Source organism: Narcine bancroftii, chromosome 5, assembly GCF_036971445.1.
Source record: "Narcine bancroftii isolate sNarBan1 chromosome 5, sNarBan1.hap1, whole genome shotgun sequence".
Classification (NCBI taxonomy): domain Eukaryota; kingdom Metazoa; phylum Chordata; class Chondrichthyes; order Torpediniformes; family Narcinidae; genus Narcine; species Narcine bancroftii.
This window is the reverse complement of record NC_091473.1, coordinates 69971277-70222135: the sequence shown is the minus strand read 5'-3', so window position 1 is coordinate 70222135 and position 250859 is coordinate 69971277. Positions and strand designations below refer to the sequence as shown.

The 250859-nt window shown below is 42.6% G+C and overlaps 3 protein-coding genes across 19 annotated transcripts; 1 reads left to right on the top strand and 2 right to left on the bottom strand.

Moving 5' to 3' along the window:
- Window positions 1–41413: 41413 nt before the first annotated feature.
- On the bottom strand, window positions 41414–65547 carry LOC138763508 (leucine-rich repeat-containing protein 52-like). Of its 7 annotated transcripts, none has more exons than XM_069937782.1 (3): window positions 64687–65547; window positions 54074–54157; window positions 49122–49527 (listed from the first exon to the last, which is right to left on the bottom strand). In XM_069937782.1, exons 1-3 carry the CDS (start codon window positions 65303–65305, stop codon window positions 49232–49234), a joined length of 999 nt encoding a protein of 332 aa, XP_069793883.1. In that variant the 5' UTR covers window positions 65306–65547; the 3' UTR covers window positions 49122–49231. The 7 variants fall into 7 exon arrangements, with proteins under 7 accessions (XP_069793888.1, XP_069793883.1, XP_069793884.1 ...); XM_069937783.1 differs by having other exon boundaries at window positions 64699–65547; XM_069937786.1 differs by having other exon boundaries at window positions 49122–49350; window positions 64687–65542.
- A 16-nt stretch (window positions 65548–65563) lies between these two features.
- LOC138763507 (coiled-coil domain-containing protein 190) lies at window positions 65564–210653 on the top strand. 7 transcript variants are annotated; one of them, XM_069937774.1, is made up of 7 exons: window positions 65564–65897; window positions 70186–70231; window positions 109891–109934; window positions 188578–188818; window positions 198544–198753; window positions 201095–201248; window positions 209949–210653. In XM_069937774.1, exons 5-7 carry the CDS (start codon window positions 198558–198560, stop codon window positions 210622–210624), a joined length of 1026 nt encoding a protein of 341 aa, XP_069793875.1. In that variant the 5' UTR covers window positions 65564–65897; window positions 70186–70231; window positions 109891–109934; window positions 188578–188818; window positions 198544–198557; the 3' UTR covers window positions 210625–210653. The 7 variants fall into 7 exon arrangements, with proteins under 7 accessions (XP_069793875.1, XP_069793878.1, XP_069793877.1 ...); XM_069937777.1 differs by lacking the exon at window positions 70186–70231; XM_069937776.1 differs by lacking the exon at window positions 109891–109934.
- On the bottom strand, window positions 115148–153763 carry LOC138763509 (leucine-rich repeat-containing protein 55-like). 5 transcript variants are annotated; one of them, XM_069937790.1, is made up of 5 exons: window positions 152993–153763; window positions 140574–140711; window positions 138688–138790; window positions 127460–128362; window positions 115148–119743 (listed from the first exon to the last, which is right to left on the bottom strand). In XM_069937790.1, exons 4-5 carry the CDS (start codon window positions 128082–128084, stop codon window positions 119385–119387), a joined length of 984 nt encoding a protein of 327 aa, XP_069793891.1. In that variant the 5' UTR covers window positions 128085–128362; window positions 138688–138790; window positions 140574–140711; window positions 152993–153763; the 3' UTR covers window positions 115148–119384. The 5 variants fall into 5 exon arrangements, 4 of the variants coding, with proteins under 4 accessions (XP_069793891.1, XP_069793892.1, XP_069793893.1 ...); XM_069937791.1 differs by having other exon boundaries at window positions 153494–153763; XM_069937792.1 differs by lacking the exon at window positions 140574–140711.
- Window positions 210654–250859: the final 40206 nt, after the last annotated feature.

Genomic DNA, 250859 nt, shown 5'->3' with positions numbered 1-250859 from the left:
CCTTTGCCAACACATTTGACTGTTTAGCGCGGTGACTGCCAAAGCATCGTGCAGGCTGAAATGCCAGTTTCCATAGACTGCTGGCAGAGCAGTGGATCGCAAGGGCTCAATTGGGGCCTGGGCATCCGAGGTAACCAATGGGTAGTCAGCCCACTCAAGCCACGCCCTGGTGGTGACATGGCCGAGTTGCCAATAAAAGGCCAAGCTGCCACTGGTCAGCACCCTCAAATCAGGACACCACAGCCCGCATCATCGAGACCTGTTAACCCGCACTTTCAGGCTCTGAAAGTGTGAGTGCGCTGCCTGGCTTGCATATAGATGGTTTGGGGGACAGAGCTCCTTCCACTCTCATGAGCGACATGCTTGCTCTCAATGATGGCCACACCCCCTGCCTGCTGTTCCAACAGATCTTCCTGGAGAGGCTGCTTGAGGAATCGGCTGCTCATTGCGGAGGTAAACTTTGATGACCCCAGAAAGGTGGCTGACCGAGCAGACCTGCTATGGACGGCGAAGAGGGACACCTGCGCTTCACTCGAGCAGGTGACAGCACAGCATCGTCAGCGCCCAGACCAACCATGTGATCGACAACCGATCTGAACGCCCCACTGGTGAGCAGTACTGTTTCTATCATTGACAGTGGGGTTCCGAGGCCTATTGATGCCCCTGTGCGTTCCAGGGAAATGCCCAAGCCGACCATCGTTAATGGCTGCAACAACCGGGCCATCTGCATAGCCTGCTACACATTCAAGACTCCCTGTCAGGCCAACATTTCTTGATGGGTACTGGGGCACAATACAGCATCATTCCCTGGACTAGCCTGGAGGCCCATTGCGACAAAGTGGGCCACGAGCTCCAAGTGGAAAACAGCTCCAACATCTGAGCATTCGGCACCACACCATTCCCCTATTCCTCAGGGACAGACAATTCACTTGGAAGTTTACAGTGGCGGCTGTGGAACAACCATTACTGGGTACAGATTTCCTGCAGGCCAACTCACTCCTGGTGGATAAAAACATTCTCCAGGCTGAGCTATTTCGGCCAAACTATCTACTCGGCCAAGTGCCAGTTTGGCCGAGAGACTATTGACTTCCTGGGCCATTGTATCGACCATCATGGAACCAGACCATTACCCACTAAGGTGGATGCTATTCGCTCTTTCCCCATGCCATCGACAATGAAGGGACTACAAGAGTTTGCAGAAATGGTCAACCATTATCGCCGCTTCATACTTGCAGCAGCCCGCATCATGAGCCCACTCTTTCACCTCCTGGCAGGACCCAGTAAAAACATACAATTGACCCAGGAGGTGAACGAGGCCTTCCAGGCCACCAAAAAGCCCTAGCAATCCCACCCACCTCATGCACCCACGGACAGATGGCCTGACCACCCTCACGACAGATGCCTCCAGCACAGCGGTCGGGGCTGTACTTGAGCAACTGGTGAATGGACAATGGCAACTGTTGGCCTTTTTTAGTAAACACCTCAGGGCACCAGAGATCAAGTCCAGTGTCTTTGATAGAGAACTGTTAGCCTTATTCCTGGCAATTCGGCACTTTTGTTACTATCTGGAGGACAGGAAGTTCAAAACTTACACAGATCACAAACCCCTTTCCTTCGCCTTCAGTGAGGTGTCAGATCCGTGGTCAGCCGGGCAACAGCAGCACCTGTCCTACATTTCCAAATTTACAATGGACATTGAACACATTGCCGGCAAATCCAACACAGTGGCAGATGCACTATCCCATCCGGCTATCTTGGCAGTGCACTACCCTACCCCTGGTATCAACTACATGACCCTGGCTGATGCACAGCAAGCAGACCCTGACATTCTAGCATACCAGACAGCACTGACTGGCTTATAGTTGCTCATGCATGTTATAAAATCGCCCCTGGCAATCGCACACTGCTCTGTGACACTTCGACAGGTAAACCTCACCGTCATTCCGGCTGCATGGAAAAGGTGGGTTTTCGACTAGGTCCACCACTTGGTTCGTCTCGCCATCAGGACCACAGTCAAAATGTTGACAAGCAGGTATGTCTGGCACGACCTCCGCAAAGAGGTCACCCTGTGGGCCAGTGCCAGTCATCCAAAATTCAGACTCATATCAAAGCTCCACCATAGACATTTGAGCCAGCATGTTGCCACTTCAGCCCCTTGCACATTGACATTGTGGGGCTCCAACCCATATCCAGAGGCACACATTACCTTCTCGGAATGGTTGACTGGATGACCAGATGCCCAGAGGCGGTGCCACTATAGAGGCTTCCACAGAAGCTTGTGCATGGGCTTTACTCAACACTTAGGTAGTATGTTTCGGTGTCCCCAAACACCTTACATTAAAAGGGGGGTCCAATTCACTTCTAGTCTGTGGGTGATCACCCACAGTCCAATGGGCTGGTGGAGAGTTCCCACAGACACCTTAAGGCAGCCTTAATGGCACGGCTTACCAGACCATGCTGACGAACTCCCTTGGGTCCTGTTAGTCATCCACACCTCACTCAAGGAGGACATTGAGGCATCCTCTGCCAAGTTAGTCTATGGTGCACCCCTAGTTATACCAGGCAAATTCGTGACAGGCCCTGAGGACTAAGGGAAGCCCTGGTGACCACATCGCCCCAACTATGCAAGTGTCTAGGCACCCTGGCCCCCACTAAACCTACACCCCACAGCCAACCCTGCACTTGCGTCCCAAAAAACTTTACTGATTGTAAATACATGTTTGTTCAGCCACCTCTCCAGCTGCCTTTTGAGGGGTCATACTGTGTCCTCAGACACCACGGCTCCACCTGTGTTTTGGACATTGGTGGCAGGGAAGAGACTTTCACACTCAACCGGTTGAAACCAGCCTACTTGGACTTTCACCAGCCCATCGGCAAAGGGGTCGGCCTCCTTAAAACAGTCCCCCGATCACTGATTCTGAGGGGGGGAGGGTGGTCATGTAATGGCCTGCGGCCCATTTCTCAGGCCAACACAGGAAATGGCCATTGAACACGGCAACCAGCAAAGCATCATGCGGGCTGAAAGGCCCCTTTCCATAGGCCACTGGCTGACTAGTGAAACTGGCCAATCAACACTGGTGGATTGCGGGGGGTCCAATCATGGCTCGGGCATCCGAGGTAGCCAATCGGCAGCCGGCCCGCTTGAATCACGTCCCAGTGGTGACACGGCCCAGCTGACTTTTAAAGGCAGAGCTGCCATGGAATAAACTCTGTCGAATAGACTTTACTGGTATGTGTGTGTCTTCTGTGGATTCGAGCTACAGCCTTAGGGCTATAACCTAGCTGTAGCTGTAGCCGTAGCGACCTCGCTACAAGTAAACCATTTTCATTTTCAGTTGTTTGCTATGCCTTCATATTTATTTTCTGCATTTCATTAACCAGCAATCCAAGATCACTCTCCACATCAATATTTACCAGTTTCTCACCATTTAAAACCTGTCATTGTTTTTCTCTTTATCTTACTGAAAAGAATAATCTCATATTTTGTCATTCCATACATTGAAAGAATTGACATGCAAGGCTCATTTCTGGCATTGGTATTTTGCATTGCTCATGCATGTTATAAAATCAAATGCATGGCTTTCAGTGCCCAATTGAAAAAGTGTTGTATTTTGTTTGTAAGACCTGCATCTGGTGGGATTTCCTGTTCCAAAACCCTGGGTTTCATACCAAAGTATTTCAGGAGAACCTTTAGAGAGATATTTTCAACTTTCACCTTGTTAATTTTCTTGAACAGTTAGCAGCACGTTCCCATGAAACCAATTTCTCAAAGATGCCATGTACAGATGCCAATTAAGTTTGCCTTTCTTAGTCCACCAATCATGACTATGCCTTGTCCTACAGTTAATGAGAAGGTCACATCTTAGACAAACATGTGTTACTAATTTGCTGTTTTTGACTGTTCTCGAGACATTAGAATGCAGGTGGTGACATGATATCATGGTTGATGATGTGGCTTGGTGCTGAAGCTGGTCTTTTTTTTCTGTGGTTGGATCACTCATTGAATGATATTAGCAACAGGTAGCTTTGAAGGTGAAACGCTGCTGATGTGCTGGCACTAGAAGGACAACATAGCCATTTGGGATGAAGCTGATGAGTATTACTTTTGGAATCAGTTGATTTGTCTCAAATATTCAAAGCAAACAAATACTTTAGTATCAGAAGTGCACACTCATTTTCTCTTACCTCAAAATCTTGGATGGTTATGTTTTGACGTTTGTGTCAAGTACAGCTTTTGGGATTACAAGAACCTCCTGCTTCTGTCTCAGATCTCCATTTCAGCTGTGGGTCAAAATTCAATTTGTGTTAAAGGAAATGGGCATGGTGCTGGCTCCACATCAGGCTATGAAAAGTATCATGAAATGTTAATGAAAGAATTGAACAGGTGCATCTTAAATTACTCATCAAATTTAAAAAAAAAGTTTTTGCCCCTTCTTTTGCTAACCAATAAAAGTCTGATCCTAATTAGTATAGTGAAATTATTCCCCCTAATGTATTTTGAAACTAAATACAAATGAAAACAAGTAACAACTTTCCTCTTCTAATGAAGCAAGCTCTGCAACCTGAAAGCCATTGTAAAGAAGGATATCAAATCTCAATTCACACAATGAAAGTTCTGTTTGAAAGTTATTTAAAGATCGTGCAGTGACTAAATGACATGGAGAACAATATTTCAGTCATTCTAAACCTTTATTTCGACTGTCTTAATGGAAGTCATAAATTGTGAAAAGTGATTCTGTTTTCCATCCAGTTGAATTAATTTATTTAAAATAATTAGCACAATCGATGGTGTTAGGTGTAGCCATTAGAATATCTTTTACTTGGTGGATGTAATTATAGAGATACAAGCTGGAGATGAAACGGATCAAATTTGTTATAGGTTACAAAAAGTCATGGAAAGTGGATACTGCATCAGGTGAAAAATGAGATGGAAAAAGAGAGAAGAGCTGTGGATAACGAAAATGAGAAATAAAAAAGGAAACTGAAATGAAACCGACCGGTAAATTAGGAGATGAAATGGACAGAATTGCACCAACTATATCCGATAAATAACAGAAGTTAATCCTTGAAAAGTGAGTGCAAAACATTTGGAACTCCTCTGCCGAAAGCAAGGTCAGTTAAAGCTTTTACAACTGAGGTAAATTTTAATATGTCGAAGATACTAAGGCACATAAAAGCAATGCAGAAGAGTGGAATGAAAATATTGTTCAGCTATGATCTCTCAGATTGGCAGAACAGACTGCAGGGGCTGAGTGGCCTATTCCTCTTCTCCCAAAGTTATTATATGTCTATTAACTAAACCAAAATTAGCTGATAAATGCATTGTCAGGTCAGGGCAACAGATTTTGTCCATTTTTAACATTCCTCCTTGGCTGCTACTTCCTGGTATTAATCACTCTGTTTTTGTATTTCTTGATAATGAGAATATCTTTTGATTTTTTGAATCGATAAGAGATAATGAATTTGACCATTGCCTTTTCAAATTGTAGCTGATATCACAATCAGACATATTTATGTCTCTTGATATCAGATGCAGTAATTAAGTAAATTGTTAGACTAACAATTAGTATGGCTTGATCAAATTCAAGAAAAGTACTTTAACATCTTGATCAGTATGACAATTTGAATTTGGTCAAAACTTCACTCTTTCCTTCAGTCTAAAGATTTTCATTCTATAATCTGGTATTGCTTCCAGGAGCTTCATTTTCTTCTCAGATCTTTGAGATAGGCTCTTAAAATATTGTTAATGAAATAGCTAACGTATCAATTGCAGAAGTTAATAGCCATATAAATTCTAAACACCAAGGTGTAATCCAGATCCTGGCCTCAACTGTAATTGTAACTGAGACTCGAATTGTAATTCAAAGGTAAGCCTTATCCAGTCACAACCGATCCTCTGATCAAAGCAGTGGCTATTATCCAACTGCATAAAAGTATCTTCATAATGTAAATTTTCACTGTAATTAGTTTACCACCAGGCAAAATCTAGATGTGTTAACAAGAAGACATAGTCTCGTGATTAGTCTCGTGCATTTTGAATGCACATCTTGATAATGTTTTTGAAACAAAGCATGGGGAGCAAAAAATGGGAGAGAAGGAGCAAAGAAGAAGACTTTAAACAATCAAATATTAGCAGTTCTGTCAAATTACACAACTCATAAAATAAACCTGTTATTTCAAAGGGGAATTGGATGAATATTTGAAGGAGAAAATATTGACATAAATGAGAAGACAGAATTGGGGAATAGGATTAGCGGCTCCCTGAAAGAGCCAGTTTAGAATTGATAGCTAACTGCCTCCAGAGCAACACTCTTGTCTGAAGGGAAAAAGGCAGGTCGAGCAGTGGGAATAATGTAATGCAACAGATTCCAAGAAATTTGCGATCCTGGAACTTTGGTCAGCTTCTAACAGAGGGGCAGACGTTTGATATTCGGAGGAAGTCCCACCTGAAATGTTCAGCTGACCTCTTTGCTGCTGAATGAGATGCAGTGTATTTCCAATTATTTGCTCATTCCAATGTCCAAAATTACATTTTTAATCAAGATGTTACAAACAAGTTGTGCTACTGTACATGACTTCATTTTCTGTCAAAACACTTGCTCATAGCTTGTCAATTTAGACTATAAAATAGTTTAAAAATTTAAATCACTGTATTTCATGGCGTACAAGACCCACAGGCATATAAGACACCTCCCCCCACCGACCATTTCAACTGGAAATATAAAGAAATTTATTTTACTGTATTTACAGGTAAGCATTTAGCGTTATTGAAATATGTAGCTACAGTAGAGCAGAAAAAAAACTTCGACAAAACATGCAACTAGGACAACAGGAAAAATCTTTTGAATAATAATACTGCTGTAATTTACAAAAGATTATAACAAAAGCAGCTTATCTATAGCAGAAAACATTTTATAAAAGCAAACTGCCACTGTTGGTCCCCACGCTGGTCCACTGCCTGCTCTCTCCCAGCGGCCCGGTGTTGGTACCCAAACTAGTCCCACTGCCTACTCTCTCCAGGTGGCCTGCTGTCGGTCCACGCACTGGTCCCACTGCCTGCTCTCTCCTGGCAGCCGCCTGTCAGTCCCCACACTGATCCCACGACCAGCCCTTACTCCCCCAGCAGCCCACCACCAGCTCCCAATGATAGATGGCGGTGATGCTAGCGAGTGATGAAGCAATGACAATCATTGACTGTGTTACTCACTATTATCATCCTAATTTCAACTTTACCTATAAGCCCCGGGGGATATTTTTGAGCCATTTTTTGGGATAAAATTTGGTCTTGTATGCCATCAAATATGATACTTAAATCTAAAAGCACCAGGGGCATATACAGTGAGGTGAAGAATCGAGAGACAAGGATTTTAAACTTTCTAGCAATATGATATTGCTTTTACGCCTTTAATGGTATTATATGGCTCATAACAAAGAATCTACACCCATGTAGCATCATAATTAATTATAATTCAGGAAAGATGCACTTAGAATGCCATGCATCCTTTTTAATCAGATGAGGGTACATAAAGATGCAGCAGGGCCATTGTGTGTATATTTATTTTGTCTGGGCACACTCATTAGCCAACTGTACCTGTAGATCCTCCCACACACTCCTGAATAAAGGTGACTGTTCCACAGCCCCCTCCCCAGTTCAGGACAGTCAACCAGCATGGACATGCCTCAATTCCATTGTGAATAAAAGCCTATCAGTTTTGCATAACTTCCAGTATTTTGGAGTTATTGATGGTGCATCAATTTTATTCACAATAAATTTTGACAATGGAGCAGATCCTGAAGCCTGAGAAGTTGGAAATTGACCCTGAATCACATGAAACCTCCACCAACGTAGAACTCTGGCTGTGTTGCTTTGAAGCATTCCGCAGGTATCATCTGCAATCAGGGAACAACAAGCTGCAGGTACTACACTTCTGAGACAGGCCCCTGGTGCACTCAATGATCAGGGATGCTGCATTGTATTCAGAAGCGATGGACATTCTGAAAGGCTAGTGCCTGAAGAAAATAAACGATGTTTATGAGAGGTACCTCCTGGCCACCTGAGCACTGAGTACCTCTGGGCCCTACGAACTCTTGGATGGGCCCTGAGACTGCAAGGTCCTGATGGCCGTGGAGTACACGGAGGACCTGATTAGAGATGCATATGTCACAGGCTTCAGGTCCAACTACATCCATCAGAGACAGTTGGAGCAAGGTGAATTCAATTTGGGGTGGGGGGGGGTGGTGGTTAAACTGGCAGCCATGCTGGAGTTGACTCTCCAGAATATGGAAGCCTATTTGGCTGAAAATACGGGCACCTCATGATTGCCCCGAGTGCCGCCATCTTGGGAGGCATCGCCACCACCACGCACCACCAGCAATCTGTCCAATGCCACTGTACTCCACAAGCACCTAACACTGCCATCACCACATCCAACCACTGAACTGACTGTGGCCGCTGTACTTCATGAGTGCTAATTCTGCAGCATGACCGTTCACTCAAGGAAATGCTGCCAAGTGAAAGACATGGTCTACTCCAACTATGGGAAGAAAGGGTATTATGTGAAAGAGTGCAAGTCCAAGACACCCCAAAACAGCAGACCATGGGGACTGCCATCTTGGACACCACTGTCTTTGAGGCCCAGCAGCAGCATGTGCGAGCCATGGGGGCCACCATCTTGGATGATGCCATCTTTGAGACCCAACAGCACTGCATACAAGCTGTGGGGGTTGCCACCTTGGATGCCGACCTCTTGCAACCGAATGTAAGAATTCTCCACCGCAGCTACAGGCAGCGACCCGACTCTGTCCTCCATCACACTGGATCAAGGTAGATCACTAGATCAATGACAGACATCCAGGTAAACAGCCATGTGACAAACTGTCTGTTCAATAGTGGGAGCACAGAGAGCTTCATTCACCTGGACATAGCGCAGCACTACTCCCTTGTGGTTAGGACAGTGAGTGACAAAGTCTCCTTGGCCTTGAAGTTTCATGCAACTGATGGCTATGGCTATTGTGTAGTGACCCTGTCCATGTGGGGCACAGACTACAAAGATTTTAAACTCCTGGTGATGTCATAGCTATGTGCTGCCATGCTACAGGGACTGGACTTCCAATGCCACCTTAAAAGTGTGATGATGGAGTAGAATGGGCCCCACCACCCCCCCCCCAACTGTAATCAGTGGTCCTTATATCACCCACTGCACTCCACCAGCAAAAACCCCCTGGCCTTTTCCTCCACCATTTCCAGCCAGCGACCTGAAGATTGCCCTGAGTGCACGACCTGCAGACTCTCAATTCTCAAGATCATCCCTCTACCGCAGTTACTGACCTCACCCCCAACTGTAAACCCATTGCCACCAAAAGACGGCAGTACAGTATCGAGGTTAGGGCCTTTATTAGATTGGAGGTGCAGCAACTACTCAATGAGGGGATCATTGAAGCCAGCACCAGCCCTTAGAGAGCCCAAGTGGTGGTCATGAGGAATGGGAAGAAAAGCAGGATGGTCATGGACTACAGTCAGTCCAACACACAGCAGGACGCATACCCTCTTCCCTGCTTATCTGATATGATAAACCAAATCGTGCAATATTGGATTTTCTCCACCATCAACCTAAAGTCAGCATATCATCAGCTCCCCATCTGCCCAGAGCACTGCCAATATATTAGTTTCAAGGTGGATGGTCACCTCCACCATTTCCTGAGGGTTCCCTTCAGTGCCACAAACGCAGTTTTGATCTTACAGCAGGAGATTGACCAAATGGTAGATCATTATGAGCTGCAGGCCACATTTCTGTATTTGGACAACATCACCATTTGTGGCCATGGCCAATAGCTCAGTGGTTAGAGCACTGGTCTTGTAAACCATGGGTTGTGAGTTTGATCCTTGCTGGGGCCTCATTTCTGTGAGGGGCCCTGGACAAAGTGCCGTCTCTCTGTCTTACTTATGGAAGGGAAAGTTAAAGAATTTCATGAATGTTACATTCTAAATGCAGTATTAGGTGACATTAATTGAACCTTCACCTTTTACCATGACGCCAACCTCCAAAAATTTCTCCAGACCGCCAAACTCCTTAGCCTCACATACAATAAGGCTAAATGCATATTTCGCACAACCCACCTTGTCATCCTTGGCTGTGCATGAAGAATGGAGTAATTGGCCCCGACCCTGATGCATGTGCCCACTTTTGGAATTCCCCCTTCCCCACAGCCTCAAATCCCTGAAAAGGTGCCTGGGCTTCTTTTCCTACCATGCCCAGTGAATCCCCAAATATGCGGACAAGGATTGCCCCTCATTAAATCTATTTCCTTTCCCCAAGCACCAGAGGCCTGTGAAGTTTTCAGCTGCAACAGGTAGATATTGCCAAGGCTACAATGCATGCCATGGATGAATCCATCCCATTCCAGATGGAGAGTGTTGCATCACCTCTTTTTCCCTCACCCTCCAGGGCCCAGAAATACGACACTTCTCTGTCGTGAAGGAGGCCCAAGCCATTGTTGAGGCAGTACAGCACTGAAGACACTACCTAGCTGGAAAATTATTTACTTTGCTGAATGACCAATGGGCAATTGCTTTCACTTTCAACACCCAGCAGTGAGGTAAAATCAAAATCGACAAGATACTGATGTGGAGAATTGAACTTTCCATCTACCTATACAATTAGGATATCTTGTATCAATGATCCCCCAAATGCTCTATTCCACTGAAATTGTGCCAGCGCACAAATAGACCAATTGCAAGCCCTCCATAATAATCTCTGCCACCCTGGAGTCACCAGGTTCTTCCACGTTATCAAAGTCTGCAATCTGCCTTAATCCATCGAGGACATCAGGACTATGACCAGAAACTGCCAGGTCTGCGTGAAGTGCAAACTGTACTTCTGTCGACCGGACAGAGCGCAGCTGATAAAGGTCACCCACCCCTTTGAGTGCCTAACCATCGATTTCAAAGGACCCTTCCCCTCCTCTGACCACAACATGTACTTCCTCAACATCCTCAATGAGTACTCATGTTTTCCATTTGCCATTCCCTGCCCAAACATGACAGCTGCCACAGTCATCAAGGCCCTACCCAATCTCTTCATCCATAGCAACCGGGGGTCCTCTTTTATGAGTAATGAGCTGCACCAGTACCTGGTCTCCAGATGCATTGTCATGAGCAGAACCACCAGCTACAACCACTGAGGGAAAGGGCAGGTGGAGAGGGAGAATGCCACCATCTGGAAGGCCATCCTCCTGGCCCTGCAGTCTAGAGGCCTTCCAGTCTCCCACTGGGAAGATGTCCTCCCTGAGGCACTCTACTCCATCAGATTATTCCTATATACCACCACCAATGCCACATCACATGAAAGTCTGCAACAGGGACTATACTGCTGGCTTAGCTGATGTCCTCAGGGCCGGTCCTACTCCGGAAGCATGTGATGAGTCATGTCCAACCCACAGGTCAAAAGGATCTATTTCCTCCACACCAACCCCAAGTACACCTATGTGGTGAATCCCGATGGGCACAAGGACACAATCTCTGTCAGGGATCTGGTGCCCGCAGGGGTTCCGGAAACCATTACCAATCACCCCATGCCCCCCTCACCCATCATCACTCATGAAGCACCAGGGCCATAGCATATAACTCCAGCCCCAATGGATGGCATGCCAGACTTGTCTATCAAACCAATGCTGACGACTGCATACAGCTGCCCCAGATGTTCTAGGACCCCATTGCTGTGACACAGCCACAGCTGTCACTACAACGGTTGCAGCGGCTTATCAGACCACCCAAAACACTTAATTTATGATAACATTGGCTGCACTTCACCCCTCCAAACTTCTTTAAAACAAGGGGTGAATGTTTTTAAATATTCAACTGTCAGGGCAAGGCCATTGGCTGACTGTATCTGTTGCTCCTCCCACAGACTCCTCAATAAAGGTGACTGTTCCACAGTCCCCTCCTCAGTTGACCAGCATGGATGTGATTCCATTTTGTTGTAAATGAAACCCTATCAATTTTACATAACTTCCAGTCTTTTGGAGTTATTGATGGTGCATCAGCCAGACAAGGCTCCAGGCTTGATTTCCAATTGCAAAATCTCCTATGACATCAACAACTTGGCTTAATTAATGTTCTGAACTCAAGCATGCTTAACAAGAAGTGCATCAAACTCCTAGTTCAGGTACTTAATTTCTCATTAATTTCCACCTCAAAGATGGTGCAGAATCATATCTTTTAAGATGGGGAGGTGTTTTAAATCTTTTATCAGCATTATTGTTCAATTGTGGTCTTGAGAAACTATCACAGCTGAATCCAATCCAGTCTTATTCAAAGATCCATGGCTGGATTTGTTCTACCCTTCTGACAAGATGTGCATTAATTTGCTGAATGTTCGGTTCCCATTTTGTTCTGATAGGATGACCATTTATTTCTCCTTAAGGAGACTCATATTGGAATGCACTTGTGCATTTCTTCTAAACTATTTTTTAAATATTACCTACAGGACTTTCAATTGTGTACTTGTTATGGTAGCATTTCAGTTTTTTGCACCAGATTTTCAAGCATAAATCCTAAAATCAAATAGAACATAGAACATTTCAGCACGGGACAGGCCCTTTGGCCTACAACGTTGCGCCAATCTGTATAAACCAACTCAAGAAAACTTAACCTTCCTTGCCTCACACCTACTGTATAATACTCCATTTTATTCTTTCATCCATGCATCTGCCTAAAAGTCTTTTAAATGTCCCTAGTGCACCAGCCTCCACCACCAACCCTGGCTGTGTATTCTAGGAACCCACTACTCTCTGAGTAAAAACATTTACCCCCTGATAGCTCCCCTGAACTTTCCTCCCCTCAATTTGTACAGACATTCTCTGGTGTTTGATACTCTTGCCCCAGAAAAAAAGCTGCAGGTTGTCCACCCTATATACCTCTCATAATTTTATAGACCTCTAGTAAGCCACTCTCATCCTTTTTTGCTGCAAAGAGAATACCCTAGGTCTGCTAATCTTCCCTCATAAGACAGGTTCTTCAATCCATTCTTATAAATTGCCTCTGCACCCTTTCCATAGCTTCCACATCCTTCCTGTAATGAGGTGACCAGAAATTAACATAATATTCCAAGTGTGGCCTAACCAGAGTTTAATAGAACTGCAACATTACCCCTTGACACTTGAAATCAATTCCACAACTAATGAAGGGCTGCAATACCATAAGCCTTCTTAACTACCCTTTCAACCTTCATGGCAACCGAGAGAACAATGGATTTGGACCCCAAGCTCCCTCTGTTTTTCCACACTGTTAGAATCGATTATGCATTACTTCACACTTGTCTGGATTGAACTACATCTGCTGCTTTTTCACCCAACCCTTCTGCGCTATCCACAACATCTTCAACATTTGTGTCATCAGCAAACTTATTTAACTATCCATCTAACTCCTCGCTCAGGTCATTTATAAAAAATTACAAAGAGCAGGGGCCCCAGAACATCCTTGCGAAACTCCACTATTGATGACATCCAAGCAGAATGCATTCCATCCACTACTACTCTCTGCTTTCTGCAGGCAAACCAGTTCTGAATCCACACAGCCAAGATGCCATACCTCTTCACTTTTTAAACGAGTCAACCATGGGGGACCTTGTGAAATGCCATACTAAAATCCATATACACCACATCTACTGCCCTACCTTCATCAATTTCTTTTGTTACCTACTCAAAAAAAACTCAATTATGCTCATAAGGCACAACCTTCCCCTCACAAAACCATGCTGACTATCCCTGAGAGGATTATACTTCTATAAATGCACATAACTTCTGTCCCTAAAAGTCCTCTCCAATATTTTGCCCATCACTGACATAAGACTCACTGGTCTATACTTCTCAAGATTCTCCCTATTACCTTTATTAAACAAGATGGCCTGTGATGGATTATATCATATTTTATATTGAATATAGATCTGTTTTTGTAGGAGATAGATTGTGGAGGTAGTGTAGGTCACAAATAAACACAAACACTTTAAAATGCAAGAGGTTTGTTCAAGCCAAACAGTCCAGGATCCAAGTGACCTTTCAAAAACTTTGAAGAATACCTATAGAGATTTCACAAGGAGGTGTTAATTGGACATGCTGTGGAGTAATGGATTATTGTTTTGAAAGCAACAGATGAATGGACTCAGAAGTTTGGGTCCAGTGCCGCAATCTGTCGGGTTACAGTTTGCTGTTCTAAGAAGATCATGTGGTTTTGCAAGCAGAGAGAGAAATGGTTTCTGCAGCCATGGCAAGCTGCCAGCTTGTTGAAACCCTATTTTGAAGACAGGTTGTGCATTCTGAGTTAAGCCTGTTGAAAACCCTTTGGTCCCTACAAGAGGAAATGACTGGCTGAATTATTTCACCTGAAATAAGAGAAACAGAAGGAACTTTGTGGTGACCTGCAGACAAAGAGGTTATCATTTGGAAAACCCTGATGGGGCAAGTTTCTTCAGCAAGGCACTGAAGTGGCTGATTGGAGGGAATCACTTTGTGTATATCCAACGAGAAATACATTTCTTTCTGAAACTGACAAGAACATTCCTGCACGGTAACCATTTAAGCACCAGAGCTTGGTGAAATTCATAAATGTTAAATTCTGTGCACATTATAAGAATTGCTTGATACCGGTGAACTTGGAGGAGTGAGAAGTGAGATTGGACTGTGAATCAAATAACTTTTCTGAACTTGTACACATTACGTACACATGCTTAGAATTAGAAGGGGTTTAAGTTAATAGTAATAAGTTAAAGTTTGATCCTGTTTTTATGTTTAAAGAAAATTAAAAGTAATATCTATCTTGGTGAATTTCTATTGCTGCTGGGTTTGGGGGTCCTCTGGGCCCATAAGATTTGAGGACTCATCTTTTCATATTGAAATATTTGGAGTTTGGGGATCTTAAACTTTTGGAGTTTTTATGATTTATTAGTTAATTAGTTTACAAAGCTCATTTAAAGCTTGTGTGTGTGGAAAACAGTAACAATGGATGTTAGTACATTTTTTGTTATACCCATCACCTATGGAGCTGCAGAGCAAGAGAAAAGAGGAACTGATGGTCATTGCTAAGGAATTAAAACTGACTGAAGTCAAGCATTGGATGAGGAAAATAAAAATACAGACAATTATAGTGATATATAGGTGAATGAAAATGTTTTGAGAAAGACACAATTTTCTGGCAGATGGATCTTTTGAATTGCGATTGAAATTGGAGAAATTGAGGGTGGAAGAAGAAAGAGAGAAATGGAGGGTGGAAGAAGAAGGAGAGAAATGGAGGGTGGAAGAAGAAAGAGAAACAGAGGATGGAAGAAGAAAGAGAAAGAACTTTGAGTTGCAGAAATGACAAAATCAGGCAGAGGAAGCTGAAAAACAGAAACTGAGTTAGATGGTGCTGAGGAAATTGAAAGGGACAGATGGTTTCAATTAGAGAAGTTAAAAATTGAGATGGAGGGAAGTAAGGGAATTGAGGCTGTAACTCCTGGGAAGAGGTTTTTGGCTAGTAGAGAGGTAAATCTAGTTCCTCTTTTTGATAAGGGAGATATAGATACATATTTCCAGCTTTTTGAAAAGGTTGCTCTGAGCTCACGATGGCCAAAAGTAAAATGGCTTCTTATGCTCCAAAGTGTATTGAAGGGAAAAGCACAAATTGCATACTCTAGTTTGACTACAGAGCAAGTGGCAAATTATGATACTGTTAAGCAAGCAGTATTGAAAGCTTATGAATTGGTTCCAGAAGCATCTAGACAAAAATTTAGGAGTTTGATGAAAACATTGAACAAATCTTGTATGGATTTTGCTCGAGGAAAATCTGTATGTTTTGACCATTGGTGCACCTCAAAAGGAATATATAATGATTTTGACAGATTAAGAGAATTGATATTAATTGAGGAAATTAAAAGGTGTGTTCCAAATGAGATTAAATTATCCTGCTCAACCCTGTTCATGCTTGGCTATTCAGTGTTTGTTGTTTTAAAGTCTTTCTACTCTACCATTCCAATGAGCAGTGCATCACTGAGTTCAATTTCTTCTATAGTGTGTATAGTGTGCACACTTCACTAATGTTTTGTTTCTCTTTGGAAAAACATTTCTTTGTATAATTATTCGCCCTTTGCACTTATTCCAGACATTTCCATAGGCTGGGTATTGTTTTGGTTCATATTGAGTTCCACATCATTTACAATTGAATGTCTCTCCACTATATCTCATTTTTTGTTTATTTGTGTGTCCAGACACTGTGGCTATAACTATGCCTTCATTTTCACTGGCCGTTGCAGCTCCAGCTAAGGTAAGCTCTGTCTCTTGCAGCAACATCTCTCTTTCTTATCAATAATCTTGAACAGAAGTTAATCATGGATCATTGAATCTTGCAATGGTCTAAAATTGCATGATCTTGCTTTTAATTTCAAGACTGTCTAGTTATCTATCTCTCTATCTATCTATCTATATCTTTATTTATTTATCTATCTTTATATATAAAATAGTATCAAAGCTCTCTCCTTGCAGCTGCAGGCACAAGTGAAACACATAGATCTCGATCATTTCACTTTTTTTTGGTAACCTTTTTGTGAGAGATAATAAAATATAGGAAGTAAAGCTAATATGAATGAAATAAGGAATACTGGACTGGACTAGAGGAAGTTAAGTAAATGCTGAGTAGGGATGAATTCTGATAAGAGTGTGAGGAAGGGTTATGCAAGTATAATAGAATAAGGGTCTTATAGTGATAGAAAGAATTAGCAAGTTCTGCATATAGAATTAGTAAATCCTGGGGGTTGAGATGTGTGAATAAGGGCAAAGGCAGATTCATGAATAAGGACAATGACATGATGGAACCCAGACAGGATACCCCATGGTCTTTCAAGTTTACAGAAACTGCAAGTAGGCAGACAGAATTATCAAATGCCAAACCAATCCAGGAGGCAGAAGAATGTTAGGGGGGTGAGGGTACCTCTACACTGAAATGAACTGTATAAAAGTTGGGTGAGCCCCAGTATGTGTGTGTGTATTCCCAGGGTAAGAGGAAGCACCCAACTTTGCACTGTTGTACAATAAATGTTCTTTGTTCTCAATTTCTGTCTCGAGAGAAATCTGTGAAGGTACTTCTGTTTCTCACAATTTTCCCACCATCTTCTTTGTACCATATTTTTAGCACTCATCTCTTTAATATCTGTAGAGGCCGGGATGCAAACCCAATCCACTCCCCTAGGGCAGTTCTGTTTTCCTGGTCCATGTTGGGATCCTAAATTAAACCATACTAAATAAGGTACCTCACTATGAATACACTCTATACCTGTGCGCTGTCTGCATTCTAAAGGTAAACTTGTCCATTTCTCAAAGTAATTATCACCTCTGCTGCCCCTATTCCAGGAGGACTTAATACATTGTGTACAATTGGGTGGTTTCCCAAAAATTGGGAACCAGCAGAAAAACAATACAGCAAATAATAAAAATAACATTACAGCACTTTTTCCCGGTGTAGCGTAACTTTCAGACCAGAAGGATGCGAGACTGCACGCCAGGTGAAGGGTATATTATCAACGTCTTTAGTTCATGTCTTTTAGCTTGTTTAATCCGTTGTATGTGAGTCCACCCCTTTTCTTTTGTTTGCACTGCAGTGTCTGTAATCAGAAGTACACAATATCGGTTTTAGTTTATGATCTTGCCACGCTTTTACATATACCCAATAACCAGGTTTAACAGAATGAATAGGATAGTCCAAGGGTGGGTTTTGAGCTAATAAACCCTTCTGTCGTAAGTCATACAGAGGTAGAAAGTCCCTGTAAATATTTAGATATGTACTGGTCATTAGCCTCAGGGGTAGGGGTATCAGTGTGGAATCCCATGTAAGGAAGACCAAACACCATTTCATATGGTGAGACAGCAAGGTCCTTACGAGGAGCTGTGCGAGTCCTAATTAAAGCTAAGGGTAAGGATTTAATCCAGGAAAGGCTAGTTTCCTCATGAAGTCGAGTGAGTTGATTTTTCAGGGTCTGATTCATCCGTTCAACACGGCCTGAACTCTGGGGGTGCCATGGGGTATGTCACTGCCAAACTATTCCCAGGATTTTACACACAGCCTGGAGTACCTGAGAGGTAAAATGTGTACCTCGATCTGAGTCAGTGGTTTGAATAATGCCATAACGCGGAATAACAGACTAGTAATATCCGGATAACGGTGCTACCATGATCATTAGGGGTCGGGAAAGTTTCAACCCATCGAGTAAAATGATCCTCCATCACCAGGAGGTATTTATAAGCCCATGTCTTAGGTAATTCCGTGAAGTCAATCTGTATTCGTTGAAACGGGCGTACGGCTATATCGTGACCGCCAGGCATTACCTGGTGCATGACTTTCTTATTCACTCGCTGACAGATTGAGCACCCCCCCAGTACTTTGCTTGGCTATGGTGTATATTGCCGAGTAATTAAAGGACCGTACAAAAGGATCAACAAGTGCCTGTGTTCCCCAATGTGTCTGCTGGTGGAGCTGATCAATAATCTGAGAAGCCAAGGCTTTGTTCAGTACTTGGCGTCCCTCTGCCATCCACCACAAACCATCGGCAGTTTGACGCATTCCCTGGTCTTTCATATAAACCTCCTCTTCCCGTGCAAAGATGGGAGTCTTTTGAACCTCATGTGGGGTAGGGAGTAACAGCTGCATGTCTATTTTTTCTGTGAGTGCAGCCTGTTTGGCAGCTTCATCTGCCTGTCTGTTCCTCTGTGCTTCAGGACTGTCAATAATTTGATGGCCCCGTACATGAACTACAGCTATCTCCTCAGGTAACATAAGAGCATGTAAGGATTAAACAATTAAGTTTTCATGGATCAACTTTTGTCCTTTCCCAGTTATCATTCCCCGCTCTTTCCAAATCTTTCCAAAGGTATGCACTACACCAAAAGCATACTTTGAGTCAGTATAGATTGTGCCCATCTTTCCCTCTAAACCCTGGAGAGCTCTACAGAGGGCATATAATATTCAGGATTAAACTGGGAAGATGACCGGCTTCAATCACAACTCCTTCATTTCCATCCACTACACTATACCCGCTATACCGAATGCGTCAATGCAGCGGGAAGATCCATCAATAAACCATCTTTCACCCTCCCGTAAAGGTTCATCATTTAAATCATCTTTAATTTTTGTCTATCACTTCTAAACATACATGCTCTAAATCATTGAGGACAGTATCAGAATCTGGAGAAACCAAGAAGGCGGCTGGATTCTGTTCTTTGTTTATAATCAATGTCAAATCATCCCTATCTACTTCATACTTTAAAATTCTAGAATCAGTAAGCCACCTTCTGGCACGTTAAAATTGGGGTATTAAAAGGTGACATACAAGGTTTGAGTATACCATCTTTCACCAATTGGTCAATTACTGGCTGCAGCCCCTTTCGGTCAGCCATAGGATTTGGATACTGTTTTCGTCTAATTACTTGGTCAGGGTCTTTTAAAGTAACTTGCAGGGGAGGAACATCTAACCCTCCTCTATTGCCTCTTTTTGCCCATACTCTAGGATTTATTAGTTCCCGATCCTCCTCTGTTAGTACATAAAATTGAACCCCGATACCTGATCCCTGTGGTCTGGTACCGATAGCCAATTGGTCCTGTAAATCCCGTCCCAACAAGCAAACTCCAGCTTGGGGAACTAGTAAAATATCCTCTGTTATTATCTTTTCTCCCATTTGTATCATTACATTCTTTAGTATAGGGACCGTAAAATTTCGTCCTCCCACTCCTGAAATCATCACTGTCCCTTCTGTTTTAACACACTTGGGCCGTTGTATTCTGGGCTGCCCCAGAATCTACTAGAAAAGTAATCTCGTCTCCGTGGGGTCCTATGCTTAAATTTACCAGTGGTTCTCCGTGCAGCCCCACGGTGTGTATTGACTGAGAACCATGATCCCCCTATTCATAATCTGCCTCCATCAATGCATAAGATCACATCTCCCTGGTTTGCATTGGGCATTCCCTCTTAAAGTGTCCCTCCTTTTTACAATAATAGCAAACTAATGCTCCTGTTTCCCAATTTCTACCAGGGTCTTCACGGGGTCCCAGGAATGGTCGTCATCCCCGGAATTTTCCTCTACCCCTGCCTCTGCTCTGGTCTCTACTTCCCCACTCCTGGCGCTCCTCCCAACGTCCAGGTGCTGGCACACAGCTCCTAACATTTCCCTGCTGTCCCTCCACAAATTCCTTGACTGCCAAGGGTTCTGCCCTTCCCTCCCGAAGGGTCTCACACTGTTCTGAATGACCCTCATAATCAAAGTCTCCTCCCTCTCGTGTCAATTGAGGTGGTAATCTTGTACTCTGTGAGCGGGTCATCATACCACCCCTACTTTCTTCTTCTTTCTCTAACTGTGGAGGAGGAGGGGTAGGTAAAGAAGGGTAAAGTTTAGGTGAGAGGGGGAGATAGGAGCCGGCACAGGGGGAACATAAGGTGGAGGAAGGGAATGTAACACATCCCATCCTTGTATTTCAGGGGCAGAAGGTTCCTCATCCTTCTTGTTCTTACATTCCTTTTCACTCAAAATCATTTGATCAAACGATCCACTGAGCCAACAGGCTGCCTATTCTCTGCTCTCAGTATTACCTCCTTGATTTTGGTAGAGCCAGATGTTCAATGCCTGACACATCCAGTCCTCGTCGGATCCGAACGTTGGCCAATATACCAAACTCCCTTTTATCGGATTCTTAACCCATTCCTAACAGCAATACCTGACCATGGTCTGTTTATCTTTCCCATGGGTTTTCCCCGCACCCCAATCAGATAACATTAATCCTAACAGACTATGTTTAGGTATCTGATCTTCCTGTCCTTCTTTAGGACTGTTTCCCTTGCTACTTACTCCTCCCATACTAGCGGGTAAATAAAATTCCTCTTACCGGGATCCAGTAGCTATTCCTAGCGCACTTCCTTAACGTTCTCCCGTCGTTTGTTCTCAATGCCTCTTCTCGGATATCACTCGCTTCGTCCACTGATCAGTCATCCGTCATCCGGGAGTCCAGCTGAATCAGCCGGGGTGCACCTACCTCCGTCGTCGGGCACTCTGTCAGTGGAGGGAGTGGGATCCTGGACGAGCCCCCATTTGTGAGAAACAGAAGTACCTTCACAGATTTCGCTCAAGACAAAAATTGAGAACAAAGAACGTTTATTGTACAACAGTACAAAATTGGGTGCTTCCCCTTACCCTGGGAATACACACACATACTGGGGCTCACCCAACTTTTATACAGTTCATTTCAGCGTAGAGATACCCTCACCCCCCTTAACATTCTTCTGCCTCCTGGATTGGTTTGGCATTTGGTAATTCTGTCTGCCTAAGTGCAGTTTCTGTAAACTTGAAAGACCATGGGGTATCCTGTCTGGGTTCCATCATGTCATTGTCCTTATTCATGAATCTGCCTTTGCCCTTATTCACACATCTCAACCCCCAGGACTTACTAAATTCTATATGCAGAACTTGCTAATTCTTTCTATTACTATAAGACCCTTATTCTATTATACTTGCGTAACCCTTCCTCACACTCTTATCGGAATTCATCCCTATTCAGTCCTTACTTAACTTCCTCTAGTCCAGTCCAGTATTCCTTATTTCATTCATACTAGTTTTACTTCCTATATTCTATTATCTCTCATACAGCCTTCTCAGTTTGTCTTGTAATTTTCAAAGATGAATGTACATAAACCCTAAATCTTCTTTCAATCTTGCATAATTTTATTTAAATAGATTGATTTTTCTAACCAAAATATATCATTTTATACATAATACCTGAAATTGAATTTGCCATGTGGCCACCCATGCCCTCCTGAAATTTGCAGCAATGCTCTTTATCATCTAGAAAATTTCATAGATTTGTTTGTTCAACCACTGAGCTTAAAAATCTTGGATATTCAACCCCAGGTCTTCAAAATAAGCAATTGTTTCAATGCTGCCTATTGTGGCTATTCCATTGTATTGTCACAGGTTATATATTATATATAAACATGGTTTTAAAAGAGATAGATTGTGGGGGTTTAGTGTAGGTCACTTCACAAACAGATACACTTCACATCTCATTTAAAATGCAAGAGCTTTGCTGAAGCTAGACATTCAGACTCCATTACTTTTCAGAAACAATGGAACTGCTTTGGAAAGAAATGGAAAAGTCTGGGCTTAAGTGCTGATAAGGATCTTTCAAGGATTGGTTTTGGAGGCTTGGGGGTTATGGTGTTTACGTACAGAGAGAGAGAGAAAGGGAGAGAGAAGTCAGTTCTGCAATTGAGACTGCAACATGGCAAACTGGCAAGCTTGTTGAAAGACCCCATTTTGAAGATGGGTTGTGAGTTGTGAGTTCAGCTGGTTCAAAACAAGAGGAAATGGCTGGCTAGAGTGTTTCTCCTGAAATAAGGGAAACAAGAGGATCTCTGAGGTGACCTGGAAGAAGAGGTTATCATTTGGAAAACCCATGATAGGGTAAGTTTCTTCGTCAAAACACTGAAGTGGGTGATTGGAGGAAATCAGTTTGTGTGTATCCAATGAGCAACAAATCTCTCTGAAGCCAACAAGAACCTTCCAGAGTGGTAACCATTTAACATTAAGCACCATAGCCTGGTGAAGATTTATAAATGTTGAATTCTATGTACATTATAAGAATTGCCTGATACCGGTGAACTTGGAGAAGTGAAAAGTGAATTATTGGACTGTGAATCAAAGAACTTTCCTGAATATATACACATTACATAGACGTGCGCTTAGAATTAGAAGGGGGTTAAATTAGGTTAAGTTAATAGTAATAAGTTAAAAATTGAAACTGTTTTTATGTCTAAAGAAAATTAAAAGCAACTTTATTTAAATAACCATTTGTCTTGGTGAATTTCTATTGCTGCTGGGTTTTGCATGCTGGAGGGATTCAACAGGTCTCACAGCATCAATAGGAGGTAAAGATATGTAACTAATGTTTCGGCCCGAACCCTTCCTCAATGTGTGAAGGGGGGGGGGGAGAATGGGAAGACACCTGAATAAAAAGGTTAGGGAGAAGGAAAGAAAGGTGTGGGGGGAATCACAAGCCAACAAACAAAAGGTGATCGTGATAATTAGATGGAAAGGAGAGAAAAGGTGGGAATTGATCATGGGATAGGCTGGCTCTGTGAATGCACAACTGAAGGAAAGGTGAAGAAGGAATAGTGAAAGGGTGGGGTGGGGGTGGATCTAATGGAATCAGAGACGTTGATTTTAATGCCATCCAAGAGGGAATATGAGGTTTTGTTCCTCCATTTTGCAAGTGATCTTAGTCTGGCAGACATTTGGCAGGGGAATGGGGTGGCGAATTGAAATGGGTTGTACAGGGAGATCCACTCACATGGCAGACTGAGCCAAGGTGCTGAGCGACGCGATCTCCAAATCTTTATCCAGCCTCTCCAATGTAACCACCATTGATCATTACTCTCTCTTCTCTGTTTTTGTCTAATTTAACGATGTGATACTTTGTCAAATGCTCTTTGTAAATATATAAGATTAACTGCATTGTCTTCATCATCCTTCTACAGTCAAACATAAGTTACTTTTAACTAATCCACGTTAGTTTGCATTATTTGTCAACACTTTTCTCTATGGCTATTTTTCCTGGGTTGCAGTTTCTAAAATTTTTCTCTGTAACTCATTTTCAGTTGTAGCTGGCAGGTTTACTCCTCATTAACTTGAATCAAGGATATAACATTTGCAATTCACCAGGCTTCTGATAATATCACATGTTCAAGGAGGGTGTGAAAGTCATAGCCAAAAACTTCTCAGATGAATGAGAAAAAATAAAATGCTGAAGAAACACAAGAAAGTCTGTGGGGACAAGAATCAAATCATTGCCTAACCATTTCTCTCCACGTGGTACTGCCTGAGCTGCTGGGCTCTTCCACATGCATGGAAAAGGTTTGGAGAATTAAAGGCTGAATGCAGGCAAATGGGACTAGCTTTGATAGAAACCTTGGTCTCCATGAACATGTTGGATGGAAGGACCTGTTTCCATGCTATAAAACTGTGGTGTGCTGTAGCCAGAATCAGACACACACAAGGTAAAGACTGTACAACAGGCTTTAATCCACAAAGACTTCCACAGAGCCAGGCTGGCTATGGCTGCAGCAATTCTGTGTGAGGCCTCGGGAGGCCGGGACAGGCTTATATCCCGGAGGGTGATTGACACCCAACTGGGTGGGGCTTGATTGATCCAGGCCGACTGATTGGCAGCCGGCCAAGTGTTGTCCTGTCCCATTACACTCCTGCAGTTACAGAGTTTGCCCCCTGCAGTAGGCCAGTGGTGTACCGACACAAAAACACCATTAGATTAGTCGGTGAGAATCAAGGTAGGAAATAGGGTGAAGAGCTCTTTGGATAGAGTGATGAAGGCTTGAATGGTTCTTGAAACATAAGAAATTGCTGAAGTAGTCAGCAGGTCAGACAGCTTCAATGGAGAGACAAGCGGAGTTAATGTTTCAGGTCAATTAATTCATATCAGCATAATTTTCACGGTTCCTTCTCTTGCCCTACCTGCTCACTGTTTCCAATATTTTCTGCTTACATTTTTTGGTCTGAAATAATTTCCATATACAAAGAGTGAAACAAAAATTGAAACTTGGGGTAAATGGGAATTGCTGTTCAACACAAATTTTCTGTTGTTTAATTTTTAATTTAGAGCGGGAAGGCATTTGCTAACCCACAATGATAAATAGATGGGCAAGGTAATGGGTATAGTTCAACTACTCTATTGTCAAATCAAGTCAAGTCACGTTTATTGTCATCTGATTGCACAAGGACAACTTGCCAAAACAGTGTTCTCTGGTCCTTGATGCAAAATGCACAGACGCACAACCAGATATAACACACAGATAGACAACAATACAAATGCAAGACAAATCTTCATATATACAAATAAATAAATAAATATTGTTTCATGAATATGATTGTCTCAGATGGTTAGTGCAAACAGTTCTTTTGGTCATTCAGCATTCTCACTGCTCAAGGAAGAATTTGTTTCTCAGCCTGGAGATGCTGGCTCTGATATTCTTGTATCTATTTCCTGATGGGCGCAGGTGCTCAACAATTTTCACACCCTCTTCAGATAATGATACTCATAGATCTCATTGATGGGTACCATGATAATGGTGGCTGTCTTCAAACCTGTGGAGAAAATGAACTGCTGCAGTGAGGGGTTGAAGATGTCCACAAAAACCTCCATCTATTGGTCTGCGCAGTCCTTCAGTTCCCACTCTGGTATGTTGACTGGTCCTGCTGCCTTGTGTGGGTTCACCTTAGAGCGGTGAACCTATTGATATACTAATTAGCATGGCACAACAGAGTTCTGATTAATTCTCGATCTTTTGGTCCTTCAGTCTGATCACTTCCAAATATGTACCTCACTGAACACCAAAAAAGACATCAGCTTTGACTTTGTGCGACTGTATCGGAAACCTGATGCAAACCGCTGTCATCTGCCAGCACTCTCCCAGCAGTGTACCTCCCTGCTACTGGGAGTCAAGAAGCTGCCTGTGAGAGCTATTGTTGGATGAGCTAGCACCGAGCTGCAGGTTTCAGTCCTGTCCCCGGCCAACACAATGAGTACAGGCCATTGCCAAGGATCAGGAGCGGCTGCTCCATATGTTAACAGACTCCCAGGATCGCACAAACAACCTCAGCACTTCCTGCTGGATGTTGGGTGGGTGGGGGAGAGGGGGGTTGTGGGGAAGAGCTATTGTCTCTACTCTCTTTGATGAGTTTGTATTCATACAGAAAATTCAGCTGCAATGAGCAGTGCAGCAAAAACAAAGAGACAGGGTGAAAGCAGCTTAATGGTTTGAAATCTGTCTGATCAACACAGGTATCAGAAGGTCAGCAGTTCAGCTAGCGCCTCCACTGAGACACAAATCATCTGAAGATAGCAGGCAATAGCACAATCAGCAAACTGGACATTCTGGCCTGATGTTGGGGCTTGTTGCAATTGATACAAAGTTCTGTGTTGTGTATTGGCCTATGTGTTGTGTGGTTTTATGTTAAAAAATGACAGTTTGCCTTAGAGAGCCAAGGTGAAGGTGGACTGCTGAGAGAGTGGGAGACAGACTGAGCATGTGCAGAAAAATGATCTAAACATTTCTGGACTTGCATGACCACTGGTGGTGCTGTGGAGTGGAAGAAGGCCCAGAGCATGAGTCATGGACTGGAGGACAGTTTAGAATGTTGGGATTTCAAAAAGGATGAACATTCCAAAAGCAGCCAAAAGGATCCGGACCAAGCCAGTTGTTCCTCTCTCTGCAAGCAACACAAGATAACTTTGAATTTTGTGCTCTCTCTCTCTCTCTCTCTCTCTCTCTCTCTCTCTCTCTCTCTCTCTCTCTCTCTCTCAAAGATCTTTTGGCTTCAGTTTACCAAACAAACTGAATTTTGTTTATGATCTTTGCTTCAGTTGAGATCGAAGTTTTGTGAGTCTGGTGCGTTTTGTGTTTGTTTAGTGTTTAAGTTTTTCTGTGGGCAGGTTGGAAATATAACTTAGACTTTAATTACATATGTTATATTTAGGCTGGGGAATTTATTAGTTTTACACTTATAGAAATTTGCATAGTAACCAGTGGGCATTGTAATAAAAAGGGGATTTTGAATTAAAGTTTGAAGGTGAATTTTTGTTAATAAAGTAATTGTTCATCTTTACCCTGTGTGATATGCCTTCTTTGTGGTTGCTGGTTTGATCTTTTAACATAAATTGGGGGAATCGTCCATGATCAAACCAATTTGGAAGCTTTAGGGGCAATTGACTTGTGCTTAGTTATCAGTCGTCTGAGTTTGACTCAGCCTCCAGCTTGAAATTAAAAATAAACGATGAGTGTATTAATCACCAGCAGAAAAACCAGCAACTATGAAATTGACCAGTTCGTAGCGAACCCTTCAGTGGTTAATTTAAAAATGGCTAAAAAGTCAGAACTGATGGTTATAGTTGGCAGGTTAAAACTTCTTACAGTAAAAACTTGGATGAAAAAAAAGAAATTGGCCAAAAGATTGTTAAGCACTATGTAGGAAAGGGGGTATTTGAAGAAGCTACATTAGAACAGTTTCCAAAGGAGAAAACTTCAGAGGAAGTAAAGTTGGCTTTGAGAATACTAGAGTTGGAGGAAAAAAGAGAGGCAGAAAGGAAAGCTGAACAGGAAGCAGTAAGACAGGCAGAAAGGGAAGAGTAGAGGAAAAAAGAGAGGCAGAAAGGAAAGCTGAATGGGAAGCAGTAAGGCAGGGAGAAATGGAGGAGAGAGAGAAAGAACGGAAACATGAGCTAGAACTAGTTAAATTAAAGCTGACCCTAATGCAAGGAGAGGGAGAAGCCCAAAACCCACATGCTGGTCAGGAGGAGAGGTTTCTGGTCAGTGGAGGTGAGGTTAGTTCCTCCATTTGAGGAAGCTGAAATAAACCAGTATTTTCAGCATTTTGAGAAAGTAGCTGTAAATTTAAAATGGCCACCAGACCAGTGGTCACTCCTGCTACAAAGTGTTCTTAAAGGGAAAGCCCAACAGGTGTACTCGTGTCTCACTGTACAACAAGCAGCTGATTACGAATTTGTAAACCAGGCTTTACTCTGATCTTATGAACTAGTCCCAGAGGCTTATAGACAAAAGTTCAGGAATTTAAAAAGGGCAGCAACCCAATCTTACCTGGATTTTGCTTATAGGAACGTTGTGTGTTTTGATCAGTGGTGTGGCGCAATGAAAGTAGAAAATAACTTTGATTTATTAAGGGAAATCATTCTGATTGAGGAGATTAAAAATTGTGTTACTGATGATATTCAAGTGTATTTGGCAGAGAAAAATATAAAAACTTGGCAAGGATTGGCAAAATTCACAGAGGAATATGCTTTACCCCACAAGTCTAAGTGGACACCAGGCAAAACCTTTCAAAGTAATACTGCTGATAATCCAAGTAGAGTAGAAAGAAAATCTAGAAGTGAGGTTAAAGGAAGAGAGGAAGAGAAATGGGTGAAGGAAAAATTTTTGAGTATTATTTGCTACTATTGTAAGAAGCCAGGGCACATAATAGCAAATTATCCTGTGCTGAAAAGGAAGAAAGAGAAAGGGGTGATACCAACTGCCTGTGTTCAGAGTGAGAAAGTTAGGGATATTTTGAAACCATTCATGACTGAAGGTTTCATTTTAGATAAAGAAGGATCCAGTGAAGTGCCAGTTAAAATCCTGTGGGATACTGGAGCAGCCCAATCGCTTGTATTAAGCAACGTTTTGAATTTTGGTGAGGAGACCGATACTGGAGATGTGAATTTAATTAAAGACATTGGTGGTGAAGCAGAGCCTATACCTTTGCATAGAATAATGATGAAATCAGACTTAGTTAATGGCCCGGTTACGATAGGGATAAGATCAAGTCTGCCTGCGGATGGAGTTTCTCTTTTGTTAGGAAATATTTAACAGAGGGTAAAGTCATATCTGCGGTGAAACTCACAAGTAAGCCATTGGTGTATGAGTCCGAAAAAAGATTTGGACATTACTAGAGCCATGTCTAGAAAAAAGGTAGAGGTAGAGGAAGTCTGTGATGATCCTGTAGTAGAGGCAAGCATTAAGGACAAACCTAAGGATCCAGCTTTACTGTTGTCAAGAGAAGAATTAATAGCTAGACAAAAGCATGATCCTGATCTTGCTGGGATAAGAGATAAGATTCTGTCTTACCAGGAAATTGAAACTGTGCCAGTCGGTTACTTTGTTCAAGATGGAATATTGATGAGAAAGTGGAGACCACAAGTGATACCTGTCAGTGAAAACTGGGCTGTAGTAAGGTAAGTTGTAATTCCCAAAACTTACAGGAATAAAATATTAAAGTTGGCTCATAGTACACCTTTAGGAGGTCATCTTGGAGTGAAGATGGTAGAAAAGATAAGGAAACAGTTTTATTGGCTGAAATTAAGAAAGGATGTTGTGAACTTTTGTAGAACCCATCACACTTGTCAACTGATGGGCAAGTCTAATCAAGGACCACCAGTGGCACCTTTACAACCCATCCCTGCTTTCGGGGAGCCCTTCTCAAAAGTGATAGTGGATTGTGTTGGCCCATTGCCAAAAACCAAAGCAGGATATGAATATCTGTTAACACTCATGTGCACGGCTTTAAGGTTTGCAAAGGCTATTCCCCTCAGAAACATTAAAGCGAAGACGATTGTGAAGGCTATGCTAAAATTTTTCACATTCTTTGGCCTACCAAGGTAAATTCAATCGGACCAAGGGAGTAATTTTATGTCTGGAATATTTCAACAGGTGGTGTATGAATTGGGACCCCATCAAATTGTGTCATCTGCCTATCATCCTGAAAGTCAAGGGGCCTTGGAAAGGTTCCATTTAACTGTGAAAAATATGATGAGGGCTTATTGCATAGAAAATAATAAGGATTGGGATGAAGGAATCCATTTGTTATTGTTTTCTGTTAGTGAGGCAACTCAGGAGTCTCTTGGCTTTAGTCCATTTGAGTTGGTGTTTGGTCATGAAGTCAGGGGTCCATTACTATTGTTGAAGGAACAGTGTATACATAATGATATACAATCAAATCTGTTGGATTATGTTTTCAAATTTAAAAACAGATTACATCAGGCTTGTGAGATGGCAAAGAAAATTTTAAAAACTGCTCAGGGTAAAATGAAAATTCAGTATGATCAAAAAGCAAAAATTAGGGACAAAAAATTGGCGACAAAATATTGGTTTTGTTTCCAATGCAGTCAAACCCGTTGAGAGCTCAGTTTTCAGGACCATATAAGGTGAAATCAAAAATTAACCAGGTCACCTATGTCATTGAGACCCCTGATCGTCAAAGAGAGACACAGGTCTGTCACATGAACATGCTTAAACCTTATTTTAAGAAAATGACTGAGGAGGAGACTAGGATTCCAACCAAGGTGCTAGTTATAGAGGAGAGTAAGGAGGAGATAAGTTTTGTGGAAGGTCATGGAGCACAGAAAGTGATAAGCCCCAGGCTGGAATATTCTATAGTTTTCCAAAACTTAGACACCAAGTTAATGCATTTGACTAAATCAGAAAGGGAAGAAATGAAGACATTACTTATAAAATTTCAGGATATATTCCCAGATGTTCCAATAAGAACTACTGTGGCTTGTCATGATGTGGAGGTCAGTGATGCTAAGCCTATTAAGCAGCATCCTTACTGAATTAATCGGGAAAAGAGCAGATTGTTGGATCAAGAAGTGGATTATATGCTCAAAAATGACATCATCTGAAAATCAAGTTCAAATTGGAGTTCACCCTGTGTTCTGGTGCTCAGTTAGGTTTTATAAGGATTATCAAAAGGTAAACATGGTGACAAAGAATGATGCATTCCCTATCCCCAGAATAGATGATTGTATAGATAAGGTGCGGAAGGTTGTATAAATAAGATTCTTACAAAGATTGATCTCTTAAAAGGATACTGGTGTGTTCCTTTGACAGAGAAAGGCAGGGAGATTTCTGCATTTGTCACACCTTCGGGATTGTATGAGTATAATGTTATGCCTTTCGGGATGAAAAATCCACCTGGCATATTTCAGAGAATGATTAATGCAGTAATTCAGGGTGTTAGTACGGATACATGGTAAGAACACATGCTTGAATTAAAGCAGTTATTTCAGAGACTGGTGGAAGCACACCTCACAGTGAATTTGCACAAGAGTGAGTTTGGACATACCACTGTAATTTATCTGGGTTATGTGGTAGGACAGGGACAGGTGGCACCGGTTGGAGTGAAAGTATTGGCTATCACTGCATTCCCTATCCTCGGTAATAAGAAAGCTCTTCGGAGATTTCTAGGTATGATTGGCTACTATCGTAGATTTGGTAAAAACTTTGCAAAAAATTGCAATCCCATTAACAAAACTATTAACCATATAACCATGGAAAGAAAGAAAAATGTATCTGATCAGATGCATGCCAGGAAGTATTTCTGAAGTTAAAGGCCATTTTATGCCATCAGTCTGTACTTTTGTCCCCTAACTTTGAAAAGCCATTCTTTTTAGCCGTGGATGCCAGTGACGAAGCAGTTGGTGCTGTACTGTTACAGAAGAAGGATGGTGATGGAGTAGAACATCCTTTTTCGTATGTCTCAAAAAAGTTTAATGACCGTCAATGAAATTATTCAACCATTGAGAAGGAGTTATTAGCGCTTGTTTTAGCGTTGCAACATTTTGATGTGTATATTTGTACTGCTCAAAAACCATTAATAATATATACTGATCATAATCCATTAGTTTTTCTGTCTAAAATGAAAAATAAGAACAGACAGTTATTGAATTGGAGTTTACTATTACAAGAGTATGATTTAATTATTACACACATAAAGGGGGATGGATAATGTAATAGCAGATTGTTTGTCAAGATGTTAATCTGGGTAGATATGAATCTAATCACATACTTATTGTTAAAAAAAAGTGTTTATTTATGTAATACTTCCATTAATTGTTAAAAATTTGTTCTTGTGACCAAATTATTTTTTTTAGCAGGGGAGGTGTTACAAAGTTCTGTGTTGTGTATTGGCCTATGTGTTGTGCGGTTTTATGTTAAAAAGTGACAGTTTGCCTTAGAGAGCCAAGGTGAAGGTGGACTGCTGAGAGAGTGGGAGACAGACTTAGCATGTGCAGAAAAATGATCTAAAAATTTCTAGACTTGGATGATAAACCACCACTGGTGGTGCTGTGGAGTGGAAGAAGACCCAGAGCATGAATCATGGACTGGAGGACAGTTTAGAATGTTGGGATTTCAAAAAGGATGAACATTCCAAAGGCAGCCAGAAGGATCCAGACCAAGCCAGTTGTTCCTCTCTCTGCAAGCAACACAAGACAACTTAGAATTTTGTGCTCTTTCTCTCTCTCTCTCTCTCTCTCTCTCTCTCTCTCTCTCTCTCTCTCTCTCTCTCTCAAAGATCTTTTGACTTCAGTTTACCAAACAAACTGAATTTTGTTTATGATCTTTGCTTCGGTTGAAATTGAAGTTTTGTGAGTCTTGTGTGTTTTGTGTCTAAGTTTTTCTGTGGGCAGGTTGGAAATATTACTGAGATTTTAATTACATATGTTATGTTTAGGCTGGGGTATTTATTAGTTTTACAATGTTATAGAAATTTGCATAGTAACCAGTGGCATTGTTATAAAAGGGGGATTTTGAATTAAAGTTTGAAGGTGAATTTTTGTTAATAAAGTAATTTACCCCTGTGTGATATGCCTTCTATGTGGTTGCTGTTTTGATCTTGTAACACAATCAATAGCAACTCTGGTTCAGTTAGCAACACACTCTCATCTTTGAGTCACAAGGTTATGGTTCATGTACCACTCTGATAACTGAGTGCATACATCAAAGCTAATTGCCTAGTGTAGAGCTAAGAATGTGATGCATTGCTGGAGAGTTGGACTTCAGGATATTAAGTTAAATGCTGGCCTGATCTGCCTCTCAAGTGGACACACAGGATCACACGGGATTATATCAGGGTATGGTATTTCCTGAGGTCATGAAACACACCATACAACACAAGTCTTCCTTTCAAAAAAAAACTTGTGATATAACAGTACTCTTGACTTTAAATTATTTACAACCTCCATGATCATCTTGAAAGATAATCTGTTTATATGTATTTATCTGCAATTTGAACTCACTGACCTTAATTTCATGAGGTTACTTATGAGAAATAAATCCAGAAACCTTGTGCTGGTAATTGGCCAGATATGATTTTGGTCATAGGATTGTTGGCTCACTCTAAGAATGATCTCTGAACAACTTCTAGGGAATTGAAGACCTAAGAGACTGCAAATTCTGGGATCTGGAGCAAAAAATAATCAATCTGCTGGGTGAACACAGCAGGACGAGCAGCATCAGTTCCTCCAACAGACTGAATTCTGTTAAAAAGAATGGACTTCTGAGATAATTCAATTTGTTAGTTATGTCCATTATTCTCTGGTTCAAGCAAAAACACTTATCACCTGCTTCAATATATTTAACATAGAACATTACAGCACGGTACAGGCCCTTCAGTCCATGATGTGGTGCTAACCCATATACCTACGAAAACAAAATTAAATCCTCATAAACCTCTACTTTTCTTTCATCCATATGTCTGAAAAGCCTCTTAAATGCCCCTATTGTTCCAGCCTCCACCCTGGCAATGCATTCCAGGTGCCCACAGTGTAAAAGACTTATTCCTAGTGTCTCCCCTAAACTTTCCTCCTTCCACTTTGTGTAGATGTCCTCTGATGTTTGCTACTCCTGCACTGGGAAAAAGGTTCAATTCTAATCTGGGATGCTGTGTGTGTGTAATTTTTGCATACCTCCAGTGACCATGTGGCTTTCTCCAGTGTGCTCTGTATTCCTCTCACATAGTACTGGGATGTTAATTGACTATAGTAAATTGCAGCCAATGTAAGTGGAAGAGTCTAGGGAAAGAACAGAAGTTGATGAAAGAAAGTCAAGATTACAGGGAAACGGATGGAGAAATGACATTGATAGGAAAGCACTGTGCAGTGAACTGGGATTCACTGGTAGTGTGTTGTGCTGATGGCTGGCTCTGTCCCCATCTGCTCACTTATAACCCTGGTTTCCCGCCTAAACCCAGAACCCTTCCGAAGACTACTGTGTAACCTTACCCTTAGTTATAAGCTAATAAAAGTGTTTGTTCTCCCTCCAGTCATGAGAACTTTTATTCATGCTACACACTGAGAGCACATAGAGTCTCGACAGGCCAAATGACCTGTGTGATTAAAATTTTGAAAACAAAGTAGAATAAAGGTCGTCATTTTCTTCTTGGTAGGACTAATTTATTTGCCGGGCTACTGTCTCCTAGATCCCATCTATCCTCATCTACTTTGTTCAAGTCTTCTTAATCAAGGTCAGAGAATCAAAATGAGTTGTACCATCCAAATCTGATATCAACCCTTCCTAGCTGTCGACTATGAATCAAACTTGGCACCTTTTGATAATGGGCAGCACCAACCTGTACTGATCAATATTTTGCAAAATAGTTGTTTCAGTGGAAACTAGATATATTTAGGTCAAATAGTCAGTTGGGTTTAAGAAAGGTTCTCTGGAAAATAAAATCCTGAAAAATTCAGCTGCCAAATGTTCAGGTCAATGCAGCAGTTTTCTCTCCATTGTGAGTAACATAAACCAACTCGTGCCCAATAAATTCAGGGAGGTACCTGATGATTTCCATGTCTCCCCCCATAAACTGTAAAACCAAAATAAACATGATTGCAACAGTAAGTTTGATATTAAAAAATGTTGAGTAATCATGTGATATAATATTCTGAGTAAGCCTCTAAAAAAGCTAATTACATTTCCTAATGAAATATATATTTTTTTGCTTGCCATGTATCTTGGGTAAACTTATACCTCTCATTTTGTTCATTTTAGATTGGTCAGTGTTTGAGCTACCGAAAGAAAATAGACACACACACCGAGAGCAGTTCAGTTTATACAAATGTTTATTACAAATTCAAAAGCTGATTTCACACTACAATATGCAAGCCCTTCCCAACTATACTTATCAACGCTTGGATTGATCCCAACTGACGATGCGAGGCAACGACTGCACACTTGTAGTAGGTTGTCAAGGCACCGTTAGCAGCTTCTCCACCTCCCCTGACCGGGACGTTGGCTGGACTCCAGAAGTTCTTCTTGCTGAGAGATGTTGCCACCTCTCGGAGAGTCTCCAACTTCAGCAGCGGGACCATGGCTTATATTACCCAAAAACTGCTTACCCAAGCACCTATTCCCAGCACAGCAAGAAAGATAAGCAAGCAAGCTAGCATGCTAGGCTTCTAACGAATAACATAATTTTCAGCTTATCACTTTGAATACAATGGTTTATTTTGCATCAAGGTTAGGCCTCTGACAGTCTGTGACCAAAACAAGCAGGAAGATTAAATGTTCTTGGTACACAGATGTCCTTTCGTCAGATAGCAGCATCTCTGGCCCCTCGGTGGAATTTAGCTTATGTCTGCTGATTCTAAAACACAAGCAGGTTCTCAGCCTTGCAGAACCCAGAGCTGCAAGTTTAAAAAAACAGGTTAGAATCTTCCATTACACCATGTTGTCTGCTATTTCTCTACCTGCTGAGGCTTTCCATTTTATTTCAATGTTATTACTGCAAATCTCTTCTTCCACATTGTGGCATTTAATGAACCTATCCTACCTTTTCTTCCTCCCACTCGTATCCTTCACTTTGATGGTGGGACCAATTGATTATCATTGTGTTATTATTGTCTGAAATATAGTTTAAAAAGCCGAAATTCTATTCATTTACAACTCCACAGTCTAGAAATTATAGGTTTTTATGGCACACTAAGTCATCAGTCCATTGAGCAAACTCAATGGGGCAAATGGCCTTCTTCTGCTCCTACATCTTATGGTCTGAAATCTTATGGTCTTGTATCGTTGTATCCCATGCTCATGTGAAATTATGCCCTTCAAAAATGTGTGGAATTGACCAAAAGAGATAATTAAAACCTCTGATCACCCTCATTTTGATTCCTGTCCTTCCTACCAGTGGGAACAGCTTCACTCCATCTACCTTGTTCACAGCCTTCAAAAATTTAAACACCTGGATTCAGTCCCTTCTCAACCTCCTCTGTTCAAAAGAACAATTTGTCCAGTCTATCCACAAAATCAACCTCCCTCAGGCTTGGAATCATACCTTCTGCATCTTTTGTAAAGTGAGGTACCTGGACCCACTTTTCAGTTGTTTCTGAACTACTTTCTTGCTATTGTTTATCATGCCCCTGTTTGTAAAGTTCAACATCCCACATTCTTTTGAGTTGCTTTCTCAATTTGTGCTGTGGATTCAATGATTTGTGCAGTTATAACTGTTTCTACATCCATTTCAGAATCATGCCATCTAATTTATATTGCTTCACCTCACTATTCCTACCTAAGTGTGACACTTGATATCTGCCTGTGTTAAATTTCATCTGTCACGCGTCCAGCAATTCCACCAGGCTGTCTATATCCTCTTGCTCAAGTTCCACTTCACTTCCAAGTTATGTGTCACCTTTAGGTTTGAAAACTATGCCCAATATATCACAACCTAAATCATTAATACATGTAATTTACTGGATCTTTGTGAAACTCTATGGTACGCTTTCATCCAATTGAAATATGTGTGGACCATCATATGCTATTTTCTGTCACCTAGCCAATTTTCTCTCTTTCCTGCCACTGCCCTTTTTATTCCATGGTTGTCAATCTTGATAATTACATATAATGGAGCACTCTCCTGGACAACCTTGAAAAGTCCACAGTCATTGCATTTTCTTCACCAAATCCTCTCTTCATAAAATTTGATCAAGTTATTCCCAATACAAATCAATTTTGGATTCCCCTACATTGAACCCAGTGGGTAAGTGGTTGAATCTGGAATTGTTAATGGGAAAATAAATTGGAATTACTGTAGGATTAATGTAAATAGGTGGTTGAAGGTTGGTGAAGACTGTAATGACAGAAGGCCTGTTCTGTGCTGTGTGATTCTACGCCCTCAGTGTTAACAGAAGGTAGTAACAAGTAACTAATGGGGGCAGGTACAGGGACATTGAACTTAATTGGGCAATTGAGTTCAAAAGTTGAAGACAAAGAAGAGAGCAGTCATCGTTGGAGTGGGCTGAGTCAGAGTGGTAAGGCTTTGGCTCAACAGGCTTTGGTAAGGACAGGTAAGAAGTGAGGAATAGTTGGGGTTGAAGTCAGAAAGGAACAAGATTAAGCAGGTAGGCACAGGTAAGGGCAGGTTTTTTAGATATCGTGTATTTTGTTCCTCTAGTCATAGACAGTGGGAATGGCAGCCAAGGCAGGGGAATGCTCTTCTTGAGAAATGTGGGGTATCTGCAGGAAGTGCATCCAGCTGCAGCTCCTGAGTTAAGGAATTGGAGCTGGAGTTGGATGAAGTTTGGATCATTTGGGAGGTAGTGAGGATGATAGACAGGAGTTACAGGGATCCTATCACACCTGGAAGGCAGGAGGAATGTTGATGTGCGACAGTCAGAAGAGGGAAAGGGAACAGGCAGGCAGTGCAGGGAACCCCTGTGGCCATCTCTCTCAATAGTAAGCATACCATTTAGGATAGTGTTGGGGGGAACAACATACTAGGGACAAGCCACAGAGATCAGGCCTCTGGCACGGAGTCTGATCCTGTGGCTAAGAAGCGAAGGGAGGAGAAGAGGCGAGCTGCAGTAATAGGGGATTCCATAGTTAGGGGGACAGATAAGAAATCAAGTATTCAGAATGGTATGTTTCCTCCCTGCTGCCAGGGTCTGAGATATCTCAGAACAAGTTCATGGCATTCTCAGTAAGGAGGGTGAGCAGCCAGATGTTGTGATCCATATAAGGACCAATGATGTGGGTAGGAAGAGTGAGGAGGTCCTACAAGGAGAGTTCAGGAAGTCAAGGCACTAGGTTGGAGGACAGGACATCTAGGGCAGTGATCTCAGGGTTGCTACCCATGCCACGTGCTAGTGAGGTTAGAAATAGGAGGATAATGCAACTTAATATGTGGCTAAAGACATGGTTCAGGAGGGAGGGCTTCAGGTTTCTGGATCATTGAGCTCTCTTCCAGGGAAGGTGGGACCTGTTCCGATGGGGCAGTTTGGATCTGAACTAGAAGGGGACTAGAAGGTTTGCAAGTGCTGCTCTGGCAGGTTTAAATTAGATTTGCAGGAGATGGGGAAACCAAAGCAGATAGAGGAGTGGAGGAGGGAAAAGATGATGTAAAATTGCATGCACCGTTAGAAGTCAATGGGTTGAATGTGGTGAAAATGTTCTCAGGTGCATCTATTTCAATACAAGGAGTATTGTAGGAAAGGCAGATGAGCTTAGAGTGTGGATTGGGATGTGCAATTATGGCATTGTGGCCATAAGTGAAATTTAGTTGCAGGAGGGACAGAACTGGCTGCTCAATGTTCCAGGCTTCCATTGCTTTAGATGTGATAGAATGGCTGTGGGGGTGGGGAGGGGGGTGGGGGGGACGTAATGAAAGGGGGAAGAGAGGCATTGCTCATCAGGGAAAATATCACAGCTGTGCTCAGGCAGGACAGACCAGAGGGCTCATCTACTGAGGCCATATGGGTGGAGCTGAGGAACAGGAAAGGTATTATAGACAACCCAATAGTCAGCAAGAATTGGAGGAGCAAATCTGTAGAGAGATAGCAGACAAATGCAGGAAACGTTAGGTTGTGATAGTAGGAGATTTTAATTTTCCACATATTGACTGGGACTCTCATACTGTAAAAGAGCTGGATGGCTTGGAGTTTGTCAAATGTGCTTTCAAGAAAGTTTTCTAAATCAATATATAGAGGTACAAACTAGAGAGAGTGCAATCCTGGATCTCATATTAGGGAACGAGACAGGGCAGGTGACAGAAGTATGTGTAGGGGAACATTTTGGGTCCAGTAATCATAATTCTATTAGTTTCAAGTTAATTATGGAGAAGGATAGATCTTGGCCTCGGGTTGAGATTCTAAACTGGAGAAAGGCCAATTTTGAGGAAATGAATAAGGATCTAGAATGAGTGGATTGGAATTGTTGTTTTTGGGCAAGGATGTGTGAGGTAAGTGAAGGACAAAGGCGAAATTTTGAGAGTACAGAGTTTGTGTTTAAAATTATGAGGGGGATAGACAGAGTAAATGTAGATAGGCTTTTTCCACTGAGGGTAGGTGAGATTAAAAACCTGAGGACATAGGTTAAGTGTGGAAGGGGAAAAGATTAGGGGGAACTTCTTCACATAGAGAATGGTGGGGGTGTGGAATGAGCTTCCAGCTGAGGTGGTGAATGTGGGCTGAATTTTAATTTTTAAGAGGAATTTGGACAAGTACATGGAGGTCAGTGGGTCTAGGGAAAAAAAAGGGTTTAGCAAGGACTATAAGGACTGAAGAGTCCTGTTTCTGTGCTCTAATGTTCTATGGTTCCATATTTTTATACCTCATGGTGGGAGAGGGGTGCTCATTGTAACTTACGCATTGGCGAGGTAGATTCAACCAAAGGCAGATCTGATTCCTTGTCTCACGTCCCACCCCAATTTCCTGCCAGTCCATAAAGTTTGCACACATGTCTTCCTTACCACAATCTTCACTCCACCATAATCTTCCCTTGTTTCTTTCTGCTGTACCACAAGCAAGGGATTTTAAAATGTAACTTTAAATTTAAAGTCAGACGTACAGACATACAGCACGGTAACAGGCCCTTTTAGCCCACGAGCCCATGCCACCCAATTGACCTACACCCCCTGTATGTTTTGAACAGTGGAAGAAAACGGGAGCACCCAGAGGAAACCCATGCAGACACAGTAAGAACATACAAACACATTACAGGCAGTGCCAGATTCAAACCCAGGTTGTTGGCGCTGTAAAAGAGTTGCACTAACTGATACACTAACTATGGTGCCTTAATCTGCAATACATCCAGGCAGTGATACAGGAAGGAAGTGAGGATGAAGGCAGCCCACCACTCAGTCCAACACTCAGAGGTCCCAGCTTATTTCTGACTCAGTCTTTACAATATGCAGATGTGCCGGAGAAACTCAGCAGGTTATTCACCATCCATAGGAATGTTTCTCCTGCACATTAGTACATTACAATTGACTGCAGAATCTGCAAATTTCATTGTTTAACTTGACTCTGGGTTTAATTCAGAAGTAATTTTCCTGGTGGGATCTGTGTGTGCTGAGTCTCTCGGCACAGTCTCAAGATTCGGGGGAGTAGATTTAGGACAGAGATGATGAAAAATAGTTTTTCTCAGAGAGTAGTGAATGTTTGGAATTCTCTAACCAGGGAAGTGGTTGAGGCTGCTTCATTAAACATTTAAAATTCAGTTCGATAAATTTTTACATGATAGAGGAATTAGGGGATATGGGGAGAAGGCAGGTAGGTGGAGTTAGGTCATAAATTAGATCAGCCATGATTTTATTGAATGGCGAAGCAGGCTCGATGGGCCATTTTAGGCCTACTCCTGTTCCTACTTCCTATGTTCCTATGCATGGTAGCTTGCATCCAGGGCAGGGAAGGATAGGGCAGAGATTACCTCGTCTTAACCTGTCGCCTGTCAGGATTCTGTTCCTTTCTCTCAATTCCTCCAGCTCCATCACATCTACTTGCAGGATAAGGTCTTCCATGCCAGATCTTCAGAGATCTCCTTCTTCAAGCATCATGGCTTTCCCTCTACAACCTCACCTGCATATCCTCCATTATTTGCACATCTGCCCTGGCCCCTTTTGACCCCATGCGGACAAAAGACAGGATTCTCCTTGTCCTCACCTAACATGCCACCAGCCTCTGTAGCCAACATATCCTCCTCTGCCATTTCCACCACCTACTACTAGATGATCACATATTCCCCTTTTCTCCTCTTTCCATCTTCCGCAGGGAAAACACCCTCCATGACTCCCTTGTCCATTCTTTCCTCCCCACCAAATGACTCCATGACACCTACCCCTGTGAATCCAAAAGATGTTTCACTGGCACCCACACCTCCTCTTTCACCTCCATTCAGGCCCCTTGCAGTCCTTCCAAGTGAAGCAACATTTCACTTGTGAATCTGCAGTCCTCATCTGCTACATCCGGTGCTTCCGCTGAGGTCTCTTCTACATTGGAGAGAATGGGCGCCTTGACTCTATCCTTTGCAATATCATGGATCTCCTGGTGGCTACCTATTTCAATTCCCTTACTGACATGTCTGCCCATGCACAGCCAGACTGAGACCACTCAAAAACTGGAGGAACAATACCTCATCTTCCATCAGGACACCCTTCCACCAGATAGCATTAATGTCAACTTCTCCAGTTAGTTAAATTCCACCCCCCCACTCCCTTTCGCCTTTCCCCAGAACTCTCTCTCTCTCTCTCTGTCTCTTCCCTCTTCCCACTGTCTCCTTCCACTGAGCCAAAATTAATTCTCACTTTTCCTCTTGTCATATCCTCAATGTACACCTTGATGAAAAAAGGTTGGTTATGTATCTCTATCTTTAGTATATAAAGTCCACTGTTTGACCTGCTGAGTTTCTGTAGCATTGTAGTTTTACTAACAACTTTTAGCGGTTAGTCTGTATTCCTACCCCTTACATTCTTCCTCCTTTCCTTTCCCAGCCTTTAATGAAGACTCCCATATTTTTTCACTCATACCTTTGAGAAGGGGTCAAGCCTGAAACTTCATTAATGTATCATTACCTCGTATGGACATTGCAAGACCAGCTGAGTTCCTTCAGCATTTCTGTGATTTTACAGGGAGACCTGGTACAAGGGAGCAAGCATGTGCACTCTGTTGCAGAGAACTAAGTGAAGAATGGAGCAACCTAACAGAGAAAGGTTGATGGTTATGCACAATGAAGTGCTTGCTTCAGTGATAAGATTGCCATAACACCTGTATGCAGTATTAACAGATGTGAAGGGGTCAGTATTAATGTTGCTCAGGGATTTAATGTTGCTATTCTTTCAAGGAGCATATTCTTTCCAAGATGGAAGTCTCTGAGCCCAAATGAAGGTGGAATTTTTAAAAAAAAAGTATTATCTGTTATTTCTCAGCACTCATTGCAGCACCACCAGATGTAATTCAACATCTGTCATGCTGTAAACAGATGGCCAGATTTCTGTGATACAATCACGGAATGCCAGAGTTCATACAGGCTTGTCGAATGCCTCAGCACTCCAGAAATCCATAGACCAACAGATTATTGAGATGTCACTTTGTTTTAGATGGGGTGGAAGGTGCTGTGGGAAATGTTGGAATATTCGTGATTGCGAGGGGTATTAATCTGCCATCCTCTCTCAGAATGATAGCATTCATAAACGCATCACATTCACTCCACCGATCCCCTTGCTGATGCCCATCACCCCGACCAATTCCTGCACAAAAACTGGCCTTCTCTAAGGTTTCTGGACATCTTCCAGACTCCTGTCGTGTTTCTTCCATTGAAAGACAGTAGCCATCCAAAGCTAAACTGGGTAGAAAAATCGAGGTGCCCTGGAAAAGACAAGAATTCATGAAAGCTAGGCACATGGAGTATTTTTTATAAATCTGTATTAATTTAGACAATTGGTTGGTGAACACGGTTTGGAGTCTTTATTTCATAGTGACATTTCTTCTGGTAGTTTGACCAAAGTGAATGTTGTGATGGTCAATAATGAAGGGAAGAGAAAGTGTGAAGATTTGGCGAATTGTGTTTACTTGCAGTGAAGTGTGTTATTTATGTATGTCAGACTAGAAATGTATTGGTCCTTCCATCCTCATCCTCTGCTGTTCATCTTGTGGTTGGAGCAAGTGCAATTCCTGATACCTAGGCGAAGTAGTGTTCAGCAAACCACCTGAGCTTTTGGCCCATACTTTGCAAAGTACTGCAAGGCTGCTACATAGTGATACAGACTGCAGAGCATAAGCAACTCATATTTCATTGTAACCAAATTATCCACGAGTTTGTAATGTGGGTAGTGTAATCTTGGATCATGTTTCTAGTGGAAAACATTTATCAATCAGAAGCCATCCTTTGGTTTATTGTGCGTGTTCAAATGCAGATGGCACTTCAGACCATGGCAGAAAGTGGCACTGTGACTGTTGTTAAGATATTGGATATCAATCTCTATGCAACATTAGCCCCTTTCACATTTGCAAGTGATCCCAGGAATCAAACACCAATAGACCTTTAAAATGGTAAGTGTGAAAGCAAAATCAGCTCATCTCACAGTGGGGATTGACGGCCTTGACCCCTAGAACAATCCTCAGCATCTGCAGTTGCAATCAGGCGTGTGAAATGGGTCATTGCACTGTGGGATTGAAATGACCCAAGTTTTTGTGTGAGTGCAGGAAGAAAAGATTACTTTGCCATGGGAAAGTCACAGTGGAAGAGAGAGAGAGAGAGAGAGAGAGGGGAAATAAATAGTAATAAATAGCAATAGCAGACAATTGTTAAACAGCATGGGAAAATTGGTAGTGCTATAGCACACAATTTATGAAGACTATGGGGAAAAAAAAGCAATGGCAGACCTGACTTCCCAGAATGCCATGCAGCAGAGAAACCCCTCTATGAATGCTCCATGTATTCAGCCCTGTCCCTGCCACATGGCATTCTGGGAGGGCAGGTATTCCATCACTTTTTCCCACGGTATTTATAAATTGTACGCAATAGTGCTACCAACTTTCCCACGCTGTTTAAATTGTACATGATAGTGGTACCAACTTTTCAACACTATATAAATTGGGCGCTATACTGCTACCAACTTTCCCCACCCTGTTTAAAAATTGTACGCTTTTACTATTTATTGCTCTCACTTTCCCATGCTCCCTTATAAAGGTTTATATACGTCGGCACAATAACAGAGGCTGAAGGGCTCATACCGTACTGTACATAAAGTTTAATTATGTTATAATTATGCAAGATTAATTTTGTTCAAATATAAGATCATAATACATTGATTAGGATTTAGGCCAGGTCCACCATCACTTGATGTGTCATGACATCACCAGTCCTAACCCTTGGGATGGCTCCTTGCAAATGTGAAAGCATTCAGTGTCCCAGTTAGGAGTGGCCAAGTGTGAAAAGCCAAACCCCCATTCCTATCCCAGGACACTGAACAGTCAATTTAGTGGAATGCAAATGTGAAAGGGGCTATTGTTTCTGCTCACATACCACTGAGGACGTGGAAATAACTCCAGTTAGAATAAATTCAGTTGTCACATAACAATCCAAAAATCTACACCTGCCATTCATAGTGCCCCAAACATTTGTGCTACAGAACCTTGAAGTAGAATTTACTCAGTACTAACCCAAGTTCAATGTTTCCTTTGTGTTGAGTCAGAAAATTTTCATTATGGTAGCATTGCCTTCAACTGACCTGCACAAAGTAAAAAAAAAAAAGGTTTCCCACCTCTTATCCACTATATTTGTTACTGGTGATGACAGAGTTAGGCTTCGTTGTTCTGGTGTCCTTATTTAGTCTTCACTTTAATCAATTAAATCAATTTGGAAAGGAGGTTCACCAGGTTGATTCCAGAGCTGAAGGGGGTTAGCCTATGAAGAAAGATTGAGTCACCTGGGGCTAAACTTGCTGAAATTCAGAAGAATGAGAAGGGGTCTTACAGAAACCTCTAACATTTTGAAAGGAATAGATAAGGCAGGAAAGTGGTTTTCAATATCAGGTCAGACTAGAACAAGCAGAGAATGAGTGGACTTAGGACAGAAATGAGGATGATTTTCCCAGAGAGTAGTAAATCTGTGGAATTCTCTGCCCAAGAAAGCAGTAGAGGCTGCCTCATTAAATATTTTTCAGGCAAGGTTGGATAGATTTTTGCAATAGTAAATTAATTAAAGGTTATGGGGAAAAGGCAGGTGCTGAGTCCACGGCCCAGATCAGCCATTGATCTTATCCAATAACAAAGCAGGCTTTATGGGCCAGATTGTCGTCTGCTGCTTCTATTCCTTGTGTTCTTAACTTAGAATCAAAATCATAATTTATTTTCATGAGCAAGTCATGAAATTTGGTGTTTTTCGGCAGCAACATTCATATTATAACCATCTTACAACATTACTATTTTAATTTATTTTATTTATAGTAGTGTACAAAAAGTAAGGCAGTGTCTAGTTCATTGATTATTCAGGAATCTGATGGCAGCAGGGAAGAAGTTGTCCTTGTGCTGCTGAGTGCTCGTCTTGGGGTTCTGCACCTTTTCCCCGATGGTAGCAGAGTGAAGAGGGTGTGGCCTGGGTGGTGGGGGGTCTTTGAGGATAGACACTGCTTTTTTAAGACACTGCCTCATGTAGATCTCCTCGACGGAGTGAAGTCTGGTACCTGTGATGTCGCAGGTCGAGTTAACAACCCTCTGGAGTTTATTCTTGTCCTGAGAGTTGGCGCCTCCGTATTCTTCTGACTTCCTCCTAAAATCCACAATCATCTCCTCAATTTTGCTAATGTTGAGTGCAAGGTGGTTGTTACACCATTCAATGAGCTGATCCATCTTCCTCCTGTACGCTTCCTCATAGCCATCTGTGATTCTGTTGACAACTGTGGTGTCATTGGAAAACTTGTAGATAGCATTGGAATTATGCCTGGCCACACAGTTATGGATGTATAATGAGTAGAACAGTGGGCTAAGCACGCATCCTTGTGGTGCACCTGTGTTGATAATCAGTGAGAAGGAGACGTTGTTTCCAACTCATACTGACTGTGGTCTTCTGATGAGAAAGTCAAGGATCCATGTGCAGAGGGGGATACGGTTGGCAATTGTCAAGTATGATGTATGAATAACAGAGACATGGCTCCAAAAGAATGAGAGCTGGGAAATGAATATTCAAGGGTATACGTCCTATCGAAAGGACAGACAGGTGGACCGAGGGGGTGTGGTGGCTCTGTTGGTGAGGAATTAAATTCGGTCCCTTGCGAGGGGTGACATAGAATCAGGAAATGAGGAGTGAGTATGCTTCTTACAATTAACTGAGTAATTGTAAGGGCAAAAAGACCCTGATGGGAGTTATCTACAGGCCCCCAAATAGTAGCCTGGAAATAGGGTGTAAGTTGAATCAAGAGTTAAAACTGGCATGTCACCAAGGTTGTTATGGGGTACTTCAACATACAGATAGACTGGGAAAATCAGGTTGGAACTGGACCACAAGAAAGGGAGTTTTTGGAGTGCCTTCGAGATGGATTCTTAGAACAGCTTATATTAGAGCCTAACAGGGAGAAGGCAATTCTGGATTTAATGTTGTGTAATGAACCGAATTTGATAAGGGAATTCGAGGTAAAGGAGCCATTAGGAGGTAGTGATCATAATATTATAAGCTTTAATCTACAATTTGAGAGGGAGAAGGGAAAATCAGAAGTGTCGATATTATAATTGAACAAAGGGGACTATGGAGCCATGAGGGAGGAGTTGGGCAAAGTTGACTGGAAAGATACTCTACCAGGGATGACGGTGGAACCACAATGGGAGGTATTTCTGGGAATAATTCAGAAGGTGAAGGATCAGTTCATTCCAAAGAGGAAGAAAGATTCTAAGGGGAGTAAGGGGTTACTGTGGCTGAGAAGGGAATACAAGGACAGTATACAAATAAAAGAGAAGTATAACATAGCAAAGATGAACGGGAAGCCAGAGGATTGGGAAACTTTTAAAGAGCAACAGAATAAAACTAAAAAGGCAATACAGGGAGAAAAGATGAGGTATGAAGATAAGCTTGCCAGGAATATAAGTGAGGATTGTAAAAGCTTCTTTAACTATGTGAAGGGGAAAAAATTAGTTAAGATCAAAGTTGGGCCCTGAAGACAGAAACAGATGAAATTATTATGGGAAACAAGGAAATGGCAGATGGTTTGAACAGGTACTTTGGATCTGTCTTCACTAGGGAAGACACAAACAATCTCCCAGATGTAATAGTGGACAGAGGACCTAGAATGAACTGAAGGAAATTCACATTAAGCAGAAAATGGTGTTGGGTAGACTGATGGCTGATATATCCCCAGAGCCTGATGGTTTATATCCAAGGGTACATAAGGAGGTGGCTCTAGAAGGAGACGTTGTTTCCAATTCATAGTGACAGTGGTCTTCCGATGAGAAAGTCAAGGATCCAGGTGCAGAGGGGGACGCATTGGTAATCATTTTCCAAAGTTCCATAGATTCAGGATCATTTACTGTGGAATGAAGGGAAGCTAATGTTATCCCACCTTTTAAGAAAGGAGGGAGAGAGAAAACAGGGAATTATGGACCAGGTAGCCTGACATCAGTGGTGAGGAGATGCTGGAGTCAATTATAAAAGATGAAATAGCCACACATTTGGATAGCAGTAACAGGATTGGTCTGAGTCAGCACTGATTTACGAAGGAGAAATCATGCTTAACTAATTTTCTGGAATTTTTTGAGAACATAATTATGAAAATGGACAAGAGAAAAGCCAGTGGATGTAGTGTACCTGGACTTTCAGAAAGCCTTTGATTGGTGAGAAAAATCAGAGCCCCTGGTACTGGGGGTAGGGTACTGACATGCATAGAAAATTGGTTGGCAGACAGAAAACAAAGAATAGGGATTAATGGGTACCTTCAGAATGGCAGGCAGTGATTAGTGGGGTACCACAAGGCTCAGTGCTAGGATTGCAGCTATTTCCATTATACATTCATGATTTAGATAAAGGGATTAAAAGTAATATTAGCAAATTTGCAGATGACACAAAGCTGAGAGGCAATGTGAAATGTGAGGAGGATGTTATGAGAATACAGGGTGACGGACAAGTTTGGTGAGTGGACAGGTGCATGGCAGATGGAGTTTAATGTGGATAAATGTGAGGTTATCCACTTTGGTGGCAAGAACAGAAAGGCAAAATACTATCTGAATGGTGTCAAGTTTGGAAAAGGGGAAGTACAACCAGATCGAGTTGTCTTTGTTCATCAGTCACTGAAAGTAAGCATGCAGGTACAGCAGGCATTGAAGAAAGCAAATGACATGTTGGACTTCGTAACGAGAGGAGTTGAGTATAGGAGCAAAGAGGTCCTTCTGCAGTTGTACAGGGCCCTGATGAGATCACACCTGGACTATTGTGTGCAGTTTTTGTCTCCAAGTTTGATGAAGGACATTCTTGCTATTGAGGGAGTGCAGCATTGGTTCATGAGGTTAATTCCCAGGATGGCAGAGCTGACATATGTTGAAAGACTGGAGAAAATAGGTTTGTATACACTGGAATTTAAAAGGATAAGAGGGAATCTGATTGAAACATATAAGATTATTAAGAGATTGGACACACTAGAGGCAGGGAACATCTTCCTGATGGTGGGGGAAGTTCAGAACCAGAGGCCACAGTTTAAGAATAAGGGGTAGGCTATTTAGAATGGAGTTGAGGAAAATCTTTTTTACTCAGAGTGTCATGGATCTGTGGAGTGATCTGGCTCAGAAAGCAATGGAGGACAATTGTCTGGATGCTTTCAAGAAAGAGTTAGATAGAGTTCTTAAAGATAGTGGAGTCAAGGGATGTGGGGTGAAGGCAGGAATGAGGTACTGATTGTGGATGATCAGCCATGATCACAGTGAACAGCAGTGCTGACTTGAAGGACCGAAAAGCTTGCTCCTGCATCTATTTGCTATTACCTAGAGTTTGTAGCTTTTTGACCAGCACTGAGGGAATAATGATATTGAAGGCCAAGCTGTAGTCGATTAAAGGCAGCCGTATGTATGAATTGTTGTTTTTGAGATGATCCAGAGCTGATTGGAGAGCCAGTGGGTGCAACCTATGGAAGGCCATCTCTGAAGCAAAGTGGCAATTCCGGAGGTAGCTGGAGACCGAGACAGATGCATACCAGTTACGGTAGAGAGTGCAGGCCATTTGTTTACAAAGCAAGGGCAAACTCTATAGATGGTTCATTACCCAATGAACTGAACACCTTCTATCCCCACTTTGAGAAGAAGACCCAAACAGTGCCCACTAGAATTCCTGAAAAGGCTGAGGACCTTGTGATATCTGTATCTGAGGGAGATGTCAGAACATCATTCAATAGGGTGAACCCTCACAAGGCGTCAGGCCCTGACAGCGTACCTGGCAGGGTACTGAAGATCTGCACCAACCAACTAGCCAGAGTGTTCATGGACATTTTCAATATCTCATTGCTGCAGTCAGAGGTTCCCACGTGCTTCAAAAGGGCATCAATCATCCTGGTGCCCAAGAAGAGTAGTGTGAGCTGCCTCAACAACAACCAGCAATGATGGAAATGCTTTGAGAGGCTGGTCATGGCCAGAATTAACACATACCTAAGCAAAGATCTGGACCCACTGCAATTCGCCTATCATCAAAATGCTCAAATTCAACAGGAAATCAGAGAAAATTATGCAGGAAAATCAGAACAGTCTTGATGCACTGAGCCATTTACCAACAATCAGATGCCTGTATGAATAGAATCTGTTTATCAACAGGGAACTTTGGTGATTTTCCTTTCAAAACACCATGCTCCTAGTCATTGAGAGGGCAAAGTTACACATTTTGGAAATGTATAATAAAGTTTATTGGCATATAGTTTACAAAATAAATCTGTGCTTCTGATAATATTAAATTGTAAAGGAGGTATTACATATTTGAACGATAATAATTTAGCAGAGTGATGCACTCCAAAGTTCTACATTATCCATTACATTGATCCATTGGTTAATAAATAATTCATTTCATTGAAGTACAGAACATGAACCATCCTACCAATGACCTTGGTAATTAATTAAAGCATTCATGGAAATATGATATTCCTGTAAAGTCCTTTGTCATACTTTGAACTTGCTACTTCTCACAACAGATGTTCTTCGCTGATACAGTGCCATTTCTATATCATCTTCATTTCCTGTAACCATCCTATGACGCTCCAAGCAGACCATGAATAAACCTACAATTGAGGCAACAATGATACCGCTTATAAATATTGTAAAACCAACCATAACGAAAAATATATAGTCGAAGTAATCCAGAGGTGCGACACAAATATAAAATATCTTGCTTAAGGCTTCAGAGACTGGTATTCCAACCATTGATTTTGGACGAGAGCAGACAGTGTCTTCATTATCTGTTAAATCAAAAGCAAATTAGTTTCCTTCACTGATTTGTTCACAGAATGACATTGAATCATAATCATCAAAGCAAGAAAAGGAAACAAAATCTCCATTGGAACTTAACATTTTCAGTTTAATATTTATGGTCAGAATCTTCTGCTATTACCTAGAGTTTGTAGCTTTTTGACCAGCACTGAGGGAATAATGGTATTGAAGGCCAAGCTGTAGTCGATTAAAGGCAGCTGTATGTATGAATTGTTGTTTTTGAGATGATCCAGAGCTGATTGGAGAACCAGTGGGTGCAACCTATGGAAGGCCATCTCTGAAGCAAAGTGGCAATTCCACACTTTCCACCATACATCTGTAGAAATTTACCAGGGTTTCTGGTGTCATACCAAACCTCTGCAAACTCCTGAGGAAGAAGAGGTGCTGACATGCTTTCTTCATGGTTTGACTTTCATCAAATAACTTATTGGAAGTTTTGAACTCACAAGGGGATGGAGATGTCCTGAGCACCAGTTCAGTTCATTGCTGAAGTCAGGATGCCTATCCAATCCCATTGATCTCCTCACAAAGTCTAACAGGGAATGCAAACCACAGATTTCCCAACACTGAAATATCAGCCCACAGTGGCTTAAATTAGATCCACAACTGAACAAAAAGGGCAAACACAAGATAAATTCCACTTTTAATTCCATCGAGTTTCCAGCATTTTTATTATCTTGTTTTTTAATTTTTGTGTTAACTTTCAGATTTAACTTTATTTTAATTAGTTTGAGAGCTTTTAAATGCTTGTTGAAGTCAGAACAAGTGGACAAAATTATACTAGCATGCTGTTAAAAAAATAAAGTGAGCAGAGGAATATGTCACTCTACCGCTTGAGCTATTAAAAGGGATGGATAGAGTGGCATGGATAGAGTGATAGAAAAGGCATTTCCAACAGTGGGAGAGTCCAGGAACAGGGAGGTATAATTTCAGAATAAAAGGATGTCCCTTCAGAACAGAGATAGGGGAAATTACTTCAGATTTCAAATTTATTGTCAGAATATAAACATGACATTACAATCAAACCTGAGATTCTTTTTCTGTGGGTATGGCAGAACTACCATTTATCGGTAATGCAAAACAAAAACCTGTACACAGCATATACAAGTAAAGAAATAAAGAACTGTAAACAGATAACAAATGTAAACAAAATGACTGTGCAATACAGAGAGAATTTTTAAAAAACCAGTAAAATGCACAAGTAAGTCCTTAAAAGAATCCCTGATTGAGTTTGTTGTTGAGGAGTCTGTTGGTTCGAGTCTTGTGGCATCTATACCTCTTTCCTCATGGCAACAGTGAGAACAGAACGTGTGCTGGGTGGTGTGGATCCTTGATGATTGCTGCTTTCCAACAACATTCTCTGTAGATGTACTCAATAGTTGGGAGGGTTTTGCCTGTGATGTCCTGAGCTATGGCCACAATCTTTTGCAGGGATTTACACTCAGGGGTATTTGGTGTTCTCCTACCAGACCATGATGCAGCAGTCAGCACACTTTCCACCATAGATCTGTAGAAATTTACCAGGGTTTCTGGTGTCAAACCAAACCTCTGCAAACTCCTGAGGAAGTAGAGGTGCTGACATGCTTTCTTCATGATGCAATTAGTGTGTTTGGTCCAGGAAAGATCCTCTGAAGTAGTAAATCTCAAGAACTTAAATGTGCTCACCTTCTCCACCTCTGATCCCCCAATGATCACTGGATTGTATATTTCTGGTTTTCACTTCCTGAAATCAACAATCAGCTCCCTAGTTTTGGTGACATTGAGTGCAAGGTTGTTGTTGGTGCACCTTCAGCCAAGTTTTCAATCTCCCTCCTACATGCTGACTCATCTCCTTCCTTTATACAACCCACTACCATCATATTGGAGGCAAATTTGTAGACGGTGTTATTGTTGTACTGGGCCACTAAGTCGTAGGTATAAAGTGAGATATGAAGGGGGCTAAGAATGCAGCCCTGTGGCACTCCAATACTGATGGAGATTGTGGAGAAGATGTTCTTACCAATCTTGACTGATTGTGGCCTGGAGATGAGGAAATCCATGATCCAATTACACAGTGGGATGTTGAATCCCGTGTCTTGGAGTTTCTGATCTGTTTTGAGGGGATAATGGTATTAAATGATGAACTGTAGTCGATAAAGAGCATCCTGATGAATGTATCTTTACTATCCAGGTGTTCCAGGCCTTTGAGTTGCGCCAGTGAGATGATAGCATCTGCTGCTGCAGTAGGTGAACTGTAACGTATCTATGTCCTGCTATGTCATACTCAGAAATGATCTGATATGCTTCAACATCAGCCTTTCAAAACACTTCATCATTGTTGACATCATTAATCAGGTTTCTACACTTCTTGGGCACTGGTATGATTGATGTCTGTTTGAAACAGGTGGGTACCATGCCCTGCTGGAGTGAGATATTGAAGATATCCGTGAATACAGTGGTAAATTGATCAGCACAGATTTTTAATACTTGGCCAGCTACTCCATCCAGGCCGATGCTTTCTTTGGATCTATTCTCCTGAAGGTGACCAGAAGGTAGTGAATCTGTGGAATCGTTGCCTCAGACAGCTGCGTAGGCTAAGTTAATGGGTATATTAGTTAGGGTTTCCAAGGCAAGACAATGGGATTGAGAGGAAAAGTACATCAGTCATGAATTGAATAGCATGGCTGACTATATGGGTGGGATGGACTAATTCTTCTACGACATCTTATGGACTCTCCAAAGCATCTCCTTGACCTTTAGATCATGGTTGATCTGATTTTAACTTTAATTCTGCCAAAATGGCCTATTTCCGTGCTGTAATTGTTATATGGTTATTCCTGCTTACCCATGGCCTTTTATGCAGCATCTCCTTCCCCCTCCCCAACTTCGCAGGAATACAACCCAAAACGATACAAAGACTCTGCTTTCACTTCCCTTTGAGGAAGAGACTAATTTCTAAAGATTCATGGCAGTCTTCTGAGAGAAAAAATAATTCTCATCTCCATCTTCAATGGGTGATGCACCATCAAGGACTCCAAAAGACTGAAGTTGAGCAAACTGATGACTTTTATGTGTTATAGAAACAAAGGGCAGTCCATGCTGCTCGACTGTCCTGCGCTGGGGAGGGTGCTTGGAACAGTCACCTTTATTCAGGAGCTTGTGGGAGGGGCCACAGGCACAGTCAGCCAATGGGTGTGCCCAAAGAGATAAATATATTCATACAGTGGTTTACCACATTCACCTTTGTTTTTTTTTAGTCCGGCTGGGTGAAGTGCTGATTAAATAGTTACAAATTAAGACTTTCAGGTGGTCTGGTTTTTTGCTGTGACCATCATAAATCCGGCTGCAATTGTGGTGCAGTGGTGGGGTCCTGGCAGTCTGGGGTGCCTGTGTGCAATCATCGGCATTGGACTGGTGGGTATGCGGTGATGAATCTGGTGTCTTCTGTTGGGGGTGAGGTAATGTGCCATGGCCCTGGTGCATTGTGGATGACTAGTGGTGAGGGTGGTGTGGAGTAGATCAGTAGATGTCTCCATAGCCCCTGAGGGTGCCAGATCCCTAATGGAGACAGTGTCCTCATGCCTGTAAGGGTACGCAATGAACACATATTGGGGGTTGCTGTGGAGGAGGTGGACCCTTTCGACTAGAGGGTCAGGTTTATGGTTCCTCACATACTTCGAGAGTAGGACTGGGGATGTCAACCTCACCAGCAGTGTGGTCCCTGTCCCAGATTTCCTGGGAAAGAAAAACCTGTTCATAAGGTGTGGCATTCGTGGCAGAACATAGGAGGGGCCTGATGGGGGTGGAAAACCTCTGGGAGGACCTCTTGCCAGTGGGAGACTGGAAGGCCCCTAGACTATGGTGTTTTCCCTTTCCACCTGCCTATTCCTCCAGGGATTGTAGCTGGTGGTCCTGCTCCTGGCAATGCCTCTGGCCAGCAGGTACTGGCACAGCTTGCTACTCAGATAAGAGGTTTCCCGTTCACTATGAATATAGCTGGGGAAACTGAATAGAGTGAAGAGACTTCACAGGGCCTTGGTGACTGTGCCAGCTGTCATGTCAGAGCAAGGAATGGCAAACGGAAAACAGGAGTACACATCAATAACATTGAGGAAGTATACATTGCAGTCCGTGGAGGGCAAGGGTTCTTCTAAGTCGACACACAGGCATTCAAAGACTAGGTAGCCTTTATCAACTGTGCTTTGTCTGGCCAGTATTAGTGTGGTTTGCACTCCGTGCAGACCTGGCAATTTTTGGTCATTGACTTGACAAAGTGGAAGAACCTGGCAACCCCAGCGTGGCAGAGACCATTATGAAGGGCTTGTAACCCTTCAATCTGTGCGCTGGCACAAGTCCAGCGGAACAGGGTGTCAGGTGGCTCATTGAATTTCCCGGGCCAGTACGAGATATCGTAATTGTAGGTGGACAGTTCAATTCTCCACCTCAATATCTTGTTGTTTTTGATTTTACCCCACTGCTGATTATTGAACATGAACACAACTGCACATTGGTCAGTTAGCAGGGTGAATTGTTTACCAGCCAGGTAGTGTCTCCAGTGCTGCGCTGCCTCGACAATGGCCTGAGCCTCCTTCTCAACAGCGAGGTGTCGAATTTTTGGGCCTAGAGGGAATGGGAAAAGAAAGTAACTGGTCTGCCAACTTGGTTAAGGGTAGCAACCAGAGCGAAGTCTGACACATCACTTTCCACCTAGAACGGGTTGGATTCATCAACATCGTGCATTGTGGCCTTGGCAATATTTGCCTTGATGCGGTTGAAAGCTGCACAGTCCTCTAGCGTCGGAGAAAAAGAGGTGGATTTGAAGAGGGGGTGGGCCTTGTCTGCATAATTAGGGGCCAACTGGGCATAGTAAGAGAAAAGCTTTTCAGGGCCTTAAGACGGAGGGGGAGGGGAAATTCCAGGAGCTGGCACATGCAGTCAGGGTCAGGACTAATGACTCCATTCTCAATGACACAGCCAAGCATGTAAAGGCAAGTTGTGTGAAATACACACTTAGCCTTATTGTACGTGAGATTGAGGAGTTTGGTGGTGTGGAGGAATTTTTGAAGGTTGGCGTCATGGTCCTGCAGGTCGTGAACCCAGATGATGATATTGTCAGGATATGGGATTGTGACCTGAAGCTCGTACTGATTTTTTATGTGGTCCATCTCCTACTGGAAGACCAAGGCTCAGTGGTGACGCTAAAGGAGACCTGCAGCAAGTGGTAGCGGTGGCCATTGGCCTCGAACTCAGTATATTGGCGGTCCTCTAGGCAGATAGGGAGCTGATAATGTGTGGATTTCAGGTCGATGGTAGAGAAGACTGAAAACTGTGCAATTTGGTTCACCATATTGGATATACGAGGAAGGAGGTACGCATCTAGTTGTGTGAACCTATTAATGGTTTGACTGTAATCGATGACCATCCTATTCCTCTCCCCATTTCTTATTTCCACCACATGTTCTCCAAGGGCTGGTCCTGGCTTCAATGATCCCCTCATTAAGTAGCCTCTGCATTTCCTCTCGAATAAAGGCCCTGTCCTCGGCACTGTACTGTAATGTCTACTTTTGATGCCAACTGTTTACAGTTGGAGGTGAGATTGGTGAACAACAGCGGAGGAGTGATTTTGAGCATGGAGAGCACGCAGACAGTGCGTGATGAGCAACTGGGCTGCTGGATGTGTGCAATGGTGGGGGGAGATGAAGGGTAGATGGAGCACAGTGGGCGATTTGAGAGCTGCTAGTTACAGACAGTGAGGGGTGGATGGTCCCATCAAAATCCATCGTCATGCTTTTAATTTGACATTGAAAATCAAGTCCCAGTAGCATGGCAGCACAGAGCTGTGGCATCACCAATAGTTTAAAGTCTTTATAGTCTGTACCCTGCGCAACTAAACAGTTGCCATGGACATCTGCTGGTAGGTTGAACTAGTGGAGTTTCACTTAAATCAGTGCGGACTAGAAGGCCTGTTTCCGTATTGTCATTGTTATATGGTATGTGACTTTGAGGCCAAGAAGACCTTTTGGTTTACTGGCCTTACCGCAAGGGAGTAGCGCTGCACTGTGTAGGGATGAATGAATCTCTCCGTGCTCCCACTATCGAACAGGCAACTCGTCTCATAGCCATTTACCTGAATATCCATCATTGACCTGGTGAGGTGATGTGAGCTGTGCTGGTCGAGTGTGATGGAGGCCAGTGTCAGAATGTTGCTTGTCGCTACAGCGGAGAGATCGCGTACTGATTTTCAAGATGGCAGCCACCATGGCCCCACAAACGCCGCTACTGAGACCCCAAGATGACTGCCCCCAATGCTTGCATGCGATTCTACTAGATCCAAGATAGTGGTCTCCACCATCCACGCAATCAGTGCTGCTGAGAATACCTAAGCATAGTGTCCCTTCTTCCTGCAGCTGGAGCAGACCGTGTCTTTCACTGGGCAGCATTTCCTCGGGTGTTTGCCTAGGCCACAGAAATAGTACTGCAGGTGCTCCCGGAATACAGTGGCCATGGTCAGGTCGCTGATGGAACCGGATGATGGAGGTAGAAGGCATTCGTAGAGTACTGTTGCTGTGGTCGGACCGGTAGCAGGGTGAATGGGTGACGACGCGTCCCAAGATGGTGGTGCCTGGGGCAACCACGAGGTGGCCTCATTGTCGGTTGAGTAGGCCTCCATGTTCTGATGGGCCACCTCCAGTGTACCTTCCAGCTCAATTGCTCTCCACAGCCTGAGTTCCCCCTTGCTCCAGAAGTCTTTGGCGGAAGTAAATCGACCTGATCCCTGCAACATAGGCATCCCTGATCAGGTCCTCTATGTACTCTGCAGCCATCATGGCCTTACATTCACAGGTCCTTCCGAGGGTTCGCAAGGCCCGGAGGTATTTGCTATTTGACTCCCCGGGTCACCAGGAGGTGCCTGGTGTAGACTTCGTTAATCTTTCACACGTATCCCTGATCATCGAGTACACCAGGGTGCCGACCTGGGAGTGCCGTACCTGTAATTTGTCAATCTCTGCCGCGTGATGGCTGAAGATGCCTGCAGGAATGCCTCGAAACACCATAGCCAAAGTTCAAAGTTGGTAGATGCCTCAGGTGATTGAGGGTTGATTTCCAGTTTTTCTGGCTTCAGGATCTGCCGCATTTATAAAAACTATAGCAAATAAAATTGATGTACCATCAATGACTCAAAAAGAGTGAAGTTAAACAAACTGGTCGGCTTTTATTAGCTATAGAACAAAAATACATCGATGCTGCTCCACCGTCCTGCACTGGGGAGGGGCTGTGGAACAATCACCTTAATTCAGGAGCCTGTGGGTGGGGCCATAGATATAGTCAGCCAATGGGTGTACTCAAACTGATAAATGCAAGCATACAGTGGTTTACCACAATGGGTAAAACTCTTTATTTTCAAACAATGAGCCCTGACCCTCTTTTCATCACAGACCCTGCTATCTCAAAAGTGACTTCTAACGCTCTCTATGTGGAATTTGTACATTCTCCCTATGATCACATGGGATTCTTCAAGTCACTCAGATTTCTTCTCACATCCCATGGACATGCCAGTGAGTGGGTTAATTGGATAGTGTAAATTCTCCTGGAGTGAAGTTAGGACTGGAATCTGAGTGATTGTTGAAAATGTTGGAAGGATAGGTTTCAGATAAAAATAGTGGGGGGGATAGGATTGCTGTGTGTGCTGTCATAGACCCTCGACTTAATGCATAATGGTCTATGTGTAGGAAGGACATATGACTTGGTAATATAATAACCATTCTTGACTGGCTTTGGAGAGAAATCTTGATTTAAATTCATTTAGAGATACATCACAGTAACAGGCCCTTCTGGTCTTTAGTCCACACTGCCCATATAACCTGCTAATCCCGTATGTCTTTGGAGGGTGGGAGGAAACCAGAGCATGCAGATGAAATACAGGTGGTCATGGGGTGGACATACAAACTCTGTGTAGACAGCAACCAATTTGAATCCAGGTTATTGCTCAGCTCTTATGTGGTATTTAGTTTAGTGTGTGAATATGGCCTGCTTCCTATTTGAGGTCTTGTAGATGTCACTGAGCACTACACTATAAACAATGAATGTCCCCACATCTAACCTGTTGTTGATGAACAGTAGCAAATACGCCACTGCAGGGTTTTGGGTACACATTAGATGAAACTATCATTTTAAAATAAGCAAGACAAAATTTACTATTGTAGGGATTACAAGAGACAAAATGTTTAAAAGTGCTCATCATATCGGCAGGTCTCTACAGCTAAGAGTTCAACTTTCCCAAATTTCTGATAGCTGATTAATCTGTTCCTAAGGCAATTCCTTAGTGAAATATTAGCTAGCCATCTCTGAGTGTTGGAGTAACAATGCAACAGCAGTTTCTCTTCCTGATCCCATTAAATCAATGCCCGTGTTCCTGCTGCCCAATGATCCTGCTCCACAGCTTCATGTGGCAATGAATTCCATAAATCCACTACCCTCTGGCTAAAGAAGTTTCTCCTCATCTCAGTTGTAAATTGGTACTTTTTAAATTCTAAGACTGTGCCCTCTTGTGCTGGAATCACTCAACAGGGGAAACATCTTATTTACATCTACTCTGTCCAATCCATTCATTATTCAAAATGTTTCTATGAGATCCCCTCTCATTCTTCTATATTCTAATGAATAGAGTCCAAGGGCCACAAAGCGTTCCTGATATGTTAACCTTTTCATTCCTGGAATCATTCTGGTAAACCTCTTCTGTACCCTCTCCAGCCTTGCTATATCCTTTCTAAGATATGGGGCCCAAAACTGCACATAGTTACTCCAAATGAGGTCTCACCAGTGCCCCATAGTCTCATCAACACCTCTTTATTCTTATACACAATCCCTTTTGAAATGAATGCCAACATAACATTCGCCTCCTTACAGCTGATCCAACCTTGTGATCAACTTTCAGATTATCCTACACAAGGACCCCAAGTCCCTTTGTACTTCTGAGGTTTGAATTTTCTCCCCATCCAAATAATTATCCCACTATTTATTTCCTCTACCAAAATGCACAACTGTACATTTCTCAAAATTATATCTCATCTGCCATTTCTTCGCCCATTCTCCTAAACTGTCCAAGTCTCTCTGCAAGGTTTCGATTTCTTTTACACTTTGTATTCTACCACCTATCTTGGTGTCATTTGCAAACGTTGCCACAAAACCATTTAATCCACAATCTAAATCATCAATACACATTGTAAAAAGAAGCGGCCCCAACAACAGAAAACCACTAGCAACAGGCAACCAACCAGAATAGGATTCTTTTATTCCCACCCTTTGCTTCCTGCCAATCAACCAATGCTCTACCCAATCTATTATTTTTCTGGTAATCTTATTAAGCAACCTCTTATGCGCACCTTCTCGAAGTCCTTTTTAAAATCCAAATACACTACATCCACTGCCTTTCCCTTGTCCACCCTACTTGAGATTTCCCCTGCAGCTTATCCAATCTCTCTTTATTACTCAAGCATTTATGATTCATTAACATACTTATGATTTTTTTTCTCACTTATTGACTTCCTTCCTGTGGTAGGCAACAACTATACCCAGTACTCCAAGTGCAGACTCATCGATGACTTACATAGCTGTAAAACGACACCCTGTAGCATGCACGCTACACGAAGTGTGGAGTAAGAATGACACACACGGAATCGAGTTGAGGTCAAAGACTGATTTATTGCTCTTCCAGCTCTGTTTATATTCACTCCCTGCCTCTGACAACAGGAGTAACATCATTGCAGTGCCAGCCTTTGACTGGCCAGCATTCCCGCTATTTCCCGCCTTGTGGGAGGTGACACGGGATGACAGCCGTTGGTCCCTGTTGGGTCATCGCAATCGTTGCATTCGCTGGCCATGTTGTGAACAGGGTTGCGACTCGGTTTGCAGCCCGCTACATGGCCCCACCCCACGGAACTTGTGATCGGAGTGTTCGCTGCCGCTTTGAGCGGCCTACCTCTGCATCACGGGGGTTGAGTCTTGATTGGCTGAATGTCTATATGGCCAGTTTCAGGTGGTCGAGGGTGAAGGTTTCCTCTTTGCCAGCAATATCCAATACACACCTCATCCCATTATACCTGACGACTCTATACGACCCCTTGTATGGCCCTTGGAGGGGTGCCTGGTCGCTCCCCTTCACACAAAGACATATTCACAGGTGTGCAAGTCCTTGGGGATGAAAGATTTGGGTTGGCCATGTGGTGGGGACCGTGGAGGGGCTAAGGTCCCCTGTTTCAGTACAACCGTGAGGGTTTCTGGTTCCTTGGCAGCAGCCAACAACTCCCCTGGGATTACCAAGGGTGTGATGTAGATTATTTCTGCTGCAGAAGCATTAAAGTCCTCTTTCAATGCAGTGCTTATGCCCAGAAGGACCCAAGGCAGTTCATCCACCCAGTTGGGCCCCTTGAGCCAGGCCATCAGAGCTGCTTTTAAGTGTCTGTGGAACCGCTCCACTAACACATTGGCCTGCGGGTGATATGCCATGATATGGTGGAGTTGGGTTCCAAACAGTTTTGCCAGTGCTGCCCAGAGCCCCGAGGTAAACTGTGCTCCCGTCGGAGGTGAGATATTCCGGGACTCTGAACCTGGATATCCAGGTGTTGATTAATGCCTTGACGCAGGTCTCCATGGGTGTGTCAGCCATCAGGATTGTCTCCGACCACCTCGTGGAGCGGTCAACCATAGTGAGGAGGTATCTCACCCCCACGGGAAACTGGTAGCAGCCCCATGATATCAATCTGGATGTAATTGAACCTACTCCACACTGGCTCAGAAGTCTGGGGAGGTGCTTTAGTGTGAGTTTGCACCTTGGATACCTGGCAGAGCATGCAAGACTGGCCTGTTTGCGGAGCCTGTGCCAGATGAACCTGCTGGCCACCATCTTCACCATGGTTCTGATGGTCGGATGCGCCAAGTTGTGCACCACGTCAAAGACTTGCTGTCTCCTTGCTGCCAGCATGATGGGGCACGGTTTGCTGGTGGAGTGTCTGGTTGCCAGGGGCAATGACATCCTCCAGCCGCAGCCTGGAAAGCATCATCCTGTACATCGTGATCTCAGGGTTGTTATGTTGTGCCTCAGCTAGGGCTGAATAGTCTATGGCCTGAGATAGGGAGGGGGTAGATTCGATGGCGGGATGGGAGAGTGCATTGGCCACATGATGCTCTTGCCAGCGATGTGCAGGGTGTCCGTGGTGAATTCAGACATGTAGGAAAGGTGCCTCTGCTGCCTGGCTGACCACAGGTCAGACACTTTGTGGCAGGCAAAAGACAATGGCTTGACCTCAATTGTCTGCCTTCCAGAAAATATCAGAAGTGCCTGACCGCCAGGTACAGTGCCAATAGCTCCCAGTCAAAGTTCAGGTGGCCGGAGGTGCCTGTTAAAGAAGGCCAGGGGCTGCCTCTGGCTGTCGACTAGCTGTTCAAGGATCCTTCTGTGAGAGAGGAGTAAAACTAATATGAAGTATGTGTAATGAATAAAGCCAGTATGAATAGGATAAGGGTAGATAAATAGAATGATTAGTCTGAATAAGATAAGGGTCTTCAGTCAGCAAGTTCTGCATATGTAATTAGTAAGCCTTAGACAGAATTAGCAAGTTCTGCATATAAGGTAAGCCCTGTGGGGTTGAGAAGGTGTGAATAAGGACAAAGGCAGGTTTGTGAATAAGGACATGATGTGACAGACAGGATACCCCCTGGTCCTCCAAGTTCACAGAAACAGCACGTAGGCAGACAGGATTGCCTAATGCCAAACTTATCCAGGAGACAGAAGAATGTTAGGTGGGGAGGTTACCTCTACACTGAAATGAACTGTATAAAAGTTGGGTGAGCCCAGTATGTGTGTGTATTCCCAGGGTAAGGGGAAGCACCCAACTTTGCATTGTTGTATAATAAATGTTCTTTGTTCTCAATTTTTGTCTCGAGTAAATTCTGTGAAGGTACTTCTGTTTCTCACACTTCTGACCGCTGTGCTGGAGGCATCCACGTGAGGGCAGTCGGCGCCTCCAGCCTGGGGTGAACCAGAAGTGTGACGTTAGCCAGAGTATCCTGGAAAGCCTCCGAGGCTTTTTTTCCCCACCATGAGCATGAAAAGAGGACACGTGATCCAAGCTGCTGACGGTATGAATTGATGGTAGAAGTTAATCATACCGGCAAACTCGTGCAGACTCTTCATGGTGTGAGATGTCGTGAACCGCTGAACAGCTTCCACCTTCTGGGCAGTGGTTTCAACTCGTTCCTGTCAATCCGATGCCCCACAAAGTCAATTATGTCCCCTCAAATTGACACGGTAGGGCTGATCGTCAGCCCAAACTCCTGCAGTGGGTGAATAGTTGTCTGAGGTGGGCCATATGCTCTGAATGGTTGGGTAGGGGGGTCCACTTACCTCTCCATCTGCTGTGGCCTTGTTGCTGGCTGGGGTCGGGCCTTGGCAATCTGTTCTACCGAGGAGCCATTTCTTCACTTTCCAGAGCACGTCCACCTGGGCTGCGATTTTCCTCAGGTCGTTGAAGTCCTCGTCGGCAAGCAAGAGTCAGATATCCTCAGGAAGCTGCTGCAGGAAAATCTGCTCAAAGAGTAGGCAAGGCTTGTGGCCCTCAGTGAATGCAAGCTCATGAGGGCAGTCAGGGCCCTGTCCCCCAAACCATCCAAGTGCAGCAAGTGGGTGGAGTGCTTGCGCTGTGATAGCCCAAAAGTGTGGGTTAGTAGCTCTTTGAGGCACCATATTTGCCTTTCTCTGGAGGCTGATGTAGGAAATCAAGGACTCTCACTGATGTGTCCTGTTCGAGCTAGCTCTTCACATAATAGTAGTGTGTGTCATCAGTGGTTATCTGTTGAAGGTGGAACGGGGTCTCAGTCTGTTTGAACCACACGTGTGGCTGCGGTGCCAAGAATGTTGACAGCTTTAGCAAGACCACGTGGAGACCTGCTTGGTCCATTATCTTCAGTTCCAAATGGCAGTTGGACCTGTCGGGGTCACCAATGTAGCAATGCATGCTATGCGAAGTGTGGAGAAAGAACCATATGCACAGTCGAGTCAAGGATGAAGACTGATTTATTGTATTGCCAGTTCTGCTTGTATTCACTCCCTGCCTTTGATGAGAGGAATGATGTCATTACAGTGCCGGCCTTCGACTGGCTGGCATTCCTACCATTGCCCGTTGCTTCCTGCTGTGCGGGAGATCATGAGGGATGACGGCTATTGGTCCCTATGGGGCCCTCACGATTGCCACGTTCACTGGCCATTTTGTGAGCTGGGTCATGACTCGTTTTGTGGGCCATTACAACCACAATTTACTCATTGCACTGACCGATGAAAGTAAGCATGCCAGATGCTTTCTTCACCATCCTGTCAAGCCATTTTCAGGGAACTATTTAGTTGTACTCCAAGTCACTCTGTTCTATAACACTCTACCCCTGCCATTTACTGTGTAAGCCTTCTGGTTTACCTCACTAAAATGTATCCCTTTGCAATGTATTACTAACACGTATCATTGAGTAAAATTCCACCTGCATTCCTTGGCTTCCTTTCCCAGTTAATCTAGATCACATTGTAATCATAGATAACTTACTTCGCTGTCTGCTATAACAATTTTGGTGTCATTCGCAAACTTACTAACCATGCCAACAACACTCTTTTCCAAATCATTAATATAGATGATGAAGAAGAGATGTCCCAGCACTGATCCCAATCTGAAAAACAACCCTGAATTACCACCCCTGACTCCTCCCACCAAGACAATTTTGTATCCAATTCACCAGATCACCCTGGATCCACCTTTCAGACAAGCCTACCATTGTGCAAAATGTGAAAAGTGCCAAATACAAGGTATTGATGCCACTTCATCTGAAAGATAAAGGTCTTTTTTTAGTCCGTTCATCAGAATTAACCAGGCTTATTTTGAGATAAATTGGTGGCACTGCTAGAGCTGCTGTCACAGCAGTGCTGCCACTGATGTGGACCCAGGAGAGCAGAGTGTGGAGACATAGTGCTGTTCCGAAGAGCTCCATACAGCATTAGAAGAGCCAACAGTGTTTTTAAGCTAAAATCCTGCAATCATGGGTCTGTGCCCAAGAGAGCAGTCCCCTGAGCACGGCAGCTGCCACGCGGGTTTGCCGACTCCAGGGAGAAGTGGACCAGCGCAGAGCACCAGAAATGGGGAGAACATCACCCCCCTCTCTCACCACATTGAGAAGGAGAAGCAGAAGCGTCAACCCTGCAGGACAGTAACCATGCCAGCTGACCAATGAGAGCCTCAGTAGCTGAGGGACCCACACAGGCTGCGGGTGATTTGCAGTGTGGGGACCTCCACTGGCTGCTGGAGACTGGCCCATGGGAACCAGGTATTGGAGCCAGGATTTGAGAGTGATGAGCGCAAGAAGGGCTCCCGAAGGACCTCAGGCGCTGAAGGCTTGGATCTGGAGCTATGCTTACTGATAAATTGAACGGGAGTCGGTGCAGCTGCAGAGGTTGAAGGAGTTCTGGAGGCAAATTCAGACACTCACTAACTCTGAAGGGACTCTCTTTTGCTCCCCTTTCTCTCTTACTGTAAGACACAATGGGCAACTTTAATGTAGACTCTTTATCTTCCTTGAGGCAGGCAGAAGACAATTTTGTGTCATTTTAGATGTTCTGTGCTACATGACAATAAAGGAACCTCAAATCTCTCGAATATTAAATCTCACCCATCTCGAATCATTGGAAGGCTGAAATTTTGGACAATTTCACTGTTTATTCTCTTTTCGTGTGTGGGAAAAAAAACTCCTTCATTCCTCTGGATGCTGCCTGACCTGCTGAGTTTCTCCAGGACTTTTCCATTTGCTCTCTGCTGGGGAAGGTCAAACCCAGAGGGGGCTTGAGCCAACTTTTTAACCGTCATCTTAAAAAAAAACCTAACTTTTCCCCTTCATATTTTAATTCAACTATTTCTCAGCCTTCGTCTCTTAATTCATCTATTGCCCACTCTCAGTCACAGCAGATACACGCACTGAGGGAAACAACAACTCGAGTCCTGATGAAGGATTCGCGGCCGGACCGACTCCGCTTTTGTCCCGCTCGGCAAATTGCGGGGGGTTTATTTTTATGCAAATACAGTACAGGCATTGACAGGGATTTTGAGACGGAACCTCACCTGGAAACGTACTTTTGCTTTCCATTAGCCACTGGCTCAGCAATTTAATCGTGCATTGACATTCCCAAGGATTTCCAGACAAATAGACGGACTTCAATCCATGAAGGCGTTTTATGAGGGAGACGTTTAAAAATGACAGACTGTTGTTGCGGAGATCGAGGACGCGAAGCCCGATGTTGGATTCAAAAGCCCTTTGGTGCACCTCTTGTATCTTGTTATTATTGAGCTTCAGTACAATCAAGCGAGTTAACCTTTCGAAGGTGGTCGAGCCAATCTTTTTCAAGGCGTTGTAACTGATATCTAAATAAACCAGTTTCATTCCAGCGAGGAAATCCAGCGACGAAATCTCCGAGATTGCGTTGTAGCTACAATCCAAGTGGACCAGGTCACTGAGCAGATTAAGTTCGAGAGAATTGATTTCGGAGATGCTGTTGTCGGAGAGGTCGAGGTACCTGGTGCTCAACGGGAGGCTCTTCGGGAACGCGTTTAGCCCTTTGCTGCGACAATTCACCTTAAAGATATCGCACATGCACATCGGCGGGCAGTCGGCGGCCAACGACACTCCCATCAACAGTAGTTCCCAAAGCAGTCCGTGCGACTTTCCAAGATAAAGGAACATGTTGACAAGACTGTTATCCAACCCGTAACTTCATGCTAATCTCTCTCTCTCTCTCTCTCAATAGTGGTGCAAAATTCCATTTGATTCTTTTGTTAATAACTTGTCATGGCTGAACCCAAAAAAATTGCTCAGTCCCTCTCCACGGCTGGAAGAGAGAAGCCTAAAAGTTCCGAAGAGTTGGCGGGTGTCCCGCTCACTGCGGCGAAGTCCTTGATCCAATGTCACACCAGTTGCCAGTCAACGCATTTGTGACGTCCAGGGTGGCGGGACCAGAGTCGCCGAGGCTGATGCAGGCACCCTGCCCAGCCAAGCTCGCCTCATCCTCACTCCACGGGCGCTGCGTGACCCGTTGAAGATCCCGGGCGTTTTCTCTATTTCAGATTTGCATCATCTACAATTTTCCTTTTGTTTGTTTCGCTGGTTGGTGAAAGTGACCCCAAACGCTGACCATCACTTCCCACCCCCCACCTCTGATGTGGCTCGTCCTCTAGCAGGTTTCTTATTTCGCTCCACATTTCCAGCATCAGGCGTTTCCGACCTCCTCGTGTTCCCGTTCACGACATGACTTGGAGTCCTCAACTTCCCTCCAAAGGTGAGCACAGTGAGCTCGTGAGCCAGGGGCTGGGTGATGCCAGACCGATCGTGATCCTGCGTTATCCTGAGGAGCCCAGCCGCGTGTTCATGATGAGATGAGTTTCTTGTCCTGTACATTGTGCATCAGTACCGAAATTCTTACTGACTGCAGCTGAGCAGGAACTTCACAAAAACCCATAGCAATAGTATACACTAAATTAAAAAGAGATGATAAATGGACAGTTAATAAATATTCACAGTTACATCGTGCAAGAAAAAATACACAAGACAGAAAGGGTTTATTGCTAATGAGGCAACAGGCAATGAACTGAAATTACAATTAAAAAATTGATTCTCTTAAGGAGGCCCCGAAAGTGCACTTGAAAATGTTGAATCCTGACCATATCAACATATGGCTGTAAAGGAAGATTTAAATTAATTTTGCAGGGGGCTGAGAACCAGAGTGTCAGAGCTGATAAACCAAGGATTTCAGATTCATTCTCAGAGTCATGGCATCACATACAACCCTGAAATTCGTTTTCCTGTGGGCACAGAATTACCACTAATTGGGGGCTGTCGGACTCTGGCTTTACCCTACCCTTAATTAATTTCGAGGACGAAGATTTATGGAGGGGGTAAATGTTCACGTCAGCTGCAGGCTCCTTTGTGGCTGACAAGTCCGATGCGGGACAGGCAGACACGGTTGCAGCGGTTGCAGGGGAAAATTGGTTGGTTGGGGTTGGGTGTTGGGTTTTTGCTCCTTTGCCTTTTGTCAGTGAGGTGGGCTCTGCGGTCTTCTTCAAAGGAGGTTGCTGCCCACCGAACTGTGAGGCGCCAAGATGCACGGTTTGAGGCGAGATCAGCCCACTGGCGGTGGTCAATGGGGCAGGCACCAAGAGATTTCTTTAGGCAGTCCTTGTACCTTTTCTTTGGTGCACCTCTGTCACGGTGGCCAGTGGAGAGCTCGCCATATAACACAATCTTGGGAAGGTGATGGTCCTCCATTCTGGAGACATGACCCACCCAGCACAGCTGGATCTTCAGCAGCGTGGACTCGATGCTGTCGACCTCTGCCATTTCGAGTACTTCGATGTTAGGGATGAAAGCGCTCCAATGAATGTTGAGGATGGAGCGGAGACAATGCTGGTGGAAGCGTTCTAGGAGCCGTAGGTGATGCCGGTAGAGGACCCATGATTCGGTGCCGAACAGGAGTGTGGGTATGACAACGGCTCTGTATATGCTTATCTTTGTAGGGTTTTTCAGTTGGTTGTTTTTCCAGACTCTTGTGTAGTCTTCTAAAGGCGCTATTTGCCTTGGCGAGTCTGTTGTCTATCTCGTTATCGATCCTTGCATCTGATGAAATGGTGCAGCCGAGATAGGTAAACTGGTTGACCGTTTTGAGTTTTGTGTGCCCGATGGAGATGTGGGGGGGCTGGTAGTCATGGTGGGGAGCTGGCTGATGGAGGACCTCAGTTTTTTTCAGGCTGACTTCCAGGCCAAACATTTTGGCAGTTTCCGCAAAACAGGATGTCAAGCGCTGAAGAGCTGGCTCTGAATGGGCAACTAAAGCGGCATCGTCTGCAAAGAGTAGTTCACGGACAAGTTTCTCTTGTGTCTTGGTGTGAGCTTGCAGGCACCTCAGATTGAAGTGACTGCCATCCATGCGGTACCAGATGTAAACAGCGTCTTCATTGTTGAGGTCTTTCATGGCTTGGTTCAGCATCATGCTGAAGAAGATTGAAAAGAGGGTTGGTGCGAGAACACAGCCTTGCTTCACGCCATTGTTAATGGAGAAGGGTTCAGAGAGCTCATTGCTGTATCTGACCCGACCTTGTTGGTTTTCGTGCAGTTGGATAATCATGTTGGGGGGCATCCGATGCGCTCTAGTATTTGCCAAAGCCCTTTCCTGCTCACGGTGTCGAAGGCTTTGGTGAGGTCAACAAAGGTGATGTAGAGTCCTTTGTTTTATTCTCTGCACTTTTCTTGGAGCTGTCTGAGGGCAAAGACCATGTCAATAGTTCCTCTGTTTGCACGAAAGCCACACTGTGATTCTGGGAGAATATTCTCGGCGACACTAGGTATTATTCTATTTAGGAGAATCCTAGCGAAGATTTTGCCTGCAATGGAGAGCAACACCCAACCCCAACCAACCAATTTTCCGCTGCAACCGTGTCTGCCTGTCCCGCATCGGACTTGTCAGCCACAAACGAGCCTGCAGCTGACGTGGACTTTTACCCCCTCCCTAAATCTTCGTCCGCGAAGCCAAGCCAAAGAAAGAAAATTTAGTCTATGTGTAGTCTGAGTCCAGCGTGTTCGTTAAATGAAGTGATAGGAGAAGGTATTCGGTTCAACAATCAGTTTATTACACAGCACAAGAATAAAGCTTAACAGAGCTCTGGTTCAGTCGTTAGTTCATAGGTCACCTGCACAGTGAGCTATTCCCCAAGACTGACCTCTACTGTCCAGTCTCTACAATTTATATAGCTCAACCTTATCATACAGAACAAAAGTTGGCTTCCTTTGCTAGATTTCATTATCATACAGAACAAAAGTTGGCTTTCTTTGCTAGATTTCTTGCACAAGATTTATCACAAGTAATTTCCTGCTCTGCAGATATTTGGGGTGTAGAGCTCCCATCTTAATCCTCAAGGCCAGAATTTCCTGTTGTGTTGATCAGAAATCAATTCCCAGATATTTCTAATTATTTCTTTGTTCTCATCTGGCCATATTCTTCTGTTCTACTCAACACCTCCTTCTGTCTTAGCCTTCTTACTGAGTTAGTTTCCATTCTCTTTGTTTCTGACAGTCTCTGTCAGGATTCTCTTTGTTCTTGTCTGGCCATCGTCTCCTGTGCTAATCAACACCTCCTTTTGCCTTAACATTCCTACTAAATTGTTTCATACATATCCTCACTTTTGTATTTTGGGAGCAGACAATTCTAAACCTGTAATCAGCCAACTTTGCTACATACTGTGGCTGCCCCTTACTTACATTACCCTTTCCCTTTACCATGAGGTAAATATTAAATTGTTACATAGTACTGGATTATTGTAATCAAACTGAATAATACTTAAGCATATATTCTACATATTTTCTATGATTAATTAACCCCTATATTCCATCAGTCCCCCTTTTGGTCTCATGAAAATAAGACCAACAACCAGTTAACTTATGGGACCTCAGGAGTTTTAGCAAAGACTGGTATCCACGACCCCTTATTAAACTTAACCTCATACATTTGGCCATTATGAACACACTTCAGTCCAGTGGGGGCCCCAACACAGTGTTCAGGAAAGTCAGTCCAATCGCAAAATACTCTTTTGGTTCGTTATGGGCCTCCCAGGCTGACCACAAACACTTTGTACAGTTGTTTCCTTCTCCAGACGCTTCAAGGGCTAGGAACAACATCACCCATAGTCCCCACATAGTGTCCATCACAGCCCCCTAAATTCTGTTGACTTCAATATAGATATATCACTTCAAATCCTGAAATACAGTCACCATAATCCAAATGGTTTAAAGGGACCCGTTCAAAAAGTTCTTAGTCTGTAGTTGCTTCACAGAGTCCCAGTCACCTCCGTTCGAATCTGTTCCAGTGTCCGTGTAGGTGGGTCCGTTGCTGTTCACTGACTCCAATGATACCACGTCTCGCCTTTTCCCAGTAGTCGAACTACGTGGGACTTCCTCTCCACCACTCTGTAGGGCCCTGTCCACCTGGGCTCCGACCACTTTCTCTTGATCACCTTTAGCAGAACCCACTCCGCGGCTGATGGTATCGGGTTTTCACCTTTCCGTTTGGTACTTGTAACCTGTTGTGAAAAAGCTGATACCAGAGCCATTAGTAGTTCACGGACTACTAATTTAGCATTCGCTAAATCTATACAAAAGCTTACATTTCATTGGACTTACCTCATTCTTCTTAGTCTGAATCCCGGCTCCAGGTCCCGGAAACTGGTGCCCCATTTGTAGTTCATACGGAATAAATCCTGTCACATAACTTACCGAATTCATTATTGACATTAATGCCAGGGGTAGCGCATCCACCCAATTTAATTTGGTCCATGTCTGTACTTTCCCGATCTTACCTTTTATTGTTTGGTTCATTCTCTCCACTTTTCCTTGGGATTGTAGATGATACACTGTTCCAAAGGCATGTTTTAACCCCAACATCGCTTCTACCTCCTGTAAATCTTCATTCTTAAAATGACTTTCATTATCTGACCTGATCTTCCTAGGAAGCCCGTGTATAGGAATGTACTGGTTGATTAGGAACTTAATTACCATCTTTGCATCTTCTCTTTTGGCAGGGATTGCCTCAGGCCAACCTGTGAACACATCAACTGCTACTAAGAGGTATCGATATCCCCTTGCGCTCTCTATAATGTCCGTGTAATCAATTACAATTTCCTGCTCTATAACTTAGGCAACGAAAACTGTCCTTCGTGAGGTTTCACAGTCGCCTTGACATTATATGTCATACATACCTTATGATTCACCACCTTCGCCGGCAGGAAGGGGTGCCACCAATGTACCAAATACCTTATCATCTGTTTCTTCCCACAGTGGGTTAACCCATGCGCCTCCTCCAGGAGGGGGTTTCATGAGTCCAGATGGAAATACTGGCCTACCGTCCATTGATCTCCACAGTGCTTGATCTTCGGTTGCCCCACTTTCTTTCCATACCATCATTTCTTGGGGTGATGCCTGCGCTTGTTCCTGAATTATTACTCCTACCTCATAAGGTGGCAATAAGTCTTGTGCCATTCTATCTGCCTGCATCATAATAAACTGAGGGCCATACCCTGCTGCCCTTTTTGTGGCCGTGTCCGCTTCCTGATTTCCCCAAGCTACCATCGTATCTGTTTTATCATGGCCCTTACATTTAATAACTGCTAATGTCCTTGGTTTCAAGAGGGTCTCAGCCAATTTCCTAACATCCTTCTCGTGTTTAATTGGGGTCCTTGCTGCTGTTAAAAACCCACTTCTAATCCATTGACTCAGCTCAACCTGCATTGTCCCTACCACTTATGCCGAATCTGTATAGAAAATTTACCTCCTTTCCTCTGCCCATTCTAATGCTGCTATCATTCCCTGTAGTTCGGCCAGTTGTGCTGACTCCTTTCCTCTCACTGTCCCTGTAATAATTTCTTCAAATCCTTCTGTGGTTCTCCATACTACTGCATAGGCGGCTTTTAATCCGTCTGTGGGATGTCTGTAACAACAACCATCTGTAAATAAGGTTTAATCTGGTTCTCTCAAGGGTGAAGCCTGTAAATCAGGTCTTATTTTAATATCCCTTAGAACCCTCTTTTCACAACAGTGTGGTTCTCCCTCTCCCATATTGTCTGCCATATTAATGCCTTCATGGGTAAACGTAATATTTGGAACATTCAGGATCTTTTCCAGTCTCGTCTGCCTCAGTGATGTCATTGTAAAAGCTGTCGAGCTCACAAATGCTACAATACTGTGTGTTGTTAATACCATCAGGGCATGTCCCATCACTATGTGTGCCATCTTTTGTAAAATCTTTGCTTCCCCCGCTGCATGTCTCATGCATGGTGGGTGTCTGTCTTCAGTCGGATCTATTGTTATACTCACATACATGAGCACACATCTTCCACCCCCTTTTTTCTGAAAAAGGACACCATTAATTGTGTGTGCTTTTCCAGAAACATCCAAAAAGAAAGGGTGTCTATAATTTGGAATTGCCAAATCTATAGCAGTTGTAAGAGCTTGCTTAAGTAGAATAAAATTCATCTCAGCCTGTGCAGTCCAATCAAGTGTAGCTCCCAGATTCCTGATCCCCTGCTCATTCACTAAAGTTCGCAGTGGATGTGTCAACTCACAATACAATGGGATAAACTGCCTACTATAACACGTCAAGCCCAAAAATGAAAGCATTTCCTTAACTGTCTTTGGTTTTGGATGATGTAGTATCGCTGTACGATGCACAGGGGATATCCCTGTATCTTTCGCTGAGACCATTCTTCCTAAAAAGGAGACCATTTGTCTACAACATTGTAACTTTAAACGAGAGACTTTAAAACCTGCCTTGAACAGCTGCACTAGCAGGAGTTTTGTGGCCTCCAAACAGGAGACAGGCTCAGGTGCTGCCAATAAGATATCATCTACGTACTGGATCAGAACTACCCCACATGGCAGTACTAGCCTCCCCAGCTGTTCTTTCAAAACCTGATTGAAAATCCCTGGGGATAAGATAAAGCCCTGCGGGAGTCGAGTATAATGTAACTTTATACCTCTATACATAAAGGAAAACACATCTCTAAACTGTTCTGCAAGCGGCAAACAAAAGAAAGCATTCGCTAAATCTATACAAGAGAACCACTTGTGGTCTGGAGTTAAAGCAGTCATGGCGGTATATGGGTTCGGTACTGGAACTGTGGGTGTTCGCACAATACCATTAATGTGACTTAAGTCATGTGCCATCCGATAGTTGCCCGTGTCCTGTTTCGGAACAGGTAAGATGGGTGTATTCCAACTTGAACATGAATGTTCCAACACCCCTGAATACATAAGGCCATCAATGGTATCTGCCAAACCTTCCTCAGCTTCAGGTTTGTGGGGATACTGCATCTGCCAAATTGGGGTGTAATCTGACAGTTCAAAGGTTATGGGATCAACCTGCTGACAAAAACCCACATCTGCTGATCCCACTGACCAAATATCCTCAGGGATAGAATCTAACATAGGGGGAGAGTCAGGATGATCCATCCTTTCTCTACCATGAAAGTGTTCAATCTGTCTATGCTCAAGGAGGACCTGATCATTTGAAGGGTACAAAATCCTGTACGCCTGACCAGATAGAGAGAACTGCACTGTTGGTAATTGAATGTCGGATCAGTCCCTCAAGGACATCAAGTTCTGACACATCGGTCCCAATCTTTTGCCTGGTGATTAGTGCCAATTGCAAGAGTGACATGAGGAATGGCCTCACCGGCCATCACATACCACTCCAGCTGCTCAGATGTCAGTGCCACCGTAGCAGCCACTCCCTCCTTTCCTACCACTATGTAGTCCGAATTAATCTCCCATTGCATGCCCTCTACCTCTTCATAAAAGGCATGCTGATACATTTCATCCCCATCTCTATCGTAAAAGAGGGTAACATGGAGGGGGTCCGAGGGAGGGGTATATGGGTGTAACGTCTGGATCCACGGCTTCCATTGATTATAAAACTTTAGCAGCCCTCCCTTCTGAGGGTCCTCTTGTTCCAGCAGCCCCCAGTAAATGTCGGCCCATAGTCCCTCAGACGTGGATCCTCCAGCGGCTGACAGTAACATCTGGGAACTGGAACGAAGTGTAGTTAATGAACATTTCATTGAATACCCATTTGGAAAGGTGACCTCTATTCTGCTGGGTCCGCAAAGGATCGATGCTCCACACCTGACCAGCAGATCTCTGCCCAAAAGATTAGTAGGGCACATTGCCGACAGAATATATTGATGTGCAAAAGTCTGTCCTGCCACAGAAGTGACTAGTGGTGTAGAAAACGGCAGATTTTCTGGTGTACCCGAGAACCCTATCAACTGGACGCTAGAGGATGACATTTTAGATTAAAACTCAGCACCAGTAAGTGTTGAAAATCTGGCACCCGTATCTACTAAAAATGATACTTCCATGTCCATCACTTTAATCTGCAAGAAGGGGTCTGCCAACCTAGCCTGCTCTTGGGTGCTCGGGCCCCGTCACTGTGGGTAACATTGCTCCTCCTCTGTCAGCAATGGGAATTGTCTCGTCGGAGCTAGAGCCGCATGGGGTGCCTGATGTACCCGGAGTGGCATTGACGATCTCTGGGGCTGGACCCAAGGCTCATATTGTGGTGGTCCATATCCCCTTCCCCCAGTGACCTGAAGACCCCATGCTAGGGGGCACTCTCTTTTCCAGTGTCCTGGTTGACCACATCCAAAACATACAGCTGGCTGCACTCGTGGAACACCCCGACCTCTCCATCTTACTCAAAATCCCCCCGTTGGACCTCCAGTCCTGCCCCCATAGGTGGGACCCGGTGCCCAATTTGGGGCCGAGTGCCAATTCATATTATTCCCTTGTGGTGGCTGCGATGGCTGCTGAATCATCTGGTTCGCACCCTTTGAGGGATTCTTTTTTTGCCTCATTTGCCTTTTTCCTAGCCTCTTCCAATTGAAGCTTAAGGAGTTGCACTTGTGCAGAATCCGTAATTTGTTTGTCCTCCTTTTGCTTAGCCCTATAACGCTTCATGTGATGGGTCAAATGTTTTTCCCATTGCTCAGTCGAGCAACCAGGAATATCAGGGTTATTCTCTAACGCCTCCCTAACTACAGCTGGCAGCCCGCTCGTTACTGCAGACCTAAATAGTGTAGTCTGCAAGGGTTCTGTGGCTGGGTGTACTCCTGTTTTATCCGTCCAACTCTCCTTACTGACTCAAAAAGTTCGAGATCTCTTCATCCTCCTTAATGGAAAAGGTCAGGGACTGCATGACACCGGGGCGAACAGGAAACTTATCCCGCATTGCACTTCCTACTACCGTACCATGTTTGGCAAATGGTTCGGCATCAGGGCACCTAGTGGTTCCTGCGACCATTTCTAGCTGCTGTATCTCCCACAGCCCAAGCTGTTTCCCTAATAATGCTCTCCAATCCCCTATGGCTATCTTATGTCCCAAGGTATGTTGGCAGAACTTTCCCATCCATGCTCCGCCTCCCTCAGTAGGAGGTGGCATTTTATCCAAAATACAATTCATATCGGTGAATGAGAAGGGTTGATACCTTTCCCCAGCTTGCGGTCCCTTATAAATTAGCGGCATCTGTCTATACCTTTCTGGGAGACGTAATTCCTCCCGGCCTCGCAACTCATATCCCGAAGAGGAGCGAGCGCTTCCCTGACCCTGTCTTTTGTGTGTGATCATTCTTCCCCTAATAGTGACCGGCTGTTCCTCATCCTCGCTCTCCACACTCACACTCGCTATCTCACTTTCCTCGTCCCGACCTCTCTCACGCTGCCATCTCACACTCACTGGGTCACCTCCCCTCATTGCCTCCTCTTCTTCCTGTTGTCTATTGTGAGGAGTGTGGGCGGAGTGATCCTCTGACATTCCTAACGAGAAGGCATTCTCAAGTGTTCGTACTTGCTCTCTCTCCTGTTTTATCCAGTCACATACTAGTGTCCCTTACTCTACATACATCGTTTGTATTTCCTTCATTAACTCCTTCATATCCTCCACCCTTTCCTGCATAACTCTTTTAAGTCTCTCCTTCGCCTCCTGGAGTTCGTGACCTGCTAATTCAGTGACATTCACTATTCCCTCATTTATCTGCATCACTGGCATCTGGGGAATCGGATAAGGTGGTGGCAACAACTCTGGTAACTTTGGATATAGCGGGGCTGATGGTTTAACCTCCCCTGTCATCTCCTCCCCCGTTTTCTCCTTTGTGATAGGGGATGCCTTTTTAGTACCATGCTGAAGGTTTGTTTCCACAGCCATGCAAGCCAATGTCATATTATGTAAATACGCTCTCCTCTGCTCCTTCGCATTCTTCTGTTGCTTAAACTTTCTTCTATCCAAGATAGACACTTGTCCCTCTTTCTCATATTCCTGTACCTCCTTTTTCGCCTCCCTTTCGGCTTCTCCTGTACGATACAAGCTTGATTTTTCCTAATCCTAGCGGCACCTTCCCCTGACTCTGCAGCTCTTTCCATATCTGATCGTACCATTTCATAGCCTTTACTTCCTCTCCCTTCGGTAGTCCGCCCATTAATTGACTCCTTGCTTTTTCCCACTGCTGGTTTACAGATGGAGGAATCCATCCACATTCCCCCATACTCCTGACATCCCTCTCCTTCCATCTTACGTTCCTATCTTTTTCCCCTCAGACCTCGTAATTCAATGAGTCTCTCATCTGGTAGAATTTCACCGCCCTTCAACCTACTGTGAACCTTCACGCTTTCTCATAACCACGAAAGAAAAACTTAACACAATACTCAACCAAATAACTCTTATGCAATACTAAAACAAATCACTCTTATACAATACTAAAACAAGTAACTATTATACAATACTGAACAAGGAAAACTTAGCACACTACTAAAAAACGTAACTATTATACAATATTGAACAAGGAAAACTTAGCACACTACTAAAAAATATAACTATTATACAATATGTTCACTAAATCTATTTGGCCAAGAACTTTAACTTTTTTATCTATGTCTCTACTAGGGGACTCTAACCCCCATTTTTATTCCAGGGGATTCAAACCCCTGCTTTTTCAGGGGCCTCTAACCCCTGTTTCTCTAGGGGGCCTCTAACCCACGTTTTCTCCAGGGGACTCTAACCCCTGGGTTTTTCAGGGGACTCTAACCCCTGGTTTTTTAAGCTTTATTCATTGGCTTCTACTAGGACTTTTGCAGAGTAGTGACAACACAGAATTTTATTGTTGCCAATACCAGACCTTCGTTTAAACAGGCGTCTGCTTACCTCCTTTTGTTGAGTGGCCACTTGTTGTTATCACCACACCACAATCGACCGTTGTTTCATCTCTTTCTCTTCCGTCACTTCTCCATCTTCATCACGTCGGGGTCACCAAATTGTCGGACTCTGGCTAAACTGCCAAAGTGTTTGGCCTGGAAGTTAGCCTGAAGAAAACTGAGGTCCTCCATCAGCCAGCTCCCCACCATGACTACCAACCCCCCCACATCTCCATTGGGCACACAAAACTCAAAACGGTCAACCAGTTTACCTATCTCGGCTGCACCATTTCATCAGATGCAAGGATCGACAATGAGATAGACAACAGACTCGCCAAGGCAAATAGCGCCTTTGGAAGACTGCACAAAAGAGTCTGGAAAAACAACCAACTGAAAAACCTCACAAAGATAAGCGTATACAGAGCCGTCGTCATACCCACACTCCTGTTCGGCTCCGAATCATGGGTCCTCTACTGGCATCACCTACGGCTCCTAGAACGCTTCCACCAGCGTTGTCTCCGCTCCATCCTCAACATCCATTGGAGCGCTTTCATCCCTAACGTCGAAGTACTCGAGATGGCAGAGGTCGACAGCATCGAGTCCACGCTGCTGAAGATCCAGCTGCGCTGGGTGGGTCACGTCTCCAGAATGGAGGACCATCGCCTTCCCAAGATCGTGTTATATGGCGAGCTTTCCACTGGCCACCGTGACAGAGGTGCACCAAGGAAAAGTTACAAGGACTGCCTAAAGAAATCTCTTGGTGCCTGCCACATTGACCACCGCCAGTGGGCTGATATCGCCTCAAACCGTGCATCTTGGCGCCTCACAGTTCGGCGGGCAGCAACCTCCTTTGAAGAAGACCGCAGAGCCCACCTCACTGACAAAAGGCAAAGGAGGAAAAACCCAACACCCAACCCCAACCAACCATTTTTCCCCTGCAGCCGCTGCAACCGTGTCTGCCTGTCCCGCATCGGACTTGTCAGCCACAAACGAGCCTGCAGCTGACGTGGACTTTTACCCCCTCCATAAATCTTCGTCCGCGAAGCCAAGCCAAAGAAAAAGAATTTAGTCTATGTGTAGTCTGAGTCTAGCGTGTTCGTTAAATGAAGTGATAGGAGAAGGTATTCGGTTCAACAATCAGTTTATTACACAGCACAAGAATAAAGCTTAACAGAGCTCTGGTTCAGTCGTTAGTTCATAGGTCACCTGCACAGTGAGCTATTCCCCAAGACTGACCTCTACTGTCCAGTCTCTACAATTTATATAGCTCAACCTTATCATACAGAACAAAAGTTGGCTTCCTTTACTAGACTTCATTATCATACAGAACAAAAGTTGGCTTTCTTTGCTAGATTTCTTGCACAAGATTTATCACAAGTAATTTCCTGCTCTGCAGATATCTGGGGTGTAGAGCTCCCATCTTAATCCTCAAGGCCAGAATTTCCTGTTGTGTTGATCAGAAATCAATTCCCAGATATTTCTAATTATTTCTTTGTTCTCATCTGGCCATATTCTTCTGTTCTACTCAACACTTCTTTCTGTCTTAGCCTTCTTACTGAGTTATTCCATTCTCTTTGTTTCTGACAGTCTCTGTCAGGATTCTCTTTGTTCTTGTCTGGCCATCGTCTCCTGTGCTAATCAACACCTCCTTTTGCCTTAACCTTCCTACTAAATTGTTTCATACATATCCTCTCTTTTGTATTTTGGGAGCAGGCAATTCTAAACCTACTGTAATCAGCCAACTTTGCTACATACTGTGGCTGCCCCTTACTTACATTACCCTTTCCCTTCACCATGAGGTAAATATTAAATTGTTACATAGTAACAAATCTCTTGGTGCCTGCCACATTGACCACCGCCAGTGGGCTGATATCGCCTTAAACCGTGCATCTTGGCGCCTCACAGTTCGGCGGGCAGCAACCTCCTTTGAAGAAGACCGCAGAGCCCACCTCACTGACAAAAGGCAAAGGAGGAAAAACCCAACACCGAACCCCAACCAACCAATTTTCCCCTGCAACCGCTGCAACTGTGTCTGCCTGTCCCACATCGGACTTGTCAGCCACAAACGAGCCTGCAGCTGACGTGGACATTTACCCCCTCCATAAATCTTCATCCGCGAAGCCAAGCCAAAGAAAAGACATAGTACTGGATTCATGTATACAAACTGAATAGTACATAAGCATATATTCTACATATTTTCTATGATTAATTAACCCCTATATTCCATCAGGGTGCAAAAAAATCTGTACATAGCTTAGACCTATAAACAAATAAAAAAACTATAGTGTTCAGCAAGAAGGCGATGGGACAAATTTACAAGCAGATGGATGACAGAGTCACAGTGCATAGAAAAACTAGTCTCAAGTTATGATACTTAAATGCACGCAGCATTAGAAAAGAGGTGCAGTACAGTTACAGAGTGGAGGGTACGATGCTGTGGCCATTACTGAGTTGTGGTTAAAGGATGAATATCATTGGGAGTTGAACATCCAAGGATACACCGTGTATCACAGGGATAAGAAGGGAGGTAGGAGGAGGGGGCGGCGTAGCTCTGCTTGGAAACAACAATATCATTGGAAAGAAAGGACATGGGTAGAATCCTTATGAGTTGAGTTAAGGAATGGTAAAGGTAAAATGACCCTAATGGCAGTTATATTCAGGACTCCAAACAGCAGCCAGGATGTGGAATACAAAATACAAAAGGAAATTTTTAAAATGTGTGTCAAAAAGGACAATGTTACAATAATCATGGGGCATTTTAACATGGAAGTAGATTGGGAAAGTCACGTCGGTACGGGATCCCAGGAAGGAGAGTTTGTGCAATGCCTACGGGTTGGATTTTTGGAGTAGCCCATCAGGGGATCGGCTGTTCTAGATTGGGTGCTATCAAATGATCCAGAGGTTATTAGAGAGCTTTAGGTAAAGGGACCCTTTGGAGGCAGTAATCATAATATGATTGAGTTCACTATCAAATTTGAAAAGGAAAGCCTAAAGTCTGAAGTATCAATATTTTAGCGGAGTATATATCAATTGGGTGTGTTTAAGACAGAAATTGACAGGTATTTGATTATTCAGGGCATCAAGGATTACCAGGAGAACACCAGGTAATGGGGCAGAGTAATAAGGGTTGGCTCATGATTAAATGGCAAAGCAGACCTGACAGGTCGATTGCCCTACTTCTGTTCTTGTATCTTGTGATGTTAATGGTAAGAAATCACTTCTATTGCCACATTTTGATTTGTGACAATAAATTTGAACTTAACCCCAACATTTGATGAGAAATTGAAGTAAGATTTAACTCAGAAAAAAAAAGATCATGCCAGAACACGTGTTATTTCAGGTAATTTTCCCATAGGAATGACATTATACCCTGAGGAAGAAAGTGTGAGGGGGAAGGGGGGGGGAGGTGACAATGGAATTTTAAGTATTTCACAATTTCAGAAACAGAATCAGAATTGTCATGAACAAGTCACAAAATTTGAAGGAGTCACGTGATGGAATAATGGCCGGTAGGGGAATACCTGCCCTCTCCAGAAAAGAAGAAATAAAGTGAAGAAAATACAAAGTTCAAGAAATACAAAATATGACAAATAAAAGATAAAGTTGTAGAGAAAAGAAAAAAAATGGCACCCAAGAATGAAAAAGTAAAAAAAAACGGGAAAAAAAGAAGAATAAAAGATGCTGGAAGAGAAAGGAGAAGGCCTTACCTGCATGAAGAAACAGGGAGCCGTCATGGAGAAGAGAGCCCGTTCTCCGAGGTTGGTGACGGCCTCGCAGAGTCGTGACCCCCCCAACCGCTGGACTGTTAAAATGGCTCTTTGAGCCAAACAAAAGTGTGCAGTGCGCTTACTAAGGAGAAGGAGAACACCGACGGGAGGGGGGTTCAGCCGAGGAGCGGGCAAACGCTACGCGACCAGCTGAGGGATGCCCGACACCAGGACTCTCAGCTGGAAGAAAAGGAAAGTGACAGGAAAGGGAGTGAAAGGAAAGAAGAGCAGCAGCAGGAGGCCCAACAGATGAGTAGTCCAGAAGAAGAGGACCAACAGCAAGAAGCCAAGCAAGAAGAAGCCCAGCAAAGTGGGGCTAAGGGAATATTGGATGTGGGAGTTGTTGAAGTATCTTATGTTTTAAATGTGTTGTCATACATTGAATTTAAAAAGGGAAAATGGAGAGATTAAAATGGGGAAAGGGGGATGGTGGTGATGAGGAAGTGGAAATGAGGTGTAAACAGGATATGAGATGGCCATGTTGAATTATATGACTATAAATATTAATGGAATACATAACCAAATTAAATGCAAGAGGCTATTAAATTTACTGAAAAAAGAAAAAATAGACATAGCATTTGTGCAGGAAATGCATCTAACTGAAGTGGAACATAATAAATTAAAGAGAGACGGGGTAGGGGATGTAGCGGCAGCATCATATAATTCAAAAGCTAGAGGTGTAGCTATATTAATTAATAAAAATGTACCAATCAAAATAGAGGAGGAAATAATAGATCCAGCAGGGAGGTATGTAATGATAAAGTGTCAGATATATTCAGAATTTTGGAATTTGCTCAATATATATGCACCTAATGAAGAGGATCAAAAGTTTATGAAGATTTTTTTTTGAAGATTGTAGATACGCAAGGGAATATATTGATAGGAGGGGATTTTAAGTTTAATTTGGATCCAATATTGGTTAAAACTGGTCAAAATACTAGCAAAAAGAATAAAATGGCCAAATTTATGGTTAAATCAATGCAGGAAATTAAACTTATGGATATATGGAGGAGGCAGCACCCAAGGGAAAAGGAATAATCATATTATTTGAGTAGGCATAAAACATACTCAAGGATTGATATGTTTTTGTTGTCGGCCCATATTCAAGTGAAAGTTAGGAAAACTGAATATAAAGCTAGATTGCTATCTGATCATTCAATTCTGTTATTAGCAATAGAACTGGAGGACATCCCACCAAGAACAAGTGGTTAAACTCCATGCTACTTAAAAGGCAGGAATTTAGAGAGTTTATTGAACATCAAATTAAAACGTACTTTGAAATAAATACGGAATCAGTGAAAGACAAATTTATATTATGGGATGCAATGAAAGCTTTCATTAGAGGGCAGATAATAAGTTATGTAACTAAGATGGAAAGGACTACAATTGGGAAATAGAACAGTTGGAAAGGGAGATAGTAACTACAGAAAAGGAACTAGCAAAAAAGGATGATATAACAAAAAAAAAGAGAATTGGCGGACAAAAAACATTACAAATGTATAAGGTGGAGAAGAACATAATGAAAATAAAGCAAAAATATTATGAACTAGGAGAAAAAACACAAAATATTAGCCTGGCAACTTAGAGCAAGCTAAAAGAACTGTATTGGCATCAAGGAAAAAGAACAAACAAATTACATATAATCCAATGGAGATTAATGAGAACATTAAGGAATTTTATGAACAATTATACCAAACTATTCTTTCTGAAGATGATTGGTTATGATCTGTTATGATAGTGTAACTAGATTGATAAATGCACGTTATGCAATGATGAATTACAATTTTTTACATCAATTATATTTGACACCTGAAAAATTAAAAAAATATGGTTTTAATGAATCAGATTTGTGTTTTAGATGTGGTGATACGGTTGGAACTTTTTTTCATGCTGTTTGGTTATGTATACATATACAATCATTTTGGAAGAAAATTCAATCGTTTTTAGAATACCTGTATAAGATTAAAATAGTTTTAGATCCAACAGTATTTTTATTGGGTAATTTGCAACCTCTGAAAGGTTTAGGATTAGATAAATTCCAGCTTGCTTTTGTATATTTAGCTTTATCCATAGCGAAAAAATCTATTGCTAGTATGTGGAAAGATACAAATATGATTGATATTAATAGATGGCATAATGAGATGAAATATTGTTTAAGAATGGAAAAAATTACGTATGTTTCACATGATAATTATAATTTTTTTATTAATAAGTGGCTGTTATACTCGGAATATTTATATTGATTAGATTTTAATATGTGTATTTAACTTTTTCTTTAATATTCTTATTTTTTTCTTTTTTTTATGGCTCTCCTTAGGAGAGTTGGCTAAAGGGCCCCCTTCTTTTCTTTTTTTTTCTATATATATATAAAAACGTTCATGTTCATATTTAATTGCTGTATATGTCACATATTATTTGTTTTTTGAACAAATAAATAAAGTTAAAAAAAAACAATTATACCAAACTGAGAATGAGGGGAAAGATGATAAAATAGAAGAGTTTTGAGCTAAAATTGAACTGCCAAAATTGCAAGATGAGGAACAAAACAATCAGATAAAACCATTTGAAATAGAGGAAGTACAAGATATATTTAAAAAAGCTGCTGAACAATAAAACGCTTGAAGAGGATGGATTCCCAATAGAATTCTTTAAAACATTTAAAGAGTTATTAATTCCTCCTCTCCTGGAAGTAATGAACCAGATAGAAGAAACACAAAACTTGCCAGATTCATGTAAGACAGCAATAATTACAGTAATACCAAAGATGGGGAAGGATCCATTAACACCCGCATCATATAGACCAATATCTCTACTTAATTCAGATTATAAGATAATAGCAAAATTATTAGCAAACAGATTGGCCAATTTTATACCAAAAATAGTAAAACAAGATCAAACTGGATTTATTAAGAAAAGAAAAACAGCGGATAATGTCTGTAAATTTATTAATTTAATTCATGCAGTTTAAGGAAATAAGATGCCAACAGTGGCTGTTGCTTTAGATGCAGAAAAAGCCTTTGACAGGGTAGAATGGAATTATTTATTCAAAGTATTATAGAGGTTCAATCTACCAGAAAAATATATTAATTGGATTAAAGCATTATATAATGGACCATTGGTGAAGGCAACAGTAAATGGATATGTATCAAACAAATTTAAATTAAGTAGGTCAACTTGGCAGGGATGTCCATTATCTCCCTCACTGTTCGCTTTAGCTATAGAACCCTTGGCAGAACTGACAAGAACAGAAAATAAAAAGGGATAAAAAATAAAAGAGAAGGAATATAAAATCAATTTATTTGCAGAAGACATCATAGTATACTTAACAGAATCAGAAATATCAATAAAAGAACTACATAAGAAATTGAAGGAGTATGGAGAAATATCAGGGTACAAGATCAAACCAAATAAAAGTGAAATGATGCCAATGAGTAATGCGGATTATACAGAATTTAAAAAAGAATCACCATTTAAATGGAAACACAAGCAATCTGATACATGTGTATTAGGTTAGATAATAATTTAAGCCACTTGTACAAATTAAATTATCAGCCACTGATAAAGAAATTGTAGGAAGATTTAGAACATTGGAAATAATTACCACTAATGTTGATAGGGAGGGTAAATTGCATTAAAATGAAAGTCTTCCCAAGGATACAATACTTATTTCAATTGTTACCATTTCACTTAACAGAGAAATTCTTTAATGAACTAAAAAGAATAATAAGGAAATTTTTGTGGAAAGGGGGGAAACCGAGGATAGCGTTAGATAAATTGACAGAGAGGTACAACCAAGGTGGTCTGCAGTTACCAAACTTTAAAAACTATTATAGAGCAGCACAATTAAGGAATTTATCAGATTTTTATCAGACAAGGGAAAAACCAGATTGGACTAAGATAGAGCTAGATAAAATAGGGGAGAAAGTACTGGAACATATACTTTATAAGTGGGATGAAAAGCTGGTACAATATAAAAGCTCACCAGTATTGCATCATTTACTCAATATATGGAAGAAGATTCACTTAGAAAGGAAAACACCAAATTACCAAATACCAAAATTATTATTGACGCAAAATCAGCTAATCCCTTTTACAATAGATGACCTTTCCTTTAGAGAATGGGAGAGAAAAGGAATAAAAAGAATAGAAAACTGTTTTTTGGAAATAATTTATTAACATTTGAACAATTGAAGTACAAATATGGAATAACTCATGGTACAATGTTTACATATCATCAACTGAAAGCCTACTTAAATGATAAATTGGGAAACAGACTGAGATTACCAGAAGAAAGCAGCTTTGAATATGTCATTACAGACACAATGATAATTAAAAGATTTATTTTGAACATGTACATCAAGCTGCAAGATAACAAAAACGATGAAATAAGCTATAAACCCAATCAAAAGTGGGAAAAAGATTTAAACATAAAGATTAAAAATGAAACATGGGAAAAGTTATGTTCTGGAACTATGAAGAATATAATAAACACGAGGTTACGCATGATACAATATAATTGGTTACACAGGTTATATATTATGACCCAAAAGTTAAAAAAAATGGGATCCAACAATATCAGACAGATGTTTTCGCTGTAAGAAGGAAACGGGAACAACAGTACATGCAATTTGGGCATGTGAGAAAGTGAAAACGTTTTGGGAAGATCTAAATCAGATATTAAATAAAATCACAAAAAATAACATACCAAAAAGTCCAGAGATCTTTCTTCTAAGTAATATAAGAAGTAAAGAATTAGGCCTCAAACTGGATGAAGTGCAAAAAAGGTTTATTATGATAACCTTAGCTGTAGCAAAAAATGTATAATGTCAACTTAGAAATCAGAAGAGAGCCTGAGAATACAGCAATGGTGCATAGAAATGAATAAATGGTGCATGGAAAAAAATATATATAATTTAAAAAATAGTCACATTATTTGAACAAATTTGGGAACTGAACATGGAACATAACAGAGAGGGCTTGCCTCAGACCTCCACCCCCTAAAATGATAAGAAGACAAAACAACTTGATCCAGTGTGTAAAAGTAGATGACACATTTTTCTTGTTTATTTTTCATTGTGTGATGACATTGTTTAATGGTTTTATTGTATTGTATATGTTGAATGTTTATTGGTTTTGGACGGGGGTGGGAAGGGGGAGGGAAGGTGGGGGAAAAAAGGGGGAGAAAATGCCACTGTGTATATTTAAGAGGGAAATGTTTGTATGTATTTTGGTTGATATGGTTCACAGTGTGAAAAATAAAATTTAAAAAAAAAGTCACAAAATTCATTGTTTTGTAGCAGCATCACAGCGCTAACATTCATATAAACCATCTTACAACAATAAATAAAAATCGTGCACAAAGCAGTGTCTTTGGTTCATTGATTAGTCAGGAATCTGATGGCAGTGGGAAAGAAGCTGTCCTTGTGCCTTTGAGTGCTCATCTTTAGGCTCCTGTACCTTTTTCCCAATGGTAGAATGAAGAGGATATTGTCTGGGTGGTGGGGGTCTTTGAGGATAGAGGCTGCTTTGTAGATGTCCCCGATAGAGTGAAGTTCTTGACCCTCACCACCACTGAGCCCTTGATGAGGACTGGATTGCATTCTTCCGACTTCCTCCTGAAGTCCCCAATCATCTCCTTGGTTTTGTTATCATTGAGCACAAGGATGTTGGTATGGTACACTTCCTCATTGCCGTTTATGATTCTGGCAACAACTGTGGTCAGGTTTCTTGATGGTCTGCTTCAGAAATTGAGTAGAGCCTTGAACCACCAAACCCGAAAGACTGTGGAATATTGAAGGGTGGCACAGCGTAGCAGTTAGCACAATGATAAAGAAGAACTAGCAACCCAGTCAAAAACTGGAGCAACACACCAAGTGCTGGAGCATCCATGGAAAGCTTTCATTGGGAGCAAGAAGAACTGGGCAGATAAAATAGATGGGGGAGAGCCAGTGGATGCGGTGTACCTGGACTTCCAAAAGGCCTTCAATAAGGTCCCGCATAAACCACTGGCTTCCAAAATCAAGGCTCATGGGATTGGGGGCAAAGTATTGAAGTGGATTGAGAACTGGCTGGCAGGTAGAAGACAGAGAGTTGGGATAAATGGCTCATTTTCTGAGTGGCAGGCAATGACCAGTGGGGTACCACAGGGATCTGTACTGGGACCCCAGCTGTTCACAATTTACATTAATGATCTGGATGAGGGGATTGGATGTAATATCTCCAAATTTGCAGATGACACTAAGCTAAGAGGGGTTGTGTGCACGGAAGAGGGGGTCAGGAAGCTCCAGTGTGATTTGGATAAATTGAGGGACTGGGCAGATACATGGCAAATGCACTACAATGTGGATAAATGTGAGGTTATCCACTTTGGTAATACAAACCGGAAGGCAGATTACTATTTGAATGGCAATAGATTAAGAGATGGGGAAGTGCAGAGAGACCTAGGGGTACTTGTACATCAGTCTCTGAAGGCGAGCATGCAGGTACAGCAGGCGGTTAAAAAGGCAAATGGTATGTTGGCCTTCATATCAAGAGGGTTTGAGTATAGGAACAAGGATACCTTACTGCAGCTGTACAGGGCCTTGGTGAGACCACACCTGGAGTATTGTGTGCAGTTTTGGTCACCTTATCTAAGGAAGGATGTTCTTGCAATGGAGGGAGTGCAGAGGCGATTCACCAGGCTGATATCTGGAATGGCAGGAATGACTTATGAGGAAAGATTGCGTAAATTGGGATTGTACTCGCTGGAGTTTAGAAGATTGAGAGGGGACCTCATAGAGACATATAAAATTCTGGCAGGACTGGACAGAATGGATGCAGATGGGATGTTTCCAATGATGGGAAAATCCAGAACCCGGGGCCATGGTTTGAGGATAATAGGCAAACCATTTAGGACCGAGATGAGGAGGAATTTCTTTACCCAGAGGATGGTGAATCTGTGGAATTCATTGCCACAGAGGGCAGTAGAGGCAGGTTCATTAAATATATTTAAGAGGGAATTAGATCTATTTCTTCAGTATAAGGGTATTAAAGGTTACGGAGAGAAGGCGGGGACGGGGTACTGAACTTTAAGATCAGCCATGATCTCGTTGAATGGCGGAGCAGGCTCGAAGGGTCGAATGACCTACTCCTGCTCCTATCTTCTATGTTTCTATGTTTTTATGTTTCTATGCCTGAATAAAAGGGTGAGGTAGCAAGTGGGGAAGGAACACAGGCTGGCAGATGATAGGTAAATACAAATGGGAAGGGGAAACAAAAGAAACGAGTTAAGAAGTGATGGGAGGGGGAGAGTCAAAGAGGTGATCACATAGTGGGAACAGTGAGAGAAGCTCTCACAGAACTCCCATCAAATAGAGGAGGAAAACTTCTTCAGGGTTAACTACTGATTAATAAGATCTTAAATGTATATAAATGTTTTTAGGAATAAAATTATTATTACAGAAACCTCTTTCAAATTCAGTTCATGTTATGCCAAATGCTTGGTTATTTGCCAAATGCTTGGTTATTTGCCACATGCCAAAACAGATTCTCTGAGTTTTATTGCAAAACTGTGAATAATTTAACAGTAATAAATGAAACTACAGGCAGTGGCAATTAATAATAAATGACCTCTCCTGAGGATAAGAAATAGCTTTCAAGATCAATATTCAAAGCGGATAGGTTTTCAAAGCTCTCAGCTAGGTGGAAGGAATGTGAAGCCGCTGGATTGTAGTCGCTGGTTGCTTGCACTTGGGGATCAATTGGAGTGGGGAGGGGATTGGTATCTGGTGGCTTCACTGCCAGACCAGCTGGTTCAGGTAAATCAAAAGGAAGTGGAGTTATTCTCACCAGAAGGCAAGAGAAGAATGGTGATCCATGAAATCAGGACATCCATTTCATCTCCATAAAAATATCCTCGTGTTTCATATTTAAGTATCCATTTGCCTAGGAGTATTGTGTTTGATGATAGTAAATACTGCTGTGTTATGGTTGTAAATATAATTGAATCACTGATATATATTGTAGAAGTGACCATTAGGTAGAAAATTATCTTTAGTAGTGAACCTGAGTGGGCCTCTTTTGTAGCCCCTGTACAATGAATACAAGAACATAAAATATTGAACAGAATTAGGCTATTCAGCCCTGTGAGTTCTCTGCAATTCAAATTATGACTGATGTAAAGTTTACTTTCATTGATGATATAACTGTGGACATTTATTGCCAGCAACCAAAGGGGCATTTCTGCCCCACAGAAATTACACAGTCCAGCTGATAGAAAGAATGATGTCAAAATGAACACCCCTCAACACCAGGAGTGTGAAGTTGAAGATTTGCTCAGTGGGAAGGGGATGTTGCCTCTTGCTTCCAATAATTTTACTTTCTATGAATAAGTTAATATGCATTTTTTTCAAACGTAAAGGATAATGGAATATGGGGAGTCAAGCAAGTGCTTAGGAATGAATTATGATGGGTTAAATAAGGGTGAAGAATGTGAGGAAGGGTTAAGCAAGTATAATAGAATAGGGGTCTTCAAAAACAGGATAGCAAGTAGATAGATTCCTGGGGGTTGATTAATGAATAAGAACAAAGACATGACACTTCCTGGTAAACAAGTTTGCAGAAAGGCACATAAACTGATAAGAAGTTAGAAGACACTAAGGCAGAATTACCTAATGCTAAACCAATCCAGGAGGCAGAAGAATGTTAAGGGGGGAGGTACCTCTGTACTGAAATGGAATGTATAAAAAGTTGGGTAAGCCCCCATATCTGTGAGTATTCCCATGGTAAGGGGAAGCACCCAACTTTGCATTGTTGTAAAATTATAATAAATGTACTTTGTTCTCAATTTTTGTCTCGAGTGAAATCTGTGAAGGCACCTCTGCTTCTCACAAACTGATGTGTGTATACATTTTTAAAATTAGACTGACTTAAAATTAAAATAAAAGTTACAGGTGGAAGTTGTAAATATCAGCTGCTGAAAGCTGGGGATTGTAGAAATACAGGACTTTCCCAAGCATGTACTTTAGATGCCTCTACCCTTTCTCTTTCCTCCCTCCTCTCCTCTCCCCACAACTTGTTTTTATTCAGATCTCTACCTGTTTTTCCACATTCCTGTTGATGGGCTCAACCCTGAAATGTTGATTGCCCTGCTGAGTTTCTCCAGCACTTTTGTGTAGAGGCATGCACTTTACATGTGTTAAGTGGATGTGACCAATTTGAATCTGAATGGTGATGCGCTGTCAATAACTCAACTCAAAAGACTATTGGCTTTTATTTACAATGAACTTGAAGGTCATCCTGTGCTGTGAGCCAGGCTTTATACAGGGTCAAGAGGGAGGAGCCATGGGTACAGTCACAGAACGGGGCAGAGCCAGATAAATGAGTGTACAGCAAATCACCACAAGTTGGGAATATGAATTGGAGTCAATCAAACGCTTAAGGAGGAAGTGTATCTAGCAGTGTACTCTCTTCTCTTTGGCTTGGCTTCGCGGACGAAGATTTATGGAGGGGGTAAAAAGTCCACGTCAGCTGCAGGCTCGTTTGTGGCTGACCAGTCCGATGCGGGACAGGCAGACACGGTTGCAGCGGCTGCAGGGGAAAATTGGTTGGTTGGGGTTGGGGGTTGGGTTTTCCTCCTTTGTCTTTTGTCTGTGAGGTGGGCTCTGCGGTCTTCTTCAAAGGAGGCTGCTGCCCGCCAAACTGTGAGGCGCCAAGATGCACGGTTTGAGGCGTTATCAGCCCACTGGCGGTGGTCAATGTGGCAGGCACCAAGAGATTTCTTTAGGCAGTCCTTGTACCTTTTCTTTGGTGCACCTCTGTCACGGTGGCCAGTGGAGAGCTCGCCATATAATACGATCTTGGGAAGGCGATGGTCCTCCATTCTGGAGACGTGACCCATCCAGCGCAGCTGGATCTTCAGCAGCGTGGACTCGATGCTGTCGACCTCTGCCATCTCGAGTACCTCGACGTTAGGGGTGTGAGCGCTCCAATGGATGTTGAGGATGGAGTGGAGACAACGCTGGTGGAAGCGTTCTAGGAGCCGTAGGTGGTGCCGGTAGAGGACCCATGATTCGGAGCCGAACAGGAGTGTGGGTATGACAACGGCTCTGTATACGCTTATCTTTGTGAGGTTTTTCAGTTGGTTGTTTTTCCAGACTCTTTTGTGTAGTCTTCCAAAGGCGCTATTTGCCTTGGCGAGTCTGTTGTCTATCTCATTGTCGATCCTTGCATCTGATGAAATGGTGCAGCCGAGATAGGTAAACTGGTTGACCGTTTTGAGTTTTGTGTGCCCGATGGAGATGTGGGGGGGCTGGTAGTCATGGTGGGGAGCTGGCTGATGGAGGACCTCAGTTTTCTTCAGGCTGACTTCCAGGCCAAACATTTTGGCAGTTTCCGCAAAGCAGGACGTCAAGCGCTGAAGAGCTGGCTCTGAATGGGCAACTAAAGCGGCATCATCTGCAAAGAGTAGTTCACGGACAAGTTTCTCTTGTGTCTTGGTGTGAGCTTGCAGGCGCCTCAGATTGAAGAGACTGCCATCCGTGCGGTACCGGATGTAAACAGCGTCTTCATTGTTGGGGTCTTTCATGGCTTGGTTCAGCATCATGCTGAAGAAGATTGAAAAGAGGGTTGGTGCGAGAACACAGCCTTGCTTCACGCCATTGTTAATGGAGAAGGGTTCAGAGAGCTCATTGCTGTATCTGACCCGACCTTGTTGGTTTTCGTGCAGTTGGATAATCATGTTGAGGAACTTTGGGGGACATCCGATGCGCTCTAGTATTTGCCAAAGCCCTTTCCTGCTCACGGTGTCGAAGGCTTTGGTGAGGTCAACAAAGGTGATGTAGAGTCCTTTGTTTTGTTCTCTGCACTTTTCTTGGAGCTGTCTGAGGGCAAAGACCATGTCAGTGGTTCCTCTGTTTGCGCGAAAGCCGCACTGTGATTCTGGGAGAATATTCTCAGCGACACTAGGTATTATTCTATTTAGTAGAATCCTAGCGAAGATTTTGCCTGCAATGGAGAGCAACGTGATTCCCCTGTAGTTTGAGCAGTCTGATTTCTCGCCTTTGTTTTTGTACAGGGTGATGATGGTGGCATCACGAAGATCCTGAGGCAGTTTACCTTGGTCCCAACAAAGCTTGAAAAACTCATGCAGTTTGGCATGCAGAGTTTTGCCGCCAGCCTTCCAGACTTCTGGGGGGATTCCATCCATACCTGCTGCTTTGCCACTTTTCAGTTGTTCGATTGCCTTATATGTCTCATCCAGGGTGGGAACCTCATCCAGCTCTAGCCTTAGGGGCTGTTGAGGGAGCTGGAGCAGGGCGGAATCTTGGACTGAGCGGTTGGTACTGAAAAGAGATTGGAAGTGTTCTGACCATCGGTTGAGGATGGAGATCTTGTCGCTGAGGAGGACTTTGCCGTCTGAGCTGCGCAGCGGGCTTTGGACTTGGGGTGAGGGGCCGTACACAGCCTTTAGAGCCTCGTAGAAACCCCTGAAGTCGCCAATGTCCGCGCTGAGCTGTGTTCGTTTGGCGAGGCTAGTCCACCACTCATTTTGGATCTCCCGGAGTTTGCGCTGAAGATGGCTGCATGCGCGACGGAAGGCTTGTTTCTTCTCTGGACAGGACGACTTTGTAAGGTGAGCCTGGTGGGCAGCTCGCTTCTTTGCCAGCAGCTCCTGGATTTCCTGGCTGTTTTCGTCAAACCAGTCCTTGTTTTTCCTGGAGGAGAAGCCCAGTACCTCTTCAGTGGATTGCAGTATGGTAGGCCACAGTTATACAGACAGTCCTCAGTTAAAAACATGTTCCGTTGCCTAGGTTTATCTTTAATTCAAATTTGTATTTCAGTCGGAACAGTGTTGGAATCTAGGGGAATCTAGGGGTTAAAACATTATGAAAGAAATTAATCAAATTCCAACAACAGTTACAAACAATCCTTATTTGACGTCAGTTATTCAAATGTTTAACTGAGTAGAGAGCATATAGTATATATTTTACCTTAATGTACATATAAAAAACTTCCCAATTCACTAAAACATTTTAAACATAATAATGCAGTACTGAATGCAATAATAAAAGTTACTACATATGATCATAAGATCCTGAAGTATTAACTATTACTCCCTTCGTTGTTTGGCTTGACCTGTTTTATGCATTTAAGGTAAAATAGCAGAAATGGCTTTTGCTGGCTCTCTGTCGTTTTTGTGTTCCCTCTCCTTCCCATCCCCCCCTCCCTCCCTCTTGCTCCCCCTCCCTCCCTCTCACTCCTCACTCGCTGTCCCCCCTCTCGTTCGCTCATTCCCTTTTGCTTGCTCACTTACTCACGTGCCGGCTGCAAGGACAACCTCCTTTCCTTCTGGGATCGTCACTCAGGCTGTCAGTTCTTGGTCGACTGGGGTGGAGGTTAGTGTGCTCCCCTCTTCCGGCCCAGATACATGTTCATCTGAACATATGGGTCATGGACAATTCCATTCAATTTCAGCTCGTCACAGTTTAGCTGGTCCTTCTATTGCTGATGTATCGTAGCCACTCCTGGGAACTGATTTTTGAGTCCCTCGCCTTGCACCCCGCGGTGTTGCCTGCAACTCGCCTTGACTCAGTGACGCTCTCAGACAATGAATACACCAGAATCCCCAGCATTAGCATTATTGCTCTGCAGCTCTCGATCGCCCAACTGAAACATGGAGTACAGCACTACATTCCGACTTATGGACATTCTCTCCATGCTCAAGCATGCAGGCTGCTTCTGGATAAACTGCAGTTGGCTAAAGACAAATTCAAACACGGAGGAAATGAGGATTGTTCGCCAATCCAATAGCCCTTAGGCATCATCACTGCATACAGTACCTAAGGCTTCTGGAGGGTGGAGACCTTGTGGGGACTATTGGTAGTCTTGTGGGGACTATTGGACTATTGGTATCTGAATGACATCACTGCAGCATATCACTATCCAGTTCCCCATATCCCCAAGTGAAGGTGGAAATAGCAGAGGATCTGGCGGTAATTTTCCAAATGTCATTAGATATGGGGATAGTGCCGGAGGATTGCCGCATTGCGCATGTGGTTCCGTTATTTAAAAAGGGTTCAAGGAGGAAGCCTGGCAACTATCGGCCTGTAAGTTTGATGTTTGTGGTAGGTAAATTAATGGAGAAAATTCTTAGAGATAGTACTTATAAACATCTGGATAGACAGGGTCTGATCAGGAGCACTCAACATGGATTTGTGGGAGGAAGGTCATGTTTGACCAATCTGATTGAATTTTTTGAAGAGGTGACTAGGAATGTGGATGAGGGTAGCACAGTGGATGTTGTCTATATGGACTTCAGTAAGGCCTTCGATAAGGTACCACATGGAAGGTTAGTTAGGAAGGTGCAGTCTTTAGGTATAAATTTTAAGATAGTCAAATGGATTGAACATTGGCTGAAAGGGAGAGGCCAGAGAGTGGTAGTGGATAATTGTCTGTCAGGTTGGAGGCCGGTGACCAGTGGTGTGCCTCAAGGATCTGTATTGGGCCCATTGTTGTTCGTTATATACATTAGTGATCTAGATGATGGGGTGGTGAATTGGATTAGTAAATATGCAGACGATACTAAGATAGGTGGAATAGTGGATAATGAAGAAGGTTTTCAAGGATTGCAGAGGGATTTGGGCTGCTTAGAAAAGTGGGCTGAAAAATGGCAGATGGAATTTAATGCTGATAAGTGTGAGGTGCTTCATTTTGGTAAGAAGAATCAGAATAGGACATACGTGGTAAATGGGAGAGCATTGAGGAATACAGAAGAGCAGAAAGATTTAGGAGTGACGGTACATCGTTCCCTGAAGGTAGAAACTCACATGAATAGGGTGGTGAAGAAGGCTTTTAGTATGCTGGCCTTTATCAATCATTGCATGGAATATAGGAGTTGGGAGGTGATGTTGAGATTGTATAAGACGTTGGTGCGGCCTAATTTGGAGTTCTGTGTGCAGTTCTGGTCGCCTAATTATAGGAAGGATATAAACAGAGTGGAGAGAGTGCAGAGAAGGTTTACCAGAATGTTACCTGGGTTTAAGCATCTAGAGTATAGGGAGAGATTGGACAGATTAGGTCTTTATTCTTTGGAGCGTAGAAGGTTGAGAGGGGATTTGATAGAAGTATTTAAGATTATGAAAGGGATAGACAGAATGGATGTGGATAGACTATTTCCGTTAAGAGGAGGAAAGATTAAAACAAGAGGACATGAGTTAAGAATTAAGGGGCAGAGGTTTAGAGGTAACATGAGGGGGAACTTCTTTACTCAGAGAGTGGTAGCCGTGTGGAATGATCTTCCGGGAGAAATAGTGGCGGCGGAGTCAATTGTATTATTTAAGAAAAGGTTGGACAGGTATATGGATGAGAAGAAGATGGAGGGTTATGGGCATTGTGCAGGGAGGTGGGACTAGAAAGGGGTGTTTGGTTCAGTGTGGACTAGAAGGGCCTAATGGCCTGTTTCCGTGCTGTAATTGTTATGTTATGTTATGTTATATACAGGATTTCTCTGCGATCCGTCATGGTGCTAAAATTTTCTCCAAAATCAACCTGGTTGCACGGGTACCATCAGATCCAAGTTCATCGGGACAACGTTCTTAATACTGCCTTAATTACCCCTTTTGGGTATTTGCATTCCTCCGTATGCCTTTGGTTTAACAAGTGCGGCCCAGATATTTCAAAACCTAATGAATTTTGTATTCGTTTATTTGGACAACATCATTATCACCAGCCACTCGTGACAGCAGCACCGGGCCTATCTCCGTCAATTATGTCAGTGACTAGGTGACCACAGGTTAGCGATCAACCTGGCCAAATGCCAGTTTGGCTTCACATCAATCAATTTCCTTGGCCAATGCAATGATCAGCACGGAGCGGTTCTACTAATTTCCAAGGCCATCTGCAAATTAGCATCAAAGGCCTGCAGGAGTTTGTTGGCATGATTAACTTTTACCAGCTGCAGCCAGCATTATGAAGCCACATTTCAAACTCTTGTCTAGACATCCTGCGAGAAACAGAAGTACCTTCACAGAAATTGCTCGAGACAAAAATTGAGAACAAAGAACATTTATTATACAACAATGCAAAGTTGGGTGCTTCCCCTTACCCTGGGAATACACACACACATTGGGGCTCACCCAACTTTTATACAGTTTATTTCAGTATAGAAGTACCCTCCCCCTTACATTCTTCTGCCTCCTGGATGAGTTTGGCATTAAGCAATCCAATCCTGTCTACCTACGTGCTGTTTCTGTTGGAGAACCAGGGGGTATCCTGTCTGTGTCCCATCATGTCATTGTCCTTATTGTCCTTATTGACATACCTGCCTTTGTCTTTATTCACACCTTCCCAAACCTCAGGGCTTACTAACTCTTATATGCAGAACTTGCTAATTCTGAGGCTTACTAATTACATATGCGGAACTTGCTGACTCTGTCTAAGGCTAGAAGACCCTTATCTTATTCAGACTAACTTTACTTCCTACATTCTATTATCTATCCTTATCCTATTCATACTGGCTTTATTCATTACACGAAAACCAACAAGGTCGTGTCAGATACAGCAATGAGCTCTCTGAACCCTTCTCCATTAACAATGGCGTGAAGCAAGGCTGTGTTCTCGCACCAACCCTCTTTTCAATCTTCTTCAGCATGATGCTGAACCAAGCCATGAAACACCTCAACAATGAAGACGCTGTTTACATCCGGTACCGCACGGATGGCAGTCTCTTCAATCTGAGACGCCTGCAAGCTCACACCAAGACACAAGAGAAACTTGTCCGTGAACTACTCTTTGCAGACGATGCCGCTTTAGTTGCCCATTCAGAGCCAGCTCTTCTATGCTTGACGTCCTGTTTTGCGGAAACTGCCAAAATGTTTGGCCTGGAAGTCAGCCTGAAGAAAACTGAGGTCCTCCATCAGCCAGCTCCCCACCATGACTACCAGCCCCCCCACATCTCCATCGGGCACACAAAACTCAAAACGGTCAACCAGTTTACCTATCTCGGCTGCACCATTTCTTCAGATGCAAGGATCGACAACAAGATAGACAACAGACTCGCCAAGGCAAATAGCGCCTTTGGAAGACTACACAAAAGAGTCTGGAAAAACAACCAACTGAAAAACCTCACAAAGATAAGCGTATACAGAGCCGTTGTCATACCCACACTCCTGTTCGGCTCCGAATCATGGGTCCTCTACCGGCATCACCTAAGGCTCCTAGAACACTTCCACCAGCGTTGTCTCCGCTCCATCCTCAACATTCATTGGAGCGCTTTCATCCCTAAAGTCGAAGTACTCAAGATGGCAGAGGTCAACAGCATCGAGTCCATGCTGCTGAAGATCCAGCTGCACTGGGTGGGTCACGTCTCCAGAATGGAGGACCATCGCCTTCCCAAGATCGTGTTATATGGCGAGCTCTCCACTGGCCACCGTGACAGAGGTGCACCAAAGAAAAGGTACAAGGACTGCCTAAAGAAATCTCTTGGTGCCTGCCACATTGACCACCGCCAGTGGGCTGATATCACCTCAAACCGTGCATCTTGGTGCCTCACAGTTTGGCGGGCAGCAACCTCCTTTGAAGAAGACCGCAGAGCCCACCTCACTGACAAAAGGCAAAGGAGGAAAAACCCAACACCCAACCCCAACCAACCAATTTTCCCCTGCAACCGCTGCAACCGTGTCTGCCTGTCCCGCATCGGACTTGTCAGCCACCAACGAGCCTGCAGCTGACGTGGACATTTTACCCCCTCCATAAATCTTCGTCCGCGAAGCCAAGCCAAAGAAAAGAAGATATCCATACTAGTTTTCTTCATCTCTCATATTTTCATATTAGTTTCACTCATCTCTCACAATCCCAAGGAACTGAAATGAAATGACGTGGCCTCGGCCACATTTGAGACTGCCAAAGGAGCGCTATTGAGAGCCATAAATTAGATCAGCCATGATCGTATTGAATGGCGGAGCAGGCTCGATGGGCCATTTTTGGCCTACTCATGTTCCTATGTTCCATTATGCTTGTTCTCTCGAGGCTTGATGTGCCAACAGTGTGGTGTGCTGTTAGACACAATCAGACACACACAAGGTAAAGACTGAACAACAGGCATTAAAGCAGCAACTCAGTCTGAGGCCTCGGGAGGCCAGCACAGGCTTATATCCCAGAGGATGATTGACATCCAAATGGGTGGGGCTTGATCCATTCAGGCCGACTGATTGGCAGCCGGCCAGGTGTTGTCCTGTCCCCTTACACCTGCATGTACAGAGGTTGCCCCCTGCAGTAGGCTGGTGGTGCACCACCACATTCACCCCTTCTTTAAAATTGTCCTGGGGGGGGTAATAACAAGGAATCACAATGATTCGGCGGCTGCCGGGGTCTCTTGACCGTCGTAGGACTGGCTCCTGGTCACTGGTCAGAGGGGAAGTGGGGGGGGGGGCTGGCGACAGGGGTGTGTGTGGCTGGCATGGTGCTGTATAGAGGGGTGGTCAGGGTCGACGTATGCGGGTCAAATTGGATGGGGGGGCGGATTCATCTCTTAAGGCTGAAGCGGGCCCCTGGTGGTCAAGGAGGCCCTGCGTGCCCCATAGCTGCATGGAGACAGGGGTGTATGCCCGGTTAGCTTCATCCTGTGTTGGAGGGTGGCGTGGTGTGGTAGGTGCACCTGCTGGTGCCAGGTCCCTGGTTGAGATGGTGTCCTCCCTGCCACTGCCGAACCTAATGTAAGCATAGTTATGGTTTGCATGAAGGAGGAAAACCTGCTCTTCCAGGGCTTCGACCTTGTGTGTCCTTACATGCTTATCCAGAAGCACGGTCCCAGGGACGTGAGCCATGCTGAGAGTGACATTCCAGTCACCAACCTCCTGGTTAATAAGAACAGACGTTCGTGAGGGGTCTCATTGGTATCCGTGCACAGCAGTGACCGAATGGCATGGAGTGCCTCTGGCAGGGCGTCCTGCCAGAATTCAACGGCCCACCCTTTTGACCTGAGAGCCAGGAGGACTGCCTTCCAGACCACCCCATTCTTGTGTTCCACTTGCCCGTTGCCTCTTGGGTTATAGCTTGTCATGCGACTGGTCGCGATACCCTTCGCCATTAAGTACTGGCACAGCTCGTCGCTCATTAAACTAGACCCCCAGTCACTGTGGATGAAGGCGGTGTAGCCAAACATGGTGAAGATCTTCCCCAAGGCCCTGATGATGTTGGCCGAGGAGGTGTCCGGACAAGGGATGGTAAAAGGGGAGCGTGAGTACTCGTCCACTATAGTGAGGAAGTAGACATTTCAGTTCGTGGAAGGCAGGGGCCCTTTGAAGTCCATGCTGAGACGCTCGAAAGGCCAAGTAGCCTTTACAACATGGGCCTGGGGGGAGAGGGGCGGGGTGGCGGAAGAAGCGGGGTTTACACTTCACACAGACCCGACATGGCCTCGGTCATGTCCCTGACATCCCTGATGGTGTACGGCAGATTTTGGGACTTAATGAAATGGTACAACCGGGTGACGCCTGGATGGCAGAGGGACTCATGCAATGCCTGCAACCTGTCGTCATACATAGACGTGCAGGTGCGAGAGAGGGCATCAAGGGAGTCGTTAAACTTCCCTGGGTGGTACTGGATGTCATAGCTTTAGGTTGCCAGCTCGACTCTCCAGCGCAGGATCTTGTCATTCTTTATCTTGCTCTCGTGGGAAGTGTTAAACGTGAACACCATGGCCCGTTGGTCCGTAAGGAACATGAATCTCCTGTCGGTCAGGTAGTGGCGCCAGTGGTGGACCGCTTCCACAATCGCCTAGGCCTCCTTTTCAATGGCGGAGTGCCCTAGCTCGGATCCATGGAGGGTCCTGGAAAAGAAGGCGACAGGGTGCCCCCCTTGGTTGAGGGTAGCAGCGAGGGCCACCTCAGAGGCATCGCTCTCCATCTGGAAGGGGAAGTCCTCATCCACAGCCTGCATCATGGCATCCGTGATGTCTTGCCTGATGCGGGTGAAAGCTGCCAGCACCTCAGGTGGGAGGGGAAATGTTGTGGCTTGGGCCAGTGGGCGGACCTTGTCCAAGAAGTGAGGGACCCACTGAGAGTAATAAGAGAACAGGCCCAGGCACCTGCGGAGGGCCTTTAGCGTTGTGGTGGGGGGGGGGGGGGGGGGGGGGGGAAGAGATATCTCCATTAATGGGCGCATCCTTTCCGGATCTGGGGCGATTACTCCATGGGCCACGATGTTCCCCAGGATGGCGAGGCGGGTGGTGCTGAACACACACTTCTCCTTGTTGTAAGTGTGGTTCAGTTCCACGGCCGTCTGGAGGAATTTTTCCAGGTTAACATCATGGTCCTGCTGATCATGGCCGCAGATCATGACGTTATCCAGAAATGGGAACGTCGCCTTCAGCTTATGCCGGTCTACCACGCGATCTATCTCCCGCTGGAAGATGGAGACCTCGTTCATGACCCCAAAAGGAACCCGGCAGAACTGGTACAGGTGCCCATCCGCCTCGGATAGGGATTTGGTGATATGCCAACTTCAGGTCAATCGTGGAGAAAACCCGGTAGCAGGCAATCTCATTGACCATGTCGGTGATCCTCGGCAGGGGGTCAGAATCCAGCTGGGTATACTGATTAATGGTCTGGCTGTAATCCATGAGCATCCTCGGCTTACTTCCCCCTTTGACCACCAGGACTTGGGCTCTCCAAGGGCTGTTACTGGGCTCTATAACGCCTTCCGCCAGGAGTCGCCGCACCTCTGGCTTGATGAAGTCCCTGTCTGCAGTGCAATAGTGCCTACTTCTGGCGGCGATCGACTTGCAGCCTAGCGCAAGATATGGGAAGAGCGCCAGTGGGGTGATGCGCAGTGTGGAGAGGCCGTAGGTTGGCCGGGGCTGGTAGGTTGGCATGCTGTGCAATGTGAGTGGAGGTTGGGGCCCACCGAAGACAAAGTGACACTCTGCATGTGGCACTGGAAATCCAGGCCCAGGAGGAGTGGTGTGCAGAGTTTGGGTATGACCAGGAGCCTGAATCCTGTGTAAGTCTCCCCTCCCACCGTTATATCGACCGAGCAGTGCTCGAGGGTACCAACAGTCTTATCCTTGGTGGCGAGGGCAATCGAGCAGGAGGTGGGGTGGACCTTTAACCTTAGAGAGTGGGCCACACTTGGGTGAACGAAACTCTCGGTGCTGCCACTGTCCAACAGGCACTTTGTTACCTGACCGTTAACTCGCACGTCCATCATCGAGCGCCCGAGAACGTGGGGAATGTCCCTGGTCAACATGGTGGTGGCCAGGACCATCTCGGAGTCAGAGTCGTCGCTATCCGGAGGGATGGGGTGCGTTGATAGGGCGGCCTGGTCATCGCCCGTGTTGACCACATTGCCATCATTCGCTGGGTGCGGCGTGCGGCAGCTGATGGCACCCGGTGGTGTGGGAAGTGACGGTAGGGCGGCCTGGTCATTGCCCGTGTTGACCACGTCATTCTCAACGTCGTCAAGGGCCCTCCGTGTCATCCAATATGGCGGCGGCACATGGGGAGCTGCTGCATGGCTGGCCACCTTACCCAGCCATGTCCACTGCACCGGGAAAGTGACATCATCACGGCCGGCAGCAGTGACGTCATTATGTCAGCCAGAGGTGATGTCACCCTGTGAGCCGGAAGTGACATCACTGTAGTTCTCAGCGAGCAGCGAGGGTGAGGGCTGGTGCAGATGCTCGGGACACATGCTGCGATGGTTGCTGGCGGGGCCGGATGTTGCGTGGTCAAAGTCGAGGAAGACGGAAGTTGCTGCAGGGACAATGGCGCCGTCCGTGGCGGAGGAAGGGAGGTCATAGAGGGCCTCTGAGCTGCCGGCAGGTTTAGAGAGGCACACTTTTGCAAAGTGGCGTTTCTTGCCGCATTGGGGACAATACAGGTTCCTAGCTGGGCAGTTTTGGCACAATCGTCGATCTGACCCGCACCAGGACCCACAGTACTTACAGGGGTGCTAGGCGCCTGCCACAGCGACATTCTTCTCCCCAGGTTGGTCTGGGGCTGCAGCTGCAGTGTGAGGGCCATGAGGGAGCCTGGGAAAAACCGGAATTGACGGCTTCGACATGCAAGGCTGCTGCTTCCAGGGTTTGGACCACTTCCACACTCCTGGTTAGGGCATAGATTTTGTCCTCCAGCAGCTTCTGCCAGAAGGCCCTCGAGCATAGCCCTCGGACAAAGGCATCCTGGATTAACCTTTTGACCTCCTCTACACCTACCCCAGGTTCAGTCAGACATGGTCGGGCCAACTCTCGCAAGTGTCCCAGGTAAGACTCAGACGTCTCCCCGGGTTGCTAAGCTCGGGTGTTGAGGGGGTACCTTGCACAGACCACATTCATAGGGGGCTTGTACAAGTTCTCAAGAGTTTCCATTGCGCTCTTGTACAAGGTGCAGCCTTTGGTTACCTGGAAGGCTCAGGGACCCAGCTTTGACCAGAGTAGAACCAACCTCTTCCGATCGGAGTCCAGGATGTCTCCCTCATGTGCCTCGATGATTGCCTCGACTGCGTGCTGCCAGATCTCGAAGCATGTCTGGGCTTCCGGGTGGCGTGGGACGACCTCAAGGCTCCCTGCGCACAGGGAGCCATGGGAAAATTTTGTGGATTAAATTGTGGTGCGCTATTAGACAGAATCAGACGCACACAAGGTAAAGACTGAACAACAGGCTTTAATCCACAAAAACCTCCACCGAGCCAGGCTGGCTGTGGCAGCATCAACTCAGTGTGAGGCCTCGGGAGGCCGGCACAGACTTATAGCCTGGAGGGTGATTGACACCCGATTGGGTGGGGCTTGATCCATTCAGGCCGACTGATTGGCAGCCGGCCAGGTGTTTTATCCTGTCCCCTTACACTTCTGCAGGTTCAGAGGTTGCCCCCTGCAGTAGGCCGATGGTATACCACCACAAACAGGCACTGTGATAGGCGGGGTCCTGGAGCAATTTATCAACGACATCTGGAAGCCCCGAGCTTTCTTTAGTCTTCATTTGAGACCACCAGAGAAAAAGTACAGTGCTTTTAACAGGGTGTTCCTTGCCCTCTACTTGGTCATATGACATTTTCGCTATTTCCTAGAGGGCAGAGGGTTCACGGTTTTCATGGATCATAAGCCGTTGACTTTTGCCTTCACCAAGATGTCAGATCCATGGTCAGCCCGACAACAATGATGACAACTCTCCTACATTTCAGAGTTTACAACCAAGATATGTGACAGAGTATTTAGAGGTGGTTTGGGAGGAATTGTTAGAGCAGTTTAGACATACACAGTTTAAAACACAGAATATTTGCAGGACTTTTGAGTATAATGTGTTACCTTTTGGCATGAAAAATGCCCCTGCAACATTCCAGAGGATGATTAATTCGGTTATCCAAGAGTTAACACATACAGATGCTTATATTGATGACTTGGTCACAAAGAGTGACACAAGGGAAGAACATCTAAGGCAATTGGACAAGTTGTTTGAAAGATTATCCAAAACAAACTTAACTGTTAATTTAGCAGAGTCAATTTGCAAATACTACGGTAACAAACTTGGATTAAGTAGTTGGCCATGGCAAAGTTGCACCTATTCAAGCTAAGGTGAATGCAATTTCTGACTTTCCTACTCCCAATGGCAAGAAAGCAGTGAGAAGGTTTTTAGGAATGGCAGGATATTACAGGAAATTTTGCTCAGATTGCTCTTCCTTTAACCAATCTTTTGAAGAAAGGGGAGGAATTTGTGTGGACTAAAGAGTGTCAGACAGCTTTAGAAAATTTAAAGGAGATGCTATGCCATTGTCCTGTGTTAAAATCTGATTTTGACAGACGATTTTCTGTAGCAGTGGACCCCAGTGAGGGAGCAGCAGGTGCAGTTTTGTGAGAAGTGCCTTCGCGTTCACAAAATATGCTCGAGAAAAAAGTTGAGAACAAAGAACATTTATTTATATTTACAACATTGCAAGGTTGGGTACTCTCCCCTTACCTCAGGAAAGTACCCCGAGGGTGGGAAGCCTCTTTGTTTTTATACAATTTTTACTTCACCTCCCCTTACATTTGTCTTACGTTTGTTCTTCTTGGATTGGTTTGGCACTTTTCCCTATTCGTCTGACTCTTGACTGACTCCAACTTTCACTTATCCCGTGCTCTCACCTCCTTTCCCCACCCCCTATTAAACAAGCTCTTTGTGTGTACGTGCATATTTCTATGTCTGCTTAAATTCCTCTGTTATCTTGATTACTCTGTTCTGCTTTTTCATGCGCCATTTTACACAAAGAACATTTTAGCTTTTTCCTTGCTTTTTCTTTCTACCTTCTATAACTGTTTCAGAACTCCTACCATTAGAATAATAACTGTTTCTAAACTCCTACAGTTTTATTGTAAAAACATAATGAAATTGACCATCCAGTTGCCTACTTTTCAAAAAAATTCAATGTTCATCAAAAGAGCTATTCCACTATTGAAAAAGAACTGTTAGCTATCATATTTGCTCTGCAGAATTTTGACATGTATCTTGTTCCCTCTCATGAACCAATTGTTATATTCACTGACCACAATCCTCTGGTGTTTTTTGGATAAAATGAAGAATAAAAACAGAAGATTGTTAAACTGGAGTTTGATATTACAAGAATATGATCTGCAAAGTAACCATATCAGAGGTGTAAATAATGTGATTGCCGATTGTTTGTCAATGTGTTAAAATTGAACATAGAAATACTCTCGAAATTGAATTACTGTCTTATAACATTATATATTGTATATTGTTAACTCTTTAGTAATTTTAAGACAGTTTAGTTATAACTGAATTTTAACTCAAGAGTTAAAATTCCCTTTAAAGGGGGAAGGTGTGACAGAGTATTTAGAAGTGGTTTGGGAGGAATTGTTAGAGCAGCTTGCACACACACATTTTAAAACAGAATATTTGCAGGACTTTTGCAGAATGATTTTTGCAGGAGGCAACAAAGTATAGGCAGCAGCTTGCCTGGGAGAGCATGTGATCTTTGCAAGCTGAAGAGAAGAGTTTTGCTCTCAGAGAGGGAGGGTGTGAAACAGAGAGAGAGGAGACAGAAATCAGTTCCAGAAGGATGAGCTGGCAAACTTTGGAAGGCTGCCTGGTCAAAGGAGAAGTGGTGGGGTGAAAGGTGACCTGAAAAAAAGAGGAGCATCTGGAGAACCCTGAAGGGGGAAAGTTTCATCGGCAAGACTGATTGAGAAACAATCAGTTGCAAATGTCCTGGAAAAGGAATGTCTCTTTGAAAACCAGCAAGAACACCCCCTGAGTGGTAACTATTTGCCTGTTAAGCACCAAAGACTGGTGAACTTTGTTAATGCTGACTTCTGTGAACAGTACAAGAATTGCCACATCCAGTGAGATTGGATTGTGATCCAAAGAACTTTTCTAATCTTAAATATACATTACACACACCTGCGCTTAGTATTAGAGGGGGGAATTAAGTAGTTAGGTAGGTTAAAGTTTAATTCTGTTTTCTTGTTCAAATATAATTAAAAACAACTTTTGTTTAACCCTATGTTGTGGTGCATATCTATTGCTGTTGGTTTTTGGGGTCCTCTGGACTCCATAACAGATAAAACATATCACCAGGAAGAACAATCTAGTCGCTGACACACAATCCGCACCACCATCACTCCTTCCATTCTCTTGCTCCCAGTATAGACTACTCGACTTTGGCAGCAGCTCAGTAGGAAGATGAAGTGATGGTCGTGTATCGCACTGCCATATCGGGTCTGAAATTGGAGGACATACGTTTTGATCCAGAAAATGCCTCCCAACTTTGTGACGTGTCCACTAGCCAACCGAGGCCCATCGTACCTGCTGTGTGGCAATATCGGGTGTTTGATGCCATACACAGTTTGGCTCACCCTTCATTTAGGATGACAACAAGGCACGTGGCAGGCAAATGCATGTGGCATGGCCTGCACAAACAAGTTGGCACTTGGGCAAGGACTTGTATCTAGTGCCAGACCTCAAAAGTTCAGCACCACACCTAAGCCCCACTACAGGTTTTTGCACAGGTTTGATCATACCTACGTGGATATTGTCAGTCCATTGCCCCTATCCAAGGGTGCTACTCAGCTCTTCACAATAGTAGACATGAGATGTCTAGAGATTGTCCCGCTCTCAGACACCTCCACCTTAGCTTGAGCGAGAGCCCTTAATGGCAATTGGATAATGCATTTTGGACTACCCATGCATATCTCCTCTGATAGAGGAACTTAGTTTACGTTCAGGTTATGATCCACAATCACACAGAGGCTGGGCCCACAACTGCATTGGTCTACAGCCTATCATCTCCAGTCCAATGGCTTAGTGGAATGTTTTCACCATCATATGAAAGCAGTTTTCATGGCATATCTTAAGGGACCAAATTGGATAGATGAACAGCCTTGGGAACTTTTAGGTATCCGTACCACGCCGTAGGAGGATCTAGCTACATCCTCCACAGAATTTGTTTACGGAGCCTTCCAACAGTCTCAAGATATTTTATTTTGGCAGCACGTGAGCGGCAGGAAACTCCCACTTTGGTAATCACATGCTTGAGGGAGAGGGTGGGTACACTGGCGCCTATCACAGCCTCCCAGCATGAGTCTACGACTCAAAGACTGCCTTTAAGTATTCCTGCGCAGGGATGCACACAGGACACCATTGCAACAGCCATATGAAGGTCCTTTCAAGGTGGTAAGGAATGACAGCTCCACGTTTGTTATGCAGGTTTTGTTTGATCACCTTAAGCCGGCACATATTGATCTAGATCAGCCAGTACATGTGGCATGTTCCCAGTGCAGGGCATGCTACTCATGATACTCTGGTTCTGGGGAGGGGGGGGGGTGGTGGGGGGTTGTGGGCAGATCACTCCACTACTTACCTCACTGGAGCTTCAGAATCCAGTGGACCCAGGGAGCATGCGAATCTCGAATATTTTAAACGACTTTAAGAATGCCATTAAACTAGTCAGCTCATCATCTCATAATGTATCTTGCGTTCTAAACTACAGTGGTGCCTGCCACAAGCCAACATTTTAAGCAAATTTTTTGATAAAAATTTATCGGACATTTGACTCACATACTATCTCACCGTTCATTGTAGCCAAGAGAAATCAACAGCAACTTCATGTACAATCGAATGATGCATGAAGCAAGATGGAGTAAAAATTTTGTTAGGCCATTAAACAAGAGCAAATAGGTAATAATAAATAGATCAGCAGTATTAACAAATTTTTGACAATCTAAAACTGACAGTAATAAATTAATGCTAATGCATTTCGGCTGAATCGGTCTAGCTGCAATCCATAGCTGTGTTTACATCTGTGAACGGTAGGCAGACCAGGAGTACCATAATACCATAATTTTAAGTTTATGAAGTACCCATTCAGGAGTACAGTACCTTAGACAAACACTGTAAATGCAAATCAGCATAGCTTACCATATATAAAGAATGATGATGTGATATACCTGGTACTGATTCAGTAATAGGGTAATATAAAGTTAATGAATTTCAACCTAGCTATGTTCCTACCCGTGTCCATTTACATCTGCAAACAGCAAGCAGAAGTGTTGTGTTAATGTTTTAATAATTTTACAGAAGTTATGGTATTGAGTACCCATTCAGGGATACAGTAATTATAGTGAAGTAAATTCATATGGTCTAACTTATAGAAGAAATTATGGTTTGATATTTTTTCTGATAATCACACGAGTTACACTACCAGTAATTAAAGTGCATGATCGACAATGAACTAAAGGAATCTGTATTCTAACATTTATATGAAACACATAATTACACAGAAAATTAAACTTACTCACCGTAACATTTATGTTTAGGTACTTGCAACTGTTGATCTGTTTTCTGTGAAGAACTATAGTTGAATTTTACATCCGATATATCGAAAATTCTATTTTTATTTGGCCAAAAACAAGGGGTTGCCTCTTACATGAGATCAACTTTTACTCGAGTATATACAGTATATCTTCTTCTTCTTTGGCTTGGCTTCGCGGACGAAGATTTATGGAGGGGTAAATGTCCACGTCAGCTGCAGGCTTGTTTGTGGCTGACAAGTCCGATGCGGGACAGGCAGACACGGTTGCAGCGGTTGCAGGGGAAAATTGGTTGGTTGGGGTTGGGTGTTGGATTTTTCCTCCTTTGTCTTTTGTCAGTGAGGTGGGCTCTGTGGTCTTCTTCAAAGGAGGTTGCTGCCCGCCAAACTGTGAGACGCCAAGATGCACGGTTTGAGGCGAGATCAGCCCACTGGCGGTGGTCAATGTGGCAGGCACCAAGAGATTTCTTTAGGCAGTCCTTGTACCTCTTCTTTGGTGCACCTCTGACACAATGGCCAGTGGAGAGCTCGCCATATAACACGATATTGGGAAGGCGATGGTCCTCCATTCTGGAGACGTAACCTACCCAGCGCAGTTGGAACTTCAACAGCGTGTATTCGATGCTGTCGGTCTCTGCCATCTCGAGTACTTCGATGTTAGGGATGAAGTCACTCCAATGAATGTTGAGGATGGAGCGGAGACAACGCTGGTGGAAGTGGTCTAGGAACCGTAGGTGATGCCGGTAGAGGACCCATGATTCGGAGCCGAACAGGAGTGTGAGTATGACAACGGCTCTGTATACTCTTATCTTTGTGAGGTTTTTCAATTGGTTGTTTTTCCAGACTCTTTTGTGTAGTCTTCCAAAGGCGCTGTTTGCCTTGGGAGTCTGTTGTCTATCTCGTTGTTGATCCTTGCATCCGATGAAATGGTGCAGCCGAGATAGGTAAACTGGTTGACCGTTTTGAGTTTTGTCTGCCCGATGGAGATGTGGGGGGGTTGGTAATCATGGTGGGGAGCTGGCTGATGGAGGACCTCAGTTTTCTTCAGGCTGACTTCCAGGCCAAACATTTTGGCAGTTTCCGCAAAACAGGACGTCAAGCGCTGAAGAGCTGGCTCTGAATGGGCAACTAAAGCGGCATCGTCTGCAAAGAGTAGTTCACAGACAAGTTGCTCTTGTGTCTTGGTGTGAGCTTGCAGACGCCTCAGATTGAAGAGACTGCCATCCGTGCAGTACCGATGTAAACAGCGTCTTCATTGTTGAGGTCTTTCATGGCTTGGTTCAGCATCATGCTGCAGAAGATTGAAAAGAGGGTTGGTGCGAGAACGCAGCCTTGCTTCACGCCATTGTTAATGGAGAAGGGTTCAGAGAGCTCATTGCTGTATCTGACCTGACCTTGTTGGTTTTCGTGCAGTTGGATATCCATGTTGAGGATATCACAAACAAAAGGAATCCCAGGACTGAATCTTCTAGAATACCACTGGGTGACAGACCTCCAGACTCAACTGATAATCTCAAATTTGAAATTGGATGAAAAACAGAGGAACTATGGGACATTAGGAAAAGGCAGATATATGGTGTTATGTCACAGATCAGGAGCTAAGTTATGCTCTCTGGTCTGTTTATTCTTTTAGGCCACTAGATGGCAGTGTATTATCTAATTTCTTTCAAGTCAAGTTTATTGTCATCTGATTGTACAAGTACAACCTGACAAAATAGCATTAAGTTGCTCAAAATAATTTGATGGAGAATGCCTTTCTTTTTATCTCAGTAACTCCCATGGTTGAAAATAGTCAGTCAAACTAAACTGAAAAGAAGATGTATTTATACTTCATGTCACTCTTTCATCACAATCCACTTGAGCTGTCGCTGGTGTTTTTTAATGTTCTCAAGATTGGTTTTGTACTAAGCATGCTCTCTGTTCACAAATTCCAAGGGTTAATTTGTTGCATGCTTGCAAGGTATTCCTTTATCCTGGTATACATTTTGTTTAAAATGATTTGAGGAAAATCTTCAAAAATTGCATTCAGGCACATTTTAATTATTTCTTTTTGTGTGCATGTGTGAGTGAGGAAAAATGGATTATATTAATTAAATAAAAAACAGAAAACGCTGAAAACATTCAATGTCATGCAGCATCAGTGGAAAGATCTGTAATATTAATCCTGTTTCTCTTCCTAGAGTTTACAAATTTTTAGTTTACATCACATTTCCAATGTTTTTAGTGGTTTTTTAAAATAATTTGTGTATTCATTAAAACCCTGTTGTCATACTTCTGTTCTATTAAAATGAGATCTGGAATGAAACTGAGAAAAATGTAGGAAATAGTTGTGATAATGAATTTGCTACTGATATGTAGATACCCAATTATCTTTTTAAGTCAGTAAAAAGGAAAATTCAGGATTGGGCAAAATGCCAGAAAAGTTGGCTGACTTGCACCATCTCTGCAAGATTAAAATGGCCTTATTTTTCCTCATTATGAGATGGCTCACCCATGTTTTAGTAGCAGTTCGAAAGTGGAGATATTTTAATTGCTAATGTGAACAAGAAAGGATTGGATAGAGAGAGATAACTTGGAAACCATTTTCAGCTGTCAGTTCCTCATCTGAATTAAGGGTAACAAGCAAATTAGAATTTGACCTGGTTCATTGGCACCCAAGGCCAGCCAAATGTAATATTAAAGGGTCTACAAAGAGCAAACATCCCACTGCTCTGTACTGCATTGTTTCTATATATTCTACACCCACTACAATTTATTTTTGATCCATTTATTGGATGTAGGTATGGCTAGTAAGGTCAGCATTTATTATGCATTCTTTGATGTCCATGAAGCAATGAAATTTAACTATGGCCTTGAACTATATAGTCCCACCATGTTGATTGGTCAGTTTCAGGATTTAACCCCAGCAGCAAAGCTGATGTGTTTTAAATTAGTCTGGTGTGTAACTTTAAAATGAACCTGACAGTAATGGATTTTTAAATATACTTTTGTCTTTGATTTCTGCAGTGATGGATGTTACTGGCTTGGGAAGTGGTGCCTGAGAAGCCTTGGTGAGTTATGGCAGTACATTTTGTCATTTGCATACTTCCCAGTCCTGGTGGTGGTAGAGGAATGAGTGTTTAAGATGGCTGCTGCTGTATTTCTATGAGGTTCTTGAAACATGAAAGGTGGGAAGGATTTGAATTTGTCAGAAGAGGGGAGTATCTACACTGATCTCCTGTGGCCATAGTGTTTATACAGCTGGCTTAATTTGAGTTTACAGCTAATGGTGCAATGCAGTTGTCGGTGGTGGGAGACCTGGTAATGCTCATGAATGTCACTAATAATTAATTTGTCTGTCTGCCATTACAAATGGATGTCCCCTGGAACTTGTGAATCTTCAGAATTCCCTAGCCTGAAGGATAATGGAGGAAGATCATTGGAGGTGTGTAAAGAGGAGATAGATAATATTTTGAAAGATTGGGGAAATTCAAGGCTTTGGGTATTTGGCATGGAAGAGGAGATGAGACTTGAAACAGATGAGCCATCATTGAATGGAAGGCCAGTACTGAGAGTTCATGTGACCAACTCCTGCACTTATTTTTAGGTAGCAGTAAATATTGCTTGTCATGTTGGCAACTTATCACCCAATGACTGAATATTGCCCTGGTACGTGCAGATATAAACTGCTTTGTTTTCTGAGGAGTTTTGATGTAACCAAATATTGTGCAATCATCAATAAATGCCCAGATTTTTGCCTGTGATGGAATTACAGACTTCGAAGCATCTGTGCCTGGGACACCACTTTGAGGAACTTTAGCTGTTCTGTTCTGAGAGTGGATTGATGACTCCTTGAAGCCCATGACTTTCATGGGGAATGTGTATCATGAGAACATAAAAATAGTATAAGGTATAGGCCATCTGTCCTGTCGAACCTGCACCACCATTCAATAAAATCGTGGCAGATCTGGCTATGGACTCCACTTCACTAACATACCTTTTCCCCACAATCCTTAATTCCCCTATTGTCTTAAATGTATTTAATTTGGTGGCCTCTACTGCTTCATATCAGAGAGAATGCCACAGATTCACTAATTTCTGTCCTAAATCTACTCAAATTGAGGCTTAATTATCCAGTTCTAGTCTCGCTTACCAGTTCCAACCACTTTCCTGCCTCTATATTACCTATTTCTTTCATAATGTTATATGTTTCTTTCATACTTGGTCAGATGCTGTCTTGATGTCAGAGTCAATCCCACATCTACTTTAGAATGCACCTCCCTTTTACCTTTGTTTGAATAAGGCTTTGATGATATCTGGAGCCTTGTGGTTCTCTCAAGTCCAAAATGCCCATCATTAGTCAGGAAGGCATGGAGCAAGTCACACCATCAAAAGCATTATTGGCTGACATTTTTCTCATCATTGCGGCTAGCATATATCTGAACAATCTTTCATGTTGTTGGGTAGATGTCATTTTTGTAACTGTACTGGAACATTCTGGTACTGGAACATTCTGGCTGTGATTCTATTTCTTCAGTATCTTGATTACAAAATGGACAGGGTTGAGTGATCCTGCAGTCAGTAGATAAGCTCAATGCTCCACAATCCTGTCACATCTGGGCATGAATGATAGCAGACAATTAAACAGCTAAACAGAAAAGAAGGTCTCAAGAATGTTCCCACCCTCAACAATGCAAGCCCCCTGAATATGAGTTTGATGGTTGAGCATGAAATATTTGCAACCATCTGGTATCAGAAGAGTTAAGAAGTTATTTGATTTGAAATGAATGATTCCCACTGTACTAGTTTTTGAGTGACTTTTTTTGAGAAAGTGTTAGGTTTGGTGGGCTCAAAGAGAGATGAGTAGACACAAGGGTTTGTAATCAAATCTAACTTTACTAACACAACAATTAATAAGGGAGCCTGGGAAAAATCATAATGGGATTAAAAAAACATGTGCACGTTATTAAAGAGCATGGGAAAATTCATGACAGGAGAAAATGGTAAACAGTACGCAATTATTAATTCAGACAGGCGATGCAGGCATTTGCACACTATAAGCAGGGGATTATACACACGCTCCTGGACCCTGAATGAGAAGAGGTGGATCTGGTACCATTGTACCCACGGGTGTACTCGTGCTCTCGGACCTCTGTTCAGTTGAGAGCAGCAACTCTACTGCCAGTATTGATCTATAGCAATTTGAGCTAATCTTGGAGCGGTGTCTGGGGCTAGCACCACAAGGCAGAGCGAGCTAGTGTCCTCTGGTTTTAAATAAGGATGCTAGGTGATTTGAACCAGCCAATGGCAAGGTGCACTGACCAGTGGCTGGAGCCCAATTTTAACTGATACTCCACCTGCAAACTGTAACTTTGTTTACACCTTTGTAACTTTGAGTGAAACAAAAAGTACACCTTGCACTGACAGGTAATATGACTTCTGAATTAGTTTCAGACGGAGAGGCCACTTGACCACTAGCAATAGGCAGGGAGGGCACGGCTCCTCACCACACAACATTCCACCACTCGGAAGCCACATCACTCTGGAATCACTATGATGCTACGTACGTATTATAACGAAAAAGTGTTTAAAGAACAATATCAATATATGCTGGACAAGGCACATAATCAAATCCAATGGCAGGATTACAGTGTTACTGATGGAGCAGGGTGCTGTGGGAGCTACTCCCCAGTGTCAGAGGGGAGGGCAGAAAAAGGAATTTGGCACTGACATATGCCTGGCTTCTCCGGCTTGGGTGGCAAATGTGAGTACCCTTACCACCAATATCTGCCAGCAGGCAGTCATCCATGCAGTGCCAAATCCCTCACTTGGCTTGCGCATCTCGTGCCCCAGCCCCATACTTGGGCGGTCCTGAAGCATAGCCCAGATGGTCACTGCTTTGCTATCCCATGGTGAGGCAGGGGTTAGACCGGCAGATGTGTGTCCAGGATATACCCAGGGCACCCAGCATCCCTGGGCTGTTGTCCGGCACCAAGATGCCATCCCTGTTCATGCTCTCTTTAAACGGATGCCACAAGTGCCTGTGTTGGATCCCTGCAACAATAGTCAAGAGAGAGTTGGCCAAATCAGTGTTTTTAAATGAAGGTTCCTGAAATCCCCAAGCCATGTGTTTTGTTTCTGTTAATGGGGGCAGGGGGTGATGCTGCCACTGCCAAGTGAAACACAAAGAACACCACATCCATTCAATGTCATTACTACAGCTCAAGGTGACTGAAAACCAAAAGGTCCAACACAAAGTCCGCATAATAAGTGCAATCAAATGTCCAGTGCTGCTACTTAAGAAGCTGGTGCAGTGGCCACAGCCCTCAGTGGAGCTAGCAGCTGAAATTAGTGATTCAAGTGCAGCAGTCTGTTGGTGGACCCTCAGATCGAGGAGGAACAGCTTGAAGAGTAGTCTTCTCCTGTGGGGGGGGGGTGGAAAGAGAGCTCACAAGATAGATTAGTCAGGGGCCATCACCAGTCAGGGAAGTGCAAAAAGGAGGCTGGTCCAGGTCAGAGTAGGCAGTATATGGAAGTTCCACCCCCAAGGGGCTTCTCTAACCACCCCCTCCACCCCACCCCTGTAATGCTCTCTCTAGAGAGCGTGTCTTTGTCTCTCTGCTCCATGCCATCCAATCCTTCCAGGAGGACAATGGCCTCACAGACTGCCCTCCCAGTCCTACAAGAGGCAAGACCACCCCTCTAAGGTCAGGGTGTGTGGAGGTGACCAAATAGCCCACCAAGCCTCTAGTCACCTTTGTGCTCCCTGGGAGGTGGTGCTTGTGGGTGCCCCCGTAGGTACCCATGATCAGTGCCCACTCCCTAACCATCCATGTCCCAATGCCAGTAGTGTGCTACTGAGGCCAGTTATGTCAGTTCCATTCTAGAAGGGCAGAGAACCTGGCTCAGACCAGAGGAACCACCCATTCCCATAGGCTGGTGCCAATATCGACCCCTTCTGGTGGCACCCGTAATGTTTGTCAATCATCTGCTGGTCAAACAGACTGTCCAAGGTGCTCACATCCCAAGGGAACTGGGAGCCTTTCATCTCCCAACTGAAACAGTGGCATAGCCTGGCTGTTGGTGGTATTGGTCCCCTTGTCCGGTTAGCCCCTTACCAGAGTAGTGCTGGGGCTCCATTGTTTTAAAATGACCATTCGAGGTCCCCCCATTTTCAGCTTCCTTCCCATTTTGGAGGGTTGGCAGGGTGTGTGCTCATGGCAGATTTGGGACCATGTGGTCACTGGTTGGGCTAAAGGCTCAGGCATATAACCCCACCATGTGTTGATCCCCTCCCCTTACTGGTCAATAGGGGCTACCTCCCCATTTTGGAGGGTTGGCAGGTGCCCTTGTGGCGGACATGGGATTGTGTGGTCACAGGTCGGGCTAGTAAAGACTCAGGCACACCCCCCCCAACATGTGTCGATCCCCTCCCCCTGCTGTACAATGGCTCGGACCTTTCCTGAGTCATACCATGGGCCAGACCAAAGAGCTTGAAGCTGCTGTGTTTTGATCAGTGGGGAAATTTCCTCCCTGATTTTTAAAATCTAAATTGGTCACGTTCCCTTGGGAAACCCACAGTGCCTCTTACAGTTCCCAACATTCATGTTGTAGGGATTCAATCTCCCTCTCTTTCCAGGTCACGCCCTTAGGCAGGCAGAACTGCCTCTTGCAGTTCCAAACATGCATCTCTAAGATCTCAACACTTAAATTTCCATTTCCAATGCTCATCTTGCAGGGATTCTATTTACCTATCTTTCTGGTGACTTAGCTTGGATATGATATCCCACTGATGCCTGAGTAGGGATATCAGTTACAATAGGGCTGCCCCTGACTCCTCCCAGCCTTGGGGAAACCTGAGTTCTCCAGTTGGGAGACCATTTGGTGCCCTATCTTCTGCTCATGGGGGTGTCCAATGCATTGTGACAGTCGACTGGCATGACTTGACAGCCACACACCAAATGACTGAATCCCTGACAGTCCTCAGTCCATCAGGGAATTTTGTACTCCAACCCAGGATCCCTTTCATATTTGTGGGTCACTTGCTGCTACCCTTGTTATTGAGCAGATACACAATAAACCATGCACCCAACAGGACATCCATGCACACAGTAAGCAATGCAATCTCCTGCACAGTTAAACCGGTCTACCACTCCAACATGGTTAAAACTCCATGTGTGTCCAGTTGTAACTCCTTGAACCCTGCTTGCAGTGCCAAATGTTGAGAAAGTGTCAGGTTTGGTGGGTTCAAAGTGAGAGGAGTCTGGACACAAGGGTTTGCAATCAAACATAACTTTATTAACACAACAATTAATAAGAGCGTGGGAACGTATGTGCACAATTAATAAGAGTGTGGGGAAAAACATTGTAATGGGAATAAAACATGAGCACAATTAATAATGAATGTGGGAAAATTTGTGACAGAAACAAACAGGAGAATGTTAAACAATACACAATTATTCACACAGGCAATGCAGACATTTGCACAGTATGACAGGGGTTATACACATCGTCCCGGACCCCTGAATAAGGGGAGGCGAATCTGGTACCACATTACCCACATGGGGTAATATGCATGCTCTTAGACCCCTGATCAGTTGAGAAGTGGATCTGGTACCACTGTACCCACAGGCATATTCACACTCCCTTGGATCCCTGATCAGTTGAGAGTGGTGGCTACTATTGATCTATAGCAATTTGAGCTATAGCCAATACCACGGCTCAGCTTCAGTGCAGTGTGCACCTTTCCTACGACTCTTCCAAGCGATGTCTACTGTAGCGACCTGGCATGGAGCAATGAATGGGGATAGCACCACAAGGCAGAGAGAGAAAAGGTCTTCTGTGCTGGTGCTAAATAAGGATGTTGGGTGATTTGAACCAGCCAACGGCAAGATGTGCACTGACCAGTGGCCAGAACCCAATCTTAACTGACCTGCAAACTGTAACTTTGTCTACAACTTCGTAACTTTGAATGAAACCAAAACTACATGTACTGACACGTGATGTGACTTTTGAATGAGTTTCAAACGGGGAGGCTACATGACTATCAGCAATAGGCAGGGGGGCCATGCTTTCTCCACACACAACAGTGACTCACCTCCATACATGTGTCATCACAAAGCAACATCTAATAACACTGGGTACTAAAAAGCCTATGGGTGCAGGCAACATCCTGGTTGTAGTAATGTACAACCATATCTTCTGGGCTTTGATCCTTTGGTTATGAGATCATTTACCCCTGTAGATTCTTTAAGTAAATACTGAGGACATTGTGAACCTTAAGAGGGCAGGTGGTGGTGGTGGGGGGGGAAGACCAAATAAATGCTGGAAATTAAATTTAAATTTTGATAAACAGCACAGTAACTGTCCCTTTCGGCCCATGCACCCGTGTCACCCAATTACAACCCCCATACATTTTGGAGCATTGAAGGAAAATGGAGCACCCAGAGGAAACCCACTCTGGTCACGGGGAGAATGTAGAAATTCCTTTCAGACAGCACTAGATTCAAACCTTGGTTACAAGCGCTGTAATAATGTTTTACTAACTGTTAAGCTAACCATGAACTGTTCAGATGGATCCAAATTCTGAAGGAAAAAGGAAGCAAAATATTCAAGTCTATGACCTTTCCTTTTTTTTTTGTTTCAATTCTTGTCAAGTGTACTTCACTTTCACCATTAGGCATGCATGTAGACCTGTTCTACACCTTCATCAAATTGTCAGCTAATTTTTACATATACCAGGCACTGCTCCTGACGGTTCTTCCACGGGCAATTATTCAGGGTTAGTCCCTTGGTTTGATATATCTACAGTGAGGCTATGAGTACAAGAGTATATTGCCTGAGACGTCAGTACAATATATAGGTGCACTAAAATTCTTGCATGCTGTAAGTACATCAGATATACCAAGTACAATGGTATAAATTAACACAGTACGTGATGATATAGAAAAAGACGTCATAGATTATAATTCTGCTGATGGATCACCATGCTTTGTGGATGCCCAGTTTTTTTCTGAACCTATCCCATTTAGCACAGTACAGTAAAGGGACTTTACAAGATGATCACACCTATCCATACTAACATGGGTAAATGCATCTGCAATGGGTAGGTGGGAGTTCGTAGAATCCTTTTGTTGTTGCTGAGTCCTAGCTCTGTCAGTGATGGTGTGGCTGAATTGCTCTTGATCATGAGCTTTGCAGTTCCCATCTTTACTTATGCTACTTAGTGCCTCAGCAAAATGGTATTCATAAAGGAGCGCTGATTCCTTCATAAGGATAGCAAGTTGTAATCAAGAGGAGATTTCCTTGCTTATGTTTGACTTGAAGGCATGAAATCTCACAATCTGTAGTTTAATGTTGAGGATTCCCAGAGCCAGAAGAGCTTCAGTTCTAAAAGCAGATCATTCTTTTTCTCCCACTAATGATGCTCAACTGAGTTCCTCCAGCAGATTGTGTTTGGCTTTCTGACTTAAAACCAGTGTGGCACCATCTGTGGTGGGTCAGCCCTGCCAGTGGGGTAGGATGTAGCCTTGGATCAGATACATTGGCCACCAGTTATGTTTCTGTGGTATGACTACATCTACCTGTTGCTTGAGTAGACCATCATATTGCACTCCAAGTTTCAACGTCAGTCTGAGGTTTGTGAGCCAGGAGCATCTTTGTGTCTGGATCCAATAGCTAGGTTTTTGTGGCAGGCAGAATATAGTCCAACCAGGTTTGTGGACCGATGCGGCTCTTCACACTATGAATAAGATTTTCCCTTCAGGTAGTTTCTAAAACTACATCACTGTGTTGGCCCCTTTGAATCACTTCTCATTCACCCCCTGTGATCACATTCTAAACCAACCATGAATTCATTTTCCATACATATGGATTCACTTTATTAAGCTCAGATCCTTTGAAAGGCTCTTGCACTGCATGGGAAAGATTGGGTCTATGGCCACTCCACCAACTTTGCATCCACTTAACATGCAAGCTGAAGATCACTCCACAGTGTTTTTGTTTTTACCCTTTTCTATTTTTTTATTCTGAAAGTAAATTCAAATTTTGAAAGCAATAGTTTGGGTCAAATAAATAGAAGAAAATGAGAGAGCTCAAGGGAAACGTGGGGTGGTGGGGTTTGGCATGGATTCCTAACACTCTGTCAGTGATCATTGGGAATGAAGATAAATTGGTGGAAGGAACAACCTCAGGAGTTTAGGTTTGTGGTGGCTGGGATCCAAGCAGAAGGGAGAAGTAGAAGTGGGGGAGGGGGTAAGAAATACTGCAATATGAGGTCAATGGAGAAAGTGTGAGATACATTCTCTGGCTTGCCAAATGCAATACCACAGGATGTAACACAATCCATTTAGTCAAAGTGGGAGTTTTCTTCATTCTCTGCAATCTTTAGTGGCAATATTTTTTTTAAATTTAGAGATGCAGCACCATAACAAACTTTTTTGGCCCACTCGCCTGAATTGCCCAAATACACCAATAAAACTTCCTGTGTTTGGAGGGTGGGAGGAAACCAGGGCATCTAGAGGAAACCCATGCAGACATGGGGAGAGCATACAAACTCATGAATTGCTTTTACATGGTCTGTTTCAACATAAAATACAACATGTCTCTGAAGACTCGACTTGATTTGGGTAAAAAGCATCATGGAGTATATATTTAGTTTATGCACTTTGGGTCTTGTGTGAAGTGCCAGTAGGATGGGTATTATCGAACTCTATGCTCACACATAATAATTTAATGTATTCACAATCTACAAAAAGTTCCTATTTAGCTGATATTGACATTTCTCTCACCTTGACATTTCTGAGTGAATTGGTTCATTTGTATCAAACTGAAGTCCGTGTCATCGCTCTAGAAATAGTATTAGTTGTGACACTCAAACCTCTTCGAAGAAAATAAGATTCTTTCTTTCTGTCAACTGGTGCTAGATTCAATGAGATGAAGAGACTAGCCCAAAACAACACCATAACCTTTCTTGAATTCAATTCAAATTTTTAATTGAATGTCAAGCTTGTCCCAATTTATAAAAGAATGAAAATGTGACTCATCATGAAAAATGCATTTTACCAAATCTCTTTAATTTAAACAAATATTTTCTTTTGTTACTGTCAGTTAATTTGTTAAATTTTTTTATGTTATTCCCTTCATGTAAAATGAATTATTAATTCAGTCTATATTGCTGAGAAACCAAGTCAAAACATTAACTGTTTTAGTTTATCAAGCAAAAAGTAATAAAATAAGATTACACTATTAACAAATTTCATTTCCAAAATGTTCTGTCATAAAATGCGAAAGATTCAGTATTTCATTGTACTATTTAGAAACAAATAAATGTGCTGAAATCATTAAGATTCAACATGCTACAAAATTGAGCTTCAGAATAATAAATGCAAGTCCAGTTGGTTTTGATGGTTTTCCGATTGTGTAGGTATTAAGGCAATACTGTGACTGTTAATTAATGTCTTTTGTGCCTTTTTAACACTCAGCATGGACTATCTTTTCACAGCAAAAGCTCATTTGCAAAATCATCTGTTGAGTTCCATTCCTACTGCAGCACTTCCATTTTTGAAGACTTTGGTATTGATTTGTTGAGTAATCATGTTCGGTCTCTTAGAATACTTAAATGATATGGCCCTGCGGAGCTTGCGATAACGTTTCAGCTCTCTCTTTTTGATCCTGTTGAAATGAACCATCAATAAACTAACAGTAAAATTGAGTGCAATGCTTGCAGAAAATAGTCCTGGGCCAATAAGGCAAAAGTAAATCACTTCTTTTAGTTTAACTTCCCTTTTCCTGTGACAAAGTGGGTTAAGTTTGTCTGCAGCGTCTATGGCAAGGACTCTTTGCAAAGAGTCTGGAAATGCACAAGTAACATCAGCAGCATCTGGTGAAGATGAAAACAACAATCAAATGAAAATCTTATAAATTCACTGGATCCAAAGCTTAATAAACTAAGTTTTCATTTTCTACTTGGTTCCAATTGATGGTCTTGCATTTCTTTGGAACATTGAAAATTTAAATGAAAATATAAATGTGTATATGCCATTATTTGTCACTACAAGTACCATCCAAAGTTTCAGCCAAAACCAAGCCGGATTCTCTCCAGAAATGATTGAAAAGGATGTCCAAGTACATTAAGTAAATTTGAATAAATTTTAATTGAATTTGGGGATTTTTCATTGCATACTCCAAATAGACTGGTTTAAGTGAACTTTTGATTATTGGGAAGTTGTGAAATTGAGTTGACTTCAATAAAGCTGGCAATCTATAAGGTGGCAGCATTTTTTTAATGCAACCAGAAATGGTCCACATATCACTTCAGTCAATGCTATAATCATATAACAGGGCTTTTGAAACCATGGATACAAAGGACCTTCATTATTGCATTCTTAGTGCAAGGTATGGCCGTTTTTTAAAAAAAAACACAAGAACCATGAATGCTGGAATCTTAGGCAAACAGAGGGATGCAGCAAGTCAGGCAGGCATCCATGCAGTGCAATGAGCAGTCAGTGTTTTGGGTCAGAACCCCTTTTCAAGTCTCAAAAGGAGTCATGAACTGAAACAATGACTGTCCATTCTGTGATGTATCTTCTATTGCAATAAAGAAACTTGCGTTCCTTTTAAAACACATAGATTTATTAACTAAGCAAACAGGATGAAGGACAGAACATGCACCTGCCAGAACTCATGTGGCAACATCAGTCTTAAGTCTACCCAAGATGCAACACACTCCATCTCCAACTCCTCCTGGTGGTAGCACTCTAGCACTACATACCCTTTTCTTAGATGTTTAATCAAACATGACACATTAATGCAGTATTTTTTCAATTTAAAGTTCAACACAAACGTAACATGAACATCAGCAGCACAATTTTTTAAAGTGTGCATTTCTTTTTCTTTTAGAGATTGTCTGTCAGATGCTTTGATAACGTGTATCGATTTTCTTAACATGTGTCGGCTCTGTTGGTCCACTACTGTCTAGCACAGGTGGGATTTCCTGTTTCTGTGCAGGCTTAATCCTCTGCATTTTCAGCAGACTCCTTTGATTCCTCCTCAATATTTGACCTCCTCTGTTCTGTCAGTGTAGGATCTTGGATTTACTTCTCCCAGAACAGTAGCTTTTTTGTCCCAAGTGTTGAAATCACTGAATTTCATGTCATGTTGTGCCAGTAGCCCTAAGCTCACTGACATATCATAGTTTGCCTTTTGTCTCCCTTGTGGATACTTTTGTTTCTGTTTGACATCTCAGTTCTTGTTTGGGTGTGTAGAGTAGGGAAGTATGGTGTGTAGTCTACGTCCCATCAGAAGCTCAGTGGGTGGCATGCCATGTTCAAGTGGCGAAGCTCTGTAACTTAATAAAGCTAGATATGGATCTGAGCCACTGTCTAGTGCTTTCTTGAGCAACTGTTTAACTATACAAACTCCTTTCTCTGCTTTGCTGTTTGACTGTGGATACAGAAGACGAAGTCTGAAATCATACACTTCTGCAAAGTTCTGGAATTCTCTACAACTGTAGCATGGTCTATTGTCACTGTAGACTATTTCAGGAATTCCATGTCTTGCAAAGATAGTTTAAAAAAAAAATAAACATATTGAATCACACAAGCAACAGACATGCTAGGAAGCCACACAATCTCTGAATAGTTTGATAGATAATCATTAACTAGCAAATAATTCTTTCCATCCATGTGGAACAGTTCAGTCCCAACTCTCTGCCATAGTTCTGCTGGTACATCATTTATTATCATAGGTTCCTTTGTCTGCTTTGTGTGATGTTTCAAATAGGTCTCACAGCTTGAAGCCATCCTGTAAATATCAGCATTTATCCCTGGCCAATAAAGTTCTGGCCCTCTTGCATTTTTAAATTCTAAGGTGCCCCTCATGCACCCTTTTCAGCATCTCTTGTCACAGTGATTCAGGAATGACAATTCTGCTCTGTCTGAGTAGAAGCCCATTAACAACATTCAGCTCTGATGTTGTAGTATGGCTGACATTCACCTCTAGCACGCTTAGATTCTTGATGACCTTCTGCAGAACTGTGTCCTTTCTGTTTCAGCTGCAATCAGCTCGGATTTCATGTGAGATACAGGAATCAGTGAATAGATTCACATGGAGATTCACATCTGTCTCTGTGGAACTCTCATTGCGTGCTTCACTCTGCATTATTCCCCTGGACAGCGCATCAGCTAACACAATAAGTTTAGTTGGCGCGTACACCAATTCAAAGTTATAAATTTGTAGCTTCATCATCAGTCTTTGGATTCTTGGCAATATTTCACTGAGATTTTTCTTGATTACTGTTATTAATAGCTTGTGGTCTGCTTCTGCCACGAATGTTGGTAGACAATACACAAAACTGGAATTTCCTGAATCCATACACCAGTGGTTCTCAACCTTTTTCTTTCCACTTAAATAACACTTTAAGTAATCCCTATTCCATCAGTGCTCAGTAATTAGTAAGAGATTGCTTAAGGTGATATTTGAGTGGGAAGGGAAGGTTGAGAATCGCTGCTCTAGACCCAATTTTCACTGAAATATTTTGCTTGAGAAAAATTGTCATTGGCCCATTTCTTTTGGAGTTGTGAAGCAGCGCACATCACGAGTAAATGAGGTACGATCAAAACAGTGGTTTTCAAAATTTCTTTCCACCCACATACCACCTCAAGCAATCCTTACTAATCACAGAGCACCTATGGCATAGGGAATACTTAAAGTGATATGTGAGTGGAAAGAAAAAGGTTGAGAACCACGGCCATAGACTGGCCTAGACACTCTTTCTCAATCTGTGCATATCGACATTCAGATGCTACTGGCCTCCAATCTTCTCCTAAGGCCTGAAGTAGGACGGCACCTATTCCATCTTTTGAAGCATCTGTGGATATTTTTGTCCTTCTGGATGCATCAATGAACGTCAAAAGTACTGGTTCTGCAGTTAGAATGGTCTTCACTCGTCCCCATTCTTCCTCGTGGTTGTCTGTCCAATTGAATTCACATTTGTCCTGCAACAACTTCCTGAGGTACATTGTTTTGGAAGACAGGTTTGGTATGAATTTGCCAATGAAATTGATCATTCCCAGCACTCTCAATATGCCTTTTTTGTCAGTGAGTCTGGGCATCTCTAGAATTGCTTTCACTTTGCTTTTGTCTGGTCCTACACCTGCCTCTGACAGTTTATCTCCAAAATAGGTGATTTCCTTCACACCAAATTGACATTTTTCTCTGTTTATCTTTAATCCATACTTCTGGATATGTTGTAACACTTGTTGTTATTTTTGTGTAGATCTCCATAGGATCATGTCATCCAATTACGCTTGTACCCCATTTATGCCTTCTATGATATGGTCCACTTCCGGAGTTGAGGAAATTCCAAAAGGCATCCTCAGATAGGAGTATCAGCCAAATGGTGTACAGTATTTTGTGCTATCTTGTGCAGTTTTATTTGCCAGAAGCCCTGGGATGCATCCAATGTAGTGACAAACTTTGCACCGGCCATCTCACTTGTAATTTCATCTCTGGTTGGAATCTAATATGTTCTCTCCTTATATTAGCATTCAAGTCTTTTGGGTCTATGCACATGTTTAGGCCACAGTTCTTCTTTTTGACACATACCACTGAATTCACCCATTCTGTAGGGTCTTCCACTTTCTTTATGACTCCTAGTGCCATCATTAGTTTGAATTCTTGGTTGAGATTCTATTTTAGTGGTGCTGAAATCCGCCTCAGGGCATACACTACTGTCTGTGCGTCCTCTTTTAATTGAATGGTGGAACTCCAAACCCCTTAACATGTTGAGAAATTGATCCAATATTTCCTCTACGCTGTTGTGTGTGTGGTCACGGTTAATATGATACATCCTCTTGACTAGATTTAAGTTTTCACATGCTTTGTCACCAAGCAGTGAATAATGTCCATCTGGGATTACAATGAACTTGAGGTGGAGCTCTTTATCTTTAACCTTGAATTTATGTGTACCTTTCATGTTGATGCTCTGTCCTTGGTATGCTTTGAGCAGTACAGGATTTGCATGGATGTATGGTTTTATCTTCATTGCCCTGATGTTGCACTCAGATCAAATTGACTTTTGCCCCTGTGCATAACTTGAAAGGAATATTTGTTCCATTTGTATGCAGTAACACAATCCATTTTTCCTGCTTGACTCAGTTCACTTCCTTCACCACCATGCTCACAAAAAGTGCATCACTGAGAGCAGTTTCTTCTATAGTGTGTACACTTTTACTTCTGTTCAGTTTCCCTTTCTGCTCTTTCATTTGTTAAACTTTTTCATAAGCTGGGCATTGCTTTGGCACATGCTTAGTGCTGTATCATTTACAATTGAATGTCTCTCCATCTTTCTGTTGGTTCTTGTATCTCATTTTTTTTTTGTTTGTGTGTGTCCCGATACTCTGAGAATGGCTATGCCTTCATTTTCACTGGAATTTGCACTATCACTGAATTTTTTCACGTGGTGCAGGGCTAGTTCACTGGCTTGGCACATCTTTACAGTTCCCACCAAGGTAAGCTCTGTCTCTCACAGCAACACCTCTCTCGTGTTCTTATCATTAATTCCAAACACCATTTGATCACAGATTATTGAATCTTGCAGCAATCCAAAATTTCATGTTTTTGCTTTTAATTTTAAGTCTGTTAAAACAGTATCAAAGCTCTCTCCCTACAGCTGCATGCACGAGTGAAACATATACCTCTCAAAGGTTTCATTTCTTGGTGAACAGTGTTCGTCACACATCTCAATAATCTTGTCAAATTTGCTCTGGTCTTCTACCTCGACAAAAATAAATGTATTGAAAACCTCTAGAGCTTGAGGTCCTGACACAGTAAGTAGCAGTGCAATCTTCCATGTATCTTGTTTGCTATTGATTCCAGTGGCTTGCAGATACAGCATAAAGCTTTGTTTAAACAGCTTTCACTCATGGTCAACATTTCTAGTTCATTTTACAGCAATGAGTTTTTAAACTCTCCATATTTTCACTGCTGATATTGACTTGTTACTCACTGTGCACACTTTTTTTCTTTCACTCCTTTGCACAGCAGAACTTGGCTGCTTCTTCCACTCTTGGCTGTTTCTACATCTCCTGGAACCATGTGATGTTTCTTCTATTACAATAAATAAACTTGGGTTCTTTTTAAAACTTCGATTTATTAACTAAACAAAGACAGAACCTCATGTGGAGGCATCCATCCTGAATCTACCCAAGATGCTACACTCTGTCTCTCTGACTCCTCCTGATGGTAACACCCTGTCACTACACATTTCTCTCAATGGATGTTGCCTGAACTGTTGCATTCTTCTGCATCTTTTTGTTTGACTGTCAAACGTGGTTTACCAGTCTCAACTCTATCTGTAGAATGGTTGGATAAGATCTGCAGTGCCCCCACTTCCCATGAATGCTGTTCCATGAACTTCATGGGAATGTCTCCAGTCGTCACAGCATTAGAGTCCAGATTTTCAGCACAAAGATATTTTTGAAGCTATCCCTTCAGTTGAGTGCCTAAAGCAGTGGTTCTCAACCTTTTTCTTTCCACTCAAATACCATTTTAGGTATTCCTTATGTGTCAAAGCAATGTCCATCTTATGGAAGGTTGAGAATCACTGCTCTAGACCCAATTGTAACTGAAATATTTTGCTTGAGAAAAATTGTCATTGGCCCATTTCCTTTGGAGTTATGAAACTGTGCCCATAACGAGTCAATTAGGTACAATTAAAATAGTGGTTTTCAAACTTTTTCTTCCCATTCACATCCCACCTTATTAATCACAGAGCACCTTTGGCATAGGGAATACTTAAGGTGGGATGTGAGTGGATGAAAAAGGTTGAGAACCACTAGCCTAGAGCATAAAGTGTGGAGAAATTTGTTTGGGTATTTCACTGTTACTTGAAACCCTCCAAAACATTTGAATTGTCACCAAACCATTGATTTATTCTCTTTTTAACAAAAATATAAGCTGCAGAAAACATTCATAGTTCACATTACTACTATTAAAAATTGATATGTTAACCAAATTTCACTCAGTTGAAATCAATAATTGGTAGATTTCAGATCATTTTCAGAGATCTCACTTCCTGCATTTCCATTCTAATTTTCATTGCATCAAATTCAAAGGCTAGAATGTAAAAGTAGCTTGAGAGTTATTTTTCTTGGTTTGAAGTCTCAACAGGCTTTATAAAGAATTGCTCTATCTAATGGTTGTGATCTGCAATTTGATGGAAGCTATGAAGGCTGAGGATTTATCTTTGATCAAAGATGAATTTAACTGATGTCAGCTGAACGAAACAAAATTCCTAAAAATTGCCAGTTGTGGAAAGTTTTGAAATAAAAGCACAATATGTTGGAAACACTCAGCAGGTCAGGCAGGATCTGTGGAAAGTGAAGCAGATTAAAGTTTCAGACTGAAGACTCATCATCAATGAAATAGAAACAATATAACCACCCTTAGTTTTACCTGAGGAAATGAGGAGGAACATTAGAGCCTGAACAGTCACTCAAAATCAGCAATTAGATTAGAACATGCTTATCTGAATGACAGATCATTTGTTTCCTCACTCTAGCCAACAAAATCTGTCGCTCTACTTTAAAAAGTTTAATGACCTCGCTTAAAAATCTCATTGGGGAAGGGGAGGGCAAAATCCTCACCCTTGTTTGAAAGAATGCTTTCTAGCATCATTATTGCAATAACTAAAAGCTTGATGACTCATTGCTTGCCCTGGCTTTTAAGATGGAAGAGTTTCTCTCAGTCCACATTTATTCAACAATGTGCTAATTGCACTGTAATCTATACTGAAGAGAATGAATGGCTGGCCTATCCAACCTGCCCTAGACAAACTGCCCTAGACATATGACCCTTCATCACTCTTGGAGATCTTTGTCAATCCAAATGTTCTTCCTGGGGTGCAGAGTCAAGTTATGTGGTTCCATGTGAGGTCTAACCAGATGTTTAACTGTTGCAAGTGCAATTTAGAATAATTTTGTTCCCAATTATAATTGAAATTAATCCCACCAATTGACAAAAAAGATCAAAATAAGAGTTTACATCGTCCTGAAGTAAACGAGCTTGCAGCTCAAGCACGATGAATGGCCTCTTGGCGAAGAGGTGAACTCGTGTTGACATCTTAGAAACCAGACCCCAGCGTCAGTCAATGCTTTTAGCAGTAATGGAAGAAGAAACGAGACGGGGGCATATCATGTATTAGGTTTATACTTGGATCATTATACCTCACATTGTGATCAAATGATTTGCATGCAATAGTTTTGAAACCTAAATAGTCCTGTATGTGGTAGTTGATATTAAAATATGCTACGATGCTGGTTGGAAATCAATGCGCTGTCGTCGTGCTTATTACGTCGGTAATATACTTAACAATCAGTTACACTGCAACATAATTCTAGGTGATCCCAGTGGAATTTGAAATATACAGTCAAAGGGCATTCAGGGCAGGGACAGGGCAAACCTTAAAACATCCAATCATCTTTGAAGCACAAGTTGGAAATAAATTTAGGGTGGGTCAGAATTCGTCTAATTTCTGCTGTCATTGAGCTCTAAAGATTTATTTTCATTCAAAAATTAAGGACAAAGGAAAGTCTACCTGGAATATTTCTTCTGTTCCTCCTCATCCAGCTCATTAAGTATTCCGAGTTGCAATTACACTTCCACGGGTTTCCAGCTAGGCGTGCCGATCTCAGGTGTGGAAGTGCCGCCAGCAGGTTGACATCAATGAATGTCAAACCATTTCCGCTGATGTCAATTTCTTGCAGTTTCGGGTTTGCCGAGAGCGCCCTGTTGTCAATGAAGGTCAGTTCCTTGTTGCCGCTCACCCTCAGCACCACCATGTTGGCCAGATGTTTGAAGGTTAACTGGGTGATCCTCCGCAAGCGATTGCAACTGAGATCCAGGTGCACCAGCACCTGCATGTTGAGGAAGGAGCTTGGTGAAATCTCTGTCAGGGAGTTGTGGCTGATGTCCAGGTACACCAAGCCGCCCAGGTAGTTGAGGTGGACAGTGGGGAGGCTGGAGATATTGTTGTTGGACAAAATCAGTTGCTTGGCGGTGAATGGGATGTCTGTAGGAAAATGATGGAGCTGGGCTCCTGAGCAGTTGATTAAAAACTGACTGCAGTTGCATCCATGGGGGCATCCAGCGATCCGAAACGTTTTTGTGATGAAAAAGATAGCTAGCAGTGTTAAACCCCGCACAATGAAAGACGCATCCATTCTCCAAAACTAGAGAGAGCTTCTCTCATTCAAGTCTTTTCGCCCAAGATGCCTCCATCGTGAGCAATTCGGTTCTGTCACCTTGCGGTCTTGCAGAAGGTTGGTGGGTCCAGCGGCATTGAGAGCCACAGTTACTGTTTGGCGAATAAAGCGTCGGCCAATGAATGAAGATCATCGAGTTGGTGCATTGGTCAATTGTTCGCACATCTGGTCCCCCTGCACACTCTCGTATTCTGAAGCCAACGCACCACTTGGGATATTATTACCTGAACCGGGCACTGTGAAATATGGGTTGTGAGTGAGTGCATGACAGGTTATCATTTGGCCGTGCCGCAATGTAACTCAGAAGACACTTATTTCCTTAACGTGGGATATTTTTAGTCTATGGATAATTTATTTACTAGGCGTGTTAAATTCCTACCAGCGCTCTGGTAATCCGTTAACCAGTCTGCTAAATAGAAGGCGCAAGGTAAATTATTAACGATTACAGATTGTTTAAGTGTGTCACTTTTCGTTTTGGCGTCACTTCTAATAAATTCAGTGGCATGGGCCACGAAACGGGAGCTCCGTTCAAGCCACCAATGCTTTCGCCAATGCACGTTCTCTGCCTTGTTTCGCCAATTCAGGTGCAGCAGATGACATTTCACACCAGTGAAAACCAAACCAAACATTACGAACTTATGAAATATTAAGAACAGCTTATGGACCCCGACAAGTTGATGAATTTACTAATATTGGTTGTCCACCACGAGAGAAATGACCATCTCATGTTTCTAGGATGTGCGCTGTGAAAGTTTCAAACCCAAACATCCTTCCAAAATTTCTAGTTCTAATATCTAAGGAAGATTTCAGCTGTTCAAATTATGGCTGAAAAAAAATTGGGAAGGCAGGTAACATTTTCATGATAATTTTATAACTAAAGACTCAGCATAATTCTCCCACCTACTTTTTAAAAAGGCAATTGTTTAAGATAAGGGATGGCTCATTGGAACTCTGAATCTATTTCATCGTTCAATTAAATGTGGGCAATCACTGTGGAACCTGGTTGTTCAACAAAGTTGCAGGTGTGAGTTATAGCAGTTAATTACAACCTCTGCACACTCACCTACCTGTTTCAGACATGCCTTTTTACAACCAGCTAACAGTAAGTTATAAGTTGAAAAGTGACAGATCCACTGAGCATACGTGAGATACAAACCAGAGGACTTGGATTAAGATTGAAAGGGGAAAAGTTTAAGGGGAGCATAGAAGGGAACCTCTTCACACAGAGAGCGGTGAGCATGTGGAATGAGCTGCCAGCTGAGGTAATGAATGCAGGCTCAATTTTAATATTGAAGAATTTGGACAGGTACATGAATGGGAGAGGTATGGAGGGCTATGGACTGGATGCAGGTCAGTGGGACTAGGCAAAAAAAAAGGTTTGGCACAGACTAGAAGGGCCAAAGGGGCTTGTTTCTCTGCTGTAATGTTCAATGGTATCTGATGTGGTTCCTGTCCAAGCATTTGTCCAGTCATACTGCTGGATGTTGTGAATTTAAAGAGAGAGCAGGGTTGGGTCTGGTTGTAGTAATTACACCTTCTTGTCCAGCAGCAGTCAAAATGAACAATGGATTGAGAATATAGGAAACACACCAAAATGCTGGAAGAACTCAGCATCTTTTCAGCATCTAAAGGAAACAAAGATATCTTGCCAACATTTCAGGCCTGAGCTCTTCAAGGAAAAATCAGAAAAGGTAGAAGCAGGTTATATCAGAACTTCTCAGAATTCAAACAATGGGGGAGGAATCCAGACCAACAAAAGGTGTTAATTGAATATGATAAGGGACATTCCTCCTAGGATGAAGAGATGTCAGAGATGTCCTCCTTCTTCAACAAATGTGGCTACCACCATCAACTCAGTACTCCCCCACATATCCTCCATTACCTGCACATCTGCCCAGACCCCCTCCACTCCACATGCAACAAGGACAGCATTCCTCTTTCCTCATCAACCAGCCCACCAGTCTCTGCATCTAACACATCTTCCTTTGCCATTGCAACCGCCTACTATGTGATCCCACCACTCTCCTCCCCTTTCTGCCTTCCGCAGGGACTGTTGTCTCTGTGACTCCCTTGTCCACTCCTCCCTCCCCACCAATTATCCCCTTGGAACCTACCCCCGTGACCACAGGAGAGGCTCCACTTGTGCCCACACCTCCTCCCTCAGCACCATTAGGATCCCAAAACCGTCCTTCCAAGAGAAGCAACATTTCACTGGTGTACTTGCAGGGAAGCTCCCGCTGTGGTTTCTTCTACATCAGAGAGACTGGATGCAGTCTAGGAGATCACTTTGTAGAGCACCTTGGCTCTGTCCACCACAATAGCATGGATCTCCCAGTGGCCACCTATTTCATTTGTCCATCCCATTCCCATCTGGCATGTATGTCCATGGTCTCATGTACTTCCAGACTGAGACCACCCATAAAATGGAGTATCAACACCTCATTTTCCAACTGGGCACCCTTTAACCTGATGTCATTTATTTTGACTTCTCCGGCTTGCATTTTTAAAAAAAAAACACCCCCTTCTTGCCCCATCATCTCTCCATTCCCTGTCTCCTTTTGACAGGCATGATAAATTCTCACCTAGACCCTTATCATATCCAATTAATACCTTTTGTTGGTCTAGATTCCTCCATCATTGTTTAAATTCTGAGACTTTCTAATATATCCTGCTTCTGCCTTGAAGAAGAGCTCAGGCCCTAAAATATCGGCAATATAGCTTTATTTCCTATGAATGCTGAAAAGACCAGCTGAGTTCCATTTTGGTATGTTTACTACAACCACAGCATCTGCAGCCTATTGTGTTTCAATTGATTGAGAATGTCTGCAATGTTTTTGGAGCTGAGGGGGCATGGCAAAATGGCGTAGGGTGAAGACGTGGGAAGTCATCTCTCTTCAATTGGACAATTTAAAACCCGAAATTAATGAACTGATAAATATCTGAATAATTAAAGAAATGTTTTTTTTACATTCTGAGAGTGAAAGAAGCAAGAAGAGGAAGAGTACAAAAATCAAATAAACTACATTTTAAAGTATTGGGGAAAAAAGGAAGAATCTGGGCCTACCGAAGAATTGAAGCCTCAGGATCCATTTTAGATGGATCTGAAGCCGCAGTGTACTTCTCTGGCAAGGCTGAGTGAAGCGGCGGTGTCCTCAGTGCGAGCAGCGACGGTAGATGGCGGTGCTGCCGCTGCCCTCCTGCCATCGATCCAGGAAGCCCAAGGGAGCGTTGAGCTGAGCGTCGCTGGTAGCATGGCTGAGTGAGGGGGGCCAGGGGACGCAAGCATGAGTGCGTTAGGCACCTTTGTGCTCACCGGTGCAAAGTGACACACCTTCCTTGGAAACCCGTTCTCGCGTGACTGGCGCGATCATCATGAGCGGGTCTGAGCTGTGGCGGGGGGGACCTATCAATCACCGCGCTGACTATGTCGGCCCAGCGTGGAGAGGGGTCTAGACCCGCAGCCAGGCTGCCAGAGAGATGAGTTTAGTACCTGAGGAGGAGGAGGAAGAAACTGCTGACTACTTGGATGAAGAGGATCATGAACTACTTATGGCTGCTACAAATATTATGGAAGGTAAGCCTAGAACCTTAAAGGCACCTTCACCATATAAATCTCCAAGTCTGTTGAGCCCTTCACCTGGACCTGATGTGTTAACTATGTTAGAATAGATAACGAAACAAAATGAAAATTTGATGGATTATATATCTACTAGTTTTCATAGTGTTGATGAACAGTTTGCTGTTATTAGAGTCAGAATATCAGACATGTCTGGAGATATTGCTTAAATGAAGTTGGACATTAATAATATTTGACAGCTGTTGATGTGGTCCAAGACAGAGTGAAGAATGTTGAAGATAGAGTTGATCAGATTGAAGAATCTATTACTGGATGGCAAATGGAGAAGAAAAACTTTTTACAGAAAATGGATTCATTGGAAAACCAAAGTTGTCAGAATAACATTAAAATAGTGGTTTACCTGAGGGTATTGAGAGAGCAAATCTCACAAGATTTTTTAAGGAATGGGTTCTGAATATTTTCCTGAAGGTTTGGAACTAGATAGGGCCCATCATGCTTCAAGAAGGAAACCTTTACCAGGCCAGCCGCCATGGGCAGTTTTGGTTAGATGTCTTGGGTATTAGGATTGGGAGATGGTTTTACGTACGGCAATTTAGCAAGCTCGTGTGAATCAAAACCCAATGATGGTACAGGGAAATAAGGTTTTTGTTTTATGCAAATTTGAGTCAAGAGGTTATTCAGAGTGAAAGGAGTTTAATTCAGCTAAAGCGGTGTTGTGAAAGAAAGGGTATAGATCTGCTTTTTGATATCCAGCAAACTTGAAGGTGTTTTATGGAGAGTATCAGTCACAAATTTTTGAAAGAGCACAAGATGCTCACAAGAAGGTTAATACCTTTACTAATTCTTTGCCAGATTGCAAGTTGACTCAAGAACTTTCTACAAAACCTTTGGTGACCATAGATAAAGCTGGAAATGGACAGGGGAGTAGGAAGTTGGAAACTGAATTTGGAGGTGGAGCTTCCAACTACATCTGAATCTTGATTGGACTATGTACTTTATTATTGGGTTGGGGAGAAGATGACGACCCAGTTATTTCTGAAGTCATCAGCCACTGTTGGTATTAACCATACGCGGTTAATAGAGGGGATACTGCTTTTGCAGTTTTTTTAGGGGGGGAATAATTGTGTTTTAGTTGGGGGGGGGGTTATATATATATTTAGAAGTAGTTTTAAGCCTTAATAGAATTTGTATTTTTAATTGTGTGCCTGATTTATTTTAGTTACAATGTCCAACTTAGATTTTGCAACTTTTAATGTTAAGGGTTTGAATAGTACGATAAAAGGGAAGCATGTATTAGTCTATATTAAGAAAATGAAAGTGGATATTGCTTTTTTAAACAAGAAACTAATTTGACTGAAAAAGAACATCTAAAATTGAAAAGGGACTGGGTGGGCCAAGTTATTTCATCTTCTTTTAATTCTAAAGCGTGTGGAGTTGCAATTTTAATTACAAAAATTTGTCTTTTACATTGGGTTCAGTGTTGGAAAAGAAGGGTAGGGTACTGATGGTTAATTGTAAGATTTCCTATGAATTATGGACATTGTTAAATGTTTATGCTCCTAATGTAGATGATTAAAAGTTTATTACTAAAGCTTTTTTGGGATTGAATCAAGTGAATGATAATATATTGGTGGGAGGAGATTTTAATTGTTGTTTAGAACTTTCACTGGATAAATCCCCAAAGTCTGTATAAATAAAAAAAGATGGCAGATTGTTTTCAATTAAAGACTTAAATTTGGTGGATATTTGGAGAAGGAGGAATCCGACTGAGAAAGATTCTTTGTTTTATTCGGCTAGACATGAATCTTTTTCAAGAATTGATTTTTTTTTAAATTATCCACCCAGTTGCAAGGGAGAAATAGTGCTGATTATAAAAGTCGAACATTGTCAGATCATTCACTTTTATTAATTTCATGAGTTAGTTCTGATGTGGTTCCAACTAGTTATAGATGGAGATTTAATATTACGTTGTTGAAACAGCCAGAATTTGAAAAAAATGTTTTTGGAGCTACTCTTCAATGGGGCAACAGATACCTTTGGTGCACAGGAGGAATTTTTTCTTTAATGAAATTCAGCATTATCACCCCATCCTGTTTAACCATCAAGAAAATACAGTCCCTGGGAGTCTACAAACTTTACAGTCAACCATGCAACACACTCACTGGGCTACAAATGTTAATTTTTTTCTTCACTCAAGTGGACCAGTAGGAAAAAAAGTCCTTCCACTCATTTCACGCAGTCACCCTGAAAATTTCCTGTGAAATACCCCTATTGCAAAAAGAAAATTGTGCATTTTATTTGAGGACAGAGGATGTCAATGGCAAACAGAAACTGTCTGATTCAAACATTATTTTCCTTTCATAATCCATGTTGGTTCTGCTCAATCCTATTATCCTTCTGTTTTTCCACTTTTCATTATTGATTTCAGCCTTTTCCTACCACTGACATTAGCTTAACGTGTTGCTCTATGCCTGATTGCTCTCTTCCTCCTTAACTAATGGGATTACCCTAAAATCCACAACAATAATTGCAGAATCTATCGAACTTTGGAAGATGACATTATCTCTAAAGCCAACTCTGGGATGTAAATCAGATATTTAAGATTGATCACCTTTCAAACTCATTAACTTAGGTCAAACACAAATCTGGAGAAACTCAGCAGGTCAAACAATGTACTTTATGTTACAAAACAAAAGATACATAACAAATGTTTGATGCTTGAGCCTTTCATCAAGGCATGAAGGGTTTGATGTATCTGTCTCTTTGTTATATAAAGTACACCATTTGACTTGCTGAGTTTCTCCAGAATCGTGCTTTCGATTCAATGCCGGTGTCTGCAGACTTTTGTGTTTGAATTCCAAACTCTAACTTCTCTAGTACCCTTTTATGACTAATTAGTTCCTTCAGTTTCTTATTCTTGCAAAACCCTTGACGTTCTAATATATCTGGCTTCCGTGTAGCCAGATAGAAGGCAATTGTTTTATTCTTTTGCCATTTCCTTATTCCTCAATTGTAAATTATCATTTTTATAAAGATTCCACACTGGCTTGCAGAAATATTTTCCTTTTTAATTAGTTATAAAATCTTTTTGCATGGTTATTTGTCTCTTGCCTATCTTTATCAATTTCTTTGTTCTTTTCCGAGTTCCAGAGAAAACTGGCGAATTGGTATTTCTGGCAACTTAACCCACTTGCTTTGGATCCAAGGCAATCTTTGATCTTGCTTGTTAATTACAGATGAATCAATTTACCTGTGGAGGTTTTATGCTTTGAAGGAATATATTTTTGTTGCAATTTGTGATGTTCCATCAAAATACATTTCAATATGTTATCTTGATTACAACTAAATTTATTTTCAGATCTTCAAAGTTTTCTTTGCTTAAATTAATATCCTTAGTTTCACCTTGAACTGCATTGCTTTAAAACTCTGTATCAAATTTCATCATATTATGGTCACTCTTCCCCAATAGCCCCATAATGGTAAAATCATTCATTAAGTACTTCTTGTTGCATAAAGCAAAAACTGAATAGCCTTTTCCCAAGTTGGTTTCTCAATGTAATGATCTATTAAAGCATCTCAAATTAATTTCCCTTTCAATTTATCACAGCAAATTTGGCCCACTCCTGCTCATGCTAACTGCATCACCAGATCCAGCTCCAAGAGTGTCATCAAGTTTGCAGATGACACAACAGTGGTTGGCCTCATCAGCAACAATGATGAGTTGCACCTCAGAAGAGGTGGAAAATCTCCTGTAGTGGTGCAAGAAATAACAACCTGAGTCTCAACATGGACAAAATGAAGGAAATGGTCATGGACTTCACGAGGACTAGGAACAACCACCCTCAACTATACACCAACAACTCTGTGGTAGAGACAGTGGGAGTATCAAGTTCCTTGGAGTTTACTTAACTAGTGACCTATTGTGGCATTCAATATCTCCTCACTTGTCGGGAAGGTGCAATAGTGTCTATACTTCTTGAGAAGACTGAAATGGGCAAAGCTACTGACCACCATTATGTAAACTTTCTATAGGAGCTCTATTGAGAGCATCCTGGCTGGCTGCATCACAGTGTGGTTGCTACAGAGAAATGGATTGGAGGTCAATACATAGGACCATAAGAGTAGCAGAGAGGATCAATGGTCTACTCAGATCATTGTCTGAAGAGGGTGCACAGAATCATTGAGGACCCCTTCCACCCTGCACATAACATTTTTCAGCAGCTCCTGTCAGGGAAGAAATATGGGCGAATCAAAACCAGAATCACCAGGCTGAGGAACAGCTGTTTACTTTGGGTAGTAGACCAAAGGAACTGCTCACACTAAATATCTGAGACTCTCATGTACAAAACAATATTTATCTATTTGGATATAATACTTGTCCTGCATCTCTATTATTTGTCTGTATGTGTTTTACGTCTGGTTGTGTGTGTGTGCATGGTTTTGCACCAAGGACCGGAGAACGCTGTTTCATTGGGTTGTACTTGCACAATCAGATGACAATAAACTTGATGTGACTTTTCTGATCTTGTATGTTAAAATATGCTTGATTGCCCTTTATGCACCAAGTCTAATTTCACAAATGTTGCGCCCAATATTACAACTACTAATTGGTCACCCTGAAATAACTCCCAGCTATGTTTTCTTCCCTTTGCCTTTTCTTAGCTCAATCCAATTTGATTCTGGATCAACAGCATAATATGTCAAGCCAAAATAATTTCTAACCACTGTTTAAATCTCACATTAATATTCCTACAGCATCCAATTTTGTTTGTACATCGTGCATGATGAATGCGTTGAATGGCTTGGACTGTTTATTTTCCACCTTTGATTTTCCTGCAGCCAAGTTTCCTTCAGCAATTAGATCATACCAATGTGTTTATTATTTTACATTTAATTATGCACAGTGCTGTTCTAGTAGTATGAACTTCCTCCTGCATCTGCATGGTTTTCTCCCAGAATGCCCTGGTTTCTCCCCGGATTCCATAGATCTGCTGTTTAATTGATTAATAATTAGTGACCATACATTTCCTATCGTGGAAGAAAAATCAGGGTGGTTGGTAGCCATGTGAGAGACAATGAGCTACCGAAAATTAATGGAGAAATGGGACCGATGGAAATGCTTGGTGATCTGGCAGGTTTGAGCCAAATACCAATGATTAAGGAAATAGGATTTTAATTTGCCTTATGAGTGCTGAGAGCCTTCAGATACAGAGCTTTTAAATTTATCATTGTAACAGTCAACCTCTCCCTTTCTACTCTTTCATTTTATTTTAGCTGCTCCTTCCATTTACTTTCTAACTTCCCCTTCCTGATTTGTGTCTCTCCTTCCTGAATTCTCTTTGTTCCCATTCCTCTGCCAAACTGGTATAAACCTAATTTGATCTTGTAATCCCCTCTGCAAGGATATCAGTGTTGGCTTAGTTGAGATACCACCCCATCTGAATGGTGCAGGTCCCATTTCAATGCCTCAAAAATCTGAAAGACCCCCCCCCCCCCGCACCATCTCTCCACACAGCCATTTACATCCTCTGTACTTGGATGTGTCACAGGATAATCCTGAGATCACTACCTTCAAGGTCTTGCTTTATATCCTCCTCACTTACTCTGTAATCTCTGGGTAGGACCCCATGCATCCTGGACGTTGATTCCAAAATGGTCCATAAATTCTGGGGGTTTTTTTTGTGTCCCCTTTCCAGGATTATCTACAGCTATTCAATGCCCTATGTGACAACACATAACCACAGAATCGTGTTTTATCTCCCTAGTTATTGAATATTGGATCACTGTTGCTCTCCCTCCTACTCTAGTGTGAAAATAAGAATATGACTCACCAGTGATTTTAGTTAGACTTTAAATTATTAAAAAGAGATAAAGGAGCATGACTGAGATGTAAACCTTTCACTCCTCTTTAATGAAATGGCAGTTCTACGGAAGTTCAGGCTGCTCTGATGAATATAGAATATCGAGATCTCCTGACTCCCTTGATTCTTGTGTTGCTCATGTAAGAGCAAGTTTTGTTTGAATCCATCAACCATTAAGGTTGCTAAACTCTGCCAATTTAGTCCTGACCAGAGATGGAATTGTGCAAGCACAAGATTTTGACCTATAATTTATTTGGGTTTGCACATGAAAGGCAGTGTCGTTTAATGAGATGAAGTTCATGCCTTTTATGGGAGTTAACTGAAGAAACTTTACAATCTGGACAAAAGTTTCCTTGTTTTGATAAAACATTTTGGGCAAGCCCATGATTAACATGGATGTAACATTGGTCTTCTACAGTATTTAATTCCTTGGCACCAAATATATAGTTTCTCCAATTCTTAGGTGAAAGTAAGATTAGCATTGAATTTTGGTTCTCCCTTGAAGTAGGAAAGACACCATACACCTTTTACTGCACTAGACTGTATTACAGCCCTCTTAAAACTGCTTAAGAATACATCACAAACAGCTTGTTTTTTCCAGAGAACATTAGTATTTTACTCTATCGGGATGCTATGTGCTTTGGAATTGCTTCACTCTAAATTGGCTTGAATGCTTATGGCCCTGGTGTCTGAACATAACCATTAACCATATAACCGTTTATATTAGTTTTTTTTTGTGCTAAATTGGTGTAATGTCACACTTGAAAGTGGAGTTTACCAAATAAGAAGCAGGGTTAGAGTAAAAAAAATGTACATTTAAATTTAGACATAGCCCTTTCAGCCCAACCAACAATCCCTGATATGTTTTGAATGGTGGGAGGAAAGCGGAGCATCCGGAAGAAATCCACGCAGACGTGAGGAGAATGTACTAACACCTTACAAACCGCACAGGATTTGAACCCTGGTCCTGATCGCTGGCGTTCTAACAGCTATGCTACATTGTACAACAATTCTGCCTATTTTTATGATAAGGTTAGAGATATCAAGCCCAGCATTTATTTCCATCCCTCATTGCCCCAAGTTGACAGGGGAGTTATGGACTTGGAATTGCATACAAGCTCACCTGGGAAAGGATGTCCGGTTTCCTTCCAAGAAGGACATGAGTGTTTTTACAACAATCCATGTAGTTACCATCACTGATGCCATGTTTTTATTCCTGATAATACCTGGAATAAAACCAGAAAATGCTAAAATTACTCAGAAAGACAGAAGATCTCTGTGGAGAGAGGAGCTGATTTAACATTCCAGGTCAATGACCTTTCAACAGAACTGAGAAATGTTAGGGATCAATCTGATTGTAGGAGACAAAGGCCACTGAGGAAAAGTGGAGGAATAAGAATGATGGAAATGCTTTGAGATCTGGCAGGGGTTTGCTAAGTTGTGGAAATTATCTGCGATTCAGGGGAGACCAAACAAGACTGAATAACTGCTGAGAGATGGTGGTGAAGGTTTTTTTGGTCAGAGCTCATGTGTCTGGAGGAGGTGCAAAGAGTAAGAGATAAATGAAAATAAAAATATTGCTGGAGCTATTAGGTACAAAGAACTGCTTGAGGAAAAAGTCAATGCTTCCATATGGGTCCAAACCATGCCTGTAGGATAAGTGGAATGGTTCTTTTTTTAGGTTCACTCCTCGGTTCCATTCCCAGAACAGGTGATTTCCTCACATTACCATGGAATTCCATTCCCCAGAAACTGTCCATAACACCTTTTTCACCCCACAAACCCATGCCACCATTAAAAACCCCAGTACGTTTCGAACGGTGGGAGGAAACCAGAGCTCCCAGAGAAAACCCATGCAGACATGGCGAGACAGTACAAATTTCTTATAGGTGGAGCAGGATTCCAACCCCCAATCCCATTCACTGACATTGTAACAGCATTGTTACTAACCGCTATGCTAACCGTGTCGCCCTTCTTTAATTTTCTTAATTATTTACTTAACACAAATTTCATGAATGCAAATTTTATTTCGTATCTCTAATTTTCCAGTAGTGATTTGTGAATTCTGTAAATCAAACCATCATAATGCTGAGGTCATCTGAATATTAATAACTATCTTTTTAATAGAGCTTAACACTAATCAATAGGCTGGAAGTATACCTGGCCTGAAAGAAATATTGTCCCATATGTCTCTCAGGCACAGCTTGATTTGGAGGAAGTGATTTGGAGGAAGTGATTGGAGTTAAAGGAGAAATTGTTAGATGTGAGAAAGAGTGAGAGAGAGTGCAGGGAAATTGGTTGTGAACCACAGAGCCTCAAGGTCATCCATGTGGGATTGTGGAGCGCAGAAGGACAGGATATCAACAGATGACAGTTGGAACAAGGAAACAGGAGACTGTCATAGATGTGTCAGAGGTAGATGTGGGACTCAGCCCCTTGAACTTCCATCTCCATTCAAGAGTGCTGGCATTATATGAAATGCTGTTCAAAATAAGGCATTTGTTACTTGTCACAGTGATACTGTGCTGAGTAATCCCTTGCATAATCTTGCTTCCTTGTAAATAGAACCTTTTTCATTTGAAAGGTCTCTTCTCCCCACCACCAACCCCCTCCCCCTCAAAACCCAGGGCTTTTATTCTCTTTCTGACCTGGTAGTAAGTGGGAGCTCTGTTTGACCGTCCAGTGTGAAAGTTAGTATTTTAATAAAATGTAGTCAGTTTACTCATTTCTTCATTTTTGTTTCTGCCACTGATAGGCAAAGCCTTCCTAACAATCCAAATATTTGCCAAACGAGTGTAAAAGCAGCCACCCAGTATCACTACCTGAAAGGTGATTTCCTCTGCTATGGTCGGTTTTCTTATTTATTTTCAACGTGTTAGATCACTTATGACAATCATTGTAAAATATAAATCACACCGGCAGAAGACTCGCACAAGATTTCCTTTCTTCCTTATGTACATTCAATAGTATACCAGCATTGCCATTACAATAACTGAATAAAATACATACGGTCAGAACTTCTGAATTAGTCCATTAGGGAAATCCAGCTTCCAAAACCATTGGAACCGCAAGCACATTTTCTAATACGAGAGCAACTGGTTTACTGTTAAGACTTCATTGCAGCCACCCCTTTGCCAACTATACAGCCTGGTACAAATAAAAATGAAACAATTATCAATTGTACACATTAAAAAAAAAAGAGGAAGCTGCCTTTATAAATCTTTCAGTCAACTATTGGGGTGGAGCCTAACTTTGAATCATGACTGCACTCACATGTTGTCAATCCACATTTTTTATGTGAATTTAGATTCATGAGCATACAATGGGAGTAACCAGACCAGTGAGGGACTCAGTGCCTGAAGAACCCACACGGACTGTTGGAGACTGGTGACTGAACATCGCACCAAGCCATGGGGTGCTGGAAACTGGCTTGTGAGAACTAGGTATCAAGGCCAGGATTCAAGAGGGTACTGCAGGAATGAAAGGCTCCCAAAGAGGTCTCGGGCACTGAAAGCTTCTTGATTGTATTGGAAGTTCAGATCTGGGACCATGGGTTTGCCATTTGATCAGGCAGGAAGCCTTGTGGTTGCAGAGGCTACAGGAATGCTAGAGGCAAATTCCCAGACACTTGGTATCTCTGAAGCTTTTTTCCTTGTTGGAGCTGCTGGGCAATGCTAGTGGTGCCTCTCTTCTGTGATTTTGAATATTAGTACATGATAATAAAGGAATCTGTATCTAAGTTGTGGAAATGCAACACATCGATGAAGCAAATGAGAAGTAATCTTTTGTGGAAGAAGAGAGCGAAACCATGTAATCATCGGAACAGTATTGAGAAAACAAAATACGTTTCTCAATCTTCCATGAGAAGAAAATAGTTTTCAGTATTCCACGTTATTCTCTTCAGCAATTCCATAATTTTCATGTCGGTTAACTCCAAAGTCTTTTATGTCTTTCGGCTATAGTATTTATCAGACACAAGCACCAGACACAACAGCAACAAAATTGTATGTAAAATTTTCCTGTTTTTTTTTGCTATAAGCTGTGTAACTCAGGCAATCTGAACTCTTGTGCATTTGAGTAAATATATTTTTCACCAAGGCTTCACTCCAGCTCCATTTCCACTGGACCATGAATAATTTGACTTGTAACCACAACTATTTAAACCAGGAATCACAAAGTAGCATACTTCTCTGTGTGACCATTCAGCCCATTGAGTCATTACTGGTTTGATTCAAAACATTCCTGCTAATCTCACTTTTCTATCTGGTCAACTTCTTTCCTATCAGAAAGCCCTCCAGTTCCCTTTTGAAATGTACAACCTGTTGTGCCAAATCTACTACCACGATTCATCACACATTCTGTTGACATCACATGCAAAGAAAGGTTCAACAGCTGAAGATAACCACAGGGTCAGATCTAAACACTCACATGACATAATGAAATTAAACAGGAAATCATACCCATGGGTTCGGTCCACTGCAAACAAATGGGCAATGCTTAAATCCACTTTCTGGCTGTGGGAGGAACACAACATTTTCCTCTACATTGCCACAGTAAGAAAACCGCCATAGTTTAAAGTTGTTACTCTCCAAGAAGTAAAGAGTTTCTATCTCCTTGTCACTACAACCCTTTCTCTTCATCTCCACTCATTCCTTTGTCTCTTTCTCTCCCCATCTCCACTCTCTCTCCTAACCCTCTCTCTAAGCCCTCCCTTTCCCTACCCCTCTCTCCCCTACTCTCCCACCCTTCTTTCTCTCTTTCTCTTTTTGTTTTCTCATTTCCCCATTGTTTGCACCTTTCCAATATTCTGTCTGAAATAAGCAGATGCAACCTTATTTCTCGTGTTGACTAGTCTGAATTACAGTGAGAAAAGGGGGATTTCGAAATTATTAGCAGATCGGCAAATAAAATATTTGTAATACAAACAGGAAAAGCTGGAAAGATACAATATGCCATACTGCACCTGGAAGGAGATATCACTCCTGTTCAAACACTTGCACTCCAAGAATGAGCAGATAATAAAATTTAACAGTTTAATACACTTTAAAAGCTTGCATTTTTAATTGTAGGGTCATCAATAGCTATTATCTTGTGCTATGGACACCACCAAAATTAAATTCTGCTCTCCTCAGTTAGAACATTCAAGATGTATCCCTGTAATTCTGAATATTTAGCATCATTAAATCAATCATTTTGATATTTCTTCATCAGGGTGTGGTGGGCAAATTTTACTTGGAGTCCCTCATGAGCAATAAAATGTGCGTTGTCTCATTTGTTTTCATTTGATTGTGTAGAACTGCCAGCTTTGATCGCTTCCTTTTGATTCATCAGTTTTACTCACACCAAGAATTATGCAACACCCAAACATTGTTGACATTATTTTAAATGCTATCTGGTCAAGCAGAATTTTGTTATTCTATAATATTTTAGTCATTAAAAATACCATTGTAATTTTGCTGAAGCTTGCTGAACAACCTATGCTGTTTCCACAGGAACTGGCAATGTGGGTTGGCTACTCACCAAGTGTCTTGTTCACATTAAAATAATTTGGATTCAGTTATCTTTACCTGTGATACAACAAACTCTAATTAAGTGATTGAGTATGGCTACTCAACAAAGATTGTAGCCTAAAACTTCTCACACCAACAGCATCCTCGGTGTTTGTTATGCCATTTGGTGTTGTAATCATGCACAGTGAAATGACATCAAAATTCACTTGATCACATGCCAAACATGCAAAATCAAACATGCCACTCCCAGGGTACATTAGCTCCAATTCTGATTATTTGCAATATTGTATTAACCAGCCATGCTATAACATTGGGCTGAGATTTAGCTGAAGACTTCCTGATTATCTGGTTAAAATGCCTTATCTGGAACGTTTGAGTTTGACTTGAGACCCCACCAGAATTGGGCAGATCTTCTGCTGTCTGAGTTCACTGATCATATTCCCTTGCACTATGGTGTTTCTTTTCCTACACCCAGGAGCACAGTCTTTGCTGGGCTCCTTTCTGTTCAACAAAGACCAGCACAGTGCAGAGAATCTCTCACCATCGCTGGCCAGCTGTGCTGACAGAATGGCTCTGACAACCAGTGAAAGATTGGCAACCCCCTTTCTCTTCCTAGCTCACCACTCTTCAAGCAGTCACTGAAATTGAAGGTTGTTGAATATTTAGGCATATACAAACATTCAAAATCACTTTTAGCGGGTTTAATTTTTAAAAATGAACATAGTTTTAATAACCTAAAGCACATGCACTTCTGTTTAAAAATGTTCGACTGAATGAGAAACCTGGACTTTACCTGTACCCCGACAACTGATTTCTCTCGCTTGTTTCAATGAGGCAGCTATATTTATCTGGTGCGAGCTCACAGCAAGATTTCCCAGTGAGTGAACTGGAAGATCTGCAAAAGCTGGCAATTCTCCACTGGGAAGTTCTTCAGCACAGTGTCAGTTTTCTAAGCTGGCATCCTGCTGAACTGAAGGCCATATACATCTGTTGGCACAAACTTGGGTATTCCAGCCATCAATATTCCAATGAATGGATAATTGTTATCCAGATCACAACAGAGGTCTTCTCAACTGAATTAATATTGTTTGTGGTTAGATAAAGCTGCAGCATAAATGATGATATGAAAGTGACCTCCTCAATCAGCATCCCTAACAATTGGCAGGTATCCTACAGATATATTTCTCCCAAGATGCAGGGAAGTAGACTTCAAATAGTGGAACAGCTTGGTCATGGAGTTGTTGCCTCTTCAGCCATCCCTTGGAATCGAGGACGATTTGCTCCCTCTCTGGTTCCGAGGTAGCTGATGAATCCGAAGTTGGAACCACATCCACAAAACGAAGACCTTCAATCTGTTTAATTTCTTTTGAAAGTATTGAAAGCTTTTCTATGCAATGTTGCTTGACATAAGGCATTATGTAATTAGACAATTTCCATGTTGGACATTACAACATTCCTTTCAATTTTGTAACCATCTTCATGTAAAGTCGTCTGTATATCCACAGTTCAAAGGCCATGAATCTCAAGACTTTCATCAAGGAAACTGGCTATTTTTATTCCTGCCATTGGAGTAACTCATAAATCATTTCCAATAAGCTCTTACAAATATGTGCCGTGAAGATGGGTAGGATTCTTGCTTCAGGGGATCTCTTGCGAAACAGCTCACCAATCAAGGTGTCCATCTGCCTGATCGCACCATAGAAAAAAAATTAACGCGTCGTGTCCTCCTCTACCCCAGTGCTTTCCTTTCATTTCGACTATCTTTTTTCTTCAGGACATCTGTATTGCACTACAAGCTGAGAATGAATTTTTTAAATGTTGTGTCACGTGTTCCTTAGAAGCAACAGACGATTTTACCAGTAACCACAGAAACAGCAGCGCTTACTCTATTTACAGACTCGTTTAGGCTTTTGCATTATCATTTCTGCAGTGAAATCTTAATTTCCTTTCACACAGTCATCCTCACATTTGGTCTGTAGCTCCTTTTCGGTCCAATCTTCTGGATATTTTCACTATCATCATATTATTGACAAATTGGAATGGGATAATATATTTTTTGTGACAATATATTTTTTGCTCCATGCGCGCTTTGAAAGTAGAATGCAACATTCCGAAAGTGAAACATAAAATGTCGTGGGGTTGCCAAAATGTCATGGAATATTTTTGGTGTTCAACACAAGATCATTTTTTGCAAGAAGATTAGCAGGAGTAACATTTCAGTAACATTTCAGTTTTTATTCACTAAAACTGGAAATATAAATTTTTCAAGACATCCAGAATTTTGTGGTTGCACTCTGGAATTTCTATGCTTGCTTTGCATAATGCAAAAGCTCCAAGGTTGCCATCTGTGATTCAGCCCTCCTTTGTAAGCTTATCCTGTTTCCAGCAAAATTAGTCATCTTTTGGCAAATATGTCAAGCATTTGCAAACTAGTCTTGCTGTAATATATACTTGAAAATATGTTTTGTTGCCCGAAGTGTAGGTGAGTATCTAATTGCATGCCCAGCCATAATTACTAAGGAGGAAATTATACCTAAAAGAGTAATTTTGAATATAATTTTTCAGATAAATTTTCAAAATGGCACAGGAATGGGATGTGAACTTATTAAATAAAATTTCCTTTATATAAAAAAAAATGAATGGGATGTGCACTCTATAGTGCTCGCTTGGGTAGGTAGCAGTGATGCTGGCTGGCCAGACAGTAGCACCTTATCATGCTGGGTGGCAGTATCAGAGCAGGTGGTCTAAGATCAGGGCCAGGGTCAACTCGAGAGATGGAGAGTTTGGGAAATTGAGGGCTTGTGACCTTGGTCAATCATGGCAAATGGGATGATTGGCACAGTAGGAGGGCTGGAAACAAAGAGATGACATGACTGAAATCTCCTTGTCCTGGGAATGCCATTGCAATTGTAATTCATCAGAATAAAATGTGAACTACTTTGCCCAGAGGTCCTCTGTGTGTGCTGAACATTTCAGATACACAAAAGCAGAAGTACCTAATAGTAATTCTGGAGTGATGCAATTAACCCCTGAAATGGTCAAAATTGCATTCAATTTCTGGAAAAAAATGTACACCACAGTATTGCATGTCCAAATTTATAAATCAATGAATTGTAAGATTATTGCATTCAATTAGAAATTTTATATATCTATTTCAGCTTCTACCTTCATCTTGTATAATGTTCATTTGTAACACTCTGGAATACTTAAAATGCTTCTTTAAAATTAGATCTCTTACTTCTTGGTGGGAATTAACTTGGCTGCTCCTTGACTTGATGACATCACAGTTGTTGGGTGTCTGAAATTTCCTTGAATTAATCGCTGACAGTAACCAACAATAGAAATGACAAAACTTTGACCACAGGGAACATGTGAAATGTGGGCAAATTTTCCTTTAGAGCGGTGTCATTGTGTTATTCCTGACTTGAAAATGCAAGCTTTTATTTTGTGACAAATGTAAAATGGTTGAGGAGCCAAGGCACAATCCAGAATAATGGCACAAACTGTTATCCATTAGCAAACATGTTGGGAGGAAATCCACTATTTCCACATTAATCCTGTTGTTAATGAATGAAAAGAACAATAGAAGTATAATTTGCATGGATCCAACTTGAAGCCTTGATGACCATGCCTAATGAACAATATTTCACAGCTTGCCTCACTGAAAGGGTTCACTCTGCCTTTCTCTCTATCTGACACGGGATGAGGGCGGGTGATATCAGCAGGTTATAATATAAATCAGTCAAGGGATATTTAACATTGAGATAGCACTATTGGGAAAAAATGTTTACATTGTACCTCAGGAGTCTCCACTTATCAATGTTGATGACCTTATGGAGTTCACAGAATCAGAGTCAGGCAGCACAGAAACAGTCCTCCCTGCCCACTGAGCCTACTAATGCTTGATGCACTAATCATACAATGTATTTATTTTTAACTTTTGTATTTAGACTTACAGCATGGTAACAGGTCCTTTTGGCTCATGAGCCGGGGCTGCCCAATTACACCCAGTTGGCCGACAATCTCCGGTACTTCATTGAATGGTAGGAGGAAACTGGAGCACCCATAAAAACCATGCAGATGTGGGAGAAGGTACAAACTCCTGTCAGGCAGCATTGGATTCTAACACCTGTCTTGATTGCTGGCTCTAACTGTGTTGCCCTAACTGTTATGCTATGCTTCCTACATACCTGTAACTTCTCCAAGATGCTAGCAGACATCCACATTCTCGGGGCAATTTACAACAGCTAATTAGCCTATCAACCTGAGAAATAGGGGAAACTGGAATATCCTGGGACAATATGTAGTCCTCACACAGTGGAGCATCTCGGGAGAATATGCAGACCCCACATCAGTGTAGCCTTCATGCTTATGGAACCACTCCACCGGGCCATTCAACTACAGGTGATTGCCTGTCATGTGGTGGACCTGCATTCCCAGCAGTCGCAACAAAACATCCCATAGTGAGGAGGTAAACTGTGGGCTTCTTTCAGAGGTGACGTGTTTGTGTTAGCCAAACTGAGATACATACCCAGGCAGAAATAAAAGCACTGGCTCATGGATTAGTCAATGACTCTGTCATAGGAACTGCCTCCAACCACCTAGTGAATCTGTCGATTACTGTTAACAAATATCTAGACCCTCATGATACCAGAAACGGGCCGATGATGTCGACCTGCACATAGTCGAATCTGCGCTGCGGTGGCTGGAAAGGCTGAAGCAGAGCCTTCATGTGCCTTTGCACTTTTGCAGATTGGCAGTCCAAGCACATCTTGGCCCAGTATGTGACCTGCTTTTTAAGTCCATGCCATACAAACTTATCGGCTATCAGGCAGACCATTGCTCGAATAGAGGGGTTGGGACACCCCTGAATGGCATAAAAAATGTAACGTCTCCATGCTGTGGGATGATAGGGCAAGGCTGACCTGTGGAAACATCACACAGGAGAGTGGTACCTTGCAGCCCAAAGGCTGCATCCTCAAGTTTCAGGCTCATGACACCAGTTCTATAAGCCAGGAGTTCGTCATTCTGGTGCTGAGCTTTGATGAGCACCATTTAGTCTACACCCAGAGAGAAGGCACGTACTGCTTGAATGAAGGAGAGGGACAGGGCATCAGCCACCATATTACTTTTATCAGAGCTATGTTTAATCCTGGTTGAAAACTCTGATACGTAAGAGAGGTGGCATTGCTGACAGGCTGACCAGGGATCTGAAGCCTTTGCGAAGGCAAATGTTAGTGTGTTTTAGCCATCGTTTGTCGGATCATCCTCGGAGGGAGAGGAAGCAAGTCAGCAGGCTCCATCATCGAGGTAGGCCCCATTTCATCAATCATACTGACCTCTTTAGTAGTCTTTTTTTTCACCGCTTGAGATTCAGATTTTTTCATGGCCATTATAAATAATGCTTTAGACAACTTTTAAAGACACTAATTTTTTTAAAAATGTTTCTCCATTTGGGTATTAATTGTGCCAGGCGAGGTGTATTTTCACTTCTCCAACCTACATCATCACGCCATGCCCCCCTCCCCCCCCGGGCCTATTGCAGGGGGGCAAGCTCTGTACCTGCAGGAGTGTAAGGAGACAGGACAACACCTGGACGGCTGTCAATCAGTCAGCCTGAAGGGATCAAGCCCCACCCGGTCAGGTGTCAATCACCCTCCAGGATATAAGCCTGCGCCGGCCTCCCAAAGCTCACTCAGAGTTATTGCAGCTACAGCCAGCCTGGCTCTGTGGAAGTCTTTGTGGATTAAAGCCTGTTGTACAGTCTTACCTTGCGTGTGTCTGATTCTGGCTAACAGCGCAGGGAGCCTCGAAGTTGACCCACGCCACCCAGAAGCCCAGACGCACTTCAAGATCTGGAAGCACGCGGTCGAGGCAATCATCGAGACACACGAAGGCTGCATCCTCGACTCAGATCGGAAGAAGTTGGTCCTACTCTGGTCAAAGCTGGGTCCCCACGCCTTCCAGGCAACCAAAGGCTGCTCCATGTACAAGAGCGCAATGGACACTCTCGAGAACTTGGACAAGCCCCCCATGAATGCGGTCTGTGCGAGGTATCTCCTGAACACCGGAGCCCAGCAACCCGGGGAGACGGCTGAGTCTTACCTGGGACACTTGCAAGAGTTGGCCCGACCTTGTCTGGCTGAACCCAGGGTAGGTGCAGAGGAGGTCGAGAGGCAGATCCGGGATGCCTTTATCTGAGGGCTACACTGGAGGGTCATCCGGCAGAAGCTGCTGGAAGACAATATCTACGCCCTAACCAAGACTGTGGAAGTGGTCCAAACCCCGGAAGCAGCAGCCCTGCACATTGAAGCCTTCGATTCTGGGCTACCCCAGGCTCCCTTATGGCCCTCTCACACTGCAGCTGCAGCCCCAGACCAAGCTGGGGAGAACGTTGCTGCAACAGGCATCTGGCACCCCTGTAAGTACAGTGGGCCCTGGTATGGGTCAGATCGACGATCACGCCAAAACTACCCAGCTAGGAAACAGTATTGTTCCCAATGCGGCTAGAAAGGGCCACTTTGCAAAACTGTGCCTTTCAAAACCTGCCAGCAGCTCAGCAGCCCTCTATGACCTCCTACGCAGACCCCTCCACGTGCGCATGCCGGGCGGCGCCTTTGTCCCTGAGATGACTTCCGCCTTCCCCAACTTCGACGGTGCAACATCCAGCCCCGCCAGCAACTGTTGCAGCATGCGCTCTGAGCACCTGTACCAGCCCCGCCCTCGCCATCGTCGCCCACCGAGAACTATAGTGACACCACTTCCGGCTCACAGTGTGACGTCACTTTCGGCTGATGTAATAACATCACTGCCACCAGCTGTGATGACGTCGCTTCCCCCAGTGCAACGGACACGGCTGGGGAAGGAGGCCAGCCCTGCAGCAGGCCCCTACATGCTGCCGCCATTTTGGGCCAGGCAGCGGCCGACATGGAGGGCCCCCGACATTGTTGAGAATGACGTGGTCAACACGGCGATGAACAGGCCGCCCTACCAACACGCCCCACGCTTTTGGATGCCATCAGCTACCGCACGCCACACCCCATGACCGATATCGACATGGTCAACACAGGAGATGACCAGGCCACCCTACTGACGCTTCCCATGTCTCCGTAAGCTATTAATCACTGTGCACAGCTGGAGAGTGACAACTCTCACTCTGAGACGGTCCTGGCTGCCACCATGCTGACCAGGGATATCCCTCACGATTCGGGCGCTCAATGATATCCGTGCAAGTCAATGGGCAGATAACGAAGTGCCTGTTCGACAGTGGCAGAACCGAGAGCTTCATTCACCTGAGTGTGGCCGACTCCCTGAAATTAAAGGACCACCCCACCACCTGCTCGATTGCCCTCGCCGCCAAGGATAAGATTGTTGGTACCCTCGGGCATTGCTCAGCCGATATAACTGTGGGAGGGGAGACTTACACAGGGTTCAGGCTCCTGGTCATGCCCAAACTCTGTGCCCCAATCCTCCTGGGCCTAGATTTCCAGTGCCACCTGCAGAGTGTTACCCTTGCCTTCGGGGGGCCCCAACATCCACTTACATTACACAGCACACCAACCTACCAGCCCCAACCAACCTGCGGCCTCTCCACACTACGCATCACCCCACCGGTGCTCTTCCCACATCTTGCACTAGGCTGCAAGCTGATTGCCTCCAGAAGTAGGCGCTATTGCACCACAGACAGAGACTTCATCAAGGCGGAGGTGCGGCGACTCTTGACGGAAGGCGTCATAGAACCCAGTAACAGCCCTTGGAGAGCCAAAGTCCTAGTGGTCAAAGGGGGAAGTAAGCAGAAGATGGTCGTGGATTACAGCCAGACCATAAACCGGTACACCTAGCTGGATGCCTACCCCCTGCCGAGGATCACTGACATGGTCAACGAGATAGCCTGCTACCGGGTTTTCTCCATGATTGACCTGAAGTCGGCGTATCACCAAATCCCCATCCACCTGAAGGACAAGCCCTACACCGCTTTTGATGCAGACGGGTGCATGTACCAGTTCCGCCGAGTTCCCTTTTGGGTCACGAACAGGGTCTCTGTTTTCCAGCAGGAGATGGATCGCATGGTAGACTTGCATAAGCTAAAGGCAAAGTTCCCGTACCTCGAGAACGTCACTATCTGCGGTCGAGACCAGCAGGACTACGATGCTAACCTGGAAAAATTCCTCCAGACGGCCGGGGAGCTGAACATCACGTACAACAAGAAGAGTGTGTTTAGCACCACCCGCCTCGCCATCCTGGGGTACATCATGGAGTCGTCGGCCCAGATCCAGAAAGGATGCGCCTAGGACCCTCCACGGCTCCGAGCTAGGGCACTCCACCATTGAAAAGGAGATCCAGATGATTGTGGAAACGGTTTTCCACTGGCGCCACTACCTGGCCTCACAGACCAGCGAGGCATGGCGTTCTCATGTTTAACACTGCCCACAAGAGCAAGATCAAGAACAACAATATACTGCGCTGGAGAGTCGAGCTGGCAACCTACACTACCACATCCAATACTGCCACGCGAAGTTTAACGACTCCCCCGATGCCCTCTCTTGCACCTGCGCATCTACGCACAACGGCAGGCTGCAGACATTGCATGAGTCCCTCTGCCATCCAGGTGTCACCAGGTTGTACCATTTCATTAAGTCCCGAAACCTGCTGTACACCATCAGGGACATGACCGAGGCCTTTCCAGCATCTCGGCATGGACTTCAAAGTGCCCCTACCTTCCACGAATCGAAACATCTACTTCCTCACGGTAGTGGACGAGTACTCACTTTCGCTATCCCTTGCCCAGACACCTCCACGGCCACCGTCATCAGGGCCCTGGGGCAGAATTTCACCATGTTTGGCTACCCTGCCTTCATCCACAGTGATCGGGGGTCTAGTTTCATGAGTGATGAGCTGCGTCAGTACCTGACGGCGAGGGGCATTGTCACCAGTCACACGATGAGATATAACCCGAGAGGCAATGGGCAAGTGGAATGCGAGAACGGGATGGTCAGGAAGGCAGTCCTCCTGGCTCTCAGGTTGAAAGGGTGGGCTGTTGAGTACTGGCAGGACGCCCTGCCCGAGGCACTCCATGCCATTCGGTCACTGCTGTGCATGGCTATCAACGATACCCCTCACGAATGTCTGTTCTCTTTCCCCAGGAGGTCGGCAACTGGAATGTTCCTCCCAGCATGGCTCATGTCCCTGGTCGAGCAGGTCTTCCTCCTACATGCAAACCATAACTATGCCTACGTTAGGTTCGGCAGTGGCAGGGAGAACACCGTCTCAACCAGGGACCTGGCACCAGCAGGAGCACCCACTACACCATGCCACCCTCCAGCCCAGGACGACGCTGACCGGGCATACATCCCCGCAGTTGTGGGGCACGCAGGACCTCCTTGACCTCCAGGGGCCCGCTTCAGCCTTGGGAGACGAATCCGCCCCCCCACCCATCCAATACGACCCTCATACGTTGACCCCGGCCACCCCTCCGCGTGGCACCACACCAGCCACACAGACCCATGCCACCAGCCCCCCACTTCCCTTCTGACCAGTGACCAGAAGCCAGTCCTACGACAGTCACAGAGACCCCGGTGGCCGCCGGATCGTCTCAATCTGTAAATATTGTATGTATATAGTGGGTGCAATTCCTTGTTATTGCCCCACCCTGGGACAATTTTAAAGAAGGGGGTGAATGTGGTGGTACACCACCGCCTACTGCAGGGGGCAACTTCTGTACCTGCAGGAGTAAGGGGACAGGACAACACCTGGCCAGCTGTCAATAAGTCAGCCTGTAGGGGTCAAACCCCACCCAGTCGGGTGTCAATCACCCTCCAGGATATAAGCCTGCACCAGCCTCCTGAAGCTCACTCAGAGTTACTGCAGCTACAGCCAGCCTGGCTCTTTGTGCATTAAAGCCTGTTGTACAGTCTTTACCTTATGTGTGTCTGATTCTGGCTAACAGCGCACCACAGCCTGAATTCTTGTAAGCGGTGGCAGAGTAAACATAGATGCTGCAGTTGCTCATTGTGGAAGTGGCTGGCGATGAGCATGTCATCCTACAATACAAAAAGGGAGTCCATGCCACACCCCACTGAGTCCATCAGTCGCTGGAATATTTGTGCAGAATTTTTGAGCCCAAAAGTCCTCGTCAGCCAACATGAGGCAGATGGCTTCTGGCTTATCCTCTAAAAACAACTGCTCGAGAAGCAAGCAAGGCCTATGGCCATCTGCCAATGCCAACGTGTCATTCATTAACTCTGAAGGGCCACGGTCCCCCAGACCATCGATATGGAGGAGACGTGCAGCTCGCTCACATTATGAGAGACTGTAAATCCGGAGAAGGAAGGCTTTTAGGGCTTTGTATTTGTCAAGAGTTGGTGGGTCCCAAAGAAAATCCAATACTTGACCAGCCTTGTCCTGGTCGAGGGCGCTTACCACATGATAGTACTTAGTGGCGTCCACTTCTATCTGGTGAATGTGGAACTGCGCCTCAGCCTGCCCAAACCAAACTTCAGGTTGAGTTGTCCAAAAGACAAACAAGAACTGCTATGCTGTCCATGTTGGGTCCAAAATCCATTTGGGCCTGTTGGGGTCACCAATGTAGTAATTGTGTCGCAGTGTGAAATGAAGAATGAGAAGATGATCAGACGGAGTCATCGAAGTTCAGTAAATGACATTCCTCAAACAGTCACACGCAGCTTTTTAAAAGCCCACACGTTCCAAATGATGTCATCACATTGTGACATCATGACATCACTCGGAACCTCCCGAGCCGGTTCAATTAAGCCTCTGGTGAGCTGCTACAGTACCACATTAAGAGCAACAATGCACAGAACAGCATGGAGGAAATTTCTGGACATCTTCAAGGGGTTTGGTGTTCTTCCATTCACCTATACAATACAGTTAAAAGAGGACACACAGTCAGTAGTGCAGCCCTGAGGCAAGTTCCAGCGCCGCTAAAAGAAACACTCAAGCAGGAACTTGACTGAATGACAGCACTAGGGGTCATAAAGGAAATGGAGGAGCCCACAGAATCGGTGAATTCAGTGGTGTTGTCAAAAAGAACCGTGACCTACACATGTGCATAGACCCAAAAGACTTGAATGCTAATATAAGGAGAGAACATATTAGATTCCAACCAGAGATGAAATTACAAGTGAGATGTCAGTAGTGCAGCCCTGAGGCAAGTTCCAGCGCCGCTAAAAGAAACACTCAAGCAGGAACATGACTGAATGACAGCACTAGGGGTCATAAAGGAAATGGAGGAGCCCACAGAATCGGTGAATTCAGTGGTGTTGTCAAAAAGAACCGTGACCTACACATGTGCATAGACCCAAAAGACTTGAATGCTAATATAAGGAGAGAACATATTAGATTCCAACCAGAGATGAAATTACAAGTGAGATGGCCGGTGCAAAGTTTGTCACTACATTGGATGCATCCCAGGGCTTTTGGCAAATAAAACTGCACAAGATAGCACAAAATACTGTACATTTAACACACCGTTTGGCCAATAATCCTGACTGAGGATGCCTTTTGGAATTTCCACAGCTCCAAAAGTGTTCCACAGGACAATAGAGCACATCATAGAAGGCATAAATGGGGTATCTGTGTACATGGATGACATGATCCTATGGGGATCCACACAAAAACAACACAACTGAAGGCTCATCAAAGTGCTACAACACATCCAGAAGTGTGGATTAAAGTTAAACAGAGAAAAATGTCAGTTTGGTGTGAAGGAAATCACTTTTTTGGGAGATAAACTATCAGAGGCAGGTGTGGAGCCAGACAAGAGCAAGGTGAAAGCAATTTTAGAGATGCACCGACCCACTGACAAAAAGGACATATTGAGAGTGCTGGGAATGATCATTTTTAATAGTAAATTTATACCAAAGCTGTCTTCCCAAACAATGTACCTCAATAAGTTGCTACAGGACAAATGTGATTTCAAGTGGACAGACAGCCACGAGAACGAATGGGGATGACTGAAAACCATTCTAACTGCAGAACAGTACTTCTGACGTTCATTGACACATCCAGAAGGACAAAAATATCCACAGATGCTTCAAAAGGTGGAATAGCTGCCGTCCTACTTCAGGCCTTAGGGGAAGATTGGAGGCCAGTAGCATCTAAATGTCGATATGCACGGATTGAGAAAGAGTGTTAAGGTCTGGTTTATGGACGGGAAATTCCACAGTTATGTGTATGGTTGACCAACGTTCCTAGCAGAGACAGACCACAAGCTATTAATAGAAATAATCAATAAAATTCTCAGTGAAATGTTGCCACAAATCCAAAGATTGATGATGAAGCTCCAATGTTATGACTTTGAATTGGTGAACACATCAGGGAAACTTATGTTAGCTAATGTACTGTCCAGGGCAACGACACAGAGTCAAACACACAATAAGAGTTCCATAGAGACAGAGGTGAATCTCCACATTAATATGATCACTGAATCTCTTCCCGTATCTGACATGAAATCCAAGCAGATCACAGCTGAAATAGAAAAGGACAGTGTTCCACAGAAGGTCACATCTGAAGAATCTGAATGAAGAATGGCCTAGAAGTGAATGTCAGCCATATTATAGCATCAGAGCTGAGCTGAGTGTTGTCAATGGGCTTCTACTCAGAGCAGAATTGTTATTCCTCAATCTTTGCGACAAGTAATGCTGAAAAGGGTGTATGAGGGGCACCTTGGAATTTAAAAATGCAAGAGGAGGCCAGAACTGCGGTTTATTGGCCAGGGATAAATGCTAACATTGACAGGATGGTTTAAGCTGTGAGACCTGTTTGAAACATCACCCAAAGCAGACAAAGCAACCCACGATAATAACTGACGTACCAGCAGAACCATGGCAGAAAGTTGGGACTGAACTGTTCCACATGGATGGAAAGAATTACTTGTTGGTTATTGATTATCTATCAAACTATCCAGAGATTGCGCTGCTTCCTAACATGACTGCTGCTTGTGTGATCAAATATATGAAATCAATCTTTGCTAGACATGGAATTCCTCAAATTGTCTATAATGATAATAACAGTTGTAGAGAATTCCAGAACTTTGCAGAAGGGTATGATATTTGACATGTGCCTTCAAGTCCTCTGCATCCACAGTCAAATGGTAAAGCAGAGAAAGGAGTTCACATTGTTAAACAGTTGCTCAAGGAGACATAAGACAGTGGCTCAGATCCATATCTAGCTATTGAATACAGAGCTTCACCACTTGAACATGGCATATCACACTCTGAGCTTCTGCTGGTACATAGACGACACACCACACTTCCCTACTCTGCAGACCAAAACAAGAACAGAGATGTTGAAGATGTCAAACAGAAACAAAAGCATCTGCAATGGAAACAAAAAGCAAACTATGACAAGTCAGCAAGAAGCTTAGGGCCACTGGCTCAACATGACACAATTGATTCCAACACTTGGGACAAAAAGACCACTGTTCTGGAGGAAGTAAATCTAAATTCTGTCAGAACAGAGGAGGGTCAAATACTGAGGAGGAATCGAAAGAGCCTGCTGAAAATACAAGAGACACTGCAGGAACAGACAAATGCAGAAGATCTAACATGCACAGCAATAGAGGAAACACCACCAGTGCTGGTCAGTAGTGGACCTGCAGAGTCAACACATGCACCTTTGTTAAGAAGATCCACTGGTGTTATCAAAGCACCTGCCAGACTGAATCTTTAAAAGAAAAAGAACTGCGCACTAACAAAAAAATTTGTGCTGCTGATGTTTGTATTTATGTTTGTGCTGAACATTAAATTGAAATGAATAGTGTATTAGTGTATCATGTTGTTAGATTAAACATCTCAAGGAAAGGGGATGTACTGATAGAGTACTCGTGCATGTGCTAGTGCTAATCCTGACTATTAGGAGGAGTCAGGATATGAGCTGTTGCATCTTGGGTAGATTCAAAAAGGATACCTCCATGAGGTCATTTGTGTGGGTGCTCTAGCTAATAAATATGGTTGTTTTAAAAGAACACAAGTTTCTTTATTCTTTGGCTTGGCTTCGCGGACGAAGATTTATGGAGGGGATAAATGTCCACGTCAGCTGCAGGCTCGTTTGTGGCTGACAAGTCCGATGCGGGATAGGCAGACACGGTTGCAGCGGTTGCAGGGGAAAATTGGTTGGTTGGGGTTGGGTGTTGGGTTTTTCATCCTTTGCCTTTTGTCAGTGAGGTGGGCTTATTACAATAAAAGAAACATCACTCTGGTTTGAAATTTTTAAAAACCCATAAAATAATGGAAACACTCTATGAAAGTAAAATAAACAAGGTTAGTGTTTCAGGTCTCTGCCACCTGACCCCGATGATTGATTCTAGCATTTTTTATTAGTTATTATGAATCATATCCAAATCTGTCAAGGTGGATGGAATTAAAGGAACTATTCTAATATAAATTAGAGAGTTTTTACATTAGATCCTTCAACATTTACTCATTGCGTTTGAAGGCAGGTCCAAGTTTTCTTTCTTGAATCCAAACCATCAAGTTCTTAAGGGTCTTTAAATTACGACTTGCCTCCTAATTATTCATTCATTATAAAAGCAGAGTTTCTCGGCATTGTGCAATTAAAGGATCAGGAGTGTAATGAAGTTTCCTGCCCTTTGAAGAATTAAACATTGGCCCAGCTTGTTTCTTGATATGTCATCATTTCAGCTGGGTTGATATAAGGATTGATAGAAAGTAGAAGGGTTGGGATAATGAGAGAGAAAGCTCACCAATCTCTGTTGGGATTATATAGGCAGAAATTCATTGGAAACAGAATTGGATTTGACTCAGTTAATCCTATCAAGATGCCAGTGAAATATGGCTTGGCAGTTTGAGGAACATTTCATTTATGAAAGAATATTTAACTTAACCTCTCCCAAAAACAAATATGGATCAAAAATTAGGTACCAGTAGAATCCTACATGCAACCCCATCCCACTACTGACCTATTAAACACACCAAACATGTGAAGTAATGACTTGTTCAGTGTAAAAGAATACTAAGAGTCAAGATCCAAATTCCATGTTCAGCTACACTGGTTTATCTTACAGGAAGTTTTTAAGTGGCAGATAACATTGCTTCCTTGGTTTGGATTCGTAATTCTTTCCCAGATATTCATTCAAGTGAGAGTGATTCTTCAGGTTTATTTAATGCCCGTATAAATATATTAAAAAATATTCCCAGTGCAGAGGGAGTCAATCAGGACTCCGTGTCTATTTCACTCTAATTGGTCTATTCATCTCCCAGATTTGTTATGACCACGTTCTTCAGTAAATTCTACCCAGTACAGTGAGATTGTGCTAAAGAGCCCAAAGCCCTTTTTGCCCAAAGTATATCATCAATTTAAATCACTTCTCTCCACTTTTCCCACCCTCAATCCCAATGACCAAAACAGGGAACTAATGGATTTTTGTCTTCTTCAGTCACTGCTAACTTTATCCTTATTCCAAAGATCCAGATACCTCACTATTATCCTACTCACAATAGCTTCCAAATTTCCACAGATCTTCCTCTCCCACCTTATCCTCTGTGATTTTCCCTTATATTCACCAAGAGCATTTTTTTAAAAATTTCATCATCCCCTCCATCCCTTCCCCAACCCACCACAAATCATCATGAATTACCTACTTCTCATATTACCTGTCAACCATCACTGACTCTCACAAACTCCTTTCTCAATGATCCTCTCACCTCTTTGTTCCTTCTACAGATTGTGAGGGTACACAGAAAGCTAAGGAAATACATTGATTGTCTGCATCTACCTTATACCACTCCAGTCGACAGCATAAAATTATTTTCACTAAGCCCACAAAACAATTCATTTAAAAATGAAATAAGTGCAGAAGACAAGATAATAACTTTTCTCCCACCATCAATAAGACAAAGGAGATGATCATTGATTTCAGAAGAGGGGGAAAAATCCACACCTCTGTCCATATTAACAGCACTTCAGTTGAAAGAGTAGAAAGCTTCAGTTTCTTAGGAATAAACATTTCCAATGGCATTATCTGGGACAAGCACAGAGACACGATGATCAAGAAAATGCACTAACTCTTGCTATTTTTTTAGAAAACTATGGATATTCTGCATATGAATACAGCTTATAACTTAATTCAAATTTCCCTCCATTGTATGGTCTCCTGCCATACCTCCTGCTGTCTTGGAAAGGCAACCAATAATACTGAAATACCCATCACACCCCATACACACTCTTTTCTCCCTCCTCCCAATGGGGAGAACACTCTGTGTGTGTGTACAAGTATGAAAGCAATCTCCAACTCTATGACCCTCAGGCTCCTAATTGAATGCCACAATAGCACTCTGATGCTACCTTTGCTTTGTGCTAATTAATCTTCCTTTTCATTGCAATCTTATACTCTGCAAATTGTGCTCTTTACACGGCTGAATGAAAGTTTGTGATAACTGTTAGTCTGTTGGCAGACTACCTGTTGGCAGGTACTTTGTGATAAATAACTTTTAACCTTAGTCTCACGTTTTGATTTCACACATTTCAAATAAATACTGTTTTATCCTGTTTTTGCCCTTATTATAATCATAATGTATTAGTCCAAGCTGGACAAAAGTGCAGGCCATATTTTCATTAATTGACCGATCACTACCTTGCGTAACTATGTGTCAAAGAACAGTTGTTAAATCTTACTAAATTAGCTTTAGCAATCCACTTTTTAAAATTCTATTCTGTGACTGTGGTAATGCCAGGTCAGGTAGCAAGAGATTTGAATATGTGCATGAAATCTGTAAAGCTAAAAGAAAGTATGATCTGTATGTTATAATATTTAATGGCCCTGCCACTTAAAGTATGACATGTGAAGCTGGAAAACTGGAAAAAAAGGAACATTATATCTATCTATTTAAAATACTTAATCTTGAGTGCAAAATTCAATCGAACCAAATCATTTCCTACTTCTGCAAACAAAAAATTGTTGAAGAAACTTAGCAGGTTAGACAGCATCCATGGTAGAAATGATCAGTCAATGTTTTGGGTCAGGACTATTTATCAAGACCAAGAGAGATAAAATTGCAGACATAAATAGAGAAATAAATTGGGGAGTATAGGGCTGGAGGTTTGGGAGGTGGAGAGACAAGTGAAGGAATAAATTATTAGGGGTGGGGGGGAGGGGACACCTGCTCTTTGGTTGTGATGAAAACTTATGAGAATAAATTTAAGATTCCTGCAGCCAACCATTTTATCTCTCCCCCCCCCCCCCCCCCACCCCACATCCCACCATTCCTACAGAGACATTTCTATCCTTGGGCCATTCATTGTCAAGGTGAGCCCAAATGTAAACTTAAGGAACAACACATCATTTTCCTCCTGGGCGGCCTTAAACATAATGGCTTCCCTCTCTTTTTCCCCTCCCTCCTCTCCTTTGCTTGCCCCTTGTCATGGTCACATACTTACCTTTGTCAGGTGCGGTGTCGGCTGTTGCTGATGACATAGGAGATGGGATGTGCAGGAGTAATATGCACATGCGTGGGTGTGTTAATTGTCAGTATATGGGGGATGAATCTCAGATGCAGGAGAAGGAGAGTGAGAAAGTCAGGATCACCTGTGTGGCAGTGAGTCAATGAGAAGGTCAGAGGGGTTTGACTGGGTGGTATTTGGGGAGTTGAAGAATGCAATATTGTGTCTAGTGAAAAATAAAGTTGACTTCATGGGGTACTGAAGGAAATCCCTTTCTCCCTCTCTCTCCCTTCCCCACTCCTTCCCTTTCTCTCTCCCCCCCCCCACTTCCTCCTCTCTCTTCCCCTCACCACCACCCCCCCCACTCAATTCTCCCTCCCACATACTCGAGATTGCTTGTTTACACAGTAAAGTAGCCTAACATAGCAGATCCATCTTGATATTGCCTCAGTGGTCTGATCAGATTTGAAGAAGCATTAGGTGAGTTGTGCATAAAAGCAATGCCTAGCGCAGCACTTATAATAAATCAGGACATGGTGGTTCACGATGGAGCAACAACGTGCTCATGAGTCTGGAATTTGTCCAGCATTTGGGAGCAGCCTAATTGAAAGAAAAGCATTTTGATTACATTTGAGCGACTGGGAGTTAATGAACAGGTTGATGGGGGATTTAAGTTCTTCGAGTCCCAAGATGGACAGGATTCTTTGCAGTAAACAAAGATGTTGAAATGCAAGCTGGCCTGCTCAATTTGGCACATTGCTACACCAGTCAAGGCAATACAAATTCTGGCCAGGCACCAAGCACTGAATTATCCCTTGATAAAGGTGAGGTTGGGCATGGTGAGGCAGTGGTTCCCTGCAGCTGTCGAGCCAGGAGAACAACTTGTTCCTTTAGACTCTGCACATTACCAACAAGTTTTAGCATATTATTCAACCAAAATCCTCCCTACCCCATAACCCTCTATTTTTCTTCCAACCATGTGCCTGTCTAAGAATCTCTTAAATGCCCCTAATGTTTCAGCCTCCACCACCATCCCTGGTAAGGCATTTCAAGCATCCACAACTCTGTGTGTAAAAAAAATAAACTTAACCCTGATTTCTCCTCTAAACTTCTCTCCCTTCACTTTGTACATGTGTCCTCTGGTTTTTGCTGATCTTGTCCTGGGAAACAGGTGCTGGCTGTCCACCCTATCAATGCTTCTCATAATCTTTAGACCTCTATTAAGTCTCATCCTTCTACACTCCAAAGTGAAAATTCCCAGCTCTTCTAACCTTGCCTCATAAGACTTATTTTCCAATCCAGGAAACATCCTGGTAAATCTCCTCTGCACCCTCTCCATAGCTTCCACATCCTTCCTATAATGAGGTGACCAGAAATGAACACAATGCTCCTAAGTGTGGTCTTAACAAAGATTTGTGGAGTTGTAACATGGCCTGTCTACTCCTGAATACAATTCCCCTATTAATGAAGCCCAGCATTCCAAAGGCCTTCTGAACTATCCTATCAACCTGTGCAACAACCTTGAGGTATGAATGGATTTGGATCCCAAGGTCCCTCTGTTCATCCACACTCTGAAATAACTGGTCATTAACCCTATACTCAGCCTTCTGGTTTTACCTTCCTCATACTTATCTGAATTGCCACTTCTCTGCCCAACTCTGCATCCTGTCTAGATCCTCTTGTAACCTTCAACAACCTTCATCTCCATCCACAACTCCTCCAACCTTCACATCAGCAGCAAACTTACTGACATGTCCTTCTGCCTCTTCATCCAGGTCAATTACTTAAAAATCACAAAGAGCAGGGGTCCCAGAACAGAACTTTGAGGCACTCCACTAGTACCAACCTCCAGACAGGATACTTTCCTTCCATTTCTACTCTCTGCTTTCTACCTGAAAATGTGGTCTTTATTTTAAAAAAGAGAACATATGCTGAAAACACTCTGTGAGCAAGGCAAATACTATGGAAAGAAAAAATTAATGTTTCATATTCAGCTTTTTATCACAACTTGAAAAGAGAGGAAAAATAAGGCAGTTTTCATTGTGGAGGGGATGAGAATGGGGGTGGCTTGTTTCTCTCTCTTTAATATTCTGTACTGGGTTATTTCCTTTGAATTCATTCTTGGGCCATAGCCTCATTTATTGACCATTGCTCTGCCACAAGGAAGAAGTGTTATGTTTTCTTCCACTGCTAGAAATCACATGCTGCTTGCAAGTGAAAGGTCTGTGTTTGACTTGCTCTTGAATTAATTCTCTGATACTGTTACATTCATCTGGCAATACATTGCTATGCATGACCTGGCTGCAGGGGAATTTGAAACCCCTTCTGTTCATGAGTTAATGGATTCTTAATCTTGAGGTTTTCCCATTCTCTGTTCCCTGGCAACAATAGTAGGACATAATTCCACAATCCCAAAAGAGAGAGTTGGTAATTAAAATCTCAATGGCAATTCAGTATTTCAATGAGATTCTCACAATTTCCCAAATCATTGCTCACTAGCTTGTAACTGAATGCCCAATCTACTCACAAAATACTGCTACAATAAATGCACCAGCTCGACATTACCGCATTGCCATCTGATCACATAGAAGAGTATGATAATTGATTATGTCATTTCAGCCAGATTCATACGGCAAGGAAACAGGCCTTTCAGCCCATGGCTTCACCTTGACCATCAAGCACCCATTTTCACTCATCCTACAGCAGACCCATTTTATTCTCCTTATGTTCCCATCAACTCCTTTCCATACACAACTACCCCAGATTCTTCCAGTGACCAGCACACAAGGAACAATTTACAGCAATTAATTAACCTTCCAACTCGCATACCCTTGGCACGTAGGATGAATTTGAAACAGCTTCTGTTGATGAGTTGACACATTCTAAATCTAGTCTTTTCCCATTTCTGTTCCCTGGCAACAATAACAGAACTTAATTCTGTAGTCCTCCAGAGCAGCCGGTGGAAACCTTCATCATCATAGAAATAATGTCCAATCTCCACGCAAACAGCAGAGGTCAGGATTGAACGCAAGGCCCCAGAGCTGTGGGGTACCAGCCCTGCTACCTGTGTCACTGTGCCAATTCTCACCAAGTCTGAGAAGAAGGGCTGGTTAAAGGGAATCATGGTTGTTTCAATGGAGGATGGAATCATTTATATTGTGGGGAGAAAAATCATTCCGGAAATGTTTCAAGATAACAGGCCTCTTCTATCTACTGGACAAGGTTTTGTTTTTGGCCTCCTGTTGAGATGCTGACAATTTTTTTTTTCCCAGGGTTCAGATTAGTCACAGTGAAACCATGAGAAATGGGCATTTCTGAGCTGGATAATAGGAGCAGTGACGCCAAGAGTTCTACTCTCAACAAGCAATCGCTCATGGAATTGTACACCCTGTACTTTAAAGAGCCGGTGTCTTTGGTGATAACGGAGAACAACAAAGATATCAGATGAAAGCGTTCCAACCAGGCAGCACAAAATATCTACTTGTACACAGTTTATTGCTTCTCTCCAATTCAGTTATCTTTTTCACTCTTAATTGGAATGAAATATGTTGTCAACCAAGTATTGTTTCAAGCAATTTTTACAACAATTCTTTGTGTCAAATTGTCTCTAATCCTTGCCAAGGGTAATCGTATTTCCATTTCTGATTTTTAAAAAGTCAACAATCTGAAATGCTAAATTTATTTCACTCTGCGGATTCTTCCCTGGCTTGCTGATTGCATTGTAGATACCAGATTTCACTCATCTACTGTATTTTACTTTGGCAGAGAACCATTGCAAAATTGAGGGAAGCCATTTGGTCCGCAGCACTTGCACCAGCTCTTTGGAAGGAACACTCAATTTTCAATTAGTTCAACTCCCTGTCCTTTCCCTGTCGACCTGATAAATGTTTTGCCTTCAAGTATGCCTTTGATTCTAAAGCGAGAGGTGTAGCTATTTTGATTAATAAGAAATTGTCATTTAAATTGGAATCTGTTGTAAGTGAATCAGTAGGTAGACTCTTGGTTGTAAATTGTAAAATCTATTCGGAATCTTGGATACTTATAAATATTTTGCTCCAAATGTAGATGATGAGAAATTTATCCAAGATTTTTTCTTTAATTTGATGCAGGCACATGAAAAAGTAATGATTGGAGATGATTTTAATTGTTGTTTGGATCTATTATTAGATAAATCTCTGAAAATAGTGACTAGAACAAAAAAGGCAAAACAGGTTTTAACATTAATGAAAGAAATGAGTTTAGTTGATATATGGAGAAGATTGAATCCTTAGGAGAAAGATTTTTCTTTTTATTCATTTTGATATGATTTTTATTCTAGAATAGATTTATTTTTATTATCGGTTCAATTACAAGGACGTGTAATATCTGCCAAATATAAAAGTAGAATATTATCAGATCATTCTCTTTTATTAATAACATGTACAGGTTCAGAAAAAAACAATAATTCTTTATTGTTAAGGAATGTTGAGTTTTATAATTTCATAAGAGATCAAATACAGCAATATTTTTTAAAAATACAGATTCATTTAACAGTAAGTTTGTTTTATGAGATGCTTTAAAAGCAATTTTAAGAGGACAACTTATTAGTTTTTCAACAAAAATTAAGAAACAGTATTCTTGTGAGGTTGATAAATTGGAAAAGGAGATAGAGAATTTAGAAAAAGATTTACAGCAGAATTAAATGGAGACTAAGAAATTACAGTATAATTCATTAAAAACTTATAAATTTGAGAAATTGTTACAAAGAACTAAACAAAAGTATTATGAATAAGGGGAAAGGGCTCATAAAGTATTAATGTGGCAATTAAAGACAGAAAATGTTTCAAGAATAACTAATGCTATTAGAAAAGATTCAAAGATTACATATAAACCCCAAAAGGTAAATGACACTTTTAAGGAGTTTCATATGAAATTATATATATCTAAATCTGAGAAAGATGAAGTTAATATTGATAGTTTTTTTTTAATCTGACTTTCAGTTATCTTTTTTAAGTATTCAAGAATATAATGAATTGGATGCTCCCTTTACTTATAGAGAAATTATAGAAGCACTTAAATCAATGCTTAATGGGAAATCTCCAGGTGAAGATGGATTTACATCTGAATTTTATTTAAAAATTCAGGATTTATTAATACCTCTATTAATGGATGTATTGAAACAAGCAATGGAGGTTCATTCTTTACCAGACTCTTTTTATCAGGCAATTATTACAATTATTCTTAAGAAAGATAAAGACCCATTTAAAACTGAATCTTATAGACATAGTTGTTTGTTAAATGTCAACTATAAAATTGTAACTAAGATTCTAGAAAATAGATTGGCAAAATACTTACTGGGTTTAATTCATTTAGACCAATCTGGATTTATTAAAAATTGTTATTCTGCAGATGATATTGAAAAATTAATTAGTTTGAATCACATTTCTCAGGAGGAATCCAACTTACCATTAGATGCTGAAAAAGCATTTGATAGGTTAGAATGGAGTTTTTATATTTAAAGTATTTGAAAAATTTAGGTTTGGACCAATATTTATTAGTTGGATTGAATCTTTATATAAAATTTCCTCAGCCAGACTGGTGAAAAATGGCCAAATGTTGTTGTGTTTTTTATTAGAAAGGTCTACTAGACAAGGTTTCCCTTTGACTCAGCATTGTTTGCATGAGCTATTGAACCTTTGGCTCAATTGATAAAACAAGATATTAATATTAAAGGTATTAAAGTGAAATCTGAGGAATTTAAGATTAATTTATTTGCTGATGATGTTATAATTTATTTAACAGAACCTCAAAATTCTTTAAAATCGTTATATGAAAGGTTGGAACAATATGGAAAAATAACTGTTACAAAATTAATTGGGAGAAAAGTAAGATTATACTGTTGATTGATGCTGATTATACTTATTGTAAAGGTATTGTTCAATTTAAATTGTCAGAGCAAATTAAATATTTTGGTATTTATTTACCTTTACTTCATAAAATTAAAAATGACTTAAGTAGATGGAAACATTTACCTATAACATTAATAGGTAGAGTTAATTGTATTAAGATGAATATTTTCCCTAGAATACAATATCTTTTTAAGTCTATTCCTGTCAAGTTCCTCAAAAGTTTTTTAAAGATTTTAATTTTATAGTTAGGAATTTTTTATGGAAAGATAAAATGGTTCGGGTATCTTTAAAAAATTAACTTGGAGATATGAATTGGGAGGTTTACAGCTTCCAAATTTTAAAAATTATTATAAAGTTGGACAATTAAAGTTTATTAATAGAATATTTGATTTGGAAAATCCATTGGTATGGGCTGATGTTGAGTTAACTAAAATTGGTCAGAAGAAAATTGACAAATATTTTATTAATGGAATTCCAAATTATTATGTATTTATAATTTATCTATTTTGACACATTTAATTGAATTATAGTATATGATAAATGAAAAATAGGTACACAGGGGTAAATTTCAGATAGAACACCTTTATATCAAAATAAATGTTTTCCTTTCATACTTAATAACCAATTTTTGAAAATATGAGATCAGAAAGGAATTAAAACTGTACAAGATTGTTATGAAGCTGGTTATTTTATTTCTTTTCAAAGAATTTCCACAAAATACTCTTTTTTGTTATTATCAAGTTAGAGCTTTATTATTGGATCATTTTGGAAGTACTTTAAGGTTGCCAAGAGAGTCTAAATTTGAAATTTAACTTATGGAAGGTGGGAAGAAAAATATTGTATCTGAAATATACTCGTTATTACAGACTAAAATATCCAAGTTAGATTTATATAAGTCTAGATCAAATAGGAAAAAAATATTTGGGGATAGTAATTAACCAGGAAGATTGGAAAATTTTATGTAAAGATAGTATGACTAAGTTTGTTAATGTGAGATATAGGTTAGTTCATTATAATTTTATACATCAGTTAATTTTATACATCAGTTATATTTAACTTCTGAAAAATTAAAGAGATATAATTTAATTTCTTCATATTTATGCTTTAGATGTCATAAGGAAGTAGGTTCTTTTTTACACTTGATTATACAATATTGTTAAACCTTTTTGGGGACGACTTAAGGAATTCATAGTGAAAATTTTTAAGCTTAAATTGCTGATGGATCCAACAATAATTTTGTTAGCTAATATTAAAATGTTGAGTTTGAAATTGAGATTAACTAGGTACGAAATTGCATTTTTGAGATTAGCATTGGCTGTAGTGAGAAAATGTATAATGATTACTTGGAAAAATTAGATTGATTTGAGTTTGAAAAGATGGCATATGGAATTGAGATCATGCATTCCATCGGAAAAAAATAACATAATTTATGTGATAATTATCTTTTTTATTGGAAAGCCTAGAGCCCTTATTTAGATTATATGGGTTGAAGTTTTGAAATATCTAGCTGTGTTGTGGTGGTGTTTCTCTAATCCATGGCTTTTAGTTCTGTAATTGATGGTTTGTATCTCCTTCTTTCTTCTTTTTTCTTTCTCTGGGGTTTGGGTTAATAGGGAGGGGGAAGTTTGGGGGAGGAGTAGTAAAGTAGGAAGGGGGTATATATATATTCACACACACATACACATACACTCAATTTATTCTTTATATGATTACATATATATTATGTATTCTATATGATTTTTTTCTTTTCTATGTATTGTGGTTTAAATTGGCAATCCTTTTTTACTCCCATTTTGATTGAGATTCGGGGCAGGGATGGAGAATCAAATCTTTCCCAATCTGAATGTAATGTAGCAAACCAGAATGGAGCAAAGACAGCCTGCAACTTTTGAAATGAATTCAGTGTCACCCAATCCAGCTGAACAGAGAGCAGCTAAAGCATTGGATGCAACAGTAACACAGTCTCCTGCATCATAGGAAAATAAGGTCAGGCCAGCTGTGAGCAGAAGCCATATCAGTGAAGTTCATTCAACCCACATAGATATTACCTCAATTGGTAGAACACTCACCTCTCAGTGTGTAGGTTGCCCAAGTGCCCATCAACGATTGGAGGAGATTGGCAGCAGTTAGGAATTTCTGCTCTAAAACTATACATGAGCAGAAATGTCAAAGTTTCTCTCAAAGATGATCCTGCCTAATTATGGCCACAAATTCTGAGCCATTAACGGCACTTTGGTCTAGCAGATAGGACTGCTGTCATACAGCTCAGATTCAATCCTGATCTCTGGTGCTATGTTCAACTTGTACATTTGTGCTGCAACGTATAGATTTCTCCCATGTGCTCAAATTCCTCCCATATCCCAAAGATGTGCTGGTAGGTAGGTTAGTTGACCACTGTAAATTACCCCTATGGTGGTCAGTGATAGGAAAATCAGAGTTGATGGACTTCAGAGAGGAAGGGTTTACAGGGTAATATATGGATGTATAAGCAGCATGGCTTAATGGGTCAAATGGCATTTTTTCAATGAAAATATGACATATCAGATCAATATCTTTATTAGATGGAAGAATGTCAGGTATGTACACTGGCACTGCTTTGAAATCTTAAGAAATCTTTTCTGGATTCCTTTTAACTGTATTTAGTTTATATTTTGCACATTGGAAACATTATCTGTTCTTGAGCATACCCACCAAAAACATTTTGTAAACAATGAATCATTATATATTGCAGATCATTGGGACTAGGCAAAAAAATGGTTCAGCACAGACTAGAAGGGCCAAAGAGGCCCATTTCTGTGCTGTATTGTTCTACAGTTTCTATATTGAAAAATTAATTTCTTTGTAGAATGTGATTTACATGGCCATTATTAGAATAGCATATTCACAAAATTTAAGTTATGCTTTCAAGCTGTACTTCTAAAACATTGGAGCAACACTTGCATTAAATCTCCATGGTTACTGTTGATCAGTCGGTCAGTAAATTTTGCACTAGTACATTCTGATCCCTTTCACTGAACAGCAGGCAACTGAAACCCCATTAAAGCATGAATGTGTAAAAATCTTCCCACGGTAACTTGTCTATTGAACAAGGTGATGTGAGAGGGTTTTGTGTCCTGCAATTTAATGACAGGGAACAACATATTTATGTACTAATTCATAATATCATAATTGCAAAGCATATGTTGGTTGGGACCATTTTTCTTTCAGTTCTTGAAAGCATGGGCTTAATCTTGCACTGAAGATGATTGTGTTGCCAGCTTTTAATGTCATTCTTTGAAAATGGAACATTTTTGTCAGGTTAAAACGGATCAACAAAAATTCCACGTGGCAAAATAAATAATATAGGGCCAAATTAGCACACCTAATTAATTCAGGCCATGCTGAATGTCACAGGCAACTGTAATGCAGTTGAGATTTATTTGAATCTTGCAAGCAATTTCAATGATTTATTGTGTAATCGTAATCAAGGAGATGTGTTAAGGGAATAAGTTTCATTACCATTTGACATTGGGAAAACTCAGGATGATTCGCATGATGTTTTATGATTAAATAACCCTATTTGGTCCAGCTTATTACAAGGTACAACTCTACATCCACCAATGTGGTTGCTTCTGAGTTGTGCCTTCAGGGGATTTTACGAGGCTCTAAAGGCTGTGTACGGCCCCTCACCCCAAGTCCAAAGCCCACTGCGCAGCTCAGTCGGCAAAATCCTCCTCAGCGACAAGATCTCCATCCTCAACCAATGGTCAGAACACTTCCAATCTCTTTTCAGTGCCAACCGCTCAGTCCAAGAATCCGACCTGCTCCAGCTCCCTCAACAGCCCTTAAGGCTAGAGCTGGATGAGGTCCTCACCCGGGAAGAGACATATAAGGCAATTGAACAACTGAAAAGTGGCAAAGCAGCAGGTATGGATGGAATCCCCCCCAGAGGTCTGGAAGGCTGGTGGCAAAACTCTGCATGCCAAACTGCTGGGACCAAGGAAAGCTGCCTCAGGACCATCGTGATGCCATCATCATCACCCTGTACAAAAACAAAGGCAAGAAATCAAACTGCTCAAACTACAAGGGAATCACGCTGCTCTCCATTGCAGGCAAAATCTTCGCTAGGATTCTCCTAAATAGAATAATACCTAGTGTCGCCGAAAATGTTCTCCCGGAATCACAGTACGGCTTTCGTGCAAACAGAGGAACTACTGACATGGTCTTTGCCCTCAGACAGCTCCAAGAAAAGTGCAGAGAACAAAACAAAGGACTCTACATCACCTTCGTTGACCTCACCAAAGCCTTCAACGCCGTGAGTAGGAAAGGGCTTTGGCAAATACAAGAGCGCCTCAGATGCCCCCCAAAGTTCCTCAACATGGTTATCCAACTGCACGAAAACCAACAAGGTCGGGTCAGATACAGCAATGAGCTCTCTGAACCCTTCTCCATTAACAATGGCATGAAGCAAGGCTGCGTTCTCGCACCAACCCTCTTTTCAATCTTCTTCAGCATGATGCTGAACCAAGCCATGAAAGACCTCAACAATGAAGACGCTGTTTACATCCGGTACCGCACAGATGGCAATCTCTTCAATCTGAGGCGCCTGCAAGCTCACACCAAGATACAAGAGCAACTTGTCCATGAACTACTCTTTGCAGATGATGCCGCCTTAGTTGCCCATTCAGAGCCAGCTCTTCAGCGTTGACGTCCTGTTTTGCAGAAACTGCCAAAATGTTAGGCCTAGAAGTCAGCCTGAAGAAAACTGAGGTCCTCCATCAGCCAGCTCCTCACCATGACTACCAGCCCCCCCACATCTCCATCGGGCACACAAAACTCAAAACGGTCAACCAGTTTACCTATCTCGGCTGCACCATTTCATCGGATGCAAGGATCGACAACGAGATAGACAACAGACTCACCAAGGCAAATGGCACCTTTGGAAGACTACACAAAAGAGTCTGGAAAAACAACCAACTGAAAAACCTCACAAAGATTAGCATATACAGAGCCGTTGTCATACCCACACTCCTGTTTGGCTCCGAATCATGGGTCCTCTACCGGCATCACCTACAGCTCCTAGAACGCTTCCACCAGCGTTGTCTCCGCTCCATCCTCAACATTCATTGGAGCGACTTCATCTCCAACATCGAAGTACTCGAGATGGCAGAGGCCGACAGCATCGAATCCACGCTGCTGAAGATCCAACTGCGCTGGGTAGGTCACGTCTCTAGAATGGAGGACCATCGCCTTCCCAAGATCGTGTTGTAAGGCGAGCTCTCCACTGGCCACCGAGACAGAGGTGCATCAAAGAAGAGGTACAAGGACTGCCTAAAGAAATCTCTTGTTGACCACCGCCAGTGGGCTGATATCGCCTCCAACCATGCATCTTGGCGCCTCACAGTTCAGTGGGCAGCAACCTCCTTTGAAGAAGACCGCAGAGCCCACCTCACTGACAAAAGACAAAGGAGGAAAACCCCAACCCCAACCCACCAATTTTCCCTTGCAACCGCTGCAACCGTGTCTGCCTGTCCCACTTCGAACTTGTCAGCCACAAACGAGCCTGCAGCTGATGTGGACATTACCCCTCTATAAATCTTCGTCCGCGAAGCCAGGCCAAAGAAAGAGACCCTATTTTGTCCAGCTTATTACAAGATAGAACTCTACATCCACCAATGTGGTTGCTTCTGAGTTGTGCCTGCTAGATTCCAAGGCAGAATGGTAAATCCTAGTCTTGCCAGTAAAACCCTTACAGCCAGTGAATGAATAAATTACATCAAATCATTTCAGTCTGTTGACTTAAAACATTAAATACATAATAATATGTTTCTGAAATATCAAAAGTAAATACTTACGGCAAATTGTGCTTTTAGTCAGTGGTATCGTGTCTGACAACATCCCCAGCTGCTGGTTAAATATTCCATTTCATTGAAGTCATTGATGTTAACAGTCAATACAATGGTGATCAATATTCCTGCATGTATTTACTTGTCGTATCCAAACGTAAATCTCATTGCATAATTAAAAGTATTTTCATCCCCCATCATCTCCTTCTATCAACATCTCCCCACTCTCACACTCACCCCAACTTTAGTTCCACCACTATATATCACCATTCACACCTCAGAAGATCCCCAGCACAGGCAGCTTTAGTCTCCAATCACTCACTCCACCCCATGGGACTGATTGTCCTCAAACTTTTCCCTTGGTTTTTCTTGCCTGTCTTTCTCTGCCAGTCCTCTTCCTCTGTCTGTTATGTTTCACCTTTCCCCAGTTAACCAATCCCACATGGGGCCCTGTCCCAGCCCTCCCGACTTGATCTTTTTACACTGGCAACTCTTCTCCTCATCCCCAGTCTCAATAAAAGGTTCTGGCCTAAAAGTGCAGCCATTCTCTTTATCCCATTGATGCTGTTCTACCCGTTGAATTCCACCAGCAGAGTGTTTATTGCTCCAGATTCTAACATCTGCAGTCTCTTACATCTACACTCCAAGACAGAGTGAAGTTCTCTCCATATTGTCCCACTGGTTCAGACAGTGAAGTTCTCCCTTTTGCTCGTGTTTTCCTACATGTATTCAACTGTTACCCCAATCAGCTGCAATGATGTTACCATGGTATCCACAGCCACTTCTGTTGGATATTGAATTGCCCGTTCCCCTCATTGTGGGACCCAAACTGGAAGAGATATTCTCCACTGGAATTATAAACCTGCACAGGCTGGCAGAAGTTCTGCAGCAGTAACGAGATTGAAGAATCCACCAACACAGGCAGTTCATGAGGAGCAGTCACAATGACCACCAGCCAGCGTCCTCCCATATCCCACGCTACAGTGGCAGAGAATAGAGTACGAGGTCAGACTCGGTACTTTGGGTCAAGGTTAGGGGGTGGCCTATGAAGAAGTCAAGACATGGTTACTATGGAAACACTGGGACTGGAGTCAGGCAATCATTGGGTGGCAGCTCCAGGCATCCTTCACATCGAGGACACCCACCTCTTCTGCACAGCTACCCTGTCAGAAGGACCATCTCCTCAGGCCTGGCATCCAGGATGTGCCACATCCATCGGCAGAAGCAGGAAGGTTCAGTAACCTCATGCCTGTATCCTCTCCCTGCATCCTTACTGTTGAATTGAGCATCAGATATGCCCTGGGGTTGCGAGGATGCAGAGGGTTCCAGCGGAGGTCCAAAGCAAACTGGGTGCTTCCAGGAGAAGCTATGACACAGGTAGTGCTGGACCCAAGCTTGGGGGCAGGTGGCACACTATTAGAGTGTCAGTGGGTGAGTCTCTAACATAGCAACTTCACGGCAACTTCAAGAGATTCACGGCAGTCATGGAAGGGTTAAAGGAGTTTTGGAAATTTAGCAACTGGGCAATTTTAATGTCACTGAACAGTTCTTTACCACTTTCAGTCAGTTCCCATCCCACAGTGGAGTCATCAGGTGAAGTACTGACACTTCAGCTCCACAGGGTCCCTTTAGGATGAAAATCTGAGGAACAGAATAAGCGAGGGCTGAATAGGAAAGGTGGCAGGTATATGAAGGGCATGGATAAGGTGGAGAGCCAACACATTTTTCCTAGGGCATTGACAGCAATAACCAGAGGACAACTGTTCAAAGTGAGTGGAGGAAAGTTTAGGGAAGATATCAGAAGGTAAAGGGTGCCAAGAGTTCATTTCTAGGGGAGGTGGTGGAGGCTGTTATAATGGGGGACATTCAAAGAACTCTTAGATAGGCACACGGAGGTAAGAAAAATAGAGGATTATGGATGTGAGGTAGGGAAGGATTTGATTATTGTGGAAGAGGCTGCAATAGCTAAGTGGTAGAGCACTGATCCTGCAAACCAAGGTTCACAAGTTTGATCCTCAACGATGCCTCATTTCTGTGAGGGACACTGGACAAAGTGGCGACTCTCTGTTTTCCTTATGGTAAACAAAGTTAAAGAATTTCATGTATGTTACATTCTAAGTGTAATATTACACGACAATAATGGAATCTTAGTTTACATATGTCAGCAAAATATTGTGCACAGTGCTGTAATGCTCTCTGCTCTATATACTTGAGTTTTATTGCTGAATTTAAAGAATGTCTGCTGACACCGGTAGTGCAAGACACAAAGGTGCTGGAGATGCAGGTCATGCAGAGTCAAGAGCAAGCAAAGGGTAACTAATATTTAGTGCCTGAGCTTATAATCAAGGTGTGAGCAAAAAGCACTGCTGGGTCAACTCTTGCCTCTTCTTCATTTTTCTTCCCTCCTGCTTTAACACTTATTATTGGCCCTTTAAGTTGATCTACATTTTCTGATGTTCTAATAATTGAGCAGCCTTTTAGGGATAAAGGAGGGAACATGTGCCTGAAGGAAGGGGAAGTCTAAGTGAATACTTTGCTTCAGTGTTCACTGGGGAGAGGGACCTTGATGAATATGAGATCAGTGTGAAACAGGTCTCATACTGGAGCATGTGGAGATAAAGAAAGAGGAAGTGCTGGATCTTCTTAGAAATATTTAGATAGATTAAAGGCCCAGGACCAGATGGGATATGCCCCAGGATATTACAGGAAGTGAGGGAAGAGATTGCTGGAGCATTTCCAATGATCTTTGCATCCTCGCTGGCCACAGGAGAGAGATACTGGAAGATGAAAAATAACAAATATTGTTTAAGAAAGGTAAGAGGGAGAATCCTGAGAATTATAGACAAGTGAGTCTTCATCAGTGGCAGGCAAACAATTGGAGAGGATTCTTAGGGACAGGATTTATGAGCACTTAGAAAACCATAGCCTCCCAGGGATAGTCAGCATAGCTTGGTAAGGGGCCATTTGTGCCTCATGAGCATAATTGAGTGTTTTGAGGAGGTAACAAAGGAAATTGATGAGGGTAAGGCAGTGGATGTGGTGTATATCGATTTTAGTAAGACATATGATAAAATCTCCCATGGTAGATTCATTCAGAAAGTCATGAGGAATAGGATGCAGGGAACCTTGACTGCTTGGATTCAGAATTGGCTTGCCTGCAGAAAACAGAGGATAATAGTAGATGGAACATATTTTGCCTGGAGGGTCGGTGAATCATGATGTTCTGCAGGGATCTTTTCTGGGACCCTTGCTCTATGTGATTTTTTTTGTAAATGATTTAGATCAGTGCTTCTCAACCTTTTTCTTTCCATTCACATGCCACTGTAAGTATTCCCTATGCCATAGATGCTCTGTGATTAGTAAGGGATTGCTTAAGGTGGGATGTGAGTGGAAAGAAAAAGGTTGACCCCTCTTTTAATTGTACCTAATTGACTCGTTATGTGCACTGCTTCATAACTCCAAAGGAAATGGCCCAATGACATTTTCACTCAAGCAAAATATTTCGGTAACAATTGGATCTAGAGCAGTGATTCTCAACCTTCCCTTCCCACTCACATACCACCTTAAGCAATCCCTTACTAATCACGGAGCATCGATGGCCTAGGGATTACTTAAAGTGATATGTGAGTGGAAAGAAAAAGGTTGAGAACCACTGAATTAGATGGTATGGAGTAGGTTTACATAGGTTGGCATAACATTGTGGGCTGAAAGGCCTGTACTGTAATAGAATCATAGAACATTGCAGCACAGAAATAGACCCCTTCAGCCCTGCTAGTCTGTGTAAACCCATTTTATTGTCTAATCCCACTGACCTACACCCAGTCCATAGCCCTCCAGGTCTCTCCCGTTCATGGATCTATACAAATTCTTCTTAAATTGAGCCAGCATTCATCACTTCAGCTGGCAGCTCATTCCACACCCCCACCACGCTCTCTGTGAAGATGTTCCTGCTAAACTTTTCCCCTTTCACCCTTAACCCTTTTACTCTGGTTTGTATTTCATCTACCCTCAGTGGAAAAAAGCCTACCTACTCTAGCTATTCCCTCTCATAATTTTCAATACCTCGATCAAATCTCCCTTCATTCTTCCACACTCCAGGAAATAAAGTCCTAACCTCAATTAACTCATTTTAACCTTGGGTAATTGAGTTCAACAGTTGAAGGGCTATTGAGGACAGGTGACCCAAAATCACTATAAAAGTGAGAGACTGTGTAGCAGAGCGGTCATTGTTGGAGTGGGCTGAGTCAGAGATGAAAGGCTTTTGCTCAAAGAGCTTTGGTGAATAGAGGCTGAGGTGATGGTGCAGGAATTGAAGTAAGAATTTGCAGCCTATTCAAGGAACAAATAGGATTCAGCAGATAGGCACAAGGCCAGGTTTTTAGATATCATATATTTTTCCTCTAGTCAGAAAGAGTGGGAATGTCAGCAAGGTAGGCAAATGCTCCTCTTGCAGAATGTGGGTTGACAGAAGTCAGCAGAAGTGCATCCAGCTACAGCTCCTGACAAGCTGAGTTAAGGAACTGGAGCTGGAGTTGGATGAACTCCAGATCATTCGAGAGACGGAGAGGGTGATAGACAGGAGTTATTACACCTAGGAGGCAGGAGGAGGGTAGACAGGTGACAGTCAGGAGAGGGAAAGGAAACAGGCAGACAGTGTAGGGACAAGCCATGGTGATCAGGTCTTTAACACGGAGTCTGGTCCTGTGGCTAAGAAGGGAAGGGAGGAGAAAGGGTGAGCTGTAGTGATACAGGAACACACTGAAATGCTGGATGAACTCAACGGGGTTAATTGGGTGTAATTGGGCATCATGTGTTTCAATGCTCTAATGGTCTTCTAGCATGCTATATCATTAAAATTTAATTACTGCACAGAAAGAGGCCCTTTGGGTCAACTGGACCATGCTGAACAAGGTGCTGATCTGAGCAAGTCCCATTTGTCTGCCAAGACATGACAGACTGAAAACACTGTGATTGTAGTAAAAACACACCAAAATGCTGGAGGAACTCAGCCGATCTTTTCAGCATCTACAGGAGACAAAGATATATTGCCGATGTTTTGGGCTTGATCCCTTCTTCAAGGTAAAATCAGAAAAGGCAGAAGCAGGATATATCAGAAAGTCTCAGAATTCAAACATTGGGGGAAGAATCCAGACCAACAAAAGGTGTGTAATTGGATGTGATATTAGGTAGAATTTATCATGTCTATGCGAAAGGAGACAGGGAATGGAAAGCTGACAAGGGAAGAAATGGGTTAGCAGGTGGGTGCAGTTTTAATGGAAGCCAGAGAAGTCTAAATTAATGCCATCCGGTTAGAGGATGCCCAGTTGGAAGATGAGATGTTGTTCCTCCAATTTATGGATGGTCTTCGTCTGGCAGTACAAGAGACTATGGGCAAGCATGTTGGCAAGGGAGTGGGATGGAGAATTGAAATGGGTGGCCATTGGGAGATCCATGCTATTTGCAGTGGATAGAGCCGAGGTGCTCAACAAAGCGATTTCCCAGTCTGCGACCAGTTTCTCCAATGCAGAGGAGACTGCAACAGGAGCACTGGATGTAGTAGATGACACCTGCACAAGTGAAGCAACATTTCACTTGTAAATCTGCACCAAACTACTAAAAGGATCCAATAAGTCTGTGCACGAAAGACCATAAACTTTGGGAGATGATGCTGTGGGTGCTTTCAACGATGTGAAGATTATACTTACGAATGCCACGATATTTGTACATCAACAGCCCAAAGCCTTGCTCTCTCCTACCACAGATGCATCTGTCAGTGCTGTGAGAGCAGTGTGAGAACAATGAACCCACGGGCAATTGGAACCTCTGGTGTTTTTTTTTCAGCCAAGCTGTCACCAGCTCAGACAAAATATGTTACATTTGGTTGAGAAATCTTGACCATCTATCTCTCAGTGAAACATTTCTGCTTTTTATTAGAGGGTCGTCCTTTCACCATTGATACAGACCACCAGCCTTTTACTCATGCTGCAAGTACAAGCACGCATCTCTACTCACCCAGAGAGATTTGGTACTTGGACTTCATCTGAAAATTTTCATCGGACATCCAAGTAAAAACGAATGTCCAGGCATGACATTGACACCTTACGTACAGCTACTGTCATCAATTTCACCACCATGGCTCATGCACAGCACACCAATCCCGATCTCATCCTTTATCGCTGGATCAACTTTGGTCTCCATTTTCAAGATGTGACCTTGAATGAATCGGGTGAAAGGTTAGACTACAATTTTTCCACAGGATGGTGTAGACCTTTTGTGCCGGCAGCTATGAGGCAGAAGATTTTTGAGTCTCTTCGCAATCTATCGCATCCTGGTAGAAGAGTATCAATCAAACCAGTTACTGAATGTTTTACCTGGCCTCATGTTGAACAGGTTGTTAGATTATTGGCAAGGACTTGCTTGCCATGTTAATGCTCTAAAGTCTCCAGACACATGAAATCTAAGCTTGGGAATTTTGTTGTTTCATATTCCTGTTTCCAGCATGTGCACATAGACTTGATAGGCCCACGTCCACCATCTCGGGGATATACTTATCTGCTCACGTGTGAAGGCCGACTACCAGGTGACAGGAGGCCATTCCTATCACTGACTTCTCTGCAGAGATGGTCGCTAGGGCTTTCGTGGATCATTGGATTCTATCTATCGGTGTTCCGGTCACTATTATAACAGATCGAGGGTCTCAGTTCGAGTCGGCATTGTTCTGAGCTCTCACTGATCTTCTGGGCACTAGCTGCATTCACACTATGGCTTACAATCTGCAGACCACAGCTTCATTGAGTGTTTCCATTAAGAATTGAAGGCAACTTTAACAGCAGGTGGTGAAGCATCTACGTGGAGCGAACGTTCGTCCATGGTTCTCCTTGGAGTGCATACTGCTGTTAAGGCAGATCTTGGATGTTTAGAAGCAGAGCTGTTATATGGCACTACTTTAACCTTGTCAGGTGAGATTGTGAATCTGAGTCCAAGCACAAAGCTCTATGATCTGGCTAGTTATGTTGATCATCTTTGGGAAAAAATAAGATTACTCCAACTTACTCCTACACACCAGGTATCACCTGCAGTATTTGTGCTGAATGATTTACAACGCTGTACTCATGTTCCTCTGGCATGATGCTGTTCGCAACCCACTTCAGCCCATTTACGATGGCCCTTTTCATGTCTTACGACACCACCTGAAGATTTTGAGATCGACTGGAATTAAAAAGCTGACACAGTTTCCATTGACAGGTTGAAGCCAGCATATATCGATGGTCCATGTTCTGTGTCAGAGCCAGGGTCAGAGGACCAGTCGCACCCTTGCCATTTGGACCATGTATTGCCTGTCTTCCACTATCACATGACGTTGGGCCGAACTGTCAGCCCTCCAGTGCATTACGTAAGCAGAATAGCTCCAATCAGTCACATTCTTGCATGGCTTGGAGGCTGAGTGGCGGGGCTGGGGGGGTGGGGGGGAGGGGGAGTGGTGTCACAGTCACGTACTTACCTTCTTTCAGGAGGAGGGGAGTGAGAGTATCAGGATCACCCATGTGGCAGTGACCCAAGGAGATTGTTAGAGGGGTTTAGCTGGGTGGTGTTTGGGGAGTTGACAAAGACAATGTTGTGTCTAGTGGATAATAATAGAAAGTCAACCATGGTGGGCTGAAAAAACAAGTGAGTGTATTCTTTATTTGTTTGTAAGCTGTGGTAAATCAGTGTCATTACAAAATTGAGTACCCCAGATGGTATGTTGCCTCCCTAATGCCAGGGTCTAAGATAATTCAGATTGAATTCACACCATTCTCAGGAGGGAGGATGTCGTGGTCCATATAGGGACCAATGATGTGGGTAGGAAGGATGAGGAGGTCCTGTATGGAGAGTTGAGGAGTTAGGTGCATTGTTGGCACCAGAGCAAATGTTAAAGGGGGCATTAGTGTGTTAGGGGGGGGCACAGTAACAGTGATATGCTCATGAACTCGCTCAGTGGGGAAGGGGGGTGGGTGCTGTTACCATCATCTGCCCCTCCGATGTAGATGCCAAGAGTGCTGCTTTTATGACATAAAGCCTCATTAGCCACTAGTGATCCTGGAGGGGTTGGGGCGCATCTGATGGCAGGAGATGGCTGCGACCATATGGGGAAACAGCATCTTACTTGAGCGGCAATGCCCACGGATGCCCAGCCCCCACCCCTTGGTGCGGACTCCGGTTAAGCTCAAGGTTGAAGGACAGGACCTCCAGGGTAGTGATCTCAGGATTGCTACCTGTGCCACGTGCTAGAATTAGGAGGATAATGCAGCTTAACGTGGCTGAAGACATGGAGGGAGGAAGGGCTTCAGGTTTCTGGATCATTGGGCTCTCTTCCAGGGAAGCTGGGACCTGTTCCAAAGGGACAGTTTGCATCTCAGCTGGAAGGGGACTAATGTTTTTGTGGGAAGGTTTGCTAGTGTTGCTCTGGTATGTTTAATCTAGATTTGTGGGGGGGGAGGGGAACCAGAGTGCCAGAGCAGATAGAGGATTGGATGAAGGAAAAAATGATGTCAAAATCGTATGAACCATTAGAAGTCAATGGGTTGTGTGTGGTGAATATTTTCTAAAGTGCATCTATTTCAATGCAAGGAGTATTGTAAGAAAGGCAAATGAGCTTAAAGTGTCGATTGGCACATGGAACTTGGTGGCAGGAGAGGCAGGACTGGCAGCTCAATGTTCTGGGCTTCTGTTGCTTTGGATGAGATTGAATGCTAGGAGGGGAGTGGCTTTGCTCGTCAGGGAAAATATCACAGCTGTGCTTAGGCAGGACAGACAGAGGGCTCCTCTATTTCCTCTATTGAGGCTATATGGGTGGAGGAAAGGGAAAGTTGACCACACTCATGGGGTTGTATTACAGACTGCCCAAAAGTCAATGAGAATTGGAGGAGCAAATCTGTAGAGAAATAGCAGACAAATGCAGGAAACCTAAGGTTCCTGTAAAAGGGCTGGATGACTTTGAGTTTATGAAATGTGTTCAGGAGAAGTTTTCTAAGTCAATATGTATAAGGGTACCAATGAGAGAGAATGCAATACTGAATCTCCTTCTAGGGAACAAGACAGGACAGGTGACTGAAGTATGTGTTGGGGAACATTTTGGGTCCAGTGCCATTAACTTGAACCTAATTATGGAGAAGGATAGGTTTGGGCCTTGAGTTGAGATTCTAAATTGGAGAAAGGCCTATTTTGAGGAAATGAGAAAGGATCTAGAATTGCATGGATTGAGATATGTTATTTTTGGGCAAGGATATGCAAGGTAAGTGGAGGACCTGCAAAGATTACATTTTGAGAATACAGAATTTGTGTGTTCCTGCCAGGATTAAAGCCAAGATTAGCAGGCATAGGGAACTTAGGTTTTCATGGGATATTGAGGATCTGGATATTGAGAAGAGAGAGGTGTATAACAGGTATAGGGAACATGGAGCAAATAAGGTACTTGAGGAGTATTAAAAATGTAAGAAAAACTTCAAGAAGGAAATCAGGAGGCTAAAAGAAGACATGAGGTTGCTTTATGAAGGAAAATCCTAAGGATTTCTACAGGTACATTAAAAGCAAAAAGATAGTAAAGGCCAAAATTGGTCCCCTTGAAAATCAGAGTGGTATGGAGCCAAAAGAGATGGGAAGATCTTAATTTTTTTCATTCATATTCACTCAGGAAATGGGCACAGTGTCATGGGAGGAAGGAAAATAAGCAGAGGGGTCATGGAACCTATACAGATTAAAGAAGACGGCCTAAAGCAAATAAGGGTGGATATTCCCTCAGAACTTGAGGGAGGCTATTGTAGAAATTGCAGGGGCACTGGCAGAAACATTCAAAATGTCCTTAGCCCTGGGTGCAGTGCCAGAGGATTGGAGAGTAGCTCACATTGTTCTGCTGTTCAAAAAATGTTCCAAAAGTAACCCCTGAAATTATAGACTGGTGAGCCTGATATCAGGAGTAGGTAAATTATGGAAGGTGTTCAAAGAGATCAGATATATAATTATTTGGATAGCCAGAAACTGATTAGGGAGAGTCAACATGGCTTTGTGAATGGTAGGTAGTGATTAACCAATCTTACAGTTTTTTGAGGAGATTACCAAGAAAATTACTGAAGAAAAGGTTGTGGATGTTGGTTAGATGGACTTTAGTAAGACTTTGACAAGGTCCCATATATGAGGTTAGTCAGGAAGGTTCAGATTCTATGTATTCATGATGCAGTACTGCACTGGATTTAACAATGGCTGAATGGTATAAGCCAGAGGGTGGTGGTGGACGATTGCTTTTCAGACTGGAGGCTTGTGACTAGTGGTGTGCTTCAGGGATCAGTGCTGGGATCATTGTTGTTTGTCATCTATATCAATGATCTGGATGATAATGTGGTAAATTGTATCACAAGATTGCAGATGATACTAAGGTGTGTTAGGAGGTGTTGTGGACAACAAGGTAGATTTTCAAAGCTTGCAGAGGGATCTGGACCAGCATGTAAAATGGCAGATGGAATTTAATGCAAACAAAGGTGAGGTGTTGCAATTTGGAAACCAAGAAAGGACATACACAATAAATGGCAAGGCACTGTGTAGTGCAATAAAACAGAGCGATCAGGAAATACAGATACATATTTCCCTGAAAGTGGTGTCACAGGTGGATAGAGTTATAAAGAGAGTTTTTGGATATTGGTTTTCATAAATCAAAGTATTGAGTACAGGAGTTGGGATGTTATGGTAAAGTTGTATAAGACATTGGTGAGGCCTCTGGGCGATGATCGAATTAAATGCCAACTTTAGCACAACATCCCAACTTCTATACTCAATACTTTACCATGCACAGAGTTCTATATTCTTTCCCTTATTTTTCTTTGTTTATTCCCAGTATTCACTTTGGAAACAACTTCCACCTTCCTTTGTTTTTGAATGCGAAAGCACAAAGGACTGGTCTGAAGAAACCTTGGAATCTTTATTTATGGTGAAAGATTTGCAGTGCCTGATATAGCTCAAGTTAAGAGATACTTTTTAATCGTGACTTATAAATTCCAACTCATATATGGCTCATGTCACATTACAAAGATGTTAGAGATTGTTAAACTTTGGAATTGTACATTTGGGCTTACATAAAAGCATACCTTTAGTTTAGCCTATTGTCAATTGTTCACGAAGTAAGAACATTTGAAAAAAATTAAACTCTGTTGTTCTAAATGATTTAACTACAATTAAATTTGTGAGTAGCAAAATTACAAGGAGCATGACAAATTTAATTTATTTGGACATTGAAGTAATTGATACCCAATGCATTCTCTAAAAGAGTACAGATTTAATAGTGGTCATCAAAAGATATTGGAGAAAATGAATTCATTCCTTGCAGTATTGAGAAAATTCTTTGCAAGCTTGAGCTATTATTTAAAGTTCAATGTAAAAGGAGCCAGAAATGAACTGGACCAAAGCACTGATTAAAACATGCTTAACACACACTGCAGTCCAGAAAAAATGCCTTGATGATTTCTCCCTTTTCTGGCCAAGATTATCCATGCTTTGAGATATGACTTGGGAAAACAAGTTTCAGGGTCATTAAATTCTGCTGATAACCTTCTTGTACATGTAGTTCCTTCTTGGGCAAATCAGAATTATTTTTCTCTGACAACTAATGATAGATCTGGTGTACCACCCTGATGGCAGTGCTATTATGGGTTAAAGTTGGTCTGTGTTTTTGATATTTCATTATCATCGGCATGTGTGGAATAAGAACGGATAATGCTTTTGAACTAGAAAATTGTGTTTTTCGAGTTAAGTTTGTTGTCATCTGATTGTATAAGTACAACCTAATAAAATGAAACAGTGTTCTCCAGTCCTCAGTGGGTAAAAAAAAAACAGATGTACAAGCAGACATAACTCACGTACAGACAAATAATACATATGCAGGACAAGTATTCATCTACACAAATAAATAAAAATTGTTTCATGAATGAGTCTTGGATAGTTAGTGTGAGCAGTTCCTTTGGTCATTCAGCATTCTCACTGCCCATGGGAAGAATCTGTTCCTCAGTCTGGTGGTGCTGATACTCCTGTATCTCTTCCCCAACATGAGCAGCAGAAAGATGCTATGTGCAGGGTGGAAGGGGTCCTCAATGATTTTGCATGTCCCCTTCAGATAATTATGCCAGTAGATCACCTCAGTGATAGAGATTCCATTAATCCTTTCTGCCACTCTTCTGATCCCATCCATTTCTCTGCAGCAACTGTACCACACTGTGATGCAGCCAGCCAGGACACAATTGATAAAGCTCCTATAGAAGGTTGACATAATGGTGGCCGGTAGCCTTGCCCACTTCAGTCTTCTCAGAAAGTGCAGACGCTGTTGAACCTTCCAGACAAGTGAGGAGACGCTGTGTCTTCACAATAGGTCACTAATTAAGTGAACTCCAAGGAACTTGGTGCTTTCCACACTCTCTCCTACAGATTTTGATGTTTAGTGGAGGGTGGTCGTTCCTGGTCATCCTGAAGCCTGCAATCATCTCCTTCATCTCGTCCATGTTGCAATTCAGATTGTTAATCTCGCATCATTTCCACCTATTCTCTGTAGTGTGACTCATTGTTGTTGCTGATTAAGCCAATTTCTGTTGGATCATCTGCAAACTTGATGATACTGATAGAGCTAATTTTAAGACTCATGGGATTTACACCCGTAGGTCAGTAGCATTAACAGAAGCAGGCTGAGCACACAGCCCTGAGGTGCACCAGTGCTCAGTGTAACAGTGCTCGACATTCTGCTACTGACCCAGACAATCTGGTGTCTTTTTGTTAGAAAGTCCAGAATCCAGTTACAGAGAGGGGGGCTTGAGTCCTAGCGAGGACAACTTCTCCACCAGCCTCTGGGCAATGATCGTATTAAATGCCAAGCTGAAGTCAATGAACGTATGAACGTCTGGTGTATGAGGTGTCATTCTTCAGGTAGGACAGGATTGCACTTGTGCTGCCTGAACTCCTCCACTGATTTTTAGTTTTTGTTTACTTGGTTATATAAACATCTATGAGATTTTGGCCGTTTTATTGCAATTTCTTTTTATATATGTTTCAATGTTGTCATTGACAGTGAGAAGGAGCTCAGAACCATTTAGGTATTCTTTGATTGTACCATTTGCTTTATTTGCACACCTGGATATCACTGCTCAGTCTGCTATTTATCTGGAAAACAATTTAATGCGACATATCTCTGCAATTATATTTTGGAATCAGAAAACACTTGAGAGAGAATTGCAGAGGGAGAAGTGAAAGGAGAGAAAGGCTGATTGCAAATAGGCTGGATATAATCAGGGATAGGCCAAAGTAATTAAAGACAAGGGGTGAAGAGGGATGGAAAGAACAGAGAAATGAAGAGGTAACAGTAAGGAGGTCAAGGAAATCCAGTGGAGGAGGAAAGTGGGAAGGAGAAATAAATATGGGAAGACTCAAGCATCAGCAAAGTGAGAAGGAAAAAAGGGTGATGAGAAAATAAGATGAGGAAGAGGGGCACAGGAAAGACAAGGAAGAGGAGAGCAGCAATGATGAGGAATGGAGAAGCAGGAAATGATAAGAAGGTGATAGTCTGGAGCTCAGGGAAAGTGGAGAGGAGGGAGAAAGAAGATCATGGGGAAGTTATTGGGATTTGTTCTCAAAGGTGGATTACCTCCCTGTTTAGTGAGATGATGCACTTGGGCCTCAGTAAAGGGAAGCAGACATAATGTTGAATTTCCTTCTCAGTGACATTTAAGTATGGTTTTTATGCCCAATGGATCTCCAGCCATCCCCAATGTTCCCATATTCAAGCTTTTATCATCCAATTATGCAAGCATTCTCAAAAGGGAATTGGTGTTTTGAAAAAAATTGAGAGACTTGGAAGGAGAAAATAATGTAAGAAGAAGAATTCAAGATCCAAAATTTTTTTTAAAATCATATCAATAGAAGCAGAAAAGTGTAGAAGTTAAAGCAAAAGGAAAGGGAAACAGAAATAATCTAAAAAGAGACAATGACTAGAACAGGAACCAAGTATAAAGAGATGATGGGAGTCAACTCTGATCTCAGTTACTAGTATTTACTGCATGGCACAGTAATTTATTCATAAAGTTCTCCTTCCAAAAGTTGAGTGCATTGACTTTGGCACTGCTCCACTGCCAGTGACTATTGGTGGTAATTTAAGGCAATTGAAACAAAAGAAAATAGTGATCCTGTAACTGCCCACAGCCCACTCCATGGCCTGACACAGGAAATGGCCATCAAACGCAGCGATCGAGCAAGCAGCACACAGGATGGGAGACCCGCAGTAATAGCGGCCGAATCAACCAATCACCATCAGGGGATCGCAGGGTGTCCAATCCAGGGCTGTGGATCCAAGGCGGCCAATCAGCAGCCAACTCCACTCAAGCCACGCCCCAGTGGTGATGTGGCCAGCTGCTTATAAAAACCAGTGCTGTATCTCAATAATCTCAATGTCGACTACACTCCCTTCGTGTGAGAGTCTTCTTTCTTGTTTGAACTCTAACCATGCAATACCTCGAGCTATAACTGTAGCGACCCGCTACAATCCTTCAATATGGTAAAAATATCCTGTGGTATCTTGCAGGAGCAGTATCAACCATATATAAATACAGTACATTATCAAAACTTCATAAAGGGTTTTATTTTAAGGAAGGTCCGATATGGAGATTTAGGAATGGAATACTCAAACTTGGGGACTGGACAGCCATGCACTTGGCTGCTGTTGGTTGAGTTTGGAAATTAAGGTTGGGTAAAAGTTCAGAACTAGGAAATTTGAGAGTTGCAGAGTGAAAGTTTTTGAGATGAGGAGGAGGAGTGAGGCAATAATGAGACAAACTCAAGGGTAAGAGCTTTGGAATAGGGATGAAAGATCTGGAGCAAATGTAGTTCCCAAATATTTGAACTTGCAGTTGTTTTTGTGCCCAAAAATAAGCTGTCAGAAATACAAACAGGGCAAAATACAAACAGGGCAAAATACAAACAGGGCAAAATCAGCAGGTGATTGCAAACAAATTATTGCTTTGACATTTTTCAATTCTGAAACTATATTTTTAAATCAATGGGGATGCTAAACAGTACAGTGAGAAAGGGAAAGTAGACCACTGGCTCCAACACTAATATGTTGGCCTCAATAATCCAGACCTCAAGAGTTACATACCTTGGTGTCAAAATACAGATGAGTTATATGTGAGTAGAATAGATAAATCTGTTTTAGTACATTTTCACCATGATCTGTGTTAAGTTACCTGAAATTCCTCATTGAGTTTTTTGGTCTCTACATTATATTTGGGACACTCTAGGATTCATTTCAAGCAGAGATCAACACTGATGTTGGTGGGAAGAATAGCTCAGTAGTTTGGGATTACAGGGAGGCGATTACAGATAAAACTGTTTTAGTACATTTTCACCATGCTCTGTGTTATTAAGTTACCTGAAATTCCTCATTGGGTTTTTTGGTCTCTACCTTATATTTGGGACACTCTAGGATTCATTTCAAGCAGAGATCCACACGAATATTAGTGGGAAGAATAGCTCAGTAGTTTGGGATTACAGGGAGGCGATTACAGATAAATCTGTTTTAGTACATTTTCACCATGCTCTGTGTTATTAAGTTACCTGAAATTCCTCATTGGGTTTTTTGGTCTCTACCTTATATTTGGGACACTCTAGGATTCATTTCAAGCAGAGATCAACACTGATATTGGTGGGAAGAATAGCTCAGTAGTTTGGGATTACAGGGAGCCGATTACAGTGGGTACAGAGAGAAATCAGATACAAATTTGGAGTACTGAGGGAGGGAGATTAGATTAGATTAGATTGGAAAGAGATGAGTATAGGGAGCTGAGAAATGAATAGGAAGTTGTGGGAGCTGGGGTAAAATTGGAATGGGAAAGGAGATTAGAGATCAGAATGATGAGGTTATTGCCAAATACAATGTGCATATGCACCAAAGTTCTTACTCGCTGCAGCAGAACAGGTATTTTGTAAAACTTAAAACAATTAATGAAACAACTGAACAAGGGCAGTTGACGGAGACCAGGGCACTGGTTCTCAACCCTTTTCCCCCACTCACATACCACTTTAAGTAATCCTTAGGTGCTCTGCAATTAGTAAGGGATTACTTAAAGTGGTACATGAGTGGGAAAAAGGGTTGCAAACCACTGCATTGGTGACTATGGTAACCAAAAGTCCTGTTCCCTGCTGTGTAACTTATGACTGATATTGCACCAGACCTGGTGACTGATGTTTTATTGCAGCAAATATCAATTTATTTTTCGCCCCTGCTGTTTATTACTTTACTTTTATGAACCAGGAATCCTTTTGATGTTCTGTTTAATAACTAACTGGGTTCTCTTTCCAACCCCCTCAGAGAGCCAAGCTACTTTCGTGAGCCAGAGTTCTAGTAAGAGAATAGGCCACTGTCAAAGTTTGATGGATGCCTTGTCCCCAGTGGCAACACTTAACTTAAAAAGCCGGCGATGAATGAGGAACTGGTGCAGCGGCGGCAGTGAGAGAGAGGTCAGGATCAGAGCGACGCCCCCGGAGCCTCTGCACAGTCCAGTGCAGCATTGCGTCGCCTTTTGCTTCTCCTCCTGCCTGCCACCAAATTGGTAAGTGTTTCTTCCTTTGACCATTTCCTCTGTACCTGAAGAAAACAGATGAGAGGGAGGGAGGGAGGGGGAGAGAGAGACAGAGTTAAGAGAAAGAAAGGAGAAGGGACAAGCCCCAGTATTTTACCTTTATTTTTTTAACCTTTGAGTTAACGTCTTGTTCACTAACGTTTCCAATGATCCGAAATGTTTATTTTTGAATCGACTTTTAAATGGATTCTTTCAGCATGCATAAACGTGGCTGTCAGATGTTCTATTCCTATTGTCTGAAAACATCAGCTTTATTTCTACTGATTGTACTGACAATAACCACACCAGCAGTGCGAGTATAAGACAGCTTTAACAAACTAATATGTACACTGAGAGGTCTTGTCTCTCTGCAAGACAAACCTGGAAGGCTAGACTGTAGCTCTGGACTGCTTTATATACAAGGTCACCAGGATGACCCCTGGTGACCTAGTGGTGTAATTACATATCACCACACTGATCGCCTATAGGAAAGGTTACCAAGGTGAGGGGGCTTCTAACCGTCTCAATCTTCTTGGAATATAAAATGCTTTGTGCTACACAATATACATTCAGCTGGAAGATCTGACGGAGACCAGGTTTAATATCCTTTTCGAAAAGCAGCATGTCTAGTCATGCTGCCCTTGCTCAGAACTGCCCTGGAACTTTGGATTGCAGCTTACATTGGCTGGGACACAAGCCAACCAACAGTGGCGCAGCTAGTCAGAATGGCTGCCTCAGCTCCAGTGATAGGGATTCAATCCTGACCTCCGGTCCTGTCCGTATGGAGTTTGCATGTCCTTATGACTCCGTGGGTTTCCTACTGGTGCTCCGTTTTCTCCCACACCTCCAAAATAGTTAAATGGCCACTGTAAATTACCTCTGGTTTGTCGGTAAGAGGTAGAATCTTGGCAGGGAGGGGATATAATTGGAGACTTGTGGGAGGAGTAGACTACAGGGAAAAATTATTACAGGGATTGTTTTGTGAGTTGGCATTAAACTCTATGGGCTGAACTGGCCTCCTATGTTGTAAGGATGCCTGGACAGCTGTTTCAGGGGTATTGAGCCAAGGCTGAGAGCACACAACTGGTTAAATCTAGTGCTGTCTATATGTATATGGAGTTTGCAAGTTCCCCTTAGGCCTGCCTGGACATCCCTAGGATTTTGGTATTCCCCCCCCCACCCCTACCCTGCCACATCCTGGCTGTGCAAATTTCCCTCCATGTACGTGAAGAGCAAAAGAGCTGAAGAGAGTCAACATTCAATATACACTTGAGAGAATGAGATGAAAGGGAAGGGGACTGGGATTGCTCTGCTAGGAGCCAGCATGGACTCAATGGGCTAGTGGCTCAACAAGGAAATAGATAATCCAATGTGATTCCCCCACCAGGTAATCTGACAAGTGTGAAACAATGCACTTTGGAAGGTCATACCAGGGTAGGACTTGCAGAGTACATGGCAAGCCTCTGGAGCATGTTGTAGCACAGAGAGACCTTGGGATACATATGCACGATTCCATGACAGTGGCAACTTGGGTGTACAGGGTGGTGAAGATGCTAGCCTTCATTGAATGGGGTATTGAGTAAAATATTGAGACATCACACTGCAACTGAACAAGGCATTGGTGAAGTTGCAGGGAATATTGTATGCAGTTTTGGTCACCCAGCCAAAGGAATGATAATAATAAACTGAAAGGGTGTAAAGGAGATTTACTAGGATGTTGCTAGGACTGGAGGGCTTGTGTTGAAAAAACACACAAATGCTGGAGAAACTCAGCAGGTCAAACAGTGCCTTTATGTAACAAAGGTAAAGACAACGTTTCAGGCTTGAGCTCTTCATCAAGGTGTGGGGTAACATGAGAGATGTCCTAACTGTACTGACAATAACCACACCAGCAGTGCGAGTATAAGACAGCTTTAATAAACTAATATGTACACTAAGAGGTCTTGTCTCTCTGCAAGACGAACCTGGAAGGCTAGACTGTAGCTCTGGACTGCTTTATATACCAGGGATGACCCCTGGTGACCTAGTGGTATAATTACATATCACCACACTAACCAAAGGGAGGGGGGGTGGGGGGGGGTTGGTGAGGGTGGGAGATGATGGTGGGGTGGGGGGGTGTCTAGGCTAGGTGGAGAGAGAAAGGAAGTAGGAACTGGAATGATTAGTTAAAGAGGGGAGGGGGGAAAAAGAAAAGATGATTAGTGGAACTCAATGTTAATGCCCTGGGGTTGGAGGGTGCCCAGGCAAAAAATGAGGTGTTGTTCCTCCAATCTGCAGGTGGTTAGGGTGGGGTAGTGTGAAAGGCCATGGACAGACATGTGAGCTTGAGAGTGTGACTCAGAATTGAAATGGTTGGCTACAGGGAGGTCGCTTTTGTTGCGGACGGAGAGGTGGTGCTGAGTTGTGTGTTCATTCCCTAGAGTGGCCAACCTTTTAATTTTTAATTTAGGCATAGAGCATGGTAACAGGCCCTTTTGGCCCACAAGTTCGTGCCACTCAATTAACCTACACCCCCCCCCCCCCACCCCCCGGTACATACTTGTGAGGTCAAATTGTGAATATTATTTAAAGGGTGAAAAACTACAGCATGCTGTTGTGCAGAGGGACTTGGGAGTGCTTGTGCATGAATCGCAAAAAGTTAGGTTGCAGGTGCAGCAGGTTATTAAGAAGGCAAATGGAATGTTGGCCTTCATCGCTAGAGGAATTGAATTCAGGAGTAGGGAGGTAATGTTGCAACTGTATAAGGTACTGGTGAGACCGCACCTGGAGTACTGTGTCCAGTTCTGGTCTCCATATTTGAGGAAGGATATACTGGCTTTGGAGACGGTCCAGTGGAGGTTTACTAGGTTGATCCCTGGGATGAAGGGGTTGACTTATGATGAAAGATTAAATCATCTAGGATTGTATTCGCTCGAGTTCAGAAGAATGAGAGGAGATCTTATAGAAACATATAGGATTATGAAGGGTATGGATAGGATAGATGTAGGAAGGTTTTTTGAGCTGGCCGGGGATACTAAAACGAGAGGACACAGTCTCAAGATTCGGGGGAGTAGATTTAGGATAGAGATGAGGAAAAATAGTTTTTCCCAGAGTGTAGTGAATGTTTGGAATTCTCTAACCAGGGAAGTGGTTGAGGCTGCCTCATTAAACATATTTAAAATTCGGTTAGATAAATTTTTACATGATAGAGGAATTAGGGGCAAGTAGATCAGCCATGATCATATTGAATGGCGGAGCAGACTCGATGGGCTATTTTTGGCCTACTCCTGTTCCTACTTCCTATGTTCCTATGTTCCTAAAAGGGCCTGTTACCATGCTGTATGTCTAAATTAAAAATTAAAAGGTTGGCCACCCCTGTTAGAACATGGGAGGCTTAGGAGTGATCTTATAGAGATGTATAGGAGCATGAGGGCTGTGGATAAAGCGAATGTTCACAGTCTTTTTCCCAAGGTGGGCAATTCTAGAACTAGAGAACATAGGATGGAGGGGAGAGAATTAAGAGGTAGCCAAGGGGCAGATTTTTCACTCAGAGGGTAATCCTATCTGGACAGAGCTGCCAGAGAAAGCTGCAGAATTTGGTACAATTACAATGTTCAAAAGAAATTTGGATGAATATATGAATAGGAAGGGCTTAGAAGGAAATGGACCAAAATGCAGACAATTGGGACTCACCCAGAATGCACTGGGTCTGTATGGGTGAGTTGTGTTGAAGCGTCTGTTCTGCACTGTATAGCTATATGACTCTCTGGGACTCTGCAAGGAAGGCCAAAATTGGGACTGAACAATCTTCAGGAGTGAGCCTGTGACTGGAAGGTATGCTTCGTCTTTTTGAATTCCAAGTAACCCTGTGGGCCACTGCTTGCGTGGTATCTGATAGACAAGCAGCTAAAAACTCTCCAGTGCTAAAGTTTTGGCAGAGTTCCCTAATGCCACCAGTACCTCTTCCATACCCGTAAAGTTTCCTAACCCTTGAGCTCTCAATTACAGTTTATGCATATCAAACTTTTAAACAAGGAATTATGTCCCAAAGCAGACAAAAAGTGTGTCCAAGGACTAAACGGGAGCTTACACTGGTGTGAGAATTAAAGTGCTTGAATCAGGCATCCCATTTCCACCTTTTTCAGTTTCCACTTGTATTAATCAATCTGGCATCTGTCAGGTGCTCTGTTCCCTGCTTCATCTCTTCCAGGGAACCCTGGCTTGCCTCATTTTCCACCCTGCAGGTAACAAATCTAAATCCTATCTGAATCCTTTTCTCTTTCGTCAGAGGGAGCTTTGGGTGTTGCCTGCTGCTGTAATTGTGGGTTGCCTCATTGGTGCTTGAGTGGGCCAGAAGGGGCTGTTACCATGTTATAATCACTAAATAAATAAATAACTTGATCAATACAGCAGTAACCTCTGCCTCCAATATGATTTGTTCTACACTGATCTGACCATAGCCACTTAAATCTAATGAAAATCTGAATTTTCCAGGAAATTACTGTTTGAACATTGAACCCAACTTGAAATCTTCAAAGGCTGCAATGTTCTTGGCAATTTGGAGAAGTTACAACATTTCAATATTGGATTAGGTACATAAAAAGATTTGATGGGTTCCTAACAATCCCCGAAGTATTGTCTGTTCAGTGGTCTTCTATTGCTATTCCCTCTCAAGCTCTGGACTGATGACCTCCTGGATGGCCAAGTGGTGGCAGGTAATGCAATGGCCTTGCCGCTCAAGCAAACCCAGTTTCAATCCTGTCCTCCAGTGCTGAGTGCAGCTTGCATGTCCTTACCTGTCCCTGTGTAGGTTTCCTCTGAGTGTTCTGCTTTCCTCCCACATCCCAAATCCATGCCAGCTATTTGACAAACTGTAAATTGCTCTTTGAGTCAGTGGCAGGCGGAAATAAGTGAGCAAAGGGATTGATGGGGTTGCTTTAAGGTCTGCATGGACTCAATGGACCCAGTGACTTCCTTCTATGGGAGTATAAAATATTTTTTTTAAAAACATAATGTGGTACTGTGAAGCCATTAGCCTCACACAGGCACCACAGTCATCAGGTCTTGCTCCAGCTATGAAACCCAGAGGTCAAACTCTTCCAGCTGATGGTGTTCCCTGTACCTATAATTGTCTGAGACACAAGAAGCATCCTGGAGCTCCCAAATGGAGTCTAACACCTGTTCAACAGAACTGAGTGGCGCCTCTATCAGATAGCTGATTAAAATGTATCTCTTTCAAATCCTCTGGACTCCCTGGCAAGGATTAATCACAGCTTTTAATTAAACATGTTTTTATCTTATTTGTTAATTTAGTTTAAACTGTTAATACAGCAAAGTTAATATTGTTCTGTTTTCCAGTACTTAATTTATTGAGACAGAAATAATGCTACATACCTTCCAACCAATCACCTACATGCTGCCCTGTGATGTCACTCCTTTGTACCTCTTAGACACATGGAATGCCCACCTCTTGAGTGTGTGTAGCTTCATCTGCAAATCCCACTACCCTCCCTGCTCCTCACCTGCTCCCAATCAGTTCACTCCCCACAGGTGAGTGCAGGTTTGTGGCTTTGATCCCCATTACTGTATCCTTTCTCCTCCTGATTAAGGCCAATTTGTTCTTCTTGAGTGGATGCAATCTCGGGCCTCCATCTGAACTATTGTTCCCGCTTCATACCTGGTCCATTTATTACCCACAAGTCCCCCACCACCAAACCCACTCTTCTCCCAAACAATACCCTGTTCTTTAGTGAATATTGAAATCAATACTTCTCCTCCTACTCCACTCCTTTCTCCATTCATTTCACTCACCGTAAGTGAGTGCAGCCTATTTATATTATCTGGGCATTTTCACTTCCTTCCTGAAAACAACAGACCCAAAATTCTCCTTTCCTACTCCAGCTAAAGAACCTATTCAAACTTCTGATGACTGAAATGTTGAGTGGACTGTTGGCTTTCTCAGAGGATCAGAAGTACAAAGGGCTGAACATGCTTTCTGTATTATAAATGATGATTGAGCCCACTTGGAGTTCTGGACACCATTTCCCAATATATTGGCTTTGGAGGTGTTCTACTTTAGATGGCTGAGATGTCTGCTGGTGCTGGAGAACTGGAATTATATACCAAAGAGCTGGAGGAACTCAGCAGGTCATGCCACATGATCTGAGTTCCTTGAGCATTGCTATATATATTGTTGGGGTGAAGAGGGTTACATTCTGATGTAATTATGCATGAAGGGAGGGTTATTTTCCTTTGCTTTTAGATTGTGGAGACCTAATTGAAATTGTTAAGAAAAATTCTGAGGGAATTATCCATTTGGAAGATATCCCTTCAACTGGTATTGTTAAGATGGCTGCAGGAAATATCCAGAGGCAAAGACATTTCCCCTGATGGGAGGAATCCAGGATTCAGGGGAACAGCTTTAACATACAAGCTAGGTCTTCCATGGTCTATATGCTGAGGCAATTCCCTTACAAAGTCTAACATAAACCTACAGTTCTCTCCATTAAAAATTCATTAAAAGAGAGCAGAGGCACTGAAAAATGGTAGAACAAAGATAGTCTGATTTTGAATTTACAAAAACAGAAATTGCTGGAAATATTCAGTAGGTCAGGCAGCAACTGTGGAGAATGAAACAGAGTGGAACTCTACCTCTTCACTGATACTCACCGGAGAATTTAGGACTAGTTAAAGAAGAAATTCAGCAGATGATGTGATTGTAGTTTGCACAAAAAATTGGAGAAACTCAGCAAGTCATGTAGCATTCTTTATGTAGCAAAGATACATAATTAACATTTCAGGCTTAAGCCCTTCATCAAAGTACAAGCAAAAAGAATGCAAGCACTTGAATAAAATGGTAGAAGGAGGGGCAGAGGGAGGAGTACTGGCCCATAGGCAAGAGGTCTTAGGTGGTTGTTATGTCTGTGTTACTTGTGATACAAGCCCAGAGGACCCCAAAACCCAGCAGCAACAAAAATTCACCAAGACAAATGGTTACTATAACAAAAGTTGCTTTTAATTATCTTTAAACATGAAAACAGGATCAAACTCTAACTTATTACTATTACTTCTTTGGCTTGGCTTCGCGGACGAAGATTTATGGAGGGGGTAAATGTCCACGTCAGCTGCAGGCTCGTTTGTGGCTGACAAGTCCGATGCGGGACAGGCAGACACGGTTGGAGCGGCTGCAGGGGAAAATTGGTTGGTTGGGGTTGGGTGTTGGGTTTTTCCTCCTTATTACTTATTACTATTTATCCTTACTTATTACTATTACTAACTTACTTAACCTAACTTAATCCCCTTTTAATGCTAAGTGCACGTGTATGTAATGTGTGAGTAAGTTTTAAAAAGTTATTTGATTCACAGTCCAATCTCACTTCTCAGTCCTGCAAGTTCACTGGTTGCAGGCAATTCTTATACTATGAATTTCTCCAGGCTTTGCTGCTTGAAAGGTAAATGATTACTGCTCAGGAAGGTACTTGTTGGTTTTCAGAGAGAGATTTGTTGCTTGTTGGACACAAACTGATTCCTTCCGATCAGCCACTTCAGTGCCTTTCTGAAGAAAGTTGCCCCATCAGGATTTTTCCTGATGAAAACCTTTTTCTTTCAGGTCACCACAGAGTTCCTTTTCTGTTTCCCTTATCTCAGGTGAAACACCACACAGCCAGCCATCTCCTCTTGTATGGACCACAAGGGCTTTGAACGGCTTACCAGCTTGTCATTTGTCATGTTCTAGTCCCAGCTGCTATTTTTCCTTATTTCTCTCTCTCTCTCTCTCTCTCTCTCTCTCTCTCTTCCCCCCCTCCCCCCCCCCCCCCCCCCCCTCACTCAGAGAAAACCACATTCAAATAGACTGCAGCTCTGGACCTAATTTTCCAAGTCTGTTCATCTGTTACTTTCCAAAACAATAATCCATTACTCCACAGCATGTCCAATTAACACCTACTTGTGAAGTCCTTATAGGCATTCTTTTTTTGCTCAAGCCTGGACTGTCTGGCTTGAGCAGAGCTCTGGCATTTAAAATGAGATCTGTTTTGAAGTGGGTTTTTTTGTGACTTACACTTAAAAAAACCTGCCACAATTTATCTCCTTTAAAACATATCTATATACAATATAAAATATAACATAATCTCTCACTTAGGAGGCTCCTTAAATAACAGGGTTGTAAGATTAAATCAACAAAAGAGAGTTTACACACTGATGCCTTCCACCATCTCAGAAAACTGTTCACACACTTACAACCACAGTGGTGAACTACAGTTACTACAGTGAGAAAGGTGTATTCCTACCTACATGATTACAATATAGTTCACATTATCCTGACTATAAAACATCCCTCCTCCTCAAGATAAAGAAAAAATTAGTGTTCTCTATCACTTTCTTTCCATTGCAACTTAAGGAACTGAACTTTTACACTAATTTATTTACACAACTATTTTTAAATACTTCTTATCAATATTGCACTGATGGCAGGATGTTCCTTCACCATCTTATAGATTTGGCTGCGACCGTTGGGCTCTGTGTTGCTGGTACACGTGTAGGTGATGTAGCTCGTTGTCCTTCACCTGACATCTGTTATGTTGATGTTTTGGTATTAGTGGTTGTGGTCTCTTCACTTGATATTGGTGATGCAGGCTGGTATTAAATCTTTCTGCTTCATCACATCTTGTGTCAGCCGGATGTGAATTCTGTTCCTCCTTCACTGATTGCCAGAATGTACGATCTTGGTGTCTCAGCTTCTCTGATTTCCTTTGCTGGGGTCCATGTTTTCAACATTAGCTCTTGAATATGAGTTCTGGCAATGTTTGTGAATGTTTGTTATAATGCTGGTGTCCTTCTTCTTGAACTTTCAACAGTCTTCTTCTGGTTTTCTCCTGGTCTTCTGGAGGGTGTATTTTGCTTGGCAGAGTTGTTTTATATCTCCTGCCATTTAGAAATTCCACCAGGGACTTCATGTCAGGCCTTAAAGGTGTTGCTCATATGACTGAAGAGCTAGGTATGGGTCTGTATCTTTGTCTTTGTGACCTAAAAAACGTTGAGTGACTGCTGAGTTTCTCCAGCATTTTTTTTTAGAAACTGAGTATTTAGAACCTTTGGTTTTTACTTTAAACATCTCTCATCTGGGGGGTGTAGCAGGTGGAGCTGCTACCCTGCAATTCCAGAGACCTGGATTCAATCCTGACGCCAAGTGCTGTCATTGTGGAGTTTGGATATTTTCCCCATGACCCTCCGGGTACTCTGGGTTTCCTTCCACATCCTATTAGTAGGTTCAGGGTGAGGGTACAGGTGAAGAGTTGAAGCTGGAGCGCGTTGATGGGAGATGTGGGGAGAATAAAATATGGGATTCATGTTGGATTAGTATAAATTGGTTGTTGATGTCGTTAGGAACTTAGAAGGCTATTGTACCTGTTTTTATGCAACACTATCTCCTTTTTAAAAAATTTTCATTCTCTGATTTAGTCGTACGAAACTATTAAAAACAGCTCAGCGTGTAGGGACAAATCAACCGAGAGACAACTAAATGCTGCAACAGGCTTGAAGGGTTGAATGGCCTCTCACTGCTCCTATATTGCTTCATCCTTTGTTATAAACACATAGTGGAAACCTTTACTCAACTACCAAGTGAGCTTATGTGTTACTCCAAGTGAATTCTGCTCCTGGATCTGGGCTGCTTCTGCTATTTACAGGATAGCCTTTCTATATGGTTGCTAATCTGATTGTAAATGTTCTTCTTGAAGCTTCCATCAACAATATGCAACGCCTTAAGTTGCACATTTTAGAGGGAGAGGTAACTAGACGACTGGAGGCAGAGAGGCGTGAATCCAAACGAGCAGAGGCCAGACTCCAGAATGGACTCCATGACTTGGAGGATGCAAGGTTTTATTCAATCAACCAAATGATGAAGGAACAGAGGCGCATCCAGAAAGACCTTATAAGGATAAAAAACGGTAAGTCTTGCACTGTATGTCTTGAGGTTGGTGCTACGATGAAGAGTATTCACTCTGCTTTACATCCAGTGACGTGCAACACCTGTCTCCCAAAATTTCCCTGAAAATAGATTACTAATTCAGGGGCACCCTGGGTTGTGGATTACCCGACTTGGGTAAATCTGGCCATGTAAATTCTCTCATACATTTTGAAATCATTTTTCAAGCTAGCAATTAATAATGATAATAAAATGTTTTGTGTTATTCGTTAATGACTGGATACCATGTTTATTGTATTACTTTAATTCTGGGTAGTGTTAGGGTGATTAATCCTCGAACTGAAAGAATTATAGCATAAGTATGAAGACCAAAACTATGCATGCAGCTATAGAAAACGGACATTTCCGACTCAGAGAAATCGGCTTATGGACAGCTGTCAGCAAAGGAACCCTTGTGTAATCTGGGATTGTCTGTACACCCTCCACACTTCATGCAACCTCTTTCCTGTGAGCTCTCCTCTCTCTTTGGATCATTGAATCCACCTCATTGGGGAAGGTGCAGTACAGAGACAGCGTGAGCCCCATGGCTCATCATTCCTGCATAATTTCAGTGCACCAAGTTTTTTCTGAGCAACTTTTTTTCCCCATGGTCACAATTATTGCACATTTCCTAGATTGTTTGAATTGCATCTGGCAATATTGTGCTGTTGATTTGTATTGCCCCATCACCAGGCAAAATTCCATCTCTCAGAAATGTCCTGGAGAAACATAGCACAACCTGAAGCTTCCTGAATATGGCACTCCTGAGTTTGTCGTCTGTCAGTAATTTCATTCGTAGCTTTGTCTTGCCTAGATTTGCACAGCAGTGTCCTGAATATATACGACTAATGCACTGGTGTATATATACACAGAGGAGAAACCCAGCACAACCTGAAGCTTTCTTAATATGGTTTTGCTGTGTGTTAAGATTTATCAGCAATTCTCTTCACAGCTTTATCTTGCATAGATGTGCAATATGTGGGGGAGACAGGTTGGGAAGAGAGAGGGGGAAATGTATTAGAGCGAAAAGTGTGAATAGGATCAGGTAAAGGAGAGATGGAAACAGTGAATCCAGATGGGGTGGGGGTTACCTAAAATTAGATAATTCAATGTTCATGCCATTGGGTTTAAGGCTGACAAGGAGGAATATGATGTAATCAGTTCAAAAATTTCCTTCTCATTTCAGCCCGATTTTCCATTTTCTTAGTGAACATTAATATTTCAGTTACTTTCAATGGGGATTAATTACTTCTTGAGAATCCTTAGGAAAATTAGTCTACAGGGGAAGTTATTGATGTCCTTCTATCGCTGCTCTATTGAACGCATGCTGACTTTATTGTATTCCTGTGTGGTTTGCCAGCTGTACAGAGCAGATAAGAGGGATCTTTAGAGGGTTATCAATACAGCCCAGAAGATCATTGTGTGTTTCTTGTCCCCTTTGGAGGATTTATTTCGATCACACTGTATTGGGAAGGCAGCCAATATTCTTAAGGATTCGACTCACCCGGGCTATCATTTGTTTGCCCTATTGCCCTCGGGTAGATGATACAGGCCCATTAAATCACGAACAAACAGACTCATGAACAGTTTCTATCCCAGAGCCATTCGAGAATTAAACTCTGCCAATTAGTGTATTTGTATTTTGTATTGTTTAAATGCTGCTTTTTTTTCTTGTTTTATATGCTCTTGTATATTGTATTTCTGAGTACTACGCTTGCATTTTTAAATTTTGTTGCGTTTTCTTATGCAACGACAATAAAGTACTTACTTACTTCTTGGACAACCTTGTACTACCTCAAAGTCTCCACAGACCAGCCTTGCATATTCCCTGTTGCTGTGCATCACAATTGGTGTCCCCTTTACCCATCATTACATGGACTGCCCAGTCCACTTAATGCTTCTCGTGCCTTGTGCTATTTCATCTAGTGTTTTAACTTAATGTGGTTGCATTTCTCAGAGATACTTAAGAGGCAGGTCCGCTGAGACTCCCTGGTCCCTTCTGCCTTCATTTGAGGCTCTTTCAGTACAATCTGTGGAATGGTTATTCTTCCCTGAAAAAATAAATTATTGGAGGAATCAGCAAGTCAAGCTGCATTGACGTAGTTTAAAGTCAATGTGAGAGTCAGTGGGGTTTAGAGTTTACGTCAGTGGATAGTTTGTCTCCTTTGATGGAGACAGAGATCCCAGAAAGGGATAGAAAAATATTGGAAATGGTCCAAGTAAATTTGAGCATGGAGTGGAAGTTAGTAGCAAAGGTTGTGAGCATGTCATCCAGTGAAAGCTGCCCATATATTCACAACTGGCTTGATTTTTTTCCCCCTTAGGGTATTCTAAGAAGAAGATTGGAAGCAGTTTCGGAAGGCTATGCCCAGATTATAAAATGCCAGCCAAAGAAACCCCTGGCTGTGACAACAAAGCTTTATCCACCAAACCTGTCGCAAAGGATGGAAGTTTCATCTTGGCATCAGAACGAATCAGGTAGCAAAATATTTCCCTGATGTTTGTAAGTGTGCTGAACATAACATCAGGGTAACGTTCCAGCTTGACGTAATGTTGCAGCTATATACAACTCTGCTTAGGCCACATTGCGTGCAGTTCTGGTCGCCTCATTACAGGAAGGATGTAGAAGCTTTAGAGAGGGGTGCAGGGGACATTTACAAGGATGTTGCCTGGATTCAGGAGCAGTTCTTATGAAGCAAGGTGACAGAGGTAGGGGTTTTCACTTCGGAATGAAAAAGATGATAGGAGGCTTAACAGAGGCGAATAAGATTATGAGCATCTAAGACAATGGACATCTAGCAACTTTAGCATATATCAGAGGACATCTGTTTAAGGTGATTGAAAGAAAGTTTAGGGAGACATCAGAGATATTTTTTTTATTTAGACTCAGAGTGGTGGGTGCCTATATTGCATTGCTAGGGGGCAGTGACTGGTACAATATGGACATTTAAGAGACTTGTCGAGGCATGTCAGAAAAATAGAAGGTTATGGGTGTGAGGTAGCCAACTTCAGTTGGCTCAACATAGAGGGTAGAAGGGACCATTCTGTGCTCGAAGACATGAGCAGAATTTGATTTTTTTTTTGTTTCAGGTCTGAGGATTTTTTATTTGAACTTAGCTGAAAGGATTCTTCAGCCTCAATGTTCCCTGGGAAAACCTAAGACTGACCTCCCTGTTCAGACTGATTAAAGCTAACAAACCTGGTCCACCGTTAGCAATTATGGTCCTGGCTGGGCACAGTTTGCTGATCACCTGCCTTACTATAGACCTTGGTTGAGCTTTCGTGCATTCATCATCTCTCACCTGTCCCATGAACAAAAGCCTGTCCCGAGATTGAACAGTTCCAGTGCCCTTTCATTATTGTCCTGGACCTTTGCAACTGAGAAGGCTGTGGCAGCCACATATCTGAAGTAGCTGCTGCCACCATCATCTGTCTGAGACAATTTCAAGGCTGAGCTGCATTTATCAAACACATCCTGGCTTGCATTCATCAGCTTCTACTTTACCAAATGTTAATCAATGTTGTCCTTTCTTTTTGCTTTCACGCATTTAGAGTCATATAGGACTAAGGCCCACCGTCCTCACCAACCATCAAGCCTCAATTCAGACATCGTATACTAATCTCATTTTATTCTCCCCACACTTTAAGGGCAATTTACAGAAGCCCATTAATTTACCAACCTGCCCTAATCCCTTTTTAGAATCATGGGATTATAGAAGTTAAAAACAGGTCATCGGCCCACCACACCTATTGCCAACCATTATGCTTATCTACACTGATCTCACTTGCCTGCATTAATTTCATATCCCTCCTCATTCATTCAAGTCCCTTTCAAAAGGGCTCTTGAATGTTGTTATTGTTCCTGCCTTCAGAACCTTTCCTGGCAGCTCATTCCAGATACCAATCACTCTGTGTTTAAAAATTCACTCCTCAGGTCACCTTTAAACCTTCTCCCTTTTATTTAAACTCCACACCCTTTAGTTTTAGCCGTGCTTACCCAGGGATTATCTATCCCATCTATGCCTCTCAGCATTTTATAAACCTCTATTGTGTCTCTTCTCATCTTCTTTCACCTCAGGGAAAACAAATACAGCCTATCTAATATCTCTTCATAACTCAAGCTCTCCAATCTAAAGATCCCTATGAATCTTTTCTGCACCCTCTCCATCTCATTCACATCTTTCCTGTGGAGTAGTGACCAGAACAAGCATTTGAATCAATTCTCCCCAGACTCCACCACTCAGAGACAATTTACAGTGGCCAACTAATCAGAATCAGATTAACTGTCATGAACATGTCACAAAATATGTTGTTTTGCAGCAGTGGTATTGTGCATTGCAGGGGCAAAATTGCAATAAATTACGGTTCTGTAAGTACAATTTTTAAAAAATAAAAAATTAGCATAAAAAGATAAAAAGTGAGGTGGTGTCTATAGGTTCATTGTCCGTTCAGAAATTTGATGGCGGAGGGGAAGAAGCTGTTTTTGTAACATTGGGTGTGTGTCTTCAGGCTCCTGTATTTCCTTCTGATGGTAGCAGTGAGAAAATGGTTGGACCTGGGTGGTGAGGGTCCCTGAGAATAGAGGCTGCTTTCTTAAGACACTACCTCTTGAACGTATCCTTAATGGAATGACGACTAATGCCCACGATGGAGCTGACTGAGTTTACAACCCTCTGTAGCCTTTTCCTGTCCTGTGCACTGGCACCTCCGTACCATATAGTGATGCAACTAGTCAGGATGTCTCCACAGGGCACCTATGGAAATTTGCAAGTCTTTCATGACATGTTAAATCTCCTAACAAAATATAGCCACTGGCGAGCCTTGTTCATGATTGCATCAACATGATGGCCGCAGGATAGAACTTCAGAGATGTTGACACCCAGGAATTTGAAGTTTCTTACCCTCTTCACTGCTCACCCCCTGAGGACTGTTTTGTGTTTTCTTGACTTCCCCTTCCTGAATTCCACAATGGATTCCTTAGTTTTGCTAATGTTGAGTGAAAGATTGTTGTTGTGACACCACTCAACTGGAATCAGAATCAAAAGTTATTGTCATGAGAAAATGACAAAATGTTTTGTGGCAGCATCACAAGTGCAAACGTTTATATAAAACACCTTACAAAAATAGTGGATGATAAGTCAAAATAAGGCAGTGTCTTTGGTTCATCTTACTCTTCATTGCCAAATATGATTCTGCTGACAACCGTGGTGTCATTGGCAAATTTATAGATGGCATTTGAATTGTGTCAAGACACACAGTCATGAGTGTAGTGAGAGTAGAGCAGTGGGCTAAGCATGCATCCTTGAGGTCCCCCTGTGTTGATTGTCAGTGAGGAGTTGTTACTGATCTGCACTGCCTGGTCTTCCGATGAGGAAGTCAAGGATCCAATTGCAGAGGGAGGTGCAGAGGCAGAGGTTTTAAAGTTGCTGACTAGTACTGAGAGGGTTAAGTTGTGAAAGCTTAGCTGTAATCGATGAAAAGCAACCTGATGTATGTATTGCTGTTGTCCACTGGTTCCAGGGCCAGTGAAATTACATCTGCTGTGGAATGATTGTGGCCATAAGTGAATTGCAGTGGATCCGGATCTTTTCTGAAGGGAAAGTTGATTCAGGCCATGACCAGCATCTTAAAGCATTTCATTACAATATTCATTGCAATAGATGTGAGTGCTCTGACCAATAGTAATTGAGGCAGCTCGCACTACTCTTCTTGGGCACCAGGATAATTAATGCCCTTTTGAAGCCATTGAATAGATGACACTTGATCGCCAAATATTCCAGGTCAGGGAATAGGACGGGGACATAACCATCACATTTGTGCACAATGATGAATTGATGATGAAGCAAATGCCATCTGCCTCTGCCTTTACCTGTCACTGATGTCCAGTCTGCGCTGTGAAAGATGAAGCCCTCAGGCTATTGCACTATGTCTGGAATGTTCTCAATCAGCCATGTCTCAGTAAAGTAAATCATACAGCAATCCCCGATGTCCTTCTCCTCCTGCAGTTGGCTTGGAGTTCATCCAGATTATTTTCAAAAGACTGTATGTTGGCCAGGAGGATGGTAAGGAGTGAAGGCCTCAGGGCTCGATGTTTTAGTTTAACCTATCGCATGGCTCCCCCCCACCTACCCCATGCGCCACAGTCCACCAGAGTTTCCCATTTTTGTCGCCTATTAAGTTTTTCAACCTACTAAATACAACATTACTTATAGGTATGTCGGTTTCTGTGGTTTGGGGTTTGAGCTGTAGTAGATCTCAACAGGAATACTTGACGATCCCCATCAGAGCTATATATAAAGTGTCACTGCTCCAAGGCACCATCTTTTTAACCCCAGTGCTCCAGGGATGTGAGATCAAATATCATAGCAGTCATCAACAATGTATGTCAAGAATCAGGAAGTTAAATTTAATGATGGAGATCATGAAACTACAAGATATTTGTGAAACCCTTTCTTCTTTTCTTCTTTGGCTTGGCTTCGCGGACGAAGATTTATGGAGGGGGTAAAAGTCCACGTCAGCTGCAGGCTCGTTTGTGGCTGACAAGTCCGATGCGGGACAGGCAGACACGGTTGCAGCGGCTGCAGGGGAAAATTGGTGGGTTGGGGTTGGGTGTTGGGTTTTTCCTCCTTTGCCTTTTGTCAGTGAGGTGGGCTCTGCGGTCTTCTTCAAAGGAGGTTGCTGCCCGCCGAACTGTGAGGCGCCAAGATGCACGGTTTGAGGCGATATCAGCCCACTGGCGGTGGTCAATGTGGCAGGCACCAAGAGATTTCTTTAGGCAGTCCTTGTACCTTTTCTTTGGTGCACCTCTGTCACGGTGGCCAGTGGAGAGCTCGCCATATAACACGATCTTGGGAAGGCGATGGTCCTCCATTCTGGAGACGTGACCCACCCAGCGCAGATGGATCTTCAGCAGCGTGGACTCGATGCTGTCGACCTCTGCCACCCCTAACGTGAAACCCAACAATGCACTAACTTGTAAGAAAATAAATTCTTGCTCATCCGGTTCATTGCACACAATAATAAGGTTGACTCTTCCCTAGTGCTGAAATTGCCTGGTAAATGAATTAATTCATGGACATCTAGGAGATGAGCATTAAGTACTGACCATGGCGTGATAGTAGGTACCGCAAAACTACTGTTATCCAGAATTCAAGCAACCAGCAAAAAAATCGCGCAAAATAAATAGATAAATAAACATCGATGTTTAAAATTGGAGCGCCTCGCTGTTACTTCACTATTCATACAACACTAAATCTCAAACCATTGGAAAATTTATTTATCTGGCAGATACCAATCCCCATAGGTGCTGGATACCAGGGGTTTTACTGTATGAAACAAATTGGGCTGTAATTGTCAGATTAATCCACCTTTCCCATCAATAACGGACAATATTCCAGGCTACAGAATCATTCTTATTGTTGAATATTTTTAAGAATCAGATAGATACATTTCTGGACACTAAAGTAATAATGGAGTGTGAGAAGGGAGCAAATTGCAAAGGGGAATAGCCATTTAATAGCCATTAAAATATTGAATGGCAGAACTGGCTCAAAATAACCTGCTCCTATTTTCTGTTTTTTTTTGCATATGGCCAGAATCTCCATGGCTTCCACTCTCATTCACCTGGGATACATTAGGGTGCAGATCTCTGAGAACAGCCACATTTTTTTTCCATTCTTATCCCATCCAGTTTCACTTCCAACTCTCTTTTTCTGTAGCACTGAATTGTTTTCTCCCTCTGTACTGATGAAGTACAAAGGTACTTACTTTCACTCATTCTCCCCATGACGTCTAATCAAATGTTCTTCGTTCAACTGCACCCCAACTATATTCTATCTCTTTGCATTTCCAAAAGCCATTTGGATTTGCTTTTCACATGAGATATCACACCATTCTCAGAATCTCTTCTTGTTGCAATCATGATTCCATTTTCAGATCTAATTTATATGATCTATAATCAAGTTATTTTCATATATATTATGAACTTTAATGTGTTAAGACCCACCTTTTCCCATTTTCATTTTAAATCACATACCTTTCATCTTTTGAGAATTTTTAGTTTTGGGTGCATTTGATTCACCACACCCACAAATCAAAACAATGGTGTTTCCTCATGAATTAATACAAATATGTGAAACTTGTGCCAAAACCTCTTCATATTTGATCATTATTTTGTCTGCCAGCCTGAGACACATTTTCATTGAAGTTACACTCTTGCTGTCAATGTTTGACGTGCTTGACTGTTCCTAGTGTGTTCCCACAACTACTTCATACATATTATCATCAATGTTCCCCAAATGATCTCTGATTGAAACATGTTCCATTTCATTCCCCATATGACATCCTTCCTCAGAGTAATTGCCATATGTAATTCAGGAATTCCATTTCTTCTTTGTCATCTAATGATTTCCATATAAGTCCTTAATCGAATGAGTAAATTCCTTCTCATCGCAACAGCCAGTAGTGAGACAGAATATGCAGTATACCTGGGCAATCCAGCCTAACCAGCTCAATCTTGCACTTCCATTATCATCGTTCATAATGTTTTGCAGCCTCTCCAACATCTCCATATCCTTTTCAGAATAAAACAATCAAAAACACATGATGGTTCAAGTGTAGTCAGTTTAAGTGTGGTTCATTCTAACCTTCGAGAAATAAACCAAAGTACAAAGGTTTCCTTTCTTTTAAAATGGGTTATTGAACTGGGTCACTACTTGTACTTATTTGTGCAACTTTTTACAAATTTTCTCATCATTCTTCTTCCTGTGGCCTATAATGCACGAGTAGCACAACAGTTTTTTCCATTATTCTTTCATTATAACCAAACAGAATCTCGTCAGGGCATTATTCATTCCCAATGCTTCCCGCGGACCTCTTCCCTTTTCATTGTCTTCCCCGAATGCCATGTACCTGGGAAGTGAGATTTCCAGTTTTCCCACCTTTACACGGGCTCTCAGTCTTCACCATTGCATTATAATCCTTCGACGAGCTTAATTGTCACTCTTTGAGTTTGGGTAATGAGGGACATTGATCATGGGTATGTTACTGACAATGGGCTTTCCAGTCACTGTGCGCTGGACCAGGAAGGTCACGTTGTACTGGGAATACCCCAACATTTGCTACTCCTGAGCAACGTAATTCAATTTGTCCCAAAATGCTCCAGGCAAAAATAATTGAAATTTGTTGCAGTTTTCATTAAACCATAGGATATAGGAGCAAAAATAGACAATTCAGCCCATTAAGTCTGCCCCACTATTTAATCATGAGCTAATTGATTTTCCCACTGCCGCACTGCCCATAACCTTTGATGCCCTGGCTAATGAATTCCCAACATTGCATTTGCCTTCTTCACCAAAGATTCAATTTGCAAGTTTACCTTCATGTAATACTGCACAAGAACTCCCAAGTCCCTTCATATCTGGGTATTTTGAATTTTCTCTCCATGTAAAAAATAGTCTGTCCGTTTATTTATTCTACCAAAGTGCATCACCATACACTTTCCAACATTATATTGCATTTTTCACTCCTCTGCCCATTCTCCAAATCTGTCTTAGTCCTTCTGCAGCCTCCCTATTTCCTCAACGCTACCTGCTCTTCCACCTATCTTTGTCTCATCTGCACCTTTGGCTATAAAACCATTCATTCAATAATCTAAATCATTAATATACAATATTAGAAAAGTAGCCCCAACACTGACCCCTAGGGAACACCACTGGCAACTGGCACCAACCAGAATATGGTCCCTGTGTCCAACTCTCTGCTTTTTGCCAATCAACCAATGTTCTACCCATGCTAGAATGTTTCCTGTTATAATATGGGCTCTCATCTTGTTAAGTAGCCTCGTGTGGCACCTTGTCAAAAGCCTTCTGAAAATCCAAAAGCACCTCCCTTATCCAGCCTGCTTGTCACTTCTTCAAAGAATTCCAATAGGTTTGTAAAGCAATGTTTTCCCATGAGGAAACCATGCTGGCTTTGACCTATCTTGTCATGTGCCTCCAAGTATTCCATAACCTCATCCTTGACAATTCACTCCAATTTCCTTTCTGATGCCTCCCTCCCTTCCTGAATAGAGGGGTAGCATTTGCAATTTTTCCAGTCCTCTGGGTCCGAACCAGAATTTATTGATTCCTGAAAGATCATTACTAATGCCTCCACAATCTCATCTGTTGAATCCCAGACAATTCAAAAATATCTTCATCATCGGAAAAGTATGAATAAAGTTTCTTCAAAACCTACTACCTTCTTGGCCATTATTTCCAACTGATCCCTTTTAGTCCATCGAACCCTAAACTATCCAGTCAGAGTACATTTGAGATGCTCTGACAGGACATTATACGATTGATTGTTTCAAATGCCGATCAATCAATGCTTTAATGTCCCATGTTTGTATTGACATAAGCAAGGAAAATAAAGTATGAGGTTAAGCATGAAAATCTGTAGACAATGTGATTACAGAGCAATACACAAAAGTGTTGGAGAAACTCATCAGGTCACATAGCATCTATAGGAAAGGGTAACCAACGTTTCAGGCTTAGCTCATGTCCTGATGAAAGAGTCAGGCCTGAAATGTTGGTTACCCTTTCCAATAGATGCTATGTGACCTGCTGAGTTTCTCCAGCACTTTTGTGTATTTCACAAATAAAGTGTGACCTGGTATTTGGAAATCAAGAACTTTGCATAGTGGATAGAGATGTTTTATTACAATTGTATATAACTGTGTCTGGAGTATTGCAGACAGGATTAATCTCCTTGCAAAATTTTTTGAAATTGAATTTAGACCCAATTAACCTATAGCCCCGATACGTTTCAAATGATGGGAGGAAATCGTAAACTCCAGGGAAAACCCACGCAGACACAAGGAGAACGTACCAACTCCTTATAGACCGTGGGGGATTCAAATCCCGGTCCCAGTTGCTGATACTGTAATGGTGTTGTGCTATTCTCTACACCAACTGTGCCACCCTTTTTAATGGTAAGAAGTAAATTTGCTTTAAAGGGACTGTCGAGGTAGGTACCATTGTGAGGGATGTGGACCAAATTCAGGCAAGTGGGACTAGCCTGGCTTAGTCAAAGGGTCCGTCATGGGGCTTTATAATTCCAGTCATGATCTTAATGAATGGTGGGAAAGGCTCCGCCTCCTTGCAGCTCAAATGTGTTTGCTTTATTTTGAAATTCTAGGGCGCAGAACTCCTCCCCAGTGAAGCCTGGGAGGATTGAAATGCTGGCCAGCGTCTCTCGTGCTTTGCAGATACAGATCAATGATTTTCTCAGCCAACTGAGTGATGAAGGGGAAGGAAAGGCCAATGAACAGGCAGGAGCTGAAGAAGACCGTGCGCTCATGTCACCCAATGCTGGCCAGCAGAGAACCCTAGCACCAATTGATGTGGCCAACCTGTCGGGCTTAACACTAAGCACCGCCAAGAGCTCTGGCAAACCTGCACATCCAGTGATAGCCAGTGCAAGCAGAAATAAAGCAGCAGAGGTGACGGACAACTGCAAGAAGAGTTGCAACGCAATCGGCAACCAGTCAAACCCAAAGCAAGTCAAAGCCAGGCCGTCCACCAGCAACCTGCAGCGGGATAGCTCCTCTGACCCTTGCGAGTTTTATGCTCCAGATGGCTTGCCCAGAACTGTGCACACAATGCCCAATTTCCATGAGGCCTTTGCAGAAGCAAGGAAGGCACGGTACATCAGACATCGAAGCAAACCTGAGAGGGAGCTGTCAATCAGCGATGTGTTTCGGAAACGAGGCAGCTCAACCCAAAGTGGCCCCACTGAGAAGGTGCAAACTGTCCAGAGCAATAGCTCTGCAGGAAAAAGACAAGATGAGAAAGAAATTCCTGAAACTCAGTGAAAAAATTAAAGAAAATACTTTACAATTTTCACACCCATCTTGGGAAATATTTGCTCCAAATGAGTTTTGTTTTGAACCTTGCTGTTTTTCCAGGGGCAATACACACTCTGGCCTCTGACATTGATCCCACATGAGTTTGCTGAGTCATCCACCTTGGGGCATGTACACCTCACACTCATGTGCCCCACTCTACTCCACTGAATGGAAAGCGACCCATGATCTCTTCCCAGTACCAGGACTGATTAGTTCAACCCCCAACAGAGGATGGTGACCAATACAATTGTGTGGCCTGGCCTAACCCTTTCCCTGTAGGTAATCTGCCAGTTGCAGGAAGAGTTAGAGGTTGTACTGTTTTATTTTTGGCAAGGACATCGATTGAATTTAAGTTTTGGTCCAGAGATGTTATCCTGCTGCATCACAGCTCCAGTGACCTGGGTTCCATCCTGTCCTCTGTGCTGTCTGTGTGGAGTTTACATGTTTTCCCTCTGACTTCTTGGAGGTCCCCCAGATGCCCAGGTTTCCTCCCAAGTTTCCAAGATGTGCAGGCAAATGTCCCCAGGTGTGTAGATTAATGGTAGAATCTGAGGGGAGTTGGACAGGAGTATGGGCAGAAATAAATGGTGTAGACTACGTTTAGCAAAGGGCTGAAGGGACCATTGCTGAGCTGCATCTTTTCAGAACTTGATCTCTCCTTGCTTAATATAGTAGACAGTCAGCCTCAATTAGAAATTCTGTGTCAGTGTATTAAAATCATTTGGATGCAGCAATCATTTGGACCATGCAAGTTTATTGCTAATTTGTCATTCTGAGCTGAAGATTTACATATAGATTACACTTCCTTGGTCCTCCTCCTTGGCTCTGTTTAGCTTCCATTAATGGAGACTTCAATACTACGGTAGTACATTTCCTGCAGAGACAGATGGATGATGTAGATCTCTTAACAATGAACATAAAAGTACATCTAGTCTCCCCTCAGCTTACAACACTCCAGAAAAAACTGCACAAGTTTGTCCAATGTCTCCCCTCCCCCATAACTCATGTCCTCTAATCCCAGCCTCATTGTGCTAAATCTATTATTTACATTTGCCAAAAGCTTCACATCCTTCGTGTAATGGGGCGACCAGAAATGCACCCAATACTCCAAGTGCAGCCATACCATACTTTAGAGTGCAAACAATATACTCAATGCCCTGCCCAATGAAAGCCAAGTGTATCACATACCTTCTTTACGACCCTGTCTATTTGTGTAACCACTTCCAAGCAGCAATACATCCGGATAAACATCCGAATCTTCGATCCCTCTGCACATCAATGGAGAATCTATTATGTTCAGTGAGTCAGCATAAGAAATCTTCAACTGAGGTTTATCTGAATTCAGATCACCACATAGTTTAGCTGCATCAAAGATGAGTGATCTGAGACCAGGTTTCACCAAATGCCACACAAAATTCCCAGCACAGGACAGGGTTCAAATATTTTTTGATTGTAATTTCAAACTACTTACATTGTGTTATAATATTTTGTGTGTGTGTGCTTTTGCTTTTGACAACAACTTTAAAAGTTCATTTGTTGAAAATTACTCTCAACAGACCAGTTTTACCAGGGTGGAGTTTGCAAATCTCCTTCAACCCAACTACTGCAAACACACCCAAAAATTGAAAATGAAATTTTTAAATGCAAATTCCAAGGATAAATTTAAATCTTGGAAATTTTTCTGCCAGATGATTTGGGTGTCATGGTTACCAAGCAGTTAGCGCAATGCTATTACAGTGACAGCGACCCAAGTTCAAATCCGGGACTGTTTATAAGGAGTTTGTACATTCTCCCTGTGTCAGTGTGGGTTTCCTCTGGGCATTCCAGTTTCCTCCCATCCTTCAAAGCATACAGGGGTTGTAGGTATATTTGGGAGGGACAGGCTCATGAGCTGAAAGAGACTGTTATCATGCAATATGTCTAAATTTAAATTTACCCACGAAATTAAGTTTAAAAATCACCAGAGTCAATGCAAAATTAAAACATTTTTACAGAATTAATGTTCTTATTTTCCAGAATGCATACATACTGTGAGGAATTGCATGGCATCAAGATACCTTTGATTTGTAATTTTTAAAAGTTTGAAAGTGGTGTTTATTATTACATGTTGGTGTGATATAAGTTGCGCTTTGTTCTGGCTAACTTGTTCACATCATTTTTATCGCACTTTTTTAAAAAGTTTAATGAGTACAAAAGGAAGGGTTATAGTTTTTAGGATGGTTTTCAGCCAATTCCAAAGGGTTTTGCGGTCAATGAACTATGTTGAAGGCACCATTCCAAATATAGGAAATGTTTAAATTTCATTTTCATTTTAGACATATTGTCCGATAACAGACCCTTCTGGCCCATGAGCCCGTGCTTCCCAAATACACTAATTAACCTACAAACCCTGTACATTTTTGAGGGTGGGAGGAAACTGGAGTGCCCAGAGGAAATCCACTCAGACAAACTCCTTGCAAACAGGGCTGGATTTAAACCTGGGTCTCTGGCACTGAAATATTGTTGTTCTAACCCAGTGGTTCTCAACCATTTTCTTTTCACTCATGTCCCACTTTAAGTAATCCCTGTGCCATCGGTGCTCTGTGATTAGTAAGGGATTGCTTAAGGTGGTATGTGGGTGGAAAGAAAAAGTTTGAAAGCCACTGTTTAGTTATACCTAATTGACTCGTCATGTGCACGGTTTCATAACTCCATAGGAAATGGGCCAATGACAATTTTTCTCAAGCAAAATATTTCAGCAACAATTGGGTCTAGAGCAATGATTCTCAATCTTCCCTTCCCACTCACATACCACCTTAAACAATCCCTTAGTAATCACAGAGTGCCAAAGGCATAGGATTATTTAAAGTGGTATGCGTGTGGAAAGAAAAAGGTTGAGAACCACCGCTGGAGCCACTGCACTAACCTGGCTGCCCCCTGCAGTGGTTGATTTGTGCAGAATAAGGTTGCAGAAATAACAGAGACAAGTGCAACAGATTTTTTTCTTTTTTAAATCCCTTTTGATGAAGGATAAATATAAACTGTGACATGAGCCAGTATTCTCTGTAGAACTGCTGCCATCCAATCTTTTATTCCCACCCAGATTCTTTTACATCCCTCTGACAGCAGAGTTCCAACCTGGGTATTGTTCTTCAAGATACTGTATAACCATGGTGCATGAACAAACAACCAACTGACCCTGAGAAGAAGTTCTCTCATTCAGTTATGAGATTAGGATACCCCTGGCAAAGCTGACATTTATTTCTCAGCCCCACTTGCCCTTGAGAGGTGTTGGTCATTCACCATCATGAAGATCAGCAGGCTTTCTGATCAAGGAATGGTATTTGGGGATTTTGAGCCATCAACAACACAGGAGAAATCATGTGCTTCAAGACTATTGGGTGTGAAGCTTGAAGGGGATAAAGTCTTGGGATTTGGGGAGGTAGGTTTAACACAGAGATGAGGATTAACTGCTTTTCCCAGAGAGGGGTGAATCTAGAATTCTCTGCCTGGGGAACCAGTGAAGGCTGCCTCATTGAAAATAATATATAAAACGCAGATGGATAGATTTTTTTCAAATTGAGGGAATTAAGGGTTTTGGGGAAAAGGCAGGTAGGTGGAGGTTAGTCCGCAGCCAGATCAGCAATGATCTTATTAAATGATGGATTAGGCTCGACAGGCCTATTCCCCTTCCTATTTCTAATGTTCTAAAGAACCTCCAGAGATACTGTTCCTGTGAACCAAACCAATTAACATTAGGCAGTGTTATAATCCTAAATCCTTTCATTCTGTGTAAGGAAATCTCAGTGATAATTCAGAATAAGCATTGTGCACTTCCTAAGCGCCCACCATGAAAATCAATGGGCCTTACTGATACCCCCTCTCCACTTCCTGTCTTGATTTGAACCAAATGAAGTGATTCGCTCCCCCTTATTGCAATTATTACATAAAATCAGGACTGGTCTATGATCCTTGTGGTGATGGTGAAATACATTGCCCTGGAATTTGTACATCTCTAATGAAAACAATGGTTCAAGAAATTAACAAAGGTTTGTTTCACAGCTTCTTGCAAATATTGCTGTCATTGATTGCAAGCGAACAGCTAGAAATCTGTGGGAAAGGATCCCAGACTCCAACTAGAAGCCAGCAGGATCAATGCCTGTGATCAACGCATAGTGGTTAGCACAACACTATTACAGGGCCAGCGAGCAGGACCAAGGTTAGAATCCAATGGTGTCTGTTAGGAGTTTGTGCGTTCTCCCTGGGTCTCCGTGAGTTTCCTCCTAGTGCTCTGGTTTCCTCCCACCATTCAAAATGTACTAGGGGTTGTAGGTCAATTGGGTGTAATTAGACGGCACAGGGTCATAGTCTGAAAGGGCCTGTTACCGTGCTGCACATTTTTTTAAAAATCTTTGGCCACAAATATTGCAGGTACGACTCTTGGCCCAAAGCTTTTGGCAGGATGTTTGCGTAGAATTCATTAGGCTGTGCCACAGCAGGAGTTGGTAGCCAGTGGCCAATGTATATGAGTATACCAACTCCAAACCCTAAAGCAGAGAGTTTAATGTGTAAATGAGTTTGATGGCAGATCTGTCATGAACTGGCAGAGTCCAACCTGACCTGGAGCCTTACTTCCATCTAGTGGCATATTTCTGGGGCTGCAGGCAAGCTGTGTACACCATTAATACAATTTAAAGCTGCCTTCATGAAAGATACTAGCTAAGAGTTAAGCTTTTGCTTGGCATCCGTCAGCATTCACCTACAATGTTTGGCTGACTCTGCAAACGTAATACTTAAATTGTACTCATTTCACTAGGTACAAATGAGTTATTGATCAGGTTTGTTGTAAATTTTGTATTCTAGCTTTACTATGAATTGAAAGGCTTGGAAGTTGGTTTCAGTTCAGCCTAAAGGGCACTACTGATGATATGGAGATGATAATAAGAATATTTTCACAGAGGGGGACTTGAAGGGTCTCAGAACCACAATAATAGGATCTGAAAGCGGTGCAACAGCTAAATTACTGGAACAGTAACTCTCGCACTGCTGAGTTCAGTCAGCCTTTCACAAATAGCTGTGGAAGGTAAACAGATTAATAATCTGGAATTTTTTTAAAAAAAGAATCTTACAAAACTATTATTTGGTCATAAAATTCCATCTGGTTCATTAATAGCTTTCAGGGGTCCATACTTGGTCATAAAATTCCATCTGTAGCTCCAGACTTAAGAGATGAGGTTGACTTTTATGTGTGCTCCGAAGTGGCCTAGCAAGCCACTGTTCAGGATGCACTAGAGGAACTCAGCAGATCATAAAGCATTCATGGAAAGGAAAAGGCCGTTGACGTTTCGGTCGTGAGCCCTTCATCCGGAATGTGTCGTCAGGAATTCCTGATGAAGGCCTAAGTCTTAAAACATTGACTGCCTATGGCTTTCCATGTTGACCTGCTAAGTCCCTCCAGCACTTGTGAATTGAACAGATAACTCAGTATTCTGGTATGTTTAGTTATAATCTTCACATTCTCTCCCTCCCATCACCGTGCCTGAGTTTAACTGTCCTGAAGTCTTCGCTCAAAAATGTCCCTCGGCAATCACCTACTGACAAGTGGTGTAACAACAGAAATCCATGACTAAAGAGACCACACAAAATAACATTCATCAGTTTAGTTTAGTGATGATATTATAAATTTGATAAAACACAGCCTGGAATATATCTGGAAAAAATAGATTTTACAATCATTTAGTTAAAATTTTAAATCTTCACTGTTCAGTGTCTAGTAGTGTTCGAGGAGAAAATAGACAAAGTATAAAGGAGTTAAAACATTTGTACGTTTCAAAGTATGTAGATGTTCAATCCATAGCATCAAGAGAAATGTTGCATTAAACTATGGTAGAAGAAGCACAATCAATTTCTGCTGCAATCCCCAAATGGCATGACCATCCACAGGAATTTACACCAGCACCCTGCTTGGCACTGCCCTACAGAGCTCTGATGTCATAGTGCTCTCAGCCCTCCAATTATGCTTGTGTCATGTGCTGTTGTGCTTTCCCCTACCCACCAGCACCCTCTGCTGGAGACACAGCCCTCTGCCTGTGCTCCCACAGCAATGGGAGATCACTTCACTGAGCACCAGTAATAGAGACCTCCCAGTGACCAACCATTTTATTTCTGTATCACACTCCCATGCTCAAATGTCTGTCTATGGCCTCATATACTATCCCATCAAGACCACCCATAAATTGGAGGAACCACACCTGATTTTCCATCTGGGAACTCTCCACCTGAACGGCATTAACATCAACTCTTCTGGTTTCTACTAACCTGCTCTCCTTTCCCCTTCTATTCCCTTCCTCCTGTCAGCTTCCATCCCCTTCCCTCTCTATTCACCCAGCCATCCTTCTCCACCTATTACCTCTTACCTTTGCGACCACACCTCCCCCCACCTTACCTGTCGACATTTTTCCCATACCTTGACAATGGGCTGAAACCCAAAACGTCAGTTATGTATTTTTTGCTAGATAAAGGACACTGTTGACCTGCTGAGTTTCTCCAGCATTGTGCTTTTACTTCAGCCATGGTGTCTACAGATTTTCTTGTTTTATTCCCACAGCAATGAATAGCTCCATGGTTCAATGTGGCTGCTACTGAGGGCTGACAAGATCAGGCTATGCAGTTGCCCAATGCCAAGATACAGGGTTAAAGGCTGCACCCTGGTGCATACAGAGCAAGTGCTTGCCCTTACTGAGAACTGGTAGCACCTGTTCCCTTTGTTGGAAGATGGCCCATTCTTCCAGTCCCTTGTTGCCTCCTTTGAACTCTGTTGGAACCTGCTGTTGTTTACTCAGATGCTGCAGCCTGGAAAGTTTGTTGCAGTAACGAGCTCAATGACGATCACCAGTTTATTATCAGGAAGGTGGTTCATTGATGGATTCACCCAAAGCAATAGGTAGGCCAGAGGTTCCCGCTAATTTTTCATTGTCAGAAATGCATACTAACTTCTGCAATGACCCATTTTAGCAGTGATTCGTACAGTCTTGTTCCTGGGGGGGGGGGGGGGGGTGCATCCAGTGGGTTGGGAGAGATACCAGGGTTGAAATAATAAGTTAAAAGTGTTTTTACATTATCAGAAAGGACATTTAAAGGTTCCAGAAAATTTCAGAAATTAAATTTGTAATCTCTCTAATCTATAATTGCCTGATTTCATTCCAACAAATGCTGTTTTAAACAAAGTGCAGTTTTAACTTTGCCATGATAGAAACATATTCATATGAACACTGATTGAAAGCAAATAATTTAGTTCTGTGTCATTGCATGAATATATTGCCTATAAAATAAAAATGAAACATAATATTTTACAAATGGCAAAATGTGGAGCATAATTCCACTTTTTTAAAATTTGCTTATTGATTATAGAACAACATATAATATAGGCTTATTGTGACCACAAGGTAGAATATACTAAATAAAGTGCAGTATGCAAATAGCTAAGGGTGTGTGCGTGTGTGATTTCAGTACTTCTATCTGTGAAACAACTCAAGGACTAAAGTACTGGCAGTTTAACTGTTCCTTCCCTCTCCATCCTGACAGCCAAAGAGGGTGTGTTTTGTAGGAACTCAGGGATTCTTCCATCAGAGTCCTGTGACGCTCTCTGCTTATTTAGAAGGAATGACTGGGGTCACTTTTTCTAGCCCAAGGTGGAACTCTGAAACTACCGAATTGAGATCGTTGGCAGGGGCAAATAAAAGGAGGGTAGCTAAAGAGGAGCGGGCAGTGAGTGAGTGGCACAGCGAAGGAGTGGAGCTTTGAGGGTTTGGCTCCAGAGGCTTTGGCGATCAAAGGCTGAGGAAGAGCTTATTCCCAGTGAGGTAAGGCCGAAATTTTCTTTAATTTAATTAACTTAGGAGTAGGTAACGGAGGCAATAGTTAGGGCAGTCCAGTGCTCTGATTGTAGGATCTGGGAAGTCAGGGACAGTACATTGGTTCCTAATGACAACACCTGTAAAAGGTGCATCCAGCTCCAGCTCCTAACAAACCAAGTTAGGAAACTGGAGCTGGAGCTGGATGAACAAGGGAGGCAGAGGTAATGATAAACAGGAGTTTCAAGGAGGTAGTCACCCCTGAAAGTCAGGTAACTGGGTGACTGTCAGGAGAGGAAAGGAGACAGAAAGAACCGAGCACCCATATGTTTGTGCGCCTCAACAAGCATACTGTTTAAGATACTGTTGGGGGGAACGATCAAGGAACGTCAAGGTGGTTGTGTCTCTGGCACAGAGGCTAGCCTCTCGGCTCAGAAGGGAAGGGGAGAGAAGAGCAGATCTATAGTAATTGGGGACTGATTGGTTAGGAGTGCAGATAAGAGGTTCCGTGAACAAGATCAAGGCTCCCAGATGGTATGTTGCCTCCCACATGCCAGGATCAGGGACATCTCTGATTGAGTTCATGGCATTCTAGAGAGGGTGAAGAGCTGGATGTCATGGTCCATGTGGGGATGAGGTCCTGAAGAGGAAATAAAGGCAATTAGGAATGAAGTTAAAAAGCAGGACCTCAAGGGTGGTAATCTTAGGATTGCTGCCTGTGCCACACGCTAGAGAATAGGAACAGGAAGTTGTGGCAGATGAATATGTGCCGAAGAATTAGTGCCAGAGGCAGGGATTCAGAATTCTGGATCATTGGGATCTCTTCTGGGGAAGATCTGACCTGTACGAAAATGATGGGCTACACCTGAACTGGAGTGGGACCAATATCTTGGTGGGCAGGTTTGCTAGAGCTATTGACAATGGTTTAAACTAGTTTGGTAGGGAGTGGAAATCAGAATATGAGTGCAGAGATTAGGGTGGAAGGATAAAAGCATGATGCTATGTGCTTTGAGTTGGTGAGGAAGGACAGGAGGAGACAAAACATAAATGTAGCCAGTTAGAGGGTTTGAAATGTGTCTATTTCAATGCTAGGAGTATTAGGAATAAGGAATAGAGCAGTACGTGGAATTATGATGTTGTGGCCGTTACTGAAACTTGGCTGGAGGAAGGGCAAGATTGACTGATGCAGGTACTGGGGTTTAGAGGTTTTAAAAGAATAGGATGAGAGGTAAAAAAAAGGGTGGGGGGGAGTAGCATTACTGGTCAGGGATAGTATCATGGCTATAGAAAGGGAGGAGGTTGTAGAGAGAGTAAATTATAGGCCCCCCCAAATAGCCCTTGGGCCACCAAGAGCAGATAAGCAGGCAGATTTTGGAATGGTGCAGGAAATATAGTGTTGAAGTTATGGGTAATTTCAACTTTCCTAATATTGACTGGCACCTACTGACTGCAAGAAGGATGGATGGGCTGAATTTGTCAGATGTGTTCAAGAAGGATTCCTGACAATATGTGGACCAGCCGACAAGAGGAGAGGCCACACTGCATCTGGTTCTGGGAAATGAACCTGGTCAGGTGGTGGACCTCTCAGTGGGGGAGCATTTTGGTGAGAGTGACCACAACTTCCTTAACTTCAACATAGCTATGGAAAAGGATAAAAACAGTCAAACTGGGAAAGTGTTTAACTGGAGAAAGGCTAATTATGAAGGGATGAGGTAATTAGCAAGTAAATTGAAAACGGATGTTTAAGGGTGAAAGGACAGAAGTAATGTGGAGGTCATTTAGGGACCACTTTGTTCTGGGTTCAAGATAGGTTTGTCCCATTGGGACAAGGAAAAGATGGTAGGAAAAGGGAACCATGGTTGATGAAACAGCTCAGGTAACTCATCAAGAGGAAGAAGGAAACAGATTATTAGATATAGGAAGCAGGAAACAGGAAGGGCTTGTGAGAAGTATATGGTAGCCAGGAAGGAGTTTAAGAAAAGACTTAGGAGAGCTCAAAGGGGGCATGTGAAGGCCTTGGCATGTAGAATTGAGGAGAACCCCAAGGCATTCTATGTGTATGTGAAGAACAGAGGATGACAAGGTCCCCCTCATACATTTCTACAGGGATTTTAGCAAGGCATTTGATAAAGTCCTCCAGGAGAGACTCATCAGAAAGTTATGAGGCATGGGATCAGTAGAACCTTGGCTATGAATATTTTTTTTAATTGGCTTGCAGGAAGAAAGCAGAGAGTAGTAGTGGAAGGACAATATTCTGCATGGTGGTCAGTGACTAGTGGAGTGCCGCAAAGATCTGTTCTGAGACCCCTGCTCTTTTTGAATTTTATAAATGACCTGGATGAAGAGCTGGAAGGATGGTTCAGTAAATTTGTGGATGACCTGAATGTTGGAGGAGTTGTAGATGGAGTTGAAGGTTACTGAAGGTTACAAGATGATATAGACAGGGTGCAGAGTTGGGCAGAAAAATGGCAGATGGATTTTAATTCGGATAAGTGTGAGGTGATGCATTTTGGAAGGACAAACCAGAAGGCTGAGTACAGGGTTAATGGTTGGTTACTTAAGAATGTGGATAAACAGAGCGATCTTGGAAGTCAAATCTCTACATCCCTCAAAGTTGCTACACAGGATGATAGAATTGTTAAGAAGGCCTAAGGGACGCTTGGGTTCATTAATAGGGGGATTCAGTTCAGGACTAAAAAAGTAATGTTGCAACTCTACAAATATCAGGTAAGACCACAGATAGGAGAATTATGTTCAGTTCTGGTCACCTCATTAGAGGAAGGATGTGGAAGTTATGAAGAGGGTGCAGAGATTTACCAGGATGCTCCCTGGATTGGAAAACAAATCTTATGAGGCAAGGTTGGTAGAACTGGGACTTTTCACTTTGGAGCACAGAAAGATGAGAGGAGACTTAATAGAGGTTTACAAGATTATGAGAGGCAAAGAGTGGACAGTCAGCACCTGTTTCCCAGGGCAGGATAGCAAACACCAGAGAACATATGTACAAAGTTGAGGGAAGTTTAGGGGAGACATCAGGGGTAAGCTTTTTACATAGAGAGTTGTGGATGCCCAGAATGTCTTGCCAGCAATGGTGGTGGAGGCTGAAACGGTGGGAGCATTTAAGAGACTCTTAGACAGACACATGGATGAAAGAAAAATATTTGGTTACGTGGTAGGGAGGGTTTCATACTTTTTTTTTAAGGAAGGAATATATGGGTTGGTGTAACATCCAAGGGTGAAGGGCCTGTACTTTGCTGTATTGTTCTATGAGAGTTGAAAGTAACTCTATTGGCTAAAGGGGATCAAGGGATATGGAAATAAAGCAGGAACAAGGTACTGAAGACATCTGATTGAAGTCATTGATCAAGACATTGAAAAAGGTCAAATGTCATGCTTGCATTCATTTCAAGAGAAATATAAGAGCAAGATGTGATGTTGAGGTTTTATAAGGCACAGGTGGTACCTCACAAGAGTATTGTGCACAGTTTTGGGCTCCTTGTTTAGAATATGCTGACATTGAAGAGGGTTGAAGGTTGATTCCAGAAATGAAAGGGTTATCATATGTGGAATGTTCGATGGTTCTTGGCCTATACTCGTTGAAATTTAAGAGAATGAGGGGAATCTCATTGAAACATTTTGAATGTTGAAAGGCATGGACAGAGTTGATGTGGAAAGATTGCTTTCCATGGAGGGAGAGTCTAAAGTTCCTTTCACATTGGGATAGGAATGGGGGTTTGGCTTTTCACACTTGACCGCTCCTAACTGGGACACTGAACGCTTTCACACTTGCAAGGAGCCATCTACCTTCTACTGGTGATGTCATGACACATCGCACGACCTGACCTAAATCCCGATCAATGTATTATGATCTTATATTTGAATAAAATTAATCATGTCTAATTATAATATAATTAAGCTTTATGCACAGCACAGTATGAGCCCTTTAGCCCCTGTTGTCGGTGGTGGCAAACTATATAAAGGGACTATGGAAAAGTGCTAGCAATAAATATCAATAGCAGATCATTTTTAAACAGCGTGGTAAAGTTGGTAGCGCTATAGTGCACAATTTATAAAGACCATGGGAATGTTGGTAGTACTATAGCATACTATTTATTAAGACTATGAGAAGGTTGGTAGTACTATAGTGTACTATTTATTAAGACCATGGGAAGGTTGGTAGCGCTATCGTGCACAATTTATACAGCATAGGAAAGTTGGCAGCACTATTGTGTACAATTTATAAATACCATGGGAAAAATTGATGGTGGACCTACCCTCCCAGAATTTTGGTGCAGCAGAAAAAGAGTTGTGTGTACGGTTGAATGCACAGAGCACTCATGGAGGGGTTTCTCTGCTGCAAAGTGATCACACCATCAGCCCTGTCTTACTCTCTTCCTCTCTTTTCTCTCCTTTTCTTTCTCTCATTCTCTCTCTCAGAGAGCCAATTATGTACTACCACTCTTTGGTTTCTCCCACAAAGCCAATGTCAAATTCTGTTTTCTATTCATCATGAACACCAAGCAACTGAACCTTCTTGACTAACCTTCCATGTGGGACATAGTCAAAGGGTGTACTAAAGTCCACGTAGACAACATCCACAGCCTTTCCTTCATCAACATTCCTGGTAACCTCTTCCAAAAACTCTAAGATTTGTTAAATACAACCTGCCACACATAAAGCCATGTTGACTATCTTCAATCAGTCCCTTGATGTTTTTACACTGTCCTTAAAAGGGAGGAATTAACCACCTTCCAACCATTTCACTTTCCTGTGAACATGATGAACGCGGTCATTTTCATCCCAGTAATTACCCACCAAGATAGGTAGTATCAGAGCCAATGCATTTCACATTGTCTCCATTGTAAAAAGGGTTACCTGCCTTCCCAGGATGCCAACACTGTAATGCTGCAGGACCCGCCTCCTTTTGCACCGGGATGCCAGGTTCCTAAGTAAAAGGTCAAACTTTTCTTAGTTGAGTGTGAATGACCCAAGCTGGCTTTAAACACGAGTCATTCACATACCAATTAAATGGGATTTCTGTGTTAAAGTATCCAAGTACTTATATATCCTATCTCTTACCTACTATTGATGTCAGATTCACTGGCCTATAATTTTTCAGGTTATTTTGGAGCCTTTTTAAAACAAGGGAACAACTTGAGCTACCTTCAATCCTCCAGCTCCTCAGTTGTGGCTAAATATATCTGCCAGGACCCCTGCAATTTCTCCACTAGCTTCCCTGAAGGTCATGGGGAATACCTTGTCAGGCTCTGGACATTTATCCATCTTTTTTCACTTTAAGACAGCAAGCACCTCCTCCTCTTTAATCTATATAGATTCCATGATCTTATTGCTTCTTTGCTAACTTTCGTAGACTGTGCCGATTTCCTGAATAAATGCAGATGCAAAAAGCCTATTTAATATCTTCCCTATCTCTTCTGCCTCCATACATAACCGATCACTCTGATCTGCAAGAGGACCAATTTTGTCCCTTTCTATCCTTTTGCTCTTAATATACCTGCAGTACCCCTAAGGATTTTCCTTCACCTTCTCTCTGCCAAAGCAACCTCATGTCTTCTTTTATCCCTCCTGATTTCCCTCAAGATTTCTTGCATTTTTATATTCCTCAAGAACCTCCTTTGCACCTGTTATACACTTCTCTCTTCTTCTTAACTGGATCCCCAATATCCCTTGAAAACTAAAATTCCTTAATCTTTTCCCTTTAATCCTGACAGGAACATGCAAACTCTGTACTCTCAAAATTTCACCTTTGAAGGCCTCCCATTTACCGAACACATCTTTGCCAGAAAACAACCTAGCTTTCTCGATCCTTTCTCATTTCTTCAAAATTGGCCTTTGCCCAATTTAGAATCTCAACTGAAAGACCAAATCTCTCCTCTCTCTCTTTCTCTTTCCCTCTCTCCAAATTTCTAAATGTATGGCACAACGGTAGTCTACCACCCAACATTGAATTTTGTTCTCCTACTTACTCTTGTTCCTTTGTTCATTTGTTCACCTTTCCTAATTCCCCCCCCCCCCCCATCCCACTTGGTTTAACCTGCCCATCATCCACTCCAGCTGCTTCCACCTATCACCTAACAGCCTCCGTGTAAACAACTCCCCCCCCCACCCCCATCTCCACCAACTCCTATACCCTGGTGATCTTTTAGTCCTGATTCAGAGCTTCAACACAAAATGTTGACTTATACCTTTTGCTTCCAGAGATGGCCTGCAAAATTCTTTTGGGAACAGGCCTGATTTGCTGCCCCAACTTGTGCCAACTTGGTTCACACAAAAGTGACCTCAGTAAACCATTTGATTAGGTTAAAAGCCCAAACCCATCGTTTTACACGTGGAAATTGTTTAGAATCTGAAATAACCTTTTCTGACTGTAAGAGGTGCTTCAAGGAATTTCTGCTGATTGCAAATCTGTCTGCCTTACAGCAGACAAAAGCAATTTTGTGTTTTATTATATGTCAATAAATTGAATTTTGGATCTTGAATAAGAACTCAGAATGCTGGAAAACCGCAGCAGGTCAAGCAACATACCGGCTCAGAGAAACAAAATTAATGTCAAAGGTCTGTGACCTTTCAGTGTATCTTCAAGCACACGGCAGTTGAAGGTGAGCAATATTTGAGCAGAATCTATCAATCCTGAGAACTTTTTTGTCAAATAACACAAAATGGCACAGTCTTTGAAGAAGCTTCTAAAAATGGGTCTTTGTGCAGTGGGAGGACAATCCTCTATTTTGTGGGATTTGGAACCATTGAGTGGTGAAGTCTAGGCAGTGAACATTAAACATCCTGGCTCTCCACTCTCCCCACTAATGTCAACCTCACCATCAAACCTGCAGACAAGGGTGGCACTGTTGTGGTCTGGCACACTAACCTTTATCTGGCCGAAGTAAGACAACAACTCTAAGACACCTCCTCTTACTTACCCCTCCAACAGAACCCCTCCAATACTCATCAAACCACTGAATCATGCACCATCTCTGATCGCATCACTTCCAGTCATCTCCTTCACACAGCCTCCAAACTCATTGTTTCCCAACCCCTCACTGCCCAGTTCTACCACCTACCCAGATCCACAAATCAAATTATCCAGGTATACCCATCGTGTCCACGTGTTCCTGCCCCATTGAACTAGTATCTGCTTACCTCAACTCTGTTTTGTTCCCCCCCCCCCGGTTGAGTCCTTGCTTATCTACTTCTAGGACACTTCACACACTCTCCAAAACCAACAACTTCCAGCTCCCTGAACTCAATCACATCATGTTTACCATGGGCATCCAATCACTTTACACCTCCATCCCCTATATGGAAGGCCTCAAAGCCCTTCATTAATTTATCAACAACAGACCCAATCAATTCCCCTCCACCACCACTCTCCTCCAGCTGGCAGGACTTGTCCTCAACCTCAATAATTTCTCCTTTGACATCCCACTTTCTCCAAGTCAAAGGGGTAGCCATGAGTATGCACATGGGCCCCAGCTATGCCTGCCTTTTTGTTGGCTATATGGAGCAATCCATACTACAAGCATACACATGCAAGGCCCTTCAGCCTTTTGGCTAAGATCGTGTAGTTATAAGAACTGATTAACTGGATCTGTGCGTCATATTTTTCTCACCAATATTAGATAATTCGATATTAGCCCATACTAATGAATTATCCAAATCAAGCATTCTATTAACAAACCTCAATTGCGCTGCTTTATAAATTTATTCTTAAAATAAATTTATTTCAGTAATGTATAATTTACTTCAAATTAATGCCCCCAAAATTGGGATGCATAAATCTAGATTAAAATGGGAAATATATTTAAATGCACAAATAAGTGAAAAGGATTGGATGGAGTTGTGTAAGAATAATATGACTAAACTGATAAATATAAGATATAGGTTGGTTCAATATAATTTTTTACATCAATTATATTTGACCACAAAAATTAAATAGATTAAATCCTGCCACATCAGATTTATGTTTTAGATGTAAATCTGAGGTTGGAACTTTTTTCATTCAACTTGGCAATGTCTTAAAGTTAGACAATTTTGTTAGGGGTATGTAATTTTTGGAACGAATTACGGGGGTCAAATTCCCACAGAACGCGATGTTATTTTTATTGAGTAATATTAAGGCTATAAGACCAAAATTAAAATTAAATATCTATCAAATTGAATTTGTGTTAATTGCTTTAGCAGTTTCTAGGAAATATCGAGCAATATCATGGAAGTCAGAAATAGATTTAGGCATGAAAAGATGGAGTGCAGAACCTCTTAGATGTATACCATCAGAAAAGGTTACTTATAATCTATGAGATAAATATCATATTTTTTGGAAAATATGGAGCCCATATTTACAAAATTTTGGTTCGCATGGATGACTGAAGATCTCACTTCCTGGTAACCTCCAATAAACTTTATTGTATAAGTTTTTTTTATTTTCTTGGCATTCTCTGGTTTTATTTTTTCTTTTCTTTTTTCTTTCTTTTGAGGTGGGAGGGTGGCTGGGAGGGTGGAAGGGTGGGTTGAGGAGGATGGGAGGATAAAAAAATAAAAAAATAGAAATCATTTAAAAATTTCAAGAGACTGGAAAATTTGCTTATCCAGCATCTACCAATCCCCATAGGTGCCGGATATGAAAGGTTTTTACTGTACTACAATCACACAACGTCTGCAGACTTTCTCATTTTACTAAGCAGTTTTGTGGCAGCTTGATACAATAGGCACAATTGAACTGTTTAAGGATGGTTGTTATTGAATGATTTCTACAATAACTTTTGTGTGAATAATAATTGTGAACTAGTATGCAAACAGAACCTTGGATTAATACCTCTTCATTGTCCAGCTACTCCCAACAGGAAAGAGATACAGAAGTATCAAAGCCAATATCTTCTTCCCCACGGGCAGTGAGACTGCTGAACGACTGAAACTGCTCATACAGACCCTTTGAGACTCTACTGCTTATTTAACAATATTTAATTTTATATATGTATTTAGATTCGCATATATATCATTTGTCTGTAGCATGTTTTCATGTTTTTATACTGAGGACCAGAGAATGCTATTTCCTCAATTGGTCTTGTACAACCATATGATAATATATTTGAACTTGAACTTCAAGTCCAAGACTTAACTGGAGGAAAGAAACAAATGGCCTGAAGTACCTCAGGAGTTTAGGCACCATTATGATGCAGGTCTCCTTTACAGCCAATTTGTAATTACCAGGATTTCATAATGAACGGACATTCTAATTATTGAGGGTTTTGGAGAGAAAATCAGGAGAAAATGTCATTGCTGACAAGGTCAATATCCGAAGAACATTGTTTTAAGGCACTGGAGCAACAAAACAAGCAGCTGGAGGAATTCAGCAAATCAGGTACCATCTGTGAAGCAGAGGGATGGGCCCACATTTTGGGTTGCGATCCTGTGTTGGGTCTGAGTGTAAAGGGTAGGCGGGCAGGGTAAAGAAATGAGAGCGAGGGGTGAGGCAGGAGCTGGGAGGTGAGTGTGGAACCATGCTGGGAGGGAGAGCAGGATGAGAGGTGGTAGACTGCGCCTGCTGGGTGATGGGTAGAGACCGAAAAGGAGAATATCTTGTAACCAAGTAAATATTCTGTAACTGAGTAATGTATCTGAAACCAAGTAAATGATTCCAAAATTTTGTATCTACCTAATTTTATATATCTTTATGGATATATGTAATTATTATGTGCTGTATATTGTGTGTGTGTCAAGATCCGGAGAAACACTGTTTTGTCCGGTTGAATAGGAACAGCCAGACGATAATAAACTTGAACCTGAGAAAAATAAAAGAGGCAATTAAGGGGATACAAACAGAGGCTGGAAGGTAATAAGGGAGACAAAAGAGGTTTTTAATTGAAAGGCAAAGACCTACATGCAGTGATTTTTTGTGTTGCCAATTATGTTTTTTTACTTAGACCTTACATGATTTTTCTGTTCTGAATTGACTCCCGACCTTGCAGGAATGGCCATTCACACAGGAACGACCAAAACTCCAAATATCCATATCATGTCGCAAGTTTAGACAGAATATCTGAAGTGCGGTATTTAAGGAGGCTGGATGTCCTATTCATTAGCCTGTTGTTCATGGATCGCCTTCAGCCTAAACTGAACTGCAGGCGATCCGTGAAAATAACCAGGGGTTGAGGAGGTAAAATGTCAGAATGGGAATGAGTCCTTATTTCTTCTGATCTTTTTATACAGACTCCATTTCAAGAAATTGGGAGTAATTGCCTGGATTGCAGCAGCTGTGTAAAAAAACATAAATGTGTTGAAAATGCTGGAGCAGATTTAATGGTAACCATCAAAAAGTAACTGGATGAATCTCAAGGTGAAATATGTAAACTATTGTCCTTCAGATGAAACTTCTCAACAGCCCCCTTGCATTACGGTGAAGGATGAGTTTCTGTCATTTGCTGAGCAGTCGTGGTGCTGACCAACCCACTTCAAAAAGGTTGGGCTGTAAATCATTGGGACTTTGTAGCATTTCCGCACAAAAATAAAATGCATTTCATGAACCACATGCAAAGTCCCAAACTTCCTGGACAATTGGGCTTCCCCAAAGGTGCTCCAACATGGGTCTCATCTCTCAGTGTGATTGTAAAGGTTGATAAACAAATAAGTCCTTTCCCCCTTCTTGTTGTCCAAGGTCCCAATGAAGAAAAGAATTGGAAGACATGCCACTAGCTGTTGTTCAAATTGATCTCAACAAAATCAGATGTCTGAAGGAGAATGGGTGAGTATTATTTAGCGTGGACTATCGTACTATTGTTTGCGATATTGTTTCCTTTGTTACCTAAATTACACAACCTCCATGAAGGCTGCACTTGGTACAATGTGCCAAACAAGTATATTTTTCTAACTTTAAAGCACTGAACAACTGCAGCACAAATAAAAGCTCTCACAATTGGAAGAACACATAGCATATAACAAAGGGTAGGGTCTTACAAGGGTCTTCAGCAGGGCTCTGGGTTTAGGTGGGAATCCTGGGTTATATATGAGTAGATGGGGGCGGAGCCTGGGAGAGGAACCAGCCATCTGCACAACCCAACACCAGGGAATCTCAGTTCACTGCAACAATGTAATGATTTTCAGTGTTTCGACATGCACTTTATTTTTGATAAAGTTATTGTGAATTATGCATTCCAAAGGAAACATCTACAGCTGAAATGTTAAACTATGAGCTTCTGATGTGTGGATTTAAACTGCAAATGGCCTGTCTCTTGATGTTTAATGTGGCACAACTGTTAACACAAGGGCTTGACAGAACATTTTACTTCAGTGGCAAAAGATCAGGGTTGTCCACACAAACTTAACACACACACACACACACACACACACACACACACACACACACACATACATACATACATACATACATACATACATACATACATACACACACATACACACGACACTCATACACATACATTCCTTCTCTCTCACACACAATCTCTCTTTCTTTATTCTCTCTCTGTTCCCCTCTCTCTCCCCCCTCCCTCCCCACTTTCTCTCCCTCTCCACCACTCTCTCTCCCCCTCTCCCCCCTCTCTCTCTCTCTCTCTTTTCCCCTTTAATTTAGATAAAGCATGGTAACAGGCACTTTCAATCCACAAACAGGACACAGACTGGGAGATCACCTTGTGGAGCACCTTGGCTCTGCTGCAATAGCATGGATCTCCCAGTGGCCACCAATTTCAATTCTCCTTCCCATTCTCTTGCTGACATGTCTGTACATGGTCTCATGCACTGCCAAACTGAGACTACCCACAAATTGGAGGAACAACACTTCATCTTCTGACTGGGCACCCTCCAACCGTAAAGCATTAATATTGACTTCTCTGGTTTTCATTAAACCCCTCCCCCCCCCCCCCACCACCACCTTTCTTCCCCTTGTCACTTTTCCCTATTTCTGTCTGTCCATTCCATCTCCTTTGCACAAACATGATAAATTCTGACCTAGTCCCTTATCATATCCAGTTAACACCTTTTGTTGGTCTGGATTCCACCCCCTGCCAGCACTGACTGAATTCTTTCTGAGATTTTTCAGAGATTTCCTGCCTCTGACTTATTCTTTGAAGAAAGGCTCAGGCCCAAAACGTTGGCAATATATCTTTGTCTCCTCGAGATGCTGAAAAGACCAGCTGAGTTCCTCCAGCATTTTGGTCTATTTACCCATTTGTCTGCCTTCAACCCAAGTCCCTCTCAACCTGTCCTGGCTAAATGTATCTTAAGCATCACGATTGTGCTGCTTCAAGCACTTATTCTGGCAGCTTTTTCCATTTAACCACAATCTTTTGTGTGACAAAAGAGCCCATCAACTCCATCTAAATCTTTCCCCTTTCACCTGTAAATCCATGCCCTCTCTTAGGGAAAAGGCTTTGACGATATACCTTATCTGTTTCCTTCATAATTTTATAATCCTCTATAAGGACCTTGTATGTTATGCATATAACCATATTGCACACCCAGAATGATTTTTTTGGGTAGTCGCCTCCTGAGTTAGATTAAATCAAATACAAATTGAGATAGGCACTAAAGCCATGGTTGACAGCTTCTGATTTTTCCTTACTTCCTTCAAGAGTTTCAAGATAAACTAGACTGCTAGACTCCTGTTGAAACTCCACTGTTTGAGAGGTCAGAGAGATAAAATAACATATCTTCAGTGAAATTTTACTTACAATACATGCACTTATGATTTATACATTGAGTTTGTAAGGTCTTCATGCAAACTGAGTTTATGCAACTGTTGGGCAAACACATCATTTGTGATAACCAAAGCTATTGTCATGTGCTTTGGCACAATGAACAAGGACATTCTTTTCAATCTTATTATTCATCATATTATAGGTAAACAATACATGAGGAGAATAGGAGGACATAATCAAGAAGGAGAAAAAAATCATGCTATGACATCATATGACACATTGTATTACACCACAATTAACAAATATGTTCTGTTAGGAGCCCAGAGGACCCCCAAAACCCAGCAGCAATAGAAATTCACCAAGACAAATGGTTACTTAAATAAAATGGTTGCTTTTAATTATCTTTAAACATGAAAACAGGATCAAACTTTAACTTATTACAATTAACTTACTTAACCTAACATAACCCCCTACTAATTCTAAGCGTATGTGTATGTAATGTGTGAGTAAGTTTAGAAAAGTTATTTGATTCACAGTCCAATCTCACTTCTCATTCCTCCAAGTTCACTGGTTGCAGGCAATTCTTATGCTATGCACAGACGTTCACATTTATAAATTTCACCAGGCTTTGGTGCTTGGATAGGTAAGGTTCTTGTCGGTTTTCAGAGAGATTTGTTGTTTGCTGGACATAAACTGATTTCTTCTATTCAGCCACGTCAATATCTTGCCGAAGAAACTTGCCCCATCAGGGTTTTCCAGATGATAATCTCTTTCTTTCAGGTCACCACAGAGTTCATTTTTGTTTCTCTTATTTCAAGTGAAACATTATACAGCCAGTCCTTTCCTCTTGTATAGACCACAAGGGCTTTGACCAGGCTGAACTAAGAACTCACAACCCATCTTCAAAATGGGGTTTTTCCACAAGCTTGCCAGCTTATCCCAAGACAACTAACTCTAGCACTGTAAAACTGAATTTTCTCTCTCAGAAAAAAGATCTGTTTTACTCTCTCTGCTTGCAAAACCATATGACGCTCTTAGAACAGCAAACTGCATTCAGACAGTCTGCAGCTCTGAACCTAATCCTCCAAGTTCTTTCATCTATTGCTTTTCAAAAGAACAATCTATTATTGAAGTCTATAAGCAAAGGCACTCGGAGCCAGCCTGTAGCTTGAGCAGAGCTCCAGTATTTTAAATAAGATCTGTTTTGAAGTGTTTGTATGTGACCTACATTTAAAAACCTACCATAATTTATCCCCTTTAAAACAATATAAAATACAACAAAATCTGTCACAGTTCTTGTCTCCTCCAACTGGAATCTTCAAAAAAAAAGCTATCCTTGTTTGCCGCAGCTGCCCTGGTACATAAAACACAAGAACAAGCAACAAATATAATTTAAAACAATACACTACAAGAGAAAAAATAATAACTATAAAAGGATAAACAGCTGCAGTTGTGTCAAAAATGTGGTGCTTCAAGAGCAGTCCAAGCACAATGTTAGGGTGAACACGTCTGTGGAGAAAAGAGCGCAGTCCACAGAATCATAGAACACTGCAGCACGGGAACAGGCCCTTCAGCCCATCTAGTCTGTATCAAACCTAGTCCCATCAACCTGCACCAGGACCATAACCTCCTCCACTGGCAGCTCATTAACACCCTTTGAAGAAAGAAATTCCTCCTAATAGAATAGAGAACGGAGAAGAGTGCAGCACAGGAAATGTTCCCATTAAACAATTTACCTTTCACCCTCAACTCATGTCCTCTTGTTCTTATCCTACCCAACCTCAGTGGAAAAAGCCTGTTTGCATTTATCCTACCTAGACCCCTCATAATTTTTTATAACTCTATCAAATCTCCCTCATACTTCGATGCTCCAGGGAATGGAGCAACCTTTCCCTATCACTCAACTTCTCAATTCCTAGCAACATCCTTGTAAATTTTCTCCACATTCATTCAATCCTATTGATATAGATGACCATAACTACACACAATACTCCAAATTTGACCGCACCAATGTCTTGTGCAGCTTCATCATAACATCCCAACTCCTGAGCTCAACACTTTAATTTATGAAGACTGATGCGTCAAAAGTTCTCTTTACAATCCTCTCGACCTGTAGCACCCTTTCAAGCAATTAAGTACCTGTATTTCCCGATCCCTTTGTTCTACTGCACTCCACAGTGCCCTACCATTTACCATGTATGTCCTATTCTGGTTTATTCTCCCAAAGTGCAATACCTCATATTTATCCTCATTAAATTTCATCTGCCATTTGTCAGCCCATTTTTCCATCTGGATGAGATCTCACTATACACTTCAAAAGTTTTCCTTGCTGTCTACTATATCCACAATCACCAAATTTTCTGATCCAATTGACCACACCATTATTCAAATTGTTGATATAGATGACAAACATAAATGAACCCAGCATGATCCCTGAGGCACACCTCTAGTCACAGGCCTGCACACAAAGAGTCAATTACCTATTACCACTCTCTGACTTCTCCAACATAGCCAATATCCAATTCATTTTACACTTCCTCCTGAATACTGAGTGACTGAACCTTCTTGACCAACTTCCCATGCAGGACTTAGTCAAAGGCCTTATTAAACTACTGGGACAGATTTGAAGGAGATAGATTGTGTGGGTTTAGTGTAAATCACAAACAAACACAAACACTTCATAAAATAGATCTCATTTAAAATGCCAGAGCTCTGTTCAAGCCAGGCAGTCCAGGCTCCAAGTGCCTTGGCAAAAACTTTGAAGAATGCCTATAGAGACTTCACAAGTAGGTGTTAATTGGACATGGTGTGGAGTAATGGATTATTATTTTAGAAAGCAACAGATGAATGGACTCAGAAGGTTGGGTCCAGTGCTGCAATCTGTCTGAATGCAGTTTGCTATTCTAAGAAAGCCATGTAGTTTTGCAAGAAGAGAGAGAGAGAAAGAGAGAGAGAGAGAGAGAGAGAGGACTGGTTTCTGCAGTCACGGCAAGCTGCCAGCTTGTTTAAAACCCCATTTTGAAGACGGGTTATGATTTCTGAGGTCAGCCTGTTGAAACAACCCATGTGGTCTATACAAGAGGAAATGCCTGGCTAGAGTGTTTCACCTGAAGTAAGGGAAACAAAAAGGAATTCTGTGGTGACCTGCAGAAGAAGAGGTTATCATTTGGAAAACCCTGATGGGTCAAATTTCCTTGGCAAGGCACTGAAGTGGCTTATTCAGTTTGTGTGTGTAAAACTAGCAACTAATCTCTGAAACCAACGAGAACCTTCCTGAGCGGTAATCAATTACTTTTAAACACCAGAGCATGGTAAAAATTCATAAATGTTAAATTCTGTGCACAGTATAAGAATTGTCTGATACCAGTGAACTTGGAGGATTGAAAAGTGAGATTGGACTGGGAATCAAAGAACTTTTCTGAATTTATATACATTACATACACATGCGCTAAGAATTAGAAGGGGGTTAAGTTAAGTTGATAGTAATAAGTTAAAATTTGATCCTATTTTTATGTTTAAAGAAAATTAAAAGTAACTTTTGTTTAAGTTACCATTTGTCTTGGTGAATTTCTATTGCTGCTGGGTTTTGGGGTCCTCTGGGCCTGTAACACTACAAATAGTCACCATCCAATGCTTTTCTTCATCTATATTCCAGGTAACCTCCTTGAAAAACTCTGTATGATTAGTTGGACATGACCTATTATGCCCAGTCACGTTGACTGTCCCTGATCAGACCCCATTATATACATATATACCATATACGTATATATCCGGACTCTTTGAATACCTTCCAGTAACTTACCCATTTTTTGATGTCGGGCTCATCAGCTTGTTCTTAGATTCTTTCTTAAACATCAAATCAAGATTTGCTTTCTTCCAATCAGCTGGCCCCTCACCCATGGCTAAGGATATTTTAAATACCTCTGCAGGGGCCCCTACCATTTCTGCACTATACTCCCTCAAGGTCCAAGGGAATATCTGGTGATTTATCCATCCTTATTTGCCTCAAGGCATCAAGCATTACCTCACTGTAATCTGTACGGGGTCTGTGATCTCATTGCTGTTCGCCTTCCTTCTATTGACTCTGTGTCTATCTCCTGAGGAAATACAGATGCAAAAATTTCATTTGAAATCTCCATCTATTTTGACTCAATCTATAGATGACTACCAGTCTTCAAAATGACGTATTTTGTCTCTTGCTACCCTTTGGCTAATTATATATATATATATATATATATATATAAATATATATATATATATATATATATATATATATTTTAAATTTAGACATACAGCACACTAATAGGCCCTTCCAGCCCATGATCCCGTGCTGCCCAATTAAACCAATTAACCTGCAAACCCCATTAAGTTTTAGGTGGGGGAAAACTGGAGCACTTGGAGGAAACCTACTCAGGCATGGGAAGAACATACGAACTCCTTACAGACAGTACTACAGTACTGGATTCCAACCCAGGTCACTGGCATTTTAACAGCATTGCGCTAACTGCTATGCTAATCGTAACTGTAGAAGCCCTTTGGATTTTCTTTCACTTTGTCTTCATTGTGTGAGAGATAAGTAAAACTAATATGAAAATATGAAAGATGAAGAAAACTAGTATGGATATATGTGTAATGAATAAAGCCAGTATGAATAGGATAAGGATAGATAATAGAATGTAGGAAGTAAAGTTAGTCTGAATAAGATAAGGGTCTTCTAGCCTTTTAGACCAGAATCAGCAAGTTCGCCAGTATGAATAAGATAAGGATAGATAATAGATAATAGAATGTAGAAAGGTAAAGTTAGTCTGAATAAGATAAGGGTCTTCTAGCCTTTTAGAGAGAGTCAGCAAGTTCCGTATATGTAAGTAGTAAGCCTTAGACAGAATTAGCAAGTTCAACATATAAGAAGTTAGTAAGCCCTGAGAGTCGGGAAGGTGTGAAAAAGGACAATGACATGATGGGACACCGACAGGATACCCCCTGGTCCTCCAAGTTCACAGAAACAGCACGTAGGCAGACAAGATTGCCTAATACCAAACTCATCCAGGAGGCAGAAGAATGTAAGGGGGAGGGTACTTCTATACTGAAATAAACTGTATAAAAGTTGGGTGAGCCCCAGTGTGTGTGTGTATTCTCAGGGTAAGGGGAAGCACCCAACTTTGCATTGTTGTATAATAAATGTTCTTGGTTCTCAATTTTTGTCTCGAGCAAATTCTGTGAAGGTACTTCTGTTTCTCACAATTGCTTTCTTGCATTTCTTTTATGTCTTAAATACCTGATTTGTTCCTTCTGCCTATACCTACTATACACCTCATTCTTCTTAAGCAGGGCCTCAATATATCTCAAAAACCAAGGTTCCCTTTACCTGTGAATCATACCTTTAAGCATTACAGGAACACACAAACTTTGTCCTCTACAAATTTAACCTTTGAAAACCTCCCACTTACCAAGCACATATTCACCAGAAAACAACCTATATCAATCCACACTTGCTAGATCCTTTCTAATATCATCAAAATTGGCCTTTTGTCAAAGTTTAAAGATATCCCGACATGCCATTATAATGCCATGATGCAATACGATTCTAATATCTTAACCTTGCTTCAAAAGAATTGATTAGTGAAAGGATCCCTTGAGTGACGTGTCATGACACCCACATTCACTGAAAGTGCAGTGAGGTGAGAGCTTATCATAGAGAAGCAGATAAATCCAATCTTTTGCCACTTCTGCATGCAAGAAAAGCTTAAGGTACATTGTGCTGTTTGCACCATTCATGACGTAATGTCACAAAAGAGCCCAAAGATTTTTCTTACAATTCAACATATTACTGTGCATTTTACTCTCATCAGCCTGAACAAAGAGAGTATTTATATTTAATCTTCAAATCTGAAATAGAATCAAGACAGAAGATTGAATCAAGTTGTGTTCAGCCTGTTCAAACAAATCCTCACTGTTGCTATGCAACACTGTAAATGGTATGTGACAACACCCTTTTGTGTTCAAACACATAAGCAAAAGCTTGTACTTGGATTGTACCTTTCAAGATCTTACATGGCCAAAAGAATATTACAGCTACTAAACTTTTATAGCAAAATCAATTTCAAACACATTTCCAATCACAAAACAGGAGACGATTGCAATCCTCATCTCAGAGAATATATCTGTGTTGTGATTAGCGCAGCAGCTAATGCAACGTTATTATTTACACCAGTGACTCAGGATGAATCTGCCATTGTATGTAAGGAGTTTGTTTTCTCTGACTGCTCCAGTTTCCTCCCACGTTCCAGAGATGAATGGGTTTGGTAGATTGATTGGACACATAGGTGTAATTAGATGATGCAGAATTGTGGGCTGGAAGGGCCTGTTACCGTGCTGTATTTAAATATATAATATTAAGAAATCATGCATTCCCATTTTCTATCATTTGATTCTCTATTATCCTTCCACATCTCTGTTGTGTATATGTTGACCCATATTTTCAAACCTTATTTTGTTACTGTACATTTTTTATATAAGCATACTTCTTGCAATTAAGAGAGGAGTATTCCTTTTCTTCCCCCCCCCCCCCCACCCCCCAGACTTTTGTTTTGCTACTCTTTTGGACAATCATTTGCCCAAAATAAGTTATAAGTATTTAACTGGCCAGCATACTATGTTAAGGAAAAGAGATACCACAGGTTCCAAATCACCTCATGGCAATAAATCACACCACTCCACAGCCAACTCTGGAAGTAAACATCACACCCTTAATCTCTTGGTGGTTTAATGAAGTTGCTTTTGAAGCATCCTTTTTGAGCAGCTCTCTAGCCTTCAATACTCAATGCCCCACCAGCAACAAACAATGAGCTGCAATATGAACCAAGGACAGAATAAGCGAGTAAGAAAAGTAGAGTTCATGGTTTGAGGTAGGGAAGAATAGGATTATTGTGGAGTTGGTTTTGTTGGAATCTAGGGGTTAAAACATTATGAAAGAAATGATTAATTAATAATTAATAAGTTTATATGTAATGCATGGGTCAGGGAAAAAGAGGAATGTGATTAAGTGGCAATCACAGCATGGAACAAAGTTGGCTGAGCAAAATTGTCTGCTCCCAAATACAGGGAGAGGAAATGCATAAAACGATTTAGGAGGAATGCTCAAACTGAAGGAGGTGGTGAGTAGCACAGGAGACACAGGCCAGACCAGAACAAAGAGTGGCCTGCAAGAAACAAAGGGAATGGAAAACCAGTCTAGGAGGAAGATTAAGGCCTAAGGAGGTGTTAAAGAGAACAGCAGAAATTGGCCAGACAGGAACAGAATGGTGATTAGAAATATCTGGGGATTAATTAATTTCTGATCAAAACAACAGGATAGTCTGGCCTGGAGGATTGAGATGGGAGCGCTACATCCCAGATATCTGCAAAACAGGAGATGACTTGTGATAACCCTTATGCAAAAAGATCTAGCAAAGGAAGCCAACTTTTGTTCTGTATGATAAGTTTGATCTATATAAACTGAGCCAACTGGACAATAAGGGTCAGTCTTGGGGAAAATAGCTCACTGTGCAGGTGACCTATGAACTAACGACTGACCCAGTGCTGTGTAATAAATTGACTGTTGAACCGAATACCTTCTCCTATCACTTCATTCAAAGAACATGCTGGACTCAGACCACACATAGACTAAATTAAGAGTAAGGTAAAGCCAGAGTCCGACAATTTGGTGACCCCGACGTGATGAAGATGAAGAAGTGACGGAAGAAAAAGATACGAAACACCGGTCGATTGTGGTGTGGTGATAACAACAAGTGGCCATTCAACAAAAGGAGGTAAGCAGACGCCTGTTTAAACGAAGTTCTGCTATTGGCAACGATAAAATTGTGTGTTGTCACTACTCTGCAAAAGTCCTAGTTAAAGCCATAGAATAAAGCTTCAGGGGTTAGAAGCCCCTGTAAGAAGCGAGGGTTAGAGTCCCCTGCAAGAAACGGGGGTTAGAGTCCCCCGTAAGGAACTGGGGTTAAAGTCCCCTGCAAGAAAAGGGGGTTAGAGTCCCCCTAGTAGAACGGGGTTAGAGTCCCCTCGTAGCGATCTCGAGATATAGGTTTAGACACTTGGCCAAATAGAATAAGGTGTATTGTGTTATAGTTATTTGTTTCTATAGTGTACAATAAGTATTTGTTTAAGGATCATGTACCATAGTAGTGTATAATAAGTATGTTTAAGAATCGTGTAGTGTATCATAATAATTTATAATAAGTATTTGTTTAAGGATTGTGTACAGTGTGCCACTGGTGTTTATAATAACGTGGGAAGGGTCGAAGTAGATTGCAGGGTGGCAAAATCCTACCAGGGGAGAGACCCAGTGAAGTACGAAGTCTAAAGGGTTAAAAATCGGAACATAAGATGGAAGGAGTAATTAGGGATGTAGGGCAAGAGTTCGGGGAAGACAGATGGGTTCCCCCATCTGTAAACCGACAGTGGGAAAAAACAAGGAATCAATTACTGGGAGGATTACCGAAGGGAGAGGAGGTACAGGCTATGACACGGTACGAACAGATATGGAAAGAGCTGCAGAGTCAGGGGAAGATACCGCGAGGGTTTGAAAAAATCCGGCTGGTAATGTACTTAGGAGAAGCTGAGAGGGAAGCGGCAAAGGAGGTACGGGAACATGAGGCAAAGGGACAAGGATCTATATGAAATAGAAGAAGGCTTAAACAGCAGAAAGAAGTGAAGGAACAGAGAAGGGCAGATTTACACAATATGACATTGGCTTGCATGGCTGTGGAAGCGAACCTTCAACATATTAAAAAGGGACCCCCTATCATAAAGGAGAAAACGGGGGAGGTTAAGCCGTCAGCCCCGCTATATCCAAAGTTACCAGAGACGTTGCCACCACCTTATCCGATTCCACAGATGCCAGTGATGCAGATAAATGAGGGAATAGTGAATGTCACTGAATTAGCAGGTCACGAACTCCAGGAGGCGAAAGAGAGACTTAAGAGTGTTATGCAGGAAAGGGTGGAGGAAATGAAGGAGTTAACAAAGGAAATACAGAATGATGTATGTAAAGTGAGGGAAACTAGTATGCGACTGGAAAAAACAAATGAGAGAGAGCAAGAACAGACACTTGAGAATGCCTTCTCGGTAGGAATGTCAGAGGATCACACCACCCCCACTCCTCACAATAGACAAAAGGAGTCAGAGGATGAGGAGATCTTGACCTTTTGGAGTCAGTGTAAGGAGAGTTGGACGGATAAAGCAGGAGTACACCCAGCCACAGATCCCTTGCAGACTACACTCTTTAGGGCTGCAGTAACGAGTGGACTGCCAGCTGTAGTTAGGGAAGCGTTAGAGAATAACCCTGATATTCCTGGCTGCTCGAGTGAGCAATGGGAAAAACATTTGACCCATCACATGAAACGTTACAGGGCTAAGCAAAAGGAGGACAAACAAACTAAGGAGTCGGCAAAAGTGCAACTCCTTAAGCTTCAATTGGAAGAGGCTAGAAAAAAGGCGAATGAGGCAAAAAAGAATCCCTCAAAGGGTGCGAACCAGATGATTCAGCAGCCACCGCAGCCATCACAAGGGAATAATACGAGTTGGCACCTGGCCCCAAATTGGGCACCGGGTCCCACCTATGTGGGCAGAACGGGAGGTCCAATGGGGGGATTTCGAGTAAGAGGGAGAGGTCGGGGTGCTCCACGACTGCAGCCAGCCGTATGTTTTGTATGTGGTCAGCCAGGACACTGGAAGAGAGACTGCCCCCTAGTTTGGGGTCCTCAGGACACTGGGGGAAGGGGATATGGACCACCACAAAATGAGCATTGGGTCCAGCCCCAGAGATCGTCAGTGCCACCCCCAGTACATCAGGCACCCCATGCGGCTCTAGCTCCAAAGAGACAATTCCCTTTGCTGACAGAGGAGGAGCAATATTGCCCACAGTGACGGAGCCCGAGCACCCACGAGCAGGCTAGGTTGGCAGACCCTTTCCTGCAGATTAAAGTAATGGACATGGAAGTATCCTTTTTAGTGGATACGGGAGCCAGTTTTTCAACACTCACTGGCACTGAGTTTCAAGCTAAAACATCATCCTCTAGCGTCCAGCTGATAGGGTTCTCGGGTACACCAGAAAATCTGCCGTTTTCTACACCACTAGTCACTTCTGTGGCGGGACAGACTTTTACACATCAATACATTTTGTCAGCCAGGTGCCCTACTAATCTTTTGGGCAGAGACCTGCTGGTCAGGTGCGGAGCATCGATCCTTTGTGGACCCAGTGGAATAGAGGTCACCTTTCCAAATGGATATTCTATGAACTGTTCATTAACTACACTTCATTCCGGTTCTCAGATGTTGTTGGCGGCAGCTGGAGGATCCGCGTCTGAGGGACAATGGGCTGACATTTACTGGGGGCTGTTGGAACCAGAGGACCCACAAAAGAGAGGGCTGCTAAAGCTTTATAATCAATGGAAGCCGTGGATCCAGACGTTACACCTGTATACCCCTCCTTCGGACCCCCCCCATATGACCCTCTTTTACGATAGGGATGGGGATGAAATGTATCAGCATGCCTTTTATGAAGAGGTAGAGGGCATGCAATGGGAGATTAATTCGGACTACATAGTGGTAGGAAAGGAGGGAGTGGCCGCTACGGTGGCACTGACATCTGAACAGCTGGAATGGTATGTGATGGTGGGTGAGGCCATTCCTCATGTCACCCTTGCAATTGGCACTACTCACCAGGCAAAAGATTTGGAACCGATGTGTCGGAACTTGATGTCCCTAAGTGACTGGTCCGATACCCAAATACCGACAGTGCAGTTCTCCTCATCTGGTCAGGCATACAGGATTTTGTCCCCGACATATGATCGAGTCCTCCTTGAGCATAGACAGATTGAACGCTTTCATGGTAGAGAGAAGATGGATCACCCCGACTCGGCCCCTATGCTAGATTCTCCCCCTGAGAACCTGTGGTCAGTGGGATCAGCAGATGTGGGTTTTTGTCAGCAGGTTGATCCCATAACCTTTGAACTGTCAGATTACACCCCAATTTGGCAGATGCAGTATCCCCACAAACCTGAAGCTGAGGAAGGTTTGGCAGATACCATTGATGGCCTTATGTATTCAGGGGTGTTGGAACATTCGTGTTCTAGTTGGAATACACCCATCTTACCTGTTCCGAAACAGGACACGGGCAGATAGCGGATGGCCCATGACTTAAGGCGCATCAATGGTATTGTGCAAACACCCACAGTTTCAGTACCAAACCCATATACTGCCATGACTGCTTTAACCCCTAACCACAAGTGGTTCTCTTGCATAGATTTAGCGAATGCTTTTATTTGCTTGCCGCTGGCAGAACCATTAAGAGATGTGTTTTCGTTCACGTATAAAGGTAGAAAGTTGCGGTATACTCGACTCCCGCAGGGCTTTATCTTATCCCCAGGGATTTTCAATCAGGTTTTGAAAGAACAGCTGGGGGGGCTAGTACTGCCATGTGGGGTAGTTCTGATCCAGTACGTAGATGATATCTTATTGGAAACATCTGAGCCTGTCTCCTGTTTGGAGGCCACAAAACTCCTGCTAGTGCAGCTGTTCAAGGCAGGTTTTAAAGTCTCTCGTTTAAAGTTGCAATGTTGTAGACAAGTGGTCTCCTTTTTAGGAAGAATGGTCTCAGCGAAAGATGCAGGGATATCCCCTGTGCATCGTACAGCGATACTACATCATTCAAAACCAAAGACAGTTAAGGAAATGCTTTCATTTTTGGGTTTGTCAGGTTATAGTAGGCAGTTTATCCCATCGTATGGTGAGTTGACACATCCACTGCGAACTTTGGTGAATGAGCAGGGGATGAGGAATCTGGGAGCTACACTTGATTGGACTGCACAGACTGAGATGAGTTTTATTCTACTTAAGCAAGCTCTTACAACCGCTATAGATTTGGCGATTCCAAATTATAGACACCCTTTCTTTTTGGATGTTTCTGAAAAAGCACACACGATTGTTGGTGTCCTTTTTCAGAAAAAAGGGGGTGGAAGATGTGTGCTCATGTATGTGAGTATCACACTAGACCTGACGGAAGACAGACACCCACCATGTACAAGACATGCAGCGGGAGTAGCAAAGATTCTACAAAAGGCGGCACACATAGTAATGGGACATGGCCTGACTGTATTAACAACACATAGTATTGTAGCATTTGTGAGCTCGACAGCATTTACAATGACTTCGCTAAGGCAGACGAGACTAGAAAAGATCCTGAATGCTCCAAATGTTACGTTTACCCATGAAGGCATTAACATGGCAGACAATATGGGAGAGGGAGAACCACACTGTTGTGAGAAGAGGATAGTAAAGGATATTAAAATAAGACCTGACTTACAGGCTACACCCTTAAGAGAACCAGATGAAACCTTGTTTACAGATGGGTGTTGTTACAGACACCCCACAGATGGATTGAAAGCTGCCTATGCGGTGGTACGAAAAACTACAGGAGGATTTGAAGAAATCATTACAGGGACAGTGAGAGGAAAGGAGTCAGCACAACTCACAGAACTACAGGGAATGATAGCAGGGTTAGAATGGGCAGAAGGGAAGGAGGTCAATATATATACAGACTCGGCATATGTGGTAGGGACAATACAGGTTGAGCTTAGTCAAAGGATTAGAAGTGGGTTTTTAACAGCAGCAATGACCCCAATTAAACACGAGAAGGACGTTAGGAAACTGGCTGAGGCTCTCCTGAAACCAAGAGCATTAGCAGTTCTTAAATGTAAAGGACATGATAGAACAGATACGATGGTGGCTCGGGGAAATCAGGAAGCGGACGTGGCCACTAAAAGGGCAGCAGGGTACGGCCCTCAGTTTATTATGACACAGGCAGACAGAACGGCACATGACTTATTACCACCGTGTAGGGTAGAAGTAATAATACAGGAACAAGCAAAGGCATCACCTCAGGAAAGGATGGTATGAGAGGAAAGGATGGTATGAGAGGAAAGGGGGGCAACCGAGGATCAAGGACTATGGAGATCGATAGACGGGAGGCCAGTTTTACCATCTGGACTCATGAAACCCCTCCTCGAGGAGGCACTGTGGAAAGAAGCAGATGATAAGGTATTTGATACATTGGTGGCACCCCTTCCTGCCGGCGATGGTGAACCATATTAGAGAGTGTGAGGTATGTATAACTTTCAATGTCAAGGCGACTGTAAAGCCACATGAAGGACAGTTCCCGTTACCTAAGTTACCAGGGCAGGAAATTGTAATTGATTACACGGACATGATAGAGAGGGCAAGGGGATATTGATACCTCTTAGTAGCAGTAGATGTGTACACAGGTTGGCTGGAGGCAATCCCTGCCAAAAGAGAAGATGCAAAGACGGTAATTAAGTTCCTAATCAACCAGTACATTCCTATATACGGGTTTCCTAGGAAGATCAGGTCAGATAATGGAAGTCCTTTTTAGAATGAAGATTTACAGGAGGTAGAAGCGATGTTGGGATTAAAACTTGCCTTTGGAATGGTGTATCATCCACAATCCCAAGGAAAAGTGGAGAGGATGAACCAAACAATAAAAGGTAAGATCGGGAAAGTACAGGCACGGACCAAACTAAATTGGGTGGATGCGTTGCCCCTGGCATTAATGTCAATAAGGAGTTCAGTAAGTTCTGTGACAGGATTTACTCCATATGAACTACAAACGGGGCACCAGTTTCCGGGACCGGGAGCCGGAATTCAGACTACGAAGAATGAGGTAAGTTCAATGGGATGCAAGCTTTATTATGATAAACTAACGGCTCTGGTATCAGCTTTTTCACAACAGGTTACAAGTACCGAATGGAAAGGTGAAACCCCAATACCATCAGCCGCGGAGTGGGTTCTGCTAAAGGTGATCAAGAGAAAGTGGTCGGAGCCCAGGTGGACAGGACCCTACAGAGTGGTGGAAAGAACGTCCCACGCGGTTCGACTAGTGGAAAAAGGCGAGACATGGTATCAGTGGAGTCAGTGAACAGCAACGGACCCACCAACACGGACACTGGAACAGATTCGAACGGAGATGACTGAGAACCTGTGAAGCAACTACAGACTAAGAACTTTTTGAACGGGTCCCTTTAAAGAGACTATTGGATTACGGTGACTGCATTTCAGTATTTTAAGTGATATTTCTATATTGAAGTCAACAGAATTTAGGGGGCTGTGATGGACACTATGTGGGGACTATGGGTGATGTTGTTCCTAGCCCTTGAAGCATCTGGAGAAGGAAACAACTGTACAAAGTGTTTGTGGTCAGCCTGGGAGACCCATAACGAACCGAAACAGTACTTTGCGGATTGGACTGACGTTCCTGAACACTGTGTTGGGGCCCCCACTGGACTGAAGTGTGTTCATAATGGCCAAGTTTGTGAGGTTAAGTCCTTGCAAAAACTTCTGACGTCTTGGTCCCATAAGTTAACTGGTGGTTGGTCTCATTTTCATGAGACCAAAAGGGGGACTGTTGGAATCTAGGGGTTAAAACATTATGAAAGAAATGATTAATTAATAAGTTTATATGTACTGCATGGGTCAGGGAAAAAGAGGAATGTGATTAAGTGGCAATCACAGCATGGAGCAAAGTTGGCTGAGCAAAATTGTCTACTCCCAAAATACAGGGAGAGGAAATGCATAAAACGATTTAGGAGGAATGTTCAAACTGAAGGAGGTGGTGAGTAGCACAGGAGACACAGGCCAGACCAGAACAAAGAATGGCCTGCAAGAAACAAAGGGAATGGAAAACCAGTCTAGGAGGAAGATTAAGGCAGGAGGAGGTGTTAAAGAGAACAGCAGAAATTGGCCAGACAGGAACAGAATGGTGATTAGAAATATCTGGGGATGAATTAATTTCTGATCAAAACAACAGGATAGTCTGGCCTGGAGGATTGAGATGGGAGCGCTACATCCCAGATATCTGCAAAACAGGAGATGACTTGTGATAACCCTTATGCAAAAAGATCTAGCAAAGGAAGCCAACTTTTGTTCTGTATGATAAGGTTGATCTATATAAACTGAGCCAACTGGACAATAGGGGTCAGTCTTGGGGAATAGCTCATTGTGCAGGTGACCTATGAACTAACGACTGACCCAGAGCTCTGTTAAGTTTTATTCTTGTGCTGTGTAATAAATTGACTGTTGAACCCAATACCTTCTCCTATCACTTCATTCAAAGAACACGCTGGACTCAGACCACACATAGACTAAATTAAGAGTAAGGTAAAGCCAGAGTCCAACAGCTTATACAGATCAGCATTGCATCATGGGCTAAAGGGCCTGTCCTGTACTGTAATTTTCTATGTTCTAAATGAAATGCCAGTACTCACACTGGCTAGTCTGGCAGCAACTCTCATACCCATGCCTTCTGGAGTCAAGGACAAGGACAGCAGGCACAGGGAACTCACTTCTTGCAAATTCCCCTGCAAGTTACACACTGTCCTGACCTACAAACATGTTGCTATTCCTTCATTATGTCTGAGCTTGTATCCTTTATCTCTCTTCCCAAAGCATTGTAGGAGTATGTTCATTAGCAGGTTGCTTTGAGCCATGTCCTTCTTCAGCAGTTAGGGATGGGCAACAAATTGTGGCCTTGTCAAAGATGCTCTGAGCCAAAGAAATAAGTAAACAAAAAGTGGAGATGGTGGATACCTGGGTTATCTTCCACCATCACACAATCCAAAATCTGAGGTTTCTCCCTAACTACATACTCAGTGTCTTTTTGCTATGAGCCTCTTGGGCATCTCCTCTCACACTGTAATATCAGTCAAACTCTAGTTTCTTTTGGCCCTCTCTTTCCAAGAGGTAGAACCTCTCAATCTTTCTCTGCTCATTTTTCATCAATTCTGTAATTCTCAATCCTTCCCCACCTCCTAGAGTTTATGGGGAAAATACTGTTTGTCCTTGTTGAGAGGAAAGTGAAGTGCAGAAGATCAAATAGAGGATTGAAAATAGAGTTGGGAGGGTGGGGTCATTGGGAAATGGGAAGATAGAAATGAGCACAGGGAGAAGAAAACTTTAAATCGAAGTTGTCAGCAATAGGGATATGTACAGTCATTCCTTTCTCACATTCTCAAAATGTATGTGATAAACATGTGCATGCTCATTCATTTCCTCACATTGTACCTTTCTTTGGGTTTTTTTTAATGGGCAGGGGCATCTTTAGACCTGTTTACACCACTAGCTCCCCCTCCCACCACATTCATACACCTGAGAGCAACAAAGAAATGGTAGGAACTTCGGAACCAGAGGCAGATTAGAAACAATAAATGCAGATCTAACAAAGCATCTTGAATTGGTGCCAAATATTAGTTCAAAATCCAAAGGTATGCACTTCATTTGCAAACTTGTGGATGTGATTTTTTTTCTCTGTTGTAAATCACAGGGTGTGGAAACTGTTGAAGGCGAGGCAATCCACTCCACCATCACAAGCAGTTTTAAAGGTTTTTAAATTGCTAGAGAATTTTGTCTTGAATACAATAATTTCATGCCAGGATTGCACGTGTGCGACTGTGTGAAACTGTAACCATTTACCTTAGACTCCAAACAATTTAAAGGACAAAGCATTGTATCTTACTAGCAGTTCCTCCCTCCCCCACCACCAGTACACAATAGTCTGCAATGTGAAACAAGCACAAAATGAAATGCCATTACTCAAATGGGTTTGTTTGATAGCAACTACCAGACCCATGCCTCCAAGAGACAAGAAGGACAAGGGCAACAAGCACAGGGGAACTCCACTGCCTACAGATTCATGCCTACCACAAAGATGAGCAAAACATGGTAAATACACAGGATAATACACATGATAGGACATTTATAACCTGAAATGTGTGACAGAATAAATTAATGAGTGGTTAAAAGTAAATTGTTGTATTGCTGTATGGCAGACAAAAGTTGAAGTGTATATTACATTTTTAATGTCTTATTACATTACAATGTCTTGGTGTGAGCTTGCAGGCGCCAAGACACAAGAGAAACTTGTCCGTGAACTACTCTTTGCAGACGATGCCGCTTTAGTTGCCCATTCAGAGCCAGCTCTTCAGCGCTTGACGTCCTGCTTTGCGGAAACTGCCAAAATGTTTGGCCTGGAAGTCAGCCTGAAGAAAACTGAGGTCCTCCATCAGCCAGCTCCCCACCATGACTACCAGCCCCCCCCACATCTCCATCGGGCACACAAAACTCAAAACGGTCAACCAGTTTACCTATCTCGGCTGCACCATTTCATCAGATGCAAGGATCGACAATGAGATAGACAACAGACTCGCCAAGGCAAATAGCGCCTTTGGAAGACTACACAAAAGAGTCTGGAAAAACAACAAACTGAAAAACCTCACAAAGATAAGCGTATACAGAGCCGTTGTCATACCCACACTCCTGTTCGGCTCCGAATCATGGGTCCTCTACCGGCATCACCTACGGCTCCTAGAACGCTTCCACCAGCGTTGTCTCCGCTCCATCCTCAACATCCATTGGAGCGCTTTCATCCCTAACGTCGAAGTACTCGAGATAGCAGAGGTCGACAGCATCGAGTCCACGCTGCTGAAGATCCAGCTGCGCTGGATGGGTCACGTCTCCAGAATGGAGGACCATCGCCTTCCCAAGATCGTGTTATATGGTGAGCTCTCCACTGGCCACCGTGACAGAGGTGCACCAAAGAAAAGGTACAAGGACTGCCTAAAGAAATCTCTTGGTGCCTGCCACATTGACCACCGCCAGTGGGCTTATATCGCCTCAAACCGTGCATCTTGGCGCCTCACAGTTTGGCGGGCAGCAACCTCCTTTGAAGAAGACCGCAGAGCCCACCTCACTGACAAAAGGCAAAGGAGGAAAAACCCAACACCCAACCCCAACCAACCAATTTTCCCCTGCAGCCGCTGCAACCGTGTCTGCCTGTCCCGCATCGGACTTGTCAGCCACAAACGAGCCTGCAGCTGACGTGGACTTTTACCCCCTCCATAAATCTTCGTCTGCGAAGCCAAGCCAAAGAAAGAAGAAGAAAGAAAGAAGACATTACAATGAAAGGAACATTGAACTGTGAAGGAAAACTACTCCAGGGGAAAAAAAAATGAATGGTTATTTTTAAATCTGAAGTGGGAATATCCTTTTTTTTAAAAAAAGAAACATGATATCCTGTGACAAGAAAGCAAGGATAATGTTTTATAATTTAGCAATGTTAATTTTGTTGTTTAAAATACCAGTTCAATGTTGTGCTGCTGGAATAGAGTGGGTAGATGACATCTCCCATCTACAAAACATTAACTTAATCTATTTTTTCTGGAGAAGGTTTAAGCAATCGTTCAGAACCTTTAAAGAGTAGCCAGCATGGTGCTTTAGAAGGATTGTACAATGAAAGCTATGTAAGAGTTCAAGGAAAAGTTTTCTGTCAATCCAAATATGGCCTCTCCAAACTTTTATATAATTGAAATATCACTTTGCAACTTTTGCGCTCAATGCCCGAAGTGAAGAAGACAAGCTTGCCGTATGCCATCTTTTCCACTCTATTTGTGTTGCCACTTTCAAAGACCAATTGTCTTGCACCCAAGATCATTTTGTACATCAATGTTCCATAGGGTCCTGCCACTTTTACATTTTCCGCTTGCATTTGTTCTCCCAAAGTGAAGCTGGATAATACACAAAAGTGCTCGAGAAACTCAGTAGGTCGCACAGCATCTCTAGGAAGTAAATGTTTCAGTCCAGAGTCCTTGACTTCCTAGAGATGCTGTGCGACCTACTGTTTCTGCAGCACTTTTGTGTATTGCACTACAGTCACAACACTCAGACAAGTGTTACTAGTACCATGTAACCCAGTACTACCTGTCGCATTATTGGGTGGTCAGCAACTAAACCACCTCCCCCACCAGGCTTGCCTGGTGCAGAGGGTGGCTAGAAACCCTGTAGAATGAAAAACAAGACCTGTGAAAGGGCAGAAGAACCTTCTTATAGGGTCAACAGCCACCTAGCAAACATGTGCCATGAAGTACAGAAAGGGCATCCTTGCATCAAACCTTGGTCTGGCCATTCACTGCATCAGAACTTCCCCCAGCCATCTTGGACCTCACCATGCCACTGGATCCAGGAGGGGATGTCGATAGGGTGAGTCTGCATCTGTGCAACCCCTACTTACCTAAACCTATTCATGCACATGCTGTTCCTTTCTGAGGAGTTGGGTATTCTCATATCAAACCCCACAAACTGACTGAAAGGAACCATCGTCATCCTATGGGATGGATAACCAGAAGAAGAGAACAGTCCCAACACAGGACATAAAACACTACAGCACAGTACGCCCATGATGCTGTGCCAATCCATATACTGTATTTATTTTAAAAAGTATTAAACCCTTCCTTCCCCATAACCTTCTATTTTTCTTCCATCCATTTGCCTGTCTAAGAGTCTCTCAGTGTTTCAACCTCCACCACCATCCCGGCAGGGCATTCCAGGCACCTACAACTCTCTGCGTAAAAAAACTTACCCCTGATGTCTCCCCTAAACTTTCCTCCCTTCACTTTGTACTTATGTCCTCTGGTGTTTACTATTCTTACCCTTGGGAAAAAGGCACTGTTGTCCACCCTATCTATGCCTCTCATAATCTTGTAGACCTGTATTAAGTATCCTCTCATCCTTCTAAGCTCCAAAGTGAAAAGTGCCAGCTCTGCTAACCTTGTCTCATAAGATTTATTTTCCAATCCAGGTG

What these genes read in the sequence shown, in the direction of transcription:
- LOC138763507 (XM_069937780.1), top strand. Translation starts at nt 198,558, where the DNA reads ATGCAACGCCTTAAGTTGCACATTTTAGAGGGAGAGGTAACTAGACGA. An exon ending in CCTTATAAGGATAAAAAACG is followed by an intron (nt 198,754 to 201,094) that starts GTAAGTCTTGCA and finishes TTTCCCCCTTAG; the next exon opens with GGTATTCTAAGAAGAAGATT. An exon ending in TTGGCATCAGAACGAATCAG is followed by an intron (nt 201,249 to 209,948) that starts GTAGCAAAATAT and finishes TTGAAATTCTAG; the next exon opens with GGCGCAGAACTCCTCCCCAG.
- LOC138763508 (XM_069937782.1), bottom strand. Translation starts at nt 65,305, where the DNA reads ATGTTCCTTTATCTTGGAAAGTCGCACGGACTGCTTTGGGAACTACTG. An exon ending in AAGCAAAAGTACGTTTCCAG is followed by an intron (nt 54,158 to 64,686) that starts GTGAGGTTCCGT and finishes CATTCCCTCTAG; the next exon opens with GCCCAAAAATTCGACACCTC. An exon ending in CTGGAGACACTACCTGGCTG is followed by an intron (nt 49,528 to 54,073) that starts GTAAACAATTCA and finishes TTGATTTAACAG; the next exon opens with ATAATGAAGACACTGTCTGC.
- LOC138763509 (XM_069937790.1), bottom strand. Translation starts at nt 128,084, where the DNA reads ATGGATGCGTCTTTCATTGTGCGGGGTTTAACACTGCTAGCTATCTTT. An exon ending in GAACAGAAGAAATATTCCAG is followed by an intron (nt 119,744 to 127,459) that starts GTAGACTTTCCT and finishes CATCTTCACCAG; the next exon opens with ATGCTGCTGATGTTACTTGT.